At 44.7% G+C, this 232,461-nt stretch overlaps 8 protein-coding genes, 1 long non-coding RNA gene and 1 other non-coding gene across 17 annotated transcripts; 6 read left to right on the top strand and 4 right to left on the bottom strand.

Annotated features, from left to right (window-relative positions):
• The first annotated feature begins 26,150 nt into the window (after window positions 1-26,150).
• Window positions 26,151-26,576, top strand: LOC138839620 (large ribosomal subunit protein eL31-like). The gene has a single exon (XM_070039192.1). It carries the CDS (start codon window positions 26,168-26,170, stop codon window positions 26,543-26,545), a length of 378 nt encoding a protein of 125 aa, XP_069895293.1. The 5' UTR covers window positions 26,151-26,167; the 3' UTR covers window positions 26,546-26,576.
• A 3,606-nt stretch (window positions 26,577-30,182) lies between these two features.
• On the top strand, window positions 30,183-43,864 carry Araf (A-Raf proto-oncogene, serine/threonine kinase). Its single transcript, XM_070040544.1, has 16 exons — window positions 30,183-30,268; window positions 32,175-32,329; window positions 32,460-32,563; window positions 35,234-35,336; window positions 35,431-35,585; window positions 35,697-35,795; window positions 37,312-37,453; window positions 37,533-37,560; window positions 37,661-37,806; window positions 37,906-38,108; window positions 41,242-41,418; window positions 41,507-41,553; window positions 42,043-42,161; window positions 42,376-42,507; window positions 42,970-43,104; window positions 43,300-43,864. Exons 2-16 carry the CDS (start codon window positions 32,234-32,236, stop codon window positions 43,432-43,434), a joined length of 1,821 nt encoding a protein of 606 aa, XP_069896645.1. The 5' UTR covers window positions 30,183-30,268; window positions 32,175-32,233; the 3' UTR covers window positions 43,435-43,864.
• On the bottom strand, window positions 43,855-113,180 carry Syn1 (synapsin I). 2 transcript variants are annotated; one of them, XM_070040542.1, is made up of 13 exons: window positions 112,666-113,180; window positions 101,401-101,458; window positions 101,206-101,297; window positions 99,578-99,734; window positions 98,972-99,061; window positions 50,092-50,154; window positions 49,298-49,440; window positions 49,132-49,206; window positions 48,936-49,038; window positions 47,014-47,160; window positions 46,614-46,701; window positions 45,918-46,506; window positions 43,855-44,939 (listed from the first exon to the last, which is right to left on the bottom strand). In XM_070040542.1, the coding sequence occupies exons 1-13, from the start codon at window positions 113,040-113,042 to the stop codon at window positions 44,804-44,806; spliced, it is 2,118 nt and encodes a 705-aa protein (XP_069896643.1). In that variant the 5' UTR covers window positions 113,043-113,180; the 3' UTR covers window positions 43,855-44,803. The 2 variants fall into 2 exon arrangements, with proteins under 2 accessions (XP_069896643.1, XP_069896644.1); XM_070040543.1 differs by having other exon boundaries at window positions 43,855-44,901.
• On the top strand, window positions 55,426-58,974 carry Timp1 (TIMP metallopeptidase inhibitor 1). Its single transcript, XM_070039191.1, has 6 exons — window positions 55,426-55,531; window positions 56,406-56,534; window positions 57,663-57,742; window positions 57,918-58,044; window positions 58,254-58,378; window positions 58,731-58,974. The coding sequence occupies exons 2-6, from the start codon at window positions 56,414-56,416 to the stop codon at window positions 58,899-58,901; spliced, it is 624 nt and encodes a 207-aa protein (XP_069895292.1). The 5' UTR covers window positions 55,426-55,531; window positions 56,406-56,413; the 3' UTR covers window positions 58,902-58,974.
• Window positions 113,181-118,417: 5,237 nt separating the features above from the next.
• Cfp (complement factor properdin) lies at window positions 118,418-125,206 on the bottom strand. The gene is made up of 9 exons (XM_070040541.1): window positions 125,066-125,206; window positions 124,822-124,972; window positions 122,596-122,771; window positions 122,042-122,212; window positions 121,713-121,904; window positions 121,345-121,518; window positions 120,909-121,100; window positions 120,656-120,767; window positions 118,418-118,660 (listed from the first exon to the last, which is right to left on the bottom strand). Exons 1-9 carry the CDS (start codon window positions 125,127-125,129, stop codon window positions 118,498-118,500), a joined length of 1,395 nt encoding a protein of 464 aa, XP_069896642.1. The 5' UTR covers window positions 125,130-125,206; the 3' UTR covers window positions 118,418-118,497.
• Window positions 125,207-129,245: 4,039 nt separating this feature from the next.
• Elk1 (ETS transcription factor ELK1) lies at window positions 129,246-148,739 on the bottom strand. Of its 3 annotated transcripts, none has more exons than XM_070040539.1 (7): window positions 148,570-148,739; window positions 144,964-145,105; window positions 136,567-136,810; window positions 133,444-133,893; window positions 132,102-132,533; window positions 131,361-131,462; window positions 129,246-131,276 (listed from the first exon to the last, which is right to left on the bottom strand). In XM_070040539.1, the coding sequence occupies exons 3-7, from the start codon at window positions 136,774-136,776 to the stop codon at window positions 131,178-131,180; spliced, it is 1,293 nt and encodes a 430-aa protein (XP_069896640.1). In that variant the 5' UTR covers window positions 136,777-136,810; window positions 144,964-145,105; window positions 148,570-148,739; the 3' UTR covers window positions 129,246-131,177. The 3 variants fall into 3 exon arrangements, with proteins under 3 accessions (XP_069896640.1, XP_069896641.1, XP_069896639.1); XM_070040540.1 differs by lacking the exon at window positions 144,964-145,105 and having other exon boundaries at window positions 133,444-133,535; window positions 133,710-133,893; XM_070040538.1 differs by lacking the exon at window positions 144,964-145,105.
• A 345-nt stretch (window positions 148,740-149,084) lies between these two features.
• On the top strand, window positions 149,085-161,508 carry LOC138840374 (uncharacterized). 2 transcript variants are annotated; one of them, XR_011376074.1, is made up of 4 exons: window positions 149,085-149,329; window positions 150,185-150,272; window positions 161,076-161,151; window positions 161,264-161,508. It is a non-coding gene; the product is annotated as an uncharacterized lncRNA (long non-coding RNA). The 2 variants fall into 2 exon arrangements; XR_011376075.1 differs by lacking the exons at window positions 149,085-149,329; window positions 150,185-150,272 and adding an exon at window positions 159,334-159,462.
• On the bottom strand, window positions 149,801-159,234 carry Uxt (ubiquitously expressed prefoldin like chaperone). 2 transcript variants are annotated; one of them, XM_070040535.1, is made up of 7 exons: window positions 159,176-159,234; window positions 158,893-158,999; window positions 156,987-157,068; window positions 156,773-156,840; window positions 156,376-156,483; window positions 150,073-150,136; window positions 149,801-149,900 (listed from the first exon to the last, which is right to left on the bottom strand). In XM_070040535.1, the coding sequence occupies exons 2-7, from the start codon at window positions 158,988-158,990 to the stop codon at window positions 149,847-149,849; spliced, it is 474 nt and encodes a 157-aa protein (XP_069896636.1). In that variant the 5' UTR covers window positions 158,991-158,999; window positions 159,176-159,234; the 3' UTR covers window positions 149,801-149,846. The 2 variants fall into 2 exon arrangements, with proteins under 2 accessions (XP_069896636.1, XP_069896637.1); XM_070040536.1 differs by lacking the exon at window positions 156,376-156,483.
• Window positions 161,509-173,383: 11,875 nt separating the features above from the next.
• On the top strand, window positions 173,384-206,390 carry Znf81 (zinc finger protein 81). Of its 3 annotated transcripts, none has more exons than XM_070040534.1 (5): window positions 173,384-173,503; window positions 175,098-175,256; window positions 180,326-180,452; window positions 185,656-185,751; window positions 195,739-206,390. In XM_070040534.1, the coding sequence occupies exons 2-5, from the start codon at window positions 175,200-175,202 to the stop codon at window positions 197,424-197,426; spliced, it is 1,968 nt and encodes a 655-aa protein (XP_069896635.1). In that variant the 5' UTR covers window positions 173,384-173,503; window positions 175,098-175,199; the 3' UTR covers window positions 197,427-206,390. The 3 variants fall into 3 exon arrangements, with proteins under 3 accessions (XP_069896635.1, XP_069896632.1, XP_069896633.1); XM_070040531.1 differs by having other exon boundaries at window positions 175,031-175,256; XM_070040532.1 differs by lacking the exon at window positions 173,384-173,503 and having other exon boundaries at window positions 174,675-175,256.
• Window positions 186,276-186,383, top strand: LOC138840515 (U6 spliceosomal RNA). Its single transcript, XR_011376093.1, has one exon. It is a non-coding gene; the product is annotated as a U6 spliceosomal RNA (small nuclear RNA).
• Window positions 206,391-232,461: the final 26,071 nt, after the last annotated feature.

Here is a 232,461-nt window from a genome sequence, read left to right as displayed (position 1 = left end):
AGCAGCCCTTTTTAAAGCCAAAAAGAGCAGGTGGCATGGTAGGGAAGGAAGAGGAACCAATGTCAAGGTCACACCCTATCATGTACCTAAGCTTCCACGGGCTGATTATGCACTGAGGTCTTGCATTCTTTGTCTGAGTAAGACTGAACTGTGATACTCCTAGTTATGCCTACCACATACCTGGGAGTGCAGATGTGAACCACTATGCCCAGGTTTTTTGTCATTGAAATGTGGTTTCCTAATTTCCCCCCACCCCTGGCTGGCCTCCTTTACAATCCTCTTGATCATTGTTTCTGAGTATCTGGGATTATAGGTATAAGACACACTCAAGTATTTTTAATTAATAAGTGTTGCTTTAAAGGGTTTGTCAGATAACCCCAACCTCAGTAGCATCTTGCTTTGGCACCTGTTGGTTTTCTTTCATATTCCAAGGTTTTTCTATGCTGAGTAATTTAGGTTGTATCCCGAACATCTTGGATATGATGAGACTGTTATTTAAATCCTGTGGAGGCGGTTGATATTTTTGTTTTAGCAGGCCATCAGTCTGATTGAGTTCTGATTAAATTCCAGTCTACTTTCAGTGAGCAATAGGTCCAGTGTGAGCTCAGCTTTCATGTCCTTGGTAGTGCCCTTTAGATATTTCTCTGGTGTACCCAATGCAGCTGTTAGTCTGGGATTTAGATAGTGGTCTGTCCTGGCTTGTTTCCAGCCACTTTGGTATATTATTTTTGTGACAGCTCCATGCATAGGCAGCTAGAAGATAAGGCCTGGACTTTTTACCCATGTCCTTCTCTTACAGAAGGAGCTAAGTCACATGGACATTTCTGCCTGGGCTGGCTTTGAACCTCAGTCCTTAGATATCAACCTGTTGATTAGGATTGTGGGCATAAGCCACCAGTGCCTGGCTCTGCTCAGATTTTTTTTTTTTTTTTTTTTTTTTGTCGGTCGTGGGGCTTGAACTCTGGGCCTGGGCGTTGTCCCTCAGCTCTTCAGCTCAAGGCAAGCGCTCTACCACTTGAGCTACAGCGCCACTTCCGGTTTTCTGGTGGTTTATTGGAGATAGGAGTCTCACGGTCTTTCTTGCCCGGGCTGGCTTTGAACCGCGATCCTCAGATCTCAGCCTCCTGAGTAGCTAGGATTACAGGCGTGAGCCACCAGCGCCCGGCTCTGCTCAGATTTTTTTATGCCAGTTCTGGGGCTTGAACTGAGGGCCTGGGCACAATCTCTCAGCTTCTTTTGCTCAAGGCTACCACTTAAGACACAGCACCACTTCTGGCTATTGCTGTTTATGTGATACTGAGGAATCAAACCCAGGGCTTCATGCATGCTAGGCGAGCACTCTATCATTAAGCCACATTCCCAGCCTCTGCTCAGATTTTTGTGTTGTACACTTAAGGCTTGCATTCTAGGGGATGATCCCATGTCCACTTAGAGGTTGAGCTTAAATATGTGAAGGCATGCTTGACTTGGGAACACATTCCAACCTCAAGTCTCCTACAAATCCAACCTAGCATTTGGTAATCACTGGACTTGCTGTGTCTTCTCTGTGCTCATACAAGCTCAGTCAGTAAAAGATAAATGGGCAGCTTGGGTCTGCTCTGACCTCTGCTGCCTATGTGTATGGTTTGTCCAATATATAAGGAGAGTTTATGGCACCAAGTGCCAGTGGCTTATACCTGTAATCCTAGCTATTCAGGAGGCTGAGACCTGAGGACCTTGGTTTGAAGCCAGCTCAGAGAAAAAAATCCATAAAATTTTCTCTCCAGTTAAGTGGGGCTTTGGCTCAAGTGGTAGGGCACCACCTTTGAATGAAAAAGGCAAGGAAAGAGGCTGAGGCCCTGAGGTCAAGTCCAGTATTAGCACAAAAAAGGACTCGGGATATGGCTAAGTAGAACTTGCCTAGCATGCACAGCACCCTGGGTTCCATACCCAGCACTGCAAGCTAACAAACAAAAAGACCCCATTCTTTCCCATCATATGCACACTCATCCTAATAATACCCCCACCATTTTCTTATTCTGTATTCCAGAGTTGAACTCCTAAAACCTTTTTATGTATGTATGCCAATACTGGAGCTTGAACTCAAGTGTTTGCACTCTCACTTGGCTTTTTGGCTCAAGACTGGCCTTTCTACTACTTGAGTTCCACCCTCACACCCAGCTGTTTGCTGGTTAATTGGAGATAAGAGTGTCTCCAACTTAACTTCCCATGGCGGCTTTGAACCAAGATCCTCAGAGCTCACCCTCCTAAGCAGCTAGGATTGTAGATGTGAGCCACCAGCACCTGGCTTAATCATCTATGGATAGACATTTGTGTTGATACCACCTCTTAGCCAATGTGAATAGCTCTACTATGAATACCTTATGCAAATAGCTCTCTGAGACCCTGCTTCCAATTCTTTCAATACATTGCAATTTTTCATGGAGCCTCTTTATAAAAAATAAGAAAGTGTGGGACTTGGGCTGGGAATGTGGTTTAGTGGTAGAGTGCTTGCCTAACATGCATGAAGCCCTGGGTTTGATTCTTCTGTACCACATACACAGAAAAAGCCAGAAGTGGTGCTGTGGCTCAAGTGGTAGAGTGCTAGCCTTGAGCAAAAGAAGCTCAGGGACAGTGCCCAGGCCCCAAGTTCAAGTCTCAGGACTGGCAAGAAAGAAAGAAAGAAAGAAAGAAAAGAAAGAAAGAAAGAAAGAAAGAAAAGAAAGAAAGAAAGAAAGAAAGAAAGAAAGAAAGAAAGAGAAAGAAAGAAAGAAGAAAGAAAGGAAGGAAAAGAAAGAAAGAGAGAGAGAAAGAGAAAAAGAAAGAAAGAAAGTGGGATTTGAAGTGGAGTTACTGCTTTGAAAAAGGATGAATATAATCAAAATAGGTTGTTCCAATTTTGAAAACAGAAAAATTTAACCTGTTGAAGTTGTTTAGGGGAAAGGGAAAATAAGAAAGGGAGTGGGGGGGGGAGGGAAAGTTGGACAAAAATGAGGGAAGGGGTAACAAGTTTGACCAGAAATGTACTTATTACCTTACTTATGTAACTATAACCCCTCTATACATCACCTTTACAATAATTTTTTAATTTTCAAATTAAAAATAATGAATTATCCAGAAAACAGATGAGAGGATATCTTGAAAGGAAATAGAAGAATAATAAACACAACACCAGTAAATCTATTTAGAAAACAAAAAATAACTGAGCTGGGCACCAGTGGTTCATGCCTGTAATCCTAGCTACTCAGGAGGCTGAGATCTGAGGATCACGGTGGAAAGCCAGCCTGGGAAGAAAAGTCCGTGAGACTCTGATCTCTAATTAACCACCACCAGAAAAGTGGAGGTGGCACTTTGGCTCAAGAGGTAGAGCACTCGCCTTGAGTTGAAGAGCACAGGGACAGCGCCCAGGCCCAGAGTTCAAGCCCCATGACCGACAAAAAGAAGAAGAAGAAGAAGAGGAAAAGGAAAAGAAAAAAAATCTGAATGCAAGACAGATGCAAATACATGGGCAAGCCACACTGACTTTTCCACATGGGCTTCATCACCAGGAGCTCTAGTAGACAAATTTATGTGTTAAAGCAAACCTCACAAACTGTTCACCAGTGGATCATGCCTGTAATTCTAGCTGTTCAGGAGGCTGAGATCTGAGGATCATGATTCAAAATCAGGGTAGGAAAGTCAGTGGGACTTATCTCCAATTAATGACCAAAAGACAGGAAATAGAGTTGTGGTTCAAGTGATAGTGCCTTGAATAGAGATAATATCCAGGTCCTGAGTTCAAGCCCCAGAACAGGCACAAGCGTGCGGCGCGTGCACACACACACACACACATCCCTCACAGATTTTATAAAATCAAGCCAAAATATAAGAATCAAAGAGAAAGCTGAGAACTATAAGAAAGGAGCAAAGGCTGCTCAAACACATTGAAAATACATTGCAAAAAAACTGAAAAAAAATAATATTTTAAGCACTACATAGTAAAAAATATCTAACAGAAACAATCACTTTTCCTCGATGAAGAGATGGAGTCCCAGAACATTTACATTCTTGATGAGGTAACAGGGTGTGTATATTTAGAATAAGAATAAAACATATGTCAGATCTGTGATTACTTGACACACAACTATAGGCAAAAGAGTTCATTTTTAACCCTCCAATTTCTTCATTTATTGAATGATACTAGTATTTTAGTTATTTGTTTGTTTCTTTGTTGTGGTAGTGGAATTTAACTCAGTGCCTCTATTGCTTAGTAAGGCACTATGCCATTTGTTTCCAGTTTTGCTTTGGTTATTTTTTGCCCAAGACAGCCTTGCAACTATCATCCTACTTATAGATTCTCATGGCTTTCCACTGAGCTGTGATATATTAGGATCACAGGCACACACCAACACACCAGGCTTGTTTGTTCAGATGTAACTTTTGCATAATTGTATCATCTTCAATATTCAAATATCTTATTAAAATATAACAGTTTGCAAAGGTGTATAGCATACACAGGATCTGCTGCATATTAGCTACCTAATAAACTACAGCATTTTCTTGTTGTACACAAAAAGGGGAGTGGGGTGGGAGCGAAAGTGGGAGAAATCAAGGGAGGTGTGACGTTGCTCAAAAAGAAATATATTCATTACCTTACTTATGTAACTGTAACCCCTCTGTATATCACCTTTACAATAATAAATTGTTTTTAAAAAGGGAGTGTAATGGGGGGAGGGGGGAGATTGACTGGAATATATTGTAAACTTGTGTGGAAATTAACCATGAATTCCATCTGAATAATTAATGTGAGGTAATAAAATGCTTAAAAAGAAGTAAGATTATTCAATTATGTGTCCATTCTGTTTACTTGCTTATTTATTTATTTGGGTGTTACTAAAGCTTCAGGCTTCCTTGGCTTCCTTGCTCACAGCTGGAGCTCTAATACTTTAGCCATCCCTCTACTCAGCTTTTTGCTGGTTAATTGGAGATGGAATCTTGCATACTTTTCTGCCTGGGTTGATTTTGAAATGCAATCCTCTGATCTCAGTCACCTGAGTAGCTAGGATTATAGGCTTGAGCCACTGGCACCTGGCTCTATTCTTCATTTTTTGGAGGAATTTCTAAACTGTTCGCTAAGCAATTGTGGCATTTTGCAATCTCACCAACAATGCACCAGGGTTCCAATCTCTCCATTTTCTTTCCAACCCTGATTGTATTCTTGTTTTCTTTTTAATTATGCCATACCTCATAACACTTGTTATTTTTATTTTTATTTCAACCTGCTCTGCCCATGAAATAAAGAATCTTACAACTATTTTTACAGTGTGACTAGGTGTTTATTGTCAACCACTTGTCTCTTGCCGGGCTGCCAGGAACAGGAAGTAGTAGAGACAGAGGCCCAGCCCCTCCCTTCCTGGCCTGAGTCACTGCCAGATCCTGACTCATTCTTCCATTTCGTGTAGTCACAATGACAAGCTGGAAGAGGAAGGACACATCAGGTACAGAGGACAGCACTTTCCTGGGGGTGGAGAGTTAGGGGAAGAAATTAGGGTAGCTTCCAGTTCTTATCTTCATGCCCATCCATTTGCTTCCTGTCCCATCCATCCCCCAGGAAACCCAGGTCCCAACTGATACCAGGAAAACTTAGCAGGTGTGTTGGGTGGGAAGTCTTCTCCAGCAGCTTCAACTGGTCTCAGCAGCCAAAGTTGCAAACCCAGCCCTTTGCACATGAGAGAGCCCTCTCTTCACCAAGTGGGTCAGAAAGACGTTCTCATTTGGATAGAAGATATCAATCAATTCCTACAAGTGGTGCTGTCTGCCAAGATTTCTTTCTGCACCCTCATGGGGAGTACTTGAAAGACATTCCCTCCTCATCTGCCACCCTTGACACAATATAATCCTGTGAAAGTTGCATTTAGAGCCTGGGCCATGCCTAAACCATACTGTAAAAGTATATGATCATTTAGAATTAGATGTGTGTGTATGCGCATGCACGCATGCACACACGCATATGTACCAGTCCTGGGGCTTGAACTCAGTACCTGGGCACTGTCCCTGAGCATTTTGGCTCAAGGATAGCACTCTACCATTTGAACTACAGCTCCACTCCCGCCTTAAAAAAAAAATGTCTAATTGGAGATGAGTCTCTTGGACTTTCCTGCCCAGAATAGCTTTTAGTTTTATGATCCTCAGAGCTCAGCCTCCTGATTAGCTAGGATTATAAGCATTAGTTCAGAGACAGCCCCAAGTCCTGAATTCAAGCCCTAGGACCCATGCAAGCAGATGCACACATGTGAGTGTGCATACACATATACACACACTCATAGAGTGAAAAATCTAAATTTGCCTAAAAATAAGGAAATCTATTTACATCATGAAGCAAGTACATTTTGGTTCTGATTTACACCAACACTGTTTTGAACAGAGTAATATTAACAGAATTTGTCAAGAGGTGCAAGATTGATTGGTGGGAGTGAGGGCTGGGGCTTGTTAAGGATCAGGGCTGCCTGGGCACACTACACACAGAGGAGAAACAGAGGTTTGTGGAGATCCTTGGATCTCACACCTGTAATCCTACCTTCTCAAGAGGCTGAGATCTGAGGATCATGGTTCAAAGCCAGCCCAGGGGAGGAAAGTCAGTGAGACTCTTTATCTGCAATAAACTACTCCCCACCCTGAAAATGAAGCCAGAAGTGGAGCTGTGGCTCAAGTGGTAGAGCACTAGCCTTTAATTTTCTTTTTTCATCGGTTGTAGGGCCTGAACTCTGGGCCTGGGCTCTGTCCTTTAGCTCTTCAGCTCAAGGCTAGCGCTCTACTACTTGAGCCACAGCACCACTTCCAGCTTTTTTTCTGCTTTTGTGGTGCTGAGAAATCAAACCAAGGGCCTCATGCATTCGAGGCAAGCACTCTACCACGGAGCCACCTTTCCAGCCCTGAGCACTAGCCTTAAGCACAAAAACCTCAGGGGCAACACCCAGGCCCTGAGTTCAAGCCCCAGGACCTGCACACATACACACAAAAATGTTTGTTTTTTGGAGGTGTTTTATTGTCATTCTCTTTCTGTGTGGAGTTGATATTTTACAGATACATATGTAGCTTGCATTTTCCACTTTGAGGATATTTGAAAATCATTGCCTTGTGATGATACAGTGTTGAGAAACAGTATTTCAAATGGTTAATTGATTTTTAGTGAGATTATTGGGTTTTCCTCAATTTCTTAGTTTAAATGGTTCCCCTTTTTACAAATAATGCTTGGATAGTGTGCTTGCGCATGTGCCTGCGCATGCGCGCTCATATAATACATACACATACATACATGCATACATGCATACATGCATGCATGCATGCATGCATGCATACATACATACATACATACATACATACATACATACATACATACATACATACATACATACATACATACATACATACATACACTACCACCACCACCACCAACAACAAAAACAACTTTTTCTGTTACGAAATGAAAGTGGAATTGAAGGCGGAGATGGAAGAGGGAGGATGATTCCTCCAAGTAGAGACTCAGTCCAGAGTTTCAAAGCTCCACAAGAACACCGCAGTGACCGCGACACTGCAGGATAGGTAGCCCCACCCTCCCACTGCAGACCCCACTTGCCGCAGTGACGAACTTGGTGTTGGCTTTGAGTGGTCTTTGGTGCCCTCTGCTGTTCGCGTACTAAACTTGCGCCAAACCGACTACTGCAGCTGCAGGTCCCGCTCACTTTCGGCCTCCTCCTCCTCCATTTTACTTCTCCACACCTTTTCCCGTGTCGCTCCCCTTTCAGTCCTCTGCGTCTTGATTTAGGGGTCCCAGTCCGATGAGCCCCTTGTGGAACTAACTGCTGTCATTAGGCTCAGAGGAGATGAGCAGATCGATAAGGGCTTACGTAGTTAGGGACAGCTGGCTATCTAAGGCTAGGCTCCAGTCCCCGCCCCCCCCACACCCGCCCAGGCCCAATTATCTTGCAGTTTCTGATGTCTTGATCTCTAGCTTCCTGTGGCCCTGAGAGATGGTACCAGAAGCATCAGGACCTGAATGCGATCAGGGAACCACAAGATTGTGCACCTGCACTCACCTCCTTTCAGCAGATGAAGCAAGCCATAAGGGAAGACCAGGGCCTCCAAGCCTCCCCACCCATGACCCAGAAATGACCAAATGTGTCATCTGGAGATGGAAGGACAATGGTTCAGAAGCAGTCAGAGGGCCTTATTGGTGACAGGAAGCAGCCATGTCTTCAAGTCTCAGACCTGCAGAGGTGTCTCTAGAGTCTCCAGAGCTGAGAGTTCCTCAGCTGGATACCCACCCATGTGCCTGTCTCTTTCCTCCTTTCAGGGGAGTTTCGAGTCCCACCAGGCTCTAAACCCTTTTCTTTGTCCAATCCACAGGGCTGAGGGAATTCACACAGAAACAGAGGGACCTGAAGGATTGCCATAAATCCTGTGCACAGTGGAATCCACTTAGTGTTCTGTGTACGGGAAATCACTATAGTCTGCACTTCTGTCTGCCTGGGCCAGGCTACCTCCCCTGAAATGCTGCTGGAGGAGGAAGAAAGCTGCCAACATTGGAGCCCTGAAATTCTAGCCAGTACTTTGATTCATTGAAACAGCTTAGATCTCATAACTGTAGGTCTGGTTGTTGTTTGTGCTGTTGGCATTCAAACTCAAGAGCTCTGGGTCACCCAACCCTAAAGCCCTTAGGCATAGAGAAACCTGCTGTTCCCGCTGTAAAGACAATCTCCACTGACTGAACCCAGGGACAGTGAGACTCTGGACCTGCAGGTGAAAGAGCTGCAGGAACTCAGGGTGACCATTATAGAGCCTGTGCCAGGCATTTGGGGCAGTGATGGTCAGATCTACAAGCTATAGGAGAGCCCCTTAGACAAGGATCACCTTAATGTCCCTTCTCCATTGGATAGTGGGAGGAAATATACAGAGAGTGGGGGGAGGCTTTCTTTGGGGTTAGGGGTGGTAAGGAGAGAACCAAGGTCAGAGGAGCAGGATGAAGCTGCTCAGGTCACCCCCTGACCCAACTCCAGGCTGACTTTCACAGTGAGCAAGGCTCAGCCTGCCCAGATCCATGGCGGTCACAGCAGGGTGTTAAGCAGGCCAGGAGCCAGTTACAGTAACAGAAAGTGAGTTTGACCCTCAGGGATCCCTTGAGCCACCAGTGGACTTTGGATTCTGCCCAGTTTCAGGAGCCAGCATAAGGCCTTTCTCTTAGCCTAACTCCACAGCAAACACTCATAGGACTTTTATCTCACAGAAGGGAAGAATGGTACCCTAGCACTTATTTGATGCCTAGTGTATACCCTGTATCTTGCTGTCTGCTTTGCCTAGCTTGTCTACTTCAGAGTTCACAATATGGTTGCAAGGAGTGCCATTATCACGTGGATAACAAAAATCCCCAGATGTTCAAGGTCCTTACATAAAATAGCATCACCTGGTGTTGGTGGCTCCCATCTGTAATCTTAGCTACTCAGGAGGCTGAGATCTGAGGATTGTGGTTTGAAGGTGCCTGGGCAGGAAAATCTGTGAAATTCTTTTCTTTTTTTTTTTTTTTTTGGTCGGTCGTGGGGCTTGAACTCTGGGCCTGTGCGCTGTCCCTCAGCTCTTCAGCTCAAGGCGAGCACTCTACCACTTGAGCTACAGCGCCACTTACGGTTTTCTGGTGGTTTATTGGAGATAAGAGTCTCACAGTCTTTCCTGCCCGGGCTGGCTTTGAACCGTGATCCTCAGATCTCAGCCTCCTGAGTAGCTAGGATTACAGGCGTGAGCCACCAGTGCCCAGCAATCTGTGAAATTCTTGTCTCCAATTAACTACCCAAAAGCAGGAAGTGGAGCCACTGCTCAAGTGGTACAGTGCTAGCTTTGAGGGGGGGGAAGCCCAAACAAACAAAAAGGCTCAGAGGCAGTGCCCAGGCACTGAGTTTAATTCTTATTAGAACAGGCACACGTGCACACACACACACACACACACACACACACACACACACGTGCACACACACACACGCAATTCATGGAGGTAAAGTGAAGGAGAAACTTGAAAATCAGTGCTCTGAAGGCAGAAATAACATCTCTTTCTGTTTCAGGGCTCAACAGCTGCCTTTTCTTCCTTCCTTCCATCCTCCTTCCCTCCCTCCCTCCCTTGCTTCCATCCTTCCTTTTCTTTCTTCCTTGTTTGCCTGGTGCTCTAACACCTGAGTCATGCCTCCAGCCCAACATTTCATTGGTCACGTGGAGATGGAGTCTCTTGGGCTTTTCTGCTTGGGCTACCTTTGAACCAAGATTCTCTGATCTCAGGCTCCTGGGGAACTAGGGTTATAGGCATGCCCCCATCACAGTTTCTAAATACGATTCAAGAGGTATAGGAAACTAGAGAAATGATTGATTTCAGAACTAGGTCAGGGAAGGACAAAGTGACCCTGGAACATTTTGTGCTGGAAAACAAAGAAATCTCAGAAAACAGGAGGTCTATAAAAATTGATCAAGGAGTCAGTGGCTAAGGGGCACTCCCTGGGCCAGATCTGGACAATGTGAACAGCAAAATAAATAGGCACAGGAAGCTGATCCTGGTCCAGGTAGAACAATGTGTCTCCTGGCTGTTTTGGGAGGGGGGAGAGGAGGCAGCTATAGGGCTTGAATTCAGGACCTCTGACTCTTTTTTTTTTGTCGGTCGTGGGGCTTGAACTCTGGGCCTGGGCGCTGTCCCTCAGCTCTTCAGCTCAAGGCGAGCGCTCTACCACTTGAGCTACAGTGCCACTTCCAGGACCTTTGACTCTTGCTTGGCTTTTTTTTTTTTGGTTCAAGGCTGGTGCTCTAGCACTTAAAACATACCTCCACTTTGAGCTTTTTGCTGGTTAATTGGAGATAAGAGCCTTTTGGATTTGTCTTTCTTAACTGGCTTTAAATCTCAATTTTGAAATCTCAGACTCCTGACTAGCTAGGATTACAGGCATGAGCCAACAGCACCTGGCTCAGACCCCTGGCTCTTACAAATAAAACTTTCCAGAATAGCCAGGGAGTGCCCATTCCTCTAGATCAAACATCCAGGAAATGGATATTTGAACAACATAGCCAGATATCCTTGTATTTTTTTTGGGGGGGGGTCCAGTCATGGGACCTGAACTCTGGGCCTGGGCGCTGTCCCTCAGCTCTTCAGCTCAAAGTTAGCGCTCTACCACTTGAACCACAGCGCCACTTCTGGCTTTTTTCTTTTTGCTTATGTGGTGCTGAGGAATTGAACCCAGGGCCTCAGGCATGCAAGGCAAGCGCTCTACCACTGAGCCACCTTCCCAGCCCCGATATCCTTGTCTTGAAGCCCCAGAGCTAACATTCCTACCTTACTCCCTACTTAACCTCTGGACTTAAGTGGCTGGCAACAAACTGAAAATTTATTGCCAATTAGGTCCTTGAGCTGAGAGCCCCAACTGGCCCAACTTCCTCCCTACCTCTGGCTTAGATTCTTTTTCCACTGTATCTGCTTCCTACCATTACTTTCTAACCAATCTCCACCAGACCATGCTAACATTCCTTCAGACTCACTATAAAAACATCAGAATGTAAGAAGTGGCTCTCTATCTTATGCTGAGGGCTCTTGGATACAGATTCCTTCCCCTGGGCAAAGTTGTGCAGTATTGAGCACCTCCCTTCCCTCCCTTCTTCCCTCCCTCCCTCCCTCCCTCTCTCCATCCCTCCCTCCATCCCTCCCTCCATTCCTCCATCCTTCCTTCCTTCCTTCCTTTTTTTTTTTTTTGTAGGTGTGCGGCTTGAACTCTGGGTTCGGGTGCTGTCCCTGCACTCTTCAGCTGCAGGCAAGCTTGAGCCACAGCACCACTTCCAGTTTTCTGAGTGGTTTATTGGAGATAAAAATCTCACGGACTTTCCTGCCTGGGCTGGATTTGAACCGTGATTCTCAGATCTCAGCCTCCTGAGTAGCTAGGATTACAGGCATGAACCACCAGTGCCAGGCTTCCCTTCTCTTTCTTTGGTGCCAGTCTTGGGGCTTGAACTAAGGACCAGGGTATTATCCCTGAGCTTCTTTTGCTCAAGGCTAACACTCTACCACTTGAACCATAGCTCCACTTCCACCTTTTTTTTTCAGTCATGGGCCTGAACTCTGGGCCTAGGTACTGTTCCTGAGCTCTTCAGCTCAAGGCTAGTGCTCTACCAATTGAGCTAGACTGCCACTTCCTGTTTTCTGATGGTTAATTGGAGATAAGTCTCATGGACTTTCCTGCCCCAGCTGTCGAACTTGTTACCCCCTCCCTCATTTTTCTCCCAATTTCCCTCCCCCCTCCCCTGCAAGAAAGTCTTGAGATTCTTTTCTCCAAAGAACCACCAAAAACAAAGTGGAGCTGTGGCTCAAGTGTTCTACCACCAGCCTTAAGCAATAAAAGCTTAGAGACAGTGCCCTAGGCTCAGAATTCAACCCCAAGTACCAGCAACAAAATGAAAAATGAAAAATGAAAAAAAAAGTTGAAAATGAAAAAAAAAAGTTCCTTGCACCATGCCACCTTTTTAAGGTTAAGTTACAAGATCAGGAAACAGGACAGGCTAACTGTGCCTTCTTTCAATGGGTAAAAATCCAGGAACTCTAATTGGGTGAATAACCACAGAAGACGGAAATACTGCAGACAAAAGGAAGTCCTGAAGTTTACCAATATTTTGGGTAAGCCTCACCAATAATGGCTACTCAGAGCCATTATCTAATAGTGGGGAGCTGCTAGATGACATTACCATGTATTTTCCCCAGCTCAGAAGAACAAAGGCAGCAGATAACAGTGGCCAGTTTGAATCTTTAACTCTCATTTCCTGCCTGGGAGCAGAAAACGTTTCTCTTCTTTTCTTTTTTAAAAATGATAGAACAGCCAAGCGCTGATGGCTCACGCCTGTAATCCTAGCTACTCAGGAGGCTGAGATCTGAGGATCGAGGTTCAAAGCAAGCCTGGGCAGGAAAGTCCTTGAGACTCAGCTCCAATAAACCACTCAGAAAACTAGAAGTGGCGCTGTGGCTCAAGTGGTAGAGCATTAGCCTTGAGCTGAAGAGCTGAGGGACAGTGCCCAGGCCCAGAGTTCAAGCCCCACAACCGACCAAAAAAAAAAAGTAAGAGAACATTTTATTAGAAGAAAAACATAATAGAGAAGGAAAACACTTGGCATAGACATGTCACATGTATTTCCTCCCCCCTTCTCTGCCTCCCCTAGCCCCCCATCCCAGGGCCTGGGCTCTGTCCCTGAGCTTCTTTTTCTCAAGGCTAGTACTCTTCCACTTGAGCAACAGTGCCACTTTCGGCCTTTTCTGTGTATGTGGTACTGAGGATTCAAACCCAACGCTTCATGCATGCTAGGCAAATACTCTACCACTAAGCCACCTTCCCAGCCCATGTATTTCTTTTGTATTTCTCCCTATTTTAACTTTTGATACTAAAATAAATCCTTGCTAAAACTTTCACCTGGTAAGGAATCCTGAAATACTTTTCAAGACTGTATCTGAAGGGGCTGGGAAGGTGGCTCAGTGGTAGAATGTATCTGAAAGACGTGTAATTTTGTGTGAAAACCGGAAAGTTGAGGGATGCTCTAATCCGTTCTCCAATGACAATAGCAGTGAGATGTTTGCAATGTAAATTTTGCTTAATGTAAATTTTGTAAGTAAAATCACTAGCCCTATCTGGGCACCAGCTGCTCATACCTGTAATCCTAGCTTCTCAGGAGGCTGAGATGTGAGGATCATGGTTCAAAGTCAACCCAGGCAGGAAAGTACCTGAGACTCTTATCTCCAATAAACTACCAAAAAGGAGGAAAAAGAAAAAGAAAAAGAAATAAAGCTGGAAGTGGAGTAGTGGTAGTGTGGTAGAGCACTAGTCGAGCATAAAAAATTTAGTGACAGCACCCAGGCCCTGAGTTCAAGCCCCAGGACTAGCACCCAAAAGTAAAATCACTGGCCATAGAGTAGCTAAAACTGGGGCAGGCTAGACTAGGGAAAATGAAGCATAGTAAATGGCTGCCATGAATTAAAAAACTCAGGCTTCAGGCTAGTCTGTCTATTTCCTTTAAAATTAAGGGAACAAAGTCATTTAGAGGAAAATGAGGCAGGACAAATTAAGGTAAGTGAGGCCCAGTGAAGGCAACTCAGAAACATAATATTTAGAAATACAGAAGCACTGTCTTTGCTCCCAAGGTAGAAGACCACAGGGTGGCCTTCCTTATCTCAAGGATAAGTACCTGTTTTGTGGCAGGAAGCATTCTTATCTGGAAAGAATGCCCAAGGCATCTAGAGACTGGGAAAGAGTAAAACCAGTAGTAATTAGAGCAAAGATAAAACACCTATCTTTGAATAACTTTAAAGTCAGACCCTCTGCCTTTACTGAGTAAATACCCCTAACTAATAAGGAGCTGTTTGTGTCTCTATCTCCATTTGAGAGCACCTATCTTCACAGAGTGTGCCCCTGCCTTTCTGCTTGTCTGTCTGCTTTGTGTCTGCTGATCTGCTTACCTGCCTGCTTACTTACTCAATAAAACTCTGCTAAGTTTTCTCTTTTTTGAAAAAAAAATTTATTTTATTGTAAAGATGCTGTACAGAGGGTTTACAGTTACGTGAGTAAGGTAATGAGTACATTTCTTGTCGAGCATTGTTATCCCCTCCTTTGTTTTTCTCCTCCTATCCTTTCCTTCCCCACCTCTCCCACTCCTATCCCCCCCTATAAAGTTCATTTCCAACAAAATGTCTTGTGAGTCTCATTGCTGCAATGGGTCCTCCTGTGTCCTTATTTCAGCATTTTTTTTATTCCCCTTCCCCTCCCCTAATTAGATAAATATATATATATATATATATATATATATATATATATATATATATACACACACACACACACACACACACACACACACACACACACACACACACACACACACAAGATACAGGGTCACCAAGTTTTCTCACCACTATGACTTGCCCAGAAATTTTTATTCTGCGATCAAAGTCAAGGACCCTAACTGAAGAGTCCCTTACTTAGAGAGGAAAACTTCACAAACCTTCACCTATATCCGATGACAAAACTACTTGAAAGAAGAAATAAACTGCTGGGTGCTCGTCACTTATATCTGTAATCCTTGCTACTCTGGAGGCTGTGGTCTGAGGATTGTGATTCAAAGCCAGTCCAGGCAGGAAGGTCAATGATGCTTTTATCTACAATAAAATACTTTAAAAAAATTAGAGCTGTGATTCAAGTGGTAGAGTGCTAACCTTGAGCAATAAAAGCTCAGGAATATGGACAAATCATGAGTTCAAGCCCCAGGATGGCACAAAAGAAAAAAAACTGTAATGCCTGTAATCCTAGCTACTCAGAAGAGTGCACTCTGAGTGAGGATCCTGCCAGCACAGGCAGGAAAGTCCAAGAGACCTTTTTTATTTTTGTTGATCCCAGGGCCTGAACTCTGGGCCTGGGCACTGTCTCTGAGCTCTTCAGCTCAAGTCTAGTGCTCTAGCCCTTGAGCCACAGTGCTACTTCTGGCCTTTTCTGCTTATGTGGTGCTGAGGAATTGAACCCAGGGCCTCATGCATGCAAGGCAAGCATTCTACCATTGAGCCACCTTCCCAGCCCCCAAGAGACTTTTTTTTTTGGGGGGGGGTCCAGTTGTGGGGCCTGAGCTCTGGGCCTGGGCGCTGTCCCTCAGCAATTCAGCTCAAGGCTAGCGCTCTACCACTTGAGCCACAGCACCACTTCTGGCTTTTTTCTTTTTGTTTATATGGTGCTGAGGAATCGAACCCAGGGCCTCAGCATGCAAGGCAAGCGCTCTACCACTGAGCCACCTTCCCAGCCCTCCATCATCTACTTTTAAAAGATAGACTTATGTTCAATACATCCTTGGTAGAGCTAACAGAAAAGGGGAGAATGCATTCTCTAATCTGATGACCCATATAAATCTTCAAAGTAGTTTCCAATCTATTTGCAAATTCAAATGAATACTTGATTGCCATTCCTCTTGTTCTGTCTTCAGAATTTTGCACATACCCTCTTCCATGGTTTGTTTTGTTCCAGAAAATCTCTAGTTGGAATTTCATGCACAGCCAGCAGAGGGCCCTGTGTTCTGAGTCATGATGTGGCTGGCACCAATGCCACTGCACCAACCAAGCAGCAAATCAGGCCTGAGGACTCCTGTCCTCCCACCCTCCTCTCCCAGTGCTCAGTTCCAGTTCCAGCTGGCCTGCTTAGGACAGAAGGTGTCTGCACGCCCTTTAGTCACAGCCGGCAGAAATGGTTTCTAAGAATAACTAGTGGCTCATGAACATTCTTATTATGTGAAAAGTATTTATATCATAGCTTTAATTCTTCTAAGAGTCCTATTCTTATTTTAAATTGGTGGCAAATGTATAGAGAAATAGAAATGATAGGAAAAATATTACTGGATTACAGCTCAATTGTTTCAGTTTGGGTTTGTCTGGTTTTTTTTTTTTTTTTTTGTTGGTTGTGGGGCTTGAACTCTGGGCCTGGGCGCTGTCCCTCAGCTCTTCAGCTCAAGGCGAGCACTCTACCACTTGAGCTACAGCGCCACTTCCGGTTTTCTGGTGGTTTATTGGAGATAGGAGTCTCACGGTCTCTCCTGCCCGGGCTGGCTTTGAACCGCAATCCTCAGATCTCAGCCTCCTGAGTAGCTAGGATTACAGGTGTGAGCCACCAGCGCCCGGCTGGTTTTATTTTTTAACTTTTGCTTTGTCTTTCGTTTTGTGCTGGTACTGCAGCTTAAACTCAGGACCTTGAGCTCTGGCTTGGCTTTTTTCAACTCAAGATAGTGCTCTACAATATGAGTCACAGTTCCACTTCTGACTTTTCAATAATTAACTGGAGATGAGTTGCATAGACTTTCCTGCCTGGGCTGGTTTTGAACCAGATCGACATCAGCTTTCTAAGAAGCTAGGATAACAGACATTTGCTACCAGTGTCTAGCAGACCTCTCCTCTTTTTTTATTTTTGTTGTTGTTGTTGGTCATGGGACTTGAACTCTGGGCCTGGGTGCTGTCCCTCAGCTCTTCAGCTCAAGGCTAGCAGTCTACCACTTGAGCCAGATTACCACTTCTGGTTTTCTCCTGGTTAAATGGAGATAAGAGTTTCACAGTGGGCTGGGAAGATGGCTCAGTGGTAGAGTGCTTGTCTTGCATGCATGAAGCCCTGAGTTTGATTCCTCAGCACCACATAAGCAGAAAAAGCCAGAAGTGGTGCTGTGGCTCAAGTGGTATCAAGTGGTAGAGAACTAGCCTTGAGTTGAAGAGCTGAGGGACAGAGCCTAGGCCCCACAACCAACAAAAGAGAAGAGAGAGAGAGAGAGCAAGAGAGCAAGAGTGCGGGCAGGAGAGGGGGGGGGAGGAAGGAGGAAGAGGGAGAGGGAGAGGGAGAGGGAGAGGGAGAGAGAGAGGGAGAGAGAGAGGGGGAGAGGGAGAGAGAGAGAGAGAGAGAGAGAGAGAGAGAGAGAGAGAGAGAGAGAGAGAGAGAGAGAGAGAGAGAGAGAGAGAGTTTCACAGATATTCCTTGCCTGGGCTGGCTTTGAACTCAGATCTCAGCCACCTGAGCAGCTAGGATTACAGATGTGAGCCACCTGTGCTTGGACCGGGTGCTAGTGCTAGTGGCTCATACCTATAATCTTACTCAGGAGGCTGAGATCTGAGGATCTTGGTTTGAAGCCAGCCTGGGCACAAAAGACACCATGAGATTCTTAACTCTAATTAACCACTCAAAAACCTGACCTAGAGCTGTGACTCAGACTCGTAGAGTGTTAACCTTGAGCAAAAGAGCTCAGGGACAGTGGACAGGCCCTGAATTCAAGCCTTATGATGGACAAAATAATTGATTATATCTGGACTTTTATTGGGGGTGGGGAGTTGGTTACTGGGGCTTGAAACTCAGGGCCTTGTGTTTGCTAATAATTCTATTTTTTAGTAGGGAGAGCTAGCCAGGCGCTGGTGGCTCACGCCTGTAATCCTAGCTACTCAGGAGGCTGAGATCTGAGGATCACGGTTCAAAGCCAGCCGGGGCAGGAGAGACTGTGAGACTCCTATCTCCAATAAACCACCAGAAAACTGGAAGTGGTGCTGTAGCTCAAATGGTAGAGCACTCGCCTTGAGCTGAAGAGCTGAGGGACAGCGCCCAGGCCCAGAGTTCAAGCCCCACGACCGAAAAAAAAAAAAAAAAGTAGGGAGAGCAATTTTTGAGATAGAGTCTCATGACCTTTCCTACCCTGGCTGGCCTCAAACCATAATCCTGCTGTTCTCAGCTTCCCAAGTAGATAGGATTCCAAGCATGAACCACCAGCATCTGGCAGGACTTTTTTTTTGCAAGTCCTGGGGCTTGAACTCAGGGCCTGGGTACTGTTCCTGAGTTTCTTTGGCTCAAGGTTAGTGTTCTACCACTTGAACCACAGTGCCACTTCCGGCTTTTTCTGTGTATGTGGTACCGGGGAATCAAACCCAGGGCTTCATGCATGTAAAGCAAGCACTCTACCACTGAGCCACATTCCCAGCCATTTTTTTTGTTTTTAACCATGGTAGAAATCAGCTAACGTATAGAGTGGGGAACCCCAGTAAGAGGTTTCAGACTCCTGTTGGATTTTCTATATGGCATTCCTTCTTCCTAGACACAAGTCCCCTCTGAAGGAGGACTAATGATCTACTATATATAAAGTAGGTCAGAGAATGTATTGTACAAGGGGAGGGGAAGGCTAGAGCAGAGATTTAGGGAAGAGGTGCTCTACTTTTTATGATTTGCCTGAGGGGAGGAAGGGAATCTAGAGAAGGAGGGTAAGAGGTCAGAAAGATTTTTTTTTTTTTAATTTTTTTTTGGTCCGGTCGTGGGGCCTGAACTCTGGGCCTGGGCACTGTCCCTCAGCTCTTCAGCTCAAGGCTAGCACTCTACCACTTGAGCCACAGCGCCACTTCTGGCTTTTTTCTTTTTTTTTTTGCTTATGTGGTGCTGAGGAATCGAACCCAGGGCCTCAGGCATGCAAGGCAAGCGCTCTACCACTGAGCCACCTTCCCAGCTCTCAGAAAGATCTTTATTTAAGGTACGCACTATTTCCTGAAGATCAAAGTACCCAGTACACAAAAGCTCCATACTTCATGGCATTTTGTTCTGTGCCTGGACAGTAATAAGAATTTTTTTGGTTGGTCATTGGGCTTGAACGCTGGGCTTGAGCACTGTCCCTCTGCTCTTCAGCTCAATGTGAGCTCTCTACCTCTTGAGCCACAGAGCCACTTCCAGTCTTCTGGTGGTTAAGAGTTTCACAGACTTTCTTGCCCAGGCTGGCTTTGAACTGCGATCCTCAGATCTCAGCCTCCTGAGTAGCTAGGATTACAGGTATGAGCCACAGGTGCCTGGCTAGAATTAAGTTTCTTTTAAAATGTTGTTATTAGCACACATTACTCGTAAAACAGAGGGGTTCATCCTAACATTTCCATATGTGCGTCCAATGCTCTCCATCAACCTCACCCTGAATCTCCCTTTACCTTCCCCTTCTTTTTATTTTCCATATTAGTGCTTATGCTTGAACTCAAGGCTTGGGTGATGTCCCTGACCTTTTTCTCAAGGCTAGAATGCTACCACTTGATCTACCACTCCACTTCTGGATTTTTGCTCGATAATTGGAGACAAAAATCTCATGAAGCTGGGCACCAGTGGCTCATGCCTATAATCCTAGCCTATACTAAGGAAGCTGAGATCTGAGGATTCTGGTTCAAAGCCAACCCTGGCAGGAAAGTTCATGACACTCTTATCTGTAATTAACCACCAGAAAACCAAAAGTGGTGCTGTAGCTGAAAGTGGTAGAGCGCTAGCCCAAAGTTCAAGCCCAATGTCTGACAAAAAATTATTTTTTAAATCACATGGACTCTCCTGCCCAGGCTCACTATGAATCCCCAGCCTCACATAGCAGCCTCCTGAGTAGCTAGGATTACAGGCTTGAGCCACCCACACCTGCCTATCCTGCCTCTCCTTTCTCTTCTTAAAACAGTTCCAACTAATTCATTTTTCTATATGCAAAGTATTTTGATCATATTCACCCTCAATTACCCTCCTGCTGATATCCATCCTACAACAGAGCCTGTCTTACTTTCCTGTTATTTTTTTTGTCAGTGGTGGGGCTTGAACTCTGGACCTGGGTGCTGTCCCTGTGTGCTTCAGCTCAAGACTAGCACTCTACCACTTGAGCCACAGTGCCACTTCCAGCTTTTTTCTTTCTGCTTATGTGGTGCTGAGGAATTGAACCCACGGCCTCAGGCATGCAAGGCAAGCGCTCTACCACTAAGCCACCTTCCCAGCCCCTCACTATGATATTCCAACTGTATCTATAGTCAATATTGTATTTTACAGTATTCTACTCAGAATAACTTTTCCCCTTCTCTTTTTTTTTTTTTTTTGCACATACTGGAGTTTGAAATCTGGGTCTTCAGTTTGCTAGGTAGTGCTTTTACCTGAGCTTCACCTCGCCCAACTAGTTTTATTTTTCTTTTTTTAAATTTTGAGATTGAGTCTCACTGTGTAGCTCAGGCTGACCTCAAACTCTCAATCCTTCCACTTCAGTTAAAAAAAAAATCTCTTCAAGAAATATACAGAAGTGTCGGGTGCCTGTGGCTCATGCCTGTAATCCTAGCTACTCAGGAGGCTGAGATCTGAGGATCATGGTTCAAAGCCAGCCCAGGCATGAAAGTCTATGAGACTCATCTCTAATAAACCACCAGAAAACCGGAAGTGGCGCTGTGGCTCAAGTGGTAGGGCACTCACCTTGAGCTGAAGAGCACAGGGACAGTACCCAAGCCCAGAGTTCAAGCCCCATGACCAATGAACACACAAAAAAAGAAATATGCAGAAGTGGAAACTTCCATGTTTTACCTTTCTAGGGCACAGTTGTATAGTCAGTAATTTAAACATGACTTTAAGTGCCCTCAGATAGCAAGGCCTAGGTTTTCACCATTTCCCAAGGCTTGGACAACCCCCTAGGCCTACCTTCTGCAAATAGTTATTGGTCTGCTACTGGCTTCAGGACTGAAGTACAGCTTGTTAATGCCAATAGCATCCCAAAGCCGCCTTCTGTTGTGCTGCCATTGGTGGATCTTTCTCCCAGTCTGGGGCCTGACTAGGAGAGTGACTCCTTGGATTGGCTGCCTTAGCCCATAGGAATTAACTGTTGGGGTCTGCAGTCAGTAGCTAAGGGAAATGTGTACTTGCTTTCATTTCCTTGGAACTGGGAGGCAAGAGATAAGTGATGTGATGGAGGACTCAGATATGGCTGTGTCCAGGCCAAGACAGCAGTTGGCCACTGAGCAACTTTGGGACTTGAAAGTTGCCTATTTTGGAAGAAGTCCTTTTGGTATGCAGGACAGCTGGGTTGGAGTGGACATTCCTTAAGCAGGTGGCCCTGGCGCGCACCCTTGTTAGGCATTCTAATCAAATCTGAATTCCTGAGGCTCTCTTCCCCTCCCTTTGGTTAGGACAGCTTGAACTTTACTTTTCCTCTGCTGCAAAATGATGAACATTTGAGATTTAAATGCTTTTCAGTCATGTTTCTGAGAACGTAAAATTACCCGTAGTAAAAACAACCACATTGCAACATAGCAACCACATTGAAATCTGTGAGCACTCTCTAGGGTTTACAAGGAGGACATCAGAAAAACAATCTGCTAGTTCATCTTTTATTTTATTTTATTTGAGTCAGGGTCTTGCGATGTACCTACGCTGACATCACATTATAGATCCTCCTGCCTCAGCCTCCTAAGTGCTAGGAATACAAGCATGTGTCCCAATGCCCTGCTTTTGGGTTTTCATTTTTCTTTTAAAACATGTTTTCCTACTCAGATGGTTGAATGTTCACCTCTAGAATGGTGAGACACATCTAGACATTTGGTAGATTTTTTTTCCTAGGTAGTAAGGTGTCATGAGAGCCTGTTTGGTACCTCCACTACCTCAGCCAGGTAGCCGGGAGATACTTGTATTTCCCAACCAGCCCTGAGACCCTGAGGAAGAAATGGAGACTACAGTATTCTGTAAATGTTCAATGAAATACATGAAATTCCACATTTTTGTCAGTCGTGGGTCTTGAACTCTGAGCCTGGGTGCTGTCCCTCAGCTCTTCAGCTCAAGGCCAGCTCTCTACCACTTGAGCCACAGCACCACTTCTAGTTTTCTGGGGTTAATTGGAGATAAGAGTCTCATGGACTTTTCTGCCTGGGCTGGCTTTGAACTGAGATCTTCAGATCTCAGCCTCCGGAGTAGCTAGGATTGCAGGTATGAGCCACCAGCGCCCGACATCTTCCTGAATATTTTTTTCCAGTTCTGGGGCTTGAACTCAGGGCATAGGCACTGTCCCTGAGTTTCTTTTGCTTAAAAGAAACTCTACCACTTGAGCCACAGTGCCACTTCTGGCTTTTTCTGTTTATGTGGTATTGAGTAATCAAAGCTGGAGCTTCATGCAAGTTAGGCAACCACTAAGCCACATTCCCAGCCCTTTCTTAAATATTTTTAAGGTAGGTCATGAGAAGCTAGGATTAGGTAGCATATTTCCAGCCCTCAGGAAGCTAAGGCAGGAGGATCATGAGTTCAAAAATTGCTTGGGATACATAGTGAAACCCTGTCTCCTAAAAGGGTAAATGAACCTATAGATTAAATTTCCACTGTCTTTATCACTTGAGCCACAGTTCCATATCCAACTTTTTGGTGTTTAATTGGAGGCCAGTCTTACCATCTTTCCTGCCCATGCTGACTTTGAACCTCCCTCCATCCTCAGATCTCACTGGCCTTAGTAGCTAGGATTACAAATTTGAGCCATCAATGCCCAGCACATGCGCACTTTTAACTCAGACTATTTTAAATTTACAAGGAGTTTATCTGGAAATTACCTTGTCATAAAGAGAGAAGCATCTGTATATAGTATTTCTGAGAGTTTTAATGTGAGGATTATGGTCTTCAGCCAGGACTCTGCCTGAGGTGTTGGGATGGGTTTGGAGTGAGACTAAGACAGAAAGGATTCCCCTTGAGTAGACTGTGCCCCACACTTCCACTCCTCTCTCTGCCTACAAAGAGAGAGTGCAGTAAACATGATCTGTAATTGTTTGTTTTTCAGACAGGGGCAGAGAGGAGTCCCTGTCCTATCTTTGTAGTCAGGATGGCCTCAAACTTAAAATTCTCATGCTATGGGATTTGGGACACAAAATCCAGGGCCTAGAAAGGTTCTTTCCCATTAGAGAATGAATTTGAGGACAGAAACAGAGACCTATGCAGTAGCAGAAGTTAACTCTCAAGCAGAGAGAGCAGTCAGACTCAAGAAGGAGGCTTATCAAAAGGTTCAAGACTTCAAGTTATTTATTTTTATTTTTTTTGTCAGCCATGGGGCTTGAACTCTGGGCCTGGGCGTTGTCCCTGCGCTCTTCAGCTCAAGGTGAGCACTCTACCACTTCAGATACAGCGCCACTTTCGTTTTTCTAGTGGTTTATTGGAGATAGGAGTCTCATGGACTTTGCTACCTGGGCTAGATTTGAACCGTGATCCTCAGATATCAGCCTCCTGAGTAGCTGGGATTATCAGGCATGAGCAGCCACTGGCACTCAGCTTCAAGTTTTTTTCCTTCCTTCCTTCCTTCCTTCCTTCCTTCCTTCCTTCCTTCCTTCCTTCCTTCCTTCCTTCCTTCCTTCCTTCCTTCCTTCCTTCCTTCTTGTATTCTTTCCTTCCTGACTTCCTAAGGATCAAACTCAGGACTTTGTACATTCTAGGCAAGGATTCCAGCTGACCTTGAATGGACATTGTTGGATTACATGGTGCATTTATATTAAACTTTATACAGGGGAAGGGAAAGTGGGAGAAAATGACGGAGGGGTAACAAGATTGACAAGAAATGTACTCACTACCTTATGTATGTAACTGTAATCCTTCTGAACATCACCTTGATGATAAAATTAATTTTTTTAAACAGAAACACTCTGGAAATCTAAAAAAAAACCACCTTATACAAAGCTGACCATCTGGTTCCAAAGTAGTTGTATCATTTTACACTTCTAGTGTATGGAATGCTCCAGTTGTTCCACATTCCATCAATATGTGGCACTGTCAGTCTTGTGTTCTGTGTGTGCGTGTGTGTGTGTGCGTGTGTGTGTGTGTGTGTGTGTGTGTGTGTGTGTGTGTGTGTGCGCACATGCAAGTACTGAGGCTTGAACTCAGGTCCTGGGTGTTATCCCTTAGCTTTTTTTTGCTCAAGGTACGTACTTTACCACTTGAGTCACAGCTCTACTTCCTGTGTTTTGATGATTAATTGGAGCTAAGAATCTCACTGACTTTCTTACCCAGGCTTGCTTCAAACCACAACTTCCTCACTAGCTAGGATTACAGGCACCTGGCTAATAATTAAGGTCTTTTGTGTGTGTTTGCTAGTACAGGGGCTTGAACTAAGGGCCTAGGCACTGTCCTTAGCTATTTCACTCAAAGCCGGTCCTCTACCACTTGAGTCACAATTCTATTTCCGACTGTCAGTCTTTACATTATTATTTTTGTCTGTAACAGGATCTTACCATATAGGCCAGGTTGGCTTTAGACTCTCTTCCTGCCTCATCCTCCTAGTGCTGAGTTATAGGTATATACTACTTGTAAGATCCACTCCTGGATGGTGAGCATACTCTACCCTCCTGGCAGCAAAGTCTCTGCCCAGTACCTGCGTTACCTAGGCAACTGGCACACCTGGAAGAGGTCACATCTGCATCCGCTGAGGTCACATCTGGATTCGATGTGGCCACACCTTTCTCCTCCCCTACCCTAGATAAGGCCTAGCCCAGGGTCATATGCCCTCTTTCCTAGGTCTCTTTCCCAGCCACATGGAGTGCCAACATGGCCTGGTACCAGCCAGAACGATGAGTAAACTTACCCCTTACCTGAATACCACATGCGTGATGTACTTCTTACTTGGCAACCTCTTCTTTAAAACCTAATACTACTATGTACAACTTAGTTTTTTCTTTGGCCAGTCCTGGGGATTGAACTGAGAGCCTGGGCACTGTCCCTCAGCTTCTTTTGCTCAAGGCTAGCACTCTACCACTTGAGCCACAACTTCACTTCTGGCATTTTCTGTTTATGTGGTACTGAGGAATCGAACTCAGGGCATCATGCATGCTAGGCAAGCACTCTCCAACTAAGCCATATTCCCAGCTCACAGCTTAGTCTTTTTAATGTTAGACATTGAATGGTAAATATCTGGATGGAAAAGAGATGGCAAATGGGAGTCACAAGACAACCTATTAAGCAAAACTCTTGAATAGACAAAGCAGGTCCTCCCTATATACAGGTGGAAGCAAAGTGAAGCACCCTGACTTAATGACCTTCCTCTCAGCGTCTTCCCATTTTATTATAAAGGAATGTTCAGTCTCTAAGCAAGACAGTGTAATTATTTCTAACACAAATGCGGCTCATCATGCCATTGGGGAAATAAATGGAAAGAAAGTCTCATGTGGATCATGTAGTATTGGATTCCTGTAAACCCAGCAGTTGGATGGCTGAGGCAGAAGGGATGATAAGTTGGAGGCCAGTCTGGGCTACATAGTGAGACCTTGTCTCAAAAAAAGAAAAAGGGAAGTGGTGCTCAAGTGGTAGAGCGCTAGCCTTGAGCTGAAGAGCTGAGGGACAGCGCCCAGGCCCAGAGTTCAGGCCCCACGACCGACAAAAATAAATGAAAAAGAAAAAGAACTAGTAGAGAGTGAAGGAAGGAGTAACATTGTCCAAAAAGAAATGTACTCATGGAAGTGGAGCTGTGACTCAGGTGGTAGAGCACTAGCCTTGAGCACAAAGAGGCTCAGGACAGTGCCCAGGCCCTGAGTTCAAGCCTCACAACCAACAAAAAAATAAATAAAAATAAAAATGAAATGTACTCATTACCTGATTTACAAAATGGTAACCTCTATGTACATCACCTTTATAATAACAATAAAAATATGGGGCTGGGAAGGTGGCTCAGTGGTAGAACGCTTGCCTTGCATGCATGAGGCCCTGGGTTCGATTCCTCAGCACCACATGAGCAAAAAGAAAAAAGCAGGAAGTGGTGCTGTGGCTCTAGTGGTAGAGTGCTAGCCTTGAGCTGAAGAGCTGAGGGACAGCGCCCAGGCCCAGAGTTCAGACCCCACGACTGGACCCAAAAAAATAAATAAATAGCTTTCCAACTTGGGCCCGGCAGAATGGCTCCTGCAAAGAAGGGCGGTGAGAAGAAAAAGGGCCGTTCTGCCATCAACGAGGTGGTGACCCGTGAATACACCATCAACATTCACAAGCGCATCCATGGAGTGGGCTTTAAGAAGCGTGCTCCCCGTGCACTCAAAGAGATCTGGAAGTTTGCCATGAAGGAGATGGGGACTCCAGATGTGCGCATCGATACCAGGCTCAACAAAGCTGTCTGGGCCAAAGGAATAAGGAATGTCCCCTACCGGATCCGTGTGTGGCTATCTAGAAAACGGAATGAGGATGAAGACTCCTCAAACAAGCTCTATACTCTGGTAACCTATGTCCCTGTTACCACATTCAAAAATCTACAGACAGTCAATGTGGATGAAAATTAGTGTCAAATAAAGCTATAAAATTGCAATAAATAAATAAATAAATAAATAAATAAAATAAAAATATGAAATAGGGCTGGGAAGTTGGCTCAGTAGTAGAGCGCTTGCCTTGCATGCATGAGGCCCTGGGTTCGATTCCTCAGCACCACATAAGCAAAAAGAAAAAAGCCAGAAGTGGCGCTGTGGCTCAAGTGGTAGAGCACTAGCCTTGAGCTGAAGACCTGAGGGACAGCACCCAAGTCCAGAGTTCAGGCCCCATGACCGGACCCCTCCCTCCCCCCCAAAAAAAGAAAGAAAAAAGCCGGAAGTGGCGCTGTGGCTCAAGTGGTAGAGCACTAGCCTTGAGCAAAAAAGCTAAGGAACAATGTCCAGAAATGCCCAGGCTGAGTTCAAGCCTCAATGTTAGTGAGCGCATGCGCGCATGCACATGTGCATGCATGCGTGCACACACATGCACGCGCACGTGCAAACACACACACACAGAGTGGAATCATTAAACCATGGGCTGAAACTTCTGAAAATAGTATAACTACAAATAATTGAGAATCAGCTATACTCTTCATTCATCCTAAGAAGACAACTGACAAACTTGGTGTTTAGAAGGTTGAGGAAAGTATAGTGGAATTCTATCTCTATCTCTATCTTTACACTACTGGGAGACAGAAGCCCATAGAAAAATCGGAATATGATCTGGCTTAAGATGGTACAAACCTGAAGGGTATCATCATCCATCTTGGCAGAGAGAGATCAATGAATTCTGATCAGTGATAGTACCTACTCACTCTCTCTGTGGTCACAAATCAGCCCAATTTTCCTGGGAACAAAAAATATCTAACATAGTTAGGCACTAGTAGCTCACATCTGTAATTCTAGCTAAGTTCAAGAGGTTGAGATTGGGGGATACAGGTCTGAAAAAAAATGTCCAAGAGACTCCATATCTAATTAACTAGCAAAATGTTTGACTAGAGGTGTGGTTCAAGTGGTAGGGTGCCTGCTATGAGCAAGAAGCCAAGTGAGAGCAGGAGACCCTGAATACTGAGCTATGACCCCGGTGCTGGCACACACAGAAAAAACCCTTATGCCAGGTGCTGGTGGTTCATGCCTGTAATCCTATAGCTACTCAGAAGGCTGAGATCTGAGGATAGCAGTTCAAAGCCAGCCTGGGCATGAAAGTCCATGAGACTCTTATCTCCAATTAACTACCAAAAAAGCAGAAGTGACATGTGGCTCAAAATGGTAGAGTACTAGCCTTGAACTACCCCCTCCCTCAGTACCCTGGCCCTGAGTTCCAGCCCTATGGCTGGAACTTTTAAGTCAATAATCTATCCTTGAACAAAAATGTAGGATCTCACCGTGTTGCCCAAACTGGGCTTGAACTCCATATATTTCTCCACAGTAGAATAACTAGGATTACAAATGTATACCAGAGTGCCTGGAATACCACGATTAGTTTTTGCTGGTCCTGGGGCTTGAACTCAGGGCCTTGGCTCTGTCCCTGAGCATCTCTGTGCTCCAGGTGCTCAAGACTAGCACTCTGCCACTTTCTGCTTTTTCTGCTTATGGGGTACTGAGGAATTGAATCCAGGGCTTTATACATGCTAGGCAAGCACTCTACCACTAAGCCACATTCCCAGCTTATCACGACTTTTAAATTTTGTTTTACTTTATTTTTGTGCTAGTACTGGGGTTTGAACTCAGGTTCTCATACTCCTGCTTGCCTTTTCACACTTGTACTTCTAAGCCAGTCCTGGGGCTTGAAATTAAGGTCTGGGTGCTGTCTCTAAGCTTTTTTGCTCAAGGCTGCCACGGTACCACTTGAGCCACAAACTCTACTTCCAGATTTTTTTGTGACTAATTGGAGATAAGAGTTTTATGGACTGGCCAGTCTGGGTGGCTTTTAACCATGATCCTTACATCTCTGCCTCTGAGTAGCTGATATTACATGTGTGAGTCACCTGTGCCCAGCTGTAAGAAACATTCTTGTACATGTTTCCACTTACATGAAAACATTTAGGAAGCAAAGTTGTGGCTCAAGTGGTAAAGTACCAGCCATGAGTGGAAAACACTAAAGGACAAAGCCCAGGCCCTGAGTTTAAACCCCAGTGCCAACATAAGAAAAAAAAAGAAAAGCTTGGGGCTGGGAAGATGGCTCAGTGGTAGAGCGCTTGCCTTGCATGCCTGAGGCCCTGGGTTCCATTCCTCAGCACCACATAAGCAAAAATAAAAAAAGCCGGAAGTGGCGCTGTGGCTCAAGTGGTAGAGCGCTAGCCTTGAGCTGAAGAGCTGAGGGACAGTGTTCAGGCCCCACAACCGGACCCCCTCTCTCCCCCCCAAAAAGAAAAAAAAAAACAGAAAAGCTTCCTTTCCCATAAAAATGAGGAGGAAAAGATATTGCCTCAGAGGCAAGGAGAATGAAATGTTACTTTCTGTTGCTTACCTTTCAAACAGATGGCTCCAGGCACTTACCCAAGGGAAAACTAAGACTCATATCTCTATGACAATCTCACAACTTGGGGCTACTAGACTAGAGATATGATGATAATTTTGTTTACTTTTCAAAGAGATGACTTCAAGGCCCTTAAGGGGCCTTGTAAACTTGTAAACTTGGACTTGTAAAACAGATAAGAGACCTATGTTCGTGTGTGTGATTCTAGAGCTTGTCCGGAGTGCATAAGTTAGGAGACTGTTTTGACTGCTGAGCTATATCCCCAGCATCCCCCTTAGCTTTTGAAAAAGATTTACATACTTCTAAAATGGACTGTGGGAAAATATTTACAAGTTTCCTAAAAGAAATACTCTAAGAAACAAAATAAAAGAAATACTCCAAGAAAAAGGAAGGTGAAAGTCTCTTTCAATATAACAAAACTTATGTTTATTCTACAATACCTCCAATCAGTGACTCCATTCCTGATCTATACCTCCTTTTTCACCTAGTCACCTATGACCTGTCTTTCAAAATCTCCACATACTTCCCTGCACACCCAGGTGGCCTATGTCTGTACTCCTATAAATTTGGGAGGCTGACATTGGGAGGATAGAGATTTGAGGCCAGCCTGGGCCCTATCTTAAAATTAACTAGCAAAAATGGGTGGGGGCATGACTCAAGTTGTAGAGTGACAGCCTAGCAAGTGAAAGGCCCTGAGTTCAAACCCAAATGTGTGTGTGGGGGGTCTCATCTGCCCCTTTCCTAAAGGATCTCCAGCCCCAACCACCCCCAGAGACCTGCTATTATCTCCAGTCTCCTGCTGGTTAATACTAAAATCATCTGATCTGATTCCAACCCATTTTAAAGGGAGTAAAATTGAGACTAGGGACAATCCTAAATGAATGCTTCCAGTATTAGTCCCAAATTGAATTTAAGGACTTCTCCAAACAGATTCTAAGCACCTAAGGTCAGCACCAAATGACCATAAAATAAACATTTTTCTTTATGGAACTAATGAGGTTAAAGTCCTTGCACGCAGTTCTCACCCTACTGCGCCTGCGCCAGTCATGACCTGCGAATTTACCCCTGACTGACGTTTCAGGCTGCCCCTCCTAATCCGGAACACGACCCACATTCCGCCCGTCCGGGCTTAACAGGCATGACCCATTTCCAATAAAAATAGAGGGCTGAGTCCCACGGAGCCAATAGAGAAAGTTCAAGGTGTGGTGGAGGCGGTCTATGTGAGGAAACAAGAAGACAAACCCAAGATGGAGGCGGTGGCGGCTGTAGCGGCGTGACAGGTGAGGGCGGGCCCGCAAGGATTTGGATTTTGGAGCTGCTTGTCAAGCATTGGTAGGGAGTCCGGACCAAAATCTCAGCTCCAGAATGGCTGTGTCTGGATTCCGGCGCCCCCTGCCCCGGAACCAGAGGAGTGGTTTGGCCCGGGGCGAGACCATCATCCCCAGCGGGGGTAGGGTGGGTAGATGGCAATCGACTGGTAAGGCTGCAGGGATGGTTTGGTCCGCTGCGACTGGCCGCGCGCCTGCGCAGGTCTTCAAGACAATCAGGAGGCGGGACCTGGCCGAATGGGGCTGGGGGCTTGGGCCTGTGGTTCCCATTTGCATCTTTGAAGCCCTTGAAGTGTTTGATGACCCTTCCTTACCAAGGTCAGGGTGTGTGTGTAGAGATGTGGTTCACTCCTAGGGTTCCTTATTATGGATCAATGTCTGATCCCTAGGGAAACATCTGAGGATTCCTCCCTTATACCCACTTCACCTTCTCCACTGTTCCCTAATTATTCACTCATTCTACTTCATTAAGCTGTGACTCATTAGCTTTCAAGGAGATTTTTGGAGACCTTTCCCCAATTAATGTCCATTTTTGTCATCTTAGACACCATTATCTTCCTTTTCCTGTGACAATGTGATAACCCCCACTATCCCTTTCTTATTACAGTACCTAGCGAGCGATTCCTACATCTTCCTTCAGCATAGTATCTGGTGACCCCCTCTGTCTCTATGAACTCCTCATCCTAGAGCTTGGTGATCTCTATTAGCCATCTAACACAAGTGTCTCTGATCTCACCATCAACATGACACAGGGCTCAGGGATGACCACAGTGCCCTTTAAAACCATTGGTGTGGCCAGACAGTGCTGGCTTATGCTTGTAATCCTAGCTACTCTGGAGGCTGAGATCTGAGGATCGTGGTTTGAAGCCAGCCTGGGGAAGAAAGTCTGTGAGACTCCTCTCCAACAAACTTCTCAGAAAAAGCCGGAAGTGGTGCTGTGGTTAAGGTGTTGAGTGCTAGCCTTAAGCAAAAAAAAAAAAAGCACAGAGCAGTGCCCAGGCCCTAAGTTCAAGCTCCAGGATCAGGAAAAGAAAAACAAACAAAAACAATTACTGGTGTGAAGCTGGAGGTGTGGTGGGGGGGGAATGTTGGTGGGTTATATTTGCAACCTAGCTATTCAGGAGGTTGAGATTTGAGGATTGAAGTTCAAAGATAGCCCTGCCCCCCCCCAAAAAAGTTCAGGAGACTCTTATCTCCAGTTGATCAGCAAAAATTCAGAAACAGTGATGTGGCTTAAGTGGTAGAGTACCAGCACTGATTAAAAAAAAAAGCCAAATGATAGCACAAGGCCCTGAGTTCAACCCTTTGTACTGGCACCAAACCAAACAGAAGAAACAAAAAAAAATTGATGTGACCTCTTTCCTCCAAACCAAGAGCAATATATCTGAATATCTGATGATCCTCCCTTTCCCATCACCCTATCTATGCCTCCTCCCTCACCACAGTCTCTGATCACCCCACGTCTCCATGAAACACCAGGATACCCTGTCATGCCCATTATGTACCTTTCCCCTCCTCGAGCCCCCGGAGCAGTATGTGCTGACTTCTCAATTAGTTCTCAGCAGAGTTGTGTGCACTGTACTCAACAGGACAGTTTATGCTGCTTCTCACTGTGGTTCATCCCCTATACCTGTTCACATACCTCCCTGTGGTGAATTTAAGACTTTGACATTCTAGAGTGAAACAAACAGCAGAAGAGACCAGGCAGAGGAGACAGGATGTACTTTAGGGGTTAGACTTCTTTGGCTGTTGTATAGAAATCGAGCAGCTGGGGGCAAAACCTGATTTTGTGTTATGCAATTTTGCTTTCAGATTATCATTGAAATTCTGAATTCTTCCTTTACCTGCTCTTTCCTAGGAGCCCCATGGCACCTGCCCAGCCTCATCTCAGCCCATCTTGACAAAGTCTTAGGCTCCATGGAGCCACCACGGGGCCTCCCTGCCAACGGGGCTGAGCCATCCCGGGCAGTGGGCACTGTCAAAGTGTACCTGCCCAACAAGCAACGCACAGTGGTGAGTCACTGGTCCCAAACTGGCAAGATTGCAGATGGATCCAGTTGTAAGGCTGGGATTGGAAGGGTATCATGACAGAGGGATGGGAGAATTCAGCTGGGGCTTACCACCTCTCTACATAAATGTACAGGTGACTGTCCGGGATGGCATGAGTGTCTATGACTCTCTAGACAAGGCCCTCAAGGTGCGGGGCCTCAATCAGGACTGCTGTGTGGTCTACAGACTCATCAAAGGGTGAGTATGGCAGCCCCACACCTCCTACCTCCCCTGTCATCTTGTTCCTTTTGCATTAGTTCAGAGATCACAAGAGAGCCCATTTGTCTTTCCTTTTATCTCTTTACTCTTCCTTTCTTCCTTTCTCTCTTTCCTTCATTCTTTTCCTTTTTTTTTTTTTTTTTTTGGTCATGGGGCCTGAACTCTGGGCCTGAGCGCTGTCCCTCAGCTCTTCAGCTCAAGGCTAGCACTCTACCACTTGAACCTCAGCCCTACTTTCAGCTTTTTCTGCTTATGTGGTGCTGAGGAATCGAACCCAGGGCCTCATGCATGCAAGGCAAACATTCTACCACTGAGCCACCTTCACAGCCCCATTTTTTTTTTTTTTGTCGGTTGTGGGGCTTGAATTCTGGGCCTGGGCACTATCTCAGTTCTTCAGCTCAAAGCAAGAGCTCTACCATTTGAGCCACAGCACCACTTCCAGTTTTCTGAGTGGTTTATTGGAGATAAGAGTCTCATGGACTTTCGTTGCCCTGGCTGGCTTTGAACTGTGATCCTCAAATCTCAGCCTCCTGAGTAGCTAGGATTACAGGCATGAGACACCGACACATGGCTTTCTTTTCCTTTCTTCTTCCCTTCTTTCCTTCTTTTCCTTGTCCACCTCTCCCTCCTTCCCCTTTCCTTCCCACCTCCTCACTCCATGTGTTGTGTTTTGTGTGTATGTGTGTGTGTGTGTGTGTGTGTGTGTGTGTGTGTGTGTGTGTGTGTTTTGGGCTTGAACTCAGGGCCTGTGAGCTTTTTGGCTCAAGGCTAGTGCTCCACCATTTGAGCCATAGCTCCACTTGCAGCATTTTTGGGGGTAGTTACTTGGAGATAAGAATCTCATGGGATTTCCTGCCCCAGACTTGAACCAAGATCCTCAGTTCTCAGCTTTATGATTAGCTAGGATTACATAAATTAGCCACTGGTGGCTGACTTAATTTCTTCTTTTTTTTGTGTGCTGGTCTTTGTTTTTGAACTCAGGACTTGGGCACTGTCTCTGAGTTTCTTTTGGTCAAGACTAGCACTCTACCACTTGAGCCACAGTTCTACTTCCAGCTTTTTCTGTGATTAATTGGAGATAAGAGTCTTAAATTTCCTGCCCTGGCCAGCTTTGAACCCAGATCTTCAGATCTTAGCCTCCTGAGTAGCTAGGATTACAGACATTAGCCAACCAGCATCTAACTTCATTTCTTCCTTAGTTCATTGGCTTGGAATGTCTGCAACTCACTGTTTCCTTAGCCCCCAAGTTGTTATCCTGCTGTCATTTCCTTTCAGAATTTATTCTTTTCTTTTCTTTCTTTCTTTCTTTTTATTTTTTATTTTTTGCCAGTTTTGGGGCCTGAACTCTGGGCCTACGCACTGTCCCTCAGCTCTTCAGCTCAAGGCTAGTGCTCTACCACTTGAGCCACAGTGCCACTGGCTTTGTCTGCTTATGTGGTGCTGAGGAATCGAACCCAGGGCCCAAGGCAAGCACTCTACCACTGAGCCACCTTCCCAGCCCGAATTTATTATTTTCTTTCTTCCTCTCTCCCTTTTTTGTGTGTTGGTATTGGGGCTTGAATTTAGGGCCTGGGCACTGTCCCTTAGTTTTCTCATTCAAGGCTGGTATTCTATCACTAGAACCACACTTGCACTTTCATCTTTTTAGTGGCTAGTTGGAGGAAAGAATCTCAAAGACTTTTCTTTTTGTGATGCCCCCCCACCAAAGAAAGAATATGCCACTGACCACCTGTGAGTACCACCACCCCCCCTGCACGGATCTTGCCTTTAAATACCCTTATCTATTTGACTTCACTGCTGGTCTTCACTATCTTGGTATAGTGGAGTTCAATTGCCATGGCTATTAAAAGATAACTTTCGCTGATCGTGGGTTTGAGTCCCACTGGCCCTGGGAAGTTGGGATACTTCATTTGGGGGCTGGCTTCAAAATCATGAATCTTAGATCTGAGCCCCCTGAGTAGCTAGATTACAGCTCTGAGCCATTATCACCCAGTTCATTTTTCTTTTTCATGATTTCATGAATTCAGTAGCCCTTTCTTTCCTCAGTTTTCCCATTCTCTGCTGAGTTTGTCCTGACTGACTGCCCTGGGATTAATTTATTTTTTTTAATCCAGGTCATGCCTTGTTTTGAGTTGTTGTTTCTGTGCCTCATCTACTCCTTCCTTTCCTGTGCTGGCTTGTCACTTCTTTTTTTTTTTGTTTTTGGTTTTTTTTGGGTCCGGTCGTGGGGCCTGAACTCTGGGCCTGGGTGCTGTCCCTCAGCTCTTCAGCTCAAGGCTAGCGCTCTACCACTTGAGCCACAGCACCACTTCCAGCTTTTTTCTTTTTGCTTATGTGGTGCTGAGGAATCGAACCCAGGGCCTCAGGCTTGCAAGGCAAGTGCTCTACCACTGAGCCACCTTTCCAGCCCGGCTTGTCACTTCTGAGATTTTGTTTCATTTGCTTGTCACCTTATGGTGAACAGCATAGATTCTTCAGAGTCCCCTTGGACAAATCAGTTTATTCCCTCTGAGCCTGTTTCCTCTCTGTAAATCCAGGGCAAGAATAGTGACTACTTTAACAAGAATTAAAACTGCCACCTATCAGTGCATGGATTGGGGACTTAGCCCCAGTCTACCCCCCACCCCAATCCTCCCATGCCCTCTACAGGCGAAAGACAGTTACTGCCTGGGACACTGCCATCGCACCCCTGGATGGCGAGGAGCTCATCGTAGAGGTCCTGGAAGACGTGCCTCTGACCATGCACAATTTTGTGAGTATGGTGGGTTTAGTCAGTGCAGGTCATGGGGAACGAGAGGGAGAAAGCCCTTGACCAGTTTTCGACTGTCTCTGCTCTGTGGCTACAGGTACGGAAGACTTTCTTCAGCCTGGTGTTCTGTGACTTCTGCCTTAAGTTTCTCTTCCATGGCTTCCGCTGCCAGACTTGTGGCTACAAGTTCCACCAGCATTGTTCCTCAAAGGTCCCCACAGTCTGCGTTGACATGAGTACCAACCGCCGACAGTGAGCCCAGCTCTGGGTGGCTGGTGGATGGGGAGGCCAGAGGCCTAGCCACAAGTCCCTTATAGACAGCTGACTCATGTTCTCTTGTTTTGCAACCTTACTATTCTCAAGGTTCTACCACAGTGTTCAGGATTTATCCGGGGGCTCCAGACAGCACGAGGCTCCCTCCAACCGCCCCCTGAATGAGCCGCTAACTTCTGACGGCCCCAGGTAGGGATGCCTTAGGGCTGGGAGAGAAGCAGATCTAGGTGCTTTTATAAATAACAAGCCATACTTCTATTCCTTTGTTTACTTGACAAACATTTCTTTTCTTTTTCTTTTTTGTTGGTCATGGAGCTTGAACTCAGGGCCTGGGCACTGTCCCTGACCTCCTTTTGCTCAAGGCTAAATGCTCTACCACTTGAGCCACAGTGCCACTTCTGGCTTTTTCTGTTTATGTGGTGCTGAGGAATGGAACATGGGGCTTCAGGCACACTAGGCAAGCACTCTACAACTAAGCCACATTCCCAGCCCCAACCCCAGTCCCTCTTTTCTTTTCAATTATTTTTTTTGGGGTCAGGTCGTGGGGCCTGAACTCTGGGCCTGGGCGCTGTCCCTCAGCTCTTCAGCTCAAGGCTAGTGCTCTACCACTTGAGCCACAGTGCCACTTCCAGCTTTTTTTCTTTTTGCTTATGTGGTACTGAGGAATCGAACCCAGGGCCTCATGTATGCAAGGCAAGCGCTCTACCACTGAGCACCTTCCCAGCCCCCTTTTCTTTTCCTTCCTTCTTTCCTTCCTTCCTTCCTTCCTTCCTTCCTTCCTTCCTTCCTTCCTTCCTTCCTTCCTTCCTTCTCTTTTCTTTCTCTTTCTTTCTTTCTCTTTCTTTCTCTTTCTTTCTTTCTTTCTTTCTTTCTTTCTTTCTTTCTTTCTTTCTTTCTTTCTTTCTTTCTTTCTTTCTTTCTTTCTTTTCTTTCTTTTCTTTCTTTCTTTTTTTGTTGGCCATGGGGCTTGAACTCGGGGCCTGGGCTTTGTCCCTGAGCTCTTCTGCTCAAGGATAGTGCTCTACCACTTTGAGTCATGGCTCTACTTCTAGTTTTCTGGTGGTTCATTGGAGATAAGAGTCTCATGGACTTTCCTGCCAGGGCTAACTTTGAACCCCCCCATCTCAGATCTCAGTCTCCTGAGTACCTAGGATTATAGGCATGAGCCACCAGTGCCCAGCTTCTTTTTTTTTTTTTAAATGTTTTGCTTTTCTTGTGCTCATGTACCTAGCAGGTATATTACATACTTCTCTGTTTATGTTTTCTCCCTCCTTCCACTGTAATATCAGCCCCACAAGACCAAGAACTTTTATTTATGTAATCCACAGTTTTAACTTCACCACCTAGAATGGTATCTGGCACACAGAAGGTAGCACTCAATTTTTTTGTTGTTGTTGTTGGTCGTGGGGCCTGGACTTTGGGCCTGGGCGCTGTCCCTTAGCTCTTTGGCTCAAGGCTAACACTCTACCACTTGAGCTTCCGGCTTTTTCTGTGAATGTGGTGCTGAGGAATTGAATCCAGGGCATGCAAGGCAAGCAGAGTACCACTGAGCCACCTTCCCATACCATCAATAATTTTCTTGAACATATAAGTACTAGTAGTACAATTGTCTGTATGAGCTAAATGCATATTCAGGTGGCCAGAGTGGGCGCTGTTGCCTTTCTGGATCATTCTACAGAGATTTCATGGCCTTTTCCTCCATCAGCCCCTGCACTCAGCACTGTGACCAGGAGCATTTTCCCTTCCCTGCCTCACCCAACCCCCCCCTGCAGCGCATCCGCTCCACATCTACTCCCAATGTCCACATGGTCAGCACCACAGCCCCCATGGACTCCAGCCTCATGCAGGTGGGTGCAAAGGGGCAGTTCAGGAGCTATTCCTAGGGACTTCCATGTCCTTACCTTGATTCTGTCCCCTCCTTTGCAGCTTACAACCCAGAACTTCAGCACCAATGGTGAGACCCCCCCCCTTGCCACCTGACCCCTGCCTGCCCCTGCCCCTTCCCCACCCTACCCCCTCCATTCACCTTTCTTACATCTGCTCTGCAATGACAGCTGCTGCCAATAGAGGTGGTGGTGATGGAGCCCCCCGGGGAACCCCCACCCTGGCCAGTTTGTCCTCGGGGAGGAAATCCCCACATTCCAAGTCATCTTCAGAGCAGCGGGAACGGAAGTCCTTGGCTGATGAAAAGAAAAAAGTGGTATGCTCAGGGGAACCTTAGTGGGGGGACACCATGGACTGAGTGACATGGCTGAAGAGTGTGAGCAGGTCCCTCAGGTGCCCCTTGTCTGGCCCACAGAAGAATCTGGGGTACCGGGATTCAGGCTATTACTGGGAAGTGCCACCAAGTGAGGTGCAGCTGCTGAAGAGGATCGGGACAGGCTCTTTTGGCACTGTGTTTCGAGGACGGTGGCATGGTGATGTGGCTGTGAAGGTGCTCAAGGTGGCGCAACCCACCGCTGAGCAGGCCCAGGCCTTCAAGAACGAGATGCAGGTGCTCAGGTGAGATCTCTTGGGAGCATAGTGAGGGCAGGCAGAACTTTGGTATCTTGGGGAAAAAACTGATGGTCACTTGCATTTGTGTCATTTTTCTTTATTATTTATTTATTTATTTATTTATTTATTTATTATCAGTCCTGGGGCTTGAACTCAGGGCCTGGGTGCTATCCCTGAGTTTCTTTTGCTCAAGGTTAGTACTCTGTCACTTGAATCACAACTTCACTTCCAGCTTTTTTGGTACTTAGAGTGTCACCTGTTTTCCTGCCTGGGTTGACTTTGAACCATGATCCTCAGATCTTAGCCTCCTGAGTAGCTAGGATTACAGGCATGAGCTATCAATGCTGGGGTATTTGTGTCATTTTGGAGGCACAGTCACTAGCCATTTTTCTTTCAAAGATATCATTTTGCCTCCGGGCATCGGACATGTTTGGGGAACTACAGCTGATGTTAGTTTGTGTTGGGGTTAGTACTGCCAGCAGTTAGTGGCTCTGCCTCCCACATGAGTCTTCACATTTGCCTGCTGTTGACTGGGTCTGACCATGGGCCATTATCCCCACGATCACTGGCATGTTTGTGAAGAACATAATAATTTTTGTTTGTTTGTTTTGTGCCAGTACTGGGATTGAACTCAGGTCCTGAGCTCTGTCGTTGAGCTTCTTTTGCTCAAGACTAATGCTCTTCCACTTGAGCCACAGTACTTCTGGCCTTTTTAGTAGAGTAAGAGTCTCATGGATTTTCCTGCCAAGCCTGGCTTTGAACCATGATCCTCATATCTCAGCTTCCTGAGCTAGATTACAGGCACTTGCCATGAAGAACATAATGTTAAGTACCACAGCATCAGGAAGGCTCTCATTGTTTCTTCCCCTCGGCTGTACCATTCATGTTCTGTTTACCAAGAGGTGATCATGTGATGAATTAATTATGAGCACTCTAATGCAAAGCATAGTATTGTTAAGTATAATCATTACTCCAATATAATCATTTCATTATTATAATTGCTATAGTTAATGTTGCAGTTAATACTCTGAATTCATTCACATTGAGAAAGCTCTTGGCCACTGTGTTACTGTGGAGCACAACTCTACAAATTGTGTTCTATAAGACAAAGTCTCACCCATGTTAAGCATGTGCCCTACCACTCAGCTGTTTCCTCAACCCCAGGACTATATAATGTTTGCCGCTCTGGATGATGCCAGCTTAGGTTCTGTCCTGTCAGATGGACTCATGATGTTACATTTGATATATCATAATGACTTGTGCCATGTTACTATTTTTCTCATAACAGATGCCAAAGTAAGAAAACTTCTGTTCTCAACTCCTCTTTGTGACATGGCAATGACTTGAGCATGTGGTAACTTGATTCCTATTTTTAACCATATGCTTATGTTATCATGTCTTTAGAATCTCTTTTTTTTGCCAGAGCTGTGGCTTGAGTAACAGTGTCTGCCATGGAATCACAAGACCCTGAGTTCAAACCCAAGTACTGCCTCAAAAATTAAATAAATTACACATAAAGCTGGGCGCTGGTGGCTCATACCTGTAATCCTAGCTACTCAGAAGGCTGAGATCTGAGGATCATGGTTCAAAGCCAGACTGGGCAGGAAAGTCCGAGAAACTCTTATCTCCAATAAACCACCAGAAAACAGGAAGTGGCACTGTGGCTCAAGTGGTAGAATGCTAGTCTTGAGCTAAAGAGCTAAGGGACAGCGCCCAGGCCCAGAGTTGAAGCCTCATGACTGACAAATAAAATAAATAAAATAAAAAATATATAAAAAGAATTTTTTTTTCTATACTAAGGATTGAACTCATGGACCTTGAGCTTGCTAGGCAGGTGCTCTAACACTTAAGCCAGTCCTTTAGCTCTTGTGTTACCATCTAAAACTGTGGTTAGTATTTCTATAAGGAATGAAGGTTTTCTCATAAATGAGGGTAAAATGATTCATATGTGACAGTTTCCTTGAGATAGACCTAGGTACATAAGAGTAATAACAAAGGCAATGACATTTTCAGTGTTTACTGTGTGTTCAGCTGTTTTAAGGGCCTTACAGGTTGTTTGCTCACCCCTTCCAGCATACCTGTAAAGTAGTTACTATATGATCTCAGTTTTACGTAAGGACCAGAGAGGTTAATGTCCTCCCCATGGTAGCACAGTGAGTAACTGGTGGAGCCAGGATTTGAACTAAGTATGTTGTAACCTGAGTCTAGACTTAAAGCCCTTTTGCTGGGCACTGATGGCTTAGGCCTGTAATCCTAGCTACTCAAGAGGATGAGATCTGAGGATTGTGATTCAAAGCCAACTTGGGCAGAAAAGTCCCTGAGAGACTCTTATCTCCAATTAACCACTCAAAAACCAGAAGTGGTGCTGTGGCTCAAGTGGTAAAGCACTAGCCTTGAGCACAAAGAGGCTCAAGGACAGTGCCCAGGCCCTGAGTTCAAGCCCCACAGCTGACCAAAAAAAGCCCTTTATCTCTAAGCCTCTCACAGTGACTAACAGGTTGTAATTCTCACCTTTCACCCATGTTTTGACCAGTTATCAATATTTTGATATATCAGTGAAGAAGGTTGACATCCCACATTCTCATCTGTGAAATGGCCACATGTCTAGGCAGTGGCTAGACTCCGAGTTGTGGTGGATGATAATAATTAGAGATTCTGTTGGTGAGCAATCCCTCCTACCTTCTTTTTTGTGCTAGTACTGGGCTTGATCTTAGAGCCTTGAGCTCTTGCTTAGCTTTTTCTGTTGAAGGTTGGTACTCTGCCACTTGAGCCACATATCCCACTTCTGCCTCTTTGCTGGCTAATTGAAGATTTTCTTAGATGAATTTACTTGGACTGGCCTTGAGCCTCCTGAGTATCTAGGATTAGAGGTATGAGCCATTTGAGGTTGTCTTTCTACCTGCTTTTGTTGGAAGACTCTGATGAGGAATTTCAGGCCATCAGCCCCCAACAGAGAATCCTACTCAGCAAGCATATTTCACAACTTGGTATAAGACAGTGGTCTGGCCCTGAACAACTTAAACATCAGGGTGAAATGAATCCCATAGAAGGCAATGAACAATGACAATCCTGATGCTTAGTTAATGCATAGCAGGTGCTAACCCCACACTCCACCACCAACTTTCCTCCTTGCATGCAGGAAGACTCGACATGTCAACATCTTGCTGTTCATGGGCTTCATGACGAGGCCAGGGTTTGCCATCATCACTCAGTGGTGCGAAGGCTCCAGCCTCTATCACCACCTGCATGTGGCCGACACGCGCTTTGATATGGTCCAGCTCATCGACGTGGCCAGGCAGACTGCCCAGGGCATGGAGTGAGCCTCCCATCCTGGGCATTGGGGGAGCGCAGTGGGTGGCGGTGAAGTGGCTTCAGTCAATTAACCACCTACTTCTGCCCCATAGCTACCTGCATGCCAAGAGCATCATCCACAGAGACCTCAAGTCTAACAGTATCTGTCACTGGCTGAGGGTGGGGTGGAGCATTAACTGAATAAAGGATTTAGCAGGAGGGAGGGCTTTTGCGGGGGTGTGCTTCTGGGGGTAAAGAGGAAAGTGCACATGTTGCCTGGTTTCTGCCAGGTGGCGGAGCCATAGCTGATGAAGGGGCTTTAATGGAGGGCTTTTGGTTAGGAGTTAAAGATGTGGCTAATTTGGTGATGTTCTTGGGTATTCTGGTCAAGGTGTGAAGTGTGATGTTTGTGGAGGACATTACATGGAGTTTCAAAGATATGAAAAGTTAGGGTGCCATTCAAGAGTGAATCACAGGGGACAAGGAGACCAAGTGTGGAGGGCATTGATTGTGGATAGTTTGTATGAAATTGTAGAGGCTTCTGGGCAGAGGCATGACTGGTGTTGGGGCAGGGCATTTGTGGGAACTTATAAGTTAGGACAAGAGGTGTGACTATTAGGAGTCTCTGTAGTGGCCTTAACCATCGCGGACATCTTCCTACATGAGGGGCTCACAGTGAAGATTGGTGACTTTGGCCTGGCCACAGTGAAGACACGGTGGAGTGGGGCTCAGCCTTTGGAACAGCCTTCAGGCTCTGTGCTGTGGATGGTGAGTTGGGCCAAGTTGGACACAGAGCTCAGGGAGGCAAGGGCTCCTGGTTTGGGACATTATGGGACCAAGCAGGAACGGCAATGCCTCTGCCAGGTGTGGGTACCTAGACAGCTCCTGTGGGAGGGTACCCAGTATGGCCAGCAAGATCTGGGACTGTGGGCTAGCCATTTGCTGACCTCAATGGTTCCCCTGCCTTTCTGGCCTATCAAAGGCTGCTGAGGTGATCCGGATGCAGGACCCGAACCCCTACAGCTTCCAGTCGGATGTCTATGCCTATGGGGTTGTGCTCTATGAGCTCATGACCGGCTCACTGCCTTACAGCCACATTGGCAGCCGTGACCAGGTGAGCTGTACACCTTGCCCACAATTCTTAGGCCTCCATACTTCAGATTCCTCATCACACATACCAAGGATGCCATACTTCCCCCCAGAAACTTAGAATTTTGTAGAATGAGAACTCCCAGTGTTAATCTCTTAGGTAGTGAATATTGACCCCACTTCTTCCTCCACATCCACAACTCCTGGGACAGAATCCTCAAATTCCCCATTTCTCAGAATCCTGATATTCAGAAAAATCCTAGGCTTCCAAATACCTAGAAGCCCTCTGGATTCCTCCATGTCTATCATCTTCGGCTGTGGGTGTTCAGAATACCCCAGGTCCCCCAACTTCAGCATTCCATTTCTCCCAGAAACAGGCTTCCTTCCAGATACCCACAATCACTCAGGCTTTAGGGCCCTGGCACTCATAATGTTCTGAGCCCAAGACTGAACCCAGGATTACCCCATTCCCCTCCCCCAATTCAAGATCATCTTTATGGTGGGCCGTGGCTATCTGTCTCCGGACCTCAGCAAAGTCTCTAGCAACTGCCCCAAAGCCATGCGACGTCTACTGTCTGACTGCCTCAAGTTCCAGCGGGAGGAGCGGCCCCTCTTCCCCCAGGTAGGCTGGGGAAATGAGCTGGATACCTGGGAAGGAGTGTGATGGGGTGGTGGGAGGGCGTGCAGAGATGGAGGCAGGCATTAGTCCTGTTGAATCAGAGGTACACAATGTGTGTGTCTCCATTAGCTGGGGTCAAAAGGAGGTGGGGTGCCCATAGGACACAGGACACCCCTCCTCATTCTCACCTGTCCCCAGATCCTGGCTACAATTGAGCTGCTGCAACGGTCACTCCCCAAGATTGAGCGGAGTGCCTCAGAACCCTCCTTGCACCGCACCCAGGCTGATGAGTTGCCGGCCTGCCTCCTCAGTGCAGCCCGCCTTGTGCCTTAGGCTCCCCTAGCCAGGAGGGGGATGCCAATCTCAGCCTGCCATGCCAAGGAGCTCTGCCTACCAGCCAATCATTGTTCCATCTCTGCCTTGATACTGCCTCAGGACCCCCTACTTCCTACTCTGGGAAGTGTGGAGGTCCCTACATGCTCTTCCAGTTCCTCTGGAATTGGAGACTTAGACCCCTGTCCCCATAATTTTAGTTTCCTCTTGGGGGGAATACTTCTAACTTGGGAGTGCTCCTCCTTCTCCAATGGCTGGGATTCGTGGCAAGGATTCCACTCAGCCTCTCTGGAATTTGTGCCTGTTGTGCCTTCACTGGATTTTGGGGTCCCCAGCACCCCCATATGTATTAGGAGGGGTTCTTCTGTGTCTCCTTTGCCATTCAAAGACTCCCCTCTTTCTTCACCAAGAAGCACAGAATTCTGCTGGGCCTTTGCTTGTTTATTTTGCTTCCCGACTCTTCTCTTGGGGTTGAGAGCCGCTGAGGGGTGGGGGAATCCAGGCAAGGAGTAGAGGTTGAGGGGAGGTGCAGACCACACAAACAGCGCCACTGCACGCATCACCACAGGCAGCACAATGAATGAGGACCACATATGCCAAGCACGGCACAAGAGGAGGCCACATCAGTCACAGACACAGACATCACGGCAAAGGTGGGGAAGTGGGAGACCACTGGCCTTCCCTGTGCAAAGGATTCTGGGAGGATGGGTAGATTTTGCATATTTAGACAGCTGTTAGAGGCAGGAAACTGGGGAGGGATCCCTGGGGGAACTGAGGGGTCCTAGAAGTAGGAGGAACTCCCGAGGAATTGAGGGGAGCAGTGAAGGTAAATCCTTATAGAGCTGGGTGGTGGATGGCATGTGAGAATGTGAGCACTAGAGAGATGGAGCTCACATGGAAAATGGCTGAAAGGTAGGGGTTTCTTGCGGCATTGGAATTTTTTGATTAGGAACAAAGTGTGCCGGAAAGATTCAGGCCAGGAGTAGGGTTTTCCAGGAATTTCAGGGCTCCAGGAGGGGATTCAATGGTGTTTAGGGCCAGAAACAGGTTGCCTGGTATTGGAGAGGTTCCAGGAAGGAAGTACTCTTTTAGGGTTACCAGGAATAGAGGTGTTCAGGAATTTTCAGGGCCTAAAACTGTAGATCTTGAGGTGACCAGGAACAGAGCTCTAAAGGATTTGGGGATCCCAGATGTGAGACCTGGATTTAGGACTGGGTTTCTCAAGGGACTTGGGCATCTTGAGGAATGAGAAGTGGGATGATGTAGAACCAGGAGAAGGGTTCTCAAGGGATTTGGAGATCCCAAACAGAAATGGATTCAGGGCCCAGAGAGGGTTGCCCAGGGACTTAGGGGTTCTTGGGATGGGGTGTCAGTCGGAGAAGAGGCTGGCGAAAGACTTCCTCAGGCTGCGGATGGTCTCAGCTTTCACCTCATCCTGGCTAAGGCTGGGCCTGGGCGGGGCTGGCTCTGGAAGGTTGAAGGCATTGGTCAGAGACTGGGATTTGCTAGAGAGAGACAAGGTGGAGGCATGGGAGGAAGGGGGAAAGAGGAAGGGAGGAAGGGAGAGAAACACAATGTTACCCCAGGCCCGGCCCCAGCCCTGCCCCTCTGATCCTGGGGCTCTGCCTGTGACCTTCCCACCCACCACTTTGGGCCTGGGGCCCTTATGGTTCTCTAGGCTGGGAGAACTTTGGAACAGATTGGGCCCGGGACTAGGGAGCTGAAACAGCACTGCTGGGAAGACTGGTGCAAAATGAAGAAGGGTAGGATTAATGGAAAGATCCCTGGCCCAAGTCTAGGTTTGTTTGATGTACAGAGGAAGATGAAGGAGATTTCCAGTCTAAAGGTAAGGATTCTAGAAGAGACTGAGGGACTTGGGCCAAGGACAGGCTGGTAGGGGCCAGTCAGTTTAAAGGGAAGCAGTTGGGTGGGGGCAAGTAGGACTTTGGAGTTGGGGTTGGGTGGGATAGACCCAGAGGAGGCTGGGAGGATGATGGAGGGGCAGATAGATGGGCCAGGAGAAATTGGGGGATAGATCAAAAAGTTGCCTAGGCTGTTCTGGAAAGGATTGTCTGGGAAGAATGGAGTGACAAGGCCAGACACATTTCAGGGATGGGCTGGGAGGAGTAGGGAGGGCAAAGGCAAGTTTGACAGGAAAGCCTGAGTCGGGCTGGGCAGGGAGGTGCTGGAGACGGGTCTGTCAGGCACGGACTATGGGCCTGGAATTGGGGACTTTCCCAGGGCCTGTTGTGAAACGAGTGGAGGAAGGTGAATCGAAAGTGTCTGGGATCTGGCATCAAATCCCAGGATGGAGACAAGGATGTAGGTGGAGAGGAGGAGCGCCATCCAGGAGGAGGGGCTTGGCTTAGGCTGCAGGGTTCTCTGTTGGAAAGGACCTGAGCAGTGATGCTAGGGCTGCCCTACCAGGCCGGGAACCCGCTTTGTGAGCAGCAAGGAGAAGGCTGCTGTAGGGCCCTCCTTACTTGAGCTGGGGGTGCGGGGGACCCCCGGCAGCGGCGGTGGCGGGTGGTGGTACATCCTGGCTCGGTTTCTGGGCCAGCTGTGGCTTGGCAGGTCGTCCAGCAGGACCTGGGCCGCTGGGCCGGGGCTGCTGCGTGGTGGGTGGCCCGGTGCGAGGTCCGGGACCTGCCTGGCTAGCCTGGCGTGTGGGGCCTGCGGGGCCTGGGGGTTTCTGGGGAGGGCCCTGACGCTGCTGCCCAGCTTGTGGGGCCCCAGTGGCTTTTGGCGGAGCCGGGCCAGAGACCGATGTCTGACGGGTAGCCTGTGGAGGCGCCTGGCGCTGGGGAGATGGAGAAGCAGGCGGCCGGGCTGTAGGAGGCGCCCCAGGGCCTCCTGCCACTGGACGGGATTGGCGGCCTTGCCCCTGGGTCATTGGTGCGGCCTGCGACGCAGGCTGCTGGGGCGCAGAGGTGGGACTCGGTAGGCGCTGGGGCACAGGGCTGCCAGCTGGGGGTCCAAGGCCAGTAAGGTGCTGCTGGCCCTGTGGGGGCGGGCGCTGCTGCAGTGGGGGTCCCTGGCGTTGGGGTCCCGGGCCTGGCTGTGGAGGGCCGCCTGGTGGACAGAGAAGAAAGAACAAGAGGGAGTGAGAGATCATCTAACTGGAGAAGGTTGGGGGCAGAGAAAGCCAGCGAGGCTGGAGAAAGCTTCCTGTCACTTACCCTGAGGCGGGGGTCGTTGCTGAGCTGGAGGCCCCACAGGCTGCTGGGAGGTCTGGCGGCCCAAGGGCAGGGCCCCTGGGGACTGAGTCTGCGGCAGAGGAGTGGAACAGGACAGGTTAAAAATAGTTACCAGCCATAGTACACCATCCAATCAGAATGGCCCTCATTCCCTGTGTACTGGGTGTTGCCCCTTTTGTGGGCAGCTGAAGGGATGTGGGGCTGAGTCCTCCCCCTCATCCACACTCAGGTGGAGGACAGAGCTGCAGGCATGTATCATTGCTTTAAACAATTGGCAATTGAGGCCATAGGTGATGCTGGTAGCCTACTGAGTATCTGGTATATGGCCCATGCTTGACCAAAGGCTGGTCTCCTTGCCACTACTCATTACCAAGGGCCTGACCTGGCTGTGGGAGCCCCTGCCAGGGGAAGCATCCCTTTGCCGCTGTCTGGGCAGGGCCTGGGCCATCTTGTTGACCACAAGCTCCACGATGAGCTGCTTGTCTTCATCCTGGTGGTCACCAATGAGTGGCATGGAGGAGCCCACCACCTGGGGGAGGAAAGGGAGGCCAGTGAGAGAAGAGGCAGAAAGGACACAGGAGGTCACAATGACACCATGTATTCACTTGACCAAAGGCATGGACACTTGCAGGAAGTGAGGTCTGGTTCCAAAGAGGTATATTGGTTGTGTACTTCGAAGAAGGCTTGTCTGTGACAAGGCCCAGATCACTTAAGAATTGACTTTTTCCTCGTGGGACTTGAACTCTGGGCCTGGGTTCTATCCCTCAGCTCTTTTGTTCAAGGCTAGCACTCTACCATTTTGAGCCACAGCTCTACTTCTTGTTTTTGAGTGGTTAATTGGAGATAAGGAGTCTCATGTGGGACTTTTCTGCCTGAGCTGGCTTGGAACCATGATCTTCAGATTACAGCCTCCTGAGTAGCTAGCATTACAGGTGTGAGCTACTTGTGCTTGGCTGATACCTTTTAATGGTTTGAAAAAATATTTCATGGCAGATGAAAATTATATGAAATTTAAATTTCAGTGCCCATAAACAAAGGTTTTAGACAGAAACACACAAGTTGTATCCATACATACAGCCACATTTAGGATTTTACATCTTGCCTATGGCTACTTTCTGAGTTGAGCCAATCCAATGGAGACTATAGTGCCCAAAAAGCCTAAAACATCCACTGTCTGGTCCTTCACAGAAAATGTTTGCTGGTCTCAGCTTTAGAGTTTTCCAGGTAGGCATTTTGTCCTTTCCAAAGTGCTTCACTATTGTTTGGTGCCAGTGGCTTACACCCATAATCCTAAGTATTTAAGAGGCAGAGATCTGAGGATAATTGTTCAAAGCCAGCCCAAGCAGGAAAGTCCTTGAGATTCTTATCTCCAACTAGCCATCAAAAAGCCAGAATTGAGCCAAGCATGCCGGGCACTGGCAGTTCACACCTATAATCCTAGCTACTCAGGAGGTCAAGATCTGAGGATCATGGTTCAAAGCCAGTATGGGCAGTTAAGTCCATGAGACTTTTATCTCCAATAAACCACTAGAAGACTGGAAGTGTCACTGTGGCTCAAGTGGTAGAGCACTTGCCTTGAGCTGAAGTGCAGGGACAGCGCCCAGGCCCAGAGTAAAAGCCTCATGACTGACCCCCCCCCCCAAAAAAAAGCCAGAAATAAGCCAGGTGCAGGTGGCACGCCTGTAATCCTAGCTATATAGGATGCTGAGATCTGAAGATCGCAGTTCAAAGCCAGCCCAGGCAGGAACATCCATGAGACTCTTCAGTAAAGCACCAGAAAACTGGAAGTGGCACTGTGGCTCAAGTGGTAGGTTGCTAGCCTTGAGCTGAAGAGCTGAGGGACAGTGCCTGGGCCTAGAGTTCAAGACCATGACTGACAAAAAAAAGCCAGAAGTGGAGTTGTGGCTCAAGTGGTAGAGCACCTGCCTTAAGGAAAAAATACCTAGGCCCTGAGTTCAAGGCCCAATACTGGCATGAAAACAAACAAACATAAACCAAAGTACTTCTCTATTGGCTCAGTTCACAGGATACTTGAAAGGTAACTAACTGCTTTGCCATTTACCAAGGTGTCTCCATTCACTGAGCACTTTATATCTTGACAAGTATTTTTGCCATTTGTGAAGGGTGTCCAAGTTCACAGAGCCCAACTAGAGTTTACAGTTTTGCCATTAGTTCGGGATATCCCAGTTCACCAAACATTTTACAGTTTACTAGAGCACACTGCCATTCACTGAGGACTTTCTGTGTGACAGGTGCTTCCCAATTGAGAATGTTGCTGCCCCACCAGTCCCTGGCTGCCCCCACCTCAATGATGTGGTCCCTTCCATCCTTGCCGTGCAGAGCTTCCACTGCACAGATGTCCAGTCCCCCAAAAATCTCCGAACATGTGTCCACCCACAGCTTGTACCTGCCAAGACAAGAGCAGTGCAGCCTGTCAGTACCTTGCCAAGGTGGCCACTTTCCTATCCTCCTCCTCCTTTCCCAAGTGTGAATCCCTCACCTGTCTGACATGGCAATCTGCTCAAGCATCGCAGAACCAGTGTTGGTCTTCCAGTTCCCTGACACTGACGTCCTCCTGGGGAACAAGGAGGAAGAGGTTTGGGGGAGAGGGCTGAGATGTAGGAGGCAGGGCAGGAAACCTCCTAGGCCATAGTCTTTCCACTTACATGTAGGCCTTGTAGTTCTGCCCAATCTTCTGGACACGCACATCATATTTGGCATCAATAAAGGGCTCGGCAGTGGCATATGTCTTGGTCAGTGCCACAACACTTGCAATGTCCTGGAAGTCATGCTGGTTGTCCACCTTGACCTATATACATAGGGGAGAGGATCAGGCACCAGGAGGGGTATGTACACATGACACACAGGTACTCAAGCATGCAGTGTGGCAGATGCTGCACACAAACACAAAGCCAGCAGCGTATTTGAGCATACTACAACCATTGTGTTGTCCATTTTGAATGTGTAATGCCCATTTTAATACAGTTTTGAAAAAACTGCACATGGGACACATACACAGGACCACAGGACTCACCCCTACCCCCCCCCCAAAAAAAAAACAGGCATAGAGAGGCTAGGACACACTCAGACTTACAAATGCCAAGTCAGCTTGCCACACACACACAGACAAAATCAGCTGGATGGAAAGCATACCGGACCCCCAAGACCCTGCAACATAAAAAGTGACACAGTGCATATTCAGCACACAGGCATGCACATACACACAGGCTCAATATCAGACACATCAGCACAATAAAAGGACACAAAAGTGGCTGAAAGCATGATAGAAAAATGGGCTAGCTAAATTAGTTGAATAGAGGAAGACATCCCAGGACATAGTGTCAAACAGAATTACTGGCATGCATTGAACACAAAACCACTTACCACGATACACACCAGGGCCAGAAGCATGCATTCACAAATGCCCACATACATGCCTGCCCTCCAGCTGGGGACTCACCTTGCCCATCCCAGAGTGGGCATGCCCCATCTTTACGACCACAGGGTATGTTGTGCTGCTGAGCTGGTGGGGACAAAAGCAGCATGGTAAGGCTGCAGTGCTGACTACCAAGAATGAGAGAGGTGCTAGGTCCTGATGGCTCATGCCTGTAATCCTAGCCACTCAGAAGGCTAAGATCTGAGGATTGAGGTTTAAAGCTAGTCCAGACAGTAAAATCCATGAGACTCTTATTTCCAATTGAACACCAAAATCTTAGAGCACTGGCCTTGAGTACAAAGCTCAGGGACAGTACCCAAGCCCTAAGTTCAAGCCCCAGGACCTCCATACACACATACACAAAAGAGGAAGAGAGATGCCAGTGACCCCATTCAGAATGAGCCACACTAGGACCCATTTTGCAGAAAAGGCAGACAGCTGCTGGGAGTCACACAGCATCTGCAAACCCAGAACCCAAGCCCAGAATACAACCCCAAGCCCTATCTGCATGTCCCTTCCTCCACTCTCTCAGTGCCAAACTTCCCGCCCCTGCTTTCCCAGGCAGAGGCATGGAATGAGGGTGGGGGACTTTCCAGAAAAGAGAAAGTTTGTTTTTACAGTGAATGGATGATAGCAAAAGTGAGTGTGTGTATGGGGGTGTGGTGGTTAGCATGTAGCAACAGACCTTTCAGCCAAGCCTTATATGGAACACACATACACACGCATACATACACACACACACACACACACACACACATACACACACACACACACACAGGCACTCCCAAATCCTCAAAACTCAGATCTGCCCAGCTAAATCCAGATATGTCCATGCATGTTGAGATGGACAGCTGACACATGCTCAAAGCACATCAACTATGTGCTAACAGCTAGGGACAGAAGCTAGCACTCCTAGGCAGTACACAATCCATACTCTTAGATACAAAATCAGCACTTTGGAGCCCACACACATAGCCTCCCTCCTCTCCTCTAAAGACACATAACTGTCTGAGGGACATGCAAAGTAAAAAATCACCTTTGTAATACACAAAACAGAACTGGACACATACTCAACACTCCGAGGTAAACTTGCAACACTCCTAGGCATATGCACAACCAACAGAAGGGACTACACAAGACATACATGCTTTTTAGGTATTCTCCATAACCATAACTTCATCACTCGAGCCTGCCCCACATACCTGGGCAGACGAAATGCACATATAGACACACGTACACAGCATGCCTTGCTGTATGCATAACACAGAGAGACATACACATAAGCAGAGATACCACAGCTCTCCTAAGTATACACAACACACACACACACTCAGGAGAAAAAACTTTCAGTCTCCCATAACTCTGTCAAGTTAGAGAGAACTTGTTAGAGCAGGGTAGAAAGGTAGAATTCCCCAGGCTGCTGGGATGGTGGCAGTTCCCAACAGGCACAAGAAGCCCAGATACTCAAGGTGATCCATCAACCTTCAGGTTTGACCCTCTACACTTCCCTTTCCCTTCCTCATTTCCTAAATGACTTGCTTTATGGGGAGGAGAGTGTTGCTGAAAGGCATGGTTTGGGGACTGGTTGGGGTGAAGAAGGTTGTCTGGGCAGCATGCCAGGGAAATAGTGACATTCCACTCAAGCATCCCCAGAACACACAAGGGACCAAAGCATCCTTAGCACAATACTCAAGCACAAACAGATTCTCAGGAACAGACAGAGCACAGCTAGGCACGCATGCCCTTCCCAGAGCAGGCATTCACCAGAGACCTGTGGGCACACATGATTGCCCACTCTAATTTTCCAAGCCTTCTAGGTCTTTCTTTTCAGTATTAGAGATGGGACTCAGAGTTTTGTCACACTAGGCATGAGCTCTATCATTGAGCTATACCTCAGCTAGGTCCAGCTTTTCATAAACCCAAGTGGAAACAATGTTCAGTACGTGTAAGTGTGTGCCTACCATGATCCCTTCACCAGATCTCTTGGATAATCCCAGGCTTGAATTTGGGCCTATCCTCTTCCAAAGCTCCCCTACCAGGATCCTAAGGCTCTCACATGATCATAGCTTAACCCCTCTGTAGGCCTCAGTTTCTGATCTGTACAAAGAACCCAATCAAGCCCAAACACTTGGTGCATGATAGAATCTTCAGGTGTTTGCTCTGCACATGATAGCTGGTCCCCATAGGCCCTCCATACCTATTAAGCTCACGAGGTAGTCACAGGCCTAGACACCCTCTCGGAAGCCCACACCAACCCTGTTTCAAAACAAGGCAGGCATAGGAGGCTGAGATCTGAGGATCACAGTTCAAAGTCAGCCAACTCAGGAAAGTCAGTAAGACTTTTATGTCCAATTAACCACTAAAAAGCTGCAAGTGGAGCTATGGCTCAAGTGGTAGAGTGCTAGCTTTGAGATAAAAAAAAAGAGAGATCAGAGACAGCTCCCAGGTCCTGAGTTCAAGCTCCAGGACACACACACACACACACACACACACACACACACACACACACACACACACACACACACACGATCTGTGAAACAGCTGACCCCATCCACACTACTCCTCACATATAAACACGCAGCTAACTGTGTGCTGAGTCAAGTTTCAGAGTTAAAGAGCTGGCGTCAGAAGCAGGGTCAGGACAGGACTTTCCCTGTCCTCACTTCTCCTTCAGTCCCGCCACTCCGTTACTCAGCACCCTGTTTCACTCACTCTCACTCCCCACTTTCACAATCAGCTACTAGAAGTTCTTGGTTTCTTCCTTCCTTTTCTCCCTCTTTAGTCCTCTAATAGTCATTTCTTCACTCTCATTCCTGGACAGGTCTTTCAACCACTTTGTGTCCGTTTCCTCATCAGATAAACTCACAGGAATGTTGTGAGGAGTAAGTCAGAGATTTTCTTTTGGAGGGGGGGAACCCCTCTTAGCTCACTATCTGGCAAAACTTCAGTAAACTTGTCTTTAAAAAATGTTGGGGGCAACGAGCTTTACAACGTTGGTGCGGGGTGGGGGGGGAGGTGGGGAGGATTGGGTGGGGGGATGGGGGGGAGGCTGGGAAGGGATGTGAAGGGTAAACAAAGGAGGAGGCTGCAATGCTTGATAAGAAATGTATGCATTATCCTGCCCATGTAATTGTAACCCCTCTGTACAGTGTGTTCACAAAAATAAATAAAATAAAATAAAAAATAAGAAAAAAATGTTGGGGGCTGGGCTGGGAAGGTGGCTTAGTGGTAGAGTGCTTGCCTAACATGCATGAAGCCCTGGGTTCAATTTCTCAGTACCACATACACAGAAAATGCTGGAAGTGGCACTGTGGCTTGAGTGGTAGAGTGCTAACCTTGAGCAAATGAAGCTCAGGGACAGCATTCAGGCCGTGAATTCAAGCCCCAGGACTGGCAAAAAAAGTGTTGGAGGCTGAGTTACGGGCATGGCTCAAGTAATAGAGAGCACAAGCACAAGGCCCTGGGTTCAAACTCTAGTACCACCAGAAAAAGAGTGTTGGGTACCATCATCACCACAACCACCGCCATTTCCACCACTACCAGTTTAACATCTTTTCATTAGCTAACATTAATGAACAAGGATAAGAAAGTTCTTTTTTTTTTTTTTTTTTTTGTCAGTCCTGGGCTTGAACTCTGGGCTTGAGCACTGTCCCTCAGCTCTTCAGCTCAAGGCTAGTGCTCTACCACTGGGAGCTACAGCGTCACTTCCGGTTTTCTGGTGGTTTATTGGAGATAAGAGTTTCACGGACTTTCTTGCCTGGGCTGGCTTTGAACTGTGATCCTCAGATCTCAGCCTCCTGAGTAGCTAGGATTACAGGCGAGAGCCACCACCGGGCTTCCATGAGATTCTTATCTCCAATAAACCACCAGAGAACCAGAAGTGGCACTGTGGCTCAAGTAGTAGAGCACTCACCTTGAGCTGAAGAGCTAAGGGACAGCACCTAGTCCCTGAGTTCAAGCCCCATGACCAACAAAACAAATCAAAAAACCCTTTAGAACAGTGCTTGGTACACAGTTAAGCTGCTGGTCTCCGGAGGTGGTTTTTATTCTGCTGCGGTTATTGAGCTAACCTCCCTAAGTTAATCAAGCTTAATTAGCAAGGGGATAATAGAGAGTTACTGAGATAATTTATACAAAGAGCTAAGCTCACCGTACACAGTAAGTGTTCAATAAGTGGCTGCTGTCATCACTATCATCATCATTATTGTTGTTCTGTCATCCCTGAATTAACCGAGGCTGTTAATCAGCCCTCAGAACCCATCCCCAAGACCCCAGGGAATCTTCCTGCATCATCAGGAAGCTGGTGGGCAGGGGTTGCCTCATCCTATCCTCAAATAGGGGCGTGGGATGGTTGGTGGGGAAGGGGTAGGGCAGGATGGGGTGGGGATTGGTTTTCTACTGACTCACTAGCTTTTACCACCATTCACCCCCCCACTTTCTGTGCTCACCCCCACCATTCCAAACTTGCTAGGATTGTGCCAAGCATGGGTTAGAATCCCAGGGCCTGGGAGCCTACATTTGAATCTCAGCCATATCCTGTGACCCTGGGAAAGTTCTTTAGTTCTATGGCTCATTTTCTCCTGGTTCCCACCTCAGAGGCTTGCTGTAAGCTTTTAAGGGAGGTAAATTATATCGAGTACCTGGTACACAGCCAGTGACATATAAATGTTGGCTATTTGCCTCTGTGTGTGTGTGTGTGTGTGTGTGTGTGTGTGTGTGTGTGTGTGTGTGTGTGTGTGTGTGTGTGTGTGTGTGTGTTCACCCAATGGCACAGGGAATGGAACTCCGGATCCATTCACACATGCACCCTTCTTCTGACCCACATCTTCAGGTTCTTGTTGTTTTTGAGAACAGATTATTACTGTGCCTCTAGTTCCAGGCCACCTTCATCCAGTTCCAGTTCTGCCATTTGTTAACTCTGTGATCTTGGATAAGCCGCATAACCTCTTGGTGTGTCCCTACCGCGTTTTTCACTTGCCTTCTGTCCTTCCATTGCTTTTCTTCAGTTTCCCTTCTGCCACCCCTCACCAGAAAGTCAGACATAACAGGAAAGTGATTCTTGAGGGCTTGGCACACAGTAGATGCACAGTAAACGTCTGAGGACTGAACTAATTCGGGCTTCAGGCATGAGAACCTTGGGGTATGTGGGATGGGAGAGATTTGGCAGATTTTCGGCTCGGCTCTGGCTGCCTGCAGCTGCTTTGAGGCTGCGAGAAGGAATGTTTGCGACGACGTGGAGGGGGAGGAGGAGGGGGCAGCAGCGGCGACGTAGGCGGGGGAGGGTGTATCTTCTTTGGGCAACCCTCGGCCCGCCCCTAGGCCTGGGCTAGGGATGAGTAATGCATCCTGGAAGCCTGGAGGCTGTGATTTCCGCGCCAACCCCGCCCCTCGCGTGGACATTTATTCTCCACCGCTCAGGCCCTGCCGCCATCGCCGCAGATCAGGAGCCTAGAGAGACACAGCGGTAAGCAGGGGCCCCGTGTCCTGGCCAGGCTGAGGATGGAGTCTGTGCGCCAGCCTCCAGGCCCATCCAAGTCTTTTGCCAGATGCCAGCCTGCACAGACTTCCTGTGGGCACCAGGATTCTGGTCTCACCGAGGGGGGAACAGATAAAAGGGAGAAATGGAATGCCCCCCCCCCCACCTGACTCTCTAAACTCCCTGGAGCTCCTATCATCCATCTCCAATCACCACAAACCCATGACTTCCCTATACTACCAAGGGCTCCCAACTTGTCAACACCTCTCATTCCTTGCCCCCCCCCAGTTCCCACTGCAGCCCTTCTGAAGCTCCTAAACTCCCTCTCCCTAAACTCCTCAATCTCCAACTCCCTAAATCTCAAAACTTCCTTTGGTCTCAAATCCCTCAAGCTGCCCCTTTGCCTTAAACTTCCCAAATCCCTTAACTCCCAACTTCCCCAGCTCCTGACCCCATAATCTAAGATTTCCTCAATCTTCCTAAATTTCCTCCAGGACCTCTGTCTCTTAATAGGCACAGACTCTAAACTCCCGACCTTCCCCAGACTTCTCTAGGCTCCCAGCCATCAGATTTCTCAACCATAAACTCCTCAGCCTTCAGACACTCCCAACTCCCTTAAACGCTCAAACTTCTCAAACTTCCCAGCAGCCCCTCTTCACCAACTTCCACAACCCTATAATTTCCCAATTCAATCAGTCCCCTAAATAATTGTCCCAACTCTCTAAGTCTTAAACTCTGAGCTCCCTAAACCCTGTAAGATTCCCCAACTCCATGCCCAAATTGAGTTAGATAACCCTTTAGGCTATCAGGGTCTACAGATCAGCTGGGGTGGGGGCTGTCTAACACTCTTCTTTCCCAACAGAAGCCACCATGACCCCCTTTGCACCCCTGGCCTCTGGCATGCTCCTGTTACTGTCACTGATATCCCCCAGCAGGGCCTGCACCTGTGCCCCACCCCACCCACAGACAGCCTTCTGCAACTCTGACCTCGGTGAGTCTGGTCCCTCCCTGGCCACATCCTCTACCTGCTTAGCTTTGCGTGGCAGCTATCTCCAGCACATTTCCACTCATTCGAGCATCTCTCTGTTTTGGCCACACTGGCATCCTCAGGCTTCCAAGAATATGCCATTCTCAATCTCCCCTCATCGCCTGTGTGCTGGCTGCTCCCTGTTTCTGCCAAACCCTGCCATCAGGTTATGTAGATAAGGAGGCGGCCATAAAATTTTAACTCCCCAGGACTCCTGATTTTGTCCAAGGAAAAAAAAATTCTAAATGATACTTGTGAAGAAACAATAAGATTTTATCCAAGGCCATTCCCATAAGCAGGAGGACCATGGCAATGAGATTTTTCAGTGGGGGAGGGAGATTGGGCTCACTTTCCAATACAGCGTGGGCAAGTGGGACTCTACTGCCAAGGAGCAGGTAAGGGAGTGATCAGTGACTGGAGACATCAGGGGTGTGGGGGTGGCGTGGAGGTGGGGATTCTGGCTAAAGTTCTCTAACAGGATTCTTGCTGAAACCAGGCCCAGGTGATGAGACAACATGTGGGCTTGGTGGAGGATGAAGAGCCCCATCAGATATTGAGGGAAATCAGATATGGGTGTGTGGGGTCTCACTAAACTGACTTAGGATTCTTTGCTAAATATGGATTTTACAAGAAAGTTGCACAGGTGGCCCTGGGAGAAATTTCAATAGCCTAAAAAGTTTAGCCAAGCAAAGATTCTTTGTCTGCCCCCTTACCTGATTTTATAATTCCTCACCACACTTACACTTAACATCCTCTAACATTCCACCTACGTCTTTATTTTTAGTCTGTCTCCTCTTGTTGGGAGTGTGGGCTCCACAAGGGAAGAGAGATCTGTGTTTTGTTCAATGCTGTGTTCCTCTCTGGCACTCCATAGTGCCTGACATACAGAAGGCACTCCAAAAATATTTGTTGAGTGAATGAACAAATGAAGATATGAAAAAAGCTTAATGCATTCAATGAATCTGAACAGATGTATAAACCACTTTGTGTGTTGTCTTTGTTGGCATTATAATGAATAAATGCTTCTACTATGATGACTTTTTATTGGCTTATGTCACTCATTTCATTCCTTTCCCCCTCTCTGTTCTGTAGTCATAAGGGCCAAGTTTGTGGGGACCGCAGAAGTGAACCAGACCACCTTTTACCAGCGTTATGAGATCAAGATGACTAAGGTATCCCTCATACCCCTCCCTAACAGTCCCTAACATCCTCCTCAAAATAGCCGCTGCTCACCAGTTAGCGAAGAAGCTGTCTGTGATCTCGGGATTTAGGTATGTGACTTCAGGGAAGCACACGGAGTGGGAGGATTATGTCGGTAAAAGGACTTTTCCCCTCATCTGTCAACAGATGTTCAAAGGATTCAACGCCTTGGGGCTTGCCGCGGACATCCGGTACGTCTACACCCCCGCCATGGAGAGCGTCTGCGGATACTTCCACGAGTCCCAGAACCGCAGCGAGGAGTTTCTCATCGCTGGTGAGGCCCCGCCCCCTTCCCCGAGCCACACCCACACGTCCTCAGCCGCCCCCCACCGGGTGGGGGCGACACTCTGAAGGGAAACCAATTTCAGTCTGTCGGAAGGGCCAGGACTTTGTCCCGCTGTCTTCAAGTCTAAGGCTCTAATCAGGTGCCTCCCGCCTCCCCCTCACTGAAAGTTTTCTGTTGGTTTCCCCTCTCCCTCCCAGGACAACTGCGAAATGGGTACTTGCACATCACCACCTGCAGTTTCCTGGCTCCCTGGCACAGTTTGAGTGCTGCTCAGCGCAGAGGCTTCACCAAGACCTACAGTGCTGGCTGTCAGGCATGCACAGTGAGTGCCTGAGCCTTGCCTTCCACCTGGACTTCATTCTCATGGCTCTTCCTCAAACACTGGGCTTGTTTCTTCCCCTCTCTGGCGGTTGTTGGCTTTGCAGCTGCCTTCCAAACCCGAGCTCTGTCCTTGATGTCTCTTGTCATTCTCCCAAACCTGACACTGCTCCCTTGGAAATTTTGGTTGGGTCTTTGCCCTATGTGTGATTACTTGGGATTGCTTGTTTTTTTCACTGAACTTTCTTCTTCTCTCCAACTCTCCTGTATGTAGCTCATGTTGCCAGCTGAGGAAAGTTCTCTCTCTAGGGGAGGGAGTGAAAGGAAGACAAACTGACCTTTCTTTTCTCTTCCAGGTGTTTCCATGTTCATCCATTCCCTGCAAACTGGAGAGTGACTCTCATTGCTTGTGGACAGACCAGCTCCTCCTGGGTTCAGAGAAGGGCTTCCAGAGTCGCCACCTTGCCTGCCTGCCACGGGAGCCAGGGCTCTGTACCTGGCAGTCCCTGCGGGCCCGGACAGCCTGAAGCCTGGTCCCACTGTTCAACTCCTTTCCTCTCCTTTCTTCCAGATGGTGAAATAAAAAAGTACCACCCAGCAGACACTGTCTCTGTGTAGTTAGTGCCTAGGAACAGACTCGTCAATGATAGCCTGGGACTAATGGGAGAGGGTGCAAGGTATTGGGTGTGGGGTTTCAGATGCTTAACATGTACAAGGCAAAAAAACAACAAAAACCCCAAGATGATGTTGAGGCTAGGTGCTGGTGGCTCACAGCTGTAATCCTAGCTACTCAAGTGGCTAAAATTTGAAGATCAAAGTTTGAAGCCAGCCTGACAGACAAACCCACTAGACAAATCCACCAGTCTCTTCAATTCACCAGCAAAAAGGTGGACTGGAGGTATGTTTCAAGTGGTAGAGTGCTAGCTGCTAGCAAAAAAGGCTGAACCACAGCACAAGGCTCTGAGTTCAACTGTGGTATCAGCACACACACAAAAAGATGTTAGGGTTTTATATTTCACACAAAACTTGACGCACTGGTAGTAACATCAATATTGGATTCCTACTGATGATCTACAGAATCAGTAATGGTCATTTAACCCATATTTTCACTTTTAATTTATCAACTACTTTCTGGTTTCATTCTGCTACAATAATTTCTAATTCCTAATTGTCCAGGGCATTTTAGATAGTAAGTGAACCCACAACCATAAATCCTCTCAGTCACAAACTTCATTTAAGGAAGTCTTTGGGAAGGTCCTGGTCACTTGACCAACAGCTATCCTTTCCTTAGGCTTTGTTCTGAGGTCCTGTGGGGATGCCCTGCCCCAGCCTTGGTCACTATCCCCACCCTTAGGTGGTTATCTTTAACTTGAATTTAAGGGGAGGGGACTCAAGTCCCTTTTTGTGTCCCAGCCAGGGATTCTAGAAGGAGGAGCAGCCATGGCCCAGGATTTGTTGGTGTAGGAATGGTGGGATAGGGAAGAAGAATGATGGGGAAGTACTTCAGCTTTGCCTTTATCCCCTCCCCACCTCCACCTCCTCCTGATAGAAAATCAGGTTGACCCAGGCACAGGAGCCCACACCCTATACCTCTTCTACTTAGCTGTCCCTTCCTATACTGAAGTCTCTAGACCTGACCCTTACCTTCTGAACTTATCTTCTATAAAACTCAAATGTAAGCCCTCCAAATACTATCTCTGGACCTTTCAGTTCCCAAAGCTGGGTCTCAATCCTTCAGCCTTTTACACAATCCCTACCTCCTGCTCCCAGAACTCCAAAGATCCTGACTCTAGTGAGAACTCTAGGAACCAGAATTTCCAGTGGTGTATTCAGTGGAACACCCAAGAGTTCTGTTGACCTGAGTCTGTTTTAAAAAGGCTCCAGGGGCTGGGAAGGTGGCTCAGTGGTAGAGTGCTTGCCTTGCATGCATGAGGCCCTGGGTTTGAGTCCTCAGCACCCCATAAGAAAAAAGAAAAAAGCCAGAAGTGGTGTTGTGGTTCATGTGGTAGAGCGCTAGCCTTGAGCTGAAGAGCTGAGGGACAGCGCCCAGGCCCAGAGTTCAGGCCCCACGAACGGACCCCCCCCCCAAAAAAAAAGGCTCCGATAGGTCTTCTTTGGTAAAGGAAATAATGCCTAATTTCCCTTCCATCAGACCACTTGTACATGGTGGCACATACCTGTAATCCTAGCTCAGTAACAAAAATAAAATATTGGCTTCTCACTTGGACTTGTAAATGTCCAAAGGTACACTAAAAGCAGAAGAAAAGCTTGGTATCCCTGCCTCCATTTTGTATCTGTGTCCTTTACTCAGAGCCATTTTCTTCTGCAGTCACCTTGCAGCCACCTTGGAGACCAGGAAGGATGATAACATCTTGTGATAAGTCAGTACTTACAGTAACAATGCCTTTCTTATCTTGACCAGGCTCCACCTGATCATCCAGAGAGGAGGACCGATCGGTCCACCTATGACCACCTCTAACCTTGGGACAACACCAGTGATCCAGACTGTTTGATGAGGCACACTTTTGCCCCTCGACCCCCCTCCTTCCCCTATTAAAACCTGAAGCTTAGCAGGGCACTGATGGTTCATGCCAGTAATCCTAGCTACTCAGGAGGCTGAGATCTGAGGTCATAGTTCAAAGACGGCCTAGGCAGGAAAGTCTCTGCAACTCTTATCTCTGGTTAACCATCAGAAAACCAGAAGTGGCATTGAGAGTCAAAGTGGTAGGGAACTAGCTAAACTTGAGCAAAAGAGCGCAGGGACAGAACCCGGACCCTGAGTTCCAGCCCCACAACCAACAACAACAAACCCACTTAAGCTCATCTATATATTCCAAAGGCAGGCTCAAGCACATACTTTGCTTAGTCCCCTGAGTATCCACAGTTCTGTAATAAACCTCCTTTCTCTGCCCTTTACCACTATTTAGATCTTTATTTGAAAGAGATGCTGGACCTGACATAGTGACATTTCACAAGTCTGGGGCTCTAGATTACAATTCCAGTTACAACACTTGGGAGGCAGAGACAGGAAGATCATGAATTCAAGATCAACCTGGGCTACATCCCTAATTCTATACCAGCCTAGGCAACAAAACAAAACAAATCCAACCAAAAATAAGGACAAAAAATAACCCTAAACAAACAGCAACAACAAAGTAAAAAAGAATCTAGGCCTCAGGCTACAGTACAGCTCACTAGTAGTATATTTGCAGAAGGAAACAACCAGGCCTCTTTCAGGTCACTTGAGATGACTAAGGGTGACCCCTGAGTCTTCTATGGTCCTGTCTTGGGAGGGGGGTATTCTGCATTCCTGGGAGCTTCCTTCAGGCCCAAGTTATACCCTGCATCATGATGGGCTGAGTTTTGTTTTCGTGCTGGTCTTGGGGCTTGTACTCAGGGCCTGGGCCCTATCCTTGAGACTCTTTCTCAAGGCTAGCACTATACCACTTGAGCCACAGATCCACTTCTGGCTTTTTCTGAGTAGCTTATTGGAGATAAGAGTCTCAGGTACTTTCCTGCCTGGGCTAGCTTCAAATCATTATCCTCAGATCTCAGCTTCCTGTGTAGCTATGATAACATATGTGAGCCACCACCAGTATCCAGCTCAGATTTTTTGTGTTCCTCCTGCCTCTTCTTCTCAACTGCCAAGATTACAGGCCTGAGCCACTATACCTAGCTTAGACTGGCAGATTTTGAGCATATAGTACTCATGTATCTGAGCAGGAAATGTTGGCATTTAAGATGGCATCTACACATCAGTTATGTCTGGGAAGGTCTGAACCTTGCCTGCCAAAAAGGACAAATGACAGCCTTTGTGGATGAGCATGACTACAAGGGAAGAAGGACCTAGGTTCAATTCTGGTCCCAGTGACATTATCACTATTCCCTCAGAAGACTGAAAGATTTCAGCAGCTCCTGAAAATTCAACAAATGTTCCTATTAGCTCCCAGCTGTCTTAAGTGGCTCCCTGATTTTGGGAACCCATTCCTGTGTCCTCAGCTTCTTAGTCCCTGAAGGAAAAGAAAGTACAGAGTGACAGAGGAAGGATGATAACCTACCATGGAGGCCATTCTCCTGTCAACCTGTCTACCTTGCAGGTAGAATTTGCATCCAAACCCTAGTCCAGAAAAGTATACAAGTCTACCCTCCTTCCCCCATCCCCCAGACTCAGCATGAGCATCCCATAGGATCTATATACTCCTGGGATCATCATACCCACATTATTCTTCTAGAAAACTCTATTGAGAGCAATGCACAAGCTTTCAGTGTGTCCATGTACAACTCTCTGGGAGAGATTCTGTGCAGGCTGAGAGGATGCGTGTAGGCATCACAACCCTGTGAGGTGTGTAGCCAGGATTCACCCCAGTGGGTTGTCCAGTTTAGTGGGTGTCCTGGGGACCAACCCTTCCTTCATCTGAGTCTCAGTCTTCCTCTCTAGGCAAATGAATATCATAGCCCTTACCTAGAATCTTTCAGGGGTCTGTGCTATGGCTAGGGGATTATTGTGAAATGTTTGTGGACTAGGTATTTTTCATGTCAAAGCACATGAAACTCTGAGGCTGGAGGTGTGGTTCAGACATAGAGCCCTTGCCTAGAGTGCACAAACTTAGGACTTGATCCCTAGTATGGCAAAACAAAAAACAAAGCCACAAGCAAACACTTGGGACTCTCACAACAATATCTTTTTTTTTTTTTTGCCAGTCCTGAGGTTTGAACTCAGTGTCTAGAGGCTGTCCCTGAGCTTTTTATTTTTTGCTTAAGGCTAGCACTCTAGCACTTGAGTCACAGCACCACTTCTGGCTTTATCTGTTTATGTGGTACTGAGGAATTGAACCTAGAGCTTCATGCATGCTAGGCAAGCACTCAGCCACTAAGCTACATTCCCAGCCGCATAACAATAGGTTAATATGCATTATCACTAACAGTGACCTAATTTCTAGACAGGCAGAGGAGTGTTAAGAATGTGAACATTGGGCTGGGAAGGTGGCTCAGTGGTAGAGCGTTTGCCTTGCATGCCTGAGGCCCTGGGTTCGATTCCTCAGCACCACATAAGTAAAAAGAAAAAAGCTGGAAGTGGCTCTGTGGCTCAAGTGGTAGAGCGCTAGCCTTGAGCTGAAGAGCTGAGGGACAGCGCCCAGGCCCAGAGTTCAGGCCCCATGACTGGACCAAAAAAAAAAGAATGTGAACCTTGGAAAAAGATCATCCACACTCAAATCCTACCCCCTGCCATGTCCTAGTTCTATGCCCTTGGGGTTTTTTTTTTTTTTTTTTTTTGGTCGGTCATGGGGCTTGAACTCTGGGCTTGAGTGCCCAGAGTGAGCCACAGTTCCACTTCCTTAAATTGTCCTTTTTATCCCCTATCTGTAAACTAAGGATAAAAAGCACGCTGAAGCTAGGTGCTGGTAGCACACACCTGTATTCCTAATTACTCAGGAGGCTGAGATCTGAGAATCATGGTTCCAAACCATCCTGGGAAGGAAAGTCCATGGGACTCTTATCTCAATTAACCACCACAAAACTGGAAGTGGTGCTGTGGCTCAAAGGAGCTCAGGGACAGCATCCAGGCCTTGAGTTCAAGCTCCAAAGATCAACAACAACACAAAAACAACAATAACAAAACAAACAAACAAAAACCATGCCTAAACCCAAAACTGGTAGCTCATACCTGTAATCCTAGCTACTACTCCGGAGGATGAGATCTGAGTGTCCAGGCTGAAAGCTAGCCCTCTCAGGGAAGTCTCTGAGCCTCTGAGCTCCAATTAACCACCATAAAGCAGGAAATGAAGCTGTGGCTCAAGTGGTAGAGCACCATCCTTGAGTGGAAAAAGCTAGGGGACAGTGCTTAGGCCCTGAGTTGAAGCTTCAATAGTAGCACAAACACAAAAAAGCATACCTGCGTCAGATGCTAGTGGCTTATGCCTATAACCCTAAGCTACCCTGGAGGCTGAGATCTGAAGATGGAGCTTTGAAGCCAACCTGCGTAGACAAATCCAAGACTCCTATGTCCAATTAACCAGCAAAAAGCTAGAAATGGAGATGTGACTGAAGTAGTAGAGTACCAGCCTTGAGCAACAAAGCTAATGAAGAGAGTGAGGCCCTGAGTTGAAGCCTGTGCACTAGCACTCACACCAAAAAAGAAAAAGAAAGAAAATTAAAAGCATACTTATACAAGTGTATATTATACAAAGTACTATAAAGTGCTTAAACAGTGCTAAGCATGTAGCACTTATATATAGTTAAAATAAATAGAATTTAATATAATATCTAACAGTAGTGATAACCATAGTGATTATTACAATATTACAAGTCATGTTTTAATAGTGTATATTAGTTGTAACTGTGATATTTCCATACATAAAGGACTGGAGGAATGACTCAAGTGGTAGGATGTTTGCCTAGCAAACACAGGTACTGATTTCAATCCCCAGTATTGCAAAATAAAAAATGTTTGCAAATCTTACATGCTTATAATGTACTTTGATCATATTCAACTCCATCTGTTATTATTTTTTACTCTCTCTCCCCTCTTTGTACTATTCCATGTGTGTGCGTGCCCGCATGCGCACCACTCCTGGGGCCTGGGTGAACTCAGGGCCTGGGTGCTATCCCTGAGTTTTTGTGCTCAAGGCTGTCTTTCTATCATTTAAGCCATAGATCCAATTCTGGCTTTTTTTTTTGGTGGTTAATTGGAGATAAGAATCTCATGGGCTAGCATCATACCACGATCCTCGGATCTCAGTTTCCTGAGCAGCTAGGATAACAAGTGTGAGCCACTGACACCTGGCTAATATTTCCTTCTTCTCCTTCTCCTTCTCCTTCTCCTTCTCCTTCTCCTTCTCCTTCTCCTTCTCCTTCTTCTTCTTTTTTTTTTTTTTTGTCAGTGTGGGGCTTTAATTCTGGGCCTGGGCGCTGCCCTGAGCAATTCAGCTTAAAGCTAGTGCTCTACCACTTGAGCCACAGCACCACTTCCGGTTTTCTGGTGGTTAATTGGAAGTAAGAGTCTCAAGGACTTTTCTGCCCAGGCTAGCTTTGAACCGTGATCCTCAGATCTCTGCCTCCTGAGAAGCTAGGATTACAGGCGAGCACCAGCACCCAGCTTCTAATATTTCCTCTTTGATGTTTTTCTTTTCTTTTTTTTTGTCAGTCCTGGGCTTGAACTCAAGGCCTGAGCACCATCCCTGAGCTTCTTTTTGCTCAAGGCTAGCATTCTACCTCTTGAGCCACAGTGCTACTTCCAGCCTTTTCTGTTTATGTGGTGCTGAGGAATGGAACCCAGGGCTTTGTGCATGCTAGGCAAGCACTCTACCACTAAGCCACATTCCCAGTCCCTTTTATATGGTTTCTTTTTTTTTGTCAGTTGTGGGGCTTGAACTCTGGGCTTGGGAGCTGTCCCTGCGCTCTTCAGCTCAAGGCAAGCACTCTACTAGTACCACAGTGCCACTTCCTATGATGTTTTTATAAGGATCCTTTCACTGAAAAATAAGATTTTCAAAGACTTCTGAGGAAACTATCCTCCCACACCATGATAACATGACCAACTATGAAGTCCTCACCATGGACAAATCTCTACTTTTATAAGCCTCTAATGTTGCCTAGGCTACCGATGACAATCCCCAAGCTCTTGGTAAATCCTTCCTTTGATTAGTACCCTGTTCATGTTGAGACAAATCCTCCATGAAAAATACCCCATGAAGAAATACCTTCAGTGCCATCTCCCCATTGATCACCCCCACTGACAAATCACAAATACTCAGCAGCAATCTGGACCTCATCCATAACTATCTCTCTTCATAACTACCCACCTATTGACATTCCTAGGCTGACAAATCTCTCTGTTCATTAATATCTTTTTTGTCAGTCATGGGGCTTGAACTCTGGACCTAGGTACTGTCCCTGAGCTCTTTTTGCTCAAGACTAGTGCCCTACCACTTTGAGCCACAGTGCCACTTCTGGTTTTTGAGGGTTAACTGGTGACAGATTTTCCTGCCTGGACTGACTTTGAACCACACAATCCTCAGATCTCAGCCTCCTGAGTAGCTAGGTTTACAGGCACAAGCTACCAGTGACTGGCTCCTTAATAACTTTTGATGACATAATTCCCATTAACATGACAACTTGCCCAAATTCCATTATCTCCCTATCGTCCAGCCACTAGGAATGATAAACCTCTTCATTTATATTTGCCCCAATATTTCCACTGATGAATCCCCTATCAAATCTTCCTATTTACAAATACCCACCAATGACAATTATCTTATTGATAGGTCTATGTAAAAGTCTTTCTGTATCCTCCCTATTGGTTGATCCCCAGGTACATATCTCTCTGTCCTTAGATATTTCCAGTTGGAAAAAAATGCCCTACGAAAGCAGCTCCTAACATATCATCCCATATAGTGATATACATATTCCCAATATCCGGTGTTAAAAAGAGGTGGGTTTATAAAACAACCCTTCCCTCTTATTAATACTGACTGAATGACATCTTCCTCCCCAGCTTCGGACATCTCTTCTGCCAGTAGTTGTAGTGAAATCTGAGGAGGGAACCCCATTTACACTTTACAACCCATACCAAAGAACAGGATTAGGGTACACATTCTCTCTGGATGTGGTAGTAAAACCTGAGGTGTTTTATTTTTCTCTGAGAAAGGGTTTCTCTATGTAGTGCAGGCTGGCCTGGAACTCATAAGCCAAGAGTCATGAGCATAGGGTATTGCAGACATGTACTACCATAGCTGCTACCAATCTAGGAAGGAAGGAAGGAAAGAAGGAAGGAAGGAAGGAAGGAAGGAAGGAAGGAAGGAAGGAAGGAAGGAAGGAAGAAAAGAAGGAAAGAAGGAAAGAAAGAAAAGAAAAGAAGGGCTGGGAAGGTGGCTCAGTGGTAGAGCGCTTGCCTTGCATGCTCAAGGCTCTGGGTTCGATTCCTCAGCACCACATAAGCAAAAAGAAAAAGCCGGAGCCGGGCGCTGGTGGCTCACGCCTGTAATCCTAGCTACTCAGGAGGCTGAGATCTGAGGATCGCGGTTCAAAGCCAGCCCGGGCAGGAGAAACCGTGAGACTCCTATCTCCAATAAACCACCAGAAAACCGGAAGTGGCGCTGTAGCTCAAGTGGTAGAGCGCTCGCCTTGAGCTTGAAGAGCTGAGGGACAGCGCCCAGGCCCAGAGTTCAAGCCCCACAACCGACAAAAAAAAAAAAAAAAAGAAAAAGCCGGGAGTGGCGCTGTGGCTCAAGTGGTAGAGCACTAGCCTTGAGCTGAAGAGCTGAGGGACAGCGCCCAGGCCCAGAGTTCAGGCCCTATGACCGGACCCCCCCCCCCAAAAAAAAAAAGAAAAGAAAAAAAGAAAAGAATAGAGAAAAGAAAATAAAGCCATCCAGGCACTGATGGTTCACATCTGTAATCCTAGCTACTCAGGAGGCTGAGGTCTGAGAATGGAGGGAAGCCAGCCCTAGAATACAAACCCATGAGATTCTTATCTCCAATTAACCAGCAAAAAGCTGGGCATGGAGGCATAGCTTATGTGCTAGAGCACCATCCCTGAGTAAAAATGCCAAGCCCAAGGCCCTTAGTTCAAGCATGTGGGAGAGAGCATGCACCCGCACACACAGAGACACAGACACAGACAGAGTCAGGTTTAGGCCAGGTATGTGGGGCACAACTGTAATCCCAGCACTCAGGAGGCTGAGGTACGAGGATCACAAGGTCTAGGCCAGTCTTAGATACATAGTGAGACTCTCTCAAAAAAAAAGTCAAAGGTTTGGGGCTAGGAAGGTGGTTCAGTGGTAGAGCACTTGCCTTGCATGCTTGAGGCCCTGGGTTCGATTTCTCAGCACCACATAAGCAGGAAAAAAAAGCCGGAAGTGGCGCTGTGGCTTAAGTGGTAGAGTGCTAGCCTTGAGCTGAAGAGCTAAGGGACAGCACCCAGGCCCAGAGTTGAGGCCCCACGAACGGATCCCCCCCCCCAAAAAAAAGGTTTGAGAATTGATTCATTGCTAGAGTGTTTGTCTAGCATGTGGAAGTTCACAGTAGCTCACACCTGTAACCCTAGCTACTCAGGAGGTTGAGACCTGAGGATCATGGTTCAAAGCCATCCTGGGCAGGAAAGTCCGTGAGACTCTTCTCTCCAATTAACCACCAGAAAACCAGAAGTGGTTCTGTGGCTCAAAGTGATAGAGCTCAGGGACAATGCCTAGGCCCTGAGTTCAAGCCCCACAACCGACAAAAAAATCTGTTGGAGGCTCATCTATAATAATGACTGACTTCCTGCTCCAGTAGAAGTTAGGAAGTTTGACATACCTGAGAGTAAAAGGGGACTGGTTCATGCTGGTAGGAATGCTTGACCTGCACCTCCCAGTTGTTGACTATTTACTCTCTCCTTACTAAGCCTAGGTATCCTGTTGAGCCACAAAGAAAAACTTACCACATCCTCCTAGTAGAGATGAAACCCCAGACATAATGTCCTATCTTATCCTTTTCCCACATCAGGGGAGACTCTCCCTGACCCCAAAGAGAAAGATGCTTCCAAAATCTCTACTGATTAGGCATAGCTGGACTAGGGAAAGATCTTGTTCAAACCCTACAGCGAAGCCTATCTTTCCTTCCCCTGTGCCCTTGCTGTGCTCCTGGCTAAGCTTTTTCTTGGGCAAGCCTTTTGGAGCCACCAGCCACCCCCCTATGCTGCTTCCCATAACTGAGAGCTAGGGAAATATCAAGAAAGACTTACAAAACCTGCTACCTGAATGAGGAGTTCTTTAAAAAATATTTTCAGGAGAGAAAAATACTGTGTGTGTGTGTGTGTGTGTGTGTGTGTGTGTGTGTGTGTGTGTGTGTGTGTGTGTGTGAATGTGTGGGTATACACATGCTGACACTGGGGCTTGATATCACGGCTTGAGCTTTTTGGCTCAAGACTGGTGATCTACCACTTGAGCCACAGCTTCACTTCTGACTTTTGATGGGTTAATTGGAGATAAGAACCTTATGGACTTTTCTGCCTGGGCTGGCTTCAAACTTTGATCCTCAGATGTCAATCTCCTGAGTATCTAGGATTACAGCTATGAGTTACCAGTACCCACTATGAAATGAGGAAAATCCTGACTGCCCAAATCTTGAGTTCAACTGTTCCTCTAACAACATTTCTCCCACTCTTGATCCTTGTGGCTTAATTCCTACTGCACATGCCCCTCACTCATACTATATGGTGTCATGAGTGCAAAGTCACCTGGAGGCCAGGGACATAGCTCAGCAATAGAAGGTTTGTCTACTTCACACAAGACCCCGGGCTCTATCCTCAGCACTGTATCAAAAAATCATCAGGATCTGGGCATAGGTAGCTTAAGCCTATAATCCTAGTTATTCAGAAAGGTGAGATCTGAGGATCATAGTTCAAAGCCAGCTTGGGCAGAAAAGTCAATGAGACTCTTATCTCCAATTAACCAACAAAAAGCCAGAAGTGGAGCTGTGGCTCAAGTGGTAGATCACCAGTCTTTTTTTTTTTTTTTTTTTGTCGGTCGTGGGGCTTGAACTCTGGGCCTGAGTGCTGTCCCTTAGCTCTTCAGCTCAAGGTGAGCACTCTACCACTTGAGCTACAGCGCCACTTCCGGTTTTCTGGTGGTTTATTGGAGATAGGAGTCTCACGGTCTCTCCTGCCCGGGCTGGCTTTGAACCGCGATCCTCAGATCTCAGCCTCCTGAGTAGCTAGGATTACAGGCGTGAGCCACCAGCGCCCGGCTCTAGATCACCAGTCTTGAGCCAAAAAGCTCAAGCCCTGATATCAAGTCCTAGTGTCAACACATCCATACACACACACATTCACACACACACACAAACACACACACACACACACACACACACACACACACACACACACACACACACACACACATATCAGGACACCCTGTCTACTTCCTCTCCATACTTGTCTTCCCAGCAAAATACAAGCTTCCAAACCCATTGTGGCTGAAGTAATGGGTGGGTCTTTGAGTCAGATCAAATATGAGGGCCTAGGTTTGATTCCAGCACCTCCTCAGCACTGCAAAAACAAAAACAAAACCTGAAAATGCTACTGATGTAGCGCTAAGACTTCAGTCCCTCCACTCCATAAGTGCTCCTAAATTTCAGTGCTCTTCTCACCCCTTTTCCTCTCAAAGATTCTAATCAGGGACTGGGAATGTGGCTTAGTGGTAGAGTGCTTGCCTAGCATTCATGAAGCCCTGGTTTCAATTTCTCAGTACCACATAAACAGAGAAAGTCTGGAAGTGGCACTGTGGTTCAAGTAGTAGAGTGCTAGCCTTGAGCAATAGAAGCTCAGGGACAGTGTGCAGGCCCTGAGCTCAAGCCACAGGACTAACAAAAAAAAAAAAAAAAAAGAAAAGAAAAAGGAAAAAAAATGATTCTAATCAGGTGGGTGGGAGGATGTGCTACATAGCAAGACCTTGGATTTTGTTGTTGTTGTTTTAAAATAACAAACCCAAACCAAAAAGATCATTGTGGCTCTGTGTACACACCCATCCATCAAGAACAAGTGTGGTGACATCCATAAAGAGCAGTTCCCCTTTAGAAACATCTCATCCCAGGTCAGCCAGTGTGTCCCTATCCTGGATGAATGCCTCACCCTCAGATGTCCCTCTACCAGCCTGGACTGGATTGTCTTCTTCTCTGAGATATTGTTCTCACCAAATGCTCCCCACTGCAGGAAACTATACTCCCAATTTCAGTTCATCACAGTTAATTCTGTCCTTAGCCTAAAGGTTCTTGAATGTTGGAGACTAGCCACTTAGGCCACACTAAGACACAGCTGGGTCACACTTTACTGACACTCAGGACATAGCCTCTGTCCCCTCCAAGTTCTGTGGGGACAAACACCTGCTTCACAAGGTAGAGGGCTGTGTCCTAGAAAGGGGCAGAAAAGCACAAAGAGGCAAAAGAGCTCACTGGGCCCTGAGTGGCCCCTCCCTTGTGTTTCTGCAGCCACAGGCATTTCCTATTGTTCCCCACTTCCTTTTTCCTTTCCTAATTCTCTATCTGTCTCCTTTTCTCTTGCCTGGTCTCTACTCACTAGTATCCCTGCATAAGCTCTGGTTTTCTGCTCTCTGTACCTCCTTGCTGCTCCCTGTTTGCCATTCCCTTTACAGTTTCCTGTGTGATGTCACTGATGCCAGGTCCCCATTTGGCTGAGTCCCTGTTGCCCTTTGGAGGACAAGAATGTGAATGATCATGACACCTCCCTGTAGCATAGCCTTGATCAGCACCCACAGAGCTATACGTGTACTTCTCTGTTCACTAGCAAGAACATGGAGCCATGGAATTGGCTTCCTTCCCTGGTGGCCTAGTGTCTGCCATGTAGTCTTCACTGCAACAGCCTTCTACTTAGCTGGCCCTCCACTTCCCTCAGCCTCCCCCTTCCACAGTCTCAGGCCTCTGGAAGACTATCCACTGTAACAGGGCAGATGACAGGAGTGTGTCCCAACCCCCCTAAAAAATGAAATGAACTCTACATAGGAAAATTTCCCCTTTCTGAATTCTTGTTGTTTTTGTTGTTGGTGGTGGTGGTGGTGGTGGTGGAGCTTGAACCCAGGGCCTCATACTCTGGCTTAGCTTTTTTTTTGTTCAAAGTTGGTATTCTACCAGTTTAGCAACATGTCCACTTTTGGCTTTTTGCTGGTTAATTATAGAGAAGCATCTCGCAGACTTTCTTGCCTAGGCTGGCTTTAAACTGCAATCCTCAGATCTCAGCCTCCTGAGTAGCTAGGATTACAGGTGTGAGCTACCAGGGCCAGGCTTCCCTTTCTGAATATGTAGAGTATACAAATATCAAGAGATATTTTCTGAAACTCTATTATATAATTTCCTCTCAATGTAGGTGAGCATTTGCACCCACAGCCAGGCTTTATGGCCAGGGGATCTGGTAACAGAACTTGGTGACCATGAAGTGACAGTATTTGAGGGCATATTTTGTAGGTGTTAATCCCAAGGTTTTGCTCACGATTCACTGGATCTGAATTGCTTCAAGAAGCTTCCTTTCTTTCTTTTAGCCAGTGTTTGTGGCCATTTACTGCCTATGGAAAAAATAGAACCATGAATTTTTTAAATCTACAGGGCCAAAATTTGTTTCCCTAGTAAATTCTTTCCAGTTGGGCCTTACTCTTTCATTTTCCTGTTGTTTGTGGCTTTTTAGACAGCTGGTGGGAAAAAGTGCAGGGTTCTTTTCAGAACTGTTGGCTTGATGAGAAAATTAGGGTTCTTTGCACATTTGTTGCCAGTTCCTGAAGACATTAAGAGACTTAAAAACCCCAAGTATATTTGCAAAGCCCTGATGCAGTGGCATGAAAATGAAAGTTCTAATTCTGTTATCTGTGGTGACTTTTGCCTTTTTTTTAGCCCTCTTCTTTCTCTTGAACTTGCTTTTCAGTTATGGTCACTTAAATCAATAACCTCTTATTTCGACTTGTTTTTATTTGCTTGATTGGATAGTTTGGCTTTTTCTCTCCCTATTTGGTGTGTGTGTGTGTGTGTGTGTGTGTGTGTGTGTGTGTGTGTGTGTGTGTGTCCTAGGGCTTGACCTCAGTGTCTAGGCACTGTCTCTGAGCTTTTTTTTTTTGCCAGTTCTGAGGCTTGAACTCAGGGCCTGAGCACCATCCCTTAGCTTCTTCTTCCTCTTTTTTTTTGGTCAGTCATGTGGCTTGAACTCTGGGCCTGGGCACTGTCCCTCAGCTCTTCAGCAAAAGGTGAGTGCTCTACAGCTTGAGCCAAAGTGCCACTTCCGGTTTTCGTGGCCAATTGGAGATAAAAGTCTCATGGACTTTCCTGTCCAGGCTGGCTTTGAACTGTGATCCTCAGATCTCAGCCTCCTGAGTAGCTAGGATTATATGCGTGAGCCACCGGCAACTGGCTTCCTGAGCTTCTTTTTGTTCAAGGCTAGCACTCTACCACTTGAGCCACAGCACCACTTTCAGCTTTTTCTGTTTATGTGGTGCTGAGGGATCAAACCCGGGGCTTTGTGCATGGTAGGCAAGCACTCTACCACTAAGCCACATTCCCAAACCTTGTTTTGTTGTTTTTTTTTTTTTAATTGATATAGATGATGTTTGTGTGTGCGTGTGTGTGCACTGGTGCTTGAATTCAGGGACTCACAGTCTCACATATGCTTTGTCCATATACGTCTGGTGCTCTATCACTTGAACCAGTCTGGCTTTATGCTGCCTAATTGGAGATATGAGTCTCACAGACTCACAGACAGCTTGGGGCTGTCTTCAAACCAGATCCTCCAATCTCAGCCTCCTGATTAGTTAGGACCAAAGATGTAAATCAGTGCCTGATTATTGCTACAGAAAATTTGACTCAAGATTTCTAAGGTTCAGGGGCTGGGAATGTGGCTCAGTGGTAGAGTGCTTGCCTCGCATGCATAAGACCCTGGGTTCAGTTCCTCAGCATAACATAAGCATAAAGAGCCAGAAGTGGCTCTCTGGCTCAAATGGTAGAGCGCTAGCTTTGAGCTGAAGAGCTGAGGGACAGTGCCCAGGCCCAGAGTTCAGACCCCATGACCAACAACAACAACAACAAAAAGATTTTTTTTTTAACAAAAAGATTTCTAAGGCTCCAAGTGGTAGAAGGACAGCCTTGATTGAAAAAGATAAGGGACAGTAACCAAGCCCTTAATTCAAGCCACATAAATAATATTCGCACACAAAAAAGACTTACAAGGGTTACAAATTTTGGGCTGGGAAGTTGGCTCAGTGGTAGAGTGCTTGCCTTGCATGCATGAGGCCCTGGGTTCGATTCCTTAGCACCACATAAGCAGAAAAAAAAGCCAGAAGTGGCACTGTGGCTCAAGTAGCCTTGAGCTGAAGAGCTGAGGGACAACATCCGGGCCCAGAGTTCAGGCCCTATGACTGACAAAAAAAATTAAAAAAAAAAGAAAGAAAGAAAAGGCATCCCAACAATTTAATATAAAAAAAAAGATTTACAAATTTTAAGATTTAGCCATCTAACCAAAATACCTCAACTTATTTCAGTTTGTTACACACAGGGGTTTCCTTTGATAAAGAAATGAGTTAAAATAGTTACTCTGCAACTCTGAATTCTTAAATTCCATAGGTAAAGGACAGTAACTGCCAAAAATAAAAATAAAAGAATAAAATGGGATAAATGTTGATAAATACAAATAATAGTAGTAAAACACCAGAGTCATATGTAAATAATAACCACACAGGGGCTCATGTCTGTAATCCCAGCTATAAAGGAGGCTGAGTTCAGAAGGATCATAGTTCAAGGTCAGCCTGGGAAAAAAATTAGTGAGAACCTATCTCAAGAATCTAGGTGTGGTGATCCACACCTGTTGTCTTATCAACCCAGGAGGCATTAGTATATTGTCCCAGTCAAAATTGTGCGATATTATCTTAAAAGAGAAAACTGTCATACCAGTGGCTCATGCCTGTAATCCTAGCTACTCAAGAGACCCATGAGACTCTTATCTCCAAATAACTACCAAATAACTGGCTAGAAGTGGAGTTGTGGCTCAAGTGGTGGAGCAGTGACTAGCACTGAGTGAAAAAGCTCAGGGACAGTGCCTAAGCCCTGAGTTGAAACCCCAGGACCAGCACCAAACAGACAAAAATAAACTCAAAGTGCATCTATAATCTAAGTTATTGGAGTGGAAGTGATCAGTAAGACTGGGTTCAAGGTCAGTGCAGACAAAAAGTCACTGAGAATCTCATCTCAACAAAGTCAGATATGATGCATCCTGTATTCCCAGCTATGGGAGGAATAAGTAGGAGAGTCACAGTCTAAGGCTAGCCTGGGTTAAAAAAAAGTATGAGACTCTATTGGGAAAGTAAAGCAAAAAAAGGGCTGGGACTATGGTTCAAGAGCATCTGTCTAAGAAGCATAGGCCTTGGGTTCAAACTCCAGTACCACCAAAAAATATGATTGAGGATCATTTTGTCCATAAATTTCAAATGCCCCTGAGTCTATAAGTTATATGAGCAATGCATGTGATATTTAAGTTGTAAAATAGTCATCATCTATTTTAGATAGCACATGTCTTTAGAAGAAAGCATTTTTCTTTTTTTTGCCAGTCCTGGGGCTTGAACTCAGGACCTAGGCACTGTCCTTGAGCTTCTTTTCTCAAGGCGAGCACTCTATCACTTGAGCCACAGCACCACTTCCAGCTTTTTCTGTTTATGTGGTACTGAGGAATCAAACCCTGGGCTTCATGCATGCTAAGCAAGTACTCTACCACTAAGCCACATTCACAGCCCCATAGAAAATATTTTTCTTTTTTATTCTTTTTTTTTTAATTGTGAAAATACCGTACAGATGTGTTACAATTACATGGGCAAGGAAATTAGTACATTTCTTTTTTTTGGGGGGGGGGTCCAGTCGTGGGGCCTGAACTCTGGGCCTGGGCGCTGTCCCTCAGCTCTTCAGCTCAAGGCTAGCGCTCTACCACTTGAGCCACAGCACCACTTCTGGGTTTTTGCTTTTTGCTTATGTGGTGCTGAGGAATCGAACCCAGGGCCTCATGCATGCAAGGCAAGTGCTCTACCACTGAGCCACCTTCCCAGCCCCAGAAATGAGTACATTTCTTATCAAGCATTGTTGCTTCTTCTTCTTTCTGTTTTCCCTTCCTATCCCTTCCCATTCCCCCCCCCCCGAAAATATTTTTCTATTAACTATAACATCCCTTAAAAAACCACTTCAAGTACAGTTAGCAGCTACTGTCTATATATGTACATAACATTTTTATTTTTATAGCATAGGAAATATTCTACCTTCATTCTTCTGAATATACCTAGTGGAATTTAGTTTACCTCTCCAATAGTTGTCAGGTGGCCCATGTATGCGGATAATAGCAGCTGAAGGGTGATTTCTTTTTTCCAGTACTGGAGTTTGAACTAGTGTCTGGCCCCTGTCCCTGAGCCTCTTTGTAGTCAAGGCATTGCTCTACCACGTGAGCCACAGCATCACTTACATATTTTTTAAGTAGTTTTAATGGAAATAAGAATCTTAGGGACTTTTCTGCCTTGGCTGGCTTTGAACTGCGATCTTCAGATATCAACCTCTTGAGTAGCTAGGCGTGAGCCACCAGTGCCTAGCTGGGTGATGTGTGTATGTGTGTGTATATGTGTGTGTGTGTGTGTGTGTGTGTGTGCTAGGATTACAGGTGTGAGCCACCAGTGCCTAGCTTGGTGATGTGTGTGTGTGTTTGTGTGTGTGTGTGTGTGTGTGTGCGCACGCTAGGATTACAGGCGTGAGCCACCAGTGCCTAGCTGGGTGTGTGGTGTGTGGTGTGTGTGTGTATGTGTGTGTGTGTGTGTGTGGTGTGTGTGTGTGTGTGTGTGGTGTGTGTGTGTGTGTGTGTGTGTGTGTGTGTGCGCGCGCGCGCGCACGTACTGGTACTTAACTCACTTGAAGCATAGCTCCACTTCTGGCTTTTTGGTGGACTAGAGATGACAGTCTCCCAGACTTGCTTGCTCAGCCTGGCTTCAATCCTCAAATCTCATGATCATCAGACCTTCAGCTTCTTGAGTAGCTAAGATTATAGGCATGAACCATGGGCACTTGGCTTGAAAGGGGATTTTGTTAGGAAAATGTCATAGTGTGTATTATCACTGTTTTGTTTGTTTTTGTTTTTTTGGGGGGTCCGGTTGTGGGGCCTGAACTCTGGGCCTGGGAGCTGTCCCTCAGCTCTTCAGCTCAAGGCTAGCTCTCTACCACTTGAGCCACAGCGCCACTTCCGGCTTTTTTCTTTTTGCTTATGTGGTGCTGAGGAATCTAACCCAAGATCTCATGCATGCAAGGCAAGCGCTCTACCACTGAGCCACCTTCCCAGCCCCTAATTATCATTGTTTTAAACTTTTAGCCTTTGGTTTATAAGAATGACTGAGCCATAGAGTATGTGTGTATATACAGGCTACACACACACACACACACACACACACACACACACACACACACACACACACACACACACACACACACACACACACACACACCTATACAAAATAGCACCCATTAAATCCTCAGACAGAGGTTGTAAGTTGCTAACAAGTTTTATTATAACTGCTTAGACAATACGGTCCTACAAATGTTACCTTTTGCTTTACCACATCTGCATCTTATCTTTCTCTTATTTTAGTCTTATTGATTAGGTCTCTTTGAAATCTAATTAGTGAAAAGAAAATGCTTAAATGGTGGGCAGGTATTTGTTAAGATTTTTAAATTTATTTTAGAGGACTAAACTCAGGGCCTTGAACTTGCTAGGCAAGTGCTCTTCCTCTGAGCTAAGTCCTCCAACCCCCAAGATTTTTTTTTTTTTTTGTCGGTCATGGGACTTGAACTCTGGGCCTGAATGCTGTCCCTCAGCTCTTCAGCTCAAGGCTAGCACTCTACCACTTGAGCCACAGCGCCACTTCCGGTTTTCTGAGTGGTTTATTGGAGATAAGAGTCTCATGGGCTTCCTGCTTGGGCTGGCTTTGAACTGCGATCCTCAGATCTCAGCCTCCTGAGTAGCTAGAATTACAGGTGTGAGCCACTGGCCCCTGGCTCCAAGATTTTTTTTAGTGGTTGCTTTGATATACTAGTTAGTTTCCTCTAGAAAAAAATTTTTTTCTTGGCATACATTGGTTATGAGAGGCAGGAGGGTGTTCACTGTGTTATTTCCCCACATGTATATAATACATTCTGATCAACTTTACACCTCCATCTCTCTCCCTGATCCTACTCCCCCATCTCATTACCACTCCAACAGGCTGCATTCATCATTCCACTTTCATTCACTTTCCTCACAGCCCTCCCCCTCCCACTAGCATAAGCCACCAGTGCCTGCCTTGACATTTTCTTGATATATAAGGAGAGTGTTAGTCATTCAATTGCTAAAATGTACAGAAATACCTTAATATATAATTATAGAAACAGAATTAGAATATCTCTGAACAATGTATAACAAAATCTACTTTTTGGTGCTGGTCCTGGGGCTTGAACTCAGGGCCTAGGCATGTCCCTGAGCTTTTGTGCTCAAAACTAGCAGTGTACCACTTGAGCCACAGCTCCATTTTCATAAAAAAATCTTTTTATTCAATTATTGCTGTGAGTTTCTTTTCCAGGGATACCACTTTTTTTTTGGGGGGGGGGTGAAGGGACAAGATCTTACTATATGCAGGCTGGCCTCCAACTCATGTCCTTCTGCCTCAGTCTTCTACAGGCTCATAGCTGACCTTCCAGGTATACATTATAAGAACAATTTTTAAATTAGATTTTATTAAGGTTGCTATATGTATGAAAATCATGAATATATATGTTGTTAAATAATGTTATGTTAGGGGCTGGGAAGGTGGCTCAGTGGTAGAGTGCTTGCCTTGCATGCCTGAAGCCCTGGGTTCGATTCCTCAGCACCACATAAGCAAAAAGAAAAAAGCCGGAAGTGGCGCTGTGGGTCAAGTGGTAGAGCACTAGCCTTGAGCTGAAGAGCTGAGGGACAGCGCCCAGGCCCAGAGTTCAGGCCCCCCAACCGGACCCCAAAAATAATAATAATTTTATGTTAATTTTACATGGCATGAGATTTCCCTTCCATGAAAAAGTACAGGAAACACCAACATCTATGACTAATCATATATTCAGAATGGGGTGGGGCTCTGTGTTGCTTTACCAACTGCATTGGTAAGTCTTACCAAGTAAAGAATGGCTGGCACTTTGCATGAGAGTTATTATCTTGCTAGCATGTGATTTTGCTGATTGCTCAGTTTCTAAACTGTGCTGTACTAGAAAAAATTAAGATGTAGATTTAGGACTTAGGATGGACTTTTTGGCCTTGGTCCTATGTGTAAAGGCAATTTTTATATAGCATTTAGGGTTTACTCTATGGGATAATGTTGTGTTATACATAACTTCAAAGATTTCTAATAGTAAGGTAGATTAATTTTGCTATGGGGATAAAAAGTTACCACTTCATATTAATTCACTGCTGAGAGAAATTATTATATATTTTGTCATAATATGTTATGAGGTTAAATATGTTAATATGAAAACTACTATATATATATTGATACAATTATAAATACCTATGAATTTTTTTAAATTCTGGGTTTTTTTGCCCTAGATAATTTTATTTATTTATTTATTTATTTATTTATTTATTTAGGTCAGTCGTGGGGCCTGAACTCTGGGCCTGGGCGCTGTCCCTCAGTTCCTCAGCTCAAGGCTAGTACTCTACCTCTTGAGCCACAGCACCACTTCTGGCTTTTTCTGCTTATGTGGTGTTGAGGAATCGAACCCAGGGCCTCATGCATGCAAGGCAAGCACTCCACCACTGAGCCACCTTCCCAGCCAACCTATGAAATTATTAAGACAGACTCAGTATTGTTTGCAAAAACCAATGTCAGATTTAGATTTTCTGTGTTCATTGAGTCACTGGGCTCAGGTTTTATGTTGTAGTATACATAAGAGAAAATGTTCTTATAATTTGCATAGTATAATATTGCATATGTCAGTGAGATTCTGCCAGATGCAACATGGTAGAAATGTCATCAGAAAATTTTCTCACATTTGTTATAGTTTTTGGATGTGTTTGCATATAAATACAGTTCTTTGTTTGACAGAAAAAACCTTCATGTTGTCAAACAACATTGGTTAAAAAGATTTGTAGTCTGGCATTGGTGACTCATACCTGTAATCCTAGCTACTTAGGAGCCTGAAGTTCAGAGGACTGAAGCTCCAGCCTGGGCAGACAGGTCCATAAGACTGCATCTCCAATTAAACTAGTAAAATGCCAGGCTGAAGGCATAGCTCAAATGGAAGAATGCCAGCAAGGTAAGCAAAACAAGATCACAGGGCCCTAAGTTCAAGCCCTAGTATTGGCAAGAAAAGAAAACAAAAACCTCCAGCTATTCACACTTGTGATATATATTATGGATTTTTGTTTGTTTGGCAGTACTAGGATTTGAACTCAAGGCCTTGTGCTTGCTAGGCAAGTGCTTTACCACTTGAAACTTTTTCAGCCAGCTCTGGGGTTTGAAATCAGGGCCTGGGCACTGCCCCTGAGCTTCTGTTCTCAAAGTTAGCACTCTACCACTTGAACTTGCAGGCCCACTTCCAGCTTTTTGGTGGTTAACTGGAGATAAGAGTCTCATGGACTTTTCTGCCTGGGCTGGCTTTGAACTGTGATTCTCAGATCTTAGCCTCCTCAGGCCTGAGTCACCAGTACCTGGTCCAAACTATATATGGTCATACCCAGTCCCAGGGCTTGAACTCATGGCCTGGGCACTATCTCTGAGATTCTTTGGCTCAAGGCTAGCACTCTACTACTTGAGCCACAGTGCCACTTCCAGCTTTTTCTGTTTATGTGGTACTGTGGAATGGAATCCAGGGATTCATGCATGCCAAGTAAACACATTCCCAGCCCCCAAGTTATATTTTTCACAGAGGCAGAGCTTATATCTGTAAATGGAAGCATACTTTACGTGGAGTATATGAGCTTATGTGCATATTAATTGGTCAATGAAAATTTAGAAATCTAGAAAGGATGCTACATACTAAATATAGACATAAAGTGAATTTCAATAAGTTTATAATTAAAGGATTTTTAAAAAATACTGTCAGAATTCTTTAACTCAAGAAATCTAATTATGGGCTGGGAAGGTGGCTCAGTGGTAAAGCGCTTGCCTTGCATGCATGAGGCCCTGGGTTCGATTTCTCAGCACCACATAAGCAAAAAGAAAAAAGCCGGAAGTGGTGCTATGGCTCAAGTGGTAGAGCGCTAGCCTTGAGCTGAAGAGCGGAGGGACAGCACCCAGGCCCAGAGCTCCCTGGCCCCACTACCGGACCCCACCCCCCAAAAAAAAAGGAAATCTAATTTTATTTGGTCTTTTATTTGGTCTTTCCTTTACTTATTCCAAAACTAAAGACTGGAAAGAAATAATATATTAAAAAACTACTGGTAGCATACACATGGTTTCTGAGTTCTAGTCTGGTGCCATCTATTAACAAGCTAAGGACAGTGATTTTGTCATAAGTAAAGACCTAAATGAGTTATATAAGTTTCACAGTACTACAGAAGGGTTGTAGTCCTTGCATGCAGAGCCTGGGCACTGTCTCTGAGCTTCTTTGCTCAAGGTTAGCACTCTACCAGTTGAATCACACCTCTACTTCTAGCTTTTTAGTGGTTAATTGCAGATAAGAATCTCATGAACTGCTTATGCTGGCTTTGAACTACAATCCTCAGACCTTAGCCTCCTGAGTAGGCAAGTATTATGGGCTTGAGTCATTGGCACCTGGCTATAAAAAATTAATCCTAGACTGATCCACCATCCCAACACACTTATAAAAGATTAATCTAGCTGGGCGCCAGTGGCTCGTGCCTGTAATCCTAGCTACTCAGGAATCTGAGATCTGAGGATCTCTGTTCAAAGCCAGCTTGGGCAGAATTAACTACTTAAAACTCAAAAATGGAGCTGTGGTTCAAAGTTTCCCTTGAGCAAAAGAGCTCCTCTGAGACAGCTTGTATTTTCTGCTGTTAACTAGTTTTTTTGTTTTTTTTTTTTTTTTTTTTTTTTTTTGCTATTAGAGTTTAACTACCTAGGGAAAACAAATAATAAGTAAATTCAAGTTGATTAAAGCATCTGTTTTTGATCTTTTTTTTCTTTTTGTTTGTGGTCATGAGGCTTGAACTTGGGACCTGGGCACTGTCTCTGAGTTCAAGGCTAGTGCTCTACCACTTTGAGCCACAGTTCCACTTCCAGATATCTAGTAGTTTATTGGAGATAAGTCTCATGCACTTTCCTGCCCAGGCTGGCTTTGAACCACGATCCCCAGATCTCAGCCTCTTGAGTAGTCACAGGTGAGAACCACCAGCTCCCGGCTATGTTTTGATTTTTTGAATGCAGTTTAAACTAAGTCATGACTTTATAATATATGATATGTCTTATAAAGTTTTATAAACTTTAAATGCCTAATCGACCTAATATAATGCTATCATGATGGTTAACTCTTATTTTTGTGCCAGTACTAGGGCTTGAACTCAGGGGCTCGGCACTGACCGTTACCTTTTTTACTCAAGATTAGAGTTCTATCACTTGAACTACACCTCTACTAGCAGTTTTTTTGGTGGTTAATTGGACATAAGTCTCACAGATTTTCTGCTTCAAATTGTAATCCTCAGATTGTAGCCTCCTGAGTAGCTAGGATTATATGTGTGAGCTACTAGCACCTGGCTATGATTATTGTCTTAACTTGCAAAAAAAAGTTAAATTGGGTTCCTGAGTTACTCAACGTTTTATATATACATATATATGTATATATATAATCTTTTAAAATTATATGAGCTATGTCTCTGTAACTCAATAAGGAGCATTTCTTTCTTCAGCCCCTCCCTCCCTTCCTTTCTTTTTTTTTTTTTTGTCAGTCCTGGGGCCTGAACTCTGGGCCTGGGCTAGAGCCTCAGCTCTTCAGCTCAAGGCTAACACTCTCCCATTTGAGCCACAGTGCCACTTCCGGCTTTTTCTGCTTATGTGGTGCTGAGGAATTGAACCTAGGGCCTCAGGCATGCAAGGCAAGCACTCTACCACTGAGCCACCTTCCCAGCCCCCCTTCCTTTTTCTATCCCTATGAACAGAGTCTTGTTATGCAGCCTAGAGTGGCCTAAAATTCACAATCCTTCCTCTGCCTCCTCAGTGCATCACCACAACTGTGTATTCATCCCTATTTGAAAATAAATTTAAAATTAAGATTTTAATGTAATATATATATATATATATATATATATATAAGATTTGCTATTTCAAAGAGCTTTGCTCAACTGTACTCTTTCAAAACATCTGAAAATAAAGTCCTATTTCCAAGTACATATTAATTATGTGTTTACGTGTTTATAATTGGTAAGTAAACACTAACTCTTCTTTTTTTTTTAGTCCGGTCGTGGGGCCTGAACTCTGGGCCTGAGCACTGTCCCTCAGCTCTTCAGCTCAAGGCTAGCACTCTACAACTTGAGCCACAGCGCCACTTCCGGCTTTTTAAAAAATTTTTTTTCTGCTTATGTGGTGCTGAGGGATCGAGCCCAGGGCCTCATGCATGCAAGGCAAGCACTCTACCACTGAGCCACCTTCCCCGCCCAACACTAACTCTTTTGAAGTCTGTATTTCTTTTTTTGGTCAGTTATGGGGCGCTGTTCCTGAGTCTCTTTGTGCTCAAGACTAGCACTCTACCATTTGAACCACAGTGCCACTTCTGGTTTTTGAGTGGTTAATTGGAAATAAGAGTTTCACAGTGACTTTTCTGCCCAGGCTGGCTTTAAACTGTGATCCATAGATCTCAGCCACCTGAGTAGCTAGGATTACAGGCATGAGCCACTGGCGCCTGGCTTGGAGTCTATATTTCTGTGGCATGTGACTTAAGGCCAATCTTTTCAAACCTCTTTCATTGCTCACATTTGGCCCAAAGGGCATTTTTTATACTGACTCTGTTCATCTATTGACTCCTTTTCACTGTGGGAAAGGACACCTGTTATAGGGACCACAGCAAAGAATGATTAATTAGAGAAAAAGTTCATTCAGCGACAATTTGGAGAAAATATCAAGATCAAAATAGAGACTTTTTTTTTTTTAATTAAGCCTCCCAAAAGAAAATGAGCAGCTTATAAAGAGGTTCTTACGCATGTCCTATCCTTCCATTAGGTGGCACTATGAAGTATCTTCCAACCTTGGCTCCTACTTAAATTCTGTTCATAGTATTTCTCTCAGGCCTGCCTGCCTGCCTGCCTGCCTGCCTGCCTGCCTTCCTTCCTTCCTTCCTTCCTTCCTTCCTTCCTTCCTTCCTTCTTCCTTTTTGGTACTGGGGCTTGAACTCAGGGCCTTGCTTGACTTTTTGCTCCTGGTTGGCATTCTACCATTTGATCTATACTTCTACTTGCAGATGTTTTGCTTGTTAGTTGGAGGTAAGAGTTTCAAAGATTTGTCTACATGGGCTGGCTTCAAACTACCTTCAACGGATCTCAGCCTCTAAGGTAGATAGGATTATAGGTGTGAGCCACCAGCACCCAGATCTCTTTTTTAATAACCAATACGCTTCAGATGCCATTTGTGGTATCTATACTAATTCAGAAATAGCATACCAAATCCTCAAGACTAACTAAATAAACAAGGAAAATGGAGACATTTTAATGGGGGCTTAGGAATTGTGAGTCTTGCAGGAAACACCAAACTGGGAGTGAAAATGAGCTACCTACAATAATCCTGATACCACAAAATTCAACATCTAGAAGACAGATTATCTCCATATGCATCTTTCCTAGCTTTTATTTCTTTTTCCCCCTGTAAGTTGTAATGCTGTATAGGAAAAATAGAGATAGATTAACAATTTCTTACTCTTCTATCTAGGCCCAAATAAATGAATTCTTTTTTATATTTTCCATTATTTTCTCTTACTGCAGACAAGCATTTGAATCCATAGGGAGTCTCTAGGTCCAGGAACTCTTGTAATAGTATCAGGCAATAGACACTGCCATGAAGGAATCTCCTCAGTTAATATGTTAAATGGACAAAAACTAAAAAGCAGTGACTTTTGATATTTTCTAAAGGACTAAACAAAATTATGCTTACTGAACTAAAGAACTGTATGACTACTGTCACCATAGACACTAAACTAAAGAAGATTATAGAAAATATTAATCTTGGAAATAAAAAGCACAATAACTGAAATGAAAACTCACTAGAGCGGCTCAGATTTAAGGTATCAGAAAAGAATAAGTGTTTTTGAAGAAAAGTCAGTTGAGATTATCCAATATAAGCAACAGAAATCAAAATAAGTAAAATAAACAGAGTATTAGAGACATTTTTTTGTCGGTTGTGGGGCTTGAACTCTGGGCCTGGGTGCTATCCCTCAGCAATTCAGCTCAAGGCGAGCACTCTACCACTTAAGCTACAGTGCCACTTCCTAGAGACATGTCAAGCATAACACACAACATCAAACATATCAAGCATAACACACACACACACACACACACACACACACACACAGAGAATGAATGGGAATCCTAAGAGAAGGAAGAGAAGGAGAGATTAAAGAAAGAATATTTTGCCAGGTGCTGGTGGCTACTCTAGCTAGTCAGGAGGCTGAGATCTGAGGATCACAGTTAGAAGTCAGCCTGAGCAGAAAAGTCCCCATGACACTCTTATCTCCAATTAACCATTCAAAAACCAGAAGTGGCACTGTGGCTCAAGTAGTAGAGCACTAGCCTTGAGCACAAAGAAGCTCAGGGACAGTGCCCAGGCCTTGAGTTCAAGCCCCACAACTGACAAAAAAAAAGAAAGAATATTTTGTTAGGCACTGGTGGCCCGTGCCTATAATCCTAACTACTCAGGAGGCTGAGATATGAGAATCACTGTTCAAATATAGCCCAGACAGAAAAATCCTTGAGACTCTTCTCCAATAAACTACTCAGAAAAAGCCAGAAATGGTGCTGTAGCTCAAGTAGTAGAGCGCTATTCATGAGTACAAAGAGGCTCAGAGACAGTGCTCAGGCCCTGAGTTCAAGCCCCAGGCCCAGCAAAAAAAGAGGAAAGAAAGAAAGAAAGAAGAAAGAAAGAAAGAAGAAAGAAAGAAAGAAAGAAAGAAAGAAAGAAAGGAAGGAAGGAAGGAAGGAAGGAAGGAAGGAAGGAAGGAAGGAAGGAAGGAAGAAAGATAGGAAGAAGGAAAAAGAGAAAGAGAAAGAGAAAAAGAGAGAGAAAGTGAGAAAGAGAAAGAAAGAGAGAAAGAGAAAGAGAGAAGAAGAGAAAGACAGAAAGACAAACAGAAAGAAAGAAAAGAAAGAAAGAAAAAAAGAAAGGATGGATATTTTAAGGAATGATGGCTGAAACCTCCAAATTTGGTGAAAAACAATAATCCATATAGTCAACAGATCACTGAACTTCAAGTATAATTAATACAAATAAATATATGCCTCGATGACATATACTTGGACACATCACAAACTAATGAAAGGTAAAAGAGATAATCTTGAAAGTAGTGTATTTTGACATGGGATATATGCACAAAGATTCCCAATAGATTATCAGCTGATCTCATTGCAAATTTTGGAAGACAGGATGCATTGGAACAACATATCCAAAGTGCTGAAAGAAAAAAAGACTATCGACCAAGAACATTGTACCCATCAAAATTATCTTTCAAGAAATTATAATATGGGCTGGGCAGGTGGCTCAGTGGTAGAGTGCTGGCCTTGCAAACATGAGACCCTGGGTTCAATTCCTCAGCACCATATAAGCAGAAAAAGCCAGAAGTGGGGCTGAGGCTCAAGTGGTAGAGTGCTAGTCGACAGCTGAAGAACTGAGGGACAGCGCCCAGGCCCAGAGTTCAAGCCCCATAACCGACAAAAAAAAAAAAAAAAAAAGAAATTATAATATGAGCCAGGCACCCATGGCTCATGCCTATAATCCTAGATACTCAGGAGGCTGAGATCTGACAATCATGGCTCAAAGCTAGCCCCAGCAGGAAAGTCCGTGAGTCTTATCTCCAATAAACCACCAGAAAACCAGAAGTGGTGCTACAACTCAAGTGGTAGAGCGCTCGCCTTGAGCTGAAGAGCTGAGGGACAGCGCCCAGGCCCAGAGTTCAAGCCCCACAACCAACAAAAAAAGAAAAGAAAAGAAAAGAAAAGAAATTATAATATGAATAGCAAGAAAAAGCTGTGATAAATTCATTAAGGCACAATATATATTTTATGGGCCCATATAGATTACAATAACACAAAGAAGGGATATGATAATATAGCTATAAAGAAGTACTTTTGGGGGGCCAGGTATGGGTGGCTCATGCTTGTAATCCTAGCTACTCAGGGGGCTGAAAACTGAGACCTCCAATTAACCACAGAAAGCTGGAAGTAGAGCTGTGGCTCAAGTGGTAGCATGCTAGCCTTGAGCACAAAAACTTAGGGACAAAGCCCAGGTCCAGAGGTCAAGCCTCATGAGTGGAAAAATAAAAGTGGCATATTTTATTACTGATAATGTTTTGGTATTGATATTAATTAGTATAAATTATGATGTCCATTTTAATTCCCAGGGAAATTACTGAACTAAGTAAATAAATGTATTTATCTACCAGGGGATTGAATCCTGGGTCTTATGCATACTATGCATAAAAATTAATTAAAAATATGAAATGAGCTGCACACCAGTGGCTCACACCCATAAACCTAGCTATGCAGGAGACTGAGATATGGGATCCTGGCTCAAATCCAGTCAAGAAAGGAAAGTCCATGATATTCTGATCTCCAATTTACCACTAAGAGCTAGAAGTGGAGCTCTAGGGGCTGGGAAGGTGGCTCAGTGGTAGAGTGTTTGCCTTGCATGCCTGAGGCCCTGAGTTCGATTCCTCAGCACCACATAAGCAAAAAGAAAAAAGCCGAAAGTGGCACTGTGGCTCAAGTGGTAGAGCGCTAGCCTTGAACTGAAGAGCTCAGGGACAGTGCCCAGGCCCAGAGTTCAGGCCCCACGACTGGACCCAAAAAAACCCCAAACAAACAAACAAACAAACAAAAGAAGTGGAGCTCTAGCTCAAGTTCTAGTCTAGAGCACAAAAGCTAAGAGATTGTACCCAGGTCCTGAGCTCAATACCCAAAACTGGCATGTATACACACACACACACACACACACACACACACACACACACACACACACACACACACACACACACACACACACACAGAGGCACATTAGAAGATATGTATTTAACACAGCATTAATGGAGGATTATAGAAGTAAAAATAGCAAAATTTCAAGCATAACAATAAAAGAAAACCAGATATTGTGGTACATACCTGTAATCCCAGCACTCAGGAGGCAGAGGCAGGAGAATCACAAGTTTGAAGCCAACTTGGGCTACATAATGAGTTTCAGTAAATAAAAAAGAAAGAAGGAAAGTTTACAATAATCAAGTCTAATTTGTCAGGCTGGGTGCTAGTGGTTCATGCCTATAATCCAAGCTACTCAGGAAGCTGAGATCTGATGATTGTGATTTAAAGCCAGCCTAGGCAGAAAAGTCCATGAGACACTTATCTCTAACTACCCACCAAAAGCCAGAAGTGAAGCTGTGGCTCAAATGAAAGAGCACTGCCTTGAAATAAATGGCTTAGGGACAGCACCCAAGCCCTGAGTTCAAGCCAAGTTTTGGGCCAGGACTGGCACAAAAAAAGTCTTGTTTATCAGAATTACTACACACACATATAAGTGGCACTGTGGCTCAAGTGATAGAGCACTTCCCTTGAGCTGAAGAGCTGAGGGACAGCGCCCAGGCTCAGAGTTCAAGCCCCATGACTGACAAAAAAAAATAATAATACACACACACAAATATACACACACTTATGCCAAACATTCCATTTAAAAGGTGAAGATATATGGGTTGGATGGATTTAGCTTAGCAGAAGAACACTTGCCTGGCAATTGCAAGGCCTAAACTCTGAAAAAAAATCTAGAAAGACAAAAAATAAAGGAATGATAATATAGTTGGGTGCTAGATACTGGTGGCTTACGCCTGTAATCCTAGCAACTCAGGAGGCTGAGATCTGAGGATCAAGGCTCAAAGCTAGCCCAGGGAAAAGTCCATGAGATTCTTATCTCCAATTAACCAGCAAAAAGCTAGAAGTGGAGGTATGGCTCAAGTGCTGGAATATCAGCCTTGAGTGAAAAACAGCAAGGGAGAGCATGAGGCCATGATTTCAAAACCCAGTACTAGCACAAAAATAAATAAGCGAATTAATTAATTAAAAGCATAAATAGATTAGCTGGATAAAAAACCTGAAGAAAACGTATGTTGTTTACAAGAGACACATTTTAGATTGAAAAAGTTAAGTAGATGAAAGTGAGTACATGGAAAAAGATTTACAAATGAAATCATACAAAAAGAACTGTAGCCAGGTGCTGGTAGCTCACGACTGCAATCTGAGGGAGTTCTGTAATCCTAGGGAGATCTGGGGCCATATCTCAAAGCCATCCCAAACAAGAAAGTCCATGAGACTCTTATCTCCAATTAACCACAAAGAGCTGAAAGTGGAGCTGTGGTTCAAGTTGTAGAGCACTCGCTTTGAGTACAAAAGTTTAGGGACAGTGCCCAGACTCAGAGTTCAAGCCTCAGTGCAGGCAAAAAGAACTGTAGATGGGCACTGGAATCCTAGCTACTTGGGAGGCTGAAATCTGAGGATAACAGCAGGAAAGTTTATTAGACTCTTTTCTCCAATTAACCACCAGAAACTGGAATTGGAGCTGTGGCTCAAGTAGTAGAATGACAGCCTTGGGTAAGAAAGCTCAGGAACAGTATCCATTCCCTGAGTTCAAGCCCCAGTACCAGCACACAGACACACACACACAGACACACACACACAGATACACACATACACACACACACACACACACACACAGAAACATACACAGACACATACAAAGTACTGTAATTGCCATACTAATATCAATAAAATAGACTTTAAAACAGAAATGTACTTTCATATTACTCTATGAATGAGAGGAGTCAGGGTAACAGAGAGAACTACATTCCAAATACAGAATGAGAGAAAGAACAAGAATCATAAAAAAAGTTGACATGATTGCTAAAAATCATAGATAAATAGCAAAGTGATGCAAAGAATGGCTGGAGTCAGTCTGTAGCTCCAAAGCTGGTACCCTGGGTGGAGGAAACCTAAAGCTACAATACAAGTGAACTCAGTGCTTTGTTTCCTTTGCTACCCCTACTCTCCAATGCATTTTAGAGGATACCCATAGGCTTGCTTATTAGTTACTCCCAGAGGCACAATCTGGAATCGAGTGGAGCTAGTGGGAATCTATCTAGGTCATAGGCTTCAAAACCCCTTTCAAGCCAACAGAGGCTCCTTGTACACAAAAATGTGAAGCTTCTAACGTGAACGTACATGTTGCTCTTTTTAGTGGCTTATTTTCTCCTCTCTGAGCCCTCAACTGAATGCAATTGGAAAAGATATCCATCATATGAATGGGCAAATTATAACCTAGAATCCCAAGAAATATAAAAAAGAAAAGCAATATGATCCCATCCAACAGCCCATAACTCTCTATAACTAAATTTAAAGATATTGAAATAGCTGAAATGCCAAAGAATTCAAAAGTTCATTTTAAAATGGTCAATGACCTCAAAGGAGATTGAAATACACATCTAAATAAAGCGAGGAATTCAACTCAAGATCCAGGTGATTAAATCAGCAACATCAGGTCCTAAAACAAACAGAAATATTGGAAACCAAATACTCAATAATAAATGAAATGCCTTCATTTCATGGAAGAATCACCAACATATTAGGTCAAGTGCAAGGAATAATATAATATGCTGAATAAATATAAATCAAGGAAATATTACATCAAATAGCAAGTAAGAAAAAATGAGCATGATCACAACTTTCAAGGGCTCATAGATATGGTAAGGAGACAAAATCTAAGAATCTATGGAGAAGAAGGAATGAGACCAAACTAAGAATATAGATTCAATGAAATTATAACAGAAAATTTCCCAAATCTAGAGAAATATAAATATTCAAGTACAAGAACATTTAGAATCCCAAATAGATATAACCAGAAAACTGCCTCTCTCATCACATTATAGTCAAAAACACAAAGAAAGAATATAGGGCTCGCATCCCTTCCCATAAAAAAGCCTATTTAAGTAGATTTCAAACCAAAATTAGTAAGTAACCCTAGCTACTCATGTGACTAAATCTGAGGGTCAGTTTTTAAGACTAGCTTTGTCCGTTTTTCTGACTCTTTTTTTTTGGGGGGGGGGTCCGGTGGTGGGGCCTGAACTCTGGGCCTGGGCGCTGTTCCTCAGCTCTTCAGCTCAAGGCTAGCACTCTACCACTTGAGCCACAGCGCCACTTCCGGCTTTTTTCATTTTGCTTTATGTGGTGCTGAGGAATCGAACCCAGGGCCTCAGGCATGCAAGGCAAGCACTCTACCACTGAGCAATCTTCCTAGCCCCCAGTTTTTCTGACTCTTATGCTCAATTAACCAGCAAGAACATGAGGCCCTGAGTTCAAGCCCCAGTACTGACAAAAAAATTAATCACCAAAGGAACTTCTAAATTGAACTGCACCAAAACACAAATAGACTTAACAGAGTTCTACGAATGTATCCACCCAACAGATGCTGAATATACATTCTTCTCAGCATCCCTCAGATCTTTCTCTAAAATAGATCATATTTTAGGTCATAAAACAAGTCTTAACAAATATAAGAAAATTGAAATACTTTTTTCAATTTTATCAGATCATAATGGAACAAAATTACATATCAGTAGCAACAGAAACTATAGAAACACTACAGACACATGGAGACCTATAACTTAATGATATACCTCAAAGCCTTAGAAAAACAAGGACAAACCAAATCTAAAATCAGTAGATAAAAACAATATAAAGATGAGAGTGGTAATTAGTAAAACTGAGATTAGAAGAACAATACAAAGAATATTGACCAATTCTTAGTCAAACCAAAAGCAAGAGAAAGAGGACCAAAATTAATAAATGTAGAGATAAAAGGGGGATATAATGACAGATATGAAATTCAAAGTATAATCATGGAAATTTGAAGACATAATTCAATAATCTGGAAAAATCTAGAAGAAATAAATAAATTTCTAGAGTCATATAATTTACCAAAATTGAGCCAAGAGAATATAGGGCACTTAAACAGATGTATAATGAGTAAGAAGATAAAGACTGAAGCAGCTGTAAGGAGACCCCACCAAAGGAGAGCCCAGGACCAGATGGAGTCACTGCTGAATTCTACCCAATTGTTAAAGAACCAACACCAATGCTTCTCAAACGATTTCAAGAAATAAATAGGGAGTGCTATACTATCAAGGTCATTCTATGAAGCCAGTAGTACGCTGATATTAAAATTGGCTAAGGACACACAAAAAGGAAAAGTGTAAACCAATTTCTTAGATGAGCACAGATGTAAAAATCTCAATAAAATGCTTGTAAACTGAATTCAACAACACATTAAGAAGATCATACATCATGATTAAGTTGGTATCTTTCCATGGATGCAAGTCTAGTTTAACATATGCAAGCCAACAAATATAATAAAACGCACGGATAGGATCCAAGAAAAAAACCATAAAGGAGATGCAAATCAAAATACAAATCTAGCTGGAAGCTGGAGCTTCATGCTTGTAATCCTAGCTAGTTAGGAGGCTGACATCTGAGAATTGAGATTCCAAGCCAGCCCGGGCAGGAAAGTCCGTGAGACTCTTATCTCCAATAAACTACCAAGAAGCCAGAAGTAGAGCTCTGGCTGAAGCAATAGAGTACTAGCTTTGAGCACAAAAGCTCAGGGACTGCATCTGGTCCTGATTTCAAGCCCCAGAACTGATAGCAAAAAATACAAATAAAAAAAAACTACATTGAGATTCCATCTTATCCTAATTAGAGAGGCTATAATCAGGAAAACAAAAAAAGTCTATTATCATCTGCCTGCCCCGCCCTCTCTCTTAATGAAGGCATAGTCATTAGACAGCTCTTTGTAGGCCAAGAGGGGAGACCTCACCACAATCCAGTCATGTTGGTATCCTGATCTCTGACTTACTAGCCACCAGAACTGTGAGAAATAAATGTCTCTTGTGTGGGAAAAAAGAATAAAAGAAAAAAAGACAAGAAAACAAAACAGGCTCAAATGGTAGAACATCTGCCTAGCAAGAACATGACCCTTAGTTCAAACCCCAGTACCAATAAAAATAAGAAAAGAAAACAAAAAACAAATTCTGGCTTTCAAGATGTAGAGGAAAAGGAACCCTTATACAATGTGGGTGGAAATGTAAATTAGTGCAGTTAACATGTAAGGTTCTTCAACAAACTAAAAATAGAACTACCATAGGATCTTACTATGCTACTCCTGAGCAATTATCTGAAGGATTGTTAAGCCAGCATAGAATAGAGATATCTGTACATTCATGTTGTTATTTTTGTCAGTCATTGGGCTTGAACTCTGGGCTTGGGCGCTATCCCTGCGCTCTTCAGCTCAAGGCAAGCGCTCTACCACTTGAGCCACAGCACCACTTCTGGTTTTCTGGTGGTTAATTGCAGATAAGAGTCTCACGGACTTTTCTGCCCGGGCTGGCTTTGAACCGTGATCCTCAGATCTTAGCCTCCTCGGTAGCTAGGATTACAGGTGTGAGCCACTGGCACCCAGCACATTCATGTTTTATAGTAGTGCTGTTTCACAATAGCCAAGTAACACAGTCAGCCTAGATGGTATATGAGTATATGAGTAAAAGAGAAGGGGGATGAGGAAAAGGAATGGAGGCAGCAAGTCTAATCAAGGTTTATTGTATTTACATATGGACTTGTCAAAATGAAACCTTGTACAACTAATTGATGTTCATAACAATATAAGGAAAATCTAGGTGCAGTGGCTTGTGCTTGTAATCCTAGCTACTCTGGAGGCTGAAATCTGAGAATTATGGTTCAAAGCCAGCCCAGGCAGAAAAGTCTGTGAGACTCCAGAAGTGGAGGTGTGGAATTCCAAGTGTTGGAATTCCAGCCTTGTGCAAAAGAAGTCAAGCAGGAATGACAAGCCTGGAGTTCAAGTTCCCGTACCAGTTCACAATAAAATAATGAAAAATAAATCTATGGAAGATATTTATACTCTTAGTTACCAGAAATAATGGCTCCCACAATGTATTTGCTTTATCATAATTATAAAAATACTATGTATGAAATACTTTATTTATTTATTTATTTTTGTTGGTCCTGGGGCTTGAACTCAGCCTTAGTGCTATCCCTGAGCCTCTTTGTATTTAAGGGTAGTGCTCTAACACTTGAGCCACAGCACCATTTCCAGCTTTTAAAAAATTATTTTATTTTATTAGAGATAAGAGTCTCACAGACTTTTCTGCCAGGGCTGGCTTCCAAGTGTGACCCTCAGATCTCATCTTTCTAAGTAGCTAGGATTATAGGAGTCAGCCACCTGTGCCTGGCAAAGATCTTTATTTCAGAATAAAAAGGTAGAAATTTGAACATACTTATAATAAGCCGAGACTAAATTAGAATCTGTGTGTGTGTGTGTGTGTGTGTGTGTGTGTGTGTGTGTGTGTGTGTGTGTGTGTCTGTGTGAACACGCACAAGCACACAAGTCAATACTGGGGCTTCGACTCAAGGCCCCATGCTAAGCTTTTTCACTCAAGGCTGGCACTCTACCACTTAAACTGCACCTCCATCTCTGTCTTACTGCTGGTCAATTAGAGATAGTATTCTCTTGGATTGGACTGCTCAGGAAGGCTTTGAACTATGGTCCTCAGATTTCAGCCTCTTGATTAGCTAGTGTTAGAATTATGAGCCACTAGCGCCTGGATATATTAGAATATTTAAAACTTCCTATGAAGAAATGCCCAGTACTAGATGCCTTCACTGGTAAATTCAACCAAATGTTGAAAAGAAAAACATCAATTTTTCCAAAAACACAAGAGGAGGGAATATGGTCTAATTCTTTCTATAAGGACAATTTTACCCTGATAACAAAATTAAAGGTATCATTATGAAAGAAAATTATCCTTTGAATATAGATTACTTAACCTTTAACAAGATTCTATAATACCTAAGAAGGATGTACACCATGATCTGGGAGATTTAGCACAGGAATGCAAATGTCTACACCCAGATTCATTATAAACAAATTTACAAACCTATTGACTCTTATGAAAATCAATTAATGAAATATATAATTACATTTAATTAATATAATGTAATATTCATAAAATAAAAGACAAAAGCTACATGATCATGTCAATAAACATAGCAAAAACATTTCACAAAGTCCAACATGCTCTCCTGATTAAGGAAAAAATCAAGTAGAAATGGGAGAGCTTTGTCAACACTGAGGCAGTAGTGAAGATTGGCCAGGAGCACTATTTTAACCACTTTACTTTTAGTAAGTAATTTAATTATCACATCAACTCTATGAAGCAGAAACTATTACTACCTACAGTTTGCAGATGGGTAAACTTAGATATGGGAGATTAAAATAACTTCTCCTATGTTAAGTAGTTGCTAAGTTGTGGAACAAAGATTTCCATACAGTATTCTGGGTACAAGAGCCACACTCTTTTTTTTTTTTTGAGTCCGGTCATGGGGCTTGAACTCTGGGCCTGGGCACTGTCCCTCAGCTTTTCAGCTCAAGGCTAGTGCTTCACCACTTGAGCCACAGTGCCACTTCCGGCTTTTTTTCTTTTTTTTTAATTTTTTAAATTTTTTATTGTAAAGATACTATACAGAGGGTTACAGTTACATGAGTAAGGTAATGAGTACACTTCCTATTGAGCATTGTTACCCCCTCCATTGTTTTCCCCCTACCATCCCTTCCCTCCCTACCTTCCCCGAGGTTCTTTTTTTTATTATTATTGTGATTAAGTGATTACATAATTTCCCGAATTTCACAGTATTGTGGAATAATGATGCTCATTTAAAGTCACAAGTTCATTCTAACTTTCCTGGAGCAAATTGTCTATCACAGTCTATAACATATAACGGTGTACACATATACACCATACATGTGATCAGCAGCATGGGATTATTTAGTAGTGGTTCGACCAGATGAGTGGGAGTTCTTCGTTTCACTTTTTTTCTTTTTGCTTATGTGGTGCTGAGGAATCGAACCCAGGGCCTCATGCATGCAAGGCAAGCGCTCTACCACTGAGCCACCTTCCCAGCCCCTAGAGCCACACTCTTAACTGCATTCTCCTATCCTGTTCTCCAAGAATGTAGAATAATAATAATGATAGACAAATTGGATTTCCTTAGTGAACTTAAGTCATAATATTGCTTTTGTCCTTTCTTTTTTGCCAGTATGAGGCAGGGCCTCAAGTACATGCTTGGCTTGCTCACAGCGGGCATTCTATACTTGAGCTATACCTTCACTTCTGGCTCTTTGCTGGTTAATTGGAGGTAAGAGTCTCATGGAATTTTTTTGCCAGACCTGGAGCTTGAACTCAGGCCCTGGGCAGTGTCCCTGAGGCTCTCTGTGCTCAAGGCTAGCATCCTACCACTTGAGCTACAATGCCACTTCTGGCTATTTCTGTTTATGTGGGACTGAGGAATCAAACCCAGGGCTTCATGCATGCTAGGCAAGCACTCTACCACTAAGCCACATTCCCAGCCTTCATGGATTTTTCTTTTGGGGCTGGCTTCAAACTTTGATTCTCAGATCTCAGCCTCCTGACTAGCTAGAATTACAGGTGTGAGCCACAAACATCCAGATATATTTATTTTATTTCTCTTAGTAATTAGAGCTCAATTCACAATAAGTACTAATCATTTATATTAATAAAACTAATTTGTAATACTAGGAATAAATTATAATATTTATTAAATTAAATATTAGTAATAATAATTCATCTTTACTTCAAAACAGATACAATATGCGAGCATAATTTGTAATATTGATAATTTGCAATAACAGTGACTATATTTTATGGTATTAGTAACCAATGATTCATTTCTATTTCTGATCAGTTTAATTTGTAATATTGCTTCAATTTTTATTGGCAATATTGATTTGAAATTTGGGTAGAATTTCTATTACAGCCAGGTGCCAATGGCTCATGCCTATAATTATAGCTACTCAGGAGCCTGAGATCTGGAGGGTTGTGGTTCATAACCATCCCAGGTCTTGCACAATTCTATCTCCACAATAACCAACAGGAAGCCAGCAAGAGTGTGAGTTCCTGAAGTGAAACCTCAGTACTGCCAAAAAAGAAAATATTCTATCAGGAGAAATATTTTATAATGTTAGTAACAATGACTTGATACATGCAATGTATTTGTTGTGTTCATTCTGTCAATATACACTTGAAAGTCATTTTATTTATGTATGTATTTATGTATTTCTTTATTTATGTCAGTTGTAGGGCTTGAACTCTGGGCTTGGGCACTGTCGCTGAGCTCTTCAGCTCAAGGCTAGTACTCTACCACTTTGAGCCACAGCGCCACTTCTGGTTTTCTGGTGGTTAACTGGAGATAAGAGTCTCACAGACTTTCCTGCCTGAACTCAATTTCAACTGTGATCCTCAGATCTCAGCCTCCTGAATAGCTAGGATTACATGCATGAACCACTGGTGCTGGGGTTGAAATTAATTTTAATACTAACAAGAATAGATAACATAAGCAACAGGTTTGACAAATATTGGGATTGATGACTTAATCACACTTATATCCACTAATAAATTCATAGTACAAGTTGAACATTCCTAACCCAAAACTTCAAAATCTGAAATGTTCCAAACACTGAAATGTTTTTAGTTCCAACATGATGCCACAACTATAACCTACATCTGACTTCATATGACAGGTCTCAGCCAAAATACAAGCTCATTAAACTAATACAAAAAATGAATACGAAACTAATTTGGAAGCTGAGTGCCAGTGGTTCATGCCTACAATTCTAGCTACTTAGGAACTGAAATCTAGAGGATTATTGTTCAAAGTTAGCCCAGGTAAAAAAGTACAAGACTTCCATCTCCAGTTAACCAGCAGAACTGAAAGCATAGCTCAAGTGGTACTGTGCCAGCCAAGCAAGTAAGCCCAGAATTTCAAGCCCTGGTATACAACCAAATTAGCTGGGTACCGGTGGCTTTTGCCTGTAATCTTAACTAATCAGGAGGCTGAGATCTGAGGATGGTAGTTTGAAGCCAGCCAGGGCAAGAAAGTTCATGAAGCTTTTTTTTTTTGGTCCGGTCATAGGGCCTGAACTCTGGGCCTGGGCGCTGTCCCTCAGCTCTTCAGCTCAAGGCTAGTGCTCTACCACTTGAGCCACAGCGCCACTTCCGGCTTTTTTCTTTTTGCTTATGTGGTGCTGAGGAATCAAACCCAGGGCCTCATGCATGCAAGGCAAGTGCTCTACCACTGAGCCACCTTCCCAGCCCAGTTCATGAAGTTTTATCTCCAATTAACCACCAAAAAGCCAGAAGTAGAGTTGTGGCTCAAGTGGTAGTACTAGCCTTGAACAAACAAAAATCTCAGGGACAGTGCCCATAGAACTGGCATAAAAAAACTACCACCAGCAACAACTAATTTTGGTCTATGTGTATAGGTGCCATATGAAACAAAAATGAATTTTGTGTTTAGACTTGAGACTCATTCCAAAACCATCTTATTCTGCATATGCAAATACATTAAAATATTTTTTAAAAAATCTCAAATCTAAAATTTCTGGTTGCAAGTATTCTGGATAAGTGACACTTGCCTTGTCTTTTTTTTTTTGTCAGTCATGAGGCTTGAACCCTGGGCCTGATCACTGTCCCTCAGCTCTTCAGCTCAAGGCTAGTGCTCTACCACAGTACCACTTCTGGTTTTCTGGTGGTTTATTGGAGATAAGAGTTTCACAGAGTTTCCTGCCTGGGCTGGCTTTGAACCACAATCCTCAGATCTCAGCCTCCTGAGTAGCTAGGATTACAGGTGCCCGGCATTTGCCTTGTCTTAATAGACTATATCCTAAAGCAATGTGGGACATTCCCAGGCCCACCAAGGCATTCTGATATCACCCTGATTGATAATACTGAACACCCAATGACCATACTTTATGAGTCCTGACTCCTTCTCCAAACTTACCATCTCTTTGTGATTGGGATAGAAGGTCTGATCAATCAGAGGGAATTCCTCTGTCCCCAGTTTCTTGTGCAGCCGAACCATTTGGGCAAACTATAAGAACCAGGAGGCATAGGTCAGTGAGTTCTTCATCTGAAGTGGTTCCCAATCTGAGACCCCAGGTACTGCACTTGTAGATCTGACATGTCTTCTAAAGCCCCATGTGGTAAAAGACTTGTTTCTGAGAGTGGTATAATTGGGAGATGGTGGAAACTTGAAGAGGTAAGTTTTCAGTTCACTGGGGGGATACCCATGAAGGGAACTATGGGACCCATCTCCCTTTCTTTTTCACTTCTAGGCCACAATGGGAGTGACTTAGCTTTTTTCATGCTCCTCTGCCATGAGGCCCTGCCTCCCTACAGACTACAAGCAACAGCCCCACTTTATCATGGATTGAAACTTCTAAAACTCTGAGCCAAAATAAACATTTCCTCTAAGTCAATTATCTCAGGCTATTTGTTAGAGTAATTGAAAGCTGACAAATACACTAACTTCTCATCCTCAGTTCGTAAAAGTCACATAGTTATTCTAGGCTCCCATATGCATAAATGAGGCATTTCTGTCACTTACCACCCAAGGCTTGTCACAGAAGTTGTAGACAGAATGCAAAGAGTTGACACTGGGGATTCCAGCATACTGCAGACCGATGACCAAACTGCGGTAGTCTCCATTGCGTGCCATGCTGAAGGCATGCTGGCGGATCAGCACAAAGTCGGGTTTCAAAGACCTGGGTAGAGGGAGGAAAGGGAAGAATGGACAGATGTGTTGAGTGTTCATCCACAAGCTTCCCACCACCCATGGAATGAAGACTGAGTTTCTAAGTCTTAAGAGTTCCCAGAAATTGCAGAGGTTTCCTATGCATACATACATGGGCTACTTCTACCCGGACCATCATTCCTATCCTTTTTCCATCTGCTGATAGCTTTGCAGCCCTTCCTGGCTGCTTTCCTCCTTGCCAAGGTCAATGTGCTGCTCCCCAATTTGTCTCTGCCACCTCCCTGGGCACAGCCAGACGACCAGCTGGCCTCAAAGTAAACTGCCTGTAACAGATTCTGGCCTCAGGTTCTCTACAGGAGCTGCTCGCTCTGCCCTAAATATGTCCCCCTAGGTGTCTGCATGGATCATTCCTCCTTCTGTAGGTCGTTCCTCATCTGCCTTTCATGCTAGCAGGCTACCCTATCTAACCTTCACACCCAGTCAGTATCCACTAACCCTTATATCTTCCCTATTGCTCTGATATTTTCTCAGTACTTTTACATTTTGTTATTTATTGTGTATATCCCACAGAAAGATGTCCTGAGGGTTTTCTTGTCTTCTCTTTGGTCAGTTTAATTCACTAGTACATCCAAAGCTCTCTGTACACAGTAAGTGCTCAATAAATCCGTGTTGGATTTCAAGTGCTGCAGTAGGTGTGAAAGAAATGTTGAATGAATAATTGAAAAGTTTGCCTTGTAGCCTGCTGAGATCCTTGGCTCTTCTTCAGAAGAAAAGCTTTCTTGTCATGTTCTGTGCCTAACGTCTCATTTGCAGAAGCTCTAAGGGAGTCCTTGTGCCTCTCCTACCACACCAGTATACCCTTTTTAAAAACTATTTTTAAAAATTATCTATAAGTAGGTGCACAAAAGGTTTACAATTAAACAAATCAGCATCTTGATCGATGTCACCCTTCCCATCATTCTCCCCCACAAGATACCCTTTTTAGGTTGGATTGCCAGTGACAATTAACCAGCAAAAAGCCAGAAGCAGAGCTTTGGCTCAAGTGGTAGAGCTCTAGCCTTAAGAAGAAAAATCTCAGGGACCAAACCCAGGACCTGAATTCAGGCTTCAATGGTAGCGCACGTACTCACTCTCTCTCTCTCACTCTCTGTCTCTCTCTCTCTCTCTCTCTTGCACACACACACACACACACACACACACACACACACACACACACACACCAGGCACTGGGTGGCTCACACTTGTAATCCTATTTACTCAGGAGGATGAGATCTGATGATTGTGCTTTGAAACCATCCAGGACAGGAAAGTCCATGAGACTCTTTAATTAACCAGCAAAAAGTCAAAAGTGGAGCTGTGACTCAAGTGGTAGAGCACTAGTCTTGAGCAAAAATGCTCAGGGTCAGCACCTAGGTCCTGAGTTCAAGCCCCAGGACCAGCAAAGCCCCCTCCCCTGAAATAGGTACCCTTTTAAAACTTACCGCACAACCTTGACCCCATTCCTTAGAACTTCCATATCCACAGAGAATCCACCATTGGCATGGGCCACGAGATTAAGATCAGAGAATTCAGCCTGGAAAAGAAAGAAAATTGATGATTCACCCATTTCATAGGAAAATGACCAATTAGTTTTTGGTCTAGACAGTTGAGCCCCAAAGTCCACTGATCCAATTTACCTGTTCTACTTTAATGTCAATTTCTCCATGGATCTTCTTCCCTTTGAAGTATTTTGCCCTGGAGAGGAAAATAGAAGGGCACATTCATCAGTGCTGAAATCTCAGATAGGAAGACAATATCCAAGTTGATCCCTTGACCCCCTTACCCCTTCAGTGCTGCTATAGAAGCAACACAGTGCTTTCAATTTGTTGAACTACTTTGAAAAAAATCAGCAGTGAATCCTTTGTGAACAATGAAGTCTATTGTAATGCTCATGGGGAGGTCTGTAAAGGGCATTGCAGACCTTGAAAAGAAGAGTGTTCATAAACCATAGAGAGCAGGCATTTCCTAAAATATGATCTGCTCATCACACATCTATTATCAATGTCCCAGAAAAGTGTTACAAAATGAATAGTGCTATGCCCATTATAAAAGATTTTAAGCTTTCATGGATGTTTATAAATAGAGAAGAACCTCACAGCGGACAAGTATATGACATGGTCCTGTGGTTGTATGTATTTTGGTACCCATTTGGGTCTCAGTGCCCAGCTCCCTGTTCTCTGGCCCCTTCCCAAGGGCTGAAACACCTCAGCCATGGGCATGCTGTGCTATGAGGACCATAGCACCACTGTGGGTGGGCAGCTGTGTCTGAAGAGAAGCAGATTGAGCCGTGCTGGCTGGGGGTGGTTCTAAAGAAGCTGCAGCCAGCAGTGATGGGGGCAGGAAGGAATGCAGCTGAGGATGAGGGGAAAGCCACAGGAAGGAGGTGGAGGAGCAGCAGCAGACACATCACAAACTGCTCTGTCATCATCCCTGCTCCATGTTAGCTAAACTCAGTTTCCAATGGCCTCTTTGCCCAGGGATTCCTACCTAATAGACTTCTCCATAGACAGAAGCTCAATCACGTTTCTCATGGAAGAAAAGGATGGGGGGAGGGGGGGAGGGTGGGCTACTGGTCATTGACATGCCCATACATTGTCAGATTTTCTGATACATATGTACTGCACAGATAACTCTGGTGACTTCACTGATGTATACAGGAGAACCAAAGTGCATGATTTCCTTTCTCTTTGTGGTGCTTGGGATGGGAGTCAGTGCTTTGTACATGTTAGGCAAATGTGAGCCATATTCCTAGCCTAGCTGTTTCCTTTTGCTGCCTCTCTCTCTATTGATCTCTCTGTCTCTGTCTCTGTTTCTCTCATACATACTTCATAACTACAAGTTACAAGCATTGGGAGAGATTTTTCCACATTTTATATCTATAAATATACTTTTTCATATATAAACTTATGGCAAGCATAAATGATAAGCCTATATCACATTTCTCAATGTTTTTCTTAACCAGGATTAATGCATTTTGAATATCAGCTGCTGACTACTGATGGCTTTGTCCCCACTGGGAACTGAATTCTGTCACAGGTAACTGCTTTGGCTGAGGTTATACCTACTTCCCGAGGGCAGCCCCTAGCCTATTTCTGATATTCAGTCTCTTTGTCTCACTCCAGACTCCTCACCATCTTGTTCTGAAATGAGCTGAGGCTTCAAGCCCAATCAAATGAGAAACCAGTCTCTCCCTCCATGCAACCTTTGTTGACCCAAAAGCATTCCCAGAAAGCCTCCTGGGTGCAAACTTTTGCCTCAGAGGCCATTTGCAGGAAGCTAGCTTAGGACAGTAGGCCAAAGAGGTCAAACCACAGAGAATATTCAATGTGATCCTGGAGCGAGGTCTCCTAACGGCCACCTGGGAGTGAAGATCCATCAGTGGTAGGAGGTAAGGTGCAGCTCAAATGGCCCCTGACATGCTGGAGTTAAGCAAAGCACTATGCAGAAGGTCTGGCTGTGTCATAAGCTGAATGCCATTCAGGCCATATGCTCTGGTGGGTCCTATGATGTTGAAGATGAAGCAGCCTTTTCTTTTGGGCAGGTCCTGGACTTGAACTCAGGAACAGGCATGGTCCCTGAGCTAGCTTTCGTTCTTTCTTTCTCTCTCTCTTTCTTTCTTTCTTTTCTTTCTTTCTTTCTTTCTTTCTTTCTTTCTTTCTTTCTTTCTTTCTTTCTTTCTTCTTTTTCTTTCTTTCTTTTCCTTCCTTCCTTCCTTCCTTCCTTCCTTCCTTCCTTCCTTCCTTCCTTCCTTCCTTCCTTCCTTTCTTTCTTTTCTTTCTTTCCTTCTTTCTTTCTTTCCTTTTGTCAGCTGTTGGGCTTGAACTCAGAGCCTGGGCACTGTCCTTGAGATTTTTGCTAAAGGCTAGCACTCTACCACTTTGAGCCACAGAACCACTTCCAGTTTTCTGATGGTTACTTGGAGATGAGTCTCACAGACTTTCCTGCCTAGGCTGGCTTTGAACCGTGACTCTTGGATCTCACCCTTTGTAGCTAGGATTACAGGCATGAACAACCAGTGCCCTGCATCCCTGAGATTTTTTATCAATATAGTGCTCCACCACGTGAGATACAGCTTCAGTTTGGCTTTTCTGGTGCTTAATTGGAGATAAGAGTCTCAGGGATTTTCCTGCCCTGGCTGGCTTCAAATCACAATCCTCAGATCTCAGCTTCCTGAATAGCTAGGATTATAGGTATAAGTTACTGGCACCCAGCTAAGATGCAATCTTTCCTCCTGTCAGGGAGAATGAAAGCCCAGGCCACTGGCCTTTGGGAGCAGCAATTGACTTTTTCTGCCTGTGGACTGTAAGAGGAATCTGGTGGAAGGGAGTGAGCCAGCTGGTGAAATATCCTTGGCAATTGAGAGGGGCAAGGGAAATGGTAACCAGATTGGGGTGACTGTTTGCTAAATGTCACTGATGAGCTGAAGAAACATCTGACACACACTGGGTGAATCATCATCAATTCAAAGCTAATGTAAAAGCCAGAGGACCTCCCTGGCTTCATTTAAGGAAATCTTTTGCAGCCAGAGGGCAGAAAGGGGAAAAATAGACTCCGGATTTACCAGTAAGTGTGGCAGAGCATTAGAGAAGATGAACTTTCAGGCCTAACATTCTCTTGTGCCATGCTCAGAGCTCTAACATGAGAGTGGATCCTTGAGGCTTGGGGTGGGGATATCTGAGCAGATATAAACACCTTGAACTTAGAGACTCACTTTAACCCACTGTGCTTACAGAAGCAGCCCACTTCTCTTTGGATATAGCACTTTCCTCTACTTGAACATTATGCAGAAGGCCTCAAATGAAACAAGTGATTTATAAGTCAATGCCTATTGCTCTCAGGATCTACCCTTACCTCTTCTGGAAACCAGACCAACACTCGTGTCCTGCTCACTGTGGGTTGCCTGGATCCAGAGATCCACAAAATAGTCACTTCTCCAGTTCACAAATACATAATTGGAATGACTCTGACATGGGTTCCTTGGTCTTTGAGGAGAGCTATCACAGTAAAAATGTCCAAATGAACACTTCTGAAATGGCACATATCCCTGTGCTCTGATCAGAGATGTAAATCAGCCTGGGTGGAGGGGGGCAGCTCAGTGGTGCCATACTTGTTTAACATGCATGAGGCCCTTGGTTTAATCCCAATACTTCCAAAAACAAAATAAGAAAATAATACATCAAAAGAAAAACTGTATTATTCCAGTGATGATAGTAGAAATTAGGACTACTCAGAAAGATTAGAGGATGCAGAAGTGTTGGTCTCCAAGAAGGCTATTGGTCCTTCAAAAGATGTTACCTCTGATTGTGCTATCCCTCCAGACACACTATCATCACTACAGTAGATAAATAAGATCTTATATATGACAGATGGCTACCAATTTAGCAAACATACTCTTCTCGTGTGTGTGTGTGTGTGTGTGTGTGTGTGTGTGTGTGTGTGTGTGTATGCACACGCATGTGTGCACGCCAGTACTCAAGCTTGAACTCAGGTCCTTCCACTCTTGCTTGGCTTTTTCACGCAAGGTTCTCTACCACTTGAGCCATACCTCCACTTCCAGCTTTTTAGTGTTTAATTGGAAATAAGAGTCGCACAGACTTTTTCAGGCTGGCTTTGAACTGCGATATTCAGATCTCAGCCTCGTAAGTAGTTAAGATTGAAGGTGTGAGTGACCAGCACCTAGCAAGCATATTCTTTTTAATTTTGATTAGAAAGGAAGATCAGAAACATCTCACTTTCACATGGGACTTACAACAAAATTCATTTATGGTCTTGCCATAGGGTGATGTTATTTCTATCAATTTGTGTCATAATATAGTCCAAAGGAATCTGTACCATCTGGACATCCCACAGAATATCACACTGGACAATTATATCAGTTACATCATACAATTATGTAAGATGGGTAAAAGATGGTTAGCATATTGCCTTGATAAGACACATGTGCTCCAAGCTGGGTATGGTGGTACACATCTGTAATCCCAGTACTTGGGAGGCTGAGGTAGAAGGTTTCAAGATCAGTCTGGGGTACATAGTGAGATTCTCAAAAATATTACATGTGTTTCAGAGGGCAGGAGATAAACCCTACAAATACTCAGGGGCCTACCACATTAGCAGAAGTTTTAGGGATCCAGTGGTCCAAAGTATGCACCTCCAAACAGAGAGTAGCATTGCATCTCACCTTTTCCATCATGAAGAGAAACACAAGAGCCAGACTGCCTCTTCTAGGTTCTAGAAGTATTGTGTTCTATACCTGGAAATACTTCTCTGACCCATGTTTCAGGTGACATGTGAAGCTGAGGCCCAGAGCACAAAAGCGCTGTGCAGCAGGTCTAGGATGTGGAACATGCTGTCCTGACACATAGACCATAAGATCTGGAAGGTTCTTTGATACTGGAGGTGTCTTAGTGGGGAAAGACACAATGTGGAACTTATGAGAAGCCCAAGTGAGAGGCCTTCAGAATCCTGGAGTCATGCCACACCATCTGTAGCCGAGAATTATTTGTCTTTTTGTTTTTGAGATAGTCTCACTTTATAGTCCAGGCTGTCTTGTAACTTGCTATGTGGTTCAAATTAGCCTCTAAGTTTCATTCCTGCTTCAGCCTCCCAAGTTCTGGGCTTACAGATGTGTGTCATCATTCCTGGCCAAATTATATGCTCTGTGAGAAACCTAATCAACCAGAATACTAGTAGATAGATATAGAATGCTTGACCATGGGTCACCAAGTAACTGTGCATCCAAGACAGTTCATTACAAGCCAGGTTCTGTCACATACAACATGTAATAATCAGATGGGACCTGTAGCCTCAGGACTGAGCCCTTGCAAGGCCAAACAGGCTGCATGAGTGGATAACCCAGATCTCCATGTTGTCCACAAGTAGCATGCTAGCATTTCACCCTTAGCTAAAAGACTTCCAATCAGCTGTGAAAAGAGGATAATGACTAAGCTTGTGTCAGAAATGGATTGCCCCAATCTGTGAGTGAAAGCTGAAAAAATGGACAGTGGCTACACCACAGCTGCACTTTGAGCATCCTTGGAAGACAGTGCCAGAGCCCCCAATAGTGGACCATTGGGCTGTGTACGTGGTAGTCTATACTTTGTGTGAAAAAGGCAGTAGCGGGCTGGGAAGGTAGCTCAGTGGTAGAGCACTTGCCTTACATGCATGAGGCCCTGGGTTCGATTCCTCAGCACCACATAAGCAAAAAAGAAAAAAAGCCGGAAGTGGCGCTGTGGCTCAAGTGGTAGAGCGCTAGTCTTCAGCTGAAGAGCTGAGGGACAGCGCCCAGACCCAGATTTCAGGCCCCACGACTGGACGCCCCCTCCAAAAAAAGAAAAAGAAAGAAAAAGGCAGTAGCTCCAGATTAGACTATATTTGCATTTATGGGTAATGGTAAATGGCTCGGCTGGTTGGTCAAAGGCCTGGAAGGCAAAAGATTGAAAGATCAGGACAGATGCAGTCTGGGATACAAAAAGGTGGGTAGACATATGGGAGTGGGCAAAAAGGGTGCAGGAAAGATCTTTGTATTGTGTGCAACACCTACCAGCCATCATCCACCATGGAAGTGGCACTAAGCAACCAGATAGATAGGATGAGTCAGCCAGATGATGTCAGCCAGCCTCTGTAATCAGCCATCCCAGTGCTAGCAGATGGGCACACGAATCAAGTGGCAATAGCAGCAGAGAAAGAAGCTACGTGTGGGCCAACAGCATTATAGCTGAATATCCAACTTGCCAGCAACTGAGACCAACACTGAGTCTGTCAGATGATACCATGTCTCAAGAAGACGAAAGAAACAACCATTTGGGGCAGGATGACTACACATTGGGGTACCTTCCACTATGGAAAGTATAGCAATATATTTTGACTGGAAGATTCTATACATGATTTGCCTTTTCTGACTAGGAACTCTGCCAGTATCACTGTCCAAGGGCTCCCACCATGTTTGAACCACACCTTTTGATCCCACAGATCAGGCATCAAACCAAATGACACAAGTTGTAGCAAAGTAAAGAAGTGCAAAGTGGTCTGTGACCATGAAACCAAGTAATTTGGTTACATATCACACTGTCCAGAAGCTGCTGGCCAGCTTGAATGATATGGTTTTTCTTGTAGCTGTAGCTAAGACCCTAAATGACAGATGATACCATGTACCAATGGCATCATCTACAAAAATAAAAACCACAGTATACGCCCTAAATCAATGGGCATGGCATGTGCTTTGTTCTTAATAGGTAAGGTATATGGATCTTGGAACTTGGAGGTTAAAGTAGGAGTGGCCCAGCTTACCATAGATCCCAGTGGTCCACTTTGGGAATTTGTGCTTCCTGTTCCCTCAAGGCTCTGCAAGGTTAGAGGTCCTGGTTCTTCAAGGGGGGACACTGCTACCAGGGGACACAGCAAGAATCCCATTAAACTCTAGACTATGATCACCACCTGGGCACTTCAGGGTTCTCATGCCAAGTGAAGAGGTGTCACTGTATGGCAGGAGAACATGACCTTGATACTTAGGAGGATGTAGGGCTGCTGGTACACTTTAGGGATAAGGAGAAGTATCGCACTCAGGTGATCCACTTGGGCATCTGTTGGCACTCCTTGTTCAATTTTCATGGTAAGTGGACAAGTAGAACAGCTGGAGTCTGAGAAGTTTGTGGGGACACAAGGCTTAAGGATCCCTCAAAGAGAGGTGAATAGAACACCCACCAAGTAAGCCACTGAGACCAAAAGAGGTGCTAGCTGAAGGTGAAGGGTCTGCCTCCAGGGAAGTCTATCTAAGGAAAGAAGCCACAATAAGAAATATTGTTTATACAACCCACTATAAACATATTTACATAATAACCCATGCTATATATATTATATAAGACACATTATAGAGCAAATAGAATATAGGATATGCCTTATATAATATGTAACATAAATGTTGCATACTAAAATTATGTATATGTTTCTAGGATACATAGTAGAATGTACTTAAGTATACATATATAATTGGAATTAAATCTTTAGCCAGGAATGGTGATATATACCTGTAATCCCAGCACATGGAAAGCTGAGGCAGGAGGATCATGAGTTCAAGGCCAGTCTGGGCTATATAGCAAGACCCCATGTCAAAAGTTTCAGTAAATAATTACTTTTACTATTTGAAGTGCAACTTTATATTTCCTATATTATTTTCTGAAGAAAAATACACACATTAGCTTATATAGTACAAAGTAATTACATAACACATGCAACATATGTCATATATAACATGTAGTATACATTATATATTATATGCCTTACTGGACTGACAAGCTTATTTAAAAACTCTGCTTACTGTGTGCAAGATGGTATTATTTTCTATTTTCATTTCTCCTTCAACATAAAGTGATATGCTGGTCATAGGCTGATAGGTAATCCCTTTTTGAAAAACATGGAACTAAATTATCTCTGAAATGGAGAGATGAGTCTCAACTCAGAAGTTCCAACTTCAGAGCACAGAGGTGCTAAGCTTCAGGAAGAAATGAGAGTGGTGAAGTTTTGGGGAAAGCATCATACTTCACTTAGGTGTACATTTGTTACAGTTTGCAAAATTCCTCCTTTATTCCAGGATAAAACCTTGGAAGCTTCCATGGTCTGGGAGTCTTTTAGTTGGTGATGCAAGGCTCTTTTTCTCATGCTGAGCCTGGTGTACAAAAGCTCTTTCCCTTCGTCCATGTTACCGCATATATAGTAGGCACTAACTAAACATTTGCTTGATTGCCTGGAAGGAAAAAACTGGAGAAGCTTCTGGGATAAAGAGAGCAGGTGCTCAATAAATGCTTGCTTGGAAGATTAAAAGCAAAAATGAAAACCACTGGAGTTGCCAATATGGAAAAGGTCTTGTCAATATTTAGTAGATAATACTTGGTGGGATGGAGAAAAAAAGCAATAAAGGACCTGCCTGGAGGGTTGGAGTAGAGAAGAGACACCTAATATACAGCAGGGGTCTTGTTAATGTTTGCTGATCCCAATGCAACAAATTTGGCCAGGAAGGGAGCACATTGGGAGGGAAGAGGACTTTGGTGAAGGAATTATGGCACATGATCAATACATGCTTTATGAGCAGCTGGAGACAAGAGTGAAGCAGCCTGCCGAAGAGATAGGAATGCAGTTATTTGAACAGAATACAGTAAGAGATTAATAAGTGCTTTCTGGATTAATGGGGACAGGGAAGGACAGCTCAGGGATGACTACCAAGTGGGGGAGCATCATCTAGCTAGAATGAAGTATAGTGCCACACTGAGTCTTCAGGACTATATAGTGTGGAAAGAAGGATGGGGATTGTTAAATGGGGGATTGGGCCTAGAAGAGGGGGGGAAATATAGGGCTCTTTAGAGTATACAATAGCTGTTTGTTAAAGGAATGTGGGGTTAGCTGGGCGCCAATGGCTCATGCCTGTAATCTTAGCTATTCAGGAGGCTAAGATCTGAGGATTGTGGTTTGAAGCCAGCCCAGCAGAAAAGTCCATGAGACTCATCTCCAATTAACTACCAAAAAGTAGAGGTGTGGTTCAAGTGGTAGAGGGCTAGCCTTAGGCAATAATAAAGCTCAGAGACAGCATAAGGCCCTGAGCTCAAGCCCCGGTAAGGCACCAAAGATTGTGGGGTTCAAGAAAATATATGAAAAATCCAGGTAGTAATTGGCATTAGAAAGAAGGAAGGAGGACTGAAAGCATGGCTCAAGTAGTAGAGGGCTAGTCTTGAGCAAAAAACGCTGAGCAAAAGCTCAAGGCCATGAGTTCAAGCCCAGGTACTGGCACAAAAAACGGAAAGGGAGCAGAAGGAAGGATCTTCCTAGTGTATTGTAATGCATAATAAATGCCTCCCACATTCTGACACATAGAAAAAGGTAATAAATTTCTGTAGTGTGTATGGCTCTGAAGAGAGAGAAAGGCAGCAGGGTAAGGACTCTTGGGGAAGGGGGTGGGGTGATCTAACTAGTAAACAAATGGTACTCAATAAGTTTCAGCTGAAGTGGATCCCTGGAGAGTGGGCTCTTAAGGCAGGGGCAGGAACTTCAGAGACCTGGAAAGAGGAGATTGAGAATGACTCATACAATAACTGCTTAGTAAGTGTTTACTGGCTTAAATAGACTAAAGGCCCTTTGGGGGTATAGACTGAAGGTTGGGAAAGGGAATCCCAGGGTTAGTGAAAGGAGTGGAAGAGCATTAAGCCCTCTAAATTGGGCTCTGGATTGATGGAAGAAGAGGTAGGGAAGAGGCAGAGCTTGTGATTGGGGCAGGTTCTCCAAGTGGCATTGAAGGGAATGTGTTCCCTCCATGCAACAGGCATTACTATGTTCTCACTGGATCCACTGGAAGAAAAGGTCTCTGGGGAGGAGGCAGGAACACACAGAAGACTCTGCAGATGCTCATGGGAGTCATTGGAGGAAAAGGCCTTCGGGGAAGGTAATTAGAATGTAGTACATGGCAGAAAAGAATACATCCACTGCATCCATTAAAAGAAAGCTTTGGCAAGACAGGGGCTAGGGATGGGCACATGATCATTTGATAAACTGGATTTTTAGAGGAAAAGTCCTTTGGGAAGGAGGATGCAGATACCTGATCTCTGCAAGCAGGATTCTCCATCCATGGGTGGAAAGGTTTTTGTGGAGAAGGCACAGAGCCTGTGCTCCCTACACATGCTAAGGAATGATGAAAAGGAAAAGTCTTCTGCAAGAGTGACTGAAGTGGTGCACACAGCAACTGCTAAGTACCTGAGCATTGGATTAACCACAAGCATAGGCCTTGGTGGTTTCTAAGATTGAGTCATGCAAAAGGTACTCAACCCACTGAAGGAAAAGGCATTGGGCAAAGGTTTTGTGTGTGTGTGTGTGTGTGTGTGTGTGTGTGTGTGTGTGTGTGTGTGTGTGTGTGTGTGTGTGTGTGTGTAGGGTTTCCAAGCAGGCACTCAAAACATGCTTGCTGACCATATTGGAGGAAAGAACCTTTAGAAAAGGCTCACACTGTAAGCAGTTGATAAATGCTAGATGGATCGACCAAAGGAAAGGCCTTTGAAGAAGTAGCTTGGGATGGAGGATGCAGAAGGCACTCAATACATGCTTTTAGTATTTATTATAGAAGGTCTTTGAGGAGACAGTCTGGTGATGAGTCACACACCAAAGGTTCAAAAATGCTTATGGAACTCACTGGAGGGAAACGATCTGAGAGGAGCTTCAGGATGGGATATGTGTCAGGTACTTAATAAATGCTTTCTAGATCCTTTGGAGAAAAATCTCCTCGGAGAGAGGGCTGGGATTTGAGGCAAATAGAAGACATTCAGTGAACGTTCACATGATCCATTACAGGCCAAGCTTGTGGCTAAAAGCAGGGATGGAATAGACAGCAGGCACTCAATCAATGTTTACCAGATAGAGGATACATGCGCACAAGACCTATTAGAGAGAAGGCTTACGGGCAAGGGTGGGGAGAAAGGGGCTTAAATCCAGCTGTCAAAACATGCTCCCTAAATTCATTGAAGCTAAAGGCTAAAGGAAGGGTTCTTCAACGAAGCATACTGCAGGTACTGGATAAATGCTTACAAATTCATTAGAGGAAAAGACCTTGGGGGGCAAGAATTAGGTAGGGGAAACAGGTCACATTCCATGCTTGAAGGCTCACAGGATATATTGAAGCCAAAGGTATTCGGGGAGGAGGACTGAGGAAGAGGTATACAGTAGGAAACTGATTATTGCTCTCTGTATCCACTGAGATTTGGGGGAGACAAGGGCGGGGCACATAGGAAGGCCCAGCATCATGACTTAAAGGAAAGGAATTTGGGTGAGGGGGCTGGATGCCAGGCACATAAGTGGTGCTCGATAGTTGCTCATTCACCGTGGAATCATCTGGGGACCCAGGCCCACGGGAAGGCGCAGCAGTGGCTTACCAGTCGGTATGCGGCTCGTCGATGACCAGCAGCACCCTGGCGGCGGCGCCCCCACGGCCTGCGCCCCCAGAGCCGCCGCCCACCTGCTCGCTGAAGGTGGCCGCCGCGGCTGCTGTGGTTTGTTTGACCGCGTTGGACAGCGACGAGAAGAAGCCACCGCCCCCTGAGGACCCAGGACTAGGGGCGGCAGGAGAAGCCACTGGGGCGGCCGTGGAGGCCCTCTCGGCAGTGGCGGCCGTGGAACCGGGTGTGGCTCCGGGGCTAGCGGCAGAGGGCGGCGGCGGGGGCGGCTGTGGGCGCTGCAGGTCTGTCATGTACCCATTCGGCAGATTGGCCATGAAGTTGCTGTCCGACAGGCGGCGCCGCAGGTAGTTCATGGTGGCGGCTTGGGGCAGGGGGTCCTAGAGGCAGTCTGTCCAGGAGCCGCGGGGGCGGACCGCGAAGAGCCCAGGAGCACAGCTGCGCTCTCCGGCACGACGCGACTCCTCTGCTGCCCGCCGCAGACTGAGGCAGCGCTGAGTCGCCGCCGCCGCAGCGCGGATGGTCGCGCCCGTGCCCCCCTATGTTGCGCCTCTAGTGGTGCCGTCTGGCTGAGCACACGGCGGCGCGGACGCGACCAAGGCGGTGGGGAAGGGGAGTTTGTGGAGGAATGGCGAGTGACGTCAGCGCGCCTTCAGAGCTGAGGAGGCGGTGGCGCGCGCCGGCGGCGGGGGCGAAGGCGCTGTCCGCGGTGCTGAATCCATCAGTGCGCACGCGCCATGCCGCATCCTGTTTCCCCTCCCCCCTCTCCGATAAGGGATGCGCAATTTGGGGAATGGGGGTGGGGTGCTTGTGTAAAGGGTTGGGGTCGGTAGTCAATCAGACTACTCCCCACAGCCCGTCCCATCATGGTCCTCATAGCCACTCACACTCCACAAGAACCCCCCCCCCAATTTTGTTTCCAGTGTTGATATACACCGCTGAAGGCAATTAGTGGGGGGCGGGCACAGAGGCACACTCAGAGACATAGAAATAAAAAATAAGCCCCTCACAGAGAGGGGTTGGGGGATCACACGCAGTGCCCCGCCGGGAAATCTGTCTTCCAACTCACACAGTCTCAAGCAGAGAGAAGTGGGAGTTGGTGTGGGGGCAGCAGAGAAAACATCAGACATGCAGAGGTGTATACCTGGGGTGATATACACACTCTTGCCTTGGACAGTGAGGGGCCTCGAGACACACAGGGAATACCACACATATATAAAAGTAAAGAAACACACAGGGGACACATACAGGTTTATAAACGGACATATAAGCCCAGAGTAACAAACACATGAGCATGTTTAGTCTATGCATGCATTTTACAGCTATGGGAAGCACACAGAGACCCAGAGAAACTCACACAAGCACACACACCTAGACAAAAACATATCTACAGAAGATCATGGAGAAACCCAGATATATAATAGAGACACATTATCTGCAGCTGTAGCTCTGATGCTTGTATTTCCTCCTCCCTACACTCACACAGTCTACATGCCCCCATTATTCTGCTCTGGACATAGACAAAACCTAATGTCAATAGTGTCAATGGCTGTCTCTGCCCACACCTAAGAATTGTTCAGACAGGACCAGGGTGCCAAATAATATCTGTACATGAGCAAGTGGGGGTAGTCCAGAGTGAGATAAAAAAAAATCATATCATGGAAGCTGGGAAGGTGGCTCAGTGGTAGAGCACTTGCCTTGCATGACTGAGGCCCTGGGTTCGATTCCTCAGCACCACATAAGCAAAAAGAAAAAAGCTGGAAGTGGCGCTGTGTAGAGCTCTAGCCTTGAGCTGAAGAGCTGAGGGACAGCGCCCAGGCCCAGAATTCAGGCCCCACGACTGGACCCAAAAAAATCTTATCATATTTTAAGATCCTGACTACAATAAAAGCACGAATCTATAAATAAGCAATTGTTGACTGTATAGAATCAGAACTGTTTATATGCCTTGGGTCATACAACCCTGTGTGTAGATAATGCAATTTCTACTTTACAGATGAGGGAATCCCAAAACTCCAATTCATTCCTATGGGATCATGTGAACTTTCCAATCAATACATTATTTTTCTTTTAAGAGTGTGCCAGGAAGATAGAATTGCCACTGCTAGCGTGGCTAGAACAAAGTCAGGGGGATTGTGGTAGGAGATAGTGTCATAGTTTAGCAAGGACCACACTAGATAAGGCCTTGGCCATAGAGAGCAATGATAGTGGACCAGATGTGGTAGCAGAAGATACACAAGTAAGCAGTTTTGGGAGTCTCTTTTGCCTGCAGGATTTTAAAATGAACCAAGCATGTATTCTTTTGCTTTTCATTCACTAAATCATTAGTCTATTAAATAAGGTATATAGTGTGGGACTTGGCATCACAGTGTGTGGGTTCAAGTTAGGCCTCCACAATATAGTTAGAAAAGTGATAAAGAGATTTGGTTTCTTCATCTATAAAAGGGGATGGTCATTCGAGCTACGTCTAAGCAGAAGGAGAGGAGCAACCTTTATATATATATAATTTTTTGTTGGCCATGGGGCTTGAACTCTGGGCCTGGGCACTGTCCCTCAGCTCTTCAGCTCAAGGTGAGTGCTCAACCACTTGAGCTACAGCACCACTTCTGGTTTTCTAGTGGTTTATTGGAGATAGGAGTCTCATGGTCTTTCCTGCCCGGGCTGGCTTTGAACCGCAATCCTCAGATCTCAGCCTCCTGAGTAGCTAGGATTACAGATGTTAGCCACTGGTGCCCAGCAAACCTTTATATTTTTGCATGCACTATAGCCTCTACCAGGAATGCCTTCTCGCTCTTCTCTCAACAGCTGCCTTTGGCCATAGTGGAAAATCTCCCTGTCTCCCAGGTCTCAGATTCCAGTGTTCCCCTAGGTTCCCACAATCACCAAGTCAAACATTTCCCACATCATCCTTTTCCTTTTTCCATCCCACACAGCTTCAGTCCCATCTCTAGGGCCTTTGCTTTGGCATGTCCTTCTTCCCTCCAGGATGCTCATAAATTGGGTATTTTCCAATGTTTTGAAATTGAAGTGTATGCTTCTGTTGCTAATCAAAAATTGGTTTTTAGCCTAATGCTGGTAGCTCATTCCAGTAATCCAAGCTATTCAGGAGGCTGAGATCTGAGGGTCGTGGTTTGAATCGGCCTGGGCAGAAAAGTCCCTGACTCTCTTATCTCCAATTAATCACCAGAAAACTGGAAGTAGCACTGTGGTTCAAGTGGTAGAGCACTAGCCATGAGTGAAAAAGCTCAGGGACAGCATACAGACCCTGACTTCAAGTCCCCCAACTGACAAGCAAACAAAAAAATCGGACTTTTGTTTGTTTGTTTTAACAGAAGCAAATAAACTGCTCAGCCTGTAGTGACCTCTCTAGTGGACAGGCGTAGTTGTTGTTTTCCAGGCCTTTTTGGCACCTCTGGGACTGAATTTGGGCTCCTTGGGATTCTGTCTGTGCCTCTTCCTAAGAATCTGGCTCCCTAGTACTTGTGGCTTCTAGTGCCATTCCCTTTCTTCAGGTGGCTCAATTTCTAGAAATTATTCGTAGATTATCTTTTAGAGGAATGTGGTTTCCCCCTGGAGTCTCTTAGCTTCCCAAAGCAGAAAAATAAAACCTCTCCACATCATCCCTATCACCCTCAACAGGGCTTTCTACAGAAGGGCCTCCAAGAATGATTTTCTTTCTTGTATTTTGGTGAGCCACAGTGCAAGCACATCTCTGACATGTTTACACTCAGTATTGTATCCATATTTATGACATATGTATCTATGTCACCTTAGTGAGTATGCACATATGTGACACATATATGTACAACATATTCAATGATCCTTAATTTTTTTGTCGGAACTCTGGGCTTGGGTGCTATCCCTGCGCTCTTCAGCTTAAGGCGAGCACTTGCTGCTTGAGCCACAGCACCACTTCTGGTTTTCTAGTGGTTTATTGGAGATACAAGTCTCATGGACTTTCCTGCCCAGGCTGCCTTTGAATCGTGATCCTCAGATCTCAACCTCCTGAGTAGCTAGGCTTACAGGCGTGAGCCACTAGCGCCCGGCAGTTCTTAATTTTTGACACATCTGTAAATCTAATCCAACACATAGATATGTACCTCATAATGTACATACACAACTGAATCTCCACTTTTTTTGTCAGTCGTGGGGCTTGAACTCTGGACCTGGGTGCTGTCCCTGATCTCTTCAGCTCAAGGTGAGAGCTCTCCCTCTTGAGCTTCAGCGCCACTTCCAGTTTTCTGGTGGTTAATTGGAGATGAGTCTCACGGACTTTCTTGCCCAGGCTGGCCTTAACTGCGATCTTCAGATCTCAGCCTCCTGAATAGCTAGGATTACAGGCATGAGCCATCGGTGCTCTATCTTACACACTTTAGTAGAAACCAGGATCCCCCACATGCACTTGTACTGTTTTCCCAAGATGACCAAATACTCATTGACTCATTTTCATTTCAACTCATCACCTGGACTATTTTACATAATGGAAAATGGACCCAAGAAGTCAAATTAGGGTGGTGATGAGAATTTAGTTATAATGAATGTTCTACTTGGACCTTCCAATGCAGAGGGGTCCCCTTTACCCACTGCAGTCTTGAACTCTACTCCTGATATTAAGTTAGCACCATAATGCATGGTGCTTCAGCAATGTCTAGCCTACAACCTTTCTGAACGTGTTTCTGACTTTGTAAAATGGGAGAGAATACTGAACCTCATGAGTTTATTGTGGATTAAATGAGTTCATACTATGGAAAGCCTTAAGACACTTCTGGGTTCACAATAAGTACTTTCTAAGTGTTAGCTATTACCATAACTATGATGATGATTCCTATGTGTCTCATCACTAGGGGCTCTCAGCACTTGGTGAGTGGTAAATGAATGAGCAAATGCTAAGAGCATTGGTGTCTGAGTTTGTTCCCTTTACTGCAGAGACACGTGCAGCTCTGATTCCTTTTCTTATGTTCCCTGAAGTCCAGCACTATTGTTAGTATACAGTAGGCGTTAAGTGTTGAACAAAAGGAAAGCCTATTCTGAGTCTGTTCCTTGCTCAGATGTCCTCTTCTACCAGTCCTCCTCCACCCCAGATGTCCAGACTTTAGGTCTAGCATGCAGTAGACAGTTTTAAGTGTTGATTGAAATGCACAAATGGGAAAGGAATATGTGTCTGGGTTTGCCCTGGGGGCTCCTCAAGAAGGATGCTGACTCTAGCTTCTCTGCTCCCTCCCCAGATCACAGTACATCACAGCCACTTCCTCAGTCCGCCTCCCCACCTCGCAGAGCTATTTGTCATGGATAATTGTGGTGCTAGAGCTGGGCTGTTGGGAGTGGGTGGGTGCAGGTGTTCCCTTGGTAGGGTGCCAACCGTGACCACGCCTCTGCCTCCCTCTGTCATTGACGTGGATGGACCAGCTGAGAAGCTCTGGTGGGTGGGAACTGAAGAAGCTTCAGGAGGCGGAGAGACTGCAACTACCCAGCACATTGGCCAATCAAGAAATGACTGCCCTAGTGAATAGCCAATCAAAGCAAAGCAGAGCTCTGCAGAGGGACGTGCTGGATGGCCCTGGAGCACTGGGAAAGGGGAAGGTTAGCACAGTGGGGAAGGGAGATTGGTGCTGGACACTTGCTTTCACAGGCTGCAACCAGAATGGAAAATACTGTTTTCCAGAACAGGCTGCTGTGTCATAGCTCTAGAAAATGCTATTGCTCCATTTCTGGGAAAGAGGGCAGGTTGTTTTTCCTTTTTTCAGCAAACTCAAAAGAGCCTGATTTATTGGAGTCTGGGAAGACAGGTGGTCAGAATGGAAACACGAAGGGTCAAGGTGTCTCCATAGGATCTTTGCAGGCAGGCACGTGTAGACATGGCCGTTTTTCCTCCACCACCAGCTTCTGCCCCTGCAGCTCTTCACATTGTGGACGTGGATTCCCCCAGAAGGTCACATTCTTCTCACCCTGACCTTCGACCATGGTAACGGTGGGCCTGGAGTGTTAGTGAGGGAATGGATGAGAGAAGCTTAGGAAAGGCACAAATACATTCAACAGATACTTTTTAAAGACAAGGTCTCACTTTGTAGCCCAGGAGCTGGCTTTGTACTTGCCATCCTCCTACCTCAATCTCCAGAGTGCTGGGATTATAGGTGTGTGTAACCATAGATAGTTCAACAAAGTCTTTTTTGGGGGGTGGGGGGTAGATATCAATATTTGAACTCCAGGGTCTTGTGCTTGCTAGGCAAGTTCTCTACCACTTGATCCATACCTTCAAAGAAGTTTTAATGAATGTCCATTGTGTGCCTCAGTATTACTCATCTACAGAATGGCAATTAAAGGAATGATACCATCTGACCAAGCTGAGTGAGGATAAATGAACAAAATCAAGTAAGTATTTGGTAGTACCTGGCATTATAGTAAATGCTGAAAACATGTTGGTGATTGTTCATTTCTTTGTTTGTGCCAGACCTGGGACTTGAGCTCAGGGCCTTGTGCTAGAGCTTGGCTTTTTCACTCAAGGCTGGTGTTCCACCAGTTAGGCCACTCTTTCATTTCTAGCTTTTTGGTGGTAAATTAAATGTGAGAATCTCATAGGCTTCTCTCTCTGGGCTGGTTTTGAACCATGATCCTCATATCTCAGCCTCTTGAGTAGCTAAGATTACAGGTCTGAGCCCCTAGCACCCAGATGATTGTTAATTATCTTTTCCCCACTCTTCACCTGGATAAAGCCCTTGTCCTGACATTCAAAGTTTTGTTTTTTGGGCCCAAATCCCTGTTTCAAGCCTCTCTTTCCCTCTCTGCCTGCCCCTTCCTCTTTCTCCCCCCTCTCTGTTACACACACACACACACACACACACACACACACACACACACACACACACACACACACACACACACACACACACACACACACACACACACACACACACACACACACACACACACACACACACACCACTCACTTTGTCCAAACTGAGTCAACGTTCAGAAAGGTCTTCACCTGAGTTATTTCTTCTACTAGGTAAGCCCTCTATTCATTTCCACTTGGATCTCCACAATTGGTCCTTCCTCCACACAGTCTCTCACTAATCCAAGTCCTTTGTGCTTCCATTCAATATTGCTAACTCCAAAGATGGACACCAGTGGCTTATGTTGTAATCCTAGCTATTCAGGGGGCTGAGATCTGAGGATCAAGGTTTGAAGCCAGCTGGAGTAGAAAAGCCCATGAGACTCCTATCTCCAATTAACTATCAAAAAATTGGAAGTGGAGGTGTGTCTCAAGTTGGAGAGCACCAGCCCTGATAAAAAAAGCTAAGGAACAATGCTCAAGCCCTGGGAACAGCCCACTTAACCTAGTAGCTTGATCTGTATGGAAGGAAGGGATTGGTGTTTTTTTTAAACACTTAACTCCTGGGTGAACTACCAGTAAACACACTTAAGTGGTTAATCTTACTCCTATGTTCAGGGCCCTGCTCAGTCTTGATGCCAGGAATGTTTTTTCTCTACCTGCATAGGAAATCTGGCTCTGCTTCTTGGACCCAGGGCAAGGTGGCAGCCCCTCTGCCAATCATCCCTCTTTATGCCTTCTGCCAGGTACACACTCAACTGGGTTCCTTGGAGGATTCATAGAGCTGGGGTGTGTCTGCAACTATTGCCAGAAAGGCCTTAGAGTGCCTCACAGAAGTGAGATGTGGTGTGAATGGAGGTTTGAGTGACTGAGAAACTCAAAGTATAGGAACTAAGGGATCAGGAATGGACACTGAAGTACTGAGTACATAGGAAAATGGCTAACCCGCTGCATGTAGGACTGAGAGGCACAAAGCCTGTGTATTAACCCTCAGTATCTCCTCTTCCTCTTCTTAATTTCTGGCAGATGGCACTTAGTAAAATAAGCACCTTAGACCCAGTGGCGAAAGCCCTTGCTGGGTGTAGCTGACTTTCTCATCTTTAATACCCTCTACTTGGCACAATCTTCCCCCTCACTCACGCGAACTTGGGAAGCAAGGCTGTGCAGAGGCGCTGGCGGACGCGGGTGGGGTTGGGTCCACATGGAGGTGTGCACAGCCCCCATGTAGTCCACTGTGACCAGGAACCTTTCCCTGTAACGAGGGGAGGGGGTCAGAGAGTCAACACTGGAAAGTCTCAGTGGGAAGGTATAGAAGGGTTCACAGCAGAGATGGAAGACCTTTGTCCCTGCCTGGGCTGCCCATCACCATAGTGTTATCTGTGTGTCCACTCACAGTTGCAGTTCTGGATGTTGTAGCAATGTCGGATATCCTGGTAATTCCCAGCACACCGATTCCCATCAAACTTCCGACCCTTGCAAACCCTTGTGCGGTACTGCTGGCCCGGGATTTCATTACAGCTGATGGACTGCATGGATAAGCGGCTGCAGACGCCCCATTTTCCCCAGGCTTCCCACTCCCCATTCACTGCAGAGACAGAAGGTAAGCAGGGAGTCAGTGAGGAAGTTCAGAGGGAAGGAAGGAAGGCTATGGGAGTTGTAGGGGTGATTAGATGTGTGGATGTGGGGGAGGGGGAGTCAGAGGCAGCAACAAGGCTTGAGGACCAAGAAATAGAGGGGATTTGAAGCAGCAAGGCTTCAGTTGCAGGAATTGGGTAGCAAAGATGGGCTGAGGAATTAGGTATGAAAACAGTGCTTCTGGAGCTGCTAACCAGGGCAGGGTACAGCTGTGTTGCAGATGTGGGTCCGAGTAGCATCACCAGCACAGAGAGGGCCCCCATGCTGGGGCACAGGGTGGTCACATTTCCGTCGTTCCATGGTCTGTCCTAGGCCACAGGTCACAGGACAGGGGCTCACAGAGCCCCATGGTCCCCAGCCTCCAGCCACTGTTGGAGAGGGGAAAGGAAGTGAGGGAATAAACCACCACAAACTTTCCTTCAGCCTCTAGACCCTTGAGGAAGTCCCCAAATGAAGAGCTTCATGGCCCTATGGTATAAGAACTGTTCTAGAAATGACAGAGCATCTGTGCCCTCAAACTAAGAGTCCCTGACGGTGTGTGAATGGCCTCATCTCTGCACACCTGGGCAGGGTGGCAGGCCAGTGCAGCCCCGGTGCTCATAGGCTGCTCCTGGGCAGGGCTTTCCAGGAGGCTGCTTGGAGGGCTCTGGTGCAGAACATGTGCGGCTTCGTGTCTCCTTAGGTTCTTGGGATCCACCACGGCAGGTGCCTGAGCAGGGGCTCCAGGAGCCCCAGGCAGCCCAGGCCCCATGTGCTGTGGGAGAGGTGGGAGAGATACACATGTAGTCAGGCACAAGGAAGTCCACTCACCCTGGTAGTTACTTCTGTAACCCCACAGACCCACCCTGAGTCTGGGTGTCTCATCCACATCTTGTTGCTGTCCTTACTCACTGGGGCAGACCTGCTGAGTATCACAGGCCTCTGACTTCCGGGCCTCTCCAGGGCAGTGTCCCCCACACTTGGGGGCAGGATGGTCACACAATCTCTGGCGAGTCCTTGTTCCTTTGGAGCAGGTGACAGAGCAAGGCCCCCATGGTGCCCACTCAGACCAACCACCCATCTCTGTGGGAGAGAAGGGGACAGGATGAAATCGGAGATGATATTCAATGTTCTGTTTCCTTATGTACCCTCCATCAGCTAATCATATCCTCACATCTTGTCCCTACCCTAGCATAACATCGCTCTTGATCTGGACTATGGAAGCAGACTTAGAGAAACACTGGTCCCTTTGCTTCACCCCTCAGGGACAGTCTGTTCTGTTTTTTAATCAAGTCAGATGGAATTTCTTCCCTGCCTACAATGGGAATCACTCAGACTAAAGCCAATGCCCTCCCTTCCACCCACTCTCCTCCAGCCACCCCAGCCTTTTCAGTTTCTCACAGGCACAGGCCCGGGCTCCAGGGGCTGGGTGACAAATAACACATGCCTGCCTCCCTGATCCTCACCAGGACAGCATGGCTGGTCCTCACAGGCCTGTAGCTGCCACTCGAGTGTTCCAGGAGCCACCTTCTCAGGGCACTGTCCACCCCTGCCTACACAGCGCCGGTGTCGTAGCTGGGACCCTTCAGAACATGTCACTGAGCAGGGAGCCCATGAGGACCATGGTGACCATCGTGGGGACCTGTAGAGAGGCACATGTGTCCCATCCAGGGATGAACTGACAGGGTGGCATGTGGGTTTCCAGTGTGTGGATAGGCACAAGAATGGTGCTGGGTAAAATGAGTACTAGCCCTTAGGGATGCTGAGGGATTAAATGGGAAAGGTGAGGATTGAATGGGGTAAATGTCACTTCCCTTCATGGCTGGGTCCCTGAAGTTACCCTTAGATATCCCCCCAAGAACAAAGCCAGGAACACAGTAAGCAAATGTAAGGACCTGGAGCCCCAAACTGCTCCCAGAAACCCAAAATGCTCACCACCTTGTACTGTAGCAGGCAGATAGGAAGTGTTTAGTAAATGGGAGACCTCCCAATGGGCTGAGGTCTCTTCAGAAACACCCTACCTAGATAAATCCTCAACCTCCTGTTCAGTCCACCAATGTTTAAGAGATATGAAGCTGGGCACTGGTGGCTCACACCTGTAAGCCTAGCTACTCAGGAGGCTGAGATGTGAGGATGGCAGTTCAAAGCCAGCCCAGGTAGGAAAGTCTGTGAGACTCTTATCTCCAATAAACCACCAGAAAACTGGAAGTGGCTCTGTGGCTCAAGTAGTAGAGCACTAACCTTAAACTGAAGAGCTGAGGGACAGCACCCAGGCCCAGAATTCAAGCCCCATGACAGAGAGAGGTGGGGGGGTTAGGGGGAGGAACTACAGACATAACTAGGGACTCCGAGCTGCTCTTGATGATCCCCAAGCTCCAACTCAGGAGGCTGAGATCTCAGGATTGCAGTTCAAAGCCAGCCTAGGCAGAAAAGACAATAGGACTCTTATCTCCAATTAAGCACCAAAAAAGCCAGAAGTGGAGCTGTGGCCTAAGTTGTGGAGCTTTAGCCTTGAGCATAAAAGACCAGGGACAGTGTTCAGGCCTTAAGTTCAAGCTCTAGAACCAGTACCAAAAAAAAAAAAAAAAATCCCAATCCTCCAATCCCCACAGTGTCTCTGGAATACACAGGAAGTGGTGGTAAAATACATCTAGAAGACAATAATGAGGACTCCATCAATGTAAGCCAAAAGTCATGATTAGGAGATTACAGATTCTCTGAGATCCCCAAACTGCCATTCAGACTCTGCAATGTGCCTACTATGGAGGAAGTATCCAGTGAATATGGAGTGTCATCATAATTAGGGGCCCAGAACCACCCCTAAATTCCCCCAAACTTCTCCATTCCCACAATGTGTCTGTATAAAGTAAGCACTCAATAAACATGGGCTGTCATCACATCTAGGGGACTGGAGTTACCTTCTGGAAATATCCAAATTGCACTCTACCTGCAATGCTTACAGGAAGTGCTGTAACTGGTTCTCAATTAAGGCTGTTCCTCCTCCCCACACCCAGGATCTTTGGCAATGTCAAGATATTTTTTATTGTCTCAACAGGTGTGAGGAGTTGCTATTAGCATTTGAGAGGCCAGAAATGTTATAAAATATCCTACAAAGCACAGGTCAGCATCCATACCCCCGACAAAGAATTTTTCAGCTCCAAATGACAATAGTTCCAAGGTTGAGAAACTCTGAACTATGGGGCTGGGCACAGTGCTCACTCTTATAAACACAGTTACTGAGGAGGCAGAAACTAGGATTGTGGTTCAAGGCCAGCCCAGGCAAAATGTTAGTAAGATTTTATGTCAACAAACAAGTTCAGTACGGTGGTTCATTTCTGTAATACTGGCTACTTGGGAGGCATAAGTAGGACAACCATGATTCAAGGCCTGCTCAGGTAAAAAATGTAAAACCCTATCTGACAATCGAAAGCTTTGGGCTTGGAGTGGTAGTGTTGGCCTAGCAAGTACAAGGCCCTGAGTTCAAAGTCCAATACCCCCATGAAAGAAAGGGCAGGAGGAAGAGAGTGGGGAGGGGCAAGAAAGAAGGAAGGAAGGAAAGAAGCAAAGATGGGACACAGAGTAAAGGTCATGATCTGGGCCTTGTGGGCCATCCTTGGAAGCTCCGGAGAAAAGCTAAGCCCAGTTCTGGGTGACGGTCTTCTTGGCCTTCCCCTAGCCCAGCTCCACCGAACCTGCATGCCTGACAGAGCCCACTACCATGCTCCTGGAAAGCGTAGGCAGTGTTGAGACAGCAGTCCTCTGCACGGACACCTCCCCCCAGCAAGCCCTGGCATTTGCCAGTTGACTCTTCATACTGGGTGAAGCAGATCACTGGGTCTGAGCCTGTAACAAGACCAGGGGAGGAGGAGAACAGCTGGTTAGGAGTCTGGTGACCCTGGATGCCCCTGGTAGACAGCTAGGCCTTCACCCACTTACCTGTGACTGGTAGCGTGAGCAGCAGCAGTAGTAGCAACCGAGGGACCTGTACTTGGACAGTCATGTTGAATACACCAACCCTGCTGACCCGCGAGAGGAAGAGAGAAGGCCCAGTCTTTATCTGGGCTGACCTGCTCTGGAAAAGAGGAACCTAGGGGTGGCAGGAGGAACTGAGAGGGTATGGTGCAGGCCTCTTCAGTTCTGACTTCTCCAGTGTCCCCTCTGCCTCCTCCCTTCTACATTTCCTGTGTCACCCTTGGTACTGTTTTCTTTGTCACCCAATCTCCAACACCCTCCTCCACTTCGCCTAGCAACCATTCAGTGCTCTATGGCCCTCGGAGAAACTCTCACTTGAAGAACAATGGAGCCTGAGAGTTTGGGGCTAGAACCTCTTATAGATGTAGTCTTGGGCAAGTCACTTCATCTTGGAGCCTGGTACCCAGTATGGAAAATGCATGATCCCCACAATGCAAGGGAGAGCCTCATGTTCATGGGGGTGTTGGTTGAGGGTGGGATGTGGGTGGCCCTGGTCAAGGGGTAGAGAGGTATCTAGGCAATTACTTGGCTCTCCATCCTGACTTCACTCTGCCCTCTTCTTTCCTAAAAGTGAGGTTCCCTGTGGTCAGCATGGGGGAGTAGGGAGAACCCAAGGGAAGTGAGAAGGGGAAGCGGCATGGTGTGGGGATTCCAAAGGGAGTGGAATTGGGTATCCACTGCCCTGGGGGGGGGGGTTCAGGGGTAGGGATGGGGGTGGGGATGGGGATGGAAAGGAGGGAATAGGCTGGGCCATGGTTCATCAGAATGCATTTGGCAGGTAATATAACCCATCTTTGGGCCTGTTTCCTGCTCACAGATAGTACCTACACAGCATAGGTCAGGTTTGAGGTGAACTGTGGAAGTTAAGGTTTAAAAAGTACTTAGAGCTGGGTGTTGGTGTTTCACACTTCGAATCCTAGCTACTCAGGAGTATGAGATTTAAGGATTGAGGTTTGAAGCCAGTCTGGAAGGAAGGTCTTTGTGACTCCTCAAATAACCACCAAAAAATAGGAAGTTGGACTATGGCTCAAGTGGCAAAAGTACCAGCCTTGAGCAAAAAAGCTAGGGGACAGTGCCTAGGCTGAGTTCAACCCTCAGTACTGCTCCTCCAAAGTACTTAGAATAGCACCTGCCATACAGGAGAAGCTGCTTGTTAAATTATCTGTTCAACACTGATTTTCTTGAAATAACCTCTTATTATGTAGCTTAAACAGGCATGAAACTATGTAGTCCAGGCTGGCATTGAATTTGAAAATTTCCTGCCTCAGCCTCAAGAGTGCTGAGATTAAACCACCACATGCAACTTTATTCACCATTTATTGAGTACTTATGGGATTTGAGATGTGGTTCTCAGAATTATATGGAGCAGAGAATAGGACAAAAATTCTGATCCCCTAGGGACTTACACTGTAAAGGTGGAGACAAGCAGTAACATTTAGAGGCCCTCTCTAGATACCTTTCTTGGATGGCTTTCCTGCCATTCTCTAGCCCAGTGGCTCTCAAACTTTAGTGTGTATCAGATGACTCCCAGTGTTTGATAAAACTGTAGATAGATTGCTGGGCCCTATCTACCCGATTCAATAGGTTCAGAGTAGGGCTTCAGAATATGCATTTCTTTTCTTTATGTGCTGGTACTGGAGCTTAACCTCAAGGTCTCACAGCCTCCCTTGTCTTTTTTTTTCCTCCTGGGGCTTGACCTCCAGGACTGAGCAGTCTCTTGAGCTTCTTTTGCTCAAGGCCAACACTCTTATCATTTAAGTCACAGCACCACTTCTGGCTTTTTCTGTTTATGTGGGACTGAGGAATCAAACCCAGGGCTTCATGCATGCTAGGCAAGCACTCTACCACTAAGACACATACTTTCCCAGCCTCCTTTGTCTCTTTGCTCAAGGCTGGCATTCTACCACTTGAGTGCTCTATATAGTTGTTTTTTTTTTTTTTTGTCGGTCGTGGGGCTTGAACTCTGGGCCTGGGCGTTGTCCCTCAGCTCTTCAACTCAAGGCGAGCGCTCTACCACTTGAGCTACAGCGCCACTTCCCATTCTACCACTTGAGCCACAGCTCCACTTCTGACTTTTTGCTAGTTAATTGGAAGTAAGTGTCTTACAGTATGTTGAGGATGACTTTGAACTGCAATCCTATGACCTCAGCCACCAGAGTAGCTAAAATTACAGTACTGAGCCACAGGTGCCTAGCTAATTTTGCATTTCTAACAAGCTCCCAGAAGACACTGATGCTACTGGTCTGGGGAACACACTTTTATTAAACTTACCAGTCTAGTCCTTTAAGCTTTATTTTTCCGTGTGTGTGTGGTGGTGGGGAGGGTCTCATCTAAAGGAAACAATGCTATGAGCTCCTTGTTTTACTGTTAATAATGAACTCCTCTTTAGCCCACTTCCTTGCCAGTAAACCTGAGCTCCACAGACCTGCTACTTTCCTTTTTCATGTGCCCTAGTGAGCAAAATTCAAGAGTCTGTTTTAAATGCAGAAGTCTTAGGCCAGGTGTGGTGGCACAGACTTATAATCTCAGCACTTGGAAGATTGAGACAGGAAGATTATGAATTTGAGATCAGTCTAGGCTATATAGTGAGGTTATCTGTGACAAAAAGTATCTTGTGGGCTGGGGATGTAGTTCAGTGGTAGAATTCACACACACACACACACACACACACACACACACACACACACACACACACACACACACACACACACACACACACACACACACACACACACACACACACACACACACACACACACACACACACACACACAAAAGATAGAAAGCTGAGGCCTCATTTCTGCTGCATTCACATAGAAAAAAAACATTCTGCAAATTAAAACAACTTGGTCAAGGGTTAAAAACAACTCTTTAAGAATGCTGCTCTTATTTTCTGGGCGATCTGGTGTGTTAATATTTGTATCAATTACAGATATACTGTGTTCTCTGAACATGTACTTGAACAAAGGGGTCTTGATAAGATTCTAAGACTTCAGCTGTCAGGGCTTGTATTATCTTATGAAAACAAACTCCTTAAGAAACCTGCAATTCTGCCTGGCTGCTTTATTTAATCACTTGTTGCCCTGGAAATAATGTTATAATTGATATTTCCTTTGCATTAACTACTCAGGATTCTCTGTGGATGAAGACTGTTGGTGCCTTTTCTCCCACACATTTAGGTATTCAAATGCCTTAGCAGATTGCTTATTTAGAAACAAAGAAAAATAAGGGAATGTCTGGTCTTACCACATTATTAATGTATTAATAAATACATTTAGGGTATTTATTTATCTGTTTCTTGTCAGTTTTCCGCACCCCAAAATGGCAGAGGGTAGTTCTTTTTTTTTTTTTTTTTTTGGTGCCAGTCCTGGGGCTTGAACTCAGGGCTTGGGCATTGTTCCCCGAGCTTTTTTACTCAAGACTAGTGCTCTAACAGTTGAACCACAGCTTCACTTCCTTTTTTTGTGGTGGTTATTTTGAGATAAGAGTCTCACAGATCTTCCTTCCAGGCTTAATCCTTAGATCTCAGCCTCCTGAGTAGCTAGGATTACAGGCACAAGCCACCAACACCTGGCTTTTCTTTTTTTCTTTTGAGACAGGGTCTCAATATTTGGCCTAGTCTGTCCTTGAGTTTGTGAGCCTCCTGTCTCAGTCTCCTACCTGAGTGCCAGGACTGCAGAAATGTATCTCCATCCCTGGAAATGGCAGAGATTTTTGACTGGTTAACTTCTGGGACTTTGGTGCATTAAATGGGTGTTGACAAACAAATGTGCAATAAAGATCTGCTGAGTAAATGCTAACAGAACAGTTTGAGCAGGAGATAAAAGCATCATCTTGGGAGATAAGCCCTGTTTCATGCCAGGACCAGATAGGACCATCTATAGAGGGCACATGAGAAGGGAGTCCCAGGAAAAGCTTAGAGGAATCCCAGTTTTTCATGTTTTGGAGAAATGGAAAGAGCCAGCCCAGAGGATGGAGCAGGAGAGGACTGTGGAGAAAGAGGACAGACAGACATGGTCTTATCTGGTCTCCATCATGTTTTCTCATGCTTGTTTTCTTAACCTACATATAGTTCTGGGTTTAGAGCCTCTGTTGTCTCTTTTATAAAGAGGCTCACAAGCATATACAATCATACCTCAGACACTCGAAGTTATGTATGTATTATGTATGTGACAGTTTTGCAGGTTTTTGCAACCACGCTAGGCTCTTATACAATATTATTCAGTCTTAGTTGTTTCTGAAATACAGCCATATTTTTCACATAAACACACTGTTAAACATTTGTGGTCACAACGTCTTACTTTAAAAAAAAAAAATCGAGTCCAGGGATTAGGATTCAGAGCCTGAGAACAGTCCTTGAGCTTTTTTGCTTAAGGCGGACACTCTACCACTGGAGCCACAGCTCCACTTCTTTCTCTTTTGGTACTTAATTGGATGTTAAAGAGTCTTACGGACTTTCCTGCCTAGGCTGCTTCAAACCATGACCCTGAGATCTCAGCCTCCTGAATAGCTAGGATTACAGGCATGAGATACTGATGCCCAGTTGTGGTAAACATTTCTGACATCTCTCATACACAGAACACACACAATCACAACTTCCTATAGTTTTTCTCACCACATTGACTACTAACTTGTACTTCGCGATTACTGTTTTTGACAGATACTATCCCAACAGTGTTTCTCAATCAACCTCTACCTCACACCCTTTGCCCTTCACACAAAATCATGCCTGTCACATTCAGTTCATCCTGAGATCAGCAGGGGAAAAAATACCAGTAGCCTCCAGGAACACCTTTAAAAATATATATTTACAGGAACGATTCCCCATTCTCTGGGACTTTTAGAAAAAAAGGTCCATTTTGGGGAAATAAAATAAACAGTGGAGACGAGTGTAGCACCGTCCCCCAAATCACCAACCCCCAGGTCTCCAGGCCTGGGCTGGTATTGACAGGAGTATTTTGAACCCACCCTGTCCAGCCTGGATTTCCCAGTCTGGAACTCCCAAACTACAAGACAGGCTTTATATGCCCCATTCCTCCCTCCCAACTCCAGGGACACTTAAAGGGTCCTTTGCACCCGCCCGCAGGAAATTGGGGGGCTGGGAGGGAGGGAGCTGAAAATACACGTTTGGTATCAAAAATAAACACTTGGGGGGGTGGCAGGAAGATTCCCCCCAAATCCCTTCCTTCCCACCCACCCCAAAACAGGAAGAGATGCTTCCCTCTCCCATATTGAAAAGCCTCATTTAAAAATAGATTATACTATCAAAATGGCAAGGGGTGGGAGACAGGGAGATCTGGAGTACCGGCTGGAGAGGCCCCCCAGACGGGGACCACTCAAAAAAAACCCCTCCATTGGGAGGCAACAGGTGGGACCCCAGAGAGTTTGCAGACAAAGGAATGGCTTCTCAGTGGAAAGAACAGCAAAAGGGGTGTTCTTCCCTGGCCAAAATGTTGGTTGAGAAAAGGATAAACTGTCTGAGAGAAAAGTTGGGGAGGTGGGAATTGCTATCCCAAGGGTGTGATTCCTCCTTGCCCAGGACTCTCAAACTATTAAACTGTACAATTTCTTCCTGGACCCTTAGGTATAGCCAGGAATAATAAAACAAACTAGTTCTTCTTCCCACACCCCAAAATAGTGACAGGGCCCCCTCATCTCCCCAAGGGTAGGCTGAGAAATAAAGAAAGATCCTTCTCAAGCCAGACCCCGATTGTCTTGTATTGAGGAAAAAAATGAGGAGATGAAGGAGATATCTAAACCACCCCCTAAAAGGATTGGGCCAGATTCCTCCCAGTGGCCTTCAAAAAATAAATAAATAAACCGTCCCTACCACGGAAGTAGGAGACGAGTAACGGCGGCCACTGAGGGACTGACAAAGAGAGAAGTTGTGTGTTTTCGGTGGAAGAGTTAGTGAGTGAGAGATCCTTCTTCCCAGGAATCCCCATCACAACCAAAGCACAAGTCAGTTAGTTGTTCTATGTTTCTCCTTGAGATGGCTGGCTGGAGAGAAGTTCAGGGGCATGGATAGAGTGACCCCAGAAGGGGGTGGTGGTGGTGGTGTTGGTGTTGGTGGTAGTCATGGCTTCTGAGGCCCTGGGGAGAGCACCACGGGGGTCGAGAGGCCATCCACGCTGATGGAAGGGATGTGCACCTGTGCGCTGCCGCTGGACGGAAACTGGGGGAAAAATAGGGAGAGGTCATAGATGGGGCCATGCTTGTATCTCTCACCCTCTCCAAGATGGTGTGAGGGAAATCCTACCTGGAAGGAGAGCTTGGCTGGACTGCGGGGCGCAATGGGACTCAGGGTGCTCCAGAAGTGAATGCTGGGGGGCAGCGAGCTGGGTGTCAGCAGCACCGGGGTCTGTGAGGAAGGGTTGGTCAGAGCTCAAGTAAACAGAAGAAAGGTGTGGGAAGATGGAGGGAACTTGGCCTCAGCCCCACCATATATTTCCTACTCAGATTTCTATAGCTGTTCTTCAAAAGTTCACAGACCTGGACCATAACTACTAAGGCCATGCCCATGGTATATCAAACTCTCCACTCACCCTCTCTCAAGTTGCTGAGACCTCATTGGGCAAGACTACTCAGTAGTTCTATTCACTTGTTGCTTACAGACTTCACAAGTGACCATCCTCCTAACAGCTTATGTCAATTTGCAATTCTTAGGTCCCATCTGAATACCTCACTGGGAAACTCAGTAACAAATCCCAGACCCATTACACGCCCCCCCCCCCCCCCTTGCAGCACTAAGGTCCCTTCAGCCAAGTCCTACCCAGAAATAGTTCCCATAGAAAGCCTGAGTCCTCTAAATGCCACCCACAAAGTCCCTAGACGGGCTCATTTCCAATCAAGGCCCCTCACTCCAGACTAAGCCTCAGCTCAGACAATCTCATTCAAAGGCTCCACCCTCCTAGGATTCAACCTCTAATTCCAGTCAGTCACCCTCCAAATGCCAATCCTTCTCATCCGGATGCTAGCCCCGCCCCTCGCAGACACTCACCAATGTATGCGTAGGTAGCAGAGAGGGCGTCAGCGCCGGTCCCGGAGCCTGAAGACCAGAGCCAGTTCCTGATCCGGGAGTCCGTTCAGGTCCTGGCCCACTCAGCAGGCTCGGGCTAAGTGGAAGTTCCAGATCTCGGGGCTTCCGGCCCTTCTGGGGCTGAGAAATCTCAGTGGTGGAGGCTGAGAGGCCGCCCATCGGGGCTGTTGTTTCCATAAGTACTGTGGGCAGCCGCGCCAGCAGGCCCTCCGTGGGAGGGACTTCCGGATCACCCTTGACAGCTTCCCGCACCAATGCTGTCTCCCCTGAAGCTTGTAACTCCTCCTTGGGTCCCTCCACTTTCACTTGTGGGGGCAATGGGCGTCCTGGACTTGGCTCGACATTCAGCTCTTCTGACTTCTTGTTTGGGGCCTCAGGTGGGGTCAGGATGACCTGGGAGAAGAGTGAGCACAAAGGAGGTATATAAGGATGGAGAACTTTTTTCCGATGGGCCAATTATTTCCCTGATATTTAGTCCTGGGGACATGGCTGTACATGAGGGTATGTCCACCACTAAGACACTGGACTTCATGGAAATGAGATTTTCTCTGCGGCAGATCCTTCTATGGGATAAGGGATCTAGGATGAGACAATTTAATGATGAGACATTAGGAGATAGAACCCTCATTCAGGAGAACAGTGGCACTCAGAAATGTGCTTTTTTGTGCTGGTCCTGGGATTTAAACTCAGGACCTTGGGCATTGTCCCTGAGCTTTTTTTGCTCTAGTCTAGCACTATACCAATTGAGCCACAGCTCCACTTCAATTTTTTTTTGGTGCTTAATTGGAATACTTAATACTTAATTGGAAGACTTCTCTGTTCCAGTTGGCTTCAAAATGCAAACCGCAAATCTCAGCCTCCTAAGTAGCTAGGATTACAGGTGTGAGCCACTAGTGCCTGGCTCAGGAATGTGTTTTTACAGACCAGATGCATTTGCTTCACTGAGAAACTCATTAAGGTGCAGATCTAGGGTCCTGGCCCCAGACATACACAAATCAGATTGTTGGGCCCCAGCTATCTGTTGATTAACAAGCCATCCAGGTGATTCTGATGAGTGCAAAGGGGGTGAGAACCTGTGTATTAAATATGTGCAGAGCACCAACTACATGCTGAGGAGCTACTAACTGTACCATGCTTATCCTCCCTCTTCCTTCTCATGATTTGCAATAACTCTCACCTCTTTCTCAAAGGGAGCTTCCTTCCTTCCTTCCACCATGATTTAATAGGACTTCTATGTCCCTTCTGTCTTCCACAGCAACCTTCTTCAACCCTTTATTATGATTCTCCATGTTCCAGTACTTACCTGCAGGGGCAGGCCAGCCTCTTCCACCTCCAGGCAGGCCTCCAAGGGGTTTGGACTGGCACTCCTGCTCCTTGAGGGGGGTGCTGCTGCTCCTGCAGAGGCAGTGTTGGGGAGCACCGAGGCAGGCCGAGGGTGGGGAGGTACTTGTGGCTGTGGCTGCAGGGACTGGATTGTGAAGGTGGAATAGAGGCCCGAACGCATATATTCATTTCGGCTACTGCGTGCCAGGCTGCCGGGGCCTGCCACTCCTGCAGTCTTGGGTGTACCTGGCTTTCCAGCAGTAGTGTCTCCAGGTGCAGCATGTGCAGAAGCAGGGGCAACATTTGCCACTGCAGAGGCTACAGACACTTCAGGCTGGGGTGGGCAGTCCTCTGTGGAGCACCCTGCAACTTCTGGGTAGGACACAAACTTGTAGACAAACTTCTGGCCACTCACCTTGCGGATTATATTCTGGAAAGGGAAGGGATAGATTTGAGGGCCTTAGAGGAAAAGGGGCAGGGTGGAAGGTGGGTATTGAAGGGTCTTTCTTCCCACTTGCTCTCACTTTGCTCATCTCTTTCTCAAGTTGTGGGCTGCCTTCTCACTGACTCTTTCTCTTCCCAGATGCCCCATCTCTCTGCCCCATCCCCACTTACTCCTTCTCCCCCCCTCCCCCACAATTCTCTATCCTTCCCTTCCCAATTCCTCAAAGTCTCCTGTTACTCTTAATCTTCAACCTTCCAACCCCTCCCCTCCCACCCCCCACACACTGTGGCTCCAATTACAGGAGTAGACTAAGACCCAGGGTTTAACAGGATTGGATCTTGCAGGTGGCTGCTGGGACATAGATTTGGAGACTAGCCAGTTTAGTAGAGAAAGAAATGCCAGAAGAGACTAGATAGTACATTAATATAGGTGAATGGGGTTAATTATTGATATGGAGAATGATTTAAAGCTCTTGACACAGCTTGGTAAGAAATGTATGCATTATCCTGCCAATGTAATTGTAACCCCTCTGTACAGTGTGTTCTCAAATAAAATAAAATAAAATTTAAATTAAAAAAAAAAAAGCTCTTGACACAGACAAAGAACAAGGCAAGTCACTGCTAAGAACAGTGGGAGATCTCATATTAGTACTGTGGTAGTGATTTAGGCTAAAGCACTAAGAAAAGGAAGTACTGAAAGCAAGAGCATTTAGATATTGGTATAGATACTGGAGGAGGATTTCTGGTGTAAGTAGCCCAGAGCATGTTAGAACACATCTGCTGGGGCTAGGAAGGTGGCTCAGTAGTAGAGTGCTTGCTTTACAAGCATGAGGCTGATTCTTCAGCACCACATAAACAGAAAAAGCCAGAAGTGGTGCTGTGGCTTAAGTGGTAGAGCGCCAGCCTTGAGCTGAAAAGCTCAAGGCCCACGACTGGCCAAAAAAAAAAAAAAAGAACATATCTGCTCTAAAGTGTCTCAGGGTTGTTATGGTGGTCTCAGAAGACAAAACAAGGTAGCTTCATTAATATTGTTTTGGAAGTCTAAACCAAGGGAATAAAATATGTGAATGCAGTAAGTGCACCAGAGTGCACCAGTGGGGCACCAGAGTATTTTAGGGATACCCTTTTTTTGGTCAATTGTGGGGCTTGAACTCTGGACCTGGGAGCTGTCCCTGAGCTCTTGAGCTCAAGGTGAACACTCTACCACTTGAGCCACAGTGCCACTTCCAGTTTTCTGGTGGTTAATTGGAGATAAGAGTTTCATGGACTTTCCTGCCCAGGCTGGCTTTGAACCACAATCCTCAGATCTCAGCCTCTTGAGTAGCTAGGACTATAGGAGTGAACCACTGGCACCTGGTGAGATGCCTTTTTTATTGTGCCAGTCCTGAGATTTGAACTCAGTTCCTGGACACTGTCCCTAAGCATTTTTGCTCAAGGCTAGTGCTCTACCACTTGAGCCACAGCTCCACTTCCAGCTTTGGTAATTAATTGGAGATAAGAGTCCCAATGCACTTCCTTTTGTGGGCTGGCTTTGAACTATGATCCTAAGATCTCAGCTTCCTGAGCAGCTAGGATTACAGGTGTGAGCCACTAGTTCCTGGTTCTGGGGAGGTCTTCATGATGTCACAGGGTGGGCCTGTATTTCTTAGAACAGGAATAAAGAGAGATATTTGTTGATATTGTTTTGGATGTTTCTGTTCAGAAAATCAAATGAAAACTGGTATAGATGTTGGAGGGGGGTCTGAGAGGATAGGATGAAGAAAATGTAAAATTTTAGCTGTAGGAATATGATGATGCCATAAATCAATTGTTAGAAATATTGAGAAGGACCAGTGTTATTCTGGGAATCCAAGAGAATACCGTGTAGAGCTGGTACCACACATGTTCATCTGGAGGCTTTAACTAAAAGAATAAGAGAAGGAAGGAAAGTGTTGGAGGTTCCAGAAAATTATGTAAGGAAATGTTAGTAAAGTACTATCAGGGTGGTTCTGACTCTAGGATTAAGACTATGGAATATTCTGGAGTAAGAGAAGATTATGAAGTAACTGGGGTAGCCAGTTCTAAGGGACCACTATGGGGCCTAGCCACTATTAACAATGCTTTCAAAGTTTTGGCTACAAGAATAAGGCAGGAAGTCAAAAGCAGGTGGCTCATGTCTGTAACATTAGCCACTCAGCAGGCTGTTATCTGAGGAACATAGTTTGAAGCCAGCTTGGATAGGAAAGTCTACAAGACTCATCTCCAACCTAAAAAGCTAGGAGTAGACCTGTGGCTCAGGCGATAGAGTGCCAGCCTTGAGGGAAAAAAGAGCTAAGGGACAGTGCCTAGGCTCCAAGTTCAAGCACTAGTATCAGCACATACACAAAAAGAATAAAGCACAAAAGCAATATATAGGGCATGGCAGGGCAGCATTGCTTTGGGAATCTCAGTGAGTAGGATAAAGAGGAGTCAGTATTAGTACTGCTGTAAGGGTTATAGTCAAGGCAGTAAGAAAATAAAACAACTGAGATAAATATTTAAGGGCCCAACATTGGTCTGAGATAAGATAAGATTAAATGTTAATATTGTTTTCAGAGTTCTGGCTGTAGCAATCACATCAAAAAATGAAATTTCTAATACAAATTTCAGAGGTCCAAGCCATGGGTCTCAGAGGCCATACCTTGTCATAGTAGTACCGCAAAGCCCGGCTGAGCTTGTCATAATTCATGTTGGTTTTGTTCTTCCGCAGCCCCCACAGCCGGGCCACCTCCTCTGCATCCACCAGCTTGAACTCACCACCATCCCGTGAGGTCCAGGAGATAATGTGGCCATTACCTTGCTCTCTCAGCAGCTGCAGCAGAAACTGCCACAGGGTCACAGATGGGTCCATTACTGGGGTAGCGCTCACGCCATCCCAGGGGTACCTAGAGGGCAGAAAGCTCAAACTGAGAAGCTGTGGAGAGAAGGGGCAGAGGATAAGACTCCTTTCTTATCATCGTGCCTCCTCCTCTGTCCCCAAATCCCACCACTATTTTCTTTAGTGGGGGGGGTGAGGGGGGTGGAGGGGGGGGGGAGGTAGAGATAGTTGGCAAGATAATGCCAAGGCCCAAATATGTCTATCCTATGAGTATATTATATTATGTAATAAGAAAGAACTCTGCCAGCTCTGGTGGCTCACACCTGTAATCCTAGCTACTTACAGAGGCTGAGATCTGAGGATCACAGTTGGATGCTACGTTGAAAAAGAAAGTCTGTGAGACTCTTTTCTCCAATTAACTACTAAAAAAGCTGGAAGTAGAGCTCTGGTTCAAGTGGTAGATGAGCAAGGGATCTATGGGACAGAGCCCAGGCCCTGAGTTCTAGCCCCAGGACCAGAAAAAGGAAGAAAAGCAAGCAAAAAGGAAGAAAAGTAAGCAAGCAAGAAAGGAAGGAAGAATGGAAAAAAATTAGAAATCTTTGATATGAAATTGAGTTTACAGGCCTTAAGATGAGAGAGAAAATTCTTGCTTATTTAGTGATGGCAATTTAATCATATGAGCTCTGAAAAGACAAAGGAAGCAGAAAGAGATCAGAGACAGAATAAAGAAGACAAAGAAAGCAGAAAGAGATCAGAGACAGAATGATAGGGGAAGGAGTGTTTGCAAGGCAAGGGCAGAGCTATAGGACTAACCTGTCAGCTGAAATACAAGGAAGGGGGTTCCAAGACAAGTGATGTGGGTGCTTAAAGCTGCAACAACCCTCAGCTGATAGCCAATCAGAAAACAAGGATTTCAGTTCTACAACTTGAAGAACTGAATTCTATCAACAATCTGAATAGCAGGAAATGATCATGTTATACAGCCTCCATAAAGAATACAATGTTGCCAATACCTTCCTGTTAGTTTGGTGAGAGCCATGTGGGATTTCTGATTTACATAGAATTGTCAGATAACCGTTTTTCTTTGTTGAGACAAGTTTCACTGTGTAGCCCAGACCTCAAAAGCACAATCCTCCTATCTCAGTTTCCCAAATTCTGGGATTATAGATGTGTGTTAGCATACCTTTCCCAAATTCTGGGATTATAGATGTGTGTTAGCATACCTACATTTTTTGTGTGCAGGTTCTGGGGCTTGAACTCAGGGTCTGGACACTGTCCTTGAGCTTTTTTTTGCTCATGCCTAGCTAGCTCTCTGCCACTTGAGCCACAGCTCCACATCAAGCTTTTTTGGTGTTTAATTGGACATGAGTCTCTTGGACTTTCCTTTTCTTTGAACCTTGATCTTCAATCTTAGCCTCCTGAATAGACAGACTTACAGGCATGATCCACCAGTGCCTGGCAAAAATGTTTTTTTTAAATAAAGAAGCTAAATTTCAAATAAGTTGTCATAGCAGGACGAGAAAACTAGTGCAATGCCTCTCATGTGAGATTTTTGTTTTGTTTTGTTTTGGTGTGCTGTTACTCGGGCTTGAATTCAGGCTTAGGTGCTGTCCCTGAGCTTTTGTTTAAGGCTACAGCTCCACTGCTTGGCCCACAGTTCTACTTCTGGCTGCTTAAAGTCTCACAGGCTTTCCTGCCCCATCTGACTTCAAACCTCGATCCTCAGGTTTCAGCTTCCTGAGTAGTTAGGATTACAGGAGTGAGCCACTGCCTCTGGCTATATCTTGTTTTTTCAAAACAAGGTAATTTACTATGCCAGGCTAGAGCTTTTTAAAAATCACATCAGTGTTAAGATCTTTAGGAGATGCCTTTTGTAAGATCCTTGCAAGTACTGGTCACTGGGGCTGCTTTGCTCTGCTGAATAGTCTTCAAGTCTCAGCCCAAAGGTCCTTTTCATGAAGTCTTCCTGAATCTTTCCCTGTATCCTCATCCCTCCCCAACCTATGACTGTACCTGTAAGTTTTACTTCTTTTTCTTTTCTTTCTTTGTTTTTTTGCAGTGGTAGGGATGCATATACCTTATGCATATACCAAGCATGTACTTTTACCACTCAGCTATACCCTCAGGCCCATCTTCTTACCCACTGTTCAATACATGTCAGGCTCTGCTCTAAACAGATATAGGCTGGCTTACTGGACAGTTACCTAAGCTCTAATGCTAGATTCCCAGAGTTTAAACCTAGGTCTGCCTTGGCATATTCTTTAACCTCTTTGCACTTCAAATATTTTCTTTTTTCTTTTTTTTTTTTTTTTGGGTCCGGTCATGGGGCCTGAACTCTGGGCCTGGGCGCTGTCCCTCAGCTCTTCAGCTCAAGGCTAGTGCTCTACCACTTGAGCCACAGTGCCACTTCCAGCTTTTTTCTTTTTGCTTATGTGGTGCTGAGGAATCGAACCCAGGGCCTCAGGCATGCAAGGCAAGCGCTCTACCACTGAGCCACCTTCCCAGCCTGCACTTCAAATATTTTCATCTGTGGAGAAGGGATCAGACACCCATCTGTAAAATAGGATTTTTTTAGTAATTAGTGCAGTTCTCAATATAGAAGAATTTTGTGTGTGCCAGTACTGGGGCTTTTGAACTCAGGGCCTGGGCACTGTCCCTTAGCTTTCTTGCTCAAAGAGGATGCTCTATCATTTGAGCCACAGCTCCACTTCCTAAAGTAGGGATTAATCATTCGTTCTATGTAGATTAATTCCTTGGTATGATAAGCTGTAAATAAATATTAGTTTCTCATTTGTTCCTAATTCTTTATCTCCCATGCCCAAATCCTGAAAGCTCTAAAACCAGAAATCTTTATAACTCTTCTGGCAGCAAAACCCAATTTGAAACAAAACAAAGCCTTCTCTGGTCTTTATTGATTCTCGCCTAGCACAGATGTGTCTGCATTGTGCTGCAGAAATATGAAAGGAGCTGATGCCAGAGCTGAGGATGTTATGTAATGTATCATATGTGCACCACGCTATCTTTCTCAAATCGGAAAAATGTCTAATTCTTAAGCACATCTGTCCCCGGGGATTTTGGAGGAGGTCATGGGCTGTTATTTGTATTGGCATTGACTCTTTTATCCCTCCCATTAACTCTGATAAGTAGATCCTAATTGCCATGAATTTATAGATAAGGCATCTGTGGCACATGGTGTCTAATTGATGCCCACACAACTAGTGACAGATTCTGCATTCGGACCTAAGCAGCCAAGTACCGGTGGTCTAAGCTTTTAACTATCAGGTTAAACTGCCCCTCAAGTTATTGGTCCCCTTTTAGCCTAGCCTTCAGAGAACAGGTTCCTTCCTATCAATCAATATTATTTCCTGAGAGCAAAGTGGAAATAAAACTTGACCTTCATATTGCCCAAGAGGATAAATATCATTCAAGCAACTGTCTGCCTGGCCAGGATTGCTGGATTAAGAATAAACCTAAATTGGAAGGTTTTATTTTATTTTAATATTTTTTGGCCAGTCATGGGGCCAGAACTCTGGGCTTGGGCACTGTCCCTCAGCTCTTCAGCTCAAGGCTAGTGCTCTACCACTTGAGCCACAGCACCACTTCTGGCTTTCTCTGTGTATGTGGTACTGAGGAATCAAACCTGGGGCTTCATGCATGCAAGGCAAGCACTCTACCACTGAGCCACCTTCCCAGCCCCAATCGGAAGGTTTTGAAGAACCTCCTTCTATCATTTATAGCTTTGCCCTTTAATCTACAACAAAATATACAATATGATCCTCTTATGGCAAAGCTTGCTCCAAGTTCATTCATCAGACACAGTCTTAAGCAACTGTCCAAGTCACAAAGCTATGGAGTGGCAGCTTATGGTCCTGTCTCCAGAGCCCCTCACTGAGTTTGTTTTGAAGGCTGGCTCCTTTCAGAGGCCCAGTGTTTGGTATGACTCCTGGTGGCAAAGAGCGGCACTGCCAACTATTCCTCTGAGCTACAGCAGAATCCATCCACTGAGTGCAAAGCCCTGGACTCGGCTCTGCTGCTCATCTCTTCTCCCACTTGAAAAGAGTGCTGCAATAGATAGGTCTACTTTGTCCAGATGGGTTTACTTTTCTATCACCTCATCACTGAGCAAGCACTCATACTCAGGGAGTGACAACCATGGGCCAGTGAGGTAGCTGGGAGAAAGCCACAGACTGGACACATTCACCCTACTCTAACACATTCCCTATCTTACTGGGGGAAGATAGATAAGCAAGGCAAACGAGTCAAGAGCCCGGCAGATGATGAAAGGGGCTATAGGCAACATCCAAGCAACATTAAAGGAGCTGTTCTCCTAGTTCAAGGCAAGGTGGGTGCTGAGGTGACAGGTGAGCCAAGGTAAAGGAAGGGCTCTGAGCCTGGGTGCCAGCAGGTTGGAGGGAGAAGTAAAGCCAGATAAGTGAAAGGGACAGGGAGAGAGGGAAGGAGGAAGGGAGGGAGGGAGGGAGGGAGAAAGGATGGCAGGAGATTGGACCAGCCAGAGGGAGACATTTTCAGACACTGTTAGGACTTGGAGTTTGGATGAGACAGGATTCCTAAGAGGCTTGTGAATAGAAGGCTGACAAGCTGTGTGACTTGGATATTAAACAGAATCCCTGTGGCTTCGGTGAGAACAGCAATTGGGGTGAAGAGGCTGTGATGGCCCAAGTGAGAGATGGTGGCAGCTGTGGAAGGGCTGAGAAGTGGGTTCTGGCTAAGATTCACTGAGAGATAGCATGGATAGTGTGTGGGGAGGTATCAAGGTGAATCTAGGTAGGGGGCCTGATTACTTGGAAGGAGTTGAGAACAACTTAGATGGGAGTATGAAGGGGGTGGACAGGTTTCAAAGGAACAAACAGAAGGCTGATTAGTTTCAGAGGCTCATTAGACACTCAGGGGTATGCTATGAAGAATAGTAATTTAAGAAATATAAACTCGCCGGGCACTGGTGGCTCATGCCTGTAATCCTAGCTACTCAGGAGGCTGAGATCTGAGGATCATGGTTCAAAGCCAGCCCTGGCAGGAAAGTCGGTGAAACTCTTGTCTCTAGTAAACCACCAGAAAACCAAAGTGGCGCTGTGGCTCAAGTGGTACAGCATTAGCCTTGAGATGAAAAGCTGAGGGACAGCGTCCAGGGCCAGAGTTCAAACCCCATGACCGACAAAAAAAAAAAAAAAAAAAAAAAGAAAAAAAGAAATATAAACTGTCATGAAGTCCTTATAGTATGCATTGGTTTTGAACTCAGGGCCTGTGCTAGGCAAATGCTCTACCATTTGAACCATGCTCCTCCTCAGTCTGCACTTTGAGTCAGGATCCCATTGTGTTTATCAGACTGGCCTTAAACTCATGATTGTTCTACCCCCTACTACATGATAAAATTACAGGCATGCGCCACTATGTCCAACTCCACATACCTTTTGTTTTTAGTGCCAGTTTTAGGGCTTGAATTCAGGGCCTCATAACCTTGGTTAGCTTTTTTGCTCAAGGCTGCCATTCTACTAGTTCAGCCACAAGTCTACTTCTGGCTTTTTAGTGACTATCTGGAGATAAGAGTCTGACAGCTTTCTCTACCTTGGGCTGGCTTCAAACCATGATCCTCAGATCTAATATTATAGGTGGGAGCCACAGATGCCAGCCGTACACTGCTTTAAACATTTAATCTTCATACCAACACCTAAGAATGGGTATTACCACTCCCTTTTTCCAGATGAGGGAATGGTAATGCAGAGTTGTCCAAAGTCATGAAGCTAAGGCCAATGCAGCTGGAATTCATACCCAAACAAATAGCTGCAGGCAGCATTCCTAGCCACTCCTCACCATCAATTCTCTATGATGAGATAACACTGAAGAGACCTTAGAGGATCCTACACATATGGAGCAGGCCAGGCTTCCTTGAAGTAGTGACATGTGATCTGAAGGAGAACAAAGGATGTTTTTGGCCAAGAGACAGAACAGTACATACAAAGGCTACAAGCAACGCATAGTTCTCAGGAGAGCTCCTACTTCTGAGGCACAATCTATTCTCCCAGGAAGGGGAGTTATTTGTCCTGGGACAACTGTTTATTTATACCAACATCAAGTTCTAATCCCTCCCAGGCAGAATTCATTCTTCCTCTGCATGATTCAATGCACTGAATAACCTGTTTGCCCTTGCAAATCTGTTCTCCCAGGGTCTTTTAGCTTTGTACTCCTCTGCTCTGTGTGGCCTTTAGTAAATTACTCAACCACTCTGTTCCTGGTTTCTCATCTGTATAGCATAGGGATATTTTACTCTTAAAGCCACATGTACTCAAAAGCACACCTACCCTCAAAGGCTTTTTATGAGGATTAAATGTGCCAATACATGTGAAAGTCTTAGAAAATTTTCTCTGGCACATGGTAGACACTCAACATCTGTTAACAAGTATATCATCCTTCTTCCTCCCCCTCAATCTTGTGTATTATCCTGGCCTCCACCACTCGTCTTCTACCCGTTCCCCCACACTGCTTCAGCTACACTGGACTCCTTGAGGTTCTTCATCACAGCACGTGAGATCCTTCCTCAGATCTTTGTACTGGCTGTTCTTGCTGTTTGATATACTCCCTCCCTTTAGTATGGCTTGCCTTGTGCCCAAGATTCCAACCACCCCAATACGCTATTCCTATCTGTCCTACTTCATTATTTCTCCTTAGCACTTGTCCAACACATTATCTAATTTTACTTGCTTATTTTTGACATAGCTCATCTTCCTTACTGTTAATAAATGTCTGTCCCACAAATGTAGGGATTTCTACCTGTTTTTCTTCTCTTCATCTCCAGAGTATAGAAGGCTCTGTCTGTACTCACTAGGTTTTTACTATATATTTGTAAATGTTTGAACAGTTCCGAACTAACACCTTACTAAATTCTCATATTCCTCCTCCTTCATCTGCTGCAAATAGTGATGTCTAAGATGACTTCTCCCCACTTATTCATGCAACAAAATATATTTTTTTTGCTGATACTGGGGCTTGAACTCCAGGTCTGGGCACTGTCTCTTAGCTCCTTTTGCTCAGGGTTAGCACACTACCACTTGAGCTACAGCACCACTTCCTACTTTTCCTGTGATTAATTGGAGATAAGAGTCACTGGCATTCCTGCCTGGACTAGCTTCAAACCTTGATCCTCAGATCTCAGCCTCTTGAGTAGCTAGGATTACAGGTGTGAGTCACTGATGCCTGGCTCACTTACTGTACACCACGTACATTTTTAGGTGCTGAAGACAGAGCAATGAGGAATCAGACTAAATCTTGTATCAGAGAGAGACACACAACATACAGATTATATGAGGTGTCAGACAGTGACAGAGGACAAAGGGAGAAAGAATGTAGAGAAGGGACATGAGACCTACTAGGTGTGCAGGATCAGATGCTCAGAGGGATGTTGGCTATTTTCTTTATACAAATAGCATTTTCAGAAACATTTTTATATATGTGCCTTTTTGTATTCCAAGCACCAGTGATGAACACATGATTTACTGAAATAACACAACCCAGATGCAGTGCAACGAAAGCACTCTCAGAGCCATCTTTTCTATCTGTGCCTTTACATGGTGTGTTGTTACATATATCACACTTCTGGAAACACACCCTTTCAATAACAATCATCTTATTCACAACACCACTGGTATCCTTGGAAATATCTTTTTTTGGGGGGGGGGTCTGGTCATGGGGCCTGAACTCTGGGCCTGGGCACTGTCCCTCAGCTCTTCAGCTCAAGGCTAGTGCTCTACAACTTGAGCCACAGCGCCACTTCTGACTTTTTTCTTTTTGCTTATGTGGTGCTGAGGAATCGAACCCAGGGCCTCAGGCATGCAAGGCAAGCGCTCTATCATTGAGCCACCTTCCCAGCCCTCCTTGGAAATATCTTTTTTTTTGTTTGTTTTTGTTTTTTGCCAGTCATGGGGCCTGAACTCTGGGTCTGGGTGCTGTCCCTCAGCTCTTCAGCTCAAGGCTAGTGCTCTACCACTGGAACCACAGCGCCACTTCCCGCTTTTTCTGTTTATGTGGTGCTGAGGAATCGAACCCAGGGTCTCATGCTTGCAAGGCATGCACTCTACCGCTGAGCTACCTTCCCAGCCCCACTCCTTGGAAATATCTTAACATGCATCTTGCAGTAATGTGTTCCCCACACTGGGTGTGGGTCACATTCTTTAGGGGTTGTCATTGGAAGAGGGTCCTTGAAGGTACCTTGCAGAGATTTGAGAGTAGTGTTGGAGCCAATGCAAAAGAGAAGAGCCAATGCAAAGTCCTGGGGCTGCTTGTGCCTTCTGTGTTTAGAGGGATAGCAAGGGAGAGGTCAGCAAGGTGAAAATCACACTGGAGCACAGGTCTGGGATTGGAAGAGAGGTGAAGAAAGTTATGTCAGAGGGAAGTCCTGTTTTATTAATTCACAGGAATTCTGTCTTTATACTAGAGAGAAGTCTAGTTCTAAGTCCTGTTTTAGAAAAAGCAAAAGGTACAGGGAGAAAGTGATTAAGTTAATCATTTAAGGTCACACTGATACTGGGACTGGGGGTAGGTGGGTAATAAGATCAGCTGTGGAACAGTGATGGTTCTATAGGCTCTGTGGGCAGAAGGAACAGCAGAAACAAAAGCCTAGAGGTGGGAACTAATTTGGTTTCTAAAGAATGGGGTCTCACACAGAGTACAATGAGGTGAAAGAGGAATGCCTTTTAAAAATGTTCTAAGCCGGGTGCTGGTGGCTCACGCCTGTAATCCTAGCTACTCAGGAGGCTGAGATCTGAGGATTGTGGTTCAACCCTAGCCAGGGCAGGAAAAATCCGTGACTCTTTTTTTGTTTGTTTTTGGCCAGTCCTGGGGCTTGAACTCAGGGCCTGGGCTCTGTCCCTGAGCTTCTTTTGCTCAAGGCTAGCATTCTACCACTTAAACCACAGCGTCACTTCCGGCATTTTATGTGTATGTGGTACTGAGGAATCAAACCCAAGGATTCATGCATGCTAGGCAAGCACTCTACCACTGAGCCACATTCCCAGCCCTGATAATCTCCATAAAACACCAGAAGACCAGAAGTGGCACTGTGGCTCAAGTGGTAGAACATTCACCTTGAGCTGAAGAGCTAAGGGACAGTGCCCAGGCCTAGAGTTCAAGCCCCACGACCTACAAAAAAATGTTCTTGTGCCGAGTACTTACTGGGTCACCTTTAAGAAAGGCATTTTTACCTTCCCTATGTCTCAATTACTCAATACCTGTCTCACAGATCTATGGTGAGACTTAGAGGAGGTAGTGAATATAAATCACTGGTACTTAGCAAGTGTTCAATAAATGTTGGTGACTATTGGTATTCTCATTGTTATCACTAACAAATTTGTTTACTGTAATAATACAAAATGTCTTAGTGGCTAAAGAGTGTCTGTGAGGAAAGTTTGCTCTGCAATAAAAACGTTCTGAGTTTAGCAGAGGCCAGTGGCTCATGCCTGTAATCCTAGCTACTAAGGAGGCTGGGACATAAGGAACACAGTTCAAAGCCAGTCTGGCCAGGAAAGTCTGTGAGACTCTTATAACCTAAAAGGCTAGAAGTAAAGCTGTGGCTCAAGTGGTAGAGCATTAGCCTTGAACAAAAGAAGCTCAGTGATAGCACCCAGGCCCTGAGTTCAAGCCCTAAGTCCAGCATACACACCTACACACCTATACACACATGGGCACACACACGCATGTGTGCGCACAACACGCACACACACACACACACACACACACACACACACACACACACACACACACACACACACACAAATTCTGAGTTTAGCCAGGAGCTGGTAGCTCAAGCCTATGATCCTGGCTACTCAGGAGGGTGAGTTCTGAGAATCCTAGTTCAAAGCCAGCCCAGGAAGGAAAGTCTGTGTGATACTCTTATCTCCACTTAACCACTAAAAAGCCAGAAGTGGAACTGTGGCTCAAGTGGAAGAACACTAGCCTTGGACACAAAAGCTCAAGGACAGTGCCTAGGCCCTGAATGCAAGCCCCAGGATCAGCACACACACACACACTCCTTGCAACAAGTACCCAGGCTAGGCTGACCTACTAAGGGACTGGGGGAGGGGTGTCAGGGAAGATCCGTCTATCTGGCATATGGAAAGGAGGACCTTTTTTCCCTTCTTTTTGTAGGTCATAGGTCTTGAACTCTGAGCCTAGGCACTATCCCTCTCAGCTCTTCAGCTCAAGGCTAGCGCTCTACCACTTGAGCCACAGCACCACTTCCAGTTTTCTGAGTGGTTTATTGGAGATAAGAGTCTCACAGACTTTGCTGCCTGGGCTGGATTTGAACCATGATTCTCAGATCTCAACCTCCTGAGTAACTAAGATTACAGGTGTGAGCCACTGATGCCTGGCTGGAAGGAACTTTTTTTTTTTTTTGTAAGTGCGCTGGTCCTAGTCCTGGGGCTTAAACTCAGGCCCTGGGCACTATCCTTGCACTTTTGTGCTCAAGGCTAGTGCTCTACCACTTTAAGGCACAGCTCTATTTCTGGCCTTTTGGTAGTTAATGGGAGATAAGACTTCCCAGACTTTCCTGCCCAGGCAGGCTTTTATCCTTGGTCCTCAGATCTCAGGCTCCTGAGTAGCTAGACTTACAGGCATGAGCCACCAGCACCTGGCAGGACCTTTTATGTGTGTGTGCAGTCCTTGAACTTGGGGTCTGGGTGCTATCCTTGAGCCTCTGTGCTCAGGGATAGCACTCTAACACTTGAGCCACAACTCTACTATAGGTTTTTATTGGTTAATTGGGGATATGAGTTTTGGGGTCTTTGCTGCTTGGGCTGGCTTTGAACTGAGATCATCAGATTTCAGCCTCGAGTAGCTAGGATTACAGGCACGAGCCATCAGTGCCTGGCTAGGAAAAACCTTCTTGTGAGAGGGATAGCAAGCACTGGACTCATGGGAGGACTTAAGAGGGTGCGAGTGCCAGCATAGGGATAGCATGAAGCCAATTAACCAATCCACTATAAGGGGTAAGGGGATCTGGCTCATCTTCTAGAGGCAGAGTGAGCAGAAAAAACTTTCTCCTGTACAATAGTGGAGGAGAGGAAAAGCCATTACAGTGATTTAAAGTGAGAGGACAGAAAAAGGTATGGACTGGGCTACTGAAAATGACTGAATATAAAACACTAAACTGACCCACTATTGAAAGGGAGGAATCTATAAATAAAATAGTTAAGGAAATGGGCTGATGAGTATGTGAATACAAACATGTAGACCAATCTACTATAAAGTGTGGGGAGTAAAGCCATGAACTGAGGGGCATTAGGGCGTTGAAGGAGGCAAGAATATAAACTCAGATGGTCTCACCATTAGAGGTGAGTGTACTGCTGGATACATAAGGCGGCACGAATTGATTCACTACAAGGAACTGGGAGGGGTGGAATATAAACAAGGCCACAGACCGGTCTCCTGAAAGTTGAGACCTGAAGAAAGATAAACACTTAAACGCACCTACTATTAAGGGGGTTGGACAATGCCACAGACTGCCTCCCAGTAAGTGGGGGGGGGACCGAGGGGGGGAAAAGACCACGGACGAGTCCACCGTAAGTTAGGGTAGGGAGAAATAAAAGCACGCAGACCGATCCATTATACAGCCGGAAAGGGTGGTGACGCCACAATCAGATTCACTACAAGGGACGAAGGGAGGGGCAATGCACACGCAGGTCACCAACCCTTGTGGTGGCTATAGGGAGTCCAACACCAGGAGGCCACAGGACAAGCCACATCCCCACATGCGGGGGTGGGAAGGATACGTGGGGTCACAGACAGGGCCCTCCACCCTTCAGGCCCAGAGCTCACCTGTGTGTGGCGAGGTGGCAGTGTTGGCAGCTCCGGGGGGCGGGGGCTCCATACGCAGCCCCACCGCCCCCCAGGCCCGGATTCTGAAGCAGCAGTAGCGGTGGTGGCGGCAGCACCTAGAAGCCGCCCCAGCGTTTCTCCACCGCTCACGTGGGCCCGGGGTGGGAGGAGGAGCCAAGCATCCCGCCGTTCCCCTATTGGCCAAAGCATCAGGGACCAACTACACCGCTTTGGAGCTGGGGGGCGGGCCCTATCATATAGAGCTATGCAATGATTGGCTTGAAGGAGTTGATGGACTGGCTGGAGAGATGCTTGCACTCGCTGGCGCTCCACCCCGATTGGTTCAAGTAAGACTGAACAACTGATTGGCTTAAACAGGATTGATGGCAGATGAGAAGGCACCGAGCATAGGGGGTGGGTGAGTCCTGCTTTCAGTTGATTGGTAGAGACTCCGAGACAGCTGCCAAAACACCAAGCAGGCAGTGCTGCACACCATGCCGCCCGGCGGAAGCAGGACTTATATAGAAATGGGTGTAGCAGCCCGCGGGGAAAGGGTCAGGTGGGCTCTGCGTAGGCAGACAAGGTAACTATATATATGGTGATTGGCCACAAAAGACAAATTTAGAAACAAGCAGGAGGGCTGGATGGCTGCCAAATACGCAAAGGAGCTTAGAGGCAGAAATTAAATGTATACAAAGAGGGCAAGGTAGAGCTGTGGCCAGTTCCAAGAGGACGGACCCTGGGGTCTTCCATAATCAAGGTAAGGTGGTCTCAACTGAGACAAGGGGCTGGAGCAGGGAGGGTGGTATCTGTACCCACTAGTGAAACTTGAAGTTATTTAGAAGCAGGAGGAAGACTATGGTTGGGTATGGGTGTTACTTAGGGTATTTCAGGAACCACTGAGGTATAGGAGAGGGGAAAACCTTAGGGCCAGGACTGAATGGCCCCTGGCAGTGGGAGCAAATCACTTTTAATTGGTCCATTCTCTATAGCAGTTTAGGAAAAGGAACAAAGGGTGAGGTGGGGCTCAGGCTGCTAAGATGACTGAAAAGTGGGCAAAGTATAAAGTGACAAATGCTACTGGGCAACAAGCTAGAGACAGGACTTCCAGGATGATTTTAAAGGTTCTACCCAGAAACCCTATCTCTGGGTGTCCTAGTAACTTTGTGCTCTAGAAACAGGACACATTGGCCACCATCAGGGCTTAGGGGAAAAAGAAGGGCCATGTGACTCCAAGGAATTTAGGCTCTTTAATGTCAGAGGATGGGAAGTAGTAGTCAATGGTGAGCTGGCTCTGGGAAATTCTGCAGGCCCTGTAGTTCTCTCAGCCCCTGCAAAAGAAGTTAGAAAAAGTTTAATAGGTTAGGGCCAAGCTTTGCCCCCGCTTTCCCTAGACTCCTCTTTAGAGGGAAAAATAGTGCTGCTCTACTTTGGTTTTCTCCCTTCTTAACCACCCTACACATATCTGGGGATAGTGTGGGAGTGGAGTTGAGCTGTTCTCACCTCTAGCAACATGTGGATATGAGCCTTGATATTCATGGAGTCCTTGGTGAGGCTGTTGCTGAGCCTGGAGAAAAGAAACAAGATAACAGTGGGGCCCACTTTTGATTATGAGGTTGACCCTTCATCATTTCAAGAACTGCCTGTATCCTGGAGGACTGCCACTCAAGACTAGCTACCACCTGGACTACACTGATTTAAAGGTAACAGAATGCCTACTTATGCCAGGCAGTTTTAGGCACTGGGGAGAGACACAGACTGAAGAAACAATCTCCTGACCTCATGGAGTTCAAATTCTTGCTAAAAGAGACAAATGAATGACAGAACAAAATACATGGTATGCCAGATGGCTGTTAAGAATAAGAAAAAATTGAACAATCAGGGAAGATAAGGAGTAGGGGAGTAGAGGCTTCAGTTCTAGAGTTAGGAATGACTTCACTGAGAAGCATTTTTTGAGACAAGGTCTCATTATGTAGTTCTGGCTGCCCTTGACCTACTGCATCAGCCTCCCAAGTGCTAGGATTACTGTTCTACATGTTCATTCCTGGCCACTGGAAAGCATTTGAATAGTCTTATTAAAGTGTAGTGAATAATGTGGTTATATCGGGGATGGGTATTCCGCATGGGTCGGCCAATACAAAGGCACCAAGGTGGCAGCTGTGTCTGGCATGTTTGAGGCACAATCAAGAGGTCATTGGTTGCAGAGTAAGTAAAGGGGGCTTCTAAGAGGTGAAGGTATAGAGGTAAGTAAAGAGGCAGACTGTATAAAGCCTGCAAGGCCATAGTAAAAGACCCTGGCTTTTACACTAAATGTGGCAAGAGCTGAGGGAGGGGTGGGAAAAAAAGGAAGCAAAGAGGGATGCATCCATTTGTCTGTGGAGCAGAGAAACATGGAAGCAGCAGTCCAGTGAAACCGGTACTACAATAGTCCAAATAAGAGAAGATCAGCTAGGCGCTGGTGGCTCATACCTACAAGCCTGGCTACTCAGGAGGCTGAGATCTGAGGATTAGGGTTCAAAGCCAGACTGGGCTGAAAAGTCCCCATGAGACTCTTATCTCCAATTAACCACCAGACAGCTGGAAGTGGAGCTGTGGCTCAAAGAGGTAGGGCTAGCCTTGAGCAAAAGAGCTCAGGGACAGTGCCCAGGCTCTGAGTTCAACCCAACTGACAAATAGAAGCTCAGACCACTGTGGGGGCAGTTGGGGTGCTGAATATGACTGGACTTGGTAGAGAATGGGGAGGATGTAATATGAATTGAGAGGCAACAGTATTTACTAAAGTGTTGCATGCCCAGGTATGAAAGAAAGGACTCAAGGAAGAGGCCAAGGCATAAACAACTGGGAATCTAGATTGACAGAAACTACCCTAACCTTCCACTATTGAGTCACATAGTCAACTCCCTTTGTTCAACCTTTTTGGACCAGGTCTCAGTCAAAAAGAATCTGCATGGGCAAAAAGGGCCAAGGATTGCTTTTCTGAAAAATGAAGAGTGAAAAGAAAATGAATACAGGTTAAATAGCAGAAAGATCTTTCCCACAGAAAGAAAGGCAAGAGGAAGGAAAGAACTTTTTGAGGATTAACCAGGAAGCCAAAGCATTAGAAATTAAGTGAATGGTGATATGGTATCAAATAAGGAGGCAGGAAGGGGCTAGATCACATACATAGTCTCCACAGTATAAGGAATGCTGGTTTTATTGTGCTATTAATGTAGGATTCAGTTTGAATGGTAGGTGAAACTACCATGTAAAGAACAGAAGATGTTAAGTGAAAAAATATGAACCCAGAGAAACTAATGTCTCCATTTATATTGCCAGCCCAGACCTGTCTCCTGAATCCAATCTATGACTTTTATCTCCAAAAATCCATTTCAGCATTTAATAAGCACCTCATACCAACAGGCTCCTGACTGAACTCCTGCTCTTCCTCTACCAATACATTCTTCTCCATTTCAGATAATGACAACTCTATCCTTCCAGTTACTCAACAAAAACCTAGAGATCTGTCTTTCATTTCCTATCCCTCCAGTGCTGGGGATTAAATGCAGGGCTTCATGCATAGCAAATACAAGACCCTGAGTACAAGCCCCAGTTCCACCATAAAATTAGTTTATGCATGGTGCTGGTGGCTCATACCTGTAATCCAAACTACTCAGAGGCTAAGATCTGAGGGTTGCAGTTCAAAACCAGCCTGGGCAGAAAAAGCCATGAAACTCTTATCTCCAAATAAATATAAAAAAGCAGAAAATGGAACTGTAGTTCAAATGGTAGTGTGCTAGCCTTGACCCACAGAACCTGAGTCACTGCCCAAGCCGTGAGTTCAAGCCCCAGAACCAGCACACACAAAAAATTAGTTTAGCCGGGTGCTGGTGGCTCACACCTATAATCCTAGCTACTCAGCAGGCAGAGATCTGAGAATCAGCCAGCCTGGGCAGGAAAGTCGGTGAAACTCTTATCTCCAATTAACCAAAAACCAAAAGTGGTGCTGTGGCTTAAGTGGTAGAGTGCTAGCCTTGAGCTGAAGAGCTGAGAGACAGCATCTAGGCCCAGAGTTCAAGCCCTACAACTGACAAAAAAATCAGCTTAACAGTACAAGCTTTTGGAAAGGCTATAAAAAAGGAGAGGAGGGCTGGGAAGGTGGCTCAGTGGTAGAGTGCTTGCCTTGCATGCATGAGGCCCTGAGTTCAATTCCTCAGCACCACATAAGCAGAAAAACCTGGAAGTGGCGCTGTGGCTCAAGTGGTAGAGTGCTTGTCTTGAGCTGAAGAGCTGACCCAGGGCCCCATGACAAAAAAAAAGAAAAAAGAAAAAAAGGGAGAGGAGAGGATTAGAGGCATAGTTCATTGGTAGAACTTAGTATGTGCATGCCCTGGGTTCAGTCCTTAGCACCAAAAAAGGCAAAAAGGGAGAAAGAAAGAAAGAAAGAAAGAAAGAAAGAAAGAAAGAAAGAAAGAAAGAAAGAAAGAAAGAAAGAAAGAAAGAAAGAAAGAAAGAAAGAAAGAAAGAAAGAAAGAAAGAGAAAGAAAGAGGAAAGAAAGAAAGGAAGGAAGGAAAGAAGGAAGGAAGGAAGGGAGAAAAATGAAAACTCATTAATTACCAGTGGTACACAAAAAGGTTGCTTTAATCTATTACTACTGATTTAATGAAATAGTCATGTTATACTGCTTCAGTAATTCCATATTTATGAGATATGGAGATATACTTCTAATCAATAAAAAATACAGAGACTCCCCTCTCCAAACAAATATGCTAAAACATAAGAACTGCAGGTTATTTTGTTTACATAAAGTAACTAGAAAGTTACTTTGAAGTATTAAAGTTTAAAAAGTAGGGTTAGTGATATAGACTCAAATCCTTACTCTTTGAAAGATGAAGCTTTATTAATTGTAATATAGCAATATGAAAGTCAGACATAATTTTCCATTACACTAATAGACCAGGTCAATATAGTGAAAAAAATTAGATAAAAGATGCTGGGAAGGTGGCTCAGTGGTAGAGTGTTTGCCTTGCATGCATGAATCCCTGGGTTCAATTCCTTAGCACCATGTATGCAGAAAAAGCCGGAAGTGGCACTGTGGCTCAAGTGGTAGAGTACTAGCCTTGAGCTAAGAGCTAAGGGACAGTGCCCAGGCCCAAAGTTCAGCCGCCACAACCGACAAAAAAAAAAAAAATTAGATAAAAGAGTGGACACTGGCAAATACCTCATTGGAAGGAAAGTTAAAAAGCCTCAAAAATTTTAAATATATGAGAAAGGCCTAGGAATTGTGACACAGATATATTATAAAAACTGGGTGAGGCGATGGTGGTTCACACCTATAATCTTAGCTACTCAGGAGGCTAAGATCTGAGGATCACGGTTCAAAGCCAGCCTGGGCAGGAAAGCCCATGAGACTCTTATCTCCACGAGTGGTGCTGTGGCTCAAGTGGTAGAGTGCTCCCCTTGAGTTTAAGAGCTGAGGGACAGTGCCCAGGCCCAGAGTTCAAGCCCCATGACTTACCAAAAAAGAAAAAAAGAACTGGACTTGGAGCAAACAGCCAGTAGCTCATGACTGTAATCTTACTAAAGAGGCTGAGATCAGAGAATAACAGTTTGAAGCCAGCCTGGGCAGATAAGTTTATATGTCTAATTAACCAGCAAAAATCCTAAGCCCAATTAACCAGTTAAAAAATCCAGAAGTGGATTACAGAAATGAATGTAGGAATAAACATAGCCAAGGAAAAATTTTAGATTAGTAGTCACACTATGAGAGGTTGTCTGTGTGTATTCCTCCATTTAAGCCATGCTTGCTTTACTTGGCAGTTTCTTTACCATGCTAGACAATGTCCCCTTTCCTAGGAATGCTCTTCCCCATGGCTTGTTCACTCAATCAAATGTCACTTCCTCTGGAAGACTTCCCTATGTACATTTCAAAGCCTTCATCCACAATCCCAAATGCTGTTCCCTGCTCCAAACCTAAATTTACCTGGAGGCCATCCTTTCTCTCCCCATCACTACCACATCAACCTGCTTCTATTACCATTTTAATTTACTTCCAGTATGCCCTTACAAACTTCTTCACCAGTCTACTATATATTGTGTAATAATTTGGTCAGTTGGGGCATAGACAAAAATTTTCTCCCTTTATAAAGCTTGTAACCTGGACTTTGCGTAGCTCCATTGCCCAGCACACAAGATGTATTGGGTTTGAGTCCCAGCAGTGCAAAAAAAAATTTTTTTTTAAACATATAACCTAATTGGAGGAAACAACAAATGAAAGAAATTACAGTGTAAGCCAGGTGCTGGAGTCTCATGCTTGTAATCCTACTCAGGAGGCTGAGATCTGAGGATCGTGGTTCAAAGCCAGCCCAGGCTGGAAGTCTGCAAGGTTCTCATGTCCAATAAACTACTCAGAAAAAGCTGAAAATGATGTTGTGGCTCATGTGGTAGAGTGCTAGCCTTGAGCAGAAGAAGCTCAGGGACAGCATCTAGGCCTGGAGTTCAAGCCCCAGGACAAGAAAGAAAGAAAGAAAGGAAGGAAGGAAGGAAGGAAGGAAGGAAGGAAGGAAGGAAGGAAGGAAGGAAGGAAGGAAGGAAGGAAGGAAGGAAGGAAGGAAAAGGAAAGAAGGAAAGAAAAGAAGAAAAGGAAAGGAAGAAAGAGGAAGGAAGGAAAGAAAGAAGGAAAGAAAAGAAGAAAAGGAAAGGAAGAAAGAGGAAGGAAGGAAAGAAAGAAGGAAAGAAAAGAAGAAAAGGAAAGGAAGAAAGAGGAAGGAAGGAAGGAAGGAAGGAAGGAAGGAAGGAAGGAAGAAGATAGAAAGAAAAGAAATTACATATTGGGAGGTGATATTTATAGGGTATTTACAGGAGAGAGGGGAGTGGGGAGAAAACACAGAGGAGTCAAGAGCGCTTTTTAAAAGTAATAAAAGTTAGGTTACAGCTGGGTGCAGGTAGCTCACACTTGTAATCCTAGCTACTCAGGAGGCTGAGAGCTGATGATCACAGATGGAAGTCTGCCTGGGGAAGGAAAAGTCCATGAGATTCTTATATCCAGTAAGGTATCAAAAACCCAGAAGTAGGACTGTGGCTCCGGTGGTACAGTGCTAGTCTTCAGCAAAAGAAGCTTAGGGATATTGGCTAGGTTTTGAGTTCAAGCCGCAGGACACACACACACACACACAAAAACGCACACACGCACGCATGCACTCGCGCGCGCGCGCGCACACACACACACATTATGTCACAAAAAGACTAATATTCAAGACAACAGAGAAGGAAGGAAGCCATATGAAACATGCCCTGCAGGCAGACAGACCACTGTATTTGTCATCAGGTGCAACCATTAAGTAAGAGCAGGAAAACCAGCAGAACATGATGTGAGAGATAACTTGTTTTATTGTTGCTGACATACAGGCTGCAACCACATGTTCCTGCTCATAAATGAACTATGTAGGACAGGATAGTCCCTCTGGAATGTAAGCCTTCTAAGACTTTGTCTTGTACCCGTCTTCATTCCTACCACCAAACACATTCTGGTATATAAGAGATGCTCAATAAATATTTTTGTGAACCAACAACACAAAAACCATTTACTGGGTGTTAATTATGTGCCACATCTGGGGTGGAACTATGTATCCCCGCCTTCATCATCCCCAAGTAACAACCCAGGTAGCCATGGGGAAGAGTGTTGAAAATGGTAGCATTTTTGTGTTATATATGTGTGTTGCTGTGGATGGAACTCAGAGCCTCAAGCATTCTAGGCATGCACTATACTAGTGAGCTACATCTCTGGTCAATATTGGTGTTTTTAGACACTATCCTCAAGCAAGACTTACTCTGTGAGGAGAGAGCTCTTACGATCAATAAACTTGAGTGCTTCTGCCAGTGTCAACTCCAGGAAAAACCCATATCCCAGGGCTACATAGATGCGTGAAGTATCTGAGCTGAGAAAAGAAGTCGGAGGATGTATCAGAAGTCCTTATTACTTACTGTGTAGCAAAGTATACAGTTCCTTTGTTTTTTACTACCTCCCCTTCCCCAAACTGAGGCATTGGAAGGGCAAGGATTTTTGACCTATTTTATTCACTGTTACATCCCCAGCATCTGGCTCATATTCTGATGACGTATAAAAGCATAGTGCTTGGTACACAGAAGACACTAAAAGAGTATTTACTGTATGAAGGAAAAGGTAAGCTTAGCCCTGTGAACTCAGAGAGGTGGGAAGACACTTACACCACTGTGTCAACGAAGAAGTTACAGCCCAAATCCACCTGCATATATAACTCCGAGTGATTAGCTTCCTGTAGGGCCAGGGAAAAAGAGGTAGGGGTCATTGGTCAATTTCTTAGTCCATTAACAGGTTTTGATCTGGGGTTTCTCTTCCCATCTTGCTTATTTATTCCACTTTTTCCAAATAAAAACCGATACCCTACCCAGAAGTCTTTACCTGGAGTCGCTCAATGACATTTTTCAGCTGAAGGTATGTGGCCAGCTGCTCATATACTTTGTCTCGATGGTCCAATACTTTTCTGATAGGATGAAAATACAAACTCATAGGCACTATTCCTTTTAGAAAAATCTCACATTATGCCCTAACAGGCATTCTAAGCCAAGCATGGAGTTACATTCTTGCAATATCAGAACTCAAGAGGCTTAGGTAGGAGAATCCCAAGTTTGAGACCAGACTGGCCTACATAATGAGACCCTATTTCCAAAACAAAATACACATTTTAGTTCTTATGTTAAGTTTGGACTCTGGGTCAAACTGCCTGGGTGTAAATCTGAGCTGTATTATTTACTAGCTGTGTGACTTTGGCAAGTAATAAACCTGTTTGGGACTTAGTTTCCACAATTATAAAACAGAGATGACAATATTTCTTAGTAAGAATCCTTAGTCTTTTGTAGCTTTTTTCCTCCCCAGGGCTGAGGGCTGAACCCAGGGCCTTGTGCTCGCCAGGGGGGCACCCTTCTGCTGAGCTAAACTCCCAACCCCAGTAAGAATCCTTAGGATCATTTCTTCCCACAATGCACTTAGAATAATGCCAACTATTTATCACTATTATATTTTCCAAGGCCTCATGCCAATCAAAATGGCCCACCCTCAACCCTGAAATATCCTCCACCTTTTAGGATGCTCACCAAGTCCTACTTCTGAACACTTGCTGAGATTACAGCAATGCTTTTTTTTTCTCCCATTACTGGAACCTGAGCTCAGGCTCAAAATCAATGGGCTTTCTTATTCATGGCCTGCACTCTACCACTTGAGCATGAGTCCAGCCCAGTTTTTTGGTGATGAGCTCTTGTGGACCTTTCTGCCTGTGATGGTTCTGAACCACAACCTTCCAAATCTCAGCTTCTTAAGTAGCTAAATTATAGGCTTCAGCTACCAGCCCAGCTGCTTTAAGTTTTCACAATTAATGAATCTCTTGTGTTTCAGCCATCAGTTAAAGTCTATTTTTTTTTTTTTTTTTTGTCGTTCATGGGGCCTGAACTCTGGGCCTGGGCGCTGTTCTTCAGTTCAAGGCTAGTGCTCTACCACTTGAGCCACAAAGCCACTTCCCTTTGTTTCTGCTTATGTGGTGCTGAGGAATCGAACCCAGGGCCTCATGCATGCAAGGCAAGCATTCTACTACTGAGCCACCTTCCCAGCCCCTTAAATTCTATTTTAAAAACATTTTGACAAGGTCTCTCTGTAATCCAGACTGGTCTCAATACTCTTGCCTCGGTGTCCTGAGTGGTATCTGTGGCCATTTGACTTCTGCTACATTTTTTATTTTTTGGTCAGTCATGAGGCTTTAACTCTGGGCCTGAGTGCTGTCCTTTAGCTCTTCAGCTCAAGGCTAGCGCTCTACCACTTGAGCCATAGCGCCATTTCCGGCTTCTTTCTGCTTATGTGATGCTGAGGAATCGAACCCAGGGCATCATGCATGCAAGGCAAGCACTCTACCACTGAGCCACCTCCCTAGCCAGCCCCCTGCTACTTTTTTTTTTTTTTTAACAAGGATTGACCACTGTTAGAAACCGCAAACCACCAAATGAAGTTTCACAAACTACCCCATGTTACAGATGAGGCACGTTTGTGAGGTACAGAATGGCCAGGTAGAGTGCGCTGTGTTGACATGGCTAAGCCAGGACTACCCCAAGAACTCTGGTTCTGGAGCGCCAGCTCTATCTGATAAGTAGTATCAAAGGCCATTCTGCTAAGAACATCAAGTTCCATCCAAAATGTACCCTGGATGTCACCCCTCTTTCGTTTGCTTTGCCCACCAATCCGATGGCTTGGCCCTAATTCAGAACGCCCAACCCACCACGTGGAATGTTCCGAATGCCCCACCTCCCGCGCTGTCCCTCACCGCAAGTCCCGCTGCAGCACGTCACTGATAAAGGCCTCGTAGCGCAGCACTTTTTCCCCCGTGGCTTCCACAGCCCGGCGTTTAGGGGGCGTCGCCATAATGGGCTCCTGGGGAGTGAGGAGGGGGAAAGGCCACATTAACCACTCGTTTTATCTTAGGCACACCTATCTCTGCCCTCTCAATATTAGGAATAGACTCATTCGGCTAATGTTTGGAGATTCCGAATTCTTCCCATCTCAACTTCGGGACTTATTGACCCGGGACACCCACATGCGCCCCTTACCTCAGGCCCGTCGGCAATAAGAATTGTTGGTGTGAACCGCGGCTTCCGGGAGGCGCGGGTAAATGACGTAGGCAAACACGCTGGCCAACCAGATAGCCAGACGGGGAAGGGGACATTCCGAACGGAAGAAGACCGACCAAAGGGAAGAGGACAGAGGCGGGACTTCACGGAATTGCTGAGGTCACGGAAGACTGCAGAGCGTGGAAGCCCCGGCTGTGTAGCCTTAGAAAGCCCAGTGGTGTACTTCGAAATCGGCGCTTGGAGTCTGTGGGGACTATGTTTAGCAGGTGGGGGGTGGTGGTGCAGTTTAATGAGCTTTGGAGGGGTTGGGGGCTGAGACAGGACGCATAGGTGGAATTAGGGCGAGGGAATAAAGTATTTATCATTTAAAAAGCAAGGCCAGGCGCCGATGGCTCACGCCTGTAATCCTAGCTACTCAGGAGGCTGAGATCTGAGGATCACGATTCAAAGCCAGCCTAGGTAGAAAAGTCCGTGAGACTCTTATTTCCAATAAACTACTCAGAAAACCAGAAGTGGCGCCGTGGCTCATGTGGTAGTGTGCTAGCCTTGAGCTGAAGAGCACAGGGACAGCACCCAAGCCCAGAGTTCAAGCCCCAAGACCGACCAAAAAAAAAAAAAAACAAAAAAACAGGAGGGCCTCCAAACTGGCCAGAATTCATGGTGTTTTTCAGCTTGGGGGCGTGGCTCAATAGTAGAGCCTCTCCCTAGCAAGGTGAGGGGAGCGATCCTGAGTTCAAACTCTAGTACCGAGCTGGGAAGGTGGCTCAGTGGTAGAGCGCTTGCCTTGCATGCATGAGGCCCTGGGTTCCATTCCTCAGCACCACATAAGCAGAAAAAAAAAGCCGGAAGTGGCGCTGTGGCTCAAGTGGTAGAGTGCTAGCCTTGTTCAGGCCCCACGACTGGACCCCCCCCCCCCCAAAAAAACCAAAAAACCTCTAGTACCACCATCAATCAATGACTTCATTATGGTTCAAGTCTGCAGGGAAAGATACATTATTTTTATTTTTAATAAAGGAAGTTTGGGTTTTACTCCCAGTTATGGGAATCAGTTGAGCACTTAAGTATTTGTAAATGGCCTGGAGCCTGTGGTTCATGCCTGTAATTCCAGCTACTCAGGTGGCTGAGATTTGAGGATTGAAGCCAGCCCAGGCAGTCTGAAATCTGAGGATCACAGTTTGAAGCCAGCCTGGGCAGAAAGTCCTTGAAACTCTTTATCTCCAATTAATCACCCCCCCCCCCCACCAAAAAAAGCTGAAAGTGAAACTGGTTCAAGTGGTAAGAGCACTGTACTGTCCAGGCCCTGAGTTCAAACCCCAGCACCAGAACAGTTTTTTTTTCTTTTTTCTTTTTTTTTTTGGGGGGGGGGGTTCCGGTCATGGGGTCTGAACTCTGGGCCTGGGCGCTGTCCCTCAGCTCTTCAGCTCAAGGCTAGAGCTCTACCACTTGAGCCACAGTGCCACTTCCGGCTTTTTTCTTTTTGTTTTTGTGGTGCTGAGGAATCGAACCCAAGGCCTCAGGCATGCAAGGCAAGCGCTCTACCACTGAGCCACCTTCCCAGCCCCAGTTCTTTTTCAAGTGAAAACAAATTTACTAAAATTCCTCTTTGATGATTCCTGTGATGTGACTAGCAATTCACAATTGGAGAACAAGTGAAGACTGGCAAAGCTCTATGTCTTACTTAATAGTAGAATGGACTGTTGTTGAAGATCTCCATGGAGGATCTGTTAACCTAACTTGTAGTTAGAAAAAGTCTCTAATACCTGTTCCTGTGTTTTTTGTTTTTTCCTAGTGGAGATTGCGATCCTCAGGATGGGCAAGTTCTCTACCACTTGGGTCATGCCCTGCCCACTCAGATCTTTTCTTTAAATTTGTTTTTCAGATAGGATTTTGTCTTTGTCTTCAGCTGCCTCAAACTGTCATCCTTCTCGGTTTCCTCCTAGTGGCTGTGATTCCAGGTGTGTATCAACATGCCTAGCCAATGCATATGTTTTTATTTAAGCCTATAAGTTTTCAATGAATTTGTTTTGATGCTCTAGAGTGACTGAATACATTTCTTTCCTGTACTAGATTTTCAAACAATAATATCCAGCAAGTGAAGGCATGAGCCTGGGAGAGAAAAGGGATGCCAGGATTCCCTAAATGCTGTTCCCACCTGCAGCACTCTTACCAAGGAAGTCTTCCGGGCCATGTGTGCTATATTGTTTGTAAAGCAAGGATTTTTGTGTGTACAGGTTTGCCCCTTAGATGCCCCAAACCTGAGCAAATCAAATGTCTTGCCCTTGGACCAAGGTACTTGGAAACATTGAGTTACCTTTAAATCTCATGTGTGATTAAAGTTATATTTAATGTGCTTTAACAAACACTAAGTGGTTAGAAAAATATTACCTAGTTAATCAAAACCATGTTTTATGAGAAGAGAGAAAATGTCTATTTGGTAGAAAAAAGCATATGTCTGGTGGGTTGGAGAGGGAATCTGTCCAAGTCTACTAACATTTCACAAAAAAACTTTTTTTGCTTAAATGTTTCCAACTTTAATTTTATATTTTTTGTGTGACAGTCCCGGGGCTTGAACTCAGGGCCTGGGAACTGTCCCTGGGCCTTTTTGCTCAAAGCTAGTGCTATACCACATAAGCTGCAGTTCCACTTTCAGCTTCTTTGGTGATTAATTGGAGATAAGAGTCTATGGACTTTCCTTTCCAGACTGGCTTCAAACTTCAATCCTCAGTTCTCAGCCTCCTGAGAATTAAGATTAGAAGTATGAGCTACCAGTGCCCAGCCCCCCCCTTTTTTTTGAGGTCTGAAATGGGGACTCAAACTTGATATATGCTGCTTTGGCTTATTAGCTAGCTCTCTACCAACTGAGCCATGCTTCCAACTCCAGCCCATTAATTTATATTTCATACTTACAGATCAGTTGCTAGTGAATCCTCAGAGCCTTCATTCAAATTCACCAGTTGGCGTGTGTGTGTGTGTGTGTGTGTGTGTGTGTGTGTGTGTGTGTGTGTGTGTGTGTGTGTGTGTGTCACTGTTGGCTCACTCCTGGATTAGCTAGGATTAGCTACTCGGGAGGCAGAGATCTGAAGATCACAATTCAAAGCCAGTCTGTGCAAAAAAAGTCTGAGACTCTTAATATCTAACCACCAAAAAAACCTTTAAATGGAAGTATAGCTCCAATGGTAGAGTGTCAGCCTTGAGTGAAAAAGAAAAAGGAAAAAGTGAGAGGTCCATAGCTGGGTACCAGTGGCTCATACTTATAATCTTAGTTACTCAGGAGGCTAGATCTAAGGATTATGGTTCAAAGCCAGCCAGGGTAGGAAAGTCTATGAGACTCTTATCTCTAAAATAAATTACCAGAAAGCCAGAAGTTGAGCTGTGGCTCAAGTGATAAAGTGCTAGTCTTGAGCAAAAGAAGTTCAGGAACAGTCAGGGGCCAGTTGCTCAAGCCTGTAATCCTAGCTACTTTGGAGGCTGAGATCTGAGGATCACAGTTCAAAGCCAGCCTGGGAAGGAAAGCCCAAGAGACTCTTCTCTCCGGAAGTGCCACTGTGGCTCAAGTGGTAGAGTGCTCTCCTTGAGCTGAAGAGCTGAGGGATACCACCCAACCCCAGAGTTCAAGCCCCACAACCAACAAAAAAAAGAAAAAGAAGTTCAGGGACAACACCCAGGCCATGAATTCAAGTCCCAGTACTGGCACCAAAAAAAGCACAAATTAAGCACAAATAGATTACTATATGAAGGTCAAATTTCAGTTTCTGATAGTAACTTTTTGAGAATGTATGTGTGGGGCTAGAACACAGGGCCTGGGTGCTGTCCCTGGGTTTTTTTTGGTCAAAGCTACCAGTGCCCAGGTAATAATGGTTTATCATCTGTGACTGTTTTCAAGCTACAGCGGAAAGCTGAATAGTTGCCAAAGAGATAAAATGGTCTAGAAATCCTAAAGTATTTAATACCTGGAATTTTACAGAGAAGATGCCAATGCCAGGTGCTGGTGGCTCACTCTTGTAATCCTGAGGCGCTGAGATATGAGGATCTCAGTTCAAAGCCAGTCCAGGCAGAAAAGTCTGTGAGACTCTTTTTTTTTTTTTTTGGTCCAGTCGTGGGGCCTGAACTCTGGGCCTGGGCGCTGTCCCTCAGCTCTTCAGCTCAAAGCTAGCGCTCTACCACTTGAGCCAAAGTGCCACTTCCGGCTTTTTTTCTTTTTGCTTATGTGGTGCTGGGGAATCGAACCCAGGGCCTCATGCATGCAAGGCAAGCGCTCTACCACTGAGCCACCTTCCCAGCCCTCTGAGACTTTTATCTCCAATTAACCATCTGAAAACTGGAGGTGGAGCTGTGGCTCAAAGTGGTAGAGCATTAGCCTTGAGCAAAAGAGCTCTGGGACAGTGCTCAGGCCCTAAGTTCAAGCCTCATGACCAATAATACATAAACAAAAGATGCCGATGCCAGCACTCTACATGATCATGTCATTCACCAATGCAGAGGTTTCAGCTGTAGCCACATGGGTCTTTCTGGGTTCTAGTTGTAAACTGTTCTGACTAATGGGAGGACATTTTCAGGCTTGTGCTTTCAGGGCTGTACAGACACTGACCTATTCCCAGCCAGTGTAAGAGATCAAGTGTATCTATTTCACTTTCGTTTGTATTTTGTATCTCTCAATTCAACATTTTTTGTGCTGGTCCTGGAGGTTTAACTCAGGGCCTGGGCCCTATCCCTGAGCTTTTTTGCTCAAGGCTAGCATTCTAAAACTTGAGCCACAGCTCTACTTCTGTTGTTGTTGTTGGTTTGGTTTGGTTTTGGTGGTTTTTTTTTTTTTTTTTTTTGGTCTATTGGAAATAAGAGTCTTCTAGACTTTCCTGCCCAGGCTGGCTTTGAACTGTGATCCTCATATCTAAGTCTCCTGAGTAGCTAGGATTATAGGTGTGAACCACTGGCACCTGGCTCAAGAAGAGGTACTTTTGTTCTAGAGAGCCAATGGCACAGTCTGTTCTGTGGCCTTCTGGCTGGCAGAGTCCAGAAGCAGCATAGGATCTCACATGCCAACATTTCAGGGGCATGAATCCTTTGGTAGTGTTTAAATAATAGCTGATCACATTGTAATGAACAAAACCTTTTTCTTTTTGGTTTTCACTGTCTTCTCCTCCCACAAACAATCTGTTTCACTGAATTATTTTCAACACTCAGAATCCTACAGAAACAAAAGACTCTCATTTACTTATCCTAATAATTCCAATACTTTAATTGGTCTCTACCTTTTCATTTAAAAAACTAATGTAGGGCTAGGATATAGTTTGGTGGTACAGTGCTTGCTTAGCATACATGAGGCTTTGGGTTTGATCCCCAGCACCAAAAAAATTAAAAATAAAATACTACTAATCTCCTTTTTTTGGTTGGCTGTGGGGCTTGAACTCAAGGTCTGGGCACTGTCCCTGAGTTCCTTTGTTCAAAGCTAGCACTCTACCACTTTGAGTCAATTCTAGTTTTCGGGTGGTTAATTGGAGATAAGAGTCTTACAAACTTTCCTGCCAGGGCTGGCTTTGAATGGAGATCCTCGGATCTCAGCCTCCTGAGTAGCTAGGATTACAGGCATCAAGAACCTTTGCTTGGCTCAGTCTCCATAAGGATTAAAAAAAAAAAAAAGATCTAGAAGGCAGTGCGGTGGCTCACGCCTATAATCCTAGCTACTCAGGTGGCTGAGATCTGAGGATCACGGTTCAAAGCCAGCCGAGGCAGGAAAAGTCTGTGAGACTCTTATCTCCAATAAACCACTCAGAAAATGGGAAGTGGCGCTGTGACTCAAGTGGTAGAGTGCTAGCCTTGAGCTGAAGAGCTGTGGGACAGCGCCCAGGCCCAGAGTTCAGGCCCCACGACCAAAAAAAAAAAAAAGATCTAGAAGAGAAGACATAGACTAGACAATTTAAAAATATGTTATCTTTCTAGATATTTTGGAAGGAATCCTAAGAAACCATCAACATTGGTATTCACTGGGGAGGAAAATGGTGAGGAGTAGAGATGAATGTAGGTTAGATAGACAGATAGATAGATAGATAGATAGATAGATAGATAGATAGACAGACAGACAGACAGACAGATAGATAGATATTTTACTATGTACTCTTTTATGCTTTTTTCCCCGATTGGTCATGGGGCTTGAACTAGGGGCCTGGGTCCTGTCCCTGAGCTCATTTGTTCAAGGCCAACACTCTACCACATTGAGCCACAGTGCCACTTCCAGTTTTATGGTGGTTAATCGGAGATAAGAGTCTCACAAACTTTCCCACCAGGGCTGGCTTTGAACAGACATCCTCAGATCTTAGCACCCCAAGTAGCTAGGATTATAGGCATGCGCCACCACACCCAGTGGCTCTTTTTAAAATAATGGTAACTGGAGCTTGAACTCAAGGGCTTTTGCTCTTACTTGGCTTTTTTGCTCCAGGATGGTGTTGTACTGCTTGAGCTCCACATTCGACTTTTGGAGATAAGATTTTCATGGACTTTCCTGTGTGGACTGGCTTTGAACTACAATCTTCAGATCTCAGTTTCCTGCATAGGTAGGATTACTCATGAGCTATTTGCACCTGCTCGGGCTTGATTTTATTTGTTTTTTCATTTTTTTGGGGGGGTCCAGTCATGAGGCCTGAACTCTGGGCTTGGGCGCTGTCCCTCAGCTCTTCAGCTCAAGGCTAGCGCTCTACCACTTGAGCCACAGCGCCACTTCTGGCTTTTTTCTTTTTGCTTATGTGGTGCTGAGGAATGGAACCCAGGGCCTCATGCATGCAAGGCAAGTGCTTTACCACTGAGCCACCTTCCCAGCCCACTGATTTTAGATGATGCAAATAGAACTTGCAAAGAATGGCCTTTTTTGCCAGTCCTAGGGCTTGAACTCAGGGCCTGGGCACTGTCCCTGAGCCTGTCTGTGCTCAAGGCTAGCACACTACCACTTGAGCCACATATATCTGAAGTCATGTGCTGGAAGTCATAAAACTAGAAAGGAGGACAGGATTCAATTCAGATCTCTTGGGTCTGACTTTAACACTGTCAACCACTTTATAATCACTCTCATAGTCTAAGCAACACTCATACTCTAAAGGATCAACTCCTAATAAACATTACTTTGTTTCTTGTTCTCTTCAGAAGGCTTAGGTTATAGGGTTGCCATGTTTCGTGTGTACATTTAGGGCAACCAGTGTAGCTGAACCTCTTTGGAAGAACATAAACTCACACTTCCAAATTCCACAGGCATGAGACCAGTATGCCCACACCAAGTGTCCACCAGTCTTCTACCAGTGTAGACTATGGATCATTAGTTACTACAGGCTCCAGATTCTGAGGACCAGAGATCTACTGAAAAATTAACCAAACACGACGTAGTGTAGAGTTCTTTTTTTTTTTTTTTTTTTGGTCTGCCATGGGGTTTGAACTCAGGACCTGGGCACTCTCCTTGAGCTTTTTCGCTCAAGGTAAGAGTTTGGCAGACTTTCCTGCCCAAGATGGCTTCATGGCTTCAAGCCCTGATCCTCAAATCTCAGCCTTGTGAGTAGCTAGGATTACAGGTGTGAACCACCCACACCTGGCTATGACATAGACTCAATGAAAATTCACATTGATTGCTAGTTACTTTTCCAAGAAGATAATGACCTGGCTTCTAAAAGTCCCTGAAATAATCCCAAATACATGCATCCAGCAAGTATTTTTGCTATAGTTCATCCCCTCAAGGTTTATATATTGGAAGTTGGATTTCCAGTGTGATGTTGTGGGAAGTGATGGGACCTTTAAGGAGTGGGGCATAGAGGAAGTTTTAGGTCACTTGAGTGTGTCCTTGAATAAGATTGCAGAACCTAAGTGTCTCATTGGCTTCCTGTTGAGGATGAGATCTCTTACCACTACAACTATCCTGGAACCATAAATAGGAGGATTGCAGTCCCGGCTGTACCAGGGAATAAGCAAAAGACTATTTCAAAATAACAATTGCCAGAGCGCTGAAGGCAAGGCTCAAGTGGTAGAGCACCTGCCTAGCTAGCACAAGGCTCTAAGTTCAAACACAAGTACCTCAACCAAAAACGGTCAAATAAAAAAGAAAAGGACTGAGGGGTGGAGATGGAGCTCAGTGATAGAGTGCTCACCTGGCATATGTAAGACACTTAGTTTTATCCCTAGCCCTTCAGGAAAAAAGATGACATTGGTGTGGAAAAATAAAGTAGTTGATTACTCCATAGATGTGAGATGGAGAAATTATTGTAGGGCCGGGTACTGTGGCTCAGCCTGTAATCCTGGTTACTCAGGAGGATGAGATCTGAGGATCATGATTCAAAGCCAGCTCAGGCAAGAAAGTCCATAGGACTTTTTTTTTGCCAGTCCTGGGGCTTAAACTCAGGGCCTGGGCACTGTTCCTGAGCCTCTCTGTGTTCAAGGCTAGCACTCTATCACTTGAACCACAGCGCCACTTCTGGCCTTTTCTGTGTAAGTGGTACTGAGGAATCAAACCCAGGGCTTCATGCATGCTAGGCAAGCACTCTCCCACTAAGCCACATTCCCATTCTTCCATGGGACTCTTACCTCCAGTTAACTACCAAAATAGCCAGAAGTGGAGCTGTGGCTCATGTAGTAGAGCAATAGACTTGAGGGAAAATAGCTCAGGTCAGCACTCATGCCCTGAGTTTAAGCCCCAGGACGGGCACAAAAAAATCACTGCAGGACCAGCCAGGGGGAAAAATGAGCAAACAGTATACCAGTAAGACAATTTCCAATCAAGAGGAAGGATATGAAGAAAAGGGAAGCACGGTGAAGAATTGACTGTTGGAATGAACCAGAGAAGAAATATCTTTGAAGGGACATTTAAATGGATGCCCAAGATGGGTCCAGAGCACCACCAAGGGGCCAGAGCATCTTTGGCCAAGGCAGATCATGGCTATAAGGTCCTGCTCCCTGCTCATCCTGACATTAGATGGTGTCTCTGGTCTGGAACCAAAGATTTTTTTTGCCCCACTCAAGGGACAGTACTTTTCTCCAAACACATACAGTCTCCCCCTCTCTCCCTTTCCCTCTCCCTCTCCCTCCCTCCCTCCCCCCTTCTCCCCCCTCTCTTCCTTTCCCTCTCCCTCTCCCTCTCCCTCCTTCCCTCCCTCCCCCCTCTCTCCCCCTCTCTCAAAGCAGGTTTATCTAACATTTTAATTTTCTCAATTGATTTAACTGTTTTCAGTAATATAATTAGTACTTCTGCCTCTAACATCAGAAGAAAAAGTATGGCTTTAGAATTAATTAATCCCCACCTATCCCAGTTGCCCTCTTCCCCCTCTCTCTTTCAGTCTTCTCTGATGGTATTGTACACATAAATCCTAAATCATTATATTAGTGGCTTGTAGATTTATATACATGGATTATGCTTTATTTACTTATTTTTGTATTGGAACTGGGAATTGAACTCAGGGCCTCACGTTCTCCCTTAGTTTAGTTTAGTTTTTTTCCACTCAAAACTAGTGATCTATGCCTTATATAGTCTCTTGGGATTACAGTTTTTCTCCTTAATTTTCCTCCATATTGATAAGCACTGTCTTGGATCACTCTGACTCATTTTGTTGCTGTAAATCAAAAGTCATAGACATTTAGGTTTCTTTCTTTTTTTTGGGGGGGGGGGTCCGGTCATGGGGCCTGAACTCTGGGCCTGGACGCTGTCCCTTAGCTCTTCAGTTCAAGGCTAGCACTCTACCATTTGAGCCGCAGCGCCACTTCCAGCTTTTTTCTTTTTGCTTATGTGGTGCTGAGGAACTGAACCCAGGGCCTCAGGCATGCAAGGCAAGTGCTCTACCACTGAGCCACCTTCCCAGCCTGACATTTAGGTTTCTTTCACAAGTATCTCTCTTAGATTTACTCCTAAAACTACACTTAGTGGATTGGGAGGCATGTGAATATTCACTATAAGAGAGAATGGTGTAAGCCAAGCTCACAGAAACAAACAGTGCATGTTTTGCAGAAGCTAGATTGAAAATACACTGGGACATAATAAATTATGCATGACTCTTGACATTCACACAAACTGAAAGGAGGATAGTCTTAGGGGAGGAACACAAAGGCACAATGCCTATGTGTTTCTAATAATACAAAATAGTTTTTATCAAAATGAGTTCCAGGAAATGGGAAGAGTAAAAAGAAGAAATAGTTAACTATTCTTTTGTGTGTGCTGGTACCAGAGCTGGTATACAGGGCTTTGTGCTCTGGCTTGGCTTTTTTACTCACAGCTGGTGCTCTACCATTTGAACCACACCTCCAGTTTGGCATTTTTTGCTAGTCCAGGAGCTTAAACTCAAGGCCTTGGCACTTTCCTTGAGGTCTTGTCCTCAAGGCTAGTACACTATCACTTGAGCCACAGCTCCACTTCTGGCTTTCTGGCAATTAATTGGAGGTAAGAGTCTCACAGACTTTTTTGCCTGGGTTGGCCTTAAACTATGATCCTCCTGAGTAGTGAGGATTATAGTTGTGAGCCACTGGTGCCTGGCTTCCAGTATGGCATTTTGCTAGTTAACTGAAGATGGAGTCTTCAGGATTTTTTTTTTTTTGCCTGTAATGGGTTCAAAACTTTATCCTCCATGTCTCAGCTTCCTTAGTAGCTAGCATTATAATTGTGAACCACTGGCTGATTTCCATTCTTCTAATCATGCAAATAATATCTAATGTGTACATATACTCTCCAACTCTTGCTTTTAGCAGACAGCCTCACCTTTTGTTTTCTGTTAGCCTAAGGCTTGAACTCTGGGCTTGGGTGCAGTCCCTAGGCTCCTTTTACTCAAGGCTAGTATTCTACCACTTGAGCCACAGTGCCAGTTCTAGCCTTTCCTATGATTAATTGGAGATAAGAGTCACACAGACTTTCCTGTCTGGGCTGGCTTCGAGCTATGATCCTCAGGTCAGCCTTCTGAGTAGCTAGGATTACAGGCATGAGTCACCAGCACCCCACCAGTCTTGCATTTTCATTTTCTTCTTCTAGCTACGGGCTGTATTGTTTCTTCTTTTCTGAAGCAGATTTACTTTTTTCTAACATAAGTATAATGCCATTATGAATGTCAGAAACATTAACAATAATTCCTGGTACTCTGTTAGTGTATTCATGTCATATGTACTTTTTCTGCTTCTATTTTTTCTCATTTATTCAACAAATATTGATATAGGCCAGGGATTCTGAAGAAGAAAGGCAATATGGGATTATCAGAGAAGGCAAAAATGTCTTGCCATTCAAGATGTGAGAATAGACATGGATAAATCCAAATGCAAAATAAACAGCAAACATTTCTCTAGAACATTATGGCTATACTGCCAAAAAGAAACTTATTTTGAGTGGCTACTGTTCCAAGTAAGGACTCTTCCCCCTCTTTTTTTTTTTTTTCTTGGTCTTTTCTTTTTTGGTACTGGGGTCAAACCCAGGATGTTGCACTTGCTTGGCAAACAATTTGCCACTGAGCTACATCCCAGCCCCTCTTCTTCTTTTGGTGAATTCAGAGCCCCACACTTGCCTAGACAGGTATTCTACCACGTGAGCCATGTCTCCAAATAGAGCTTCCTTATGGCAGTACTATAATCATTGGGAAACTCTGTTTTCTACCATCAGAAACTTTGCTGTTTGAAATAATACATAAGTAAAAGCAAAACGCGTGACTCTTATAGGAGATTCTGCTACTTAGACACAGAAAAGCAAGCCTTGATTTCCAACCCAGGTGCACAGCTCCAGTTATGAAATTTCTAGACAGAACATCAAAGATCTACCTTAAGTGTTTCCAAGGTAACAGCACTCTGGGTTCACTTAATAGACTAGCCCTACCTGGTGCTCCTCCTTCATCTAAATCTAATTTGAATTATTCAGTTCCTCAGAATCCTAAAGGATTTCAATTTTTTTCTTTTGTTTAGTGAGCTGCCACATTGTTTCCCTGGTGTATCTTATTGATGGATGAATCTGTCAAACTACAAACTAGTTCCTGATGTCTTAGGCCAATTAGAGTAGGAGACCTCTTGTATTCCCAGTTTGTTAAATTCAGCCCCTAAGGGTAGATAGAATGAGAGTTCCAGAAAGTCTACACATCATCCTGGCCAGGTCTTACCAAAGTACTTTTCTCAGCTGGCTGCTGGTGGCTTATGCCTATAATCGTAGCTAGTCAATAGATCTGAGGATCACAACTGGAAGCCAGTTGGGGCAGAAAAGTCTGTGAGACTCTTATCTTCAGTAAACTACTCAGAAAACCCCTGAAGTGGCACTGTGGCTCAAGTAGTAAAGTGCTAGCCTTGAGCACAAAGAAGTTCAGGGACAGTGTCCAGGCCCTGAGTTCAAGTTACAGGATCAGCCTGCATGTGTGCGCACACGCACACACACACACACACACACACACACACACACACACACACACACACACACACACACACACACACACACACACACACACACACACACACACACAATTACTTTTCTCACCAGAGGATTGAGAAAGGCCTCAGCAGGGTACAGAGTCTTTTACTTCTATTCAGAGGATTCCCCAGGTAGGAACATATTGAAATTTGACCTGAAGCTTCAACTCAGGGCCTGGGCACTGTCCCTTAGCTTTTGTGCTCAATGCAGGCACTCTACTACTTGAGCCACAGTTCCACTTCTGGCTTTATGCTAGTTAATTGGAGATACGAGTCTCATGGACTGCTGCATGATCTGATTTTGAACCTCCATTCTCAGATCTTAGTCTGCTGAGTAGTTAAGATTACAGGTATGGGTTTGTATTATTAGATGAATGGCACGAAGAGTTCTCTCAGAATGACAGGGGCATCTCCAGAATTCCACATTGAAAGTAAGATGGGACAGAAGCAGGCTTATATTTAAGACTACGTTTGTAAAATAAGGACATTATTACTATATAGATAGTTTTTTTCTAGGGGGGAGCGGCAGTGCTGGGGAATTGAACTCAGGCCTTGCATATGTTAGGTATGTGCTCTACTACTGAGCTACATCTCAGCCCTTTTGAGTAAGAGCCTCATTATACAGTTCAGACTGATCTTGAACTTACTACATACTAGACCAGGGTGGCTTCCAAGTTTTGATCCTTCTGTCTCAGCTTCTAAACTGCTAGGATTATAAGTATGTCCCACCACACCCAGTTTTCATAGATTTTACATCATGAGGAAATTTTTTTTTTTTTTGTCAATCGTGGGGCTTGAACTCTGGGCCTGGGTGCTGTCCCTCAGCTCTTCAGCTCAAGGCGAGCACTCTACCACTTGAGCTATAACGCCACTTCCAGTTTTCTGGTGGTTTATTGGAGATAGGAGTCCCACAGTCTTTCCTGCCCAGGCTGGCTTTGAACCGCGATCCTCAGATCTCAGCCTTCTGAGTAGCTAGGATTACAGGCATGAGCCACCAGCGCCTGGCATCATGAGGAAATTTTAAAATGGTGGATTTTCTCTTTTTGGGTGCTGGTACTGCCACTTGAAATCAGAGCCTGAGTGCTATTCCTTAGATTTTTTTTCCCCCTCAATGGTGACACTTTACCACTTGAATCACAGCTCCACTTCTAGCTTCCTGCTGCCTAATTGGAGTTAAGAATCTCAGGGGATTTTTTACCTGGTTGGCTTTGAACCACAATCCTCAGATATCAGTCTTGTGAGTAGGATTACATGCATTTGCCCTTGGCAAACTGGCAAAAGTTTCACTGATAGAACATTACAGATATATTAAAGTTTTTATTGGCAATACTGTTTAGTTGAGATAGACAGATGGGAAGATGGAGTAGATTACGGGAGCATTCAAACTCCACAGCCATGCCCCAATTAGCACAGCTCCTCCTGTGGCTTACAGGACCGAAAACACTTTTCCATTTTTTTCTAAGAGGCCCCCGCAGCTTGTCGAAGGAGTATTGCACAGATCTGTAGAGTATAGATTCGGACTGCCTCCATCCTGTAGTGAGCCAGCCCTGAGAATCATCTCCAGCCCTGCTCTCCGCTGCCAGCTACACAGCCCCACATCTCTGCTGAGTTTTGTTGGCGTCCCACTCCTCCGTACGGAATGATCCACTTTCAATATGGCGTACTCCATGGAACCCGTCAGAACTGGGCGCGGCCATGTTCTCTGCCTAACAATGCTGTTGAGGAGCCTCCAACACCCCCAAAGCCCGGTGCTGACGCTGTGATTTGCTTTGCGCAAGCGCAGATAATCCTTTAAACCTCGGAGCGAAGCGCCAAATCCCGAGAAGGGGCGTTCCTAGGGTGGTGACCGGAAGAGGCGGCTTGATAGTTGTCAAGCGGAGTCAACTCTGTGGGGAGGGATGAGATAATGAGCGGCCCTGGAGGGTGAGTGCTGGGGACTCTGTGGGATCCAGGGTAGCATCACTTGTCTAACTTTAGTTGGATGATTGGCCCATTATTTTTTAAGCTTTCTATTTTCGAATATCAACCTTAAGGTTTTAAAGTGAACTTTGAGACCCATTTAAGACCCACCGGTTTGGTGCACTATTTTTAGTATTTTAAAGAGTTAACAATATCTTTTACCTAGGACTTATTTGGAAGTGTGGTTTCTATCACCTCAAGTTTTTATTTTATTATTTTTATTTTTGATGCATAGGGTCTTGCTAAGTAGCTCAGGCTAGCCTTGAACTCTATATCTTCCTGCCTCAGCATTTTGAGTGTTAGGATTACAGCTGGAGCCACCACTCGGCTTCCTAAATTTATCATCTTAATGGATTTCTAATCTTAGTATTTCTGTGTGAGGAAAAATGCCTATATTAAGCTCATTCTTGAAATGAGAGATTTATGGCCTAATCTGTGGTGAATTTTTTGCAGTGTTCTGACTTTAGTTCAAAAACAGTGTTTAATCATGTTGATTGTGTCATGCAAAATTTAGAGCTTTTTTTTAAAAAAATTTTTTTATTGTAAAGATACTATACAGAGGGTTACAGTTACATGAGTGAGGTAATGAGTACACTTCCTCTTGAACATTGTTACCCCCTCCATTGTTTTCCCCTACCATCCCCTCCCTCCCTCCCTTCCCCAAGGTTCTTTTTTTTTTTTTTTGATTGTGATTAAGTGATTACTTAATTTCCGGTAATTCACAGTATTGTGGAATAATGATGCTCGTTTAAAGTCACAAGTTCATTCTAGCTTTCCTGGAGCAAATTGTCTATCACAGTCTGTAATATATAACGGTGCTCACATGTTATATACCATATATGTGATCAGCAGCATGGGGATATTTGGTAGTGGTTCAACCAGATGAGTGGGAGTTCTTTGTTTCTTAAGTCCTGTTAGTTTTGTCATATCACCTAACATTTTGGATTTATCATCCACTTATCAGGGAGACCATGTACTGTTTGTCTCTTCGTTCTTGGCTTACCTCGCTCAACATGATTCCTTCTAGTAGGGCTTTTTTTTAATATGCTTCTTCCATTACTGAGAAAGGAGAGATTCTCCACTGATGATAATTTGTTCCTTTCTGTTTTTGTCAATGACACATTGTGAGTTAATTTTTGTATAACATGTGGAATTTAGGTCCCCACATGCTTATTTGGTCATAGATATCCAATTGTTCCAGCCCCACTTATTGAAACATTCATCTATTGACTTACCTCATATCTTTATAAAAAATAAATGGTCTACACAGGTCCCTGATCCAAGGGAGCTTTTGAATAGTTTCATAGCTAAAAGTTGGTAGGGCTAGAATTTAATCTTTTATTAATTTAGTATATATCTCATTGTCTTGAGACAAAGTGTATGTTTTTGGGACATTGTCTGCCCACAATATTCAACTATACTTTGAGGCCACCAGAAAATGCTTATGTGGCATGTTGTATGAGTCTGGCATATGTGCTCTATCTTTCAAAGTTGCTTAGAGTCTCTGCAGAGTCCTTGGCTGAGACCCCTTAGAGAAGGCTGTAGGATCTTCTTTCAGACCCCAGCAACTCAATTTGAGACCACGGATTCCTAAAGCTTGAAGAACCTGGAAAGTGTGGAGTTGTCAGCAAGAGAGCCCAGAGAAAGGTCCAACCTGAGCATGGCAGCCTCTACAGAGAACTCTCTCCACCCAGGAGAACATGGCAAAGCATATGAGGTGAGGAGAGAGAAGAGGTACCACATCAAAATTTTATCCAGACCTTCAGAACTTGAAGGAAAGATATTGTTTCTTCATTTTACTTTGTAAACATTGCTTTCTTTATTTTACTTTTTCTTTTTGGCAGTGCTGGAACTGGAACCCAGGGCCTCACAATGTTAAGCAAACTTTGTACCATTGAGCCACACCACCAGTTGGCCACATTAATTAAAAAAATCAGGCTAGGAATGTGGCTTAGTGGTAAAAGTGCTTTTGTAGCATGCATGAAGCCCTGGGTTCGATTCCTCAGTACCACATATACAGAAAAAGCCAGAAGTGGTGCTGGGGCTCAAGTGGTAGAGTGCTAGCCTTGAGCAAAAGAAGCTCAAGGACAGTGCCCAGGCCCTGAGTTCAAGCCCCAGGACTGGCAAAAAAATAAAAAAAGCCATGCACCGGTGGCTCATATGTGTAAATCTAACAATTTAGGAGGTTGAGATCTGAGGATTATTATTTGAAGCCACCGTGAGAAGGCAATTGTAGTCCTCTCAATCTCAGTCTCCTCATTAGCTAGGATTACAGGTATGAGCTATGTATGTCCAGCAGTGTTTCTCTATTTTTACAGAGGTCTGGAAAGTCTTTAACAAAAACATGTAATCTTAATGAGCCTAAAGCCTACAGATGATTTGTTCAGGTGAGTGCTTAGGTCCTTGACATTCTTTCCATTCCAAGTAGGGAAAGGCCAACAATACAGGCTAGGATGGAGATTTGGGAACAGGACAATTTTTTTTTGGTCCAAGACTGGGACTTGAACTCAGTACCTGACGCTTTGGCTCATTGGCTAGCACTCTACCAACTGAGCCATGCCTCCAACTCCAAGAAAAGGAGAATTTTTTTGAAGACACATTTAATTTAATATCAAGAGTGCAATACAAAAGGCCCAAGTACAATGAAGGAATACATTCTCCCATTAACACCAACAACAATGCACTTGTAACACATGCCTGTTGAATAAGATGAGGGCTCAAGTTCACCATTGAAAAAAATAATGCAGGGCTGGGAAGGTGGCTCAGTGGTAGAGCACTTGCCTTGCATGCCTGAGGCCCTGGGTTCGATTCCTCAGCACCACATAAGAAAAAAGCTGGAAGTGGCGCTGTGGCTCAAGTGGTAGAGCGCTAGCCTTGAGCTGAAGAGCTGAGGGACAGCGCCCAGGTCCAGAGTTCTAGCCCCATGACCGGACCCCCCCCAAAAAAAACAAAACAAAAAAACAAAAAAATAATGCAGTGAATTGCATCACAGCCATACAAACTGGTTGTGAAATGAATGTTTATAATACTTCAAACAGTTTAAAGCTCATGTTTGATACCATACTTGTTTGTATACTCCTCAGTTAAGATTATATACAGTTTTTTTGAAACCATGCAATGAACAAACCATTGATTGAAACCACATTGATTGAAGGCTCCATTGAGGAATTCAGACTCCTAACCTAATTAATTGTATGCACTACTTGTATTGACATCTATTGTTTGATTTTCTCATGGCTGTTCAAAGTTGGTTCTTATCAAGTGAGTCCTTTAGAAGCAAAATTCATCTAATTTTTGTTGTAACCCAGTAGTTCAACAACAACCATGAAGTCCATAGTCATATCAGTAAAACTGATATACATTGTCTCTAAGTCACTATGCTCAAGAAGAATAGGAGAGTTTTTTTGGTCAGTTGTGGGATTTGAACTCTGTGCCTGGGCGCTGTCCCTCAGCACTTCAGCTCTAGGCTAGTGCTCTACCACTTGAGCCATAGCACCACTTCCGGTTTTCTGGTGGTTTACTGGAGATAAGAATCTTACAGACTTTCCTGCCTGGGCTGTCTTTGAACCATGATCCTCAGATCTCAGCCTCCTGAGTAGCTAGGATTACAGGTATGAGCCAACAGCGTCCAGTGAACAGGAGAATTTTAAGAGCACCAGATAAGGTAAAGAAATGGGAAGTTGAAAGAGTAGAATCTTCATGATGAGGTGGAATGTGGGGGGGGGGGGGGAGGTTGGAAAAGGGCTGGGCTGGCACACATGGAGGTTTCAGGTGAGAAAAGGTTGTGCAGTTTAGTTTGTAAAGGAGTAAAAGAAAGAGGACCTGGTAGCACAAGATAATCTACTTTTTTGACAGTCTGGAACTAAACTCAGGGCCTTGTGCTTCCAAAGCAAATGTCCTACTACTTGAGCCATGTCTCTAGTCCTTTGCTTTTAGTTTGTTTTTGAAGTAGAATCTCACTAACTTTGCCTGAGCAAACAAACTTCATACCAGATTCCTACTAACTCTGCCTCCAGAGTATCTGGGTCCATAGACATGTATCAGCCCTCCCAGATGAGAGACCCACCTCTTTTATGCCAGTTCTAGGACTTGAACTCAGGGCCTGGGCACTGTCCCTGAGATTTTGTGCTCAAGGCTAAAACTATACCACTTGAAACACAGCTCCATTTAGCTTTTTGGTGGTTAATTGGAGTTAAGAGTATCATGGACTTTTCCTGCCCACGCTGGCTTTAAACTGTGATGCTCAGATCTCAGCCTCCTGAGTAGCTTGGATTAGAGGCTCAAGCCAGCAGTGCCCAGCTGAGACCAACCATTTTTAAACAACTGTGCATTTTGAGATAGATTTTCAGCTTTTTCTAGGTTTTCAGACTTGTATATAAAAAAGCACTGAGAGATTTAGAATACTGTACAAATGAATGAGATTCAGAAGCTCTTAAGTGTTGTCAATTGGCCATTAGAGTTCTAAGTGGTCCTTAGTACAATTATGACATTTTGGAAGGTAATGAACTGAGTTGTTAACATGGTGGCAAAGTATAGAATCAGCAAGAGTTTTGTGAAGAGGTTGAAAGTTTCCAATGAGTACTAAACTTATACAAAAGCCAGCCACAAAAGAAAACCAAAAGAGCACTCAAAGAATGAAAATGACATTGAATGGAGATGTGACTAAAAGGATAGAACATCTAGCAAGTGTGAAGTCCTGAGTTCAAATCTCAATACTACCACAATAAAGAGAAAATCCACAGCCTTACTAAACTATCAGGGACAGTATCCAGAGTACAGGGATCAAGAGCAGGACTTACCACAGGTCCTCAGCTGACTAATTAGAGAAGCAAGGTGGACTGGATGGACAGAACAGGCCCCATATCTGGGGGGAGATAGGGGTTCAGAAGTAGGTTTCCAGTCTTATTCAAGTCATAACGCCAAACTAATTGGCCAAGCCAAACAAGGAACAAGAAAGGTGATTTCATTCAGGATATTGTAATATGCGCACCCCAGATTCAAACAGTAAAATCATGGTGGGAAAGGGGTGTCTGCCTTACACTTTTGTGTGGAGGAGAGACAATTATAAATGAAGAGGTTGGGCATGGTGGCTCATGCCTATGATCCCAGCTACTTGAAAGGTGACAATTAGGAAGGTCACTATTGAAGGCCAGTTAGGGCAAAATGTTAGTGAGACTCCCAACCTCAACAAAACAAGCCACCTTCAGCAGTCCATGTCTGTCTGTGGTTTAAGCTACTTGAGAGATATAGGTAGGAAGATTGAGGTCTGAGACTAGCCTGGGGAAAACAGTAAAAACAGAACTAAAAACTAAACTCCAAGCAAAAAGAGCTTGGGGCTTGCCTAGCAAGCTTAAGGCCCTGAGTTCAAACTCCAGCATTGCAAAAACAACCACAACCACAACAACAAAGTCAGAGATTCACAGAAGAGGTTCTTTTGTTGTAATCAGGGAAAGTGTTTATCAGTCAGCCAACCAGGAAATGATTGCCTCTGTGTCTGACTAGTTGCAAGAAGATGACAGATTTGTTAATCATTCATGAGACAAAGAACAGAGTTGGATAGTGTATGTTAGGCCTGTCTGAAGGTTCAGCCAATAGGGGAAGGTCTATATTTGGCCTTGTTAGATAGTGGAGTAATTGAGAAGCTTACTGGACTCATGCCAGAGAGTGCAAGCCTTAGCTTGCAGAAGGCTAGGGGCAGGCTCAATGAATGATTGCTTTGTGGCAAATAGTTCTTCATAAAGGATCACATATAGGGATTTTTTTCTTTTTCTTTTGAGAGAATGTCTTGCTGTTTAGGCCGGGCTGGCTTTGAAATCACTATGTAGCCCCAGCTGACCTTGAACTTGTGATTCTCCTGTTTCAGCTCTCCCCTCTCCTAAGTGTTGGGACAAACTTGGAATTTCTTAACTATTTTCAGGGCTCTGGAGAAGTTCAGTGTTTTCAAGGGTCCTCAGTCGTGTGTGAAAACTTGAATTTTGTTCTTGTTATTGGAGTAACCACCAAAGGGCAGCCATTCCTACTAGTCCATGTTGACAACCACATAACATTCTTCTGCTCCACAGAATTGGCTGAGCAGTAGCTGGGGGAAGGGATTGGAGAAACCTTTTTGGATGTGTTGACAAGTGTTTCCTGTGTGGGATGCAGCCATTCAAAAAGATGATGGTTGTTTGGAGAGATGGACCCTGGCATGCTTGTGAATGACAGAGGTCACTAGTGTCTCTCTTTTGTACCTTCAGACACTGGTCATTGTGCTCATTGTACTGATGGAAAGCCATTATGGTCCATTTTATTCATTTATTGGTTGTTAGATATGGCTCTGGATGTTGAGGTGGCGCACGAGATTAAGGACATCAATTCAAAAGAAACTTGGCAAGACAAAAATCTCAAATATAATAAATAGCTAAAATTCATGGGTAGATGTGATTTATGTACTTTTTTGGTGCCAATTCTGGGACCTGAAACTCAGGGCCTGGGTACTGTCCCTGAGCATTTTTTTTTTTTTTTGCCAAGGCTAGGATTCTACTACTTGAGCTATAGCTGTATTTCTGGCTTTTTTTCTGGTTAATTGGAGATAGAGTCTAATGGACTCTCTTCAGATCTCAGCCTCCTGAGTAGCTAGGTTAAAGGCATCAAACACTGGTGCCCAGCTGTGATATATATATATCTGTGTGTGTTCAACAGGCATACAATATATAATTATGGCAATCCTTAGAGGCAACTTCTTGTCTGTCTTTTCTCTTCCCAAAGTTTTGATCTGTTGCCTTGAACATGACTGTGTTGTTACAGGTCCCAGTGTCATTTGAGGATGTGACTGTGGACTTCAGCAGGGAGGAGTGGCAGAAACTGGACTCTACTCAAAGATGCCTATACCAAGATGTCATGCTAGAGAACTACAGCCACCTGCTTTCAGTGGGTAAGTATAGCTATCTTGTGGGGACTAGCATGAGCCTATTATAGGCTAAATTATGTTCCCAAGAAAACTTTAGTGCACAGAATGTAACTTTATTTGGAAATACTCTTTACAGAAGTAATGAAGCTATACTGAGGTAATTAAGGGGACCTAATCCAATCTATTGTCCTTATAAAGAGAAAATGTAGGCACAGAAACCACACAGAGAGAAGATAGTGTGAAGACATACTGGAAGAAAATTGCTTGATATTAGAATGACAATCTACTACACATGACACATTGGAATTTATTGGAAGCTAGGTGACTCAACCTGGACTCATCTCTCACACCTTGATTTTGGACTTTTGATTGCAAGAACAATAATATACTAATCATCTATTGTAAGCTTCCTAATTCATAGCATTTTGTTACAGAAGCCCCAGGAAACCAACACAATATTTCATACTTGGAAATGGGTTAATAATGTGACCACTCCAAACTAGCTGTGTTCAGCTAAACATCAGTGACTTGCCTGCAATTCTAGCTACTCAAGAGGCTGAGATCTGAGCATCCTGGTTCAAAACCAGCCCAGGCAGACAAATCCGAAATACTCTTATCTCCAGTTAACTAGAAAAAATCTAAAAGTGAAGGTGTGGTTCAAGTGGTAGAGCCCTGGGCTTGAAAAAGTTAGGCAAGAACACAAGGCCCTGAGTTCCAGCTCCAATACTAGTTAGTGAATGTATATGTGTGTGTGCGTGCATGCACACACACACAGACATAAATATTTAGCAGCTGTTTAAATCTCATAGTAAATGTGTCAGAGTAGCAGAACCAAATAAGGAGTTTTTGTCACCAAAGGCCTCAGAGGCCCAGTGACAGAGTATGCCTTTTTTTTGCTTGTGAAAAGGACCAGATAAAATTTATCTTTCACTTTAGAAGGGATGTCTTGACATACCCCACACCACTGGATCCCTAGAAATTTCTATGAGGTAGAAAGTCTACGTTTTGTCACATTTAACTTTACTACCATTGAGTTTTGTCCCAATTCATTTTCTGTCCTCTGGTAAGCAGATGTCTTACGTATAATTCTAGAGTACTTGCTGCTTGCTGCTCAGTAGGTTCATTTAGCATAAGGAGCCAGATAAAAGCTGTCTTTACTATCAGGTACCATGAAAAAGCATTTGTTGGATCCATTGTTATATACTATTTAGCAAAGAATGGGTTAATTTTTTCAAGCAATAAAGCTACATCTGGAACAATGCCTGTAGGTATAGTCCCCCAGCTAGTTAAGTTTGTGATGTTTCTCCAGCATTTTCTGTGTAGGTCACATAGGCAAAATGAACTGAGGATGTGGTAGGAGTCCCAAGCTCTCCCCTTTCAAGTCCTTGATGGTAGCAATAGTCTCTGAAATCACTCTAGGAGCATGGTATGGCTTTGGCTTTTCTTTTTTCCTAGGTTTTAGTGGCTTCTACTTGGTCTGTCCCACCATCAGAGCCCTCATGTTACAGGTCAGGGAGCCAGTATGGCAATTTTGCCATATCTGAGACTGTGGGTTCCAGTTAATATTCTAGAATTGGGAATATAATCACAGGACAGGTTCAATGACCCCTTGGTCCCATTGGGAGGTGACCTGAGCAAAAACTCCATTCTTTCTCTGCTTCAATTCTACATTTTGTGGGTTGTGGACAGGCTTGAACTCTGGGCTTGAGCACTGTCCTTGAGCTCTTTTGTTCCAGGCTATCACTTACCACTTGGAGCCATAGCTCCACTTCTGGTTTTCTGGTGGTTAATTGGAGATAAGAATCTCACTGGCTTTCCTGACAGATGGGCTTCAAATCATCATCCTCAGATCTTAGTCTCCAGAGTAGCCAGGATTACAGGCATGATCCATCAGCACCTAGCTGTTTGTTTTTTGAGCTGATCCTGGTGTTGGAACTCAGGGCCCAGGCACTGTCCCTAAGCTATTTTGCTCAAGACTAGATCTTTACCACTTGAGCCACAGTTCCACTTCTGGCTATTTTGTGAATAATTTGAGATAAGAATCTTGTGGATTTTCCTTCCCTAGCTGACTTAGAACCACAATACTCAGATCTCAGCCCCCTGAGTAGCTAGGATTACAGGCTTTAGCCAGTGATGCCAAGCTCTGTCTTTTTATTTGGCAAGACTAGAGTATTGACTCAAACTCTCACACTTGCTAGGCAAGTATTCTGTTGCTGAGCCACACCCCAAGCCACTCCCTTCTCTTTCATAATTCTCTCCACTGACTAGTTAGTCACAGTAGCATGCATTAAAGTCTCCTGCCATTAGTGGTAGTTTAGGACAAGTGTCCCATAATCCTCAAAATGTCAGATTCTTTCTTTTTTTGGGGGGGGGGTGTCCGGTCGTGGGGCCTGAACTCTGGGCCTGGGCGCTGTCCCTCAGCTCTTCAGCTCAAGGCTAGCGCTCTACCACTTGAGCCACAGTGCCACTTCCAGCTTTTTTCTTTTTGCTTATGTGGTGCTGAGGAATTGAACCCAGGGCCTCAGGCATGCAAGGTAAGCACTCTACCACTGAGCCACCTTCCCAGCCCCAGATTATTTCTTTTTTTAATTAAAAAATATTATTATAAAGAGGATGCACAGAGTGGTTACAGCTACATAAGTCAGGTAAACAGTATATTTCTTTTTGAGCAATGTCATAACTATCCTCACTCCCAGTTTTTCCTTCCCACCCCCATCCACAAGTTTGAAGTTCATTTTCAACATAGTGTCCAGTGAGTACTATTGCTGCATTTTTTTTTTGGTCGGTCGTGGGGCTTGAACTCTGGGCCTGGGCACTGTCCCTCAGCTCTTCAACTCAAGGCGAGCGCTCTACCACTTGAGCTACAGTGCCACTTCCGGTTTTCTGGTGGTTTATTGGAGATAAGAGTCTCACGGTCTCTCCTGCCCGGGCTGGCTTTGCACTTCGATCCTCAGATCTCAGCCTCCTGAGTAGCTAGGATTATAGGCGTGAGCCACCAGCGCCCGGCTATTGCTGCATTTTTTAAATAAGTTTTTTATTGTGAAAATACTGTACAGAGAGATTATAATTACATGACCAAGGTAATGAGTACATTTCTTATCAAGCATTGTTGCTTCTCCCTTTGTTTTTTCCCCTACTATCCCCCCCTCCCTTCTCCACAACTACGCTCTACCCCACCCTGCCGCCTAAATTGTAAAGTTCGTTTTTTGACATAGCATCTTGTATATCTCATTGTTACAATGGGTCCACCTGTATCCCTATTTAAACAATTTGTTTTTTCCCTTCCCCTCCACAAATTATACCAACATCAAATACAGTGAAAACAGGGGTTATACCATGGGGGAGGGACATAAAAAGCAACAAAAAAAATCATGTGGTACCTTTAAAATACGTTAGAAACAATAGCAAGAAAGAAAAAACCACTTGTGTCCTTATCTTGGGGCTCATTTCGCTTAATATCATCTTATCTGACCTTTTCTGCTTGTCGCAGACATATACTATTGCAAATAGGGAAATCAGGGAACCTATGTTTCTTTGGGTCTGGCTTACTTCCCTTAATGTAATTTTTTCCAAGTCTTTCCATTTCCTAACAAATGGGGCAATGTCATTCTTTCTGATGGAGGTATAGAATTCCATTGTGTATATAGACCACATTTTCTTGCAAGGCAAGCGCTCTACCACTGAGCCACCTTCCCAGCCCCTGACCACATTTTCTTGATCCATTCATCTACAGAAGTGCATCTGGGTTGGTTCCATATCTTAGCTATGGTAAATAATGCTGCAATAAACATAGTTGTGCTGGTAGATTTAGTATGGTCTTATTTGTGATCATTTGGGTAAATGCCCAAAAGTGGGATTGCTGGGTCTTAGGGGAGCTCCATGTGGAGTCTTTTGAGGAACCTCCATACTACTTTCCAAAGTGGGTGAACAAGTTTACATTCCCACCAACAATGCAGTAAGGTTCCTTTCTGTCCACATCCCCTCCAGCATCTGTTGTTATTAGAGTTCTTGATTATAGCCATTCTAACTGGGGTGAGGTAGTATCCCAATGTTATTTTGATTTGCATTTCTTTTATGGCTAGAGAGGTTGAGCATTTCTTCATGTGTCTAATGGCCATCCTTCTTTCCTCTTCAGAGAAGTTTCTCTTTAAGTCTTCATACCACTTACTTATTGGGGAGTTGTTTCTCTGAGGATTTGTTTTTGGGGGATTTAATTTTCTGAGTTCCAGGTATATTTTAGATATGAGACCCTTGTCTGTTGTATGGCTAGTGAAGATCTTCTCCCAGTCCGTGGGCTTTCTATTGATCTTGTTAGCTATGTCCTTTGCCATGCAGAAGCTCTGCAATTTCATGCAATCCCATTTGTCCAACCTTTCTTTGATTTGTTGTGTTTCTGGGTCTCTATTAAGAAAATTTCGGCCTGTGCCAAGGATACCTAGTGTTTCTCCTATTCCATCCTGTAATGTTTTCAGAGTGTCTGTTTTGACTCCCAGGTCTTTGATTCATTTGGAGTTGATTCTGGTGCAGGGTGATATATAAGGATCTAGCTTTAGTTTTCTACAAGTGATTAACCAATTTTTCCAGCACCATTTACTGAAGAGGCTGTTAAAGCTACCAATTTTCAATGATTTTTTTTTTGTGCCAGTTCTGGGGCTTGAAGTTAGGGTCTGTGCACTGTTCCTGGGCTTCTTTTGTTGAAGGCTAATGCTCTACCACTTGAACCACAGCTCCATTTTCAACTTTTTTTGGTAGTTTCATTGGCGATAAGAGTCTCACAGACTTCCCTGCCTAAGCTGGCTTCGAATTGCAATGCACATATGTCAGCCTCCTGTGTAGCCTAGGATTACAGGTGTGAGCCACTGACACTTGACTCAATGCTTTTTTGCATGTAATAGCCCTAGAAAAGGAACAGAGACTTGGTGAGAGAGAGAGAGAGAGAGAGAGAGAGAGAGAGAGAGAGAGAGAGAGAGAGAGAGAGAGAGAGAGAGAGAGAGAGAGAGAGAGAGAGAGAGAGAGAGAGAGAGAGAAAGCGCTTTCAGCTGCTGGGCCACCTGCTGAGCTTGTGGCATATGGGATGATATTGTCCTTGATTTGTTTGAGGTCCTTCATCTGCTTTTCACCTCTGTGATTATTGCACTGTTCTCAAAGAAATGTACTTACTTCCTAAAGAGTAAATAGAAAGCAAATGTCTGAACACAATTCTTTATCTATCATATTCTCTTGACAGGGTTTGAAGTTCCGAAGCCAGAGGTTATCTTCAAGTTGGAGCAAGGAGAGGAACCATGGATGTTGGAGGATGAAGTCCCACATCAGAGCTGTTTTGGTAAGTGTGAATCAGGCACAGAGATAAGAAAGTATTTTCTTTCCTTCTGAAACCGGTGATCATTGCTACTGTTTTTTTTCCCCAATATGGGGGATGGAACTCAGGACCTCATGTTTGTCATTTAAGCTGTGCTTTCATTCCTTTTGCTTTTAGATTCCTCACTTCTCTACACCTTCCATCCTCTTTCCTATCTTCTGACTTTATGGTCACTGTCACTTAGCAATTTTTCTTTCCTATTTGCCAGTATTTGGGGTTTGAACTCAGTGCCTCAAACTTGCCCAACTGGCATTCTGCCACTAGAGCCATATTCTAGCCCTGTTTTTTGCTGGTTGTTTTGGAGATGGAGGCTTATGGACTTTTCTGCTTAGGCTGGCCTCGATACGTGATCCTCCAGATCAGAGCCTCTTGAGTAACTAGGACTACGGGTATAAGCCACTGGTATCCAGCTCATTTTTTTCTTTTGAAATAAACGTTAAGGTATTATTTACATAGAATAAAATGTATCCATTTAAAGTGTACACTTTGTGCTCACTTTGGCAGTATATATGCTAAAAATTGGAACAATACACAGAAGATTAGCATGACCCCTGTACAAGGATGATGTGCAAATTTAAGAAGTGTTCCAAAAAATAAAGTGTGCATTTTGATGTATTTTCATAAAGATACACCAGTTTAACAACCCACTGAATCATGTATGTGACATTCCATTACACCGAATGTTTCTTTTTTGGGGGGGATGGGTCCAGTCGTAGGCCTGAACTCTGGGCCTGGGCGCTGTCCCTCAGCTCTTCAGCTCAAGGCTAGCGCTCTACCACTTGAGCCACAGCGCCACTTCCAGCTTTTTTCTTTTTGCTTATGTGGTGCTGAGGAATCGAACCCAGGGCCTCAGGCATGCAAGGCAAGCGCTCTACCACTGAGCCACCTTCCCAGCCCAACACAGAATGTTTCTGTATGCCCCTTGGACTCAGTAGCCAGAACCACCTTGGTTCTGGGCAACCACTGACATGCTTTTCCTCACTGCAGATGAGACTTGTCTTTATTAGGGCTTCATGTAAATGGAATCATATCCTGTGTACTCTCTTGAGCCTGACATCATTCATTTAGTACAATGATTTTGTAATTTATCCTTGTTACCAAATATGTCACTAGTCTTATTCCTTTTAAATTCTGAGAAATATTCCATGGTGTGACTATACAGGTTGAGCATCACTCATTAAAAAATTAAAAAGCTAAAATGCTCTGAAGTCTGATTTTGGATTGCTTATTTTATTTTATTTTATTTTTGTTGATCATGGGGCTTAACTATGGGCCTGGGTGCTGTCCCTCAGCTATTCAGCTCAAGTTGAGCACTCTACCACTTGAGCCAAAGCACCACTTCTCATTTTTTTGGTGGTTCGTTGAAGATAAGAGTCTCATGGACTTTCCTGCCTGGTCTGGCTTTGAACTGCAATCTCCAGATCTCAGCCCCCTGAGTGGCTAGGATATCAGGTGTGAGCCACCAGTACCTGGATGCTTAATTATTTTTGAAGTAGGGATTTTTTTTTAAATTTAATTTTATTTTATTTGTGAATATACTGTACAGAGGGGTTACAATTACATGGGCAGGATAATGCGTACATTTCTTACCAAGCATTGCAGCCTCCTCCTTTGGTTTACCCTTCACATCCCTTCCCAGCCTCCCCCCTCCCCCCCAATCCCAATCCTTCTCCTTCCCCCCCCCCCCCCCGCACCGACATTGTAAAGCTCGTTTTGGACATGACAACTTGTACTTCTCATTGTTGCAACAGGTCCGCCTGTATCCTTAAACAACTGGTTTTTCCCCATCTCCTCCACAAGTTATACTGACATCAAATATAGTGAAAGCAGGGGTTATACTGTGGGGGAGGGACATACAAAGCAACAAAGAGATAATTTTATAAATGCGTTAGAAACACATGCATGATTTAAAAAAAACATTTAAATACATATCTAAGGGTTCATTTTCCTGACATCACATTATCTGACCTTTTCTGCTTGACTCATACGTATACTAGATATTGCAAATAAGGGAAACCATGGGACCTATGTTTCTTTGGGCCTGGCTTACTTCACTTAATATAATTTTTTCCAAGTTTTTCCATTTCCTAACAAATGGGGCAATGTCATTCTTTCTGATGGAGTCATAGAATTCCATTGTGTATATATACCACATTTTCTTGATCCATTCATCTACTGAGGGGCATCTGGGTTGGTTCCAGATCTTAGCTATGGTGAATAATGCTGCAGTAAACATAGTTGTGCTGGTAGCTTTAGTGTGGTCTTGTTTGTAAACATTTGGGTAAATGCCCAAAAGTGGGATTGCTGGGAGTAGGGATGTTTTAACTGATAAAAATCAATGAAAATATTCTAAAAGAAAAAGAAAAAACCTCTGCTCACACCTGTAATCCTAGCTACTCAGGGGGCTGAGATCTGAGGACTGCAGTTTGAAGCCAGCCTGAGCAGAAAAATCATCAAGACTCTATCTCTAATTAACTAGCATAAAGCTAGAAGTTGAGTTATTACTTAAGTGTTAGAGCACCAGCTTGGGTAGAAAAGCTAAGGGATAGCATTCAGGCCTCAAGTTTAAGGCCCAGTAATCACATACACACAGAGAAATCTCCAAAATCTAGAAATCTTTTTGTCTCAATTATTTTGGATAAAAGGTACTTAAACAGACATAATTTGTTAATCTATACATGTGTCTATGGATAGCTTATTAAAATTTGGTAATTATAAATGAAGCTGCTGCAGTCAAATTTGGTTGTTTTTGTTTTGTTTTTGGTGGTACTGAAGTTTGAACTCAAGTTCTTTCACTTGCTGGTCAGGCACTCTACCACTAGAGCCATGCCTCTAGCAATTTTTCCTCTGGTTATTTGTGAAATAGGATCTCATACTTTTTGCCTGACTTCAGATTGTGATCCTCCTACTTCTACCTCTGCCTAGCTGGGATTATAAGATAACCATTCCTGTTGTTTTATTTTTGTTTTTTGTTTGTTTTGGTGGTACCAAGGTTTGAATTTAGGGCTTCATGTTTGCCAAACAGGTGCACTACTGTTTGGGCCATGTCTCTAGCCATTTTAGCTCTGGTTATTTTTGAGATAGGCTTTCCTTTATTGAGTGGGCCACACTGGACCACAACCCTCCTATTTATACTTTCTGTTATAGCTTAGATGACAAGCACTTGCCACTATGACCAGCTTTCTCTGATGAGATGGGTTTTTGTGAACTGTTGTTTTCTTTTTCTCAGGCTGGATTGTTACATGTCCCCAGTGATTTACTTCCTTCAGCTAGGCCCCAACTTTGTTTTTATTACCTTCCAATAATGCCATCCTGTTATGACCACGTCAAGGAATTAATCCATTGATGAGATCAGAGCCCCCAGGATCAAATCACTTCAAAGAAGACCATCAGCTTTCAACCAAGTCTTCAATATGTGGATTAGGGGGGCATTTTTTACCTAAATCCTAACCTTTGGGAAAATTCCAGAGATTGGACTTGCTGAATCATATATACATGTATACTGGCCTTTAACCAAAAGATTGCCAAACTGTCTGCAAAATCAGTTATATGATTTTATGTTCCCAAGAGCAATAATATAGTTATTCCTGTTGCTTCACATCCTTCTCAACATTTGCTAGTATCAGTCTTTCATTTTTGTTATTCAACTGTATGCACAATAGTGTTGCAGTATGATTTAAGTTTTATTCCTCTGATGAGAGGAATCTTTTATTTTTTATTTTTTTAAATTTAATTTAATGTTATTTGTGAACATACTGTACAGAGGAGTTACAATTACATGGGCAGGATAATGCGTACATTTCTTACCAAGCATTGCAGCCTCCTCCTTTGTTTACCCTTCACATCCCTTCCCAGCCTCCCCCCTCCCCCCCAATCCCAATCCTTCTCTTTCCCCCCCCTCCCTCCCCCTTTTATTTTATTTTTTATTTTTATTTTTCGGTCTGGTCGTGGGGCCTGAACTCTGGGCCTGGGCGCTGTCCCTTAGCTCTTCAGCTCAAGGCTAGCGCTGTACAACTTGAGCCACAGCGCCACTTCCGGCTTTTTTCTTTTTGCTTATGTGGTGCTGAGGAATCGAACCCAGGGCCTCATGCATGCAAGGCAAGCACTCTACCACTGAGCCACCTTCCCAGCCCCACTTAGCGTCTTTTATGCATTTGTTAATGAAACATCTATTCATGTCTCCTGCTTTTACTGGGTTGTTTGTCTTTGTCTTATTATTGAGGGTGTTTTGTTTTATTTTGAAAATGAGGTCTTTCTATGTAGGCTAGACTGGCCTTAAATGTTCAATCCTGTCTACTGTCTCCTAAGTGCTTGGATTACAGGTGAACCCTACCAGGCATAGTAGATTTTTTTAAATTATCTTTTAAATTTTAGGTGCATAGTATTCTTTTTATATATGTATGTGATGGAAGGACCAAGGCTCGCTCTGTGTGTGTGTGTGTGTGTGTGTGTGTGTGTGTGTGTGTGTGTGTGTGTGTGTGTGTGTGTGTGTGTGTGTGTGTGTGTGTGTGTGTGTGTGTGTGTGTGTGTGTGTGTGTGTGCGTGCGTGCGTGCGTGCTGGTCAACTCAGGGCCTGAGTGCTGTCCCAACGTTTGTTCAAGGCTTGCACTCTACCACTTGAGCCACAGCTCTACTTCTGAATTTTTTTTTTTGTTTGTTGGGCATAGGGCCTGAACTCTGGGCCTGGGTGCTGTCCCTTAGCTCCTCAGCTCAAGGCTAGTGCTCTACCACTTGAGCCATAGAACCACTTCTGGTTTTCTGGTGGTTTGTTGGAGATAAGTGTCTCATGATCTTTCCTGCCCGGGCTGGCTTTGAACCACAATCCTGGGAGCTCAGCTCCCTGAGTAGCTAGGATTACAGGCATGAGCAATGAGTGCCCAGCTCACTTCTGACTTTTTTATGCTTAATTGGAAATAAAGAGTCCCATGGGGGCTGGGAAGGTAGCTCAGTGGTAGAGCGCTTACCTTGCATGCACGAGGCCCTGGGTTCGATTCCTCAGCACCACATAAGCAAAAAGAAAAAAGCCGGAAGTGGCTCTGTGGCTCAAATGGTAGAGCACTAGCCTTGAGCTGAAGAGTTGAGAGACAGCGCCCAGGCCCAGAGTTCAGGCCCCACGACTGGACCCCCCCCTCAAAAAAAAAAGAGTCTCATGGACTTTTCTGCCCAGACTGGCTTTGCACCATGATCTTAGCATCTTGAATAGGTAGGGTTATAGTTATGAGCCACTGGCATCCAGCTAAGGCTCAGTTTTAAAATATTGATATCTATTTGTTCTAAATTGTTGAAGAAGTTTTCTTTGTTTCATTGAATTTCTTTGGCATGTTTCCTAAAATTGATTTATTTTCTGAACTACCAGAGCAGTTAATTCACAATAAACACATTAAAACTGCAAATGTAAGGCAAGAATGCAAGTAATCCATGAACCTACCACTGTTTTGTTCAGTTGACCATGAGGATGAAGTTTAAGAGAATTGGCATCTTAAGCATGACATAGTTCTGCAGTCATTTATGTATTTTAATGTCTTTCAGCAGAATTTTATTCTTTTCAGTGTAGAGATCTTATGTACCCTTCATTAAATTTATCTCTAAGTATTTGATGTTTTTTTCAAACTGTTATAAATGTCTGCATTTTAATTTTATTTTGGGATTGTTCTTTGCTAATATATAATAACAATGTAAATTTAAAAAAATTTCAGCTTGTTAGTACAAATTGCTGGCAATTGATTTTTGTACACTGACTTTGTATGTTACTGAATCTACTAATTCGTTTTCTTATAAGTTCCTTGGGGCTTTTTCATCTAAGTAATCATTATCTAAAAATAGAGACACGTTGACTCCTTTTCCAATCTCAGGCTTTTGATTGCTTTGCCTTTCCTTTAAAAAAAAACTAAGACTAAAGTATAGTTGAGTGCTGTGAGCGTGGGCATGCTTTCTTTCCCTGTTCCTGATATTAGGAAGGAGAATCAAGGTTTTTCACCCTTAACCGTTATGTAAGCTGTGGGATTTTGCTAGCTGCCCTTTATGAGGTTATGTAAGCTCCTTTCAATCCTAGCTTGGTGAAGTGCTTATTTTTTTTAAACATGGTTGAGTGTTACCTTTTGTCAAGTACTTTATTTCTTTTTTTCTCATTACTTCTGCTAATATGGTGAGTTTGTTTCTGGATTTTTTTAACTATTGAATTAACCTTGCATTTCTCAGATAAATACTGGTTAGATTTGGCATACTCTCCTTAATACATAGTGTTGGATTCTATTTGCTAATATTTTGTTTAAAACATTTGCAGTTCTGATTCCACAGTTTTCGTTTTTTGCAATGTTTTTGTCTTGTTTTGATATTAGAGTTATGCCGACCACATAAAAGGAATTTTGAGGGGTTCCTTTTTCTGCCTGTTTTTGCCTGTCCTGGGGCTTGAACTCAGGGCCTGGGCACTGTCCCAGGCTAGTGTTCTACCACTTGAGCCACAGCACTACTTCCGGCTTTTCTGTGTTTGTGGTACTGAGGAAGTGAACCCAGGGCTTCATGCATGCTATGCAAGCACTCTTCCACTAAGCCACATTCCCAGCTCTGCTTTTTTGAAATACCTCTCTAAGACTATTTAATGCTTCATGGAATTCACCAGGAAAACAATCTAGACCGGAAGTCTCCCTCCTTCCCTCCTTCCCTTCTTCCCTCTTTCTCGTCTTCCCTTCTTTTTTTTTTTTTTTTTGTCAGTCGTGGGGCTTGAACTCTGGGCCTGGGTGCTGTGCCACAGCTCTTGAGCTCTTCAGCTCAAGGCTAGTGCTCTACTACTTGAGCCACAGTGCCACTTATGGTTTTCTGGTGATTGATTGTAGATAAGAGTTTCACCATCTTGCCAGGGCTGGCTTTAAACCATGATCCTCAGATCTCAGCCTCCTGAGTAGCTAGGATTACAGGCATGAACTACCGGTGCCCAGTATCCTCCCTTCTTTAAGACAACATACTGAGATTAGTATGTTGCCTAAGCTGGACCCAAACTTACAGTCTTATTGTCCAGGCCTCTTGAGTGCTGGGATCTGAAATTTTCTTGATGGGAATTTTTGTATCAGTCCTGGGGCTTGAATTCAGGGCCTGGGTGCTATTTCTGCCCTTTTGTGCTCAAGGCTAGTGCTCTACCACTTGAGCCACACAGCTCCAATTCAGGATTTTTGGGTCTTAGTTACCTTTTAATTGTGATCCCAGATCTCAGCCTCCCAAGTAACTAGGATTACAAGGCTTGAGCCACAGGTCACATTATTTTGAAGCATCTCATGTTCTTGTTGTAGCAGGCAATTAACTATGTTGGACTCAAACAGGAAACACAGTCTCACTTTATGTGTTAGCACCCAGCTCTCAGTCCCACTTTGCTTTCTGTTTGCCCATTCCATGCAGCATGGGGGTGTCAGGCAGAGACTCATGCAGAGTTTATATATGGTATTTGGGGTTTATACCTTTTTGTTTTTAATTTGGGGGTTGTCCTCCTGGGCACCCTGTCCCCCTTGTCCTGATTCCTCTGGCAAAAGGATAACAAGATTTTAAAGAAATTTCAGTGGTTCCACACTCTTGGTAAGAGTATAGTTACTCCACAGGAACTCATGAAAAGAGGGAAGCACTTGCATACTGGTTACTTCCAACTTTTAACTCCCCTCTAAATTCTGTCTCCTTTTCTTTTTTTTTTGGGGGGGGGTCCGGTTGTGGGACCTGAACTCTGGGCCTGGGCGCTGTCTCTCAGCTCTTCAGCTCAAGGCTAGCGCTCTACCACTTGAGCCACAGCGCCACTTCTGACTTTTTTCTTTTTGCTTATGTGGTGCTGAGGAATTGAACCCAGGGCCTCATGCATGCAAGGCAAGCACTCTACCACTGAGCCACCTTCCCAGCCCTGCTTTTGTTTTCAAGTCAAGATATACCCTAGTGAAAACCAAGAAAGCTAAAAGTTGATTTGTGAGTAGCTTGAGGTATAGCTCAGTGGTGAAGTACTTGCCTAGCATGTGCAAGACCCTTGGTTCCATTCTCAAGAGCATAAAAACTTGGTTCTTTAAAGATCAGTACTATTAATTAATAACTATGATTAGTCAAGAAAGAAAAAGAAAGTACATATTATCAAGGCTATAAATAAAAGAAGCTTTTTTTTTTTTTTTACATTTTGGGCTGTCTCTGAGATATTGTGCTCAAGGCTAGTGCTCTACCAATTGAGCCACAGGTCTGCACTTCCAGCTTTTTGGTGTTTAATTGCAGATAAGGCTCTTACCAACTTTCCTGCTTGGGCTGGCTTCAAACTATTATCCTCAGTTCTCAGCCTCCAGAGTAGCTCAGATTATAGGCATGAGCCATAGGCATCCAATTTATTTTTACAAATTTCATAGACATTAAAATGATAGTAAATGGATGGGGTTGAGGAAGATTGGGGAAAAATGATAGAGGGGGTGACATTGTTCAAGATGCATTGTATTTAAGTTGAATTGAAATTTCTTTGAACAACCACATAAAAATAAAGAAAATTATATTAAAATGATATCAAGGATCAAGTGTGATGTGCAGGCCTGTAATCCAGGAGGAAGAGCTTGGAGAATCTCAATTGAATGCCAGCCTGGCAAAATTAAGGAGATCCTATCTTAAAAGGAAAATACAAATAAAAAGGCTGGGCCATGGCTGAAGTGATAAAGCATTTGAAAGTGCAAGGCCCTGGATTCAATCCTCAACACTGGAAAAAGAAAAGAGAAGAATCTAATGTACCTCATGGAAATGTCCATACTCTCGGAGGGAGTGCTGTATGAATTATGTTAAAGTTAATTTGTAGTAACGAAGAGATTATGAGATACATCGATTTAACTACTAAATAAATGTACTCCTCTTATAGAGGAATACATTTTTATTATGTTTATTCCAGAATCCAGGCTTCTTCAGTACAGTAATCTACCATCTTTTTAAAAAAATTTTTTTAATTGTGAAAATACTGTACAAAGGTGTTACAGTTACTGTAAGGTAATGAGTACAGTTCTTATCCAGCATTGTTGCCTCCTCCTTTGTTTTTCCCCTACCATCCCTTCCCTCCCACCTCCTCAGCTATATCCCCCACCCCAACCCCCTTCCCTCCTGAAGTAATCAAATCCACCATCTTTTAGATTTTTCTAGAATCTACCTGTTTGATCATGTGTTGCTGCTAATTCCACGTTCCAGTGGGCAGAAAAGTAGCCATATAGCCATATAGCCATAGCAATCTGCAAAGGAGGCTGAAAAATGTTGTATGGTTAGACAGCCATATTCCTTTAATGCAAACAAATGAGGAGATTCCCTACTCGACAGTTGTCTGACTCTACCACAGATGGAGTCTCTCCTTTTTTCCATTACTGGGGCTTGAACTCAAGGCCTCATGTTCTTGCTTGGGATTTTACTCGTTTGACACTCTACCACTTGAGCCACACTTCACTTTGGCTTTTTTTCTGGCTAATTAGAGATAAGAGTCTCACAGACTTCCCTTCCTAAGCTGACTTTGAACCATGATCCTCAGATCTCAGTTTCCTGAGTAGCTAGGATTATAGGCATGAGCTACTACACTTGGCCCAAATCCTTGTCTTATCCATTATTGATTCAACCTACTTGATAGCCAAGCTTCCTACTAGCATAGAACTAAGCTCTTATGTTAAATTCCAGTTTCCACTACTTTATAACCAGGTGTGTTGGCAAATCATATAACAATTAAGGACTTTACTTTCCTTGTCTACAGAAGGTAGACAAAGAGAACTTTGGAAGGTATTACATAATTCATATGTATGATTTTCCCAGGACAATGCCTGAGGTAGTAGAGGAGTCACAGAAGAGGTCAGCAATAAAAATTTATCTATATGCATATCTATATATCATCTTTACTGACTTTCAGGTGTTCAACTGGGATTTATGGGCACTTATTTTTAGATATTCTTCATGTCAATTTTACTTTTTCTTCTTCCCCTTTAGATGGCAAGTTTGGGAACAAGAACTCACAAAAAAGAATTTCCAGCCAAAATCCATTTCATAGTGAAATAGAAATTGACCATAGGAGAGATGATCCATTGTATTCCATTTTAGAAGACCTATGGCAAGATGCTGAACAGATACAAAGGTGTAAGGAAAACCAGAAAAAGCTTCTGAGCAATGCTGCTTTCCTCACTAAGAAAACATTGAGTACAGAGTGGGAATTCAAATATACAGACATGAGGAAATATGTACTTCCAAGTCCAGAACTTACACCTGTACAGAAGAGACCTAACTCATTGGGGAAGCATTTTAAACATAATTTAGATGTCCATATTCATAATAAACACAGTTCAGAAAAGAACTTAGATAAAATTATTGGGCAAGGTGAAGTTTTTACCCAGGGCACTTCTTATACTAACCATGCAAATTCACCTGCAGGAGTGACATTCTATGGAAGTAATCCATGTGGAAAGGTCTCTAGCCCTAAACAAAATGGAAAGCCTCCTATTGTGGAGAAAGCAAACACGTGTACTGAATTTGGGAAAGTCTCTACCCCTAAATCATGCCTTTTCACACCTCCAAGAATTCACAGTGTGGAAAAACATCATGACCTTAGCAAATGTGCAAATGGTTTACCACAGAAGCCACTACTCAGCATATACCTGAGAGTACACAGAGATGAAAAACTGTACATATGTACAAAATGCGGAAAGGCCTTCCTCCAAAATTCAGAATTAATGGTGCACGAGAAAACTCACACAAGAGAGAAACCCTATAAATGCAGTGAATGTGGGAAATCATTTTTCCAACCATCGTCTCTCCTCAGGCACCAGACAACTCATACCCGAGGAAAAGTCTACGAGTGCGGTGAGTGTGGGAAAGGCTTCTCCCTGAACTCAGCCCTCAGTGTCCACCAGAAAATCCATACTGGAGAGAGGCACCATAAATGTAATGAGTGTGGGAAAGCCTTTACCCAAAAGTCAACACTCAGAATGCACCAGAGAATTCACACGGGGGAGAGATCCTATGTGTGTGCCCAGTGTGGCCAGGCCTTCATCCAGAAGGCCCACTTGATTGCTCACCAGAGAATTCACACAGGAGAAAAGCCATATTCATGCAGTGACTGTGGCAAGTCTTTCCCCTCCAAGTCCCAACTCCAGATGCATAAGCGAGTCCATACAGGAGAAAAACCCTACGTATGCACTGAATGTGGGAAGGCTTTCACCAACAGGTCAAATCTCAACACTCACCAAAAATCTCATACCGGAGAGAAGTCGTACATATGTGCTGAATGTGGGAAGGCCTTCACAGACAGGTCCAATTTCAACAAGCACCAGACCATTCATACTGGAGAGAAGCCCTATGTGTGTGCTGACTGTGGGAGAGCCTTCATCCATAAGGCAGAGTTAACTGCACATCAAAGAATCCATACTACTGAGAAGCCTTATAAATGTCCTGACTGTGCGAAGTCCTTCTCCAAGAAACCACATCTGAAGGTGCACCAACGAATTCACACTGGGGAGAAACCATACATATGTGCTGAATGTGGGAAGGCCTTCACCGACAGGTCCAATTTCAACAAACACCAGACCATTCACACTGGAGAGAAGCCCTATAAGTGCAGTGACTGTGGGAAGGGCTTCACCCAGAAATCAGTGCTCAGTATGCATCGCAATATTCACTCCTGAAAGTAAATCCCATTTCCTAAAGAGAGGGAGCCTCTTCACAGATGCTGCGCCCATATGTACATTACACCATTCACCTGAGACCAACCCTTCATGAATGCATTGTCTGAGAAAGTGTTCATTAGCCTGTCTCACCCAAGATGAGAAAAAATGACATGGAAAGTACCATGTAAGAGTGCATCAGAAGAAGGGAGTTTCCATGCTTGCACAGCCTTGCAAAATATAATTGGATTTATAGGCTTGATGCATTAGGAAAAGCTTTTCTGCTGGAAGCATAACAAGGCAAGTTGTTATCTCTATAGGAAGAAAGATGCAAAAATCGTGCAAAACCATGCAAAATCAGGACACTAATGTGTGTGTGTACTATTATAACTACTTTACACTTTATAAATAACATTAAATTGATACTCTAACGTACCACACAAATGAAAAGAAGAGTAAAAATAGATTGTATTTGATATGTAAACCACTCAGTTCTGTAGAGTATTTATGGCAAGACACATTTCATAACAGGAGGAACAGTTAAAGTTCTTTTTTTCTAGATACCCAATGTGCAGACATATTAGTGTAATTACAGTGGAATACCTGACATAGCATTCCTATCTTCTTTGACTGTGGATATGAAGAAAGTTCTCCACAGATTCCTCCCAACCCTTCATGCATGATCCTTTGCAATGTCAGTTTGTTGTTTCTCTTGGTAAGAAGTAGCTTCTTTTTCTCTGCTTCTTGACTTTGGACTTAGCTGTGAAGCTTGCTTTGGCCAATGGTCATTAGTGAAGATTTAAGAAGAGGCTTGATTTTTCAGAAAATAACACAGCCCTGACATTGTTTGGTATTTAGCCCAGCAAGTGCCATATTAGACTTCTGATTTAGGGGATGTTAGACAATATATCTGTGCTGTCTTAAGTCCCTAGAAAAAGAAGCTTGAGAAGTATGAAAGCCTGCCTTGCTAATTACCCTTTCTTGCTGCTGTCTGGCATCTAGGGACCTCTATGTGAATAAGCTCAGATTGCTCCACAGGGAGATGAGAAAGACAAGCCAGCCTAGACGAGACCCTTTATACTACCAACTGTCAGACATGAGGCGAGGCCTTGCTAGACCTCCAGATCCACTCAGGACAGCCAAGCTCAGAATAGCCGTATTAGTTATCTAAGCCAACACACAAAATTGTGAGACAAATAAAATGTTCATTGTTTTGAATAGTTATACTTTGGGCTGTTTTATTACATGCAAATGCTAAACAGTGATAAAAGTATATATGTGTAAGGGCTGGAAGTATGACTCAAGTGGTCAAGTACTAGATAAGTAAGAAACCCTGAGTTCAAACTCCAGTATGACCACCAAAAAAAAGAACAACATAATTTTGCCAGGTGATGGCTCACATCCATAATTCTAGTTATTCAAGAAGCTAGGATATGGGTGATCATGTTTTTTTTTAATTTAATTTAATTTAATTTGTGAACATACTGTACAGAGGAGTTACAATTACATGGGCAGGATAATGCGTACATTTCTTACCAAGCATTGCAGCCTCCTCCTTTGTTTACCCTTCACATCCCTTCCCAGCCTCCCCCCTCCCCTGGGTGATCATGTTTTGAGGCCAGCCCATGAAGAAAAGTCCTCGAGACTCCATTCCCAATTAACTAGCAAAAAGCAGGGCTGGATGTATGATTCAAGGGGTTGAGTGCCAATTGTGGGCAAGCAAGCTGAGCAATCTTGAGGATCTGAGGTCAAACTCCAATAACACATATATAACTATATGTGCATGGAGAGTATTTTCTCAAAACATAATGTGGCACTGTCTTTGGGCCTTTGCAGCAGCTGGAGACCAGAAAAACAGTAAGAAAACTTAGCAAGGCAGCCTGTAGTATTTAGTAAGGGGAAAATGGCTAAACAGTTATTATCTTTGTGGGAAGATAGAGATTAAACCAAATGGAACTTGTGGATCTGACTAGGGGATTTGCAGTAGAATACAAAAAGGGTCAGTTTGCTTCTTTAGATATACATGATAAAGTACAGAAGGAGAAAAAATTTAGTAGAAAACCTCCACTGGCAGCAGAATCTGAATACGGAAAAGTCAGGAGTTTCTAGGTTGGGAAATAACAGATTCACATAATCTATTCTACTATCAAACTATTTGCCATGTTAAAAAATGGCCTCAGGGTAAAGATCAATAATGAGTGTATTTATAAGACTTTGTTATGGTGTGAGATATTGTGTTATGTTGGTGCTGGAGCGAGTCAGTAACTAATGAGCATTTAAAAATAAGCATCTAAGCTGGGTGCTGGTGGCTCATGCCTGTAATCCTAGCTAATCAGGAGGCTGAGATCTGAGGATTGCAGTTCAAAGCCAGCCCAGGCAGGAAAGTTCATGAGACTCTTATCTCCAATTAACCACCAGAAAACCAGAAGTGGCACTGTGGCTCAAGTGGTAAAGCGTTTGCCTTGAGCTGAAGAGCTGAGGGACAGCACCCAGGCCTGGAGTTCAAGCCCCACGGCCAACAAAAAATAAAACTGAACAAAAAGAAACAACCAAAAATAAGCATCTAAAAATCTTTATAACAGCCAGGCACCGGTGGTTCACATCTGTAATCCTAGCTACTCAGGAGACCTAGTCCATGAAACTTACCTCTATCTAACCAGCAAAAGAAAAAAGCCAGAAGTAGAGCTGTGGCTCAATGCTAGAGCATTAGCCTTGAGCAAAAAAGCTCAGGTACAGTGCCTAGGCTGTAAGTTCAAGCTCCAAGACCAATACCAAACAAAAAAAATCTTTATAACAATATCCCACAGTGGCTTGACATACTGCTATGTGTACTCTTATCTTAAAAAAAAACTTGTTAGTGTGACATTTGGAGTATGAGCTAGATCCAACAAAATTCATAGAAAAACCTATAAAGTTTTGAATAGAGTTTTACCAGTGGAACTACCTCCAGATTGTCCTTAAAGGGACTGAAAAATGGCCTCTGGACTTTCCTCCCTAGCCTCTATGAAGAGGATGCAAACCAAGAACTTTGCTCAGCTGCAAATATGGACTGTTTCTTGTGGTAAATAAAGGACATCAGAGGAAAGACCTAAGAACAATAGATGAACATGGACTGGGGAGCCATTCCCAGGGAGAACTGTGCCCCAATCATGAAGCACTATCTGCTTGTAGACAAGAGGATCTGATCATTTACTCCATGGGATTTCAGAATTGTCTTATTTTGAACCAATCTTTCTTTCCTCTTGTTTTTGAATGGGAATGTGTATTACAGCTATTCTATCCTAATATTAGTATATGCACTCTGTGTGTGTGTGTGTGTGTGTGTGTGCGTGCGTGTGTGTGTGTGTGTGTGTGTGTGTGTGTGTGTGTGTGTGTGTGTATTCAGAAGAGGGTTCTTTTAACGTTTCATTTAGCTCACAGGTGTCTGAATCAAGAAACTGAAAAATCACTCAAGGAGCCTCAGCCACATCTGAACCAAATACAGGTTTGATATCCTAGATTTAAGCCTGATGTCATAATTTTGGATGAGATATTTGGAGGAATAGGAATGAGCATATTTTGCATGGGCTGGTAATGTGAATAATTTCTGATCAGAAGATACACCCATGTAAGAAAAGTGCTAAAAAGTTTTTGCATTACTTTAAGTACATCTCCTTTCAGTTTTTATTTCTGTTTAAATTGGGATAATTTCTAATATTTTGTCTTCAAGTACAATAATTTTTCTCCTCATCCTGGTTCTATCAAGTCTACTGATAAACTCATGATAGTCATTCTTTATCTCAATTTCCTTTTTTTTTTTTTTGTCGGTCGTGGGGCTTGAACTCTGGGTCTGGGCACTGTCCCTCAGCTCTTCAGCTCAAGGCTAGTGATCTATCACTTGAGCCACAGCGCCACTTCCAGTTTTCTAGCGGTTTATTGGAGATAAGAGTCTCAGGAACTTTCCTGCCCGGGCTGGCTTTGAACCGGGATCCTCAGAGCTCACCTACTGAGTAGCTAGGATTACAGGCGCCACTGTAATCCTAGCTGAGCCACTGGCGCCCAGCTTAGTTTCCTTTTTTTATTTTTAGTATTTCCATTTGACACTTGATAGTCTTCAAATTTTCTTTCTTTCCTTCCTTCCTTCCTCCCCCCCCCTCTCTCTCTCTCTCCCTCCCTCTTCCCTCCCCTCTCTGTCTTTCTTTTTCTTTTTCTTTTGGTGTAGGTCCTGGGGCTTGAACTCAGGGCCTGGGTGCTGTCCCCAAGATTCTGTGCTCAAGGCTAGTACTCTACCACTTGAACCACAGGTTCACTTCCAGACTTTTTGGTGATCAATTCAAGATAAGAGTCTCTCGGACTTTCTTGTCCAGGCTGTCTTTGAACTGAGATACGAGGATCTCAGCCTCCTGAGTTGCTAGGATTAAAGGTGTGAGCCACTGGTGCCAGCTTCAAATTTCTACTGAAATTCTCATATCTACTCATGTATATTATTTCCACTTCCCAACATTTCTTTTGTCTTTGGACTACTATGTCAAAGTGCTATAGATCGAGAGATTATAAGCAACAGAAATTTTCTTCTCAATGTGCTGAAGATAGAAATCTGAGATTCGGGTCCCAGCATGGTAACATACTGGTGAAAGCCTTCTGAGTTGCGACTACCAACTTCTTATTATATCCTCACATGGCAAGAAGACAGCTAGAGAGTTTTTTAAGGGCACTATCCCACCCATGAGGGCTCTGTCTAATGACAACTGCCTCTCAAAGGCCAGCACCTCCTAAAACCATCACATAGGGGATTAGGATTTCAGCATACAAATTTTAAGAGACACTAACTTCTGTAATACTCTTTAACTTTTTTTTTTATCCGTTGTGGGATTTGAACTCTGGGCCTGGTCACTGTCCTTCAGTTCTTCAGCTCAAGGCAAGTGTTCTACCTCTCGAGCCACAGCGCCATTTCTAGTTTTCTGAGTGGTTTATTGGAGATAAGAGTCTCACAGACATTCCTGCACGGACTGGGTTTGAACCATGATTCTCAGATCTCAGCCTCCTGAGTAGCTAGGAATTCAGGTGAGAGCCACCAAGGCCCAGCCCCTTTAACATTTGAATCATTGTTATTGTAAGTTTCCTGTCTGATAGTTGCAGTAACTGGGCTGAATGAGACTGAGTCTGAGTCTACTGATTACTTCTTCTTTTTGAGAGTGGGTTGCTTTCTCTTACTGTCCTCCATCCCCGTCTCCCCCTGGCCTCCTCTGCCCCGAGTCATTGGGTTTGAGCTCATAGCCTAGGTGCTATCTATGAGCTCCTTTTGCTCAAAGCTGGCACTTTACCACTTTGAGCCACAGCACCACCTCCAGCTTTTTTCTGAGCAGTTTATTGGAGATAAGAGTCTCACAGACTTTCCTGTTCAGATAACTTCAAACCATGATCCTCAGATCTCAGCCTCCCAAGTAGCTAGGATTACAGCTGTGAGCCATGAGTGCTGTTTTGAATCTAATGATTTTTTTTTTTTTTTACTGATGATAGCTATTATATGCAGGAAAATAGAAACTGAGGTAAATTATGTTTATCTCCAGAAATAAGTATGGCTGCTCTTCTGCTAGGCTGTTAGCATGGTGGAATTGAGTCAGGAGTTGGGCTAGCTTTGGGTTTTGTTGTTGCTATTGTAACTCAGAATGGGTTTCAGATTTCTCTAATGTTATCTTGTGTTTTTGTAGACATTCATTGGTTCCCTCAGAGATTTTTTTTCATTTTTTTTTGTTGTTGTTGTTGTTGGTGGTGATGGGGCTTGAATTCTGGGCTTGAGTGCTGTCCCTGAGCTCTTCAGCTCCAGGCAAGTGCTCTACCACTTGCTTGAGCCACAGCACCACTTCTGGTTTTCTGGTGGTTTATTGGAAACAAGAGTCTCATGGATTTTCCTGACTTGCCCAGGCTATCTTTAAACCATGATCCCCAGATCTCAGCTTCCTGAGTAGCTAGAATTACAGGCATGAGCCACCAGTCTGGCTTTCTCAGTATCCTAGGACCACACAGACTCTTAGGTCTTTCCTGTGGGCCTCCATCTCAGTGAGGCGTTTTCTCCATATTCTTATTTCTCTTTCAGTACTGTTTTTTTTTTTAACTAGTTCTTGATGATCAGGAATGTGTAGGGAGTTGTGCAGAATTGACCCATGCCCTAGAAGTTCTTTTTGGTTTTCTGACACAGGATCTCACAGTTTAGTCCATGCTGACCTAAAATTCCCAGTGTTCCTGCCTCAGACTCCAAAGTGCTGTGATTACAGGCATGCCCTCATGTGTCTAGCTCTGGTAGAAATTCTTTTATGTTCTGGGCCCAGAATGGTTTCCTGCCCTTCACTAATGAATAGAAGGGTGGTGTTTTTTCCTTTTCCCTTGTACTTAGAATATATCTTCATCTGTGTTCTGGAGGTAACAGAGTTTGCTGCTCTGCATGCAGTAGCTTCAGGCATTAGTACTATAGGTGAGCCCATGGGATTTTGTGTCCTTTTGTCAATAGCTGCCTCCTTACTGGCCTATGGCCCAGAGACTTTTTAAAGTTTCCTATCAGAAGACTTCTTACTTTACTTTGTTTTATTTCCCATCCCAATGGTGAATCTTCCAGTTGTTTTTTTTTTTTTTGCCTACTTCCCTCCTCCAACTACTCCTATAAAGTGTCAATGATCTAAATACTATTTTTAATATTGTATTCTATAGTGGTTATGCTTTCTTGTTTTGTGCCAGTTCTGGTGCCTGAACTCAGGGACTGGACACGGTCCCTGAGCTTTTTTGCTCAAAGCTACCACACTCCTGCTTGAGCCACAGCTCTACTTTTGGCTTTTTCAATGATTAATTGGAGATAGGAGTCTCACACACTTTCTTGTTCAGGCTGACTTCAAACCACAATCCTCAGTTCTCAGCCTCCTGAGTATCTAGAATTACAAGTGTGTGCCACTGGTTATGTGTGCACCTGGCTGGTTATGTTTTCTTGATTGATAAACTTAGGTATACTTTCCCTGAGAACTTAGTCATTGTTATAATATTGAATGATGCCATTGAGAAGTCTTAGAACAATTTTGTCTTTCTTTCTTGTACATAACATACCTTTTTGTCATATGATTCTTTTTGTTGTTTTCGAAGGATCTATGAAGCTTATGCCTTGCTCCTGATGTTTGAGTGTTAAAGTTACCTGGGTTATAGACAGTCATGACAAATATTCAGTTCAAGTAAATTTTATTTCTCTTAATATTTCTTTCTGATCTATTTTTCTCCTCTTTGGGAACATTGGCTATTCATATATAAAATATTTTTGTCAATCTATACATATCTTTGGTACAACTCTACATTCATTTCATATCATCATTTTATTTGGTGCCTGTCCTGGGCTTTGAAATCTGGGACTTGTGTTGTTATTTGGCTTTTTTTGGTTCCCCTCCACTACTGGGTTTTTGCTGGTTAGTTGGAGATAAGAGTCTCAAGGATTTTTCTGCCTTGCCTGGCTTCAAACTGCAATCCTCAGATCTCAGCCTCTTGAGTGGCTAGGATTACAGGCCTGAGCCACTAGTGCTTGGCTTTACTTTTTGGTTTTATGTGACTGAGTCTAGCCTTCTGGTGGGAGACAGTTTTTTTAAATGAATTTCTAAAGTTTCCTCTTGTTTATCTACTAACAATTTGTTCAGATGTACTTACATGTTTGGATATAAAGGAGAAATGTCTTTCTCTCTGGAAACATTCTCAGAGTAGATGTCGTTCTGTTCCAGGATAGTAAAGATGTCTCTGATCTGAAAAGGAGGTTGGGCAATAAAACAGTCACATAGTGTTTTCCTGTGTGTTGTTTTTATGTACATTTTCAATAATGTAGAGCTGTTTTGAAAGAATAATACCATATACATTCATATAATTTTCATTTAGTTTAACAATGCATATATTTACATTTTCCTGAAATACCAGTGATAAGATATAGACAATATAACATCACACCCCTAACTAATTTGGCACAACTCTCTTACAAATAAGAACGGTTTTCCCACATAACTGGAATATCATTATCAATCTCATTTTATTGTGTGTCAAATCTAATATATTTTCAAGTTGCTCCCATTTCCTCAATATATTTTATAGCTTTATTGTGGCATAATTATCACATGACTGATTTAATTTGCTTGAAGTACTGACTTTAAACATTTTGATGAGTTTTTTGTTGTTGTTGGTCATGGGGCTTGAACTCTGGGCCTGGGCACTGTCCCTCAGCTCTTTAGCTCAAGGCAAGCCCTCTGCCACTTGAGCCATAGCACCATTTCGGGTTTTCTGGTGGTTAATTGGAGATAAGAGTCTCATGGACTTTCCTGGCTGGGCTAGCTTTGAATCATGATCCTCAGATCCAGCTTCCTGAATAGCTAGGATTATAGGCGTGAACCACCAGTGCCCAACTAATTTGATGAGTTTTTTTCTTTTTTCTTTTTGTCAGTCATGGGGCTTGAATTCTGGGCCTGGGCGCTGTCCCTCAGCTCTTCAGCTCAAGGCGAGCGCTCTACCACTTGAGCTACAGCACCACTTTCGGTTTTCTGGTGGTTTATTGGAGATAAGAGTTTCACGGACTTTCCTGCCCGGGCTGGCTTTGAACGACAATCCTCAGATCTCAGCTTCCTGAGTAGCTAGGATTATAGGCGTGAGCCACAGGCACCGGCTTTAATTTGATGAGTTTTGATGTTAAGGGTGTCACTCTCAAACCATCACTACAATAAATATCACAAACATACCCATTACCATGAAACAGTTTCCTTAGGTCTCTGTCATCTAGCCCTCCTCCCCTACCCTTTCCCCCCGTAGGCTTATTTTCTCATAAGGTTAGTTTGCATTTTATCCAACTAAATACAACTGGAATTATACTGTAAATCCTTGTATTTGACTTTCTTTCACTCTGCAAAATTATTTTGAAATTTATGTATGTTGTTACATTTTATTGCTTGATGGTATTTTATGGTATGGACAAAATTTTTGTCTGTCCATTCATGTACTGATGGAAACTTGTATTTCTAGTTTTGTCTATTACAAATAAAATTGATTTAAAAGACATTGGGATGCAAGTTGTCTGTGTGGACAGTTTCTATTGATTTGGATAAATTCCTAGAGTGAATGGTTCAGGCACATGGTAGGTATATTTAACTATTTAAGAATAGGCCAAACTAGCTGGGTGCTGGTGGCTCATGCCTCTAACCCTAGTTACTCAGAGGCTGAGATCTGAGGATAGCTAGTTGAATCCAACTTGGGCAGGAAAGTCCATGAGACTCCTATCTCTGCAAAAAATACTGGAAGAGGGCTGGGAAGGTGGCTCAGTGGTAGAGCGCTTGCCTTGCATGCTCGAGGCCCTGGGTTCGATTCCTCAGCACCACATAAGCAAAAAGAAAAAAGCCGGAAGTGGCGCTGTGGCTCATAGTGGTAGAGCGCTAGCCTTGAGCTGAAGAGCTGAGGGACAGCGCCCAGGCCCAGAGTTCAGGCCCCACGACCGGACCCAAAAAAAAAAAAAAAAAAAATACTGGAAGAAGAGCTACAGCTCAAGTGATAAAGTACTGGCCTTGAGAAAAAAATCAAGGGCAGCACCTAGGCCCTGAGTTCAAGCTCCAAGACAGGCGCGTGCGCGCATGCACACACACACACACACACACACACACACACACACACACACACAGCACACACTCACAATCTGACACACTGTTTCACAAATTTAAATTTCTGCCAGCTCTATGTAAGTATAAAAATTGCTTCCTGGGGGGCTGGGAAGGTGGCTCAGTGGTAGAGTGCTTGCCTTGCATGCTCAAGGCCCTGGGTTCGATTCCTCAGCACCACATAAGCAAAAAGAAAAAAGCCGGAAGTGGCGCTGTGGCTCAAGTGGTAGAGCGCTAGCCTTGAGCTGAAGAGTTGAAGGACAGCGCCCAGGCCCAGAGTTCAGGCCCCATGACCAGACCCCCCCAAAAAACTGCTTCCTGGGCTGGGAAGGTGGCTCAGTGGTAGAGCGCTTGCCTTGCATGCCTGAGGCCCTGGGTTCGATTCCTCAGCACCACATAAGCAAAAAGAAAAAAGCCGGAAGTGGCACTGTGGCTCAAGTGGTAGAGCACTAGCCTTGAGCTGAAGAGCTGAGGGACAGTGCCCAGGCCCAGAGTTCAGGCCCCATGACCAGACCAAAAAAAAATTGCTTCCTGTTTTTGCCCTTGCAGGATGTAATTGTTATTCCTCATTTTAGTCATGAGTATACTGTTCTTTCTCTTTGCTTTTACTTTTTTTTTGGGGGGGGGGGGTTGTACTGGATTTGAACTCAGAGACTTGTGCTTGCTAGGCAAGGATTCTACAACTTGAGCCACACCCAACTGAAGTGTACTGTTAGCTCAATGATGTTTTAATTCATGCTTCCTTAATACTACTGAGCATCTTCTCATGCATTTATTGGTCATATAACAATTATCTTGGATGATACAGCTTTTAAAATATTTTGGCCATACATTTTGGACATACATTCTTGAGATTGGATGTTGCTATGTTGGCGAGGGGGGTCTTGAACTTAAGAGACTTAAGTGATCTGGATGCCTCACCTAATGAGTAGTTGGGACTGTATGTGCATCTGGTCCTGGGGCTTGAACTCATGGCCTGGGCATTGTGCCTGAGCCTTTTTGCTCAAGGCTAGGACACTACCACTTAAGCCACAGCTCCGCTTATGGCTTTTGTAGTTAATTGGGAGTTTTATGGACTTTCTTGCCTGGGCTGTCTTTGAACCTTGATCCTTAGATCTCAGCCTTCTGAATTGCTAAGATTACCACTCGCACCTGGATAGTGAACCTGTTTGTTTGTTATTTTGGTGTTAGGTCCTGGGGCTTGAACTCACAGCCTGGACATTGTCTTTGAGCTCTTTTGCTTAAGATTAGCACTCTGTTACTTGAGCCACAGCTCCACTTCCTAGTGAACCATTTTTTAAGGGAATTTTTCTGTTGGTGAATTGATTTTTTTGTGTATTCTAGATATAAGTCCTTTCTTGATTTATATTTTTCTTTTCTAAAAATTTATTATTTAAGCAGTTGGACAAAAGGGTTTCAACTCAACATGTCAGTTTACAAATATAATGCATGGTGGTCAATGTCACCCCTTCCATCCTTCATCCCCTGGCTATATATTTCATAAACATTTTCTCCCACGTTTGTCTCTTCACTTAAACAACAGAAGAACAAAATGTTCAATTTTTGTGTGTGTGTGGTACTCAGGACTGGACTGAGGGCTTCATACTTGCTGAGCAAGTGCTCTTAAGTCATGCTTCTACTTCCAGCTTCTAGCTGTTAACTGGGGATAAATGTCTCACAGACTTTTCTGCATGGGCTAACTTTGAACCATGGTCCTCAGATCTCAGCTTCCCCTATAGCTAGGATTGCAGGCAGGAGTGACAGACACCTGGCTTGTTCTAGCTAAATTTTTTGCTGATTCTGGGGCTTGAACTTAGGGCCTGGGCACTTTCCCTGAGAATTTGTACCCAAGGTTAGTGTTATACTACTTAGGCCACAGATCTACTTTCAAAATTTTTGGTGCTTAATTGGAGATAAGAGTTATAGACTTTCCTGCTTGGGGTGGCTTTGAATCATCATCTTCAGATCTCAGCCTCCTGAGTATAGTTGTGAACCACCAGCATCTAGTAGTTTATAGCTGTTTTGTTTTTTGTTTTTGCTGGTCCAAGGGCTTGAACTCAGGGTCTGGGTGCTATCCCTGAGCTTCTTTTTGCTCAGATCTAGCACTCTACCACTTGGGCCATGGTGCCAATTCTAGATTTTTCTGAGTAGTTTATTGGAGTAATTTATTGGAGTCTCATGGCCTTTCCTGTCTGGACTGGCTGCGAACCTCGACCCTCAGATGTCAGCCTATTGAATAGCCATGGTCAAAACCCATAGAACAAATACATATTACAAATATGAATTTTGCATTTATAAAAATTTTTAAATGGCTGGATACTGTTGGCTAATGCCTATGATCCTAGCAACTCAGGAGGCTGAGATCTGAGGGTTGTGGTTCAAAGCCAGCCTGGGAAGCAAAGACCATGAGACTCATCTCCAATTCACTAGCAAAAAGCCACAAGTGAGGCTCATGTATGTGATAGAGCACTAGCCTTGAGCACAAAAGCTCAGGGACAACAACTAGGACCTGAGGTCAAGCCCTAGGATCAATACATATCACACACACACACACACACACACACACACACACACACACACACACACACACACACACACACACACACACACACACACACACACAAATACTAGTGCCATTGTTGTAAGACCCTCCTCCTCCAGCTAAAGTGATTTGTAGGCAATGTGCTGGTCCATTGCCTTTTCTACCCCACATTTATTCTATTTTTCTTCTTTGGGGACCAGAACATATATAGAGAAGCTTAAGAGTTACTGGGCTGGGAAGGTGGCTCAGTGGTAGAGTGCTTGCCTTGCATTCATGAGGCCCTGGGTTCGATTCCTCAGTACTACATAAGCAGAAAAAGCCGGAGTGGCACTGTGGCTCAAGTGGTAGAGTGCTAGCCTTGAGCTGAAGAGTTGAGGGACAGTGTCCAGGCCCAGAATTTAGGCCCCATGACAGACCAAAAAAAAAGAAAGTTACTGACCATGCTCATTGAAAGTTGTAGTCTCAGAAAAGACCTGAGAGGGCTGGGAAGGTGGCTCAGTGGTAGAGTGCTTGCCTTGCATGCATAAGGCCCTGGGTTTGATTCCTCAGCACTGTATAAGCAGAAAAAAGCTGGAAGTGGTGCTGTGGCTCAAGTGGTAGAGCGCTAACCTTGAGCTGAAGAGCTGAAGGACAGTGCGTAGGCCCAGAGTTCAGGCCCCATGAACAACAACAAAAAAAAAGAAAAAAGAAAAGAAAAGAAAAGACCTGAGAATACTTCCAGTTCATGCCTCAGGATTATCTCAGGTACAGTACCTATATGCAGTATTTTCTAAAAAGAAGCCTTGCAAGGGCACATGGCCATGAGTTCAAGTTCCAATACCGATACCAATACCAATACCAACACACACACACACACACACACACACACACACACACACACACACACACACACACACACACATGCATGTAGTTAAACTTACACCCAACTTTCCCCTCCTTCAGGTTGTACATTTGTGTGTGTGTGTGTGTGTGTGTGTGTGTGTGTGTGTGTGTGTGTGTGTGTGTGTGTGTGTGTGTGAGTGTATTGGTATTGGGACTTGAACTCAGGGCCATGTGCCCTTGCAAGGCTTTTTTACTCAAGCTGAAGCTTGACTACTTGGCCCATACTTCCATTTCACTTTTCAAATGAAAGCTACAAGGTAGTCAAAGAAATAGGAAAAGTACGGCCCAATGAATGGACAAGAAATAACCAAACTCTAGGAGATCTCTTGTAGACCACATTTAGATTTACAAAATGAGAACTTTTAAACAGCTGTCTAAAGTTGGTCAAAGATCGTAAATATCAACAAAGGAACAGAGAGAACCTAGTGTTGGGGGCTTATGACTGTAATCTTAGCTAGTCACAAGGATGAAATCTGAGGCTCATTGTTCAAAGTGAGCTTGGACAGGGAAGTCAGTGAAACTACTTAACAATTAACCAAAAACAACCCCAAAACAAAAAAACACCCACAATTATCTGACATGGGGTTGGAGGCATGGCTCAGGTGGTAGAGGGCCAGCCAGTGAGAGAAAGTGTCAGATACTCAGTGAGAGAAAGTGTCAGATTCTGAGTCCTGGTTTTCAATAAAAACAAACAACAAATGTCAGAAGTGGAGCTGTGGTTTAAGTATTAGAGTGCTAGCCTTGAGCACAAAAGTTAGGAACAATGCCTACACCCTGAGTTCAAGTCCTGGACTGGCACAGATAAAAAGAAACTCCTGATGATGGGTGCTGGTGGCTCATGCCTGCAATACTAGCTACTCAGCAGGCTGAGATCCGAGGATCCAGGTTTGAAGCCAGCCCAGGCAGAAAAGTCTATGAGAAACTTATCTCTAATTAACCACCAAAAAGCCAGAAGTGAAGCATTGACTTGAATGGTAAAGTACCTGTTTTGAGTAAAAGAGTTAAGCAAGGGTGTGAGGCCCTGATATCAAGTCCCACTGTTGGCACATACAAACAAAAAGGAACATCTGGCAAAATACATTCTTTGTTTAAAGAGTTGAGAAAAACAGACATCTATGTTTTAATGGCTCAAATTTAGTAAACAGACTTGATTAAATTTGCTCTCAACCAATGTCGAGACAGTGTAATAACAAATATGACTAAAGTATAGCACATATCCAGAACAAAGGAGAGCACTGATCCAAATGCCAGATTAAACCACATTTTTGTGCCTACACACATGTCTTAGTGTGTATTCCACTGTAACACACTGGAATATAATATAATCAAATTATCAACAACAACAAACAACACAGAGTATCCTTGTTGTATACTGGCAGAACCCTTAGCAGGATTATATTCTCCAGGGGTGTGAAAAGCTGAATTTGCCAATGATGAATTTGCATATGTAGACAAGGGGCCTTCCAAACATATGTCCAGGGAGTAGCCATGTTTCCTCTTACTGCTATGGTAGGACATTAGAAGGGAAAGAAAATTGTGAAGAACTATAAAACAAAAAAGGAAACAAGGCTCACAGACTTAGGTGATTCTGTCTATCTACACAGGGAAAAGAGAACATGAAGAGATTACTTCTGAAATTGTGGCATAGGAAGAAAGCTAAGGCTGTGCCTGGAGATTCTAAGGGCAGAACTCAAGGCCAAATATTTGCTAGGCATGTGCTCTACTGCTGAGCCACACCTCCAGACTTTTTTTGCACTGCCAATATGAGACAGGGTGTCACTTTTGGACCATGCCCATGCCTACATCTTGATATATCCATTTCACAATCTCAGTCATTGCTGGAATGAAAGTCAGGCCCCATCACACCCTGCTGTTTTCTCTGAGAAGGAGTCTCTTGGAACTTCTTTTTTTAACTTGAGCTGGCTCCTTGGAACCAAGATCCTTCTGACCTCAGCATCCCAAATAACTAGGATTACAGATGTCAGTCTTAGCACATGACTCATCTATCGAAATTTATTTTTTTTTTTTGGGGTCCGGTCATGGGTCCTGAACTCTGGGCCTGGGTGCTGTCCCTCAGCTCTTCAGCTCAAGGCTAGCGCTCTACCACTTGAGGCACAGTGCCACTTCCGGCTTTTTTCTTTTTGCTTATGTGGTGCTGAGGAATCGAACCCAGGGCCTCAGGCATGCAAGGCAAATGCTCTACCACTGAGCTACCTTCCCAGCCCCCAAACTTATTATTTTTGGCGGTCGTGGGGGCTAAACTCTGGGCCTGGGCACTGTCCCTCAGCTCTTCAGGTCAAGGCTCATGCCCTACTGCTTGAGCCATGGCACCACTTCTGGCTTTTTTCTGCTTATGTGGTACTCAGAATTGAACCCAAGGCCTCATGCGGGCTGGGAAGGTGGCTCAATGGTAGAGCGCTTGCCTTGCATGCTCAAGGCCCTGGGTTCGATTCCTCAGCACCACATAAGCAAAAAGAAAAAAGCCGGAAGTGGCGCTGTGGCTCAAGTGGTAGAGTGCTCGCCTTGAGCTGAAGAGCCGAGGGACAGTGGCCCGGCCCAGAGTTCAGGCCCCACAACTGGACCAAAACAAAAAAACAAAAACAAAAAAAACAAAAAACCAAGGCCTCATGCATGCAAGGCAAGCACTCTACCACTAAGCCAACTTCCCAGCCCCTCTGTCCAAACTTTTAATGAAGCTCAAAGAACAAAATTTCAGAGCACTCAGTCCCATGAAACACATTTCAAGAGACTTGAGCTGAGCATCTCAGATTGTCTTGGCCCTACCAGCAGCCTCTGAGAATTTTAAGTTGCTGTCTCTAAGCCGTGTCAGCAGTCCCCAAATAAAGAATGTGTTTACTTCACCAAAAGTATGGATGGGACTGCTTTAACAGAACAAATGCCAGAGAAATGCATATAGACTTCCACCTGGTTCTTAGGACCTTCAAGCAGAAACACTGCCAGCTTGCAGCTGAAAGGAAAACAAGAAGACAACATGCAAAGAAGCAGACCACATCCCCAGTTTATCCAAGAATCCAGAATGAAGCCTGTCTATAGGATGGTTTATGCCCATGCAGTTCCTGCCAATCACATATATACAAACCACTACCAACCCACATACACAGACACTCAGCCTCCTATACCTTCTCACAAAGTAGGTCAGAATTCTTTGTTACAATGTGATTTTGCATGAAGTTTTCTGGTTAATGTTTGAAATTTTCTTATGTCAATCATTAATGTCAATCATCCCCCATCCTCCTCCCCCCCCCCCTCGGCCCCTCCACTTGATATCAGGAGTCCCAGTGGCCAGCATACAGATTTTCTAGAAACTGAGGCCATGCCCTCAGGCTCCTTGATTCCCTTTCCTCCATTCCTGTTTCTAGGCCTTTCTCCCAGAAGCCCCAGTCACACTTGAAAATGCCATGTTTCTTTTCTGACCCTAGATATCTCTATCCCTCTTATTTTCTAAACACATGTTGTGTTAAATCCTGCAAAATTGTCTCATTCAAGTTACAGATTACCTATGCTAAGAGTGTATAACAGTGTCAAAGTGCAAACTTTCTGAACAGACTTCCACTTGAGGGACATTAAATGGTTGACAGTACTCCACTTCGCTTTAAAAATTTCAAATAGCATGTCCCATTTATTCTGGTTTTTTTTTTTTTTGTCAGTTGTACAGCTTGAACAGCTTGTACAGCTTGCTGTCCCTGAGCTTTTTTGCTCAAGGCTAGTGCCACAGCTCCACTTCTGGCTTTTTGGTACTTAATTGGAAATAAGAGTCTCATGGACTCTCCTGCCTGGATGGCTTCAAACTGTGATCCTCAATCTCAGCCTTCTGAGTAGCTAGGATTATAGGTGTGAACCACCGGAGCCTGGTGGCCTCTTCATTTTTTTATTTTGTATTTAATTTAGCTTTTTTCCTGAACCAGGGTCTTACCATATAGCTGAGACTGTTCTCAAATGCATAATCCTCCTATCTCAGACTCCCCAGTGCTGAGATTACAGGCCGGTATCATGATGCATGGTTACAGCTACCTTCTTTTAACCTTCCAAATGTGGCAAGAAATTACCCATTTTTCACAACATAAATTACTGTAAGATGCATCAGTATAGTAAGCTCAGTATTAGAATGTGTGCATAACATATAGAAGAACCCAAACTTAATCTGTAACAGTAAGAAAAAAAAGGTAAAAATAAATAAGGCCACCAGGCGCCAGTGGCTCATGCCTATAATCCTAGCTACTCAGGAGGCTGAGATCTGAGGATCATAGTTTGAAACCAGCCCAAGCAGGAACGTCTGAGAGACTCTTATCTCCAATAAACCACTCAGAAAACATGAAGTGGCGCTGTGGCTCAAGTGGTAGAGCACTCACCTTGAGCTGAAGAGCTGAGGGGCAGTGCCCAGGCCCAGAGTTCAAGCCCTACGACCGAAAAAAAAAAATAAGGCCAACATTTAAATTTTATTTGTTAAACAATCCATACATAACAAAAAAAACCCCTGAAAAATAGAAATCTCAACTCAGAAATACAAGAACTTTTTCAGGGAGAAGGACCCAGTAATCAAGGGTGATCAGTGGGAGAGGCCTGGGTGATGGGGTGAGAAGGCTTCAAATTTGCTCAGGAGAACAGTTCCTGGCTTAAAGAACCTTTGATGACCTACAGGAACTATGCAGCAGGCAGTCCATTCAGTTCAATTGGTAAGTTTTGGATGCATTTGGAGCTCATGGATGATGCTTACATGAGCTCACAGAACTCATGGAGGATGCCACAGCTCAAGTGAGAAGGGAGTGAGATCTGTTCCCAGTGTTTGCTTTCTGGAGACGCTGGATTTAGGGGATGATAGTCAGGAAGGAAGGTTCACATAAGGCTAGCAGGTCTAGAAGTAGAGATTGAGCCCAAACTGTGAAACTATTGGGAGAGCCAGGTTCTGATGGCTTGCACCTATTATTTGAGATTGTAACAAGACTGCAGACTTGGTGAGGTGCTGGTGGATCACTTCTGTAATCCGAGCTACTCAGGAGGCTGAGATCTGAGGACTGCAGTTGGAAGCCAGCCTGGGCAGAAAAGTCCATGCGACTCTTATTTCTAAGTAACCACCAAAAAGCTTGAAGTGGACTGTGGCTCAAGTAGTAGTGTCAGCCTTCAGTAAAAAGTTAAACGACAGCACCCAGGTCCTGAGTTCAAGCCCCAAGACTGGTACAACAAAAGAAAAAGTAAAAAAGCAAGAGTGTGGACTTCCATTGTGATAATCAGCTGACAGCAAAAGCAACAAGACAAGCTTTGGCAATCTTTAAAAACAAAAAAACCCTTAATTCTTAAAGACAACAAGGAAATATTAGGTTTCTTCATAGGACCCATGGTTTCTCTTATTTGCAATAACTAATATATGTCTGAGACAAGCAGAAACGGTCAGATAAGTTGATGTTAGGTGAAATGAAACTCCAAGAAAAGGACTCAAATGTTTTTTCTTTCTTGCTATTGTTTCTAACATATTTATAAGATATTTCTTTGTTGCTTTGTATGTCCCTCCCCCACAGTATAACCCCTGTATTCATTGTATTTGATGTTGCTATAAAAATGTGTGGAGGGAAAGGGAAAAAACAAATTGTTTTCATAGGGATACAGGTGGACCCATTGCAACAATGAGATGTACAAGACGTTATGTTGAAAAATGAACTTTACAACTTTGGTGGAGGGGTTGTGGGGGGAGCTGAGAGGGTAGGGATGGTAAGGGGAAACAAAGGAGGAGGCAACAATGCTTGATAAGAAATGTACTCATTACCTTGCTCATGTAATTTTAACCCCTCTGTAAGGTATTTTCACAAAAAAACATTTAAAAAAAACTAAAAAGCTAAGGGACAGTACCCAAATCATCCTGATCTCAAGCTTCATGATCTGCATGTGCGCATGAGCGCACACACACATGCACACACACACACACACACACACACACACACACACACACACACACACACACAAATTAAGTAGAGCTGTGGCTGTGAAAGTAGAGCTCAATCCTTGAGAAAGAGACCTAACAGACAGTACCTAGACCCTAGTTCTAGCCCCAGTACAGGTGCACACACATAAAAAATGAAGAGCAAGCCAGGCACCAGTGGCTCACGCCTGTAATCCTAGCTACTCAGGAGGCTGAGATCTGAGGATCATGGTTCAAAGTCAACCCAGGCACAAAAGTCTGTGAAACTCTTTTTTTTTTGGGGGGGGGTCCGGTTGTGGGGCTTGAACTCTGGGCCTGGGCGCTGTCCCTCAGCTCTTCAGCTCAAGGCTAGCGCTCTACCACTTGAATCACAGTGTCATTTCTGGGTTTTTTCTTTTTTGCTTATGTGGTGCTGAGGAATCAAACCCAGGGCCTCAGACATGCAAGGCAAGTGCTCTACCACTGAGCCAACTTCCCAGCCCTCCATGAGACTCTTACCTCCAATAAACCACTAGAAAACCGGAAGGGCCTTGAGCTGAAGAGAACAGGGACAGCACCCAAGTCCAGAGTTCAAACTGCATGACCAACAAAAAAATGAAGAGCAAATTAGCTTGAGCATGGAGAAATACACATACACAGCACACAAAATAGTGGAGAAAAAGATTATGTATACACATGAAAATTATCTGGAAGATCAGGGTATTGGGGGTCACAGATGTGATCCTTGCTACTCAAGGTTCTAAGATCTGAGTATCCCTTTTTGAGTCCGGCCCAGGCAGGAAAGTGCCTAAGAAACCTATCTCCAATTTAGCAGAAAATTCCAGAAGTGGAGTTGTGGCTCAAGTGGTATAGCACCAACTTCAAGTGAAAAACCTAAAAGACAGTGCCCATGTGCAGAGTTCACACTCCACTACTGGCACAAAAAAATTAACTGGAGAGGACAGGTATGTGGCTCACACCTATAACCCCAGCCCCTCAGAGACAAGAGATTAGGAGTTTCAATGTTAAAGGCCAGTGCAGGCAAGAAAGTTAGCATTGTGTCCATCTTGACAAATAAGCCTGGCACTGTGGGACAGACCTGTCATCCCGGAGTGTGAGAAGACCAGCTGTGGAGGAGAGTGGTATAGTGCATGCTGCACGCGTGCGTGTGCGTGCACTCACACACACACACACACACACACACACACACACACACACACACACACACACACACACACACACACACACACAGAGGAAACATTTTAAATTAGAAAGTAATTATCTGGATGGCTGGAGGTGGACCTGAGTGGTAGAATACTTAGCTATCATGTGTCACACTATGAAATCAGTCCCAACTTCAAAGCTAAAATCATTTAAATTAAAAATTATCTGAGATGATTAAAGACAATTAAACTTGGGAAAGTCTCATAAATGTCTCCATTTTACAGTAATACCTCTATTTCTTTTTTTAACCAATTCGGGTGGCAAACATCTGTGTTTTGTAATTCAGGCTTCTTGACAAGGCTGGTGTGCATTTGGTCCTTGATTACATACCCTAGTTTTCCTTACTCTTACTTGGATCTGCAAGGCTTATACCTATATCCGGGCCTTTACACTTGCTGCTCCCTGTACCTGGCATATTTTTGACCTAGCTAAACATGGGGCATGCTCCTTCAGGGGTGGGGTGGGGAGGGAGATGGGAAGGGATGGGAAAGGGAAGACAAAGGAGGAGACAACAATGCTTGATAAGAAATGTACTCTTTACCTTGCCCATGTAATTGTAACCCCTCTTACAGTATTTTCACAATAAATAGAAAAAAAAGGAATTATGGGGTTTCTTAAGAGAAGTTAAGACATATACAATAAGCACAGGGCTTAAATGATCCCATACCTGCCTACACGGAGAACTGAATTGTGCTTTGGGGCCTTAGCTACAATGTTAGTCAACCTCCATTATTGTGAGCTTAGACAGCACTGGCTGATTTATGTTACCTGGTAATGGAACTATAACAAACCAAGTAGAGGATTATAGCTAGTTTTGGTGGAAATAGGTCTTTGTTTTTGCTGTATGTCATTTCTATTTTGGTGATGGAGTTTCACTGTATGGCCCAAGACAGTGTGCAGCATGGGTAGAATATTTTATAAGGCAATATTAAGCAAAAAAAAAGAGTTTTATTGGGGCTGGGAAGGTGGCTCAGTGATAGAGTGCTTGCCTTGCATGCATGAGGCCCTGGGTTTGATTCCTCAGCACCACATAAGCAGAAAAACCCAGAAGTGGCGCTGTGGCTCCAGTGGTAGAGCACTAGCCTTGAGCTGAAGAGCCACGGGACAGTGCTAAGGCCCAGAGTTCAGGCCCCATGACCGGCAAAAAAATAAAAATAAAAAATGAGTTTTATTATATTTTCACATGGCATATAACATACTTTAGTGATATTCACCCCTAAAATTCTTTGTCATCCCTCACACCTCCTCCCTTCTCTTTCCACATTCCCAATAGTCAGGCTTTTACATTCATATACTTATTTCCCCACTAAATTGCACATATGAGAGAAATCCTGACACACAAAAGTAGGGGAAACCATGGAGGAACTTAACACTGGACTCTTTTCAGCCTTTAGCCACCCAGAGATCCTAGAGGATGTTAGATAAAGAAAGTCTCCATGCCTGTGATCCTAGCAACTCAGGAGACTGAGATCTGAGGATCATGGTTTGAAGCCTTCCTAAGCAGGAAAGTCCCTGAGATTTTTTTTTTTGTTGGTCATGGGGCTTGAACTCAGGTCCTCAGTGCTGTTTCTGAGCTTTTCTGCTGTAATCTTACTGAGGAGGCTGAGACCTTAAGGTCAAAGTTCAAAGCCAGCCCAGGCAGGAAAGTCTGTAAGCCTCCAATTAACCAAAAGTCTTGAGAGAAAAAAACTAAGGTAACAGTCCCTGAGTTCAAGACCCAATACAAGAACAAACAGAACCCACAAATAAACAAACAGATTTAAGTGTGGTTCAGTTAGTAGAGTGCTAGTCAATGAGTGAAAAGTGTCAGGTACTGAGTTTGAGTCCTAGTCTTGGACCTAAAAAAGAAAAACCAAAGTGACAATGAGAACTCAATCTGAATGGTCTAACAACATATAAAGATGTCCATTCTACACTTATGGGTTTGTTAGAATTTTTTTTTTGGGTCCGGTCGTGGGGCCTGAACTCTGGGCCTGGGTGCTGTCCCTCAGATTCTTCAGCTCAAGGCTAGCACTCTACCACTTGAGCCACAGCGCCACTTCAGGCTTTCTTCTTTTTGCTTATGTGGTGCTGAGGAATCAAACCCAGGGCCTCATGCATGCAAGGCAAGTGCTCTACCACTGAGTCACCTTCCCAGCCCCGGGTTTGTTAGAATTTAAGTGCTAGTTTGATTGCATTTGATTTTTTGTTTTGAGTCACATAAAAGACCTTTTGTAATAATGATTAGAAATGTGTCCAAATATTAAACTTGATCAGAATTCAACAGACACTTGCATACCCCTCTTCATTGCCGCACTAGTGACCATAGCCAAGTTATGAAAATAGGGAGGCAGATGAATGGTGACAAGAAGAGTGGAAAAATTCCAACATGATATTCAATTTACATATGTAAAAATTGAATTAATTAACTTGAAGGGCTGGATGAGGTTAGGATAGGTGTGGGGGGGATGATGGAAGGAATGACCTTAATCAAGTTGCACTGAGCTTATAAACTGACGTGTTATATCGAAAACCCTGTAAAACTACTTAAAAGTAAGTAAATTAAAAAATTCCACTAGAAACATGTACACCACAGCATGTTTATTATATGCGGAAACTAGAGACTAATGCAAATGAGTTAAAGTACAATGTTTGTGGATTACTGCATAACCTATAGGATAGCTGATGAGTTTAAGCAGAACATCACCTTTCATCCTAAGCACCATACATCTATACCTCAGGGGGCAAGGCAAGGAGAAGTTAGCCTGACATGCTCCTTTTCCCAGATTGTCCCACAAAGGGCCCTTTTGGTGCAGGCAGCTGATAACCAGCTCTCTCCCTCTCACCTTGAAGTAACATTCCATTTAGTGGGTCACAGCCATCAATAGCAGGCCCCCTTATCTACTATTCGGGATGTTGCCATAAGTCTTAGTCCACCAAAATGGAATCCTCTGCTCTCAGATCCCACATGAAATCCTACCCTTAGCCCCTCCAGATTATAAAAACCTCCTTAAATAAAGACAAGCCCTTTTTCTCTCCCTCTGATGAGAGAGCTAGCCTTGTTAGCTCCTCTGGTGACAATAAACCTCTTTCTCTGTATGTGACTGTGTGTCTACATGGTTTTCTGGGATGGTCCTTTTGGAAGTACCTCACTGATGATTTGGCATTCCCATCTGTTTGGTGTGTGGGACTTAAGAGTGGCATCACATCCCATGTTGAAGATTCCCAACCTACACTGTGTGGATCCCATCCCTGGTGTCACCTTTTGTCACCTCTTGCCAGCCATAGAAGCTACTAGACCTCATGGGGGCTTATCAAGATAGGTAAGAGGAGTTCCAGATCTGTTCCCCATGGGGTCATGAAGAGGTGGAGGATATGGCATGTTTCCATCTTAAGAGTATCTTTCAAGGGATCTATGCTTGAAAGCTGACAAAGCTGGTCTGGAGTGCTTTACCCTGTTCATATAGATGTGTACACCCCAAAAGCCTTTACTGGAACACTCTCAGGATTATGATTAAGGATAGGGAAATGCCCACTATTAACTTTGGAGGGCAGAAAACAGATGGGTGGCACATGCCAGAACTCACCACTGATTCTGTCACACTCATCGAGACCTGGTCAGATGCTAGGAGGCTCCACCAGCCTCCTTTGTCAGACTTCTCCATCAGACTTCTTCAGACTTCGGCAGACTCCCATAGTATAGCAGACTCTGCCTAAAGACCCTCATCAGTCTTCGGCAAACGTCAGCAGACTGGCAAACATCAGCAATCTCCGCCCAGACTCCCATAACTCTTCGGAAGACATCGTCAGACGCAATTAAACTCCTTGCGGAGACCCTGTCAGACTTCGGCAAATTCCACTGAAGAACTCCCGTCAGATTTCAGAAAACATTGGCCGACTCCAACAGACTCCGCCCAAAGACTCCCATAAGATCTCGGGAGACTCCCAGCAGACCTCGAGAAACTCCCGTCAGACCTTGGGAGACACCGGCGGACTCTGCGTGCTCTGTGGAGTTCTCCAGAAAACTCCTTTGAAAAATTCCAGCAGACTCTTCATATCCTCCGGTAGACTTTGGCAGAATTCTTTCAGAGATTCTGCCTAAAACATTGGTCCTCCTCGGGCAGACGGCCTGCAGATATGGACAGAGGTAGGAGGGAGGGGAAGGGTCTCGTGGCAAGACTCAGGAAAGGAGGCAAGAAGTGGAAAGGGCAGCAGGAAGCTGGAAGGGCAGCAAAAAGCGGGAAGGGCGGCAAGATGCAGGAAGTGGGAGGAGAGCACACTAGAGCGAGCGCGCATGCGCACGCGCGAATCCCAACATTCCGCCATGTTGGAAGTAGCCAGTTGATACCTAGCCAATCAGAGGAGGTGGAATTCAGTTACTATTATTTTTTAACCTCACCCCTTCCACAGGCCTCGCCACCGCGCGGCTCTCCTTGAAGGCGTTCTGGCAGCCATATTGTTTGTTCATTACCGAGAGCCTGCTGGTGTAGACGTTTAGACACCACAGCTACGCAGAGAGCTGAAAGAGTCCAGACCTGCCTCCACATGGCTCCCACTGAGAACCTGGTGGTATAGACTCCCCGGCACCTCACGATACGCGGAGGGCAGAAGTAGTCCATAGAGCTCCTGCCGAAGGTGCCCTGGCAGCCATATTGTTTGTTCGTGACTGAGAACCAGCCGGTATTGAGTCGATGAGATGCCTCACCTATGCGGAGAGTTGAAGGAGTCTACAGATCTGCTTCCGTACAGCACCCGCTGAATTCCCTGGCACCTCAGGTACATGGAGGGGCTCCCATAGCCCTCAACATGCATGCGGACTGACTTGGATTTACCAGTTCTGAAGCCGCTAACCAGGTACTATGGCTTCAGCATCCATTCCCTTTTCTGAAGATGAGGCGCCGTCCCCTAGGGACTGCAGTTGGGAAATGCGCTCTAATCTGGGTCAGAAAATCTGGGGCCCCTACGAAGTCCCTACGGACTTCGGGACCATAGGGACCAGCCAAGACTCAGAGGGCACTTTGTCAGCTGGCCAGAATTGGAGGCAGACACAGAACCCTGAGGATAACTTTGGTGGGAATCAGTCCTACAGTGAACAGGCATCAAACCCTCCAAGTCCCCATTTGCTTCCTGGGTCTCCCATGCCTCCTCCCTGTACTCCTCCACTGGCATCTCAGCCCTGTAGCAGCAGCCAGCCTGCAGCTTCTAGAGGAAGACAGACATCCTATCCAGAGCCTGCCCTTGGCAATGCCACCATGCCAACAGCCACACCAGGTACTGCTCTCGTTAGGCATGCATCTGTGTCAGATTCTGTTCTGCAAAGTCCTGTATCTGGACATGGTACTGATTTTCCCAGTCATTCCACCTGGGCAATCTCTGATATGGGCAGCACCAATCAGAGAGGTGCAGATATCTGCAACCAAGCTAGTAGACAAAGCCCTGAGTCTCACTCAGATTTTGCAGTTCGAGATCTTTGTGATTGGGAAACTTTGCCACCCACGGTGCTGCGTCTTGGGAGGGGCACATCAAGGTCTGGCTCTGAACTCTGTAGCCTAACTGTGCAGGAAGGCTCTGATCAAAGCAGCCTCTGTGACTCTTTTCAGGAAGTTTCGAATCAGTCCTACCTTGCTGTCCTGGCAGATCCTGATGTCCAGACCCCCTTTACCCAATGTCAGGATCTTTGCAGCCAGGCAACTCGAGAAGGCCTCATTGTTAATAGCAGTTCATCTGGGTTCCACCCTGATGTCCTCAGCTATAGAACCTGGGCATATCCTTATCTCCACAACTGGGATGGGTTGGCACACATGGGTCTCCATAGCAGTGCATCAGAGTTTGATCCTGATCTCTATGGCCAGGCCACACTTGAAATACTAGATTGTTGCTACCCCACCATGGCAGTCACTGATCTTTATGACAATGTTGCCCAAACAGGCATGGAGTTTTGCAACCAGGCCATTCAACAAGGCCTTGTTCTCCAGAGCAGTGCATCAGGATCCAGCACTGATTTCTATAGTCAGGCTATCCAGGAAGGCTCTGATCCAGGATGCCTCCTTGACCCCACCAGGGCAGATTATGATCTTCCGAAAGAGGCTACTCAAGAAGGTCATATTTTCCTAAGTGGTGTTTCTGAGCCTTACCATAATGTGCCTCATCATACTTTCTGGCCAGGCCCAGATCTCCAGCAATGGGCTTTATTACCAGGCTATGTGCTCCAGAGCAGTACATCTGAGTTCCAGCATGATGTCTATTATGGTACTGCCTGGGCAAATTGGTATTTACAGTACCTGACCACAGTTCCTGAGTATGTTCTCTGGGGCAGTGCAGTTGGGTCCTACTCTGATTTTCAGAGCCGTTTTATCCCAGATAGCCAGATTATACACAATCTAGCTGAGATGTTAAGTTGTGGTCCCCAACACACTGCATCAGGGTTTGGCCCAGTACTTGATGGCTCATTTGAGCAGGAAGGCATTGATTACAGCAGCCATTTCCAGCCCAGCTGCCTCTGCCATCCTAGCCATGCAGGTTCTGATCTCTCCTGCAATACTGTGGTAGGTCCTGATGCCCTAAACAATACCACTCTAGTAGGCTATGTTGGAGCTGGGTTTCCAGGCTATGGCCTCAAGAGCAATGCATCTGGGTCTCACTGTGCTGGGCTCCATGGGCCCCATATTACCCAGTCAGGCCCAGATCTCTGCAGTGGGACTCAGTTGCCAGGAAACCCCCTCAGGAGCAGTGCATCTGCATCCCATGTTGGCCGCCGCCGCCGCTGCCGCCGTGGTCGCCGCCACAGTCGCCGCCACTACCATGGCTGTGGCCATGGCCATCCTGATACTAGTCAAGCAGGCCTGGATCTCCCTTACTGGGTTGATTTGCATGGCCATGTCCTCAATAGCAGTGCATCTGGGTCTCACTGTGATGGTCATTGTGGCTGTACAACTGCGACAGGCCCAGATATCCATAACCAGATCAGTTGGCCAGGCCAGGCCTTCAGGGGCAGTGCCTCTTGGTTCTATTGTAATTGCTGCTTTGGTCATACTACCAGAGCAGGTCCGAATCTCCACAGTCAGGCCTATTTGCCAGGCCATGCCCTCAGGGACGGTGCATTTGGGTCAGAGCATAATTGTAGCCATGGTCCTACTATGGGTGCAGGCCCAGATTTCCACAATCAGGTTGATGTACTATGCTGTGTCCTCAGGGGCAATGTTTCTGGGTCCCAAGGTGATGGCCGTCGCCGCCGTCGCCGTCGCCGCAACCGTTGCCGTCGTCACCGTACTACTCAGGCAGGCCTGAATGTTAGCAATGGGGCTGAGTTGCCTGGCTGCGTCCTCTGGAGTGGTGCATCTGGGTCCCATCATGCTAGCCAGCACCGCAGCCATTCTACCAATGCAGTTGCTGATCTCAGCAACCGGGACAATTTGCCAAGCCATGTCCTCAGAGGCAGTGCATCTGGGTCCCACCATGTTGCTGTCCGCTGCCGCCGTCGTCGTCGCCGCCGCCGCCGTCGCCATCACCACAACCAGACTGAATTGCCACATGCAGATTCCCCTGGGGGCCACCGTGCTAGCCGCCACCGCCGTCGTACTAAGCGAGCAGCCCGGAGGCTCCTTAGGCCACATTAATTGTCCCTGGACACTGTGACATCACTTCTGGAAGACTTGTATCTTAGCAGCACAACCATACTGCCAGGACATTCATCCTTACCAGATGCTGGTCTTTGCAGCTGTAGTACCCTGACTGGTTCACTTCCCCACAACAATGTATCCACCTATTACTTTTCTCTTTAACAATGTCCTGTATCCATGCTAATCCCTGCCTGTACCACCCCAACAGATATTCCTGTACAGTTAGGCCAAATCTCCAAGTACTACATGAGGCAGTCATTCAACCAGGGAAGGACCTATCCTCCATAGCCAGGTAAATCACCAGGCCCTTCCATCCCATATGTAGGACAAACCACCAGATCTTGTTCTATGCAGCCATGTCACACCCCCAGGCCTGGTCCTCCACAACCCAAGTCCAACCCACCCCTCAAGCCCAAACTTCCACCCCTAATTAGCTAAGCCCAACCTGCCTTTGGCAGCCAGGAAAACAACAGGACCTGTCATTCAAAGTCCTCATGCAAGACCATCTCTCCCTAGTTAGCACAGATTACCCAGCCAGATTAGCTCTACAGCAAGGCAAAACGCCCAAGTATAGACAGGGTGGAATACCGTCTGCCAGACCACTCTAATTGTGCAAAGGGACTGGGCCCAACTAACAGCCAGGACAAACCACCATGCCATTTCATCTACAGCGAAGCTAAACTAGGAGGTCCTATACTTCTTAGTTAGGCCAAATTAACATGCCTTACCCTTCAAAATATTGCCACTTTGCCACACCTTGCCACAGTTTTCTTTGCCCCATCACCAGGTCCTGCTATCTGCAGTCCTGTTTATCCTAGGCTTCATCCTCAGGAGCCATGCAACTCAGAAAAGGCCAGTTCTCTGTCTGCATCTGGGTCAGCAGCGCATTTTAACCTGAGGTCTAGTACCTGGCCTCCGAGCATGATCTTGCTATTCACAGGAGCTCTTCCTTACCCTCCTGTCAGCTCCAAGGCTAAGAATTTTTCCTCCTTCCCTCGATTACCTGGACTCTTCCCACAACACACACACACACACACACACTTGTGGCCTGGGCTTAATCTCCACTCCTAGCCCTGTTATCCTTAGGTGAACCTTTCTCCCAGACCATCATCCCCTAAATGCAGCCTCTCAGAGAGAAAATATAGGGAGTGAGCAGGTCTCCTTCCCTTCCACATCTTGAGTGTGTCCCTCTCTTGAGCAACCTCCCTGTAGCCCGAGAACATCTAGAATCTACCCACTGTATTGAATGGGCTGCCTGCTGCATAGTTACTTGTAGGTCATTAAAGGTTCTATAAGCCAGGAACCATTCTGGGAAAATTTGAAGCCTCCCACTGATGACTCTTGATTCCTGGTTTCTTCTCCATTAAAGGTTCTGCTTGTGACCTTGAGTTGAAATTCCTGTTTTTCATGTTTTATTTTTTGTTACATATAGATTGTCAAATAAAATTTAAATGTTGGTTTTATTGTTTCATTGAATGATTTTTTTCATTCTGCTAGGATTGAACCCAGGGCCTTTTATGGGCTAATAAGCACACATTCAAACACTGAAATACCCTGTAATATCTATAAGAGTATTGTGATTAAAATGGCCATATTTGGAGGATTAAAAGAAGATACCAGTAGGAAGGCATGGTAATACAGCCTGTAATCTCAGTACTGGGCTGTCTGAGGTAGGCTGGACCACAGAGAAAATGGCCCACCTCTCACCCAGCATAACCCCTGATAAACCCTATCTTAAGCTGCCTATTAGTCTGGTGGGTCTGCTGATTCATATAGCTGAACTAGTGACTAGCCATGGGGCTTGGGCTCTATATTGTTTCCCAGGCCCAGGCAGTGGCACTTATCCTGGTCCCATTATTTTTGCTTGTTTTGATTGTTTTGTTGCACTAGAGGATATATTATTGCAAAGGGAATCTAAACTCAAGCCAGCCTTTCTGCTCTGGCAGCTGCTTTTAAAGGGAAGAGGGCTTGATGAACTGAGTACAGTGTCCCATCTGAGTATGGGGGAACTCAGTAGGGGTCAGTTCCTCTGAGGTGCAGGAGGTCCCAGAGGAGGAGCTGCCAGATATGGGAGATGCTGTGGTTCCTCTCAGAGATAGGAGCAGCTCCCTGCAGAGTTAGTCACCAAGAATGTCCAAGTCTCCAATCAGATCCTTATCTGGGGACATCCTTGTTCTTACTACTTTGTCTTTACTGGGTAAGGGGACTTACTATAGAGCAATAAAGGCTTGGACAAGGGATTTTCATCTACCACCCTTGTCACTTGCAAAAAATATCAAATTAAGAGATGGAATGGGGTGGGGAGAGGTTGGGAAGTTGGCTCAGTGGTAGAGCGCTTGCCTTGCATGCATGAGGCCCAGGGTTCGATTCCACAGCACCACATAAGCAGAAAAAAATGCCGGAAGTGGCGCCGTGGCTCAGGTGGTAGAGTGCTAGCCTTGAGCTGAAGAGCTGAGGGACAGCGCCCAGGCCCAGAGTTCAGGCCCCATGACTGGCAAAAAAAAAAAAAAAAGAGATGGAACTGGATTCTCCTGGTATTATTTGAGTAAAGAAAATGAAAGACTTGGAAGGTAGTAGAAGAACCCTTGTTATTAAACTGGAACAGGAGGAAGTTTACTTATTCTGGTCAGGAATGCCCTGCCTATAATGGCAGGGAGGACTACAAAAAGAAGGGTGGCCCTTGGAACATGTAGATTGGAGACCAGGATATCCTCATGGTTCCAATTCATGCCTTGGTTGTTCTCTGGACATTTCTCTAGTAGCTCTACTAACTACCGATCAATGGGCATCTCCAGACACAGATTGTTACCAAATGGCACCACTTGTAATAGATTGCTGTCTCCACAACATCTTCCTCAAGTGCTTGTAGCCTCAATAGCAATTCCCAACTCCTTGCACCCACTTAATTATGAAATATTCTTAGATAGCTTTAGAGAAGATTCTCTGCCCCCAAAAAAGGTAAGAATGGGATCTCTTCTAAGGTAGGGGAGTTAGGAAAGATAGAGTACTATTCTGGGAACAAACAATCCATAATCTGTTTTAGGTTACCTGTTTGTAAGGACAACACAATCCCTATAACCAAGAGTCCCAGGTCTGGCTTTTGACATCTGCCTACCCACATGGGCATCCAAAACTCAGCTTGAGGACAAAGAAAATATCTAGGGGAAAGTAGCCATTGCCCTTTTTTTTACCACAGATTTTCCTAACTCATTGGAGCATCTCTTCTCTCAACCTAATAGGGCATGATACTCTTCCACTATAATGGCTTGGCTAAATCGTTTGGCATAAGAAGCTTAGCTAGAAGGCCCTGAGAGGTGCACAGATTATGATTTTGAGAGAATATTAGGCAGAGAACAGCTCAGGATCCTGAGCTGTTCAGTGTCTTGGCTCCCCTTTGTCAAGCTATTATTATTCCTCAGGGCTGGAATTAAAGCCTGCTCTATTTGTCCACAAATGACTAGCAGATTTATCGCTGCAAAGGTTTCCCCTGTTGAGCAAAGTAGTGTCCACCTGGGGAGGGTAGCGGAAATGGGGACATTGGCCTCAGTTACACAGCTGGCCTTCTTCCTAGGACTGCACTATGCTATCTTGCCAATTGGTTTGCAATGGGTGGAGGAAGGGGGCAGATGATAGAGCACCACATGCAGACCTTGGGGGGTCTCCTTCTGGACTGTGACCCAGTCTCTCAGGTTTGCCAGCCAGATAGCCGCTGGAAGGATGCCAACTCTCAGAACCTCAACAGGAACCTCCAGAGGAGCAGGTAGGTCCAGCAGAAGGAGGGAAGGACCTAAGTTTGAGCTCTCTGCCCACCTGGTGCCAGGGTAAGCAAGTACTAGAAGAGACAGGGACAAGCAGAATTGGTGTTCTCCAAGTTGTTTTAATGGCTCCACCTTTGTAGGCTGCAGGGTGTAGGTACAGGGAAGAAGCTGTAGGAGCTGGATAGGGCAGGGGAAGGGGAGACTCCAGCATGAAGAAGGAAGGGAGATACAGGCAGGGTGGTCTTTACCTCCTTCAGAAGCAGGTGTGAATGCTGCAGATTCACCTTTCAGTGAATTCAAATCCAAAGAAAACATTTGACCCAAGTCTTTTGCAAGGAGAGATTCCAGTCAGAAACAAGTAGAAAGCTAGTTGCTGGTGGTTCATGCCTGTAAACCTAGCAATTGAGGAGGCTGAGATCTGGGAATTGAGGTTCGAAGCCAGCCAGGGCAGTCAAATACATGAGAATTTTTATCTCCAATTAACCAGCCAAAAAAGACATGGAGGTATGGTTCAAGTGGTAGCCTTGAGCAAAAAAGCTATGGGAAAGGGACCTAGTTCAAGCTCCAGTACCAGAACAAGAAAAAAACAAGTAGAGCCGGGCGCTGGTGGCTCACGCCTGTAATCCTAGCTACTCAGGAGGCTGAGATCTGAGGATCGCGGTTCAAAGCCAGCCCGGGCAAGAGAGACCGTGAGACTCCTATCTCCAATAAACCACCAGAAAACCGGAAGTGGCGCTGTAGCTCAAGTGGTAGAGCGCTCGCCTTGAGCTGAAGAGCTGAGGGACAGCGCCCAAGCCCAGAGTTCAAGCCCCATGACCGACCAAAAAAAAAAAAACAAGTAGACCAGGTTAAAGGAAAGTCCCTAATGCATGAAGACAGTTTAGCTTCCTTTTTTTTCAGTCATGGGGCTTAAACTCGGGGGTCTGGGTGCTGTACATGAACTCTTTACTCAGGGCTAGCACTCTACCACTTTGAGCCACAGCTCCACGTCTGGTTTGTCTGGTGGTTAATTGTAGATGAGAGTCTCACAGATTTTACTGCCTGGTCTAGCTTTGAACCATGATCCACTGATCTCAGCCTCCTTAGTAGCTAGGATTACAGGCATAAACTACCAGCTTTCAGTTTAATTGCTTTTGATACTGAAAAACCAAAACTGGGGGTGGAGCTGTAGCTCAAGTGGTAGAGCAATAGCCTTGAGTGACAAAGCTCAGAGACAGCACTCAGGTCTTGAGTTCAAGCCCCAGGACAGGCATGAAATAAAAAAGCAAGCAAGAAAACAACTATCCTGGATCAGGTTCTCATCAATGTTCAAGAATGAATCCACTGATAAGGAGTTATAAGCAAGTTGGCAAGAGTTACTGGAAAAAAAGGTAAGCAGAACCCCTGCTAAAAGGGAGGGAGGGGGTCCAAAGGGAGGGTTGCCTACCTGTGGTGGGTCATGTCAGTTAATAAGGCATCTCTAGGAGAAATCTATGTGCTTCTCAAGTTCCTTTAGATAGCCCTTAGGCCAGCTGAGTCCTCACACCCCATCAGAGGCCCCTTGTAGACTCCCTAGGAGATAAAGCAGCAGCACCAGACCAGTGTGTGTTGTGAGCTGAAGAAGGAGCTAAAAGTTGTATCATTGATAAAAGGAATTTCTCTTGAGAGTTTTGCTTCTCCAGTGACTAGCAAAGGGTTATAGGCATCCCTTTTGTGAAAAGAAAAGAAGACTGCATCCTGTAGTTCATCCTTATCCCTTCCCCTCTAGGTGTGTGCTTCACACACATTTGCCAGTGTATGGCCCAGCAGCTTGCAGTCTGTGTCCCAGAAAGCAGGAATCCAAATACATGAGTGCAATCTAGCCTCCACCCCCCACTGAACTATGTCTTTTAATGGTCCTGATAACTCAATCTATAGGCAAATAAAATGACTGTGTTCATTTGCTTTGGGCATATTTCCTAGAATATACCAAGAACAAGTCAGTCTACTCCCACTTTCCTCTTCTTGGAAAGGCACTGAGAAATGTCTTACTTTCAGAGTTCATTATACAGTGGGGTGACTGGGCACCAGTGGCTCACCGCTGTCAGCCTATTCAAGAGGCTGAGATTGGATAATATCAGGAAGTCAGTGGAGGAAAGAAAGTCTGTGAGTGCTAGCCTTGAGCAAAAAAACTAAGGTTCAGGGCCCAGGCCCTAAGTTCAAGTCTCAGTATCTGTGGGGGTAGTGTCACATATGGTTCAAGATAACTCGGGGATAAAAAGAAAGATGGGGGCTGGGAAGGTGGCTCAGTGGTAGAGCGCTTGCCTTGCATGCCTGAGGCCCTGGGTTGGATTCCTCAGGATCACATAAGCAAAAAGAAAAAAGCCAGAAGTGGCACTGTGGCTTAAGTGGTAGAGTGCTAGCCTTGAGCTGAAGAGCTGAGGGACAGCACCCAGGCCCAGAGTTCAGGCCCCACGACCGGACCCCCCCCCAAAAAAAAAAAGATGGGTGGGAGTACAGACAGGGTCACAGATATAACCCATGTGTTTTGATAAATGAAAACCCTGCCCATTCCCCAAGTTTTGCACAGCTTGCCTTGTCAACTTCCACTGTACCCATTGCATAACCATGCTACTACAAAGACTACTATATAGTAATTTACAACCAAGACTTCTTGTTCTGCTCCAAGGGTCCTGTTATGAGGTTGTTGGTTGAGGTCAAACAGACCATGGGAATCAATACTGTTTTTCATCTTGTAAAATATGTGCTATCAGGTATTGTGAGCTTAGGAGAGAGATGTATCTCAGTTTCCCTGATGATTCATGTTTTATATCTCTTATAAAAATGCTTAGACACGTATGTATATGTGCATGTGTATAGAGCAGATCATTTTAAGATTCAGTAAGACATTGGTGGGCTTTAATACAGTGTCTTTGCATAGCTATCACTGCACATCCTAAATAAGAAAAAAATATTCCAGTCTCTGGTATTTAAGTTCAGGGAATGTGGTCCCAGCTGACATGAGAATCACTATTTAGACACTCTCAGAAAATACTGCCTGTGTGCTTATAACATGACTAAACCTCTGCTGTTTTTTCTACCTGTTTTTCAATGTATTCACTAAAAAACACACTGAGCAGGTCTAAATTATTACAAAATATAGGGCAATACAACAGTAGAACAGCAATATAACAATATACTGCTTATTATATTGAACAATATTCAATGTAACAGTCATAAAATATGCTTGAAAAATTTTTGTTTCCAAAAAGGTAGCACAGACATAGAGTATAATTTTCAAAAGCTATGAAAAGACACACAGGGATCTTGATCCCAGGTGCATCCTTGCAGCTGCCCACTGCCACTTTGGGCTACCAGCTTCTTATGCCTCTTTCCAGAAATCAACAAATGTACATACAATCAATGATGTACTTACTATTGTCTCCTGTTTTTGTTTTTAACTACATGTGGCAGTATGTTTAGTCACCATGCTGAAGCTTGCTTTTTCCTACCAAACAGACTATCATATCACTGTGGAAATAATATCAACA

Source organism: Dipodomys merriami, unplaced genomic scaffold (genome assembly GCF_024711535.1).
Source record: "Dipodomys merriami isolate MVZ:Mamm:240054 unplaced genomic scaffold, mDipMer1.0.p SCAF_3, whole genome shotgun sequence".
Lineage (NCBI taxonomy): Eukaryota > Metazoa > Chordata > Mammalia > Rodentia > Heteromyidae > Dipodomys > Dipodomys merriami.
Note: the sequence above shows the minus strand (reverse complement) of the source record. Positions and strands in the feature narration are given on the sequence as shown.

Excerpts from the sequence above, each read along its gene's own strand:
- Elk1 (XM_070040539.1), bottom strand. The coding sequence starts at position 136,776 with ATGGACCCATCTGTGACCCTGTGGCAGTTTCTGCTGCAGCTGCTGAGA. Across the intron at positions 131,463-132,101 it reads TGCTACCTACGCATACATTG|ACCCCGGTGCTGCTGACACC; the intron begins GTGAGTGTCTGC and ends CCTTCCTCACAG. Across the intron at positions 131,277-131,360 it reads CAGCCAAGCTCTCCTTCCAG|TTTCCGTCCAGCGGCAGCGC; the intron begins GTAGGATTTCCC and ends TTTTTCCCCCAG.
- Cfp (XM_070040541.1), bottom strand. The coding sequence starts at position 125,129 with ATGACTGTCCAAGTACAGGTCCCTCGGTTGCTACTACTGCTGCTGCTC. Across the intron at positions 121,519-121,712 it reads TGGCCTGCCACCCTGCCCAG|TGGCTGGAGGCTGGGGACCA; the intron begins GTGTGCAGAGAT and ends CCTCTCCAACAG. Across the intron at positions 121,101-121,344 it reads CACAGCTGTACCCTGCCCTG|TGAATGGGGAGTGGGAAGCC; the intron begins GTTAGCAGCTCC and ends CTGTCTCTGCAG.
- LOC138839620 (XM_070039192.1), top strand. The coding sequence starts at position 26,168 with ATGGCTCCTGCAAAGAAGGGCGGTGAGAAGAAAAAGGGCCGTTCTGCC.
- Timp1 (XM_070039191.1), top strand. The coding sequence starts at position 56,414 with ATGACCCCCTTTGCACCCCTGGCCTCTGGCATGCTCCTGTTACTGTCA. Across the intron at positions 56,535-57,662 it reads CTTCTGCAACTCTGACCTCG|TCATAAGGGCCAAGTTTGTG; the intron begins GTGAGTCTGGTC and ends TCTGTTCTGTAG. Across the intron at positions 57,743-57,917 it reads ATGAGATCAAGATGACTAAG|ATGTTCAAAGGATTCAACGC; the intron begins GTATCCCTCATA and ends ATCTGTCAACAG.
- Syn1 (XM_070040542.1), bottom strand. The coding sequence starts at position 113,042 with ATGAACTACCTGCGGCGCCGCCTGTCGGACAGCAACTTCATGGCCAAT. Across the intron at positions 101,459-112,665 it reads GACGAGCCGCATACCGACTG|GGCAAAATACTTCAAAGGGA; the intron begins GTAAGCCACTGC and ends TTTCCTCTCCAG. Across the intron at positions 99,735-101,205 it reads AATGGGGTCAAGGTTGTGCG|GTCTTTGAAACCCGACTTTG; the intron begins GTAAGTTTTAAA and ends CCCTCTACCCAG.
- Uxt (XM_070040535.1), bottom strand. The coding sequence starts at position 158,990 with ATGGCGACGCCCCCTAAACGCCGGGCTGTGGAAGCCACGGGGGAAAAA. Across the intron at positions 157,069-158,892 it reads GTGCTGCAGCGGGACTTGCG|AAAAGTATTGGACCATCGAG; the intron begins GTGAGGGACAGC and ends TCATCCTATCAG. Across the intron at positions 150,137-156,375 it reads AAGAGCTCTCTCCTCACAGA|GCTCAGCAACAGCCTCACCA; the intron begins GTAAGTCTTGCT and ends TCTTTTCTCCAG.
- Znf81 (XM_070040534.1), top strand. The coding sequence starts at position 175,200 with ATGGCAGCCTCTACAGAGAACTCTCTCCACCCAGGAGAACATGGCAAA. Across the intron at positions 175,257-180,325 it reads AACATGGCAAAGCATATGAG|GTCCCAGTGTCATTTGAGGA; the intron begins GTGAGGAGAGAG and ends GTGTTGTTACAG. Across the intron at positions 185,752-195,738 it reads CCCACATCAGAGCTGTTTTG|ATGGCAAGTTTGGGAACAAG; the intron begins GTAAGTGTGAAT and ends CTTCCCCTTTAG.
- Araf (XM_070040544.1), top strand. The coding sequence starts at position 32,234 with ATGGAGCCACCACGGGGCCTCCCTGCCAACGGGGCTGAGCCATCCCGG. Across the intron at positions 41,419-41,506 it reads CAGACTGCCCAGGGCATGGA|CTACCTGCATGCCAAGAGCA; the intron begins GTGAGCCTCCCA and ends TCTGCCCCATAG. Across the intron at positions 43,105-43,299 it reads AGCGGCCCCTCTTCCCCCAG|ATCCTGGCTACAATTGAGCT; the intron begins GTAGGCTGGGGA and ends ACCTGTCCCCAG.